The sequence below is a fragment of the Polypterus senegalus genome, chromosome 9, assembly GCF_016835505.1.
Source record: "Polypterus senegalus isolate Bchr_013 chromosome 9, ASM1683550v1, whole genome shotgun sequence".
NCBI classification, from domain to species: domain Eukaryota; kingdom Metazoa; phylum Chordata; class Cladistia; order Polypteriformes; family Polypteridae; genus Polypterus; species Polypterus senegalus.
In genome coordinates this window covers 122,701,033-122,967,004 of record NC_053162.1, presented here as the reverse complement: position 1 = coordinate 122,967,004, position 265,972 = coordinate 122,701,033, and the positions used below count along the sequence as shown (strand labels likewise).

The following is a 265,972-nucleotide window of genomic DNA, read 5'->3' as shown; positions in this document are numbered from 1 at the left end:
ACGTTTATTTACTAGTAAGGAGTTTGGACATTCTAATGTGGTTTGATGTTACACAACTTGTCACTTTCATAAAAAGTTATGTAGGGTAAGGGGCAAATTGAATGGGACAAAAAAAGCAATATAATACACAACCAAAATAACTACTAGAGACTTATTTTGCATTAAAGAGGTACATTCAGCAACAATGCAGGCTTCACTTTTGTATGTATAATACAGAGTATGCAGCTATATGTTCAAATTGAAGTGATGCATAATAAGTATTGGTATGAAGTAAAGTCTGGAGGAGAAAATGTCAGAGAGAATGTATGGAGAAGAAAGGCATGAATGACATTGCCACCAAAAAGGCTCAATGCATAGCCCAGCAGAAATAAGACAGCAATGACTGACCTATTACTGATGACATAACTGGAGACAGCAACATGTGATTTGTTGATTACCACATGCAAGTAAGAAGTTAACTGCACTCTGTACACATGACTATAAACCTTTAAACCTACTAAAAGTCTTAACTAAAATCTGAAGTCTTTCTACATATTGCCTTGTCTTCTCAAAACAGCACTATCTGACTTCAAAGGAGGCACAATCTTAACATATTTGGTGCAAGACAACACATTTCTATTGGGTCTGTCTTCAATACAAAACTAAGTAGATAACCTATTCATAAAATAACATTGTTACATACAATTGTTTTGGAGTGGAAGTGATTATCTGTTTAATGCCTAAAAGAACAAAAGATTGGTTGTTAACAATTAGTTTCTTATTAAGAACAAAACAGCTTGGATAGTGCAATTACTGCTTGTTCATTAAAGATTTATGCTGATATAAGCTCACTGTGTGTAAATGCACATTATTTAAGTAAATATACAGTACTTATATATGTCTACAGTAAACTAGCACCCTGTTCAAGGCTAGTTTTCTCCATGAGCCCAAAATTACTAAGGCTGTGATTACCTATGACCAAGTAAGATTTTTGGATGAATGTTCATATTAAAATAAATTGTCCGCATGGCTTATTCAGATCTACGAAATCACTAAAATCACTGTTTGCAAATTTTTATACATTATGCTATCACTGTAGTATAAATTGTGCTGCTTGCTTTTCTAGATGATGTTTCTGTTTTTTAACATAGTTATTATTTCATACAGTATATTTGGTTCCAGGTGTACAGTATTTCACTCCAGTTTTCAGTTCATTTTTTTTGTTGGGGAATAAAGATTTCTATCAACTTCCTCAGGTATGACTGGCAATCTCAAACATCAGCTTGATGAATCTTACTCCAAGTCACAACCCTTGTTCTCATTATAGGTAGTCTGATCACCTACTGGGTGTTCCTTATGGGTGGCTTTAAATGTCATAAAACCATACCTTGAGGGTGAATTCTGTCGTACCATTGTGTCCAAGTTGCTCTCCACCTTTCCTACCACTTCTGGTGTCTCTGGCCATGCTTCATTGCACAGTTTGCATTGTGCTATACATGCATATTTTAGATTCAAGTGAATTGTAATTATCTAGCTGTTAGTTGAAACCATTTTGCTTATTTCTTGGTGTATTTAAACAACTTATTACTTTAGAAGGACACCAGAATTAATTACTGAGATCTCCATGATAGGTAAAGAATATTCAGACTCACCTAATAATATGTTATGAAATACATTGTCATTACAAAACAAAATTAATTGTCTTACTACAAGAGAATCACATCATTCTTATTATGAGAATAGTGATGTGAGACATAACAGAAAAACATATGGTACATGGGGCTTCATTACAATTCTTTCTTGTTTCTGGAATGAATGGAATAGAAACAAAATTGTCTACAGAGTCCCATAAATACAGTGGCCCAATTAACATCAATGCATGTCATTCCATCTACAAGTGAAAACATGTAATCCACCAGAAACTAAGCATGTTTGGGCCTGTCCACCACTGGGATTGAAGACCATCTAGGAAAGGCTTGAGTTGCTGCTGGAAGATGTGTTGGTGAAGCCATCAAAGAGCACTTACCCAGTGGTCTGAGTGTGCCCTAGTGCAGTTATGGGGACACTGTAGTGAAAAACTGGCTCCAGGCCATTTGGATAAAACTTAAAACCGAGGTCCAGACTCTCTGTATGTGTGAGCCTAAATCAGCAGAACATATTTAATGACACTTCAGCTACAGTTCTTGGTGCACTTGATATTTCTGCACTCATATTACTCATAATTGTTTATTCTTGAGAATACACATAAAATATGCAGAGCTTTAGCTGTCTGCTCCATTTGAAAATGCATTGGTGGCAATCACTTATGCAGCTAGATGATTAAATCTGAGAATTATGTAGTAAATATTCATTGTGAGGTTGAATTTGTGCTGATTATTATTTTTTTTTTCTTGAAAATGCTAATAATTGTAGTTCCAATAGAATCATTTCAAGTACAGTAATTTGTTCTTGCTCTGGGCAGCATGGTGTTATAGCATTAGCAATGTTGCCACACAGCATTCTGGGTATATAGGGTGGTCCAGATCTAATTATGCAATTTTCATTACGCTATAACTTATTAAGTTTATTACATAGAAAATCACCCAAAAAATACCGGACCATCGAGAAGTGTGCGAACTGACGACATGAAGAATTGTCTTTGTGCTGAACTGGAATCGTCCCCGCATAAATCACAGTCATCCAGACGATCTGGATCTGCATAATTAGATATGGACCACCCTGTAGGTAATTTTACATTGATAGACAAGTTTAGTGCGTGTGAGAGAGCACATTACGTCAATTCTAGTTCCCAACTTATTGCTTAAATAAACTCTGCTCTCTCAATCATCCTGGAATGTATGGTAATTCCTTAACTAGAGAATTGATTAAATGATCCTGTTAACTTTCTGGGTTTTTTTCTTGTTTGTGAGTCTCATGGTGATCATTTTCAGTTTCTATAATCAGTTATCTGTACTAATTCTTAAAGACTAATGAACAGAGAGTGTTAATCAGCCAGTCAAGATGAGATGTGGTTCATTTTATAGCATAATGTTGTGGCCTGTTGGAGGGATAACAGAGTCTAAAACCTTAGACCCAACTTGACCATCGCAGGTCCCAGGTTCAAATAAATATTTTTATTCAACAAAGACCTTCTTATAATCTTCAAAATCATCACAGATACATTTTTTCCTTCTTTCTCCTCCACTACTCCCAGGCAAGCTTTGTCTTCCTCCTCTCCCAACTTCCCAAGTGAGATTAGATGGCTCCCCCTATGCCACCACATAGTTTAAACTATACAATTTATGGAGTTTAACTGTTTATAGCCTAAGATTCACTTTATATATAGTCATAAAAGATTCCTGGGCATCTTTTGAAAAAGAGAAAGGTGTTTTGCAATGTCCTGGCTAAACTGCCCATCACAGCCTGGTCATTCTGGCCAACTATTCATCTCTCGTCCATTATTAGCTACCATCTCTCTCACCCCTTCACCAACTTATAGCTAATGTGTGGTGAGCATACTGGCACAAGAATGGTTGCCATCACATCATCTTGGTGGATGCTACACATTGCCAGTGGTTGAAATGGTTCCCCACTGTAAATGTAAAGTTTTTGAGTAGGTTTTGAGTAGGTTCGAAAATCGATATATAAATGTAGTTAATTACTATTAATATACAGAGAAAGGGATTGCTAAGGACCAGTAGTCTCCATGATGTGACAGTCCCCAGAAGAGAAACCTATATAGAACCACCAGTGCTGGAAGAAAAGAGTGGAACACTTACAGATAACCTGTCACATTTCCACATGTTGCAATGATTGAAGAGACCATGAATACCGCAGATGTACCTTGTTCTTCCATCCATCCATCCATTTAGTAACCCTTTTATCCAGTGTAGTGTCTCAGGGCACCTAGAATCTATCCCAGCAAGCATTTGGTGCAAGGCAGAAAAAATCCCCAGAGAGGGCACCAGTTCATGTACTTGGAAAACGAGGGAAAGAAAGGTGAAAAAAGGCTGCAAAGAAGACACAAGACACCCTGTCCTCTGTGTGGCAGTGGTTTCCATCTATAGAGAGAGACAGTGATGACTAAGGTCTGGAAACAAATCTGAGAACCTTCAGATTACTACAGGACTTGTGATGCAGACATGGAATGGACAGGGTCAAGAAAGTTGAAATCTGACTAATACCCTGAAGTCCTGGCTCTTCAGGACCTGCTAAGTTCTTAGTGGTGCAAGATCAGTGAGCATAGCTAAAGATCTTGCCTGGTGTCTTGATAACAAAAGAGTTGTTCCAACCCTGGAAGTGATTACTAGATAACTATAATGACTAGATCTAGTTATATTCATCACATATTTTGTATGCAATTTAATATTAGTTTACAGACAATAGTGATCAGAAAACATGTAGGCCTGAAAACTGTTGGTCTATTCTCATGAGCTGACACTCTTCTTATTTTCTGTTCTTTCATTATGGAAATGTGAAATCACTGAATGAATAAATACTGAAAACTTTCCAGATTAACTAATTGCATGTTTATGAGTATGTGACATGGTTTTCAAGTCAAGTACATGTTTTAAGCATGTTACAGGAGACTAGAACTGCTAAGGTCATCTGTCCTCATCCTTTTAGATTTCTCCTCTGCCTTTAACATGGCCAACAATTAGATTCTTTTGGTCACCCTCTCTGATCTTGGCATCATTAGGACTGACTGCAGATGGTTTGACCCCTACTCTTTTGGACAGATACTACCATGTATTCTGGTAAAAAGAAATGTCAAGATAACACCACGCAAGGACAGGAGTGCTCTCCCCCTTTTACATCTCTTCAATAGGGCCCATCACCAAGTCCCATGGTTTTTCATATTTAATGATATGTAGTTGTACCTGTTCTTCTCTCCAGAGGACCACTCATTATCAGCTAGAATCTCTGCATGTCTCACTGATACTGCAACCTGGATGAAGGACTACTATCTCCATTTCAACCTTGCAATTATGGACCTTCTTATTATTCCAGTTCAACTGTGCATTCAGCACCTTATTTCTGTTCATCTTGGATTACTGTCACTAACACTTGCCAAGTCCGTATACAGCCTTGGGGTGGTGATCAGTGACCAGCTGTCCTTCACTGAACATATTTTTTGTCTTGTTAAGGTTGTAGATGACCCTATTTTTCCCTTTTTATACTCTTTATTGTGTAGATCTTAACAAAATGTCTTATACTCTTACCATAATGTCAGGTACTGTAGTTCACCTCTTCCTCCCCAATCCCTTATACATTTAGAACCTCAGGCAGGAGTTAAATTACACATTTAGTCACTGTATGTATAATTGACAATATGCCCAAATTATAAGGAAGCAAAGTAAAAATGTAAGTGTTGCTTACAAACCAAACCATACAATCTGATAATGCTAGAGGTGCAGTTTCAGGTGGCACATAAACTTGTATTTACCCATCTGTTCTTTCTGGTCAACTGATTTCTGTTCAGCTCTCTTCAGGTCATCAATTAGTCTGGTCTCTTCAGGATGGAAACTGGAAGACAGAAATTGCCTTTGCAGGTCTCCTTCTTATTGCCCCTCTGTAGCACCTGAAACACACATACCCTACACTTGCTGAGGTCATTCACCATGGATGTATGTGTACATGTACACTTAACTGGGTTAAGGTGAATAAACTGGTAAAGGCAAAAATCTGGTTTCTTGAAAATCCAGGGTTAAAAGGGCAACTAATCTTATGGAGTTATCCTTTGTCAAAATGCTCAGTGTTATTAAACTATGCAAAAAAGATTTAAATGTCATCATCTGCCATTGAGAATCAGAAAATAAGCATGAAGCCTATGATACTTTTCTTGTGTTTTAGAAATGCATAGACAGATTGACACTTAATTTATTGGCTTCTGTTACCAAATTGCAGGCAGCTCTCTTTCTTGCTTGGCTGTGTGATTGAGCCCTGCAAAGAACTTGGCACATGCACTTCTCACCTTACACCCGGTGCTGCAGGAATAATAATAAGACAGGAATTATTACTTCAATAAGTATTGGGTTAGGTTACTCTTTACTTAAAAAAGTAACCAGACTATGTAATGCACATTAGTTTTCAAATGTTACCCTATTGCTTTTGAGAATATGTTGTGGAGTTTAACACTTTACGCTCAGTTCGTAAGTATAAATTTAGTGATTTCTGCAATATTAAGACAAATTATTTCAGCCAGCAGAAGGAATAAAGCAACTACCCGAACATTTACCTATTGGAAATTTATTTTGTGGATGCTTCTATCCTTGCTACTGAAAGTGTTTGCAAAGAACTCCATAATGTTTGGGACAAAGCCACATTTTTCTAATCCACCATTTAAAATTACTAACAAAATAATCCAAACGTGACTAAATTGCACATTGCACACTTTGTTTTAGGGTATCGGCATACAGTTTGGTTACACCATGAAAAAACTGCAACACTTTTATACGTGGTCATCTTGGAGGTTGGGGGGTTTTCAGTGTACCATAATGTTTGGCACATATCAATAGTAGGTACAGTATATTAAAGCAGTCATATTTAGCACTCTGTTGCAGATCCCTTGCATTCAATGACTGCTTGAAGTCTGCAATTCATGGACATCATCTTCTCTGGGTGATGCAGCGCCAAGGCTCTAATGCAGCCATCATCAGCTCTTGCTTATTTTAGGAGTGTGTCCCCTTAAATGTTCTCATTGGCATAAGGAAGGCATGCTCAATCGGATATAAACTGGGTGACTGGCTTGAGATCATTATCTTGTTGCAGGATGAAGTGCTGTCCAATGAGTTTGGAGGCATTTACTGGAACTTAAGCAGATAAGATTTGTCTATACACTTAAGAATTTATTGTTCAATAGCTATTGGTAGTTACAATTCATCATCAATGAAGATAACCCTGCCAGTACCTATGATAGCTATACATGCCCAAGCCATAAGACCCCACCATGTTTAATGGATGAGGTGGTCTGCTTTGGATCAGTGGGCAGTTCCTTTTCATCTCCACACTTTGTTCTTGCCATAACTCTTATACAAGTTCATCTTTGTCTTGTCCATCCACATGGCCTTTTCACAAAATTCTGCAGGCTCTAAGTACTCTTTCACAAACTAATTTGGCCATCCTGTTTTTTTGGTTAACTAGTGCTTTGTATCTTGCAGTGTGGCCTCTGTATTTCTATTCATGAAGTCTTCTGTTGATAGTTGTTTCTGATACATGCACATCTGCCTCAAGAAGGCGCTTCCTGATCTGACAGACTGGTGTTTGGGGATTCTTCTGTCATCAGCAGTGGATTACCGACCTTACCAGTGTGTTCTTTTTTCTTAATGATATTTCACACAGTTGATTTAGGTAATTCTAAGGTTTTAGTGATGTCTCTAATAGTTTGATTCTTGTTTTTCAACCTCATTATGACTTCTTTGATTTTCATTGGCACAGCACTTGTACTTATGTTGAACAATGTCAACTACAACCTCCAGGTAGTCTTTAGGTAGAAGCAAGCCTAGGTACCTTATTAATGCACTAATAAAGCAACGAAACACACCTGAGTAATCACAAACACCTGTGACACCAATTGACACAAACATTGTGGTGCTCTAAAATGGGAGGACCATGTAGAAAAAGTGTTGTAATTTCAAAATGGTGTGACCACAATATATTCAAATTCCCTTAAATGAAAGTCTGCAATGTGAACTTTAATCATGACTGAATTGTTTGATTTGTAATTTTAAACTGTGGAGGTGAGGGGTGAATCCAGGAAAAATGAGTCTTGTATCAAACATTATGGAGGGCACTGTACATGTGCAGTCTGACAGAGTGCAGCAAACATGCACGAACTACAGAATCCTTAACAGTAACCTAATTAACTCTTTACATGGCTATGAAATTTGGTTATTTGCGGAGAAAATCTACCTCTGTTAACAAAATTTCTCAGAGTCCAAAAACCTTATTTCTCAAATCCAAATAGGGTTTACAAGGTATTTTAGGAACCAGGTTTTTGGGAATAAACAGTCTATTGATGTGAATGTAAATGTGCCTACTAAAACAGCTCATGCACAATCCCCTTCCCAGTTTTGCTGCTTTACAGTATGGGGGCATGATATTCATTAATGAAATAGCTTGTGTAAGTTCAACCCCACCAGTGCAGCATTTTCTGAAGTTCCAAACAAACAAGAAAGAAAAGAAACAATTAAATCATAAAACTGGAGCAGACAGTGCTTACCTTATCTGTGAAACACTGAATATAGAAAACTCTAGCTTCATGACTATTTAACATTACAAGTAAAGAGAGAGGTTGGGGGTACTGTATGCACTGATACGTTGCTGTACACACCACACAACAAACCACCTCAGGATCCCAAATTAGAACCTTAGTGCAGCCATGCAATACCTCAGCACCACACTAGTTCGAATGGAATGGAACAGTGTTTTTTAACAGTGGCTGGAGTGTCGATCCTGCCAGCAATCTCCCAGTCTTCCCTGCAAGCTGGAGGACCTACTTGCAGGGCTGGATACAGGTTAATGTAATACCCAGGAAAAGAGCAATTGCATGGCAAGGGCCTTCCTCAAGGGCTCAATGAAGTGGAATAACTTTTTGGTATTTGAGGGATTCAAACCAGCAACCTTCTGATTGCACAGATCTGTAGCCTCAGAACCACCACTCCGCCTAATAAAGACAAAACAAAACATTTATGAGCCTATAGGCTGGATATTATACCACAATGATGAAAAAGATCTTGCAGATTCACTCTAAACAACATTCACAAGATCAGACCATATCTGACAAACTATGCAGCAGAACTCCTGATCCAGTCTTTGATCTTGTCATGGTTGGACTATTGCAACTCTCTGTTGGCATGAGTACTGCTCGTGTGTCACCAAACTACTAAAGGTAATTAAAAATGCAATGGCAAATGTAGTGTTCAACCAGCCAAGGCAGGCACATGCCATTCCTCTTTCCAGATCAGTACATTAGCTTCCTGTAGTGGCATGTATTAGGTTTAAATCCTTGATGCTTGCCTACAGAATAGTCATGGGCCAGTAACTATTGTATATATATTGAGACATTTGTGAGGTCCTATGCTCCTTCTTTTCACCTACATCTGCTGATGAATAACGCCTGGTGATGACAACCCTGCATGAAATCAAAAGTCAATCCAGACTCTTTTCATATGTAGCTTCTAGCTAGCTAGTCAAATGAGATGCCCACCTCCATTAGAAATTGTGAGCCATTATCATTTAGACAGAAATTGTGCTGTTTGTCTAAATGATAATGGTTTTGATAGGTATTGTAACCAAATAAATGTAACTATCCTGCAGTTTGTTCTGAGCTTTTTAATTGTGATGATCAATTTTGTAACCTTGTCTTGCAACAATTATTCCTAAACAGTCCCCCAGAATATTATTTACTTGATTACATGTACTTCTTTAATAATCCACTGGATGTCTCCTAAGCAAATAAATATAAATGTAAATGTAACAGCCCACCTGAAAACTTACTTTGATTGATTTGTTTTAAAATATCATAGATAAAAGTAAATGATTTAAGAAATGTAAGAAATGTTATTAATCCTATCAGTGTCAAAAGTGCACTCTAGTGTAACAGCAATCAAGGGAGGCAGAGGTTTGTCCAATAGAGATAGAATTTTTAATGATCTCAGCTGGTGCCCAGTCCAAGGCTGAGTTCTGTCTTGCGTCTGCTGAAATGTAATAGATTCCTAATTAAGTGATAGTGTGACTGATTCCAGAGCCCCCTCCCAATGGGCTTCCCATCAACTAAGAGCTATTCATGGACTGCACTTAAGAGGTAGCTTCTTAACATTCAATTTATTAAGAAGAGAAGGACTAATAAAACATTTTGCAGTTCCTGAATCTACTAAGGCAGTCATATCATAATTGTTTTATTGCCATGGGCATCATAAACAAATTTTTAAATAAATATTGATTGCTAGTTTCACAATACTAATGGAAGATTTTCTTTCTTCGCTATGCTTCTCACAATTTTATGACCCTTTAAACCTCTTCATGTCTTTGGCTATGCACACTGTTACATCAAAAATATTGCCATATTACTCTCAATTACATTTATGCTAGTAAAACTAGAAAGAGCTACAGTGTTTGAAAAGTAATCAGGAGAAATGATGTAGTCAAAATGTAGTCAAAAGTCAAAATGTCAACATAGTCACAATATGAAAGGTATGTCTAGTGTCCACTGCAGATTGATGCTGATTTAGTATACGTGCTTCATTTGATATGATTTGAAGTCGCCAACACGCATACGTACTGTTGACAAGGTAGAGTGTCAGGGTCTGACCCACATGATCAGCAACCTCCATTGTGTTTTTGTAGCTTACAATAATGTAAGGCTTAGTGACTTCCACATTTACCTGCCACGAACATTAACATCATTTTGAACAATTTTTGGAAGCAGACAACTTTCATGTCTTACACTTGATTGCTATCATTTTGCCTTTGTGCCACACAACCACTTCACCAGGCTCCTTAGCATGTTCATGTGACCAGAGCCACCAGCCATATCACGGTGGTTCAGTTGTACAATGTTGTATGCACTGATTTTCCTTTGAAATAAAATCTCAAGCAGTTCAGGTAAAGTATGGAATCTGTTCATCGTTATACAGTAATCTGTGTCAAGCAAAGGGTTCACCAGTGACAGCACACATGATTTAGTGATGCCATATTGACTGTACTTTCCATCCTAGTTGGTCCTGCTACTGGTGTAAAGTATCAGATTCCAGATGTACCCAAAGTATGTAGAATTTCATATGAAATCATGCCTGTTTGGAAGAGACATACTGTATCCACAACATCCTTCCCTTCTAATCCATGAAATTTTCATCAATACTTATGTCACAAAGGAGAAGATATACCTTCGGCATATTTTTGATGACCACCTGATACACATTGCACAGTTTGTACAGTTTTGATGGTTGGAGATTGGCTTCAGGGGAATACTTAACAACACGGAAGGTAAAGCTATTTTCAGTTTCAACGAAGAGTTCTGTTTGCCCAACTCACACATTCGCTCCCACTTTCCCTCTTAGCTGGAGATGGTGCAACAGTGTCAAGTCCCTGGAAATCTGTGCTTTCACCTATCTGTTCCAGGTCAGTCTCTGAAAGGCTGTACCTTGAGCTTGGACTTGATGCCTGTCTAGGCTTGGATGATGCTTTAGCTGTCTTTTCCATTTCTTTCTGAGCCCTTTTTCTGCCGGTCATGTTGATATACTGTATGCTTGCATATAGTGTAATTGAGCCTTCTTAGGTTAAGTAAATACAGGATACCTTGGAATGATAAAAAATAGAGAAAAAACAACACCGCTGCTAACGGAGTTCTGCTTCAGATGTCCATCTCCCGTAATGGACGAGACCAAATTAATAAAATGTCCTAATTCTCATGGTTTTTAACAAGGAGATCAACCACCTCCAAGAGCTTGGGTCCTAGGAATGTGGGGGCACCCGGCCCTCAAATATTTAAATATTACATTTTAATCCCTGCCACACTACATGACTTTTCCAGTGATTTTCGGTCGTAGACTTCATTTACATTATCATGACTGGAAATGGTCTGTGACTCACCCTGACCAACAGGTTTAATTTTGTCTTAAGTTGTACGGATAGCTTATGTGTGTGCATATGTGTTGTAGAGCCGACAACCAATGAGTGCTGTCCCAAGGAAAGTAAAAAAATGGTAATTATGGATCATGTAAACATAAGAGAGGCTCATCTGTCTGGTATGTCATGTTTGTCACACCATGACAAAACTGAAAAATTAAAATAAAAGGGGAGAGATTGCGGATGAACTCGCTGTACTTGAAAAGCCTTTGTACAGTTACCAGCGCTAATTAATTGGCTTTAAGCATGCAGAAAGCTTTCTATACTTTGGAAATTTGAAATTGTACTAAAAAGGATCACTGAGTCCAAGTAATTTGTCATCCCCTGTGAGTGCCAGTCATGTAATCTGACAATCTCAAGGCAAAAAAATCTAACAACTCTGGTCATTAAGTCTGACATCCCCTCTGACCAGAAGTCATGTAATGTGGCTTTAAGTAAATTATATTTAATCCATCATCCTGACTGTTTTAACTAGCACCTTTAGTCTTACACAGCATTGGAGGTTCATCCTGGGAGTAATAAAAGAAATGTTGAAATGTGTTGTATTTAATGAAGTTTATGACAGACCACATTCTTTTAAAGATTTGCAATTAGTAATATAATTGATTATTTTTATGAGTACATAGGCTATGCTTCAGCAGCATATGTGGTAATACAATTTATGCTGATTGTTTTTTATTTTTTTCTATAAGCAGTACTCTGGTAGTACTGCTGCCTCTCAGAAAGGAGGCTGGGATGCATGTCCCATGTCCACAAGGGTTTTCTACAGGTACTCCAGTTTCCTTCTATAGTCCTAAAACATGCAGGTTAGGTGAATTTCCAAAGCTAAAGTGTTTGTGTGTCTACCCTGCAATGGACTGATGCCCTGACCAGGTTTTGCTCCAGCCTTACCTCCCATGGCTCACATGAACCTGCTCAGGATAAAGAAAGTTTAGAAGATGGATGGATGATTTTTTTTTCTACAGTATATACTTTCCCAGTCACACTGAATAAACTGTAATGAGAATAAAATCTGATTTTTTTCATGATTAGCATGCCAAAGATTTGGCCATTTGAGAAAAAAATAATCGTACATTTGTGTTGTAAGCAGAATCTGAATTACTTGGGCTTTCAAAAAATGATATATGATAGAAGATATCAGATGTCTCCAGTTCCTTTCCCAGTTCCTTTAGGGACTTTATACTGGTTATTATCATTTAAAATTAGTACAGAAATTAAGTTATATGCTATGTGCAGAAAGGCACTGATGATTCCAAAGATCAGTCAAGAAAACTTGGAAAAATGGACAGAACTCTTTTGGAAAAAAGGACTTTTCTTATAATGTTTTAAAATTGGACCTTTACAAAGATGCTTTTAGATGCTTTATTTTCTGAAGATGCTTTATTTTCATATTAAAGCAAGTGGTCATTTTACTTGGCTACTGAAAATGTATTTTGTTCACTAATGCTTTAGTGTTTAATTAAGAATTACCTGAATATTTGATAATTAGTTTAAGCAGAAAGAGTAATTAGCTCAGCTATTTTGTGAGCTATACAAGAGTGCTGAGCTGTTGGCTCCCATTTATGAGGTCACTAGCAGGAGCTAAAGCTGCTGATTTTAAAAACATGATTTTAGTTCAGTGAATTTCGGATATGCAGAAGAGCACTTCTTACAACCCTTGCCTCTAGTTAAACAAACACACCTCACTATCGCTAACTAACTAACGTGTATGAGCTATGAATGAATTTTCAGAGACAAGAAATTTAAATGTAATAAAGGAAAAGTTTTCTTGGAGACAGGATGACCACATCATACCTAGATTACTTTTATAAAATCAGTATAAAAGCTGATCAAAAAAAATAAAAGAAAGATCCTGACTTATGGCTGATATCTCAAGCAACGCAAAAAATGGGTCACCTGGAAAAAACGAAACATCTAGCAATATCAGGATGTGTGGTGTTCACACTTTATTTTGCTTTTGTTTTATGACACTGTGTATTTGACCTATAATACTTTTCTCTTGCCTGTTATTTAGCTCTGTCTAATTACCTGAAGTTACAGGAATTGGGAAGTGATGAACTATTTTGGTAAGAATATGTGTTAAGGTCTACATAAGTAAGAGTATAAAGGGGAAAAGTGTCACCCTAGGACCCTCCCATGACAAAACAAATTTACAGAGTTTTCCATTTGTCAAAAGGCTCCTGTTATTGAAATGAGCTAAGCAAAAAGTTAAAAATCATCACTCGCCACAGCAAATCCAACAACGCACATGGAATCTGTCTCCCTTGAGCAGTGTGGGGGTTGCTTTTAAAAATAACTTAATTATATTACTCCTTACTTACAAAAAGAGTAACCAAACATGTTATATAGTGTAAGGGACGACAGGCATGGGCTGGCATCTCGACATGTACAGGACATGGTTCATTACCCAGCCAGGAGGACAATGTAATTAAGGACCACAGGGCGACACTGTATTCAGAGCAGCTGCTTCCTCGATACACTAGATAGTGGCACACCCAGACCAGAATTCCCACTCAGATACCTGCAAAGCATAATGGGAATTGTAGACCCATGAGACAGCTCGGGTAGGTTCCATGTGGGCTACCAGAAGGAGCAATTGGGATTAGTAATCCCTACTTTGTCAGACGTCTGATTGACCCAGAAGTACTTCCATTGGGTTATACCCTTGGACCGGAAGTGCTCCTAGGTACAAGATAAAAGGAGCCGCTCTGCCACAGCCAGGCGAGTTGGGGCAGGGAGAGGAGATAGGCAACACTCTCCTTGAAGGAGTGGAGGAGAAAGACGAGAGATAGAAGAGATAGAATCATCACTTGGTGGTGCAATATTGTTAAAGGAGCCTTTTGTAAGGTATTTGTTAATAATAAACCTTATGCTTTTACTGAGGACTTCTGTCTTCATGGTTGTGTTTGGGCTTTGGGGATGTCTGATGGACCACGTGGTTCACAATACATATTAGAAAAATGTAATGTGTTAAAAACAGTGCATTACTTTTTTCTTCTTTTCTATGAAAAACTGCACATTCAACTAAAAAGGATTTCTTGTTAAATCTTAGGTCCACATAAGAACCCACATGAAACTGACCAGAAACAAGCCCATACATGAAAATTTTCTTGTGTATTATAAATACATTTACTCCTTCACATGCTGTGTGTATCCAGCAGGGGTGCTCGCTCCCTAGAATTATGTTCTTTATTGATGTACAGCAGATACAGACTGAAACAATACCCATCTCTTTTGCAACCATGGCCGAAACGATCAGATGAAAGCTATATGGTACAAAGAAAGATACATGTGTTTAACTATAATAGGTAAAGCACATTTTCTCAGGAAGCTAAGGAGAGCTGACCTCCCCCAGAAGGTGCTGGTTAATTCCTATAGATGCACTACAGAGAGCATCTTAACTAACTGCATGACGGCCTGGTACAACAGCTACACCAAAGGCTGCTAAAGAAGTCCTGCAGCGGGTCGTAAAAACAGCAGAGGCCATTATTGGGATTGACCTGCCATCACTCAAACTCTTGTATAAAACTCGCTGTGTGAGAAGGGCCAAAAACATTCTCATGGACAAAACTCATCCTGGAAATTCTTTGTTTAAGCTCCTCCCGTCAGGCAGATGCTTTAGGTCAATCCGTGTACGCACAAACAGACTAAAAAATAGCTTTTTCCCATCTGCCATAAACTTTCTGACCTCTGAATCTCCTCAGTCTGAAATCATTTTTAATTGAACATGTACAATAAGCTATACTGGTAATGTGCAATATACTAATGTAATCCTTCTATATAAAAGCGGTCGGGATTGTCCTTCCATCCCGTGAGTGCTACGCAGGCGCAGAGTTTCACACACGCCCATCCATTTTGCAATGCACGATGGGATTTGTAGTTTCGTTTTTCTAGGTAAAAGATGATTTTATACTCCAGACTGTGTGATATCTTCTTCTTCTTTCTTACTATATAAAAGCGGTCGGGATTGTCCTTCCGTCCCGTAAGTGGAAAGCGTAGCGGTATTCTGCTTATCACAGACTTACTACTTGCAGCTTGCGGTACGAAGCGACATGATGTGAGCAGAGTTCTGGTGCTCCCATCGTTCCCTTGCTTTTGTGCGCGATGCGCTGGAAAAACAGACAAAATTATTTCTCTGGAAATAATTAATGTTGATGGAGTACAAATGCCTCACCGCATAGTAAATATCAGGGGTGTTCAAAAGAGCGACCTCAATATAGAAAAAAAGTTTAAATTTCATCAAAAAAATAACAGAAACTACGAGTATTAAAGTAATACCACTCAAATGCAATATAACCAAATTAATGAGTTTGTATAAAATACAAAATTGATCTACATATTGAATTGCCTTTAAGAAATGGTCAACTTAAAAGTCGGTTGCCTTAAAAGGCGGGTCAGCCTAGTACAGTATATAATATGTAATGTACAATTCATTAATAGGTGCAATAACAATTTATGCTGCTGTACTTTGAACAATAATAATTTGCTCTGGTTACTTGATCACTTAACACTTTATACAACATATTTGGGGCTGTCACAAAAAGTAATATTGTTGTGTTACACAATGACAATAAAGTGCTTGAACTTGAACTTGAACTAACTTGCTTCTGATTTCCTCCCCAAAGAATACAATGCATAATTCATTTTTATATATATATATACATCCAGGCTGAAGAAAAGACAAAAGAACATACAGTCATCATTCAGTCTTCAGTGGGGGGTGATGAAGGCTATATGAACTGCAAGATGGGAGCAGCATTTGGTCAGCTTCTCACTTCTTGATGGATCCTCTTCATTATAAATACTCACATATTTACATATTTGCCAGGTATGGGCAACTTCCAACAGAGCCGTCCATGTTATATTTGCACTATGCCCAAATAACTCCTTCGACCTGTTCTTATAACTTCAGCAGACAGTAGCCGTTGGTCATTCTGGGCATATATTGATTCAGCAGACATCAGCATTTTAAAAGAGCCTGCCTGGATTGTCTTTCACATGCTTCTGTCCATCTTCATAGCCAGTTTCACCCTGTCAGCTGGTGTGTGTGGCTTCAATAATGGAATAATCTTTTATGAAATAATGTGTTTGTAATATACCTCAAAAATCACAGTGGCACACTTAAGGAATGTTGCCTACACTGTGAATCTATCTATCTATCTATCTATCTATCTATCTATCTATCTATCTATCTATCTATCTATCTATCTATCTATCTATCTATCTATCTATCTATCTACACTGTGAAGTAAATAACATCCATCCACTTTTTATATCTCCCACCACAGATTTGACATACAGTGGTGTGAAAAACTATTTGCCCCCTTCCTGATTTCTTATTCTTTTCATGTTTGTCACACAAAATGTTTCTGATCATCAAACACATTTAACCATTAGTCACATATAACACAAGTAAACACAAAATGCAGTTTTTAAATGATGGTTTTTATTATTTAGGGAGAAAAAAAATCCAAACCTGTGTGAAAAAGTAATTGCCCCCTTGTTAAAAAATAACCAAACTGTGGTGTATCACACCTGAGTTCAATTTCCGTAGCCACCCCCAGGCCTGATTACTGCCGCACCTATTTCAATCAAGAAATCACTTAAATAGGAGCTGCCTGACACAGAGAAGTAGACCAAAAGCACCTCAAAAGCTAGACATCATGCCAAGATCTAAAGAAATTCAGGAACAAATGAGAACAGAAGTAATTGAGATCTATCAGTCTGGTAAAGGTTATAAACCCATTTCTAAAGCTTTGGGACTCCAGTGAACCACAGTGAGAGCCATTATCCACAAATGGCAAAAACATGGAACAGTGGTGAACCTTCCCAGGAGTGGCTGGCCGACCAAAATTACCCCAAGAACGCAGAGACGACTCATCCGAGAGGTCACAAAAGACCCCAGGACAACGTCTAAAGAACTGCAGGCCTCACTTGCCTCAATTAAGGTCAGTGTTCATGACTCCACCATAAGAAAGAGACTGGGCAGAAACGGCCTGCATGGCAGATTTCCAAGACGCAAACCACTGTTAAGCAAAAAGAACATTAGGGCTCGTCTCAATTTTGCTAAGAAACATCTCAATGATTGCCAAGACTTTTGGGAAAATACCTTGTGGACTGATGAGACAAAAGTTGAACTTTTTGGAAGGCAAATGTCCGTTCGTCAACTCAAGCTGAAGCGATCTTGGGTGCTGCAACAGGACAATGACCCAAAACACACCAGCAAATCCACCTCTGAATGGCTGAAGAAAAACAAAATGAAGACTTTGGAGTGGCCTAGTCAAAGTCCTGACCTGAATCCAATTGAGATTCTATGGCGTGACCATAAAAAAGCGGCCCATGCTAGAAAACCCTCAAATAAAGCTGAATTACAACAATTCTGCAAAGATGAGTGGGCCAAAATTCCTCCAGAGCGCTGTAAAAGACTCATTGCAAGTTATCACAAATGCTTGATTGCAGTTATTGCTGCTAAGGGTGGCCCAACCAGTTATTAGGTTCAGGGGCAATTACTTTTCACACAGGGCCATGTAGGTTTGGATTTTTTTCTCCCTAAATAATAAAACCATCATTTAAAAACTGCATTTTGTGTTTACTTGTGTTATATTTGACTAATGGTTAAATGTGTTTGATGATCAGAAACATTTTGTGTGACAAACATGCAAAAGAATAAGAAATCAGGAAGGGGGCAAATAGTTTTTCACACCACTGTATGGACACTGGCCATTGTGTCCAATTATACTATTTAAATGTATGTATTGTCACAAGAACGAGACATTGACAGATAAAGAGTTGGGGCAGCCACCCGTATATTGTGGTATCCTGGCTGCAAAAGTCGTTTTCTTTCAGCACAATACAGAGCACTGAAGTGCACACAACCGAGTCCAAAACAAGACTAAAGAAACAAAGGAAAAGGGGCAGGTTTTAAAGGGGGAGACAGGAAGTGAGGTCGTATGGATCCGGCACGTGGTCTTCCACCATTGGCTCAGAGCGGAGGTGACATCAGAGGGACTGGAGCTGGTGTGGCCGACTTCCATTGGCTCAGTCCCGGAAGTGATGTCAGGTGATCCAGGTGAAATCCCCGGGGATGGTCTACAGGCAAGGGAGAAAAAGAGTCAGTGCACTCTGCCACACCCCGGCATGCCTCGAACTGCCTTCACTCAAGCCCTTTAGCTGCCTCCCATGCGCGCGTGTGACAAGGCCCCCTTAGCCCAGACCCGGCGGGTCGGGCGACCTAACCGAGAGGTCGTGAACCCGAGAAAGAGCATCAGCGTTGGCGTGGAGCGCCCGGCGATGAACGAGCGAAAACTTGTACGGCTGCAGGTCAAGAAACCACCGGGTGACCCGCGGATTCGACTCCTTGTGGAGGGCCATCCACTGTAGGGGTGCATGGTCCGTGACAAGGGTGAATTCCCGGCCCAACAGGTAGTACCTCAGCTGAGTAATCGCCCATTTAATCGCCAGAGCCTCCCTCTCCACCGCAGCATACCTGGTCTCCGGTCCAACAGTTTCCGCTCAGGAACATGATGGGGTGCTCCACACCATCGACGCTTTGGCTCAGCACGGCGCCCAGGCCTGTGTCCGGCGTCCGTCTGGAGGATGAAAGGCAAAGAAAAGTTAGGTGCCATCAAAACAGGTGTGGGCGTAAGGGCCTGCTTTAAGTCACCAAATGCAGCGCTGTTTTTCAGTCCATACCACAATGTTCGGGCCCTCTTCTTTGTTAAATCAGTCAAGGCGCCGCTCTCTCCAAAACCGGGTACAAACCGGCGGTAGTACCCGCTAACCCGAAAGGCTTGGACCTGCCGCTTGGTTCATGGACGGGCCATTTCAGAATGGCATCAATTTTGGAGCACTGTGGCCTTACGGTACCCGACCCACCAGGTAGCCTAAATATTTGGCCGCTTAATCCAAGAAGCATTTCTTGGGATTAATCCGAGCCCGCCTCACCAAGTGTCCGTAATACCGCTTGGACATGCTGTAGGTGTTCCTTCCATGTGCTGGAATAGATGACCACGCCATCCAGGTAGGCAGCACTGTATGAGTTATGAGGCGAAGCACTTTGTCCACCAGACGCTGAAAGGTTGCTGGAGCCCCGTAACCCAAATGGAAGGACACGATACTGCCAGTGTCCGCTAGGGGTACTAAACGCGTTTTTCCTTCGGAGTCCGTTAAAGGAACCTGCCAGTACCCTTTCGTCATGTCAAGTGTGGTCAGGTATTGAGCCTGTCCAAGCCTCTCGAGGAGGTCGTCCACGCGCGTGGCATTGGATAAGCATCAAATTGGGAGACTTGATTAAGCCGGCGGAAGTCATTGCAGAACCTCCAACTTCCGTCAGGCTTACCGACGAGCACAATGGGGCTGGACCAGGGACTATAACTTTCCTCAATCACACCTAGCTCCAGCATGCGCTTGATCTCAAGCTCCACTTCAGCCTTTTTTGCCTCGGGAAGACGATACGGGCGTTCTCGGACAACAACCCCGGGCTCTGTCACGATGTTGTGCTCAATCAGAGAGGTCCTTCCGGGTTCTCACTGACTACCTCCCGAGCGGTCCGGATAACTGTTTCCAGCTCCTGCCGCTGTCTGGGACTTAAGTCCGTGCGAAGTTAAGGTCGTGTGTGTGAGCGAAGAGTGAGCGGGCTGGCCGGAGGAGGGATCGGGGTCCCTGTCCTTCCACGGTTTCAGCAGGTTCACATGATAAACCCGCTCCTTTGGCCGACGATTGGGTTGACTCACCAAATAGTCGACCAGTCCCTTCCTCTCCTTAACTTCAGAGGGGCCCTGCCAGTGGGCAAGCAATTTAGAGTGGGAGGTAGGCACTAGGACCATGACCCGATCTCCGGGCGGAACTCCCAAGAGACGTGCGCGTTGTAGTACCGGCCTGCTGCTTGAGCCTCCTCCATGTGACTTTTAAGGACAGGCCGAATTTTTCCAAATCTATCGCAGAACTGCGATATATTCCAGTATGTTTGTGGAGGGAAGAGCCTCTTCTTCCCAGCCTTCTTTCAAAATATCTAATATGCCCCGAGGTTGTCGCCTATAGTAGTTCAAAGGGGAGAACCCCGTGGAGGCTTGTGGGACTTCCGATAGGCAAAAAGGACGAGGGGGAGGAGCTGATCCCAGTTCCTTCCATCCTCGCTGACCACCTTACGCAGCATTTGCTTGAGAGTTTGATTAAACCTCTCTACTAATCCGTCGGTTTGAGGATGATACACCGAGGTCTTTAAATGCTTTATTTTCAGTAATCTGGCAGTCTCCTTGAACGTTTCCGAGGTGAAGGGGGTCCCCTGGTCTGTCAAGACTTCTTTGGGGATCCCCACGCCAATACCCCTAGTAATTCCCGTGCGATGGCTTTAGAGGTAGCTGAGCGCAACGGAACAGCTTCGGGGTATCGTGTAGCGTAATCCACGAGGACTAAAATGTACTTGTGTCCTCGGGCTGAGGGCTCCAGGGTCCCACCAGGTCGACCCGATTCTGTGGAAGGGAACGCCAATCAGTGGAATAGGAATGAGAGGAGCACGGTCCCTCCTAGGAATTTGTCGCAGTTGACACTCCGGCAGGAAGCGCAAAAGCGACGAACCTCCTCATTAATTCCTGGCCAGTAGAAACGGAGCTTGATCCGCTCCAGAGTTTTTTCGGTGCCCAGGTGGCCACCTAGGAGGTGGGCGTGTGCTAGCTCACAGACCTGCCGCCGGAAGGTACGGCACTAGCAGCAGCCTCGCCTCCTGCCCGTCATGCATTGCTACACGGTAAAGGAGGTCATTATCTAGCACAAAGTAGGGGCCCTGTGGCATCGACTGATTAGTGCGCTGGCCATTGACAAGGACCACTGCATTTTTTACAAACTTCAGGGAGTCATCATTCCATTGCTCCCTCTAAAAGAAGCCGGCGTTTTTTAAATTGGAACCGCAACACGGAGAGAGGGTCAGCGTCGACCTCAATGGGCGTGGTTTCCTCCCGCTCCGCCGCGGCGTTGGTGGATGACGGGTTAGCCCGCGACGGCCCGGAGTTGCCACGCCAGTCAGGGCGACTGCTTCGCTCTCTCTGCCGGCTGATTACACGGCGTGGAGGCAGCTTGAGACGGGTTATCTCCGTCCCATAACGAGGCCCAAATTAACCCCGGGAGTGGTATGTGTCTCACCGCTTTTGATTTTAGACCAGTCCCGCCCTAGTATCACCGGGTGTGGAGGATCAGGTAGGACGCTACGGTGAGCTTACGAACTGACCCTCCGTAACTGATGACACAGCGGCGGACCTGTACCAGCGGATGTCTCCGTGGACACAGGTTATACCGGTCTTAAATTTAGCCACTGTTGCGGTTGCACAAAGCGGCGGCAACAATTGAAATGTTGCTGCGGAGTCGAACAAACCTGTGGTCTTGTGTCCGCTGGCGATCACCACGCCAGTATGTGGGACCGCCAACGGATTAGCCAGAGCACACCAACCCCTCCTCACCCTCCACCTGCATTCCTCCTTGCCTCCAAGCGGTTTGCGCCCCCGCTGCCCTGCGGACGCCAATACGAGCTCGGATTGTACAGGGTGGGGCTAGGTCTTGGAACATACCCGGCTGAGTTTGACATGAGGACGGTTCTGCTCCCCCAGAGTGTGAGGCCGCCCTCTGTGTCTCCATAAGCTCTATGAGCTCAGCATGTTCTTGAACCGTCGCCCCAAACCGGCTGGGTGAAGCCACGGGGAAGCGCTTCCAGGAGCAGATAGCAAGCTACCTGCTCTATTATTTGGCAGGGCGTGTTTTCAAATGGCCGTAGCCAATGCCCTACCATTGCCCATAAGGACCAGGCTTGTTTGTTGGTTGGCCGTTCAGGGTCCAACCTCCATGCTTTTATTTTATTCACCCCAAGAGAGCATACTGAGTCCCTTTTGCCTCCCCCCTCCAGGGCAGCCCAATTCTGTGAGCCCCACCCGCACACTCCCTGGCCACTCCGGATGGGCTAGTTATGAGTGCGGGAGCGGAGCCCGCACTGGTCACGCCGAACCACGGGCACCCTCCCGCCTGAATACTCGGCCCCGGTACGCTCCCACCTGGGTATATTGCAGGTCCTGTCCCCTTCTCCTCCGGGACTTCTCCATCCTGCCGACTACGCCACTGTCACAAGAACGAGACATTGACAGATAAAGAGTTGGGGCAGCCACCCGTATATTGTGGTATCCTGGCTGCAAAAGTCGTTTTCTTTCAGCACAATACAGAGCACTGAAGTGCACACAACCGAGTCCAAAACAAGACTAAAGAAACAAAGGAAAAGGGGCAGGTTTTAAAGGGGGAGACAGGAAGTGAGGTCGTATGGATCCGGCACGTGGTCTTCCACCATTGGCTCGGAGCCGGAGGTGACATCAGAGGGACTGGAGCTGGTGTGGCCGACTTCCATTGGCTCAGTCCCGGAAGTGATGTCAGGTGATCCAGGTGAAATCCCCCGGGGATGGTCTACAGGCAAGGGAGAAAAAGAGTCAGTGCACTCTGCCACACCCCGGCATGCCTCCGAACTGCCTTCACTCAAGCCCTTTAGCTGCCTCCCATGCGCACGTGTGTGACAGTATATAAATATTGTCAGATGCTATTTTAATGTTTTTATTGGTATGGTATTTTAATGTTTTTATTCCTGTTAAAGTGCCCAGAAGCACCTCTGCCACAATAAAGAAGAAATACTATATTCACAACTATAAACACTATTCTCTCCTCCACACCTTCCAGCAAGCTCTGTCCTACTCCTCCCAACTCTGGTTCTCTTGCTGGGTCACCAGCAGTCCTTTATATAGTCCGTGACACAGAGCTGCATCTGTCCTTCCAACCATGTGACTTGCTAGCCCTTCCTGGTCTAATGAAGAACTGTTTTTTTTCCTTCTGCCCAGAAATACTTTGAGGCTTCCATTCTTATGACTTGGGAGTACTTCCAAGCTATGGATGAGGGCAGGGCTCCAGCCCACTGCAGGGCACACACCCACACAGCAAGCACACACTAGGGACAATTTAGGATCACCAATGCTCCTAACCTGCATTTCTGTGGACTGTGGGAGTAAACCGGAGCACCCAGAGGAAACCCACACATACACGAGGAGAACATGCAAACTCCACACAGAGAGGACCCGGGAAGCGAACCCAGGTCTCGTTATATATATACATGCTTTTGTTAGTGGATTGCATGCAGATTGTATTTATGCTTCTTTCCTAAGTGTTGCTGGGATAATAATAACACAGATATTTTTGCTTCAATAAGATAAGTATTGGATTAAGTTACTCATTCCTTTAAAAAATAATCAGACTATGTAATGCATGTTACTTTTAACATGTTACCGTACTGCTCTCAAGATTGTGTTGCTGAGATAGCAATGTACGTTCAGCTGATAAACATAAATTTAGAGATTCCTGAAATACTGAGACTGATTATTTAAACTAGCAGATGGAACAATGTGATTGCCTCATTATTTGCCTGAGGAAATTTATCCTTGTAAATGCTTCCACTGTTTTCTAACCATGGCTGCTGGATAAATGTGCAAAGAATGGACATACACAGACTATGAAATCCTTAAGTGTAACCCGGTTAAGGGTTTACATGGCCAAATAATTGAGTTAATGATAGAGAAATCTATGTGTGTTAACTCAGTTTCTCAGAGACCAATATACCGGTTTCTCTAACCAGAATAAGGGTATGCATGGTATTTTTGAAACTGGGTTTCTGTGAATAACTGAGTTATTAAAGCATATGTAAACACACCAGAGATTTAGGGGATAAGACAGATGAGGCGGCCAATTTTGTGGGGCTGCAGACCGGGAGGTGACCCCTGGGGTAACCATTTACACAAACTGACTGCAATAAGAAATTTTAGGGAACTCCCCTTGAAGCAAAGCTTCGACACATTACAATAACACTATCGGTACTCAACCCCCATGATCTCCATTGCAAGAGTGCTTATGATTAACCTCACTTTTTTACTAATGTGAAATGTAATCAGAGCTGATTTAATAAATAACGAAGAGGATGTCTGGAAGCAAAAACTGAATTGACTTGATTTATTTCGAAAATTCTGTCATTTTTGATTTGACTTCAGTCAGTCTGCCCAGGCCCCACTGTAGTCAGTGTGTTGTCAAAATCAGCAGTACCAGTTCAGCCACAGAGTGAGTGGGTGACAGCGAGACGGAAGGTCTAAGAAGTCAAAATGTAGGCACTCGGCAGTTCTGACTCTTCCTATCACTGTTGCTTCTGGGGACGAAAGTATTGCACCTTTAAAACTAATTCAATCTTACTTGAGATCACCATGTGTCAGGAGAGGCTTTCAGCCTGAGCACTAATTTCAACAGACTGTGCTTGAAGGTCTTTGGACCAGGAGGACATACTGGCTGCATTTGCTGTCGCCAGAGCCTACACACAGAAATTTTGAAAGTTACAGGAATACCTTTATGAGACACTTTTTGCTTTTTACATTTGTACAGTGTGTACTTTTAAATTATTTTTAAATAATACAATGTGCAAGTTGTATTTATTTCCATTACCATACATTTATTTCCATTTTATTTACTTTTTCATTTAAATAGATTTTTAAAATTTACTTTATTCTATTATTATTGTTTTTTTATTTACTATCCAAATGATATATTTATTACTTTGTTTTATTTATGTAAATTGTTTTTTACACAATTAAAATAATGGATTTGTTGTTATTACAATTTCCCTGTTGATCTTATTAATTTAGACTTTGTGCCATCAAAATGGAAATGGAAATGGGGATTGTGAGACGAAGGGCCCCATAGAGGTTTTTTTATTTTTTGCCCACAGAGTTTATTAGAATCCTTTCTGAAACGCGTGAATTCTTCGATATCCTCCAAGTAGCCCTCAGTGTGGCTCCAGCACACCTCAAACCTCCGATCAGCAGATGGCAGTAACTAATCTATGAGCAGGATGCGCGCGAACACTGCAGCGCGTCGTCATTTTCTTGTGCCAGCGAGTCAACGTCATTCGACAGCATGGCGACTCCCAGGAATGGAAAGCGTGCTGGAAATGAAGACGATGGGTTTTGTCGGAAACCTAAACCCAAACATCTTCGTACCTTGCATGAAAGAATGTCAGAAAGGAGACTTGTAGTAGTCCTGGAAGGCGCCTCACTCGAAACAGTTAAAGTAAGGTTGATTTAACAAACAAGCCTTCATTTTAAAATGGGCCGTTTATTTCAAACCATACAGCTTTACATTTATTATGGTTACGTGCAGTTAATATCAAGTTGTAAACTAGATGGTTAAAGTTCCTGTTAGCTGTTGATCCATCTTTAAAGAAAATGCCATTTAAATAAGAGGGCAGCTTAAATAATATCAGGTGAGATCTCCGTGTTTCTAAGATGATCCTCAGTATTATTTTGTATTTCTCGTATATTTCCTGGCTTCCACATACACGGGTGGCCGATTAACGAGACACTCTTCACCAATTCAAATGTATACCTTCATTCAGAGGGTATTGCAGCAAATGATAACGTGCGCTAACAAATCAAGAAGCAGCAATGTTGCCAGTCCCAGTTGATCTTCGTTTTGTATACGTTTTTTAGTTTAGCTCTTCATTTTATTGTATTCCGTATGTTTTCGTTCTTTAGGGGAGGAAGATGCTATTGAGCTTTCTTTAAAGTTATCTTTTTTGCTAGTCAACATAGATACTTGGAGGTTCTCTTGATGTTACATCCATTATCCAGCCTGCTATATCCTAACTACAGGGTCACAGGGGTCTGCTGGAGTCAATCCCAGCCAACACAGAGCGCAAGGGAGGAAACAAACCCCGGGCAGGGCACACACACCAGGGACAATTTAGGATCGCCAATGCACCTAACCTGCATGTGTTTGGACTGTGAAAGGTACAGTTAAATACAGTGGTAATAACTGAAAGAATAACCTATTGCCTGACTACAGGATGGCAATGGAATCCAGTGTCAAGTCTACAGTCCTTTGCGCTGTCCTAGTAATATGCTGTGGTTTATTTTTCCAGTGAATATTGCATTGTCACACCAGACTGTTACGGAGAAAATAAGAATATTTAAGTAACATCTCTGATTGGAACTGTTTAAACATTTTAAATTGACAGAGAAAAAAACAAAACAAAACATCCGCTGCTGAGATATTTTGATAAGAACAGTCATGTTTTTAACCCAGTTCTGTGAGTGACAAGTGTGCCAAGAAATTTAAGTAATCTCACCCTGTTCACAGTGACACCATTTATAACTAGTAGTGTAGGAGGTGAGAGATGTATCCTAAAATGAACTGTCGTTTACAACATACATACAGTAAAAACATAAGAAATTTAACAAACGAGAGTAGACTATTCAGTCCATCAGCCTTCTTTGTTTAACTAATAGCTAAGCTGTCCCGGTATCTCATCCATATAATTCTTAAAAGTTGTTAAGGTTTCTGCTTCAACTACATGTTTTTGGTAGTTTTTTTGGGTAGCTTTTGGTAGGTTTTTTTTGGTAGCTCTTTCCTATTGACAAAAAATTATATCTTGAATTTTCTGGGACATTGATGATATCAGTATTTAGACTTTATTTTGCATTCTTTAAAAAGTGTTTGTAAAAGTCTTACTGATCCAGCTTGGTCTTGTTAATAGGATATTAATTGTAGCTTACTAATGAGGTTAATGGAAACAACAGTAAAGGAAAACAGGTTTATTCAAAGCTTAAGTGAAATAACACAAAAACATTAAAATCACCAGTCAAAGCGTTACTGAGATCAAACAATGTAAGTATGAGTAAATCATTTCAAAGTGGCCTGAAGGATTTACACAAAAGACCAAAAAAACATTATAAACAAGATTAAATAGAATAATATAAAATAATTGAAGCATTTTAAACAGACACTCACCCTTAATGTAATCAAGATGTGAATCCGTAGGGAACAAAATACTAATCATAATTGAATGACAGGGGATGAACATCTGGATAAATATAAATTGCCCTGTTGTAAGGTGAATTGTGCAGCATACAAGCAAGAACAAAAATTTAACATAGTGTACTATTCTGTAAAAATTCAAAGTTCTGTCAAATACTGCACAGGAAAAAAAAAACTATAGCATTTTTAAAACAAGTTCTGACATAATATTGCACAAAGATACAAAAACCCCAAACCTATGACATTCTTAAACAAATTACTAACTTCAAGTTCTGTCCAGTTGCAGTGGGCTGGCGCCCTGCCTGGGGTTTGTTTCCTGCCTTGCACCCTGTGTTGGCTGGGATTGGCTCCAGCAGACCCCTGTGACCCTGTAGTTAGGATATAGCAGGTTGGAAAATAGATGGATGGAAGTTCTGTCCTGTATTGCACAAAGATATCAGATAAAAATGAAACATCTGTTCATGGCATCTGGTTTCAGAGCAGCACAGTTACATGTTAGAACATTTCCTCTGCTGAAGGGCTACTTGAGGCAGGGATGCACAGATACTTTTTTGCAAGTTTACTTTTTGTGTTTTCCACCACTCAAGTGTATTTACATGAGTCCACCTCAGGTATCATCAAGTAGCTGTTGATCTCTTTTTCAATGGCAATGTGTAGAGACTCACCTTCTCTGAATCCCTGTGTTTTTTTTTTTTGAAATAGCTGCCAAAAGACTTTTTTCTTTCTTTTTCACCCATCCGTTGTCGATTCAGATGTATACATCAGTTTAAATAAAATGAGTAGAATTTACAGGCAGGCACAGCGTCTCTGTTCCACTTCATCAATGCTTTAACATTGTTGTCATTATTGTACATACTTTATACCTGAGTCGCAGTGGGGTGAAGAGACGGTGGAACTGTGTGAGTGTTTTAAATAATGAAATAAAAAGAACTTTGGAATCCAGGGCTGTCAACCAAGACAGCATATGAATTAAAATGATCCCGATAGGCATATGCTTTTTACAGAAATAAAAATAATCGAAATTACGTTAATTCATTCAAAATGATTTTTTTTTTTTTTGGCCTGACACCTATGAAGCTCAGTACTTCTGGTGTGCTAATTGTGCACGCCTTTGCACATGCGCAGTAGTCTATCCTGTTAGGTTACATGAGACAGTGAATGCGTGGACCCTCAATGTGTGTTGTTGATTGTTTTTTGCCAATCTCGATAATTCTAGATAATTTCAGCTCGCACATCATTAAAACAACAATTAAGATATTGTCGTAGACGATATATATCATACACTCCCTCCTCCTACTTCCTGGCTTCAGCCTTAAACACTGTTTTCAGGGAGTTCAAGTTTAGATTAGGCTTTCTACATTAAGGAAAGTATCTATTCTGAAGTTAACATTGCACCAGCAATTGTTCAGTGTGTCTTGAGGTTAAGATTTTAAATCAGTCTCACTATGTGACACTAAATTGAACAAAGTTTTGTAGTAAATTATATAAATGTTATTTTTGTTAATACTGTTTGTTTACTCTGAACTATTAACTTTTTTTTTTTTTTTGATACCAGGTTGGGAAAACATTTGAACTACTAAATTGCGATAAACATAAAAACATAATTCTGAAAAGTGGTAGAGACCTAGGTTCTGTACGACCTGACATTACTCATCAGGTAATTGCTAACATTATCTTGTTTTGCCAACAAATTCTAAGTAAATGATAAAAACGGCTATAAAGCTGCCAGTATTACTAAATTAAAATAAAAAAGTTTCCTTTCTCTTTAGTCATTGCTGATGTTGATGGACAGTCCCTTGAACAGAGCTGGCTTGCTTCAAGTTTACATCCACACCCAGCAAAATATTCTAATAGAGATCAATCCACAGACACGCATTCCCCGGACCTTTGATCGTTTTTGTGGATTGATGGGTATGTTTGTGCTTTTTATTTATCTGTGCTAAATGTTAATGGTAGTTTTATACTGTCTGAAACGTTTTGGGATTTTTTTTTTGTCTGTTATATTGCAGTGAATGTAACAATTGTGTTTCTTTTTGATTCTTTTGTATTGTTTCCTCATTTATTGCTGATTGCTTGTTGTTCTTATTTATTACTTTGTTTCAATCATTTTACTCACACAATGTTATTTTTCTGTTCCATAGTTCAGTTGCTCCACAAACTTAGTGTTCGTGCCTCAGATGGACCTGACAAGTTGCTGAAAGTTATCAAGAACCCAATTTTAGATCACCTTCCTGTGGGAAGTATGAAGATTGGTACTTCATTTAGTTCTCAAAGTTCGCCTGTCAATCCTCGTGATCTTGTACCCGAGTCGGAGCCATGTGTCATTGTGATTGGAGCTTTTGCTCATGGCTCAGTAAGTTATACATAATATTGTTTTCATCTTAATTGACGCTTCTAGTCAATTTATATACAGTATAACGTACATTGGCCTTTGCTGTTGACATTTATAACTTAGGCAACCTCTCAATGCTTTGCCTCCAAAACCCGATGACACATTACATGATTTCTAGTCAAAGGGAACGTCAAGATGGATAACTACAGTTGCTGATCTTTGCACCTGAGTATGTAAAATGACATGAGTAGATATTGCTGCTGTTGACAAATTACATGACGTAACTTTCCAGCATTGTTACAAATTTCCAAAGTAATGCAAGCATATCACATTTTGACGACCAGTAATGTGCAGTCTGACAACATTGGTGCTGTACAAAGGCTTTCCAGGTATATTGAGTTCAGCTGCAATCTCGGTCCTTCCCCGCCCCCCCATTCTGCTGTGATACAGCAAGCAGGACAAGCAAGCCTGTCTTCACTTTGTATGGTCCAAAATATCTACATTCCTCATCTCTCATGCCTACATTATATGTTGTACACACACTGCCTGCCCATACAAATTAGATCAAAGTAAAACATGGTTCATTGTGTTGGGGTAAGTCACAGGCTGGTTGGACTCTGTAACTGGGTATGTTAGACTACACTGCTGGAGTTGAGGACTGCCCTTGACTCACTAACATTATGTAAACAAGTACTGTAACTGGAAATCGCTGGGTAGTGGGATGAGGCCAAACTCCTATCTTGTGCAAGAGCACTGCTTTGCCTATTATCATTAATGTTACGAATTAACAGGCATCTTGAATTAAAGGCCTACTGAATGTTTTCTGAAGTAGTCTGTCCATAATTTATAATTATAATTTACTGGAAGCTTGCTTTTCATCCTATATGTACTATCAGGTTAATTTACCCTAGAATTGGTTGTGAAGAAATGGGAAGAATATCCAATGTATGCTCTGAAATTGGCAGCAATACTAATCGCCACAATCATTCACTGCAATGCACATAATCTTCTTTTTTTTTTTGTAAAAAGATGTGTTACTATTAATTAACATGCATGAAATGATTAGGCCAACCAATTATAGACTTTTAAGTCATCAATTCAGTCTCCAATTGCCTTACTTGCATTATTGTAAATGTGTCTTGTGTGTGGCTGTTGCAACATGAACACATTACTTGTGATGTGTCATATTTGTGATCTTGCATCTTGAAACAGTGTTTTCCTTGTCAGTTGCCCAATCTGCATTTTTGAGAGAATCTTACTCTGTCAGAAATGTTAAAATGTTAACTAGTAAAATTTGTCACCATCTTACAAGTAGTCATATACCTAAGGTGGAAAAAAATCGGAGGAAAGCAGAAATAGCTGTTTAAGCAAATCCTGTGAAATGCAAACTTTGGGCACTCGCTGTCTTTCTGGAGTATTCTAGGGTCTATCAACGTTTGGCTGACTAAGTCACTGTGGCCAGCGCTTTTCTGAACTCTTCCATTGTACAGTACTGTGGTGCAGACTAGCATTCCTGATTATGGGAAGCACTGAAAAATAATTACATTTGCACTGCATGGTAGCTTCCCATGATGGCTTTTTTTTTGTTTTTTTAGAAGCAAGTAGGCTTACATATATTAACACCTATTAAAAGTGCATGTTAAAATTGTTTAAAAGTCTGTATAATTTAGATGCTCCATAAATCACTTGTTATACCTCCAAAGTGAGAAATAATTACAATGCATTTACAAAGAATTTCAAATATAAACCTAGAAGAAACTATTGGGCATTTCTATTAAGGGAAAAACAACAATGCTAAGAAAAATGGCAAAAAGATAACATTTATTATGCTTTATCACAATACAGGATAAAAGGTTTTACAAGCAATACAGTAAATGTTGCCAGTAACATGTATGAATGGGAAAATGTAGAGTTTTATATTGTCATCTGACTACTCTGTGTCAGTATACATTTAACTCCCAGACTTTTGGAATTTGGTACAGTGAGTAGATGTTGACATAGTAATGTAATTTTTTTTAAATCACTTTCTGTTCTTTTTGCAGATCAATGTTGATTATACAGAGAAGATGGTTTCAATTAGCAACTATCCCCTATCTGCTGCCCTCACCTGTGCAAAAGTGTGTACTGCATTTGAGGAAGTATGGGGTGTTGTTTGAAACAATAGGACCAACTACTCTTTCTGGTTTTGTCTTTTTTTTCCTGTTTTAAATAAAGGACTGATTTACTGGACATTTTGTGTCCATTTTTATCAATATCATTTGGAAAAAAAAGTTTTTTACTTTTTTAGTTTTTTTTTAACCTACTTGGAGAAAAAATATGGTTGCTTTGCTTCCAGTTCAAGAAAAAATTGATTTGGAAAGATGTGGTAGGTACGGTATGTTGTGGTTTGCAGGGTCCCACTTTACCGATATATATTTGTCATTATAATATTACGCCTGTTTGAATTATAAAAAGAGAAACATATTTTTGTGAATTTCCTGATTTGCCTCAGGTGTATATATGACTGTATAATGCTAGGGGTGACCAAGCTGTTTTTTTTTTTTAAACTGACAGAATCCATAATCTAGCACCTATAATAGGGTGCTGGTTTGTCCAGTCAACACATGCTGTTTACAAGGTTCTGACCAATCACTAAGTGAATGAAATTGACCAGATGGCACTCTCCTTTTGCTGTACAGTAAACTTTCAATCTGGTTGAAATCAAATTTTCCTAACATTATATTTTGTATAAATTGGCAGAAAATTATTTTTTACTTTAATTTTAATAGGTAAATCTAGTGTTGTAATATACTAATATAATATTATGGAGAAAAGTCTCAAGTTTCTCTTTTTACTTCCTACATGTTTACTGTGCTGTAGATATGCCTTTAAATTAAAGGGTAAATACTTTTTATAGTTAGGAAGTTTATTACTCTCTGTGCTGAGTAAATAAATTTCAGAATATGTAAAAGCAAGTGCAGTGGTCTTGTATTTCTTCCTTATGCAGGTATTTACAGGTTATTCCCATATATTATAGATTTGTCATTATAAAAGCATGTTTATTGCTCATGTATTGCTTTTAAAAATTCTCTATATATTGTTTCTGACTTTATGCACTTTATAAACAGTGAATTTACTGAATGTATTACTTGAGTCTATTCTGTTTAGTGTAAATATCTCACATTCCACTACATTAACACTTTTCATTTGCACTAATGAGAGAGTTTTTGCATGATGTGATTGGTTTCCATTATATATTTTTTTTGGCGATCTTCCATTGCTCTATTATAGGTTTATAAGTTTGTGTATGTATGTACAGTTTATACATCAATCAGCAACAACATTTAAACCACCCTAATATTGTGTAGGTAGCCCTTGTACTGCTAAAACAGCTCTGACCCGTTGAGGCATGGACTACACAAGACCTTTCAATGTGTCCTGTGGTATCTGACACTTATAACAGATCCTTTTAAGTCCTGCATGTTGTGAGGTGGGGTCTTCATTGGATCTGACTTGTTTTTCCAGCACATGCCACAGAAGCTTGATAGAATTGAACCCTAACCCTTGAACTGTTTTTTCATGTTCCTCAAACCGTTCCTGAACAATATTTGCAGTGTAGTAGGGAGCATTATCCTGCTGAAACAGACCATTGCTGTTAGGGAATACTGTTGAAGTGAAAGGGTGTACAGTATATGTTCTGCAACAATCTTTAGGTACTTGACACGTGTCAAAACATCTCATTGCCTCTGCTGGTTTGCCTTCTTTCTATAGTGCATACTGCTGCCATCTCTTCCCTAAGTAAAGACACGCGCACCTGGTAGTCACATGATCCAATAGAAAATGTGATTCATCAGACCAGGCAACCTTCTTCGATTTCTCCGTTCCAATTCTGATAATCTGATAATCATGTGCCTGTTGTAGATGTTTTCCCCAATACACAAGGGTCAGCATGGGCAGTCTGATTAGTCTGCAGCTGTACAACAAGATGCAATGCACAGTGTGTTCTGACACCTTTCTCTCATAGCCAGCATTACATTTTTCAGCAGTTTGTACTACATTATCTCTTCTATGGGATCAAACCAGGTGGGCTAGCCTTCTCTCCTCAGATACATCAGCGACCCTTCTGCAGCCATGACCCTGGTTTGTTGGTTCACTGGTTGTCCTTCCTTGGACCACTTCTGGTAAGTACTAACCATTGCATGCTGGGAACACCCCACAAGACCTGCCATTTTGGAAGTGGTCTGACCCTCATAAAGTTTCTCAGATCTTTTTTCTGCTTCCAACGCATCACCTTAAAGAACTGACTATTCACTCGTTGCCTAATATTTTCCACCCCTTGAAAGGTGCCTTTGTAACAAGATAATCAATGTTATTCACTTCACCTGTCAGTGGTTTTAATGCTGTGGCTGACTGGTGTATGTAGAGCTTTATATACTGGTAATATAAACTATAGGGTCATATATTCAGAGAACCATGAAATTCCTACTTGCATTTCATGATCAACATACAGCCATTAGTCTGACAGGTTCATCCTTGCCCAATACTGTTTCTTTGTTAAAATTGAACATGTTTTAATGATTACGTTTTTTGATAATCTAAAAATTATTTTTGGGCATTTATTTTAGCATTGAAGTTAGTTTAAAATAGTTATGATGAAAGAATGATGTACGCGATCACTATTGTTAGCATATGCCTTTCTTGGATAACATATCAAAAAAAAGCACAAATTTGTGAGACAATTGTAATATTATTTACTGCTATAACAAATCAAAATTCTGAATGTTCAAACCTATTACAGTTAACACAATTCTTGTCAGTTGGAAGAACAATTTCCCTAGTTGGTCTTGGAATTCACGAGCAAGAAGCCTTTTTGCTCATTATAATGTAATTTATTTCCTAGGACTTCCTGGTACAGTAACAAAGTGTCTATTTTATAGTTTAAAAATAATTTTTGTTTTCATTTTTGAAATTTTGAACTACCGTACACATTTGTTTTATCTTAACAAATGGCTGGGTGGTTTTTGGGAGTTTGACTGTCCTTCATTGTGTCTGGAAGTTATGTGGCTTCAAATAGTTCTGATGCTTTCCTTGACAGTCCCATGCTAATGCAGGAGTTCAAATACATTTTAACCTTGTACCAAGGTAATGTTCGAGTACTGTGCGATATCTTCCTTTCAGATCAAGTTGTAAGAGTAATTTCTCCAGAAGTTGATTTAACTTTAGAAGAATTGTTAAGTCTTGACAATGTTCAGTACTCATCAGAATGTTGGCTTTTTTTGGCCATTGTCCACTTTTTTTTTTTCTTTTTTTATATTTTGACCCATAAGGCCCTTGGATCAGATACTGTTATCCTTACATCTGGCTGTTCTTTACTGGAAATTATCAGATGTTAGGGTCTAAGGGGTCCAGCTATAGTTTCTAGTAATTGGCCCAGTCTCTAGGTTTGTTTGGTTCTGTGCCTTATTCCTTGTTAAGCATACTGTTCTACTGTTTCCATTTATTAATAGACGATGGTAGTATGGAACATGAGATGGCACAGTGAGCCCTTACGAAATGCAGGTTTTAGATAGTATAAGTAATTCTGGTTTATGAAGCTTCTGCCATCAGGAATATTTTTCTTATTGGGATTTTTCTTACTTGTTTTTTACATGTGTAAAATAGTAATTTTGGTAATCTATGAAATTTTGAGAAATCCAATTTCACAGCTATCTCTTTTTATGTTTGTTTTAATATGATTGTAGAGAAAAGCCAAGCAAAATGACACCTTTTATTGGCTAACTAAGAAGATTACAATATGCAAGCTTTCGAGGCAGCTCAGGCCTCTTCTTCAGGCAAGATGTAATACAGAAACACAACAGTGGTAAATTTTTAAATGAAAAATCTTAAATGTAAAAAATTAATAGGTTCATTCAGGCTAAGATTAATTAAACAGGAGAGAGAGGAACAATGTATGAGTGTGTATGAGGAGAGATTAACAATGCAGGTCTGTTGCTATTAAGTGTCCAGCTTTCTCTCGTAATCTATGCAGCTTTTTCTTTTTGTTGACAATAAGGAGTTTCTGGAGTCTTTTGTAATAGAGATGGAGAGATGGAGCTCCGTTACCACCTCCTTCCAAGGAGCAGGATGAGGTCTTGAATCTCTCTTTGCGTGTTCTTCTTGATGTTAAGAAAATTTGGATTAAGTGGTTTCTTATCCTTGCAGATGTTATAAAACAAAGTTGCTCTGCAAACCGAGTATTATAAGTGTGTATGGTTGGATTCCTTATCATGATGCCTTTTGGGATAAGAGCAGGAGCTCATACAAGATTTCATTAGACAAGGTTATACACCCAAATAAGAAGAGCTACGGCCATAGCCAGAGATAACCTTCTGGAATATAAAACCAAAGACAACAAGAACCGCATCCCCCTTGTTGTCACCTACAACCCACATCTTGAAACACTTCGAAAAATTATAAAAGAACTTCAGCCAATGCTAAACAACGACCAAACACTGAAAAATGTATTTCCTGAACCTCCCCTCCTGGCATACAGACAACCACCAAACCTTCAGCAACTAATTGTCTGAAGCTCCCTAAATGAACCGACAGAAAATGGCACATCTCCCTGCCTACAGAAAAGATGTAAAACGTGTGCCCACATCTACAACACAGACCATATAGTTATACCAAACTGCCGACTTGAACATCACATAAAGGGATAATTTTTCTGCAGATCATCTAATGTTGTCTACCTAATTCTCTGCATGAAATGTCCTGACACTACACTCTATGTGGGAGAAACTGGACAAACACTCCGCCAGAGAAAGAATTTACACAGATTCCACATTAAACGTTGCAACACAGATGTTCCTGTAGCGGCCCACTTCAACAGCAATGGACACTGTGAGAGGGACTTTAAAGTCACAGTGCTTATGGGCAACTTCAGAACACAGCAAGAGAGAAAAGAATGGGAAGTTAAACTCGTGTTAAAATTCAATACATTACAACATGGCTTGAATAGAGACAAGAGTTTTATAGCCAGATATGATTGTTTACCTCTCTCAGAATGACACAGATAACCTGACTACAGACCCACATTGTTTTAAAAAACTCATTAGAAACTTCAAAGGACTTTGTTGGACAGTTATCTTATTCAAAGATCTTGACCATACATTGTTCCTCTCTCGCCTGTTTAATTAATCTTAGCCTGAATGAACCTATTAATTTTTTACATTTAAGATTTTTCATTTAAAGATATACCAATGATGCTTCTTGTCCTAGTGTGTGGATATAAACACAGGAAACTTCAGTTTCTGTATTAAATCTTGCCTGAAGAAGGGGCCCGAGTTGCCTCGAAAGCTTGCATATTGTAATCTTCTTAGTTAGCCAATAAAAGGTGTCATTTTGCTTGGCTGTTCTCTACAATCATAATGGCTAACACGGTACAACACCCTAGTACTTTTAATATGATCAAATAATAAAGATCACTCAACAGCAATAAGTTATTTTATAAGAAATGAGAAACCCAGATGGCACTCTTCCCAAGTTCTATGCCATACCACGTCACAACACCCAGTTAACCGAGTCACTGCATTGAGAATATCTGGTAATAAAGGATTTAACCAGTGAAAGAGCAAAATCGGAGTACTGTACACCAAATGCTTTGTTAGTCCACAATACAAATAAATACAAATAAATCAAAGGGGTTCATTTAGGGACTTTCACCAAGAAACATGAAGAAATTTGGAGTAGATGATTGCACAATAGAGTGCAGAGATAATTCAGGAGAATAGAGTAAATCAAGAATTTTAACAGATGATATCATAAAAAGCAAGGGAGACATTAAAGACCAAAAAGCCAGAACAAGAAGGCACATTTCAAAAAAAGGTGTACGGCACACTCTTTTTGAGATAATCTCAATTTAAGATTGAACTTTCCTGACAAATATATTGGAGTATTTTTACCTAATTTCAACAAAAATTGGTCCACTTGGAGCCAAGTTGTTTCATGTGAACAAACAGATTAACACCTAAAAAGCATGGCTGGGTAGGTAAAAGGGAGAAACCTCACAGACCTTCCCCAGAGCTTTGAGAATGTCTTAGTACTAGAAGAGTTAATGTGAATGATAAGCAGGGATATGTTGTTGCATATTTCTGCTATTATGCACAAACATTTGGACATATCTAGTCTTTTATCTTTTATCTAGTCTTTTTCTAGATGAGTTCAAATGTGACAAATGTCTCCTGAGATGGGTTTCATCTTTCAGGTCTCTCAAATGCAACCCGGCCAGTTTTATACATCCATCCATTATCCATCTCGCCATATCCTAACTACAGGGTCACGGGGGTCTGCTGGAGCCAATCCCAGCCAAGACAGGGTGCAAGTCTGGAAATAAACCCCGGGCTGGGCGCCAGCCCACCGCAGGGCATGCACACACATCCACACCCCAAGCATTAGGGACAATTTAGGACCACCAATGCATCTAACTTGCATGTCTTTGGACTGTGGGAGGAAACCCATGCAGACACGGGGAGAACATGCAAACTCCACGCAGAGAGAGCCCGAGGAGTGAACTCAGGTCTTCCAACTGCGAGGCAGCAGCGCTACCCAGTGCGCCACTGTGCTGCTCCAGTTTATACAAAGCTGAAGAAATGCGAAGCCTGTGTGTGTTTGTCTTCCCATTTTAATCAACTTTAGCAGAGTTTCCAGTTTCATTGGTTAATTGTTTATTTTTTAGTGTTATTAATCTCACTGTTTAACTTTTGTATTTAACTTTAAGCATATTTTTTATAAACTTACTGCTCTGTAAGCGGACAAACCACCTGAAATTTACAATTATTGTTTTGAACTTTGTAAATACTGTATATATAATCAATGTCTTGTTAAATTGGTGGTTAAACAAGACGAGATTGGTTAGTTATCATGTATTCACTAAAAAGTTACAAATTAACAGTATGACATAATTGTGGTATTGTGTACTCATGATGGTTCATTTTCACAAGACAATGACGCTTGATTAAATCTGATGATGAGAAACTTCATCAGACAAGCTCAACGGGTTCTTGTTTGTAGCTCGTTCCTCCCTTATCAGCATATCAGTGTGATTGCTATGGGTGCCAGGACGGATTTGGGCTAAGCTGTTATTATGTTTGTTGTTTGAGCTGTCTGGCACCTCAGTTGTGCAAAAGTAATCATGTCAAAAACAAAGTTAAGTCTGCTGCAGGAATTTATTAAAATTCAAGTACTTTCAATCTCAAAGATTTGTATTTTACACCACACAATTTCTCAGACATTGAACATCGACAGCCCCCATTAAGCCAAGCTAAATGTAGGCTTGTCTGAGAGTGCTGTTTTCTGCTGTACATGTCCCAGATGCCATAAACACTCTTTCTTTTTGACAATTCCAGAGACTCCTATACCTTGAAGATATTAAAATGGACTTGATGAGGCGCTTGTGATGGGAGTTTTTTAGTTAACAGAGAACATGTTGTCTCATAGTTTAACTAAGCTGTCTATTGCCTTCAACCATATGGGTCATTTGGTCCCTCTGTACATTTTTATATCTCTTTGGGTGCCATCTGCTCTTCTGACAACCTAGTTTAAAGTTTTGAAGTCCATGCACATGCATTCAAGCAAGTGAGCTTCAGACAGCTGTATGAGAAAACTGAACCCGTGATTAACCTGAAGAAGAATAAGTCCATTATCATCCCAGTTCTCCCTCAAGCAAGCCTTGATCTGGTTATCTGAGTCAGCTGTGCTTTTTGACAGCTGACATTAATCACAATCAATAGACACTCTGCAAAAGCTCAGGATGTAGCCTCCTAGGGAACGTTCAACAGGTGGGAGAAAGCAAACACAACGCTTTGCAGCTGGGTTCCAACCAGCTGTACTTCCGAAATGGTGAGAGAGCCATAAAATCCAATGTGTATTTTTAGAGAGCGTTTTGATCATCTGCAGCCCTTCAACTTCAAGGGCTTAATCCCCCTAATGGGGAAGCTTGCCTCTGTGCAAGCAACTGGAGTAGCTTTAGATCAGTCCTGTCCAGCAACTGTCTATTGGAAAAAAAAAAAAAAATAGGTATGTGGCAATGAAAATTACTTACAAAGTTGGAAATGTAGCCTCGATAAACCTCAGAATTATAAGGCCGACTACATGTTCTGTGATGAAGTCTTAGATCTTGGACTGTCAAGTCATGTAAATTTATTCAACGTGCAGTGAAGATGCACCGTTGTGACTATGACTTGAGTTATTTAAGGGCAGAAAGAAAAAACATTAAGCACATTCAATGTAGTGTATTTTTTCATCAGTATTAATGCAAATACAAATAATAAGTGTATGGAGCAATAAAAATGAAAATCCAGCATGTAAAAGTAAAAGTAATAATAAAAATCATTCCTGCAATTTGACACAAACTTGTAAGGAGTCAGAAGGTATCATGACAGCATCAAATGGAAGGCAGGAATCTACCCTGGACAAGGTGGCACTCACACACAAGCCAGTCACCCTAACTTGAAAGTCTTTGGGATGACATTTCCAAGTGTCAAGGATGTTTTATGGAAATGTAGCGGCAGTTACTAGATCATCCTCTCGTAGCTTTTCCAATGATTTTCAGTTGTAGATGTCATTTACATAATCATAGCAAGTCGGGAGCAGTCGTGGCACACTCTCGTGATCAACAGTCACATAGTTGGTCATACCAAGTGACTCAGTCCAACTAGTCCACGACTCTCCCCAATAAAATCAAATCTTAAGTTGTTTGGACAAGCACTTTGAGTATGAAAGTGCTGTTAACTAATGAGCGCTCACATAGAAATATAATGTAGAAACAAGGAATAAGGAACATGGGGGTTTTGGATCTCACAAACAGAAGAGTTTTGTCTGACTGATGCCTAATGTTTTATGTACACTAACATAAAAAAGGGGGACTGAGATTGCATCAGACTCACTACACCTTTAAATCCTTTGCATAGGAAAAGCCTCCATCATTCAGCATGTCAAAAAAGGGGCAAGCTCACGATAACTTGAAATAGTGAAACTGCTGGAAAGTCGTCATGCAGTTGTCGAATTCATCATGCTCTACGATTTCTAGTTGTGTAAATTGACATGCTCTGGCAATGAGGTCAGTAGCTCTTGTCAAGTCTGAGATCCCCTCTGACTATAAGTCAAGTAATGTGACATTTGGTTTAGGTGATTCCAGTGCCAAGGTGAGTGTTGATCATAACTCTTTGCCATAATGTTTGGATAATTTTGTAATTAATAAAATGAATGATAATGAACAGTGAAGCCAGGAGTTCTGCTTTTACTAGAATAGGCAGAAGGGTACAGAATTGGCTGAAACACTTGAAGCATAGGGTTTTATCTGAAATTGGTGATTTCCTCAGTGTTAGGGCTGCTGCTATTGTTGATATATATACATGATTAGTATAGGAATATAGATAATAAGCTGTCTTAGTTTGTAGATGATGCCAAGCTAGGTGGCTTGGCCAATAATCTAGAATATGTTGAATCATTACATAGGGACATGGGTAACATATAGGCTTGAGCAGATTTGGGTCAGATGAAATTTAATGTATATAAATGTAAAGTATGACATGTGGGATGTAAGTTTGTGAGATATGAATACACAATGGGAGATCTATAAATTGAAATTACACCTTATGATAAGGATGTAGGAGTCATGATGGGTTTGTCACTATTAACTTCCAGACAGTGTTCAGAAGCCATTGAGAAGACCAGCAGAATGTTAGGTTATATAGCATGATGTATGGAGTACAAGTCCAAGGAGTTTATCCTTAAGCTTTATAATGCACTGGTGTGGCCTCATCTGGAGTATTGTGTGAAGTTATGGCCTTCAGAGTACAGAAAGGACATAGCAGCACTAGAAAAGGTCCAGAGAAGAGCAACTAGGCTGATTCCAGGACTACATGGAATGTGTTGTGAGGAAAGATTACAACAGCTGAGTCTTTTCATTTTAAGCTAAAGGAAATTAAGAGTTGGCATGATTGAAGTGTTGGTAATTATGAAGGGAATTAGCACAGTGGATCTTTAAAATGAGATAAACAAGAATACAGGGACATCATTTTAAACCTAAGGGTAAATTTTGCACAAATGTTAGGAGAACCATAAACACATGGAATAATGCCAAGTAGTGTGGTAGGCATTAGAACTTTCGAGACCTTCAAGGTGTTATTTCGGAAGATTTGAGTAACTAGAGTTGGTGAGCTGAATGGCCTGGTCTCTTCCAGAATGTGCTAATGCCTAATAAGGATCTCTTTGTGACAAACTCTTCCTTTAAACTTTACCACTTCACAAAGTGTTAGGGTAAACACTAAACTACAAAATGCTACCTAAATGTGAGCAAAAGGAAAATAGATATACAAGAGAGGAGACACTGAGCTACAGAAAACAACCTCAGAAGAGGATTTCAGGGTTTATGTTGGCACAACACTCTCATCATTTAGGCAAAGTGTGGAACTTAAACTTAAGTTATATTGTAACAACTGTTGAATATAAATCAAAGGACATTGGGCTTAGACTATAATATACGCACTAGTGAGATTGCATCTCAAGTATATTGTGTACAGTTCTGATCACTACACTACAAAAAACACATAGCAGCACTTAAGCACTTCTCCTACCCAAACACACCCTGAGAATTAAACATATTTAGGTCTCAAGCAGAGGAGCCTGCCAGTGTTTTCAACCTGCAAAATCAAACACTTTTGAAAACACTCTCAGAGCCAGAGACTTTTGAAACACCAGCATTTTGTTTCAGTTTAGACAGGCAAAAACAGATTTCTGAAAAAACACACCATGGGGGAAACATTGAGACATATTCAGCAAAGAAGAGTTGCTTTCCATAGCCATTGTGTTGCTTACCTGTATGCACCTAAATTGCATTTTGTGCAATTTTTAGAAATCATGATCAATCTATAGAGTCGTCAGTCAGCTATGTACTCAGACTACATGACCATGTTTGGTTGGATTGACATGTCACAACATGACTGCTCAGACTATGCATGTACGTTGCACACTTAGTGTGTTCACTGCACAATGAATTTTGCAAAATTTGGTGGCGATAACAGAACATCAGCTGTATAGACTCTTCATTGTATAAGTATAAGTGCAATGAAATTTATGACATGACAAAAAATTCTTCCGATCGTGTGATAGTCCAATCATGACAGGGCATCGCAATACCCCTCATACTGCATGCGAAATGACAGCCAATGAAGCTGAAATTCTGGCTGATTCATAACATCATTCGAAGAATGCAAAGCAGGCTTAAAATCGTGCCAAAACAGCAAAGTGTATGCCCAGCTGAAGACGTTTATGTTAAACCCATGCCCAGTGTAGGCGGATGATTATGTCATATGCACTTTCAGTCATTTTAGTATGGATGAAAATACTTCTGTAAATGATATGAAAATGCCAGTGTTGACGAAGATTATTTTCATTTAATAAACGCAGTTTTTAAATGAAAACTTAGTAGTGTGTATGTGGCCCTTGCCAACTAGACCTCAAATCCTTTTTAGGTTATATGTAAAAGGTATTGTAGACTGGAGTTCATCACTAACGGTAGATAAGATCTTGAGAACTCCCCAATGTGGCAGAAGGTTCAAAAATGGGATTTTTTTCCTTTCATATTAAAAAAGCTAGCAATTTATTCCACTTAATCCTGACCACTGCTCCAGCTACTAAGGAGTCTCTCCTCTACTTGTTTTTGTCCTCCCACCTAACACCTTTTATGAACATCCATCCTATCTGGGGTTGCTTTCTGCACTGTTTCTCATCCTTTTGGGGTAAGCAGGATCTTGTAAGATGGAGACTCTATCTGACAATAATATATTTCATACGTATTAAAATGTGCATTATTTTATCATTTATTTCCTGGAAGCAAAACAGCATCTTTGGCTTTCCTCTTTTAATGTGTTGTTGCTGTCTTCTGTATTCTGTAACTCCAGCCAATTACATGACCAATTTTCCACAAGAAATAAGAACTGCCACCTTCTCTGTTCTGCATTGTTCTTTATGTGTACACGTCTGATTTGTTCCTGTGCAATTATTGGGGTGACAGCTGTGAGGTGCAAATGAGGAAGAGGAGAATCAAAGAAAAGTTGGGGTGCCAACCGGGCTGCCCCGTTTACCGTGAGAGTTTAAAAAAACAACAAAATTGAGGAGGTGAAACAGATATCAGCCATCACAACTGCCTTTTTAGACTCTGTGGTTCCACCAAATAAATCGTCTCTCTCAAGTGGGTTAGCGTCATGGAGCTCCATCATATGGGACTGTGATCCTCAGACAGAGATATTATCTTCTGGGAGCCCATGGGGTCCTTAACCCATCAGCAGGACTGGTATCTGCTCCTTTGGGAAAGGAGGAACAGGATGAGTATAGCCAGATCCCTACAAAATGACCTCCAGCAAGCCACTGGTGTGAATGTCCCTGATCAAACAATCAGAAACAGACTTCATGAGGGAGGCCTGAGGGCCTGACATCCTCTAGTGGGCCCTGTGCTCACTGCCCAGTACTGTGGAGCTCAATTGGTATTTGCCATAGAATACCAGAATTGGCAAGTCCACCACTGGCAACCTGTGCTTTTCACAGATGACTGAATGTTCACCCTGAGCACATGTAACAGATGTGAAGGGGTCTAGAGAAGTCGTGGAGAACGTTATGCTGCCTGTAACATTGTTCAGCATGACTGGTTTGGTGGTGGGTCACTGATGGTCTGGGGAGGCACATCCATGGAGGGACACACAGACCTCTACAGGCTAGACAACAACACCTTGACTGCCATTAGGTATCGGGATGAAATCCTTGGATACAATGTCCAGCCTCATATGGCGAGAGTATGCAGGCCATTCCTGGAGGATGAAGGAATCAATACCATTGACTAGCTCCCACGATCACCTGACCCAAATCCAATAGAACACCTCTGCAACATTATGTTTCGGTCCATCCGACGCTGCCAGGTTGCACCTCAGGAGTTCAGCGATGCCCTGGTCCAGATCTGGGAGGAGATCCCCCAGGACATCATTCGTTGTTTCATGAGAAGCATGCCCCGACAATGTCAGATAAGCACACAAGCACATAGGTGCCATACAAACAATACGGAGTATGATTTTGAGTGGCTACAATGACATTTTGGCAAAATGGAATAGGCCTGCCGCATCATTTTTTCACTTTGATTTTCAGGGTTTCTTTGAATTCAGCCCTCTGTAGGTTGACAGTTTTCATTTCCATCAAATGATGTGGCATCCTTTCATTCCTAACACATTACCCAGTCCATATCAGTATAGATATCCAGTATGATGCTTTTCCCATTGAGATCTGATGTGTTTTCAAAGTGCTCCTTATATTTTTAAGAGCAGTTCTGAGAAGGGGAAGGCTGCAGGTGGCCTCACTGAGAGGCTTCACAGAACTATAGAGGAGAAAAGACACAAATCTTATTAGCAGTGGCTCCCCCTCTTGCCCTTTTAGAATATTGCATTCCTGGTCTTAGCCTGGAAGGTGATCCTCAGGCACTCTTGTAGGATAGTTTAAATTATGGCTCAAGGATATTGTCTCTGGTGTGGATGTGAGCAACAATGGAGCACAAGGACAGTCCTGTGCCTTTGCTCTTCACTCTGTACACTTCTGACTAAAGATCTAGCACTATATCCAACTGAAATAACTGTTGCACTGGGGATGACGATAGGCTCCCTGACGGTCATATAGCTATACTTTTATGTGAAGGTGTTTACCCATAGCTGTTATGAAAGGCAACACAATTTGCTTTATAATGCGCTTTCTGATAGGGTCAAACTGTTAATGACCCTCTGTGGGAGACAGGGTTGTGCACTCAGGTTTTGGGTGGGTGCTACTTGTATGTGCACAGAGTGCAATATACAAAATACTCGCACATGATCTAAAGCAGATTCAAGTTTATTCACACTGACCATTTATTTTTGCCCTGGTTACAATACGCGATATGATCAAAAGACTGCACTGTTATATCAGCAGACCTTCTCCTACAAAATCAATTTCCATTTTAAGGAGTATCTGTGATGGCAGTAAGCACAGTGGTTCACTGCTTCAGACTGCTGCTTATGTGATGTTTGCATTCTTTTTTGATCCACAAAACATGCAGGTAAATTGGCAACACTAGCAGAGCTGGACATGATTGGCAATAGTCTGGAACCCCATTCAAGACCATTTCATGCTGCCAGAAAGGCACTGAACATGTCAAGTGGATACAATTGAGAGGACAACTGCTCTTTTTCTTATATACCACTGACCAAGTGGTGCACATTCTAAATTAAGTTCATTTTTCCCCATTGTAGCAAGGTTCCAGATTTTACTTTGCAGAATTAACACTTGATTGCTTCAGTTCTACAACTAAACTTACACACTTCAGACTTGATTCAAAATCTGTACTCTCCCAGACTTGAGTTTTATACTATTATCACATTTAAACAGACACCTTGTTGCTGATCAACAATGGTAAATATTGCTGCTTCACACCACCAGATTCCAGTTCAGTTCCTAGAGTTTGCATAAATCCCACTCACCTTCATTTCCTCTCGCAATTTATACATTTCTACTTCTGTGCCTACTGTTGGTGGCTTTCCATTCAGACGAGGCTTTTTGCTTCTCCTTCATTTCAGATGAATGTATACATCCCTGCAATGTGATGAACTAAGTCACTGCTACAAAATTATATTGGCTTTATCTGGATGAAAATTACACAGATCACCTCACCCACCATGTCATTTCTACTTCACTCACTACAGAGGAGGAAAAAACCTTTCAGAACCAAGCTGTCCACTTATGCATTTACACGAAATGTTACTCCTAGGCTAAACATAGCAATTTTGTTAGAACAAGCGCCAAGCATCTTGCAGCCATGTGGCACTATGTTTAGGCAAATAGGATTATTCAACCAGTATAAATGTTAATGTCCACATTCAAACACAAACTTGGTGTACCCCAGGCAGTATACCCACAGCAACCAAAGTACCTTGGAGTCTACACACAGAACATTTTTTATATATATATATATATATATATATATAGGCAGCAAAACATTCAAGGACTGTGGCATATGGACAGTTGGTTGGGAGCATGCACTGATTTTACAGTGTGTACACACAAAATACAATCATTACCAAGACATGTTTTAGTGACAAGTTCAGGGAAAATAAACCACCAACTAGGTTTACAGAAAAATGTATAATTTATTCAGCAACACAAGGTAGAATACACATTACAAAATAAAGGGAGGGGGAAAGACGGATTTCACTTTAAAAACAAATTTTATAAGCTAGCCATAGTACACACTGGTAAAAGGGTTGAATGCTCATTTTCTTCCTGGTGGCTTAATAGCATAAATCAATTAACCTTCAGTCTGCTAAAGGACAGCATGTGTCAAGAGGACACTTGACACCGCAACTTCCAAATCCTTTTAACAGTTAAAATATTTTACTGCACGGTCAGACGATAAACACACAAGCCACCCAAGTTTACAAAAAAGTCAAGTTATACATGCAAAAAAGGGAAGAAAAAAAAAAAAAAAAAAACCTTCGAGGTTGGAAATGCGTTAGTAAAAACGTGTAGTTTGGTCAAAGACCTGGAAGAAATGGAGGTCAACTTGTTAGGGCTTTAGTTAAAAATAAAATTTCAGTCTTTAAATATATACATAGTTCTTTTTTCGAAGTCCGTGCTCTTCCTCAGCTCCAAAGCATGGCAAGTTTACAGTTCACAATGTACTTCATATACTTAATATAAGCAACGGTTGAATTTCAGCACTTTCATCAATGTGTGGTGGCTCTTAGAAGAGCCGTTGGGTACAAGCATAACAAGGCTTTACTTCTTCTTACCGGCACTTTTTTTCACGGTCTTAGGTTTAGCCACTTTAGATTTCGCGGTTTTGGCTTTCTTGGCAGTCTTCGCCGGCTTTTTCGGCTTTGCTGCGGCTGGTTTAGCCTTCTTGGGGCTCTTCGTAGCTTTCTTAGCAGCTGCAGGTTTCTTTGCTTTCTTGGGCGACTTTTTAACAGCCACTGGTTTCTTTGCTGCAGCCTTTTTCGGCTTCTTCGCTGCTGGCTTTTTTGCCACCGGCTTCTTAGCTTTAGGAGAAGTCTTCTTTTTAGCAGCTTTTTCTTTGGCCTCAGTCCGTTTCTTGTTAATCTTGAAAGAGCCAGAGGCACCAGTGCCCTTCGTCTGCACCAGCGTACCTTTGCCCACTAAGCTCTTCACAGCAAGCTTCACTCTGGAGTTGTTCTTTTCAACATCGTAGCCACCCGCAGCTAAAGCCTTTTTCAGCCCGGCAAGAGAAAGCCCACTGCGCTCATTAGAGGCGGACACAGCTTTTACAATCAGATCGGACACACTAGGACCACTCTTTTTAGGTTTGGCCGATGACTTCTTCTTCGGTGTTTTATTTGGCGCAGCAGCAGGCGCGGTTGCAGGAGCAGGAGCAACTTCAGCCATTCTGTAAATAAAAAAATTTAACAGAAGAAAACAATCACGTAATAAAACCAAAATACACAAACAAGAACTCTGCTAAATCAGCAGTGACTCGAGTGAGGTGGGGGCTGGAGTTTATATGGTACATGAGAACCTTATAGACTCAACCACCCTCTCTGCCTCTTACTGGCTCGGGAAATCTGTTTCTCCTGTGTTTTCTCCTTTTAAAAAACTATAGTTTTTCATTTAAAATAAAAATCTGGAAACGAAACAAATTCAATATTCCGATAGAAAACCCTTGTGTTTTCATGAATTCGGAGAGATTTTCTTGTTTACGTTAAAGGTTTGTTAATGATAAATACAAAACCACACAAAGACCTGCTGAAATGCCACAGATTTTTCAGCTCTTCGTTGATACTTTTTAAAATAAAATTATGAAACTTGATTTTACTGAGGTTTTATTTATATCTACTTAAGGTGGGGAATGTAAGGATTAACTTTTGTGGCATTTTGAAAAAAATGTTTCAAAACCGATGAAGTTATAAAGCTTTATGTCGGGTGAAGTTAACACAACTGAGAGCAGAACACGAGCTCTTATCTGTTACTATAGAGTGAATTTATATTATTAGGAATCTAAAATATTTGCTAAATCTATATTTAATTTACGTTATAACCTCGTACTAGTATTTGTACTTTAACAATTATAGTCACATATGTAAAAAATTAAACATTTTGGGGGTATTTGTAGTAAATGCTACAGTCAGCCTACGTTGTCCGACATTGTCCCAGCCAACTCCCAAGGTAAAACGTATAAAAAGAATTAGATGTATCGTGGATCAAAATAGTAAGACTGCGTGTTTTATATATCTATATTTTATATATGTCTTTAAATTTATAAATATTTATAAAAATATATAAACGAGTTTTGAATCACCGTGACAATTTAAGTAAAACGAGATGTTAACAGCATTTAATGGGGCGTTGTGACGGGAGGGTGCGATGCACTTTGATTAGCACGGTAACGAGACGACTATTACATAAAGCTATTTACTACAATTTTGACTTTTTTTTACTATGTTGATAATCTTCAAATATGATCTAGCTACAAAGACATGGTTAATAAAATAGCTCAGAGATTCTTTGTAAAATGTATTTGTAAGTTAACATTAGGTATGAATATCCATGTCTTTTTTGTATGTGTTTTCCTCATTTGGCATGTAACGTAAGGAATTCTGTTGTCTTTCACATAATCTAACATAAGTATAATCTAATTACTATGAACAAATTCAAAATAATTTAATCTAAAAACAAAGTTTAAATAACATGGTGTCGTTTGAAAAGGTTGCATTAACGGAAATTGCGTGCTCTATTTAATAATTAAAAATGAGTGTTGTTCTTAATGAAAGCTTCATCAAAGGTAATGCTGAAAATATAACTTAATGTGCAGAAGGACTGTTATATATTAGAAACATTATTGCGTTTTATATTTGCATATATCGTATAACTAACCTTGACAAGTAATGGAAGGAAAAAAGAAAAAAAAAAGCTTGTTTAGAGGTCACACTAGAAATGAACAGAAAACCAAAAATATTTGTAAAAAGAGTAAAGTATTATAATTCCGGGTTTTACTTGACTTACTGGGAATACTCCTTTAACTGTTAGTTTAATTATGCCGTAAAGTCGCATTGTACATATAAAACTGTTTCCTCATTCAATTCCTAAGACATTTGCAAAAAAATCACTTCCGATAATAAATTAAACGTTTTTGCGCAGTTTAAGGTGGATGTGTTGTTTGTCACATTGGCAACATGCCATTGGGAGGCGTACAGAGTACTTTAATAATCGTATGTGGATTTCACCTAGGTCCGCTCCATAACTATAAGAAAGGCCCCGCATCTGTGAATTTCTGTTTACAGGTTTAGGATTATTGTGGTCTGGGTGTATAATTTTTTGAAGCTTTTTAAAAGTTGTACAAGATGTCTGGACGAGGTAAAGGTGGTAAGGGATTGGGAAAAGGAGGGGCAAAGCGTCACCGGAAAGTCCTTCGAGACAACATTCAAGGCATTACCAAACCAGCGATTCGTCGTTTGGCTCGTCGAGGTGGTGTGAAGCGTATATCTGGTTTGATTTACGAAGAAACCCGTGGTGTGTTAAAAGTGTTCTTGGAAAATGTTATACGGGATGCTGTCACCTACACGGAACACGCAAAGCGAAAAACTGTTACTGCAATGGATGTTGTCTACGCGCTAAAGAGACAGGGACGAACACTGTACGGCTTCGGAGGATAAAGTTTAAAAACGATCTAACTAAACCCAAAGGCCCTTTTAAGGGCCGCCCACTCGGTCATAAAAGAGCTAATCCTTTTTTAATGGACTAGTAATCCTCTCGTGTATTAACCAGCCTTGGTAAGAGGTAGTGTTTGGGTTTAGCTATAACTATTTTATGTAACCATTAGGTGGCAATCTGGTTAAATTTCATGGATAATTTGCCTGTGTCGAAGCGGCTACGGGTTAAAGACCATTGGCTAAGTTAAGTTTCAACGTCACAGACATTGACCAATTAAATGCGTGTTCTCTTCTCGACCATAATTTGCATACAGTCCTTATAAATACAGTACTGCTAAAACGGGAGCGGCTTAAAAACATAAGCACTATCTGAACCCGCGTATTTTAAGGTGTCCTCTCTGGGGGGAAAAAAAGGGTAGAAAAGCAGTTGCTAAGACTCGAAACTAAAGGCGGAAAAATTGACTGGTCCAGAAGTAGTCATTCCTTTTATATATACAAGGTGATCAGGTACACCCCGATATCGACATTTCTTCCAAAGCATTTGATATTTGTCTGTTTTTGAAAGATTTGCAGGTGATGCATTTCGCTTGTCTTATAACAACCGATCGACTGTCTAGAGAAATACAGACTGCACTACGTCTCGTTACCAGGGGAACTGGTCATACACAAAGGCCATCCCTAATGCACCCGGTCAAAATAAATCGATTCAAAGGATATTTCAAGAGCCTCCCAAGTTATGCTTTGCTAAAATTGGAGTGAACGTTGCGTAAATAATACTTTTGTTTTGTAGTAGAGACAAGCCTCTCGAACGGATGACCGAGACGGGAAACGGCTCGAATAGCACTCCTGCTTATGTCATAGCCAAACTAACGGACAACCAGGTTCATTGGTTGAATTGAATTTGCACGAGTGCAGCGTATACAACACTCCTACCGCTGGTTGACGATTTGCATATTTAAATTTGGCGGGGCAGGTGACGTTGCCTCTTCCCTCTAATGGCGCGGTTATTTTAAACTAACAGTCTTGCTCGCCTTTTGTGCTAACTGCGTCGGCATGAAATACTAATGTTAACATTGCAGCATAGCAAAAGTACATTAAATGAGCAATCGTTAGTTGAACAGGATGGCATTTCCTTCCAATTAAATATACTTCCTGTACTTTAATAAGGATCATGCGATTTTTAAAAGGAGACAAAGTGAACTAACCCATAAGATCCACAAAGATTAATCTCCCAATGAACATTCCATCGGCAAGGACCTGTACCATTGCATCAAAGGCTAATCATTAAAGAACGAAGGGCAGTTTACACACGTACAAAGTATACTCAACATCCAAACGACCTGTATCTTTATTTCAATGTAGTTTTGGACAAACATTGATAAATGCAAAAAGCCTATACAATTAATTTACTTAGTAGTTTAGAATACAGTACAAAAATGGATTTACTCATTTCGAGAAATGGGTGGCTCTGATAAGAGCCTTTGTTTACAGAATTAATGCAGTCACTTATTTACTCTTGGCAGGCTTCTCGGTCTTCTTGGGTAGGAGTACAGCTTGGATGTTAGGCAGAACACCACCTTGAGCAATGGTCACGCCGCCCAACAGTTTGTTCAGTTCCTCATCGTTTCGAACAGCGAGCTGCAGGTGACGAGGAATGATGCGAGTCTTCTTATTGTCGCGAGCGGCGTTTCCAGCCAGCTCCAATATCTCCGCAGTTAGGTATTCAAGCACAGCAGCCAAATAAACCGGAGCACCGGCACCAACCCTTTCAGCATAATTACCCTTCCTTAATAAACGGTGAACACGACCGACCGGGAATTGCAATCCGGCACGAGAAGACCGTGTTTTAGCTTTTGCACGCGCCTTACCCCCAGTTTTACCTCTTCCAGACATTTTATCGTTTTCTTTGACGAGCTCAAAGAAATAACAATACTGGACCGTTTTCATGATTTTTATACCCTTTTGGCTTTCGCCGATTGGCTAACATGCGCATCCTTATGGTTACCAATCAAAAAGCGAATGTAGATGATGGACACATGCTTTAGTCAAATAAAATAGCACACACTTCGGCAGCTCAATTTGCATACCCTCTATGACGTAATCGATCCGGGAACTGCGCAGATAAGTATCTGCTGCCACCTAATGGCGATTGGAGTTTCATAAAAGGATTATGTATTTGTTCAGATGAATTCGTTTCCTTATATAATGTATTTTTTCCCTTTATCCATCTTTCAAAACCGCTTATCCAGAGTAGGTGAAGTTAGAACCTGTCTCAGCAAACATAGGGCACAAGGTATAAACAATACTAGGACAGGATGCCTTCCTATTGCAAATGAAATCACTTCACCTGTCTGTGCTTCAAATGGAAAAAGAAAAGAAATTTAGCCAACTGTATCTCAAATGTTGTTAGTCACCTTGGATAATGGCTTTAGCCAAAAATAACAATAATAATAATTAGAAAAAATAATGAAAAATGGGAATGCTCTCTATACATATGTATTCAATCCCACCCTTTGCAGCAATAATAGCTCTAATACTTTTGGGTAAGTATGTTCCAGGTTTGCTCACTGTTCAGAAGTGATTTTGGCTGTTCTTCTGGGCAGATTTTCTCCAGATTGTTCAGGTCTGTTGGATAACACTGGTGTACACCAGTTTTCAAATGCTGCCATAGATTCCCAGTCAGACTGAGAAAAAGACTTTGACTGGGCCATTGAATGACATCCATGTTTATACAGAGAATTCATTTTCAGTGTACGATTTGTTATTCTGTAAAGTAAGAGAATTGGTCAGGGTCTGATCATTTTTGTAAGGGGAACTTAAAAGGGCAGCAAGGACATGTATTGCCAAATACTACGCGCATTTTAAAACAACCATGGAAAATAATCAGCAACATACAATTGTGAGCAAAATATACCATGTGCTCAGCAGTTCTTCGGCATTGAGTGGAATTTTACTATCAGAAGTGAGGCTCAAGTTCACATGTCACACTTGCAAACTTGGGCAGTCTGAGATCATCTAAACCAGCAATCCAAAACTGTCTTTTCTGATGTACACAGCCTAGTAAATCACAGATATCCTGGATTACACTCAAATTTTAACCTTACTGTCATTTTAGTGCAAATGAGCACATATCCGAAGACAACACAAGAAAGCCTGGCTGGCACTTGCTGCAGTTTTGGCAGTCCACAGGACTAGCAGTGCACATGCCAGAGCTGCTTTGGTGTATGTCCAATCTCCACCCCAGGAATGGAGCAGTGGCAAGTTTTGAACATTTACAGTGAATTCCACATGATTAAGCCATAAACCTCCGTGATGATGAGGGCACCTGCAGGTACTGGACAGAAAAATTTGCCCTAACTGTCTGCATCCACAACAAAGCTGTTTAACAACATTTAGGGCAGGCTATGCCTAGACATTGTTTTCTTCTGAGATGGACCAATTGTTACATAACTATACTCAGGACTAGGTGAGCAACAAGCAATAACAAAGGTGCAAGACTGAAGATTTCACCATCTTAAACCTGCTTTTTGAAGAACAGTTTTAGTTGTGAGTCCAGAGAAAAAAATAGTCCTATAATCATACAAATTTTAATATCTTACTGATCATTAACAAAATGGACTGGCAGCTGGTGGGTAGGCAGAAAACAACAAATATATTGAAGAGGCTGAATGCTGCACCTGTGGCGTGGTCCTCAATAAAGTTGTTTGGGGAAATAAGCCAAATAAAGAGTCATCAGAACTTGAAACAACCTGCCAAATCACTATGTTGAACTGTCGGTCCTAATGACCTCAAAAAAAGAATCTCACAAGAGATATTCAGATAACCTATTAGACAACCAAATGGAGTGGAGTTTACATGCTTTTGTGTCATTGCTATAACAGTCCAAAAATATGCTGTGTAGTAAACTTTTGACTCCAAATTCTATTTGTGTGAGTGAGTTTTATTTTGTTTGAGGTGAAGTAGGCCTCCGGTGGTTTGCTGCTAGATCCCTCTATAAGGCATTCAATCTCCAGGGTATCAAGACACACGCAAGATAAAATGCCAAAACAAATCATACATGCAAAGGGGGTTGCTAGGGGGTTATGGTTTAGAAGGAGCAGTCCATGGATAACAGCTGTTTAAACAAGTTAGGGACTGATCAGTCCCGGTTGGGTTGCTTGGGTGGAGGTGTCTAATTTAAATTTACAAACACCCAAAACCACTTATAACTGCAGGTATATCACTGATGATGTGTCTAAGTGCATTAGTTGATGTATTTTGTTAATCTGTTCAGAAGTGGTATTGCATCCCATGCTGGTTCCTATCCACTGCCACAGAAAGTGACTTTACTTTCCAGTGATCTGGTTAACGAAAAAAACTTTGCAAAACATGATGTATTAATGAATATTGATTTGTTATCCACCTGTTTTTAAAGATAATAGAAAGCAGATAAAGAAATAAAACACAAATTTCCACTTTGTTCCTCCTCTCAGCCTGTACAGCCAACCTCAATAAAAACTGTCAAACAGCAATAGGGACAAAATCTACCAGAAACTCACATAAACAAATATAAACATGCATTATGTTGCAAGAAGCAAGTTAAGATCTTTAAAAGATGCAGTATCCTTTCATACAAGCAAACTTCACTCTGACAGCTTTGTCAGAAAGCACTTTTGTTCTTTTCAGAACCCAACTGAAAGTGTTGGATCAGAGAGTGAGCAGGAGGTGGTATTATTTTCTTCTACTGAATCCTGGAGTTACCTTGAGAATCTAATGACTATGTTCATTTATTTTGTCACAACTCTGAGCTGCAGTTGTTGAAGTAAAACTCTGCTTTAACTAAAAAAAAAAACATGTCAATAAGACTTATTTACATTACTGGGAATCAATAATCTAATCTATTTAAACATCATAGACCCACATAATTAGTTTACCTATATAGTATACAGTTTAATGACCTCATAGAATTGTGTTAGTATGCCAGCTATGCTTGTTATCAATATGAATAAGGAAGATTCTGGCAGTGGTCAAGTATTCCACAAAATAACTTTACAGTTTCATATTCTAGCATGGAAGTTACTTTAAGTCATGTAAAATGCACTTTCTTGTTCATATGTTGAACTGCCTTGCCTTGAAATTTCCGTCTTCCTCACCTAAAAAACTCACAGCATATTTGACATTAATAGGTGAACAGAATTTGCTGATCTTTACAATTTACTGGTTAGCTCATACACTTGTATGTACCTGATGAAACTTGCCATACAGTCTCAAAGCCTGTTCCTTCATTTACATTCTGCATGACAAAGAACAAACCTGTACATGTCATGTACAATATATATATATATATATACTGTATATATATACATGTACAAGTCATGGCCGAAATTATCAGCACCCTTGGAATTTTCCCAGAAAATGCACCATTTCTCCCAGAAAATTGTTGCAATTACAAATGTTTTGGTATAGACATGTTTATTTCCTTTATGTGCATTGGAGCAACACAAAAAAACAGAATAAAAAGCCAAATCTGACATCATTTCACAGAAACTGAAAAACCGGGCTAGACAAAATTATTGGCACCCTCAGCTTAATATTTGGTTGCACGCCCTTTGGAAAAAATAACTGAAATCTAGCGCTTCCTATAACCATCAAGAAGCTTGTTACACCTCTCAACTGGAATTTCCAACCACTCTTCTTTTGCAAACTGCTCAAGGTCTCTCAGATTTGAAGGGCGCCTTCTAACAACAGCAATTTTGAGATCTCTCCATAAGTGTTCAATCGGACTTAAATCCGGACTCATTGCTGGCCACTTCAGAACTCTCCAGCGCTTTGTCTTCAACCATTTCTGGGTGCTTTTAGAGGTATGTTTGAGGTCATTGTCCTGCTGGAACATCCATGACCTCTGACACAGACCCAGCTTTCTGACACTGGGCCCTATGTTGTGCCCCAATATTTTTTGGTAGTCTTCAGATTTCATGATGCCTTGCACACAGTCAAGACATTGAGTGCAAGAGGCAGCAAAACATCCCCAAAACATCTTAGAACCTCCACCATGTTTGACTGTAGGTAATGTGTTCTTTTCTTTGTAGGCCTCGTTCCATTTTCTGTAAACAGTAGAATGATGAGCTTTACCAAAAAGCTCTACCTTGGTCTCATCTGTCCACAAGACATTCACACAGAAGGATTTTGGCTTCCTCAAGTACATTTTGGCAAACTCCATTCTAGCTTTTTTATGTTTCTGTGTCAGCAGTGGGGTCCTCCTGGCTCTCCTGCCATAGTGTTTCCTTTTGTTCAGATGTTGACGGATGGTTCGAGCTGACACTGTTGCACCTTGAGTCTGCAGAACAGCTGGAATACAGTATGTTTATCCACCATTCGGACTATCCTTCGTTGCAGTCTTATCAATTTTTCTCTTCCGTCCACGTCCAGGGAGATTAGCTACAGTGCCATGTGTTGTGAACTTCTTGATTATTTTGCGCACAGTGGACAAAGGAACATGAAGATCTCTGGAGATGGACTTGTAGCCTTGAGATTGTTGATATTTTTCCACAATTTTTGTTCTCAAATCCTCAGACAATTCTCTGGTCTTCTTTCTGTTCTCCATGCTTAGTGTGGCACACTCAGACACACAACAGAAAGGTTGAGTCAACTTTCCTCCATTTTAACTGGCTTCAGGTGTGATTGCTATATTGCCAGCACCTGTTTCTTGCCACAGGTGTGTTTAAACGAGCATCATATGCTTGAAATAAAACAATTTACCCATAGTTTTGAAAAGGTGCCAATAATTTTGTCCGGCCCATTTTTGGAGTTCTGTGTGACATGATGTCAGATTTGTTTTTTTTTTCTCTGTTTTTTTATGTTGTTCCAATGCACATAAAGGAAATAAACATGTGTATACGAAAACATTTGTAATTGTAACAATTTTCTGGGAGAAATGGTGCATTTTCTGGAAAAAAAATTCCGGGGTGTCGATAATTTCGGCCATGACTGTAGGTGTAATAATATTTTCAGAAATGCATTACAGAATGTCAACATTACCTCCTTCAATGTATTTTCTGTCTTTCTGCAAATGAAGCCTCTTATTCTTGTAGAACCCTTTAAAATGTTTATAAATTTATGCACCCTTTTCCTTCAGAGCTTCTTTTACTTTATACATCCACCTCCACTTTGACCTCCCTCGCTTTCCTTTTCCCTGTACTTCCATTCCCATTACTCTTTTGTCCACATATTATCTCTCTCCTCATTGAATGTTCATACCACTTCAATCTACTTTCCTGTATTTTCTTAGACATCTCTCCTACGTTTGTTGTATCTCTGAGTGTCTCATTTCTTATTCTGTCCTTTTTTGTAACTCCACACATCCATCTCAACATTCTAATTTTTGCCCCTTCCAACTACTCATTTGCTCCCTTTATTGCCCATGTCTAGGCTTCATACCTTATTGTTGCTCTTAACAGTGTCTTAGAACCTTACCTTTAACCTTCACCTTAATTCTTTGATCACACAATACTCCTGGTTCCTTCCTCTAATTCTTCCACCCACACTGCGCTCTGTGGGTTATCGTTGCAAGTAATTCTCCATTCTGGGCTACCACTAGTCCTAGACATTTAAACTTATTCGGTCTTTTTTATATTTATCTTCAGTCCTCTATATTTCAAAGTTCTTTACCATTCTTCCAACTTCTTTTCCACTTCCTCCTTTCTGGTGATACACAGCACAATATAATCTTCAAAAAGCATGCACCAGGATTGATCTTTAATCCCAAAAGTCACACATTCATAACCAGGTCAAACAACTAAGGAATGAAAAAGGATCCCTGGTGCAGACCTGCTGTAACTGGGAACTTGTCTGTTACAACAACATTTATTTATATAGCACATTTTCATACAAATTATACAGCTCAAAGTGCTTTACATGATGAAGAAACAGAAAAAAGACAAAATAAATAAAAATTAGAATAAGGGAACACTAATTAACATAGAAAAAAGTAAGGTCCGATGACTAGGGAGGACAGAAGAAACAAAAAAAAAAAAAAACTTCAGACGGCTGGAGAAGAAAATAAAATCTGCAGGGGTTCCAGGCCATGAGACCACCCAGCCCTCCTAGGCATTCTACTTAACATAAATGACCTCAATCAGTCCTCATGGTATTCAGGGTTCTCATGGAAGAACTTGATGATGACGGTCAATTGGACTTCAGGCCTTTAATCCATCAATGTAGGGACATCACAGTGCTTTGATCAGATGGTGGTGGGTGCAGGTCGCCACCACAGAAAACCGGAAAAAGAACAGAAGAGAAAGATTTTGGAGCCACTATGAATAATCATGATATTTAATTGAATATACAGAGCATCAGGATTAAACTAAGAAGAAGCTATGAGAAAGCCATGTTAAAGTAAAGTGTTTTCAGCAGTGTTTTAAAGTGCTCCACTGTATTAGCCTGGCGAATTTCTATTGGCAAGCTATTCCAGATTTTAGGTGCATAACAGCAGAAGGCCACCTCACCACTTATTTTAAGTTTAGCTTTTGGAATTCTAAGCAGACACTCATTTCAAGATCTAAGGTTACGATTCGGAGTGTAAGGTGTAAGACATTCCAAAATATAAGATTGAGCGAGATTATTTAAGGCTTTTTAAACTATAAGCAGGATTTTAAAGTCAACTTTAAATGACACAGGTAACCAGTGTTGTGACATCAAAACTGAAGAGATGTGCTCGGATTTTCTTTTCCTGGTTAAGATTCTAGCAGCTGCATTCTGCACTAGTTGCAATCGATTCATGACGTTTTTGGGTAGTCCTGAGAGGAGTGTGTTACAGTAATCTAGTTGACTGAAAACAAAAGCGTGGATTATTTTCTCAGCATCTTGCAATGTTATAAGAGGTCTAACTTTTGCTATATTTCTTAAGTGGAAAAATGCTGTCCTAGTAATCTGATTAATATGCGATTTAAAATTCATGTCAGAGTCAATAGTTACCCCTAAATTCCTTACCTCCGTTTCGACTTTTAATCCTAATGCATCAAGTTTATTTCTAATAACCTCGTTATATCCATAACTGGGATAGCATTGTTTTTAACCTGAGTCCTCACTCCCTCGTACCGTACATAATCCCATACAATCCTCTCATACTTCTCTGGTACTCCTTTCCCTGTCATGCACCTCAAGACCTCTTAACGTGGGAATCTTTCAAAATCCTTTTCCAAATCAATAAACGCCATATGCAAAACTTTCAGATTGTTCGATGGTTGGATTTTCTTCATTCAACTGCTGTTTAAAATGCATACTCTGGATCCTTTTATGCTCATTTAGGACCACACCTTGTTCGTCTTACAGCTTTTGCTCACTAAAATTAGGTGCACACAAATTACTTTTTGCAGTGGCTTTGAGTTCCGTGCTCAGTGCTGTGGAACACAGCTTTTCAGTGTGTTTACGTGTTAAGCTAAATTTGTCTGATTTCACTACAGACGTTTACTTTTTAACTTTTATCAGTTAAAGTTGACACTTTTTACACGGCAAGCATTGTGTTTCTGTATCTTGTTATCTGCTTTAGAATTACGAAAAATGTCGCAAAAACATTTAAAAGAAAGATGTTAATGAGATGCCAAAATCCCAGGAACTATTGTGTGTCTTATGTTTGTCTGTTTGAAGGAGGCGGTTGTATACTATAATATTTACATATTTTTAAGCTTCTGTTAAAGTTTAATTTCCCAATTGTACAAATAAAGTGCTATCGATCTAATGAATCAAAAAGAAGAATAATTCAAACACTATCTGTAAAACGTAACAGAACGCCGCTCCCGTTCAAAAACCACATAAACGGAGTCGTTTCCCTTGCGTCGCATTAAGATGACGTCATCAGAACGCGTTCCATGTGCCGTTGGCTAGGGTTAGCCGTAAATCGACGTTGATTTTTTTCACACGTGGGTTAGTTATTCGGATTTGTACCTCAAGCAGATTTCGGCGGTTCAAAAATAGGTAGGATGTTACTTTTACCATTTTTTTCCGAGATAAAGTAAAGGATGAGGGAATATCAAGATACTATGTCTTGTTTATCTGCTGCAGTTTAAATAAAGTCGATCTAATTATCCACAATGTAGTTGCCAAGGGTCTCATTTACGTAAATATGGTTGCGAACCTTATAGATAAATAATATGGAGTCTTATTGTATATTATATAATGATGCGTTATTTGCTTCTTATGTTTCTCATCCAGAAACATTTTCCTTAAACCAATATTGTTATTAGTACATAATCAAGCTCTTTTTAGAATGTAGAAAGTTGCTTTCGGTTTTCATAAAGGTAGTTCAATTCTGTTTAAAATTCCTTCTAAAGTGCTTGGGATTTACTGAAATTTACTTAAAAATGTTTCTGATGGATCAGTATTCATTGCTTTTGTCCCGATGATAAAAATATATGCAATGAACTTTTACCAAATAAAATATCACAAAGTAGAAACTGATGCTAGGCTCGATCGAAGTGTGTCACTTTTTAATCTGGGTTATATTATAAAAGATTTGCTGACAATTTCAAAACCAAAGAAACTGGTGTTGGTTTACAGTTATGATCGTACGGCATAGTACATGTGTGCTTATCACTTTTCCGGACGTTTTAAAATTCGCCTTTCTTCTAATCAACACATGAAACCTGTCTACCCAGTTCGGAACTTGTAAAAAGTCCAAAATCATGTATTTATTATGTTATTTTATTTTAATACTTATTATTAAACATTCTGTTGGAATTTAGAGTTCGTATTTTGATTACAGAAAGATTTTCAGCTAATTATGCTATTACTCTTCTTGATGCTAAAATATCAGATACGTTCATATGGTGTTTAAATGCATAAATTATATATTATTTTAGTTTAATTAATTCGTTGATATTATATTAAAATATGTGCATCTGTGTAGTTTTAAATGTAGGTAGGATTAATGTTTATTTACTAGTGCTAGTAGGATTAATGTTTTTTTTTACAGTTATATTTAACCTTTAACAAATATTACTGTTGTACAAATGTGTAGTTTTTACTCAAATACTATTTTATGACATTATTTTAAGTAAATGGTACTATTTAAATAGTAGTGCTTAGTTTTTCTTCCATACTGTATTTATATAATAGCAGAACTATATATATTGCATTCATATATATAATATGCTGTCTTCTGAAATAACTACTTATTTCTAGTATTATTTATTTTTGTCCTCTAATTTATGTCTATTCAGATATATAGTTTAAAAATGGAAATTCATTCCAATATTAAGAGGTTGTATTTAAAAGTAATGTGTTCTACACAAAGTTAAATTTTTGGTTGGAATTACATCCAATGTACCAATGTAGGAAGTATTTTAAGATAGAGAAGCTTTTATCTGTGGCATCTCTACACGAGAATCACATTTTTTCCTCTCAAACATACGCAGTTTTTAATGTCTGGAAAACATTCTGGATTAAATCACTTAGAGATCTCTACATAGACAACATCTTTACATTCTATGAACTATTACACTCCAAATTTAACTTTCCAGCAACACATTTCTTTCGCTTCCTTCAAATCAGAAAATTTGTTAAACAGAACCTGCCCAATGTTCCTCACCTCCCACCTACCTCTGTACCAGAAAAAATACTGATCAGTCTTGAGGACTCTGACAGCATTGCTGTAATATATAAAATCATTTTACAGTCCCTCCCTTTCAAAGATTCAAGAGGACAATGGGAAAAGGATTTCTCAAGCAATATATCAGAAAAAGAGTGGGAAGTAGCAATGCACAGAATTCACTCGAGCTACATATGCACAAAGCATAGAATTATCCAACTCAAAATTATATATTGAGCACATCTCTCATATTTAAAATTGTCCAAGATTATTCCAGGGCAAGATCCAACCTGCGAACGCTGCAATCAAGTTCTGGCCTCACTGGGCCACATGTTATGGGCCTGCACCAAATTAACATCATTCTGGACCAAACTCTTTAAACGTCTTTCAGACGGCCTTGGTGTCACAATCCCTCCTAACTCATTAACAGCTGTGTTTGGTGTACCCCCAGATGGGCTTAAAGTGGAGGAGGACAAACAAACTGTAATTGCCTTTACTACACAATTGGCATGTAAGACTTATCTTGCTCAACTGAAAGAATCCTAATTCTCCTATTCTAGGTCAGTGGGTAACATGTTATATACTATTTATAACTGGAGAAAATCGAATTCTCACTTAGAGGATCTGTACTAAACTTTTTCAAAAACTGTCAGGATCTAATCAATATTTATTATTATTTGAATGGAATGTTATTTGATTTTAATAAAATCAATAAAATCTAAAACAAAAAAAGTACATCCATTCTATGAAGCACAAGTGAAGATAAATATATCCTCAAGTAAACTAACAAATGTTTGCTTCCAGTTATCCTATAAAATGCTCAATTAAATATGTGGAATGGTTTCACATAGCAAAACATGGAAATATCTGTAATGTTTGTTTTGTTTTGCACATTTTAGGAGCATAAAAACTCTCTTTTTGGAGCAGTGTTAGCTTGATTTAATATCTATAGTCTCTTCCACTCTTAACACCTCAGCATTTGTTGTAATTTCACTTCTGTAAGAGGTCACATTTAATTGTAGCCATTTTAAAACTAACAAGATATATAAAGGAAATTCTGTCATAAAATATGTTTTTGTTTCTGTAAGCTGTGTATTGAGTGTGATACATCGTAGTTACAAGAGAGCAATGAATGACAGACTGATTTTTAGAAACTGAAGACCAAGTGAAGCTGAACAAAGTTAACCAAATGTGTGTATTATTTTCCTTTGAATATCTAATGTGAATAGATTGCTCACAAGTGCTGTATTTCAAGGTGGTATCAAAAAGCACAGTCAATAAATAAGCAAGTATTTAAATACAGAACTGTTGAGGAGAAAGAAGGCAACAATCTAAAACAAAACCACTATTTTGGTAGAAGGAAACCAAAACTGGTAATATGGAAATAAATTTCTATGAAATAAATAAACTCCTTCCATGTGACTATAAATTGGATCCAGCAGTACTCTTTCAAATAAATAGAAAATCTCTTTCTTGAGGACACTGCTGGGGTGCAGTGGGTGGTCTTGTGGCCTTGGAACCCCTGCAGTGGGTTTTTTTTTCCTGTCCTCCTGGCCATCTTGTTATTTTATTCTTTGTTATTAAGTATTGCCTATCTTATTTTTATATTTTTCTTTTTTCTTTGTAAAGCACTTTGGGCTACATAATCTGTATGAAAGCGCACTATATAAATAAATGCTGTTGTTGTTTGAAATTGATGGCAAGTATATTTAAAACTGAAGCAAGGAAGCACTTTTTCATGTGGTGGGTTATAGGAATCTGTAAACTATCTAGGCATGTAGTTGAAGGAGAAACCATTACAAAATTCTAAAAATATCTTGATAAGATTTTCAACATCTTAGCTAGTAGCTAAAAAAAATGAGCTTGATGAAGTAAACCGTTTCTTTTGGTAAACCTCTTAAGTTGTATGGAAAAGGTGAGCCAAAATCATTATAGTGAAATCCATTCTTTGATTCAAAAGACATTTTATATTTTCCTTATGCCACAAAAGATAAAATGGTGTCTCACGCACATCTTTCTGTAGGATTGTTTAAATATATCTGATTGCAGGCGGAGTACTGTGTTAGGCAGGCTAAGTAAGCAGAAGCACATATGGCCTTTTTGTGTTAGTGGTTAAAAGATATTTGTAAAATTCATTCGTAATGAAAGGTTTATACAATGGCTCTGTGAAAGACACTCTTAAGTGAATTGATACATGAAAGGAGTAGGATTCACAGTTCTCTGTGTGAGAATGCTAGGATGAAGTTTAAATGCGAAACTTGGAACATTGGAAGAAGAATGCACGTTAATTATTTCCTTGAAATTTGCCTTCATTATGTTATGTTTATTTTACTGATGCAATACGCTATTTATTTGCAGACATGAAGAAACTGTCAGGCTCACTTCAGTTTTGGTTTTATTCAGTTCAATTTATTGCTATTATACCTTAAAGTATAATGAATAGTTTCTGTTTTTAGTAGAGCAAGAGCACAAAGTATCACAAATGGACAATAGTACTTGGTACAGTGATACATAGTACAGCAGGCTCAGAATATTAAGGAAAGTAATGGCAATACACAATAGAAATAAACAGTTTCTATTCATTTTTAGTGAATTCTGTAATAGTTAAAAGATCAGTATGCACTGATCATACAGAACTAACATGTAAATTACACTTAAGTGATACTGCAGGAAACAACCCAACATAAGTTATTACAATACAACTAATTTTACTGTAAAATTATATAGATTCAAGTTCATTAACTTGTATAATGTTTATTATGTACACAAATGTACAGTGAAATGAACAGGAAATTCAATAGAAAGAACAGCTAAAATGATGTTAAATTTGAAACTAAATGCATTGGGTAAAATGAAGTAAATAAGCTGCATCGATAGATAGTTACAGAGGTAGCTTAATTCCTCTGACATCATCCACCTTTACAGATCTAAGCCTGCCTGTTTTTATGTGTGTTCATTTCTTCCTGTTCATCTTTAAGCATATGCTCTGGTAGGTTAAACAGCACTTATAAATTCCTTTGAATGTGTATGTGCGTAAATGTATATTTTAATAAATTATACTAATTATCTTGAAAACTGCTAATGCACAAATTTTGCAAATCAGTAGACCCGTTGTTTATGACCAAACAGAGCAGACTGCAAAAATCCCAGTTAATTTAAATAATTTCTACAGCAGTTTTCATTGGGTGTAGGTAAAACTGTTTTTGTGGAGTGTGAGGATGAGTACTCAACCAAACCGGACAAAAAACAATAGGTCTGCAGTCTGTAAGAAGGCAAACATAGTGCACCTTGTTTGAAGAAGACAGGTTTGGATTTTTGGAAGTTATCTTTGTATATAGGTGTTGGCATTCAGGGCAGATAATTTGGAAATCACTTGTTCTAAAATCTTCTGTCTTTACTGGGATGTACTCACCCAGGACTCTACACAACCTAAAATTAATGAGATAATTGAATATTTGAAGTTTGTGTAAAGCCAAGGCAGTTATTTATTTTTATACCAGGGTAAGTATCTATACTTCTGTACATTGTAAAAAGCTGAGATGAAAAGGTTAACTGACTGTCATAAAATGTTGTATCATATTAGATATGTATGCATTGCAGTCAGTGATTTATTGTGTGAAAGAGGCTTCTAGGGTTGCTTAGAAACTGGGACTAATATACATTCTGTGGTTTAATTATTGTTTAAATTTGCAATAATATTTTTGCCAATATAAAGCCATTAAATCAACATCTGTAATAACAAATTCTCCATTTTTTGGCCACTATGAGCAGTTTGAATAGTGAGAAAAGCGCTATATAAATGCAAAGAACTATTATTATAGGGAATCTGATTTGTTGATGGAAAAGTAATGCAGTCAATTTTTTTAGTTCTGCCCAAGTGTAATTATAAATGAATCATGGTGTTTGTCAGAATTACTGTTAACGGATTTGGAAAATTTGTTTATGCTGAAGTGGGAAAAGTTTTGAGTCTATTTATTTTACACAATTTAGTTCAGTGGAGAGGAAGGATTTGAATTACGGCATTGCCAAATTGATACTTAAATAATGAGTCCCACTTTAAACTCTAAATAAAAAAGTACTTTTTGAAATGCATTACTTTTGCAGTTATAAAACCAGGTATTGAGTGTGCATTGAAAGGCACATGCCACAGAGAACCTCCCTTTTCAGTAAAAACGGTTCAGTGGGGAATTGCTAGTTTGTCTGACCAAACACTGACTTCTCATTTTGTCCTCGTCGGTTGTCTTTTTGATTAACAACATACCAGTTTTTTTGAAGGGTGTGTGCCCGGGGTCTATTTTAGAAAGCAGGGTTAGTGTGAAATCTGGTTAAAGTAAATAGGAATTTACGGAAATCGGGTTAATTCCGTTCTAGATCACCTAGGTTTAGTCAAACGTGTGTTTCTAGAACAGATTAAGCTAGAATTTTGTAATCCATTAGGCCAAAGTTGCCGATAATTTGCTAATCCTGTTTTCTGTATTGGGATCAGGATTTACCTGTTCCAGAAAGAAAGATTTGATGAAATGCAGCTCAGTTATTGTGGCAACCAATACTGTACTCTGAAACCCACTTGAAGGATTAGTGCTTTGAGGCTGCAGCAGAGCATCAAGTCTTAAAATCAAAGTTCATAAAAGTCCTGTCAGATGTGCTTATTCCAGCTGCATATTTTAAGACCACACACTAACACGGACTGTGTTCCTGAAAAAGAAATAAATAACCACTCCCCAAAGCTGCATGTAGGGCAATTGAATTTAAACAACCGTGGTATTATTGAGCAATTGTATCTAAAATAGACTATGTCTTATATAGTTATTAATGTAGTTTTGATTCTGGATTTTGTAAAGGAAAAAGGCAGCAATATAATTTCTGCTTTGTATTAGTTCATTTGGCTGATGGCTCTTCTGAGTGAAGCGCATACCTGCATGTCAGCTACTCAGTACAATCATCAAAGTGCCCTCTTATCCATTCTTAAGATAATATGATTTGCTACACACATAATTACAAATGTTGAGGACAACTATCCAGGGTCTAACGTCAGAATAGGTTAAGTTACCATTCAAAGTGTCTTTGAGTGACTTTAAGTCTTCTGTTGCACATTTATACATGACAGTAATTAACCTTTACTTTCTTTTGGATGTAATCACTGGACAGTACAAGGTTCAGTGCAGGCAGGATAACATTCCACATCTCTCACAGTAACAACTATAAAAACTCTTATGTATTCCATGGGACTTAGACTTTTATTATATCAATAATATCGCAAAAAAAAAATACAGTGCTTTTTTTGAGGACATATAACATTTCAAGTAAAGTAATATCACCGGGGAATATTTTGCACAATACAACAATTTACCAGAAAAAGTTTACATGGATTTCAATGATTAACTGTTTTACACTTTCATTCTTTCAGTGATATTCCTCCACCTCATCTCCCTTTCCTTAATAGCTGCTGCTGTCTTGCTCTTCTATTATCAGATTTGCAAATCATCTTCATATACTGCCACCAGTATGTCTTGCTCTGCTGGCATGAAGGTGGCACCCTCCCCCCAGCCCACCGCGCTTCTCAGACTTGTAGTCCTTGATTGATCAACTGTTCAGTGTTCGACTCATAAGCAGGAGGAGGAGGTTGGGAGCATGCACAGATTACAATCACGTTGTTTCATCCACCACATGACTCATAAGGGCTAGGAAGTTTTGCTGTGAATGCGCAGTAATCCAGATCAACGTATCCTGGATTGCTGGAGCTGATTGAAATCTGGTGTCCTGTGAACAGGTAATCCACTGGCTCGAAATGGTGCTAAATTAAGATGGAATTCATTCTGAGATCCAGGATTAACTAATCTTTCTGGAACAGACCCCAGTAGTTTCCTTTGTTTACGTACAGGTAATATATTTTTATGTCAACAGGGATCACTCTCATGATAAACTGTACATACGTTTTACAGGAAAAATTGACTTTCATTGTAGAATGTAAAAAGTTTTAAGAAACTGATTTCTATAAACTAGTTTTGAACCCTTTTATTGATTAAACACCATTTGCATTCCACTGTCCTCATGACGAATATATTGCTACATCTTCTTATAAAAATCATGTGTACATGGCTGATATAATATCCTTCATTTCCAAAAAGAAGTCTCAGTTGTAAAAGAACAATGTACTTTTTTAGAGTAGAAAATGTTTGTAGTTCTCACTATTCTTCATTAATTTGACTGTTATTGGCAGACATCAGGGATGGGCAGAAAGTTTGATCCCACTACTAAGCAAAAACGTGGTCCTGGACGAAAGTCCAGAAAGCAAAAGGGAGCAGAAACAGAGATTGGTAAATTTTTGCAGGATGGTAAGTACAAGTTTTAAGTGTTAATTTATTAAGGGGAAAAAGTCAATCTTAATTTAAAGAGCATGAAATACCTGTTTGTACTAATCGTACACAGTAATCCTGTGTAACACAACAGATACAATATGAGACATTTTTAATAAGTAATTGTGCCTAAATCTGACTGAGCTCTAATGGTCTCATTAAAGCAGAAAACTCACTTTTTGTCTTTTTCATTTTAAACATGTAATTTAATATTTGACATTTTTTGACCTTGATACTTTGTGTCAGTTTGTATCTATTGATATTGTTTGGCAATTAATTTTACTTTTCTTGTATTTTAATCTGCTGTACTATTAATGCTTAATTTATTTTAGGGATCTTAAAATTTGTACAGTGGCAGCTTCAGGAGTACTTGATATAAATGTTATTGATTGGTAAAATTGTTTAAATAGATTATGTATTTTAATTATGGTGTGCATTAGTGTTAGTGTTTTAAAACTGTATTTTGCTACAGACGATGATGTCCAGAAAAGACTCTCCCGACGAGGAAGAAAAAGGTAATAAATAATGACTTAAACTATATATTGTCTTAAGCATATCCAATTTAAAATATCCATAACCATTTTTATGACAGCATTTAAAGAGTGTTTATTCCTTTAGGGCTGCCAAGCGCCTTTTAACGAAAAGTGTTCCACCAAAGAAAAAAAAAGATGAAATAAAAGAAGATGTACCAGCGGTAAAGCCAAAGAAGGAAGGTATATATTCTTTTCCACATTACTATTTTATCAATTTACTAGCCAACCCGCAGCGTACCATACGCCGCATAATCAGGCCGGTTTTTTAATGATTTTTAAGCACAGGGAGAACATTAACATTTGAAGAATTGGTAATGTAATAAATCAGCAAGAAAAGCAGCATTGTAACAATGTACGGAAGGAACCAACACACAATCATCCGTGACTGAAAACTGGCGGACCGCCATCGCGCCTTCTCCTCCCAGACGAAGGGATGGGGGTGGACGGCGCTCAGGCGCGGAGGGTGGAACGGGAGGAGAGGAGAAGGACGTTGATTCCGTGCCCTCCGTCATGCTAGTCTGCTGATTTCTCGTTCAGTATGCACTGCCTGCTCATGTGCCCACCTCCAACTTGTCACTTGAGTCGTTGTCGTCTTTGCACAGTCCAGATGCACCTGTGACTCACGCAGACTTTTCATTGCTCTTTGCGGTTTTGGCTGCTTTTCTATATATAATCCACCAAGTCAACCGACCATGGTAGTAGCAAGGTGGGAGGGGGGTGTATACAAAGGGTAGGGACGTAAGCAGTGGTAGCGTATGAGTCGCACTCAGTGGGAATTCCACGGTTTGCAGCCCGAATGGGGTTCAACAGCTTACCCACGCCTCTGTGCGCCGGGTAGACACACGCTCAATCTATTTTTTTCTATATTTGTAAATATGATCCTGGCCTATACAGCACAATGTAGAGCACAAATACACAAAGAGAGAGAGTGGTGTTGCCATAAAAGGCTCTTGTGACGTCACTTGTGGAATGCTGTTGAGAGGTTATATTATTGGGACATACAGTAACATCATATGTGATGTTTGGGAACACTGAAGAAGTTGTATCTTTCCACTTAAGCAAACAAGGGAAGTTGTGTAGTTGTGTGTCTGGTGTCTGTGTTCACTTGAATTTTTTTCCCTTAGAACACTATATTATATTATTTATGCAAAAGTATTTTATGATTGAAATTAGTGTTATTGCTTTGTTATCTCTTAAATATAAATAAACAAATACATGTTAAGCATGAATGTTTTTTGTGCAAGATAAATTAGTAAAGGACAGATAAATGCTAATTAAGAATACATTTTGAATAGAATAAGAATATTGACATCTTCATTTTTGTGTTGTAACTGCATATGCATCGACATGACACTGTGTTTGGCTTAAAGGACTTTTCTTAGTTCTGAGTTTCTGCTTAGTAAAACAGAAAGCTAAATAAATATTTTACTAAATATGTTTTAGAAATTTTGTCTGTCAACAATTTGATAAATCTATATTCTTATTATTTAGGTATATCCAAAAAAGGCTTTAGTGATGACAATGCATCATGGCTAAGGCCAGTCAAACACAAAGAGCCTGGATCAGAGGAAGATTCCTTAGACTCTGAAGATGAAGGTGAGGGTAAAGATGAATCTGAGGAAGATAAACCAGAGAATGGTGAATCAGAGGCAGAAATGGATGAGGACGAAGAGGGTGATGCAGATGAAATGGTGGATGATTATGGAATAGATGAGGAAGAGAATGATGAAGATAACAACCAGCAACTTTGGAGTGATGACGACGAGAGCTCTGAAGATGAAGTACACGAAGGCTCTGATGTAACTATCAATTTATGTTTTTGAAGCCGTTGAAATGGTGGACTTTTTCTCATACTATGACTAAGGAGAGAAGTTATTTCTAGCTATTGTGTGTGTATAATATATATACTGTATATATACACATACACATTGTATTGTAATTCTATTAATTTAAGTGAAATTATCATGTTTTCATTTATAATTGTTCTTATGCTGTTTTGTTTCTTTTTTTTTCCCTCTTATCTGTTTTTTGCCAATTGTTTTGTCACTCTTGGAATTAAACACTGATTTTAGCTTCTGCCAATTGAGCGAGCTGCTGAACGCCATAAAATACGTAAACAGTTAGAACAAGAGAAGGAAAATGAAGAGGATGACACACTTCAGTTAAATATTGAAGAAACAGAACGCTTCATCTTGCCCAGTGGACAGGAGATTGAGAAAGAGAATATCCTTTTACAACCTATTAGTAGAGTTTATTATAAGTAGACATATTCTAATGAATAAATGAAATTCTAATTGAATTGAATTCTAATGACACATTTATTTTGTTATGCCATTAAAAACCTTTGCTATATTTTACTATAGTCACTTCATTAAACAATCTTATCTTTTTTCGAAGTCATCATTTGACAAGGCAAGATGTATATCTGTTGCAAAGAACAGAAGTGTAAGTTTATTGACATTTGTACATAGAACAAAGAAATTCTTTCTTGCACGTCTCTTCAAAATAATGACAGAAATACACCACCTACAAAAAAGACAGATGCACACAACACACACTCTTAATTACTGAGCCAACTACTAAAGTCAAAACCTTTTAATCAGTGATAGTTTCACTATGATAGTTTATGTAATAACTACTTTTTTCAGCGGGAAAAGTAGTCTGTCTGTGCTGAGTGTACATGGTGTTTATTTTAAGAACAAAATGACACTAATTCATGGCAATGACATGCTTTTGTGGTTGTGTACTCACTGTATGAGTGTGTCATGTATCAATTCATTTGTCAATCCCTTATGAATATGTTGGGTAAACACTGCATTGGCTGTCTGGCATTTATCACATGAACTATTTGAAAATAACAATTTAGTAAACCCTCCTCCCAAAGTTTAGAAATGTTGTTGGTTAAAAGGCAGAAACATTAATGAGATTATTTCAAGTGGTTTTACTGATAATAAAAAAGTAGCCATTATTTGCATAAATTAAAAAATGTGCAGCCTATTGAATGACAGAAACGCATTATATTGAATGGCGAGAATCTGTTTTATCATAATAGGTCTAGTAAAAGAAAAAATACACGTGGATTTAAAGTGCCACAGGGTATGGTGCACCCTTTGTGACTGTTGGCACCATTTTATACCGAAGAGCATGCCACAGAAAATTCTTACTATCCTGGATTACATTCACTAAAATTACTCTGTTATGATATACTTTTAACAAAATTGAATGAAGTATGTTTCAGAAAGAGCATCATTTTATTATCTTTTTTTTTTGTCCATTTAAATTTTGTTGCAAAGTAATCAAAACAAACTTTTGTATTATTGGCCATGTTTTTAAAAACCATAATGGTTTCAGAGTGTCACTTCATGAAAGTAGTGAAAACATTCGTAAATTAAATTATCCATGCATCATTTTACAGTGTATTGCAAAGATTTTTAGTAATAATCCATACTGAAAACAAAGAATCAAATTATAATTGCCAAGATCCTGCCAGATCTTTGTGCAAAGACTTTTCCATTTTTCATCACTAAAAGTGCTTTTCCTAAGTTTTTATCTACATATACTTTTCTGACTATAAAATTTACTTTGGTAATCAATTATTATAATCATTGACGTGCTGTGCCTTTTAAAGAATGCCTTTCTGATTTATTCATTTTGTCACACTTTGTCAGTGTTTTGTGCAATAGGTGTCAACTTATCTTTGTATACTAGCAAAAAAGTAAAAAAAAGAAAAGAATACTAGATTATAGTTATTTTATTTGAAGAAAAGAAATGGGCAGTTGCTTGTGTTTGGGTGGTGAAATATGATATGTGAACATGAGCAGTTTTTTTGGTTAGCGTTCTATAATGTTATAGCGGGTAGACGGGGGGATTGCTGTAATGGTGAAAATTTAATATGTGAATATGAATTTAATTTCTCATGTAACACAAATCATTGATGCAGCATATGAAAGCTTCTACTTGCCCCAAATAGCATACTAGGGCACTGGCTGTTAATGTAAATAGTTGCCCCAAAATATTATGGGTTGTGCATTGAAAACGTTTGAACAATTTGAATGGTAATAAGAAATGCATTCATAAAAGTGCACAGTATGTAATCTAATCATAGTAATGGATTATTTCTAAAATCATTTTTACCAGAAAACAGTGTGCTAATGCTGTATGCAGATGATGATGTAGGAATAACACCGAAGAATGGTTAGAAATGTATATTTCAATTACACAGCTTGTTACACCTACCAAAAGCTGTGGCCATATAGTTGATGAACAACATCCACATTTTATTTTTTAAATATCTGCAGTATTAGCTGTTTGGAGTTGGCTGTTTATGTTTATGGGCAGGTGCACTTAATAAAGTGGTCATTGAGTGTATAGTTATTTTATTTGTTTATAAAGTAGTGATTAGTATACTTCACGTGAATTATTAGCTTTTTTATTATTTGCAAAATAAAATTAACATTATAAAAAGGGATGCAGGCAGATGTAAATACATCATCAAACAGTTTATAACAGAAGGATGAACATAAACTACTTCATATGGAAATATTGAGAAGTACTAGTTGAGACAAACAATAATGGTGGGGTCATGGGGACCAGTGTCTACTCAGCAACATAGGGTTTACGGCAGGAACCATTGCAGGGCCCACTCACACACACAGCTACATTCACAGGGGACCAATGTAGAATATCCAGTTATGCAGAAACAAGGACTACTTGTGCTAACCATTGCACCATTGTGCTACTCATGTATGTAATAATGCATGATTGGTATATTTGTCCATTAGAAATGCAAACCTTACCTTATGTGATGACTCAGATATTTTAATTAATGTATTTCACACATACACTATATTGCCAAAAGTATTGGGGCACCTGCCTTTACACAAACATGAACTTTAATGACATCCCATTCTTAATACATTGGCTTTAATATGGAGTTTGCCCACCGTTTGCAGCTATAACAGCTTCAACTCTTCTAGGAAGGCTTTCCACAAGGTTTAGGAGTGTGTTTATGGGAATTTGTGACCATTCTTCCAGGAGAGCATTTGTGAGGTCAAATGTTAGTAGAAGCAGTCTGTATACCTAGGTGCTTGATTTATACACCTGTGGCCATGAAAGTGATTGGAACACCTGAATTCAATGATTTGGAGGGGTGTCCCAATACTTTTGGTGTACTTAATTATTGTGTTAATAATGAAACAATAGGTAAATGATACTAGTGATCAAACTAATAATGTCGCATAATCATGAGCTGAAAGTCCTAATGTTGATAAAAAGTATGATTAAACCCCTTTAGTATCTGGTTGCTTTGTAGCTCTTATATATTATATTACAGCAATATTATGTTCTCCTTGACTTAATCTCTTACCTGCGCAACCTCCAGACCTTCAGATGGTTTATCAGCGAATCAAGGATAACATAGAAGTTCTGGTAGATTTTGCTACAAAAAGAGAGCCTGGAAAACAGAGGTCAGATTATCTGAACCTTCTCAAACATGACTTGGCTATTTATTATGGCTATAATACTTTTCTTGTTGAAAAGTTAATGGACATATTCCCCATGTCAGAGGTGAGATGTTGATTTTGTGGTACAGCTTAATTGGGCAATTAATCATGGTGGGGGTGTACTGTTACTAATTTAAATAAATATGTAGCATACTTTTTAATATACTATTTATTTAATCTGTTTTTAAAAAATGAAACACTGAAAGTGCTTCAAATTGTGGATCTCAAATATGTGGCACAGCAGAATCCCACGAGTTTGTGTTTTTTGTGTAAGAAACTTAATTGTCAAAAATCTGATATATTATTTGTTCATTTTTTTTGTATATTTGTACAAAATAAATCCAGTCACATTTTTGGTAACAAAATTTGAAGAGTTAATAAGAATGCATTTTATGTCAATGTATCTATCTTTTTTAAAAATCGTGAAATCTCATTGTTCTTGTTATTTAAATATGTATTTTTTTTTTGTTTCTTCTGGGAATAGCGATATATTTATAATACTATACTTGTTCTCTGGCAAAAGATCAATTTATATAACATTCAGCATAGACGAAAGATGTGAGTTAAGGTAATGTAGGAGGAAGAGGGATGCCCATATTGAACCCAGCAAGCAATGTCTGATCATTAGCATTTAGAATATCTACACAGCCAGTAAAATTATCAGTTAAAAGTGACTATGAACATTGATGCAAACTCACACAAAGTAACTTGGTACTGGAAATGGTTTTGTTTTTAGGATTATCATTTTTTTTCCTTTCTAATGCTATTCAGATAGGTATCAAATGTAAAACTTTATCTGTGTAGCTTTTACAATTGGTACTGATGCATAAATATTATAGCTTAATTAGTTTAGTATAGGTTAAGTATTGAGTGAATCCATTTTAATGGAGGAATCAATGTAAATGATTAATAATGAAAGACGGAAAATTTGCTAAGCATTACATGATCTAGAGCAGGGAAGTCTAATTCCGGTCCTGATGGGCTGCAGGTTTTCATTCTAACCATCTTCTTAATAAGTGAGCCGTTTTAGCTGAAGATTAACTTGTTTTGCATTAGTTTTAAGTGATGTGACTCAGACCCCTTAGTTGTTTCTTTTACCTTAATAAGCAGCCAAATAATAATGAGACACAAAACAAGCCGCCACATGACCAGCTAACCTGAAAATAAAGAAAGGTGAAGGTCACAGTCATGTTGGTCTGCTCAGGTCACCAAAACATCTTGATGGTGGTCTTAGAAAAAACAGAAAATCAACAGTCTGCTGTGGCAGAGCAAGAACAGCAACAAGTCATGATATTCAGTAATGGCTTTAATTAACAGCAAGAATTGGCTTCTCATTAAGAAACTGGTTGGAGTGAAATTGGCTGGAGTTTGATGTTCCAATTTAGCTGGTCATTTGTTGGCTCATTTCACATCTCATTTCTGTTTGTCTGCCATTTAAACAAATCAAGTTAGAGGACTGAATCCTTAAAAACAGGGCTATTAAAATGAAGGGAAAAGGAGTTAATTAGCAGTGAAAACTGCTTGCTGAAAAGGAACAGGGTTAGAATGAAAACCTGCAGCCACTGCGGCCCACCAGGACCAGAGTTGGACACCCCTGATCTTGAGTGTGTTTCATCGGTTAAAGTAAAAAATAAGAAACTAGCTGTGCTACCCATCTGTGATTGTTTGATATCTAAATAATCATTGTAGATCTCAACATTAACATCTGCAGTGCACAATGTATTGGAATGTATTTTGTAATGCATGTAGTAATAAAATGCATTGATTGTGTCATTCCAACAGATGGCACATCACAAACATTTGTAGTAATGCATCAATCACTACAAATGTTTGTGATGTGCCAAGTGTTGGAATGACAAATGCAAAGCACATGTCTGTGTTAAATAGCATTTTTATTGGATTCATAAAAATAGTGCTAATGTTTGTGATGTGTCATTTCTCCCAACCTTATCTTAACAAAATCATATGTCCTATGCTATCCAAAGTGTTGTAAACTATGCCATCATTGTGACTTGGCTGAACGTCAGTCATTAAGGAGAATCACAGAGGTCAAGAGGTAGGACCCCCTCTCTGAAATGGTGTTCCACTGGATTAAAGACCCATTTCAACAGTGCATGTGATGTCTTACAAAACACATTTCTTTCCTGGTCACTGAGTCCTGGTGACTCAGCCAATTCTAACTAACGCAACTAGCCCCCATCTCCTCCTTAGCTTTACTAAAACCGTTAATAATTTAAAATGAACCTAACTTTTCTCTATACGCGCCTATTCTGTCAACCTTGGAGGTAAACTCTGATCGGAGTCACACAAAACAGACTATATACTACGAGCTTATCTCGGGAGCCTCTGAGATAAACTCAAATCGCAGTTGTGCCAGACATGCTAGTGCTTATGTTAACTAAAACAATTATCTAAAACTGTTAAAACTCTAAAAAATTAATAAGCAATCAAATCGTAAAATATAAATATGTATGTTGTCAAACTACACATTCAATGCATTTCTAAAACAAAAAAAACACAAAATAACATCTTAAACATCCTAAAATACTGTTAAAACACTAAGAATAAAGTAAAAACATACCTTGTATTTAAACAAAAGCCATCTTTGCTCCAGTCCATATTCTACTGTTTTAGCCATCTCCAATGGCTTGCTTCCTTCTCTGCCCTAATCTGTTTTTTTTTTTTAACCACTGGCCTAGGCTGACATGATGAGAATCCAAACTCTGTCAGTAGATGCTACTGATCTAGGTACAAAGCTGTGGCAACTTACCTCAGTTGCCCAACCTCTCTGGGTGGTGTCAGATGCCAAGTCTTCATATCTTTCTGCCTTCCTTTAATGCTCTTTTCAATAAACCTTTACCATGGAACTGTTAATTCAGTGAAGTAAACTGTTTGCTTCCTTTCTCACCACAGTATCATATCTGGCTGCAAGTTACTTGTAGCTATTTCCTTTGGGACTACTAACATTGCATTAAGATCTACATTATCCTTCAAATCATTTGCCACACTTAATTGACCCCCATTTTGTTTAGCCAGAGTTACAGGGGCGTTGTTCTCCCCCTCCTTAACAAACACCTGTCTAATCACGCTTCCCTGCATTACATAATTTACTCCCTTCCTTTTTTCTTCCAACACAGTGGCAACATATAATAACACTGTATTATGCTTCTACATATATCTGCCTTGGCTCAGACTAAATTTGCAGTCTGATAGAATGTGCTGTGTAGTGACGCAACACCTGTACATAATGCACAATTCGGGTCAGCCCTTGTTCACATCATGATATTTTTTGGAGATCATAAATTGCTCCAATAAGGAACTTCACTTTACTAGACTCCATCTGTCACAATTCCCTCCATTTCAGCCTCCTTTTCTCCAGATTTTCCCAGTTAAGCCAAAGATCTTGTTTTCAGTGAGATACCACCACCACCATGCATTGATGTTCTCCCTCCTCTACCTTACTGCAAAAGGGCTTCCTAATTTGATGACCTAACGTTGCCCTACTATATTGCACATGCCCCATTACCTCTTTGAGCCTTCAATCTGCTTCTGCCTGCTTCACTGCTAACGCTGGGTCCCATTTACGTCCTGCTTTAACTGAAACGTCCGCTTTTCTTACTGCTGTATCTTTTAACAGAGACAGTATTAATTCCAACCTTGCCTTTGCACATTTGAACTCTTCTGCCAAACAGGGTACTGGTTGCTCAGAGAATCCCATGCCATATAAAGCAGTTTTGCTTAGGGACCCTGGAACTCCAAGCCATTTCCTTATATATGCACTAACTATCCTTTCACATTTCTTCATTTGGCAAATGGCAATGTCATATATTGTTAAAGGCCACATACAACCCAAACTGTAAACACCACACTTTAAATTTACCTGGCAGAGCACATTCATCAATATGTACTTTTAATTCCACTAATGATTTGCTGTTTTATGTTTGGGACCTGCTGCCTTTTAGTGTGGTACTATACTACATGCCAAGGCTTTTTACTGAATCAATAATAGGAGGAATAACTTACTCATTGAATTGAAATCTTTTATCTGCAAATTTATTTTTAACAATGGAAATACTTCATTTACAAGGCTTAACCTTCATTCCAGCCCTTTTCAAAGTATCATTGATCTTCCCAAGTAATTTCTTTGTACATGCGATGGTAGATGTTATTGTAGTCAGATCGTCCATAAGGTGGTACATGGAGGCCACCCTCCCGAATTTCTCCATACACTGCCCATTTGAAAGCCCTAATAATGATTTCCATAGCCATGGTGAACAACAATGGAGAGACCGAACACCCAGCTATAATGTTGACTTCCAATTGCTGCCAATCTATTAGCACATCTTTATGTTGCTAAAATACTCCCTTTATTAAGTGCTGAATACAAGCTGGTACTTTAAAGGATTCCATTGCCACCAGATAAAATGAGAAATATAATGCATTGTATTACTACAAATGTCTGTGGAATGACAGAAACATAGCAGCCTGACAGACACGGTGGCACAGACACTTGTCCTTTTATTAAGGTAGATGTTTTTTAAAGTCATGGTACCTATTTTTCAGCAAAATACAGACACAAGCGAAGATATTCTTTGCAACATTTGCAAATGGTGAATGTATCTAAAGTAATGTGAAAGTAATATAGTGTTATTTAATGACAGACTAAACATAGTGAAACAGTTGGAGCAGTAACCACAGGGGTTATCCTACAATGGGTGATTAACCTTCCTGCTTGTTGGTGTATATAATAAAGTAAAAGTGCACAATGAGAGCTAATTTTATTCCCAGCTAATAAATGTGTTTATATACTATAACAAAACTGCACTATGAAAAATAACTGCTGTATTCTTTTAAAAAGTGCTGTTCTAGTTTCCCAACACTGGGAGAGAGAAGATATCTTTGATTATTTTTAGAGTAATGTCTTATTAGTTTTATTTTGTTGCTGTTTAGTTGATAGATTTTTTGGAATCTAATGAGGTTCAACGCCCAGTGACGATTCGAACAAACACCCTGAAGACGAGGAGGAGGGATTTAGCTCAGGTAAGTGAAAGGTTTGCCACTTTTAAGTTCTTCTAAACATCATTTGAATAAGTGACTAATAGTTTGTGTCATTCTTGGAAAATCACCATCAGTAGCCTGTAAAGTATGTAATTTGTTTTCTTGTCTTGTAGGCATTGATTAACAGAGGAGTTAATTTAGATCCCCTTGGGAAATGGTCCAAAGTTGGACTAGTCATCTTTGATTCCTCTGTTCCAATCGGTAAGCATGTTTCCTCCAGAGTTTGTAACTTGGGATTTGCTGCCATTTATTCATATTTAGTTGTGCTCTGACATTTCTTGGACATTGCTCTAAGGCTTGTTTAGCACATTCTCTAAGGTATTAATTGTATAATTGTCTAACAGGTGCTACACCAGAGTATCTGGCTGGGCATTATATGCTACAAGGAGCATCCAGTTTTCTCCCTGTTATGGCTTTGGCTCCACAAGAGAATGAGAAGGTATTGGACATGAGCTGTGCTCCAGGAGGCAAGACAAGCTATATTGGTATGTCTTTTTCAGAGATTTTATATTGTGCAGGGGATTAAAGTGTTCATTAGAAAGGCCCTTGTCCCATTGCACAATTTTTCCAGCAGTTTTCATTGGCAGGCATCCTTTCAGTAACATTCATTAGTGGCAAGTAGCTGTGGTCCTCCCCTGTGACTCTCAGTCATTTAGTTTGACATCCAAAGCAACTCAACCCAGACTGTCCCTGTCCCTTTCCCTGACAAAATCAAAAGTGTGTTATTTTTGTCTTAAATATTTAGAGCAGCTCTGTACATGCAAGAACAGACAGCCAATGAGCTCTCACCAACATAAGAGACCTCACAAACATAAAAGAGCCTTGTTTGTCTGATGTCATGTGTTTTATGTACCTGGTGTGGGTGGTGTTGTGTCGGAGTACATGCCATACCTTAAAAGCATTAATCAGCATTAGCTGGACCACATTGTTACATATCAGGAAAAGGGCCAGACTCTTCCAATATTTTTAAAATTGTGAAACTGCCAGTGAATTGCCGAATTTCTCTTGCCCTTTGATTTCTAGTCATATAAAGCCAGCATCACATTAGATTGCTTCTAGTCAGGTGGGGATGTCAGACTGGACAACTACAGTCGCTGATCTCTTCACCTGAGGATGTCGGATAAGATAAGTAGAAATCACAGGGCATGACAAATTTGATGACACTGTGATGCCTTTCCAGCATAGTTTCACATTTTTAAAATATTGTGAGCTTTCCCATTTTTTGACAACCAATAACGTGCTGCCTGACAGAGCCAGTTCTGTAGGAATGTTTATGAGGTACCACGACTTCAGCTGCAATCATGGCTCTTTTTTTTCTTTCCATTCTGTCATGTTAAACACCAGACAGATAAGCATTCCTTCTGTTTTTGAGCTCCAAACATCTGCATTCTTTATTCCTTGTCGCTGCATTATACTGTATGCATTGCACTTCCAAGTGGGCACTCAGTAGTTGTCAGCTCTTGCAACAAGTTATTGGTTTTCAAAATTTTTGAAATGTGAAACTATGCAGCAAATTAGTAAAGGAGTTATTTGTTAGCATCTGCGATTCCTAGTTGTGTAATCTTATGTTGTCAAGGCAGTGAGATCTGCAACTGCATTCGACAAGTTTGGCATGTCAAAGTTTTAACACCTAAGAGGAAACTGCTTTTAAATGTACTGCTGGATATCACAGAAAAAACATCACAAGCTTCAATGGATGGAAGGACTGATAGATGGTAGTGGGTTTTTTCTGAAGGGAATTTTGAATGAGTCGGGCTGACATTGTAATTTTTACAATAAAATTCTCTTTTAATGTCTGATTAATTTCATGATAGACCTTGAGAATGTGCATTTGTGCATAATTACATGCATACATGTATAAATCATCTTTTTTTTTAATTATTTAAAGCTCAGTTGATGAAGAACACAGGTATAATTTTGGCTAATGATGCTAGTGCAGAACGACTGAAGAGTGTTGTTGGCAATCTTCATCGTCTAGGTGTCACAAATAGCGTGGTCTGCAACTATGATGGAAGACAGTTCCCAAAGGTAGGTGTGGAATGATGTTAATCAAACAAATACTTCAAAAGTTTCTTTTGTTAAATTTGAATTGTTTTTTTATGTATACCACAGGTGATGGGTGGCTTTGACAGAGTTCTGTTAGATGCTCCTTGTAGTGGAACAGGAGTCATTTCAAAAGACCCAGCTGTTAAAACTAGCAAGGTAACCAGACCTTTGGCAACCACAATTTTTTTTTTTTTTTTTTAAACACACAAAATGAGTGGCTTTTTTCTTTCAGGATGAAAAAGATATTCTCCGTTGTGCACACTTGCAGAAAGAGTTAATCGTTTCAGCTATAGACTCTTTGGATGCCTCCTCAGAAACTGGAGGCTACCTTGTGTATTGCACTTGCTCTATTATGGTAAGTACAGAAAAGTTGAAGGTTATGGTATGATTATTGTACAAAATTGTAAAGCACTCACATGAAAAAATTAAGAAAGTAAAAGGACAAGTTTGGTATTTTTTTAATTCAAAGTTATTTCTTTAGAAACATGGTATATACAGGTGTTGGTCATAAAATTAGAATATCATGACAAAGTTGATTTATTTCAGTAATTCCATTCAAAAAGTGAAACTTGTATATTAGATTCATTCATTACACACAGACTGATGTATTTCAAATGTTTATTTCTTTTAATTTTAATGATTATAACTGACAACTAATGAAAGTCCCAAATTCAGTATCTCGGAAAATTAGAATATTGTGAAAAGGTTCAATATTGAAGACACCTGGTGCCACACTCTAATCAGCTAATTAACTCAAAACACCTGCAAAAGCCTTTAAATGGTCTCTCAGTCTAGTTCTGTAGGCTATACAATCATGGGGAAGACTGCTGACTTGACAGTTGTCCAAAAGACGACCATTGACACCTTGCACAAGGAGGGAAAGACACAAAAGGTCATTGCTGAAGAGGCTGGCTGTTCACAGAGCTCTGTGTCCAAACACATTAATAGAGAGGTGAAGGGAAGGACAAGATGTGGTAGAAAAAAAGTGTACAAGCAATAGGGATAACCGCACCCTGGAGAGGATTGTGAAACAAAACCCATTCAAAACTGTGGGGGAGATTCACAAAGAGTGGACTGCAGCTGGAGTCAGTGCTTCAAGAACCACCACGCACAGACGTATGTAAGAGATGGGTTTCAGCTGTCGCATTCCTTGTGTCAAGCCACTCTTGAACAAGAGACAGCGTCAGAAGCGTCTTGCCTGGGCTAAAGACAAAAAGGACTGGACTGATGCTGAGTGGTCCAAAGTTATGTTCTCTGATGAAAGTAAATTTTGCATTTGCTTTGGAAATCAAGGCCCCAGAGTCTGGGGGAAGAGAGGAGAGGCACAGAATCCACGTTGCTTGAGGTCCAATGTAAAGTTTCCACAGTCAGTGATGGTTTGGGGTGCCATGTCATCTGCTGGTGTTGGTCCATTGTGTTTTCTGAGGTCCAAGGTCAACACAGCTGTCTACCAGGAAGTTTTAGAGCACTTCATGCTTTCTGCTGCTGACGAACTTTATGGAGATGCAGATTTCATTTTCCAACAGGACATGGCACCTGCACACAGTGCCAAAGCTACCAGTACCTGGTTTAAGGACCATGGTATCCCTGTTCTTGATTGGCCAGCAAACTCGCCTGACCTTAACCTTATAGAAAATCCATGGGGTATTGTGAAGAGGAAGATGCAATACGCCAGGCACAACAATTCAGAAGAGCTGAAGGCAACTATCAGAGCAACATGGGCTCTCATAACACCTGAGCAGTGGCACAGACTGATCGACTCCATGCCACGCCACATTGCTGCAGTAATCCAGGCCAAAGGAGCCCCAACTAAATATTGAGTGCTGTACATGCTCATACTTTTCATGTTCATACCTTTCAGTTGGCCAACATTTCTAAAAATCCTTTTTTTTGCATTGGTCTTAATTGATATTCTAATTTTCCGAGATACTGAATTTGGGACTTTCATTAGTTGTCAGTTATAATCATCAAAATTAAAAGAAATAAACATTTGAAATACATCAGTCTGTGTGTAATGAATGAATCTAATATACAAGTTTCACTTTTTGAATGGAATTACTGAAATAAATCAACTTTGTCATGATATTCTAATTTTATGACCAGCACCTGTATAGTTAGGTCCATAAATATTTGGAGAGAGACAACTTTTTTCTAGTTTTGGTTCTGTACATTACCACAATGAATTTTAAATGAAACAACTCAGATGCAGTTGAAGTGCAGACTTTCAGCTTTAGTTCAGTGGGTGGAACAAAACGATTGCATAAAAATGTGAGGCAACTAAAGCATTTTTTTAACACAATCCCTTCATTTCAGGGGCTCAAAAGTAATTGGACAATTAACTCAAAGGCTATTTCATGGGCAGGTGTGGGCAAGTCCTTCATTATGTCATTATCAATTAAGCAGATAAAAGGCCTGGAGTTGATTTGAGGTGTGGTGCGTGCATGTGGAAAATTTTGGTTTGAACAGACAACATGCGGTCAAAGAAGCTCTCCACGCAGGTGAAAGAAGCCATCCTTAAGCTGAGAAAACAGAAAAAACTCATCCGAGAAATTGCTACAATATTACGAGTGGCAAAATCTACAGTTTGGTACATCCTGAGAAAGAAAGCAAGCACTGGACATCCACAGAAGACAACAGTGGTGGATGATCACAGAATCATTTCCATGGTGAAGAGAAACCCCTTCTCAACAGCCAACCAAGTGAACAACACTCTCCAGGGAGTAGGCATATTGATATCCAAGTCTATCATTAAGAGAAGACTGCATGAAAGTAAATACAGAGGGTGCACTGCAAGGTGCAAGCCACTCATAAGCCTCAAGAATAGAAAGGCTAGATTGGACTTTGCTAAAGAACATCTAAAAAAGCCAGCACAGTTCTGGAAAAACATTCTTTGGACAGATGAAACCAAAATCAGCCTCTACCAGAATGATGGCAAGAAAAAAGTACAGAGAAGGTGTGGAACAGCTCATTATCCAAAGCATATCACGTCATCTGTAAAACACGATGGAGACAGTGTGATGGCATGGGCGTGCATGGCTACCAGTGGCACTGGGACACTAGTGTTTATTGATGATGTGACACAGGACAGAAGCAGCCGAATGAATTCTGTGCTCAAATCCATCTAAATGAAGTCAAATTGATTGGGCGGCGTTTCACAATACAGATGGACAATGACCCAAAACATATAGCCAAAGCAACCCAGGAGTTTATTAAAGCAAAGAAGTGGAAAATTCTTGAATGGCCAAGTCAATCACCTGATCTTAACCCAATTGAGCATGCATTTCACTTGTTGAAGACTAAACTTCAGACAGAAAGGCCCACAATCAAACAGCAACTGAAAGCCACTGCAGTAAAGGCCTGGCAGAGCATTAAAAAGGAGGAAACCCAGCATCTGGTGATGTCCATGAGTTCAAGACTTCAGGCTGTCATTGCCAGCAAAGTGTTTTCAACCAAGTATTAGAAATGAACATTTTATTTCCAGTTATTTAATTTGTCCAATTACTTTTGAGCCCCTGAAATGAAGGGATTGTGTTAAAAAATGCTTTAGTTGCTTCACATTTTTATGCAATCTTTTTGTTCACCCACTGAGTTAAAGCAGATAGTCTGCACTTCAACTGCCTCTGAGTTGTTTAATTTAAAATTCATTGTGGTAATGTACAGAACTAAAATTGGAAAAAAGACTTAACTGTATTCATTTAACATACAATACCATGTTCTGAGTCCACTTAATCCTGAGCAGTGTTGAGGTGGAGCTAGAGCCTAACCCAACATATATGTATTTGTCATGCTAAATTGTTTTCAATAAATTAAAAAAAAAATACATAGCCTGTCTTTGCATTTAATAATATAAGTTTTTGGGCCTGGGGCATAACTAGAAAACAGGAGGATTTCCCATGCAATTACAGAATTAAAGCAACATGATGCCAAGCATGTGGCAGGAACAGTTTATTGTGAGTTTATCTTTCGAGAGGAAGCGATACCCCTGGGGGTGAAAGTTTGTTGTAGAGTAAGACAAGCACTGAGGTAGAGCACACAGGCGGTCTTGTTTGAAAATGACTGAATCTCATAGTATTGCTGTTTTTGTGTTAGCAAATTACATCATGACGCATGTCAATGCTTGATAACCTTCTTGGTTTGAAAAATTAATGTATTTGGTAAGTTTGGTAAGCCCAGTTGGGCCTCATGCCACATGATTTTCATTATAAAACTCCAAGACAAGATATGTATTTTTTATTTATTTATAGTAAATACTTAAATTCAGCATACAATTATGAGTGGTAAATGCATATTCTATCTATCTATCTATCTATCTATATATACCTTTGTGAAGAAATACCTTTGACTTGAAAAATACCAAACTTATCCTTTTAAGTTGGGTGTAAGTTTGAAAAAGATGTTTGGGAGCCCTGGTCCAGTGAATTTCTTTTGTGTCAGTTAGATGTGACAAAAACATTTATCTAACCCAACTTTGGATCAACTCGGCTAGTTTCAATCATGAAGTGTGGAGTTTTTGACTTTGCTAATATGACTTATTGATTATAGAGGGGTGTATTTCTAAACCACATACTTCACTCTTTTTTTCCCTAATTTTTGGCATAAACTAATCACAATATTTTTACATTTTGGATTTCTCATATCTAAGCATAAAAAAAGGTTTTAATTATTATGTAGATTAAAAATCTACTGCAACCTCTATTTTAAATAATAATCATGTTATTTACAGTTCTGTAAAAGTAGAAGACATAATTATCCAACATTGTTAACTTTCTATATAGCTAGCCTTGAATACTGTTACCATTTCAGTCCAACAAGGAAGGATTAGAAGATATTGAGTAGAAATTGTTTAATTCACAGTATTTATGATCTTCATTTTTTAACTAAACATACCAAACAAATGTTGCATGGTGACATTGAGTGAAACTGCTTTGCCACCTTAAAAGTGCAAGAGAGGCATTATTACCAGTACAAAAAATACAAAATGGTAAGAAAAAGGGCACTGGAGAGAGAGAATGAACTTCATTTGGGACCCAAATCTGTTTTTTTAATGTTTTTGACAAGTATGTTTAGGGAACTAGAACAATTTCACAATACTTGAGCATTCTGTAATCAAATCCACTTCAAGAAGGATCTTCACTTTTAACAATACACAGAGAAGAAGATGCCTGAATATAGTTTTACAATTTTGTTATTAATATACAAAAATAGCACTTCCCAACAGAATGCAATCCAGCCTTTATCACAAATCTAAATGAAAATATTAGATTTTTTATTTATTTGTTGTTTTACTTTGTTTTAGGTAGAAGAAAATGAGTGGGTTGTTGACTATGCATTGAAAAAGCGTAATGTCAAACTGGTCCAAACTGGTCTAGAATTTGGAAAAGAAGGTTTTACCAGGTGAGAAGTGCAAACATATATTTCATTTTTTATTTACAATATTCATGCTTTGCTTTAGCAGTGTAATATTTTGTAAAGATATGATAAAAGCTATAAACTTCAACTTCTGAATCAAACAAATTACCAGGACCAGATAATATTTATCCTCGTGTTCTTAAGGAGGCTATTGTGTACATATATAAACCCTTGCCACATATTTTTAGGAAGTCACTGCACACTGGAGAGACTCCGAAGGACTGGAAAATGGCAAATATCATCCCATTATATAAAAAGGGTGATAGGGCCGATCCAAGCAACTATAGGCCAGTAAGCTGAACATGCATCACAGAAAAATTAATGAAGGAATTATTAAGGATAAGATTGAGCAACACATGGCAAGGACAGAAGTTATTCTGAACAGTCAGCATGGGTTCAGAAGAGGAAGGCCGTGTTTTACTAACATGCTGGAATTCTATTAGGAGGCAACAAAAGGATACGATCAAAGTGGAGCTTATGATATTATTTATCTTGACTTTCAGAAAGTATTTGATTAGGTGCCACATGAGAGGGTGGGCATCAAGTTAAAAGAAGTGGGAGTTCAGGGTGATGTTTTTAGATGGGTGCAGAATTGGCTCAGACACAGGAAGCAGAGGGTGATGGTGCGAGGAACCTCATCAGAACTGGCCGATGTTAAGAGTGGCGTTCCACAGGGGTCAGTGCTAGGGCTGCTGCTATTATTAATATATATAAATGATTTAGATAGGAATATAAGTAACAAGCTGGTTAAGTTTGCAGATGATACCAAGATAGGTGGATTAGCAGATAATTTGGAATCCGTTATATCATTACAGAAGGACTTGGATAGCATACAGGCTTGGGCAGATTTGTGGCAGATGAAATTTAATGTCAGTAAATGTAAAGTATTACACATAGGAAGTAAAAATATTAGGTTTGAATGCACAATGGGTGATCAGAAAATCAAGAGTACACCTTATGAGAAGGATTTAGGAGTCATAGTGGACTCTAAGCTATCGACTTTCCGACAGTGTTCAGAAGCCATTAAGAAGGCTAACAGAATGTTAGGTTATATAGCACGATTTGTGGAGTACAAGTCCAAGGAGGTTATGCTCAACCTTTATAATGCACTGGTGAGGCCTCATCTTGAGTACTGTGTGCAGTTTGGGTCTCCAGCGCTAGAAAAGGTCCAGAGAAGAACAACTAGGCTGATTCTAGGGCTACAGGGGTTGAATTATGAGGAAAGATTAAATGAGCTGAGCCTATACAGTTTAAGCAAAAGAAGATTAAGAGGTGACATGATTGAAGTGTTTAAAATTATGAAGGGAATTAGTACAGTGGATCGAGACTTGTATTTTAAAATGAGTTCATCAAGAACATGGAGACACAGTTGTTTACTTTTTTACAGTTTACACTTGTTAAGAGTAAATTTCGCACAAACATTAGAAAGTTTTTCTTTACACAAAGAACAATAGACACTTGGAATAGGTTACCAAGTAGTGTGGTAGACAGTAAGACGTTAGGGACTTTCAAAACTCAAGTCGATGTTTTTTTGGAAGAAATAAGTGGATAGGACTGGCAAGCTTTGATGGGCTGAATGGCCTGTTCTCGGCTAGAGTGTTCTAATGTTAGACATGACATCTGATATTCTTCTTTCCGTTATTCCCATTATGCATCTTTTAGGGAATGCTCTTTTACAGCCTTCTGCTACTCTTATGTGTGACACTCTATGCTTCTGACGTAAAGTTTCATCAGTTACAATTTTCAAATCATGCCTCAAAACCCATCTTTACCTTCTTGCTTTTATATATTGTACCTATACAACATTTTTAAGGTACAAATTTGACAGAATGCGTTTATGCTCTTCCTACTGGTCATATTATAGCTTTGTTTGCGTTGTGAAGTGCCCGGTAATGCAGCTGTCTGAAAGAGTATTATACAGCTATCATCAAGTGTGTTTCCAAAAAAAGGTTTAAATTCCTTAAATAATGTATATCTTAGTTGTTACTATGCAGTGTAGCAAGATAAATGGTGTGGATAAATGTCACAGAATAATTGGGATAAGCTGATTGAACTCGTAATTACAATGTAATGATGTCAAAATTTATAATCCAAACACTTCCACCTCCTGTCCATTACTGTTCGTATGCTCTTTTTCTTTTCTTTCTACTATCCCTTGCTTGCTAAGCTCTGTTTACACCTTACAATCATCCGCAGTACAGTAAACTGGAGTCCTGATCAGACTAGATGGTGCACTTTATTACCATGTGTTGGAAATTTGATCATGGAGTCCAGTGCGTCTTAATTCAATGCCAGCACCTCATCTATACTAATAAAAGGCAAAGCCCTCACTGACTGACTGACTCACTCATCACTAATTCTCCAACTTCCCGTGTAGGTAGAAGGCTGATTTGGCAGGCTCATTCCTTACCGGTTACTTACAAAATTTTTGAAATTCTATGCGTAACGGTCATAACTGAATCCTACTTACGTACATATATGCATCCATAGCCTGCAGTTTGCGTCCCCCATCCCCACGCCTCCCACGTAATTGGCTGCATGCCCATATAAGGCCGTCCGTCGCTCTGGTCTCTTCATTATCTTTCTTGCTTCGCCACGGTATTCATGTCTCGTTGCTGATAACTTGAGCCTTTTCATTTAATCCACGGCTTCTCTGCTGTTTTATTGTTCGTTTATTACACTTATAGTTAGTTATTGTGTAGGTATTTTAGATTTACTTTACATTGTTCAGGTACCAATTTCCTTTATCATTCCAACCGTACCCCCATTAACATGTCTATCAAGGTGATCACCATCGATCAAAGAACTGTCACTTACCGAGTGGTTTCCATGCCCGGAGATGGCGCCTACCTTTTACATTCTCTGTGTTACATACTGCACGGTCATATCAGGCTCAATCTTGATATCCAGAGGAACATTATGTCTTATGTATTGAATGACTGGGACAGGTTCAAGGTGTGGACTGATGACGGTACAGGAGATAATTATACTACACAGGAGTACTATAAGAGTGAAATGCTTAAGCCCTTCACCTATGCTTTTGCATGTGAGTTGATGACTGCCGCTGAATTGTTCGGTTGTCTCGTTCAAATGTTCCCGAAATGGCCAAATATTTTACACCTTTGGAGAACTGCCAATGCCTCTTAAACATCTTGGATTCACAGGTGACGATTTGAGTAGTGGACAGTTTGATGGTTTTGAATGTTTCAACTCTCAAAAGCTGGATTTGAAGTTATCGATGAAGCCGGTTGTATGCTTACGACGCTTGACAGATGCCAAATGTCACTTCAACACAAGTCCTGCAAATACTGTCATAATTGAAACAAACCATGAAACTCAAACCGATTATGACAGCAGCAATCCAAGCTGTGAGAAAACAGTAAAAAGGAGGCGTGGTCCATTTTCTGATGCAGCAAGACGAAAACAACTTCGTGATGCTACCGCCAAATACTCCAGAAAAATCCACAAGTTAATAGACACGCTGTCGCTAAATACTTGCAGAAAAATCCACAAGTTAATAGACATGCTGTCGCTAAATACTTGCAGGCAAATCCACAACTTTGTAGACACGCTGACGCTAAATATTCTCGGGCAAATCCACAAGTTAATACCGGCAATGCCTGTTAACCATCTTAGATTCACGAGTAGCGATTTGGGTAGTGAACACTTCGATGAATGAAACCTGTTATCTTTACAACGGTTGACAAACACGGAATGTAACTTGAACACAACACATCCTCCAAATACAAACCTGATTTAAGAAATAATATATCAAATCCTTGATGACAGCAACACTCATAACAGTGACAAAACAATTACATTGACAATCATGTTACGTTATTTTTAAAATGTTTCCTTTTCTTTCTCATAACTTCTTTAACACACTACTTCTCCACTGTGAAGCGCGAGTATTTTGCTAGTGTACTCATAAAATGTATATAGTGAATGTCCAGTTGGTGAAGGTATCAATATTTATAGAAAGTAAAGTGAAAAGAAAAAAACAGGATTTCTCTAGAGAGATATTGTGTGCTAAAGAAGCCAAGTTTGAATGCAGTTTGAAAAGATTTTTAAGAGCAAGAAAATGGTAACTTTGACTCCAGGAAATGAAAAAAGAAGAAATAAGTGGGTTAGATTCATTTGAATAGGGTTTAATAAGGTTTTGAGTATTATTATAAACAGAAACAAGAGCATGTCTTATTAATTACTCAAGATCTGTGGAAAAAAGGTTAGCAACTGAGTAACCAATAGAAAGGGTTTTAAGCCAATACGACACAGTGAAGAATGATGACTGGATTGAAAACAGGAAAGTCTGATCTCATGCAGAAAACAGGTAGTGACTGCCACATTATTATATTATTGGTTTTGTTTTTACCTGTAGGTTTAAAGAGCGACGTTTTCATCCATCACTTAAACTGACAAGACGCTTCTACCCCCACACTCATAACATGGATGGGTTTTTTGTTGCCAAATTAAAAAAATTTTCTAATACGATTCCAAAGGTGAACACAGGTAAGAACGTCGATGCTATTATTATGACTATTTTTCTTTATGTCAGGGGCTTAGTTATAAAACCTTTTCTCCCCCTCTCAGTGCATCTTTAGTGGTGTCATATATGGTCACCTTTGTGCGTGGGACTGGAAAAGGTTTGGGTATACAAATAATACAGCTTTGTTCAGAATAATAGCAGTGTGTTTAAAAAGAGTGAATAAAGCTCAAAATACTTATAATAATTTTTATTTCCATACATGCAAATGCTTTGGGAACACGCACATTCTATTCTAAATCAGAACATGAAGAAAAATGTATCAAATGTGTTATTCCTTTAAAGAAAGTGAAGAAAAGAGAATACTAGGCTTTCCACCAGGAAAGAAACAAAAACAGGCAAGTTATGAGGAATGTCCAAGGAGTAAAGATAGAAAAACAAGATTTCAGTGCCATTCTTGCAGTAAATACATATGCATGGAACATTTGGTCCCAACCTGCAATCAGTGCACCACAAGTTCCCAACAAACACAGGAATAGTAGAAATTTCCATGAAGTTGTGAACTGTGACCACTTTTGAAACGGACAATGAATATATATGGTATAGAGACATGAAACTTTTTTTATTCCCACCTGTAATTATTGAAAAGGAAATTTTAGACAGTGATTTTGTAAACCTGAAAAGCCAGAGAATGCTACATGACCTAGTAAAGATTGATTAAATTTCATTTAAAATATTTCTTACTATCATTTCTCCATAAATAACAGTGGGGTGCAATACATCCCAGCTGAGCACTTTATGAGAGTTCATGAAACCCAAGTAACGAAGGGTTAAAAAGGGGCCATAATTGACACCTTGTTTTTTCACAGAATGAATGACCTCACTAATTGAACTCCACACTGCTACTATTTTGAACACGCCATTTTAATTAATGGTTCAATTACACAGAATCAGCAGCATGCATGTCACGACTGTTGGGTTTGTTGGATTTCTATTACTCTACTACACCTACTAGTAAATTATTTGCCATGTAGAAATATAATTTCTACCAAAAACAGTGATTGATCAGGTTAGTGATGTCAGACTGCTATTATTTTAAACACAATTGTATGATATGCCTTTTGACTTAACTGGATCACAAATAAAAATATGTATCTACATTTTAATAAACACATGCAGTGGTAGTGCTGCTGCCTCGCAGTGAGGAAAACTGGGTTTGCTTCCTGGGTCCTCCCTGTGTGGAGTTTGCATGTTCTCCCCGTGTCTGTGTGGGTTTCCTTCCACAGTCCAAAGACATGCAGGTTAGGTGCATTGGCGATCCTAAATTGTCCCTAGTGTGTGTGTGTGTGTGTTTTTGTGTCCTGCGGTGGGTTGGCGCCCTGCCCGGGATTTGTTCCTGGCTTGCACCCTGTGTTGGCTGGGATTGGCTCCAGCAGACCCCCGTGACCCTGTGTTAGGATATAGCATGTTGGACAATGGAGGACATAATAAAATATCTTGGGAAATATTTTGTCAATTTCAAATATTTTAAAACTCAAGAGCGATCTTGCATGTGTTACATCACTTAGTGAATTACAGTTGCTTTTAAATACTGACATACAGGTGAATGTCAAGTAACAAATTCTGTCCCTGCAGACATTTGGAACCCAATTTTGCAATGAAAATGTCCGGTGATGGAAAAATCTTGAGGGGATGTTTTATTACTTATTTTTGAGGAACTTCCTAAGAAAAACAGAGCAACAGTTTTACTCTGCTTTAAATCACAAATTTAAACTAAACTGAACCACTGGCATGTACAGTAACCTTATGCTTAAACATCTAGCAGCTTTTGATAATGGTGGTAAAAGAGGTACCTCTGGCAGGCACATTGAAAAGGGTACTAGTCGATCTTGAGAGCTCTGTGATTCAGAAACTCTGGTAAATATGCAACATGATTATGTGTTTTATGTCACATGATTTAAAACAGCAAAAACTCCATCTGGAACCCGCAGAGGTATGGAAGGAGAGGGGGAAGAAAACAAAGTGTCTTTTCAAAGCAGTGTAAAACTCACTATTTGAATGCACAAAAGTTCTTTATAACACTATTTCTGTGGGTATTCTTGTAATGTGAAGGCAGCTGAATATTACTGGAGTTGTGAAGTGGATTGGCTCAGCAACAGAGTGGAGCTATGGAAGTGTGCAGCTGGGCTCCTGGAGAATATCCACCACTAACCAGCAATTGTTACACACGTGCTGCATCTGCCAAGAGCTCACTTAAGAGTCGCTTCATGCTCCTAGCAGCTATACTTCATGACACGGCACAAGAGAGTGTAACTGCAAACCACATTTCTATGATCAAGAAGTTGACCATGATTAACTCAATTTCTGATAACGATCAAAATATTAGTGTTGCAAGCCACATCAGTGGTAAATCATTCTGACAGCAGAGCTGGGAGGTATACATGTGATGCTGGGAATTACAAACTGTGGGTTCTACTGTTCAGCTAAACAACTATCTGATGCTCTGCTGGATTTCCCGAGATGGAGCTTATTATGTAGTTGAGTTTGCTGTACAAAGGAGTACAATATAATTAAAAATGGTGATAAACTACATTCTGTACTTAGCTATGCCTCCGCATTAATGACAACTGCTACATATTTATCCATGTCAAAAATAGTTTGTTCCTTTTGCAAGTAAAAAACTCAAGTCTCTTGCTGGAATTTAATTGAAACTTGGATGATTTGAAAAATCCTGGGCCTTTATGCACACATTCATATCAGCTGAATTGCCGAAAGTTTAGACCCTGGTAAGCTTAGATACTCTGTTGTAGTAGTAGTAGTAGATCTGTCTTCTTAATAAACATCATCAATGCTTTGTAAGCCTCTCAGGAATTGCTGGCATTTTGGGAACTAGTTATTGGTGTTTGTATTTTACATCAAAAATTTTGGGTGATGTGACAAAACTATGCTATATTTTAGAAGTTGTGAGTTGTCGATACAGCGTGTCAAGTGGGAGTCGCCTGAAAATTGAATACTTTGTTTTATCTCTTCTAGAATCTGAGAACATCCCTGCTGAAGAGGAAAAGACGGACTTATCAGAAAAGGCTTCTTCTGTGACTTCTGGTGAAAACGTTAAAAAGGATAAAAATGCAGTCTCTACATCATCTGAAAATCAAAAGAAAAAGATCTCAGTAAAGGGAAAAAGTATGAAGAATACAGCCAGAGTCAAAGACATAAAAAGTGTATCAGCAAAGAGAAAAGAGACAAAGGAAAAGCCTAAGAAAGGGAAATTGGTTAAAAACAAGTTAAAGAAATTTAAGATGCAGAAAGCCCGGAGTAAAGCACCTCAATCTGCTGGCACAGTTTAAGTACATTTAAAATAAAAAAGGGAGCCAATCCTCATCTCTCTTCTCATTTAATGGACTCTATCTTGAATATTTTTTGTTGTCTGACAAGCTAGTAATATAAAGCTGAAATCAGGATGGTTGATCCACTTAACTACCCAAACTAGCTTGTTATAACAGCCAGACCAGCAATACGGAAATCATACTGAAAATTGTCAAAAAATGTTTTATCATCAATTAATCTGAATGTTCTTTCTTTTATTAGTATAAGAATATAATCTAATAAGATATAACAGCTGAGATGGATGAGAATATTTCGTATCATGTGGCTGTTGCTTGGTTCTATAAAAAGTATTGCTGAAAATTATTACTGTTTGAACAAAATGTTTTGGAAAAAAATGTTTTAAATGTTCTTGTATTACCTGCAGAGTGGTAAAACATTTTATATAAAGATAACCTTTAATTTTAAAACATGTTCTAAACAGAATCTTAGTATTTTTACTGTTTTATTAGTTTATTTTTACAAAAGTGTGTTAGCATTGTACATTGTTTAAAAAGACAGTAAACTGAAATGTTTAAGCACCAACTGAGTCAAATAAGAATACACATAAAAAAAAGAATATTCCAAATAATACTTGCACATAAATTGGATGCACCTTACAGTGTTTGAGTAAAATGGAGTTGACTCCAGAAACCCTTTGGTTCCAGGGCAGGGCTTGCTGTAGCCTCGAGCTGAATTACATCCACACCATATAAAAAGTTTATGTAGAGTCAACATGATATCAGGTAAACTGTTCTAACTAACAAGGATACCAGAACCATTTTCTCACAAAATATACAGTTTACCTTTGTCTTCTCTCCCTCTAAATTCATTATTCTACTGCTGGTGAATGGATAAATGTGCCCAAATCATGCATTAGGCCATTTTTAGTAAAATATTTTGTTACAGTATAGCTTGTAATAATTCGAGGACATCAATATAATTGTGGGGTTATTAGGAGTCTGATTGACGGTAAGCTGCACATAAGATAAGACAGTTTAGAATTAATGCTGTACAAAAGGGGCAACAACCCCCCAAAGCCACTGTCTTGAAACAGAACTCAAAAGGGCTTGCAGCGCGCAGTGTGCAACTCCAAAATCCCCAAGACTGCTAACAATATAGGGGAACAGCTGACATTTAATACTACTTAATGCTTCCCACTGAGATGAAAATGCAGCATCGCTTGATAAAAATTAAGTCAGGAAGTACTGTATCTTATTGTCAATAAAGAAAAATCGATAAACACCATTTAAGAAAATTCTTTTTACCTCTGTGCCAAAGGTTGGATTTCTTCCTGAACCCGGAGAGGTTCAGATTTTACTTTCAGCACATTGTAACTCCAGCCTCTAGCTCAGGTTGAATGTTTAGTGCTTTAGTAGGACACTTTATGCTACTTCAGTCTAAATCAGGAAAACCTAATAATGATGTGTAGAAAATAAGCATCATTACTTGGCCAGAAGCCTAAACAGTCAAACAGTTAGGGGCCCATGCTTCAATTCCTAAGCCAGTTACAAAATGTGTGGCTCATTCTTTAGTACGATTATCACAGTACATAGTGATGAATAACCCATGCGTTGAATGTAGACCCCCTGTTGGTCTATTTCTTCTTGCGTTCCTGTGAACACCGGGGACAATACCTAAAAAAAATATGAGAAAGAAGAATTCAATGTTTAGGAGTAAAATACCAAATAGGCCTACATATACATATCCAGATAATTACAAAGCAGAAACATGATGCATACAGTATATATCTGGGCCATTATTTCTAGTAGATCCAGCACACAGCAAGAGGTATTTACAAAGATTGTATTCCCAATTTATGAGCCGGTCTGGTATGGGTTTTAAGAAAAAGCATCAGCTAGGTGCTCCATACTAAAATATGATAAAGATCTATTGATTTTCTTTGCTAACAAGTTATGCCAGTGCACAAGCAAATATTTCTGTCCTTTATATTTACAACAGTTACAATACAAGTATCAGTAACTGGACATCTACCCAACTTGTATGGCTGTTTTTTTATGGCCCATGTCAGTATATGTGTTGTGTTCATAAGTATTACTTTTTAATGTTTTGAAATCACTTCAGTTCTTTTTTTCCTGAAATTCAAAAAGAGAATACATAACCATCTGCTGGTTTAACAGAATTGCTAAGTGGTGATTATAATAGACAGCTCCAAGCTGAACACAAATATAATTCTGAATAGACTGAGTTAGTCAGGAATTTAAAGAAACATGAAATAAACCTTTCTTGAATTTATTTAGCATGTTTAGAGTCAGATTAGGGGTGATTGGAATGATCTGCCCTTTACAGTGTTAAGCTTGAAAAACACCCTTGGGACAGCATTTTGCTGCCATCTCATTGACCAAAGAACATTATGATGCAAAAAATGATTAATATTTCTAAGTGTGTTGTCATTTTATGTTAACTCTAAATTAAATCATCGATATTCATGAGTGGGGCTGGGCTTTCAACAAAAATGCCATAAAGCTAAGTTTAGGATAAACTAAAACTAAACCATCGATCGAATCGAGTGATAGTGATGATAATGTGAACTGGTCATCAGACTTCGACACAAAAAGTAAAACTGAAGCATGTTCTGTTGATTCAGTCCTTCCAAGTTCAAGTGATGTTCATGTTTGGTGTCAGCTTCATACTACTTATGACAATCCTGCATCTGCTCCTTGCCCATTTTACGGGTATCCCTAGTCTAAAGGTTCATGATGATCATGAATATCTGGACTATTTATAACTTGTCAATGATAGTCTGGTGCACAAAATAGTTGTTGAAATGATCTGCTATACTGAGCAATTTTAGAACAGCCATAGCAAAGCATTTGCCTGTCACAATTGTTGGCAGCATGTCACTGTAGATGACATGTGGGTGCTTTTCAGTCTCTTGACACTGCAGGGCATAGTGGGTTTTATTTCAAAGGAAAACTGATGCAGTGTACGATCGAAACAACATGATATGCCAGGTGAAAAATCATAAAACAGGAAATTACAATAAAATGGTATTTAAATAGGAATTTATAAAAGGTATATTTTTTTTAATCAGCAGGCCATCATCCTTAAGATATGTCCAAAAGTGTTCAGGAATCAAAAAAATTGCTGTTCAGTGAAATCTGCTCCTACAGAAAGTAAATGCTTTGTCTCCATATTTATTTGGTCTGTTCTAAAATGACTGTGTCAGTGTTTGCTAAGTAGGATGTAGTGATTTTGGTCACACTTTTGTCACAAGAAAGCCCAGAAAATGCACTGACAGATGACTATTTTATGAGACAAGTTTTCTAGATTAATATCACTTGTACAGAAATGGAATTAAATTAAACAAATCCTACAAATAGATTATTGAAGAACATTCCAGCTGCAGGGAGATCTACTATCATTAAGGCTGCCATGCTTTAAGGTTAAAACAGGTTAACAGAAACAATTTTGTTATGCCAATGTGTGGGAATCAGTCCTTTGTATTATAATGGTGATATCACTGTTCATAAATGGGAAACAAAACAATTTTACTGGCTATCAACACAACCCTAGTTATGGGTATGACCTGTTAAATGTTTAAAGTAATTCAAAATATATATTGCTAACAGGTTTAGGTTGAATATGTAACAGTTGCCATGTGTATTTTGTGGTCTGTAGTTCTGGTAATACTACATAAGAGACCATTTAGTTAATAGAAGCCATCGGACTGCACGTAAAGGGGAACTGATTTCTGGGTCAAGTTAAAACAAAAGAGTGAGGGGCTATACAGGAAGCACAAGGGATAAAGGCAGCAAAAAGTGCCAGAGGGAAGGTTAGTAAAGACCGCTTGTATTTGCAGTAACAACATCACATGCAGTATATTATCAGGTTCATTTCTACAGAAGAAAAAAGAATAGCTGAGTCTTTTTCTTTTGGGGTGAATCAGGGAGAGGGCCTGGCTGGGCCTGACAGAAGAGAAGATGGATGATTGTTTCCATGGATCTAAAGTATGGCTCTGCAAAAACCCCACTGAAAAACAGTAACATTAAAAATGCATTGTGTATGGACATTTAAAGAACTTTTTTCTCTAAACTCATTGTCTTACTGTGGTATACAAGGGGCTTGTTTATTATTTGCCTTATATGTCTGTGTGTGACAGGATGTACCACAGCACAGGGTTTTGTAAACAGTTGCTATTTTGGAGTTTTTTCTGTAATCTGTAACGAGTGGCTGGGGTCAGTACCCAGCCGGGACACCTGCAAGGACCGGAAGAGGGACTACGCCTCCTCCAGACCACAAGAGGGCTGCCGCCCTTGTTGGTATGGGGACCACAGGAACAGAGCATGGAAGCTCAACGTGCTGGCGTTAGTTCATCTGGAAGCACCTGGAGCACGTCCGGGTAAACATAAAAGGGGCCGTCTCCCTCCATTCGGCAGCTGGAGTCAGGTGGAAGAGGACAGAGTTCTGAGGAGAGGAGTGGAGGCGGTCAGAGAAAGAGAGGCGTTGTTGGAAGGCCTGGACTTAAGGGTGCTTGGTGCAGGGGCACTGGATTGTGTGCGCACTTGTAAATAGTAATCTATACTAATAAAAGGCAAAGCCCGCACTGACTGACTGACTGACTCACTCACTCATCACTAATTCTCCAACTTCCCGTGTAGGTAGAAGGCTGAAATTTGGCAGGCTCATTCCTTATAGCTTACTTACAAAAGTTGGGCAGGTTTCATTTCGAAATTCTACGCGTAATGGTCATAACTAGAAGCTATTTTTCTCCATTTACTGTAATGGAGTTGAGCTCGAAAGTCGTGGGGGGGGCGGAGCTTCGTGTGACATCATCACGCCTCCTACGTAATCACGCAGTACGTAGAAAACCAGGAAGACCTCCAAAAACCGCTGACGAAAACATACATTATATAATTAAGAAGGCAGCAAAACAATTAGAAGCGAGCGAGTGATATATAAAACCATATTCAGTGGCTCACGTGAACTGACGCAGTGCGCAGACAAAAGCAACAGTTCCAAAGAGTGCTGAACAAAAACCAAATTACACTGCTACGCTCAAATAGACAAACCACACGCCGTGGTGCAATAGTAGAGGCTTCGCCTCTAGCGCCGGCTTCTGGGGTTCGATTCCCGAGAGGAGATGCACTGAGAATGGATGCGCGTTTCCCGATACATTTTAGCCTCGCATCCCCTTGGTTTGAGACTTATAAAAAAATATGCGGTTAACGCAGAAAGACAGATCACCAATTGAAGCTTTATGAATAATGGATATTTTATTCGTGATCAATGATTGTTTTGGTAAAAAAATACTCAGTGTATTCATTAGATGAACGGTAAAAAAGTAAGAGCGAGGGGAGGATGACTTATTGAGGCACGCAGGCAAAACCACAATAGCACGCTGGCTCGATGTACTGTAGTGCGTCAACTCGATCTGAATTGCGCGATCACCTTTGAAAAAATATATCTTTTCAAGTTCTATTTAGTTCATATGTGTCAAACTCAAGGCCCGCAGGCCACATCCGGCCCGGCGTGTAATTATATCCGCGCGAGATCATTTTATATATTATTGTTATTAATGGCCCAGGGATATGAAGCGCTGGTATCACAATAAACTACAGATCCCATAATGCAGCGCTTCAGCTGCCTTGCCGAACACTTACCGCGTTAATCAAGTCTAGCTTATGATGCTGCAATTTATTGCGAAGCTAGCCCACACGATGCCGAAGAGAAAAGTTGATTCTGTAAATAGAGCCTTTAAAAACCGATGGGAGGCTGAGTATATGTTTACTGAACCCGTGTGTCTCATTTGTGGAGCTAACATGGCTGTAATTACAGAATTTAATCTAAGACGGCACTATGAGACAAAACATTAAGATAACCTGAAAGACCTGAATGCAATGCACAAGATACAGAAAGCAGAAGAGTTAAAGAAGAATCTGACACTTCAGCAGACGATTTTACCCGTGCAAAATCACAAAGTGACTTCAAGTGAAGCTACTTTTATGGGAGACACAAATGCACCAGTGCAACTTGCCCCACTTTCCCTGTTGCCAAGTAATGTTGAAACAAGTCGGCACTATGGTGTTCCCAAATACGCACTTTGCTGATAAACTGAGCGCACAGCGCACTGAGTTCGCACGGCGCTTTGGTGACTTTGAAGAACAAAAAAAGAATTTTGAGTTGTTTTGCAACCTATTTGCTGTTGATGTGGAAACTGCACCTCTGCGGATTCAGATGGAGGTGATTGAGCTGCAGTGTAATGGCACACTGAAGGCAAAGTACGATACTGCACGGCCCGCACAGTTTATTCACTCCATTCCTGCAAAAATGCTCCAGCTCCGTCTACATGCGGCTCGAACCTTGTGCATGTTTGGTAACACATATCTGTGTGGGAAGCTCTTCTCAGTCATGAAGACTAACAGAACAGCACACAGGAGTCGCCTCACTGATGAGCACCTGCAGTCCATCCTGAGAATCTCCACAACACAGAACCTCACACCAAACATAAACGAACTTGTTGCCAAAAAAAGATGCCACGCGTCCAGCTCTGATAAAATGACATAAGAGCAAAGACAACTGAATGATTTGATTTGTTATTGCTGAAAGGAACACATTTTATTTATATTTCCGGGTTTTGTTATGCAGCATGTTCATATTTGAATTTCTATAATTTTGACAGGATATAATTTTATGGACAGCAAAAATCTTTTGGGATATTTAAAATTTAAGTTTATTTTTTATATAAAATTACATAAGAGTAAAGAAATTTGAATGTTTGTTCTTTTAACGTTTACTTTATTTCTAACTTGTATAATTTAGACAGGATATATTTTTATGGTGAGCAAAATATTATAAGTTATTTAAGGTTTTATTTACCAAAGTTTTTATTTTTTTCAAACATCAATGTTATCCCCTTCAAAGTAGTTCCCTTGGGCAGCTACACACCGATGGAGACATTGTTCCCACTGTTGGAAGTCTTCAACCGGTATGGTCTTCAGCATGTCCGTTACACTCTTTTGGATGTTTTCTAAAGTCCCGAAATGACGTCCTTTGAGGACATTTTTCAGTTTAGGAAAAAGGACAAAGTCACACGGACTGAGGTCAGGTGAATAAGGGGGCTGGGGAACCACAGGAATGCGTTTTTTCGATTGTCCTTCTGCTCAATTGTGAGGTTTTTCGGCACCATTTTGGCACAGACCTTTCGCATGTGCAAATATTCAGTCAAAATTTGATGAACGGTAAATCTGTTCAAATTTAATTGTTCACTCAACATTCTTAATGTTAAACGACAGTCTGATCTCACAAGAGTGTTCACACATTCGATGCTTTCATTGGTTTTCGAAGTTGAAGGCCTCCCTGAAAAACTTGAGCTCGGGATAAAGAATGTTCCCCATAGGCCTGTTTTAACTTTTCAAACGTCACACTTGCCGATTGTCCAAGCTTAACACAAAATTTAATGGCACAACGTTGCTCCAAATTCTGCTGTTCCATTTTGCGGGGCGCACAACCAAAAACACAACTTCACTAATAGCAGTCACAAAAATCACGTAGTTAACGGAAGGCGTTGAAACTTGCACTGAGCTATGGAAGGGTACTGATACACGTGCTCTATCAATGACAACAGCGCAGCATTGCCAGATCGCTTGCAGTGTTGCCAGTCTCATTACTTTTCTGCCACACCTCGTATATATGTTTATATATATGTGGATGTATGTGTATATATGTATGTGTATATGTATGTATATGTATATATATATATGTATATATATATATATATATGTATATGCCAGCAACACTCACGACAATGACAAAACAATTCCATTAACAATCAAGTTACATTATTTTAAAAATTTTTCCTTTTCTTTTTCATAACTTCTTTAACACAGTACTTCTCCGCTGCGAAGCGTGGGTATTCTGCTAGTCCTTATATATAATTTGATACTATCTGTATGTATGGTGTTCGGGTCAATACCCTGTATGTATGGTGTTCGCGTCAATACAAGTTAGAACCATGCAATGGGACTCTGCCTCTGTAGTTAGAACATAACGTGGCAAACGAGTACGCGGTATTGCATGATTGGCTAAGAATGTTCGAATGCTTCAGTGACGCTGCTGGACGGCCGAGTATAGTAAGTCGGTTTTGGTTCGAGCAGATAACCGTATGTTCGGTTGGCTTTTGGAATGTTGGTTTGGTGGGGCGTACTTTCCAGGACTAACATCGTCGACTGACTTAAACCCTTTGACAACTCCGGAACCGTAAGTAATTTAGAATGTATCGCCATTTGCTTGATACGTCGAAATCTATCTTTGGGCAGTTGGGTTTTGGCATCTGTCCTTCTGACATCTATTGGCAAACTGAATAATGATGGCTGGGTATTAACAATGGTCATTGTTTAAATTTTAGCCGATCTCAGATCTAAAATGACCACACCAACATAATTATTACTCCGACTCTGATTAGAGTTGTAAAATATGGTTTGTTTTGAAAATTTGTTTGCTGAAAAAAATCAAATGAGGTGCGCTGATGAGCTGAATTCACGTCTCACAGCCCCTTTTAAACAGGAAGCTCTTCATTACATCGGCCGAAAAGGTCTATTTTAAGCACAAATCAGTGCCATTATAACAAAATCATTTCAAGTACTTAAAAAAACAATTCTTTTTTTTTTTATTTATTTATTAATTTTATTACAATCAATACATAGCAATCAAGTTTTTACAAAAAAAAAAAAAAAAGAATTATGCTAAGAACAGATTGATCCCACCCTTGAGAGAGAGAGCAAGCCAAACGTGTAAAATTTAAGGCTTTTAAAATACCTAAATCAACAAATTCTCTGTGCTTTATAAAATCATTTCAAAATATTACTGATTAGATCCTGCCATGTTTTGAAAGAAGTCTGCACAGATCCTCTAACTGAGTATTTGATTTTTTCCAATTTTAAATAATATAACACATCAGTTTCCCACTGACTTAAAAGAGGAGAGTTTGGGTTCTTCCAGTTTATCAGAATAAGTCTGCGTGCCAACAGTGTAGTGAATGCAATCACAGTTTGTTTGTCTTTCTCCACTTTAAGACCCTCTGGAAGAGCCCCAAACACAGCTGTTAATGGGTTAGGAGGGATTGTGAGTCCAAGACTGTCTGAGAGGTAATTAAAAATTTTTGTCCAGAATAATGTTAATTTGGAACAGGCCCAGAACATGTGACCTAGTGAGGCTGGGGCTTGGTTGCAACGTTCGCAGGTTGGATCATGCCCTGGAAACATTTTGAGAGTTTTAGTGAGACAGATGTGCTCGATATATAATTTTGAGTTGTATAATTGTATGCTTTGCGCATATGGAGCTTGAGTGAATTCTCTGCATTGCTACTTTCCACTTCTTTTCTGATATATTAATTGAGAGGTCATTTTCCCAGTGTCCTCTTGGATCTTTGAAAGGAAGGGATTGTAAAAGGATTTTATATATTGTAGAGATGGAGTCTAACTCCTTGAAATTGAGCAATAATTTTTCCAGCGTGGATGAGGGTGCAAGATGAGGAAAATCTGGAAGGTTCTGTTTAACAAAGTTCCTGATTTGAAGATAGTGAAAGAAATTTGTAGCTGGAATGTTAAATTTGGAACGTAATTGTTCATAGGATGCAAAGACGTTGTCTATATAAAGATCTCTAAGCAAGTTAATTCCAAATTTTTTCCAGATATTAAAAACTGCATATGTTTGTGAGGGTTGAAAGAGGTGGTTCTTTTGCAGGGGTGCCACAGAAAGAAGCTTCTCCGTCTTAAAATGCTTTCTACATTGGTTCCAGATTCTAAGTGAGTGGAGCACAATTGGGTTATTTGTATATTGCTGATAGCGTGTGTTTATTGGAGCGCAGAGCAGGGAATACAAAGAAGTACTGCAGGATTTTACTTCTATTGCGGTCCATGCCTGTGTATGTTCTTCTATTTGTGTCCAGGTTCTTATCGACTGTATATTTGCCGCCCAGTAATAAAACTGGAAGTTAGGTAGAGCCATGCCGACTTCTACCTTTTGTCTTTGTAGGGTCGCTCGTTTGATGCGTGGATGTTTAGAATTCCAAAAAAAAACAATTCTTTGCAGAGAAAGTATGGATTTCACAAATGTAGAATGTGTAGCCCAATTCAATCGGGCTCCCAGTCGCTAAGTATAATAAATATGTGTGTGGTTTGAAACCATTAGTGTCTCCTTGTCTGTGTTCCGGCTGTGCTCCACAACTCACAATATATATATACTTTTTATTTACTGCTGTTGGTATGTTCTATATTTGTGTTGTTGCTAGTAGGAAACTATGGTTAGGCGTTTTTGGATCAGTTATTCAGTTTTGCTTTTTGATTCCACCCTGGTGAATGGTAACATATATATGTTTGTGTCATCATAGGGATGGAAAAGTTTCTCTTTTTCAGGAGAAAATAATTTGAAGGTTGACTCTATAAACAGAGAAGAGTAACAGATGCAGTAACAAAAAGCAATACATAAAAAATATGGTATACATTGTTAGAATATGACAATTTCCTCAACATGTACATTACTATGCATACTACACTCAGGAGGAACACAACAATTTATTCATCAGGATTTAACCTCACCTTAAATACTTTGTTCTGTAGAGTAAGTCCCTGCCTTCCTGCATATGTTGTATTAAGTTCACTAATGATGGCTGGTTGTTCAGCTTTAATAATTCTGTTCCGCTACCCACACAATTTGAACCTCAACCTGGGTAAAACTATAAAATGGTTGTTATCTTATTTTGTCTATTGACGTATGTGTGTGTGAGTATATACTAAGTTTTGACAACAGGTTAATAAAATTACAAGCATCACTCACCATTTGCCTCGTGGTTTAGTGGTTAATCCAACACAAGCAAAGTGGAACCATTCAATGGAGCACTGGAGATGGAAAAGAAAACAGAAACAGAAAATGCTTTTAATGATACTCTTGTTTCATTTGGTAAGGAAGCTAATGTCTGAATATACTGTGAAAGTACTACAATGAAACCAACAGTGCCCCCTACTAATATTGGCACACTTGGTAAATTAAGGCAAAATGGACTGTGAAAAAAAAAATTATTGTTATGCTTTTGATATTAACTTTTAAGTGAAGGAATATAAATAAAAGGAAAAATACATTCTGATAAAGGCTATTATAAATAACACTTTCATCAAATCAATGTGTGTCACATTAATGCTTAATAAGGTTGGTGAACACAAGGCAAGGGATATAAGACAAATTCTTTTGAGGTCCACACTTTCCTCTTCAGCTTATCCTACAGTGGTTTAAGTATGGGTCTGCTCCATGCTCCCTTATCGCTTCTTGGAGCCTCTTGAACCAAAAACCATCGATATTCCTGAACTGAGATGAGCTGGACAAATGAGGACACTTGCATACAGCAAGAGGTTGTTGCTAAAAGTGATTTTATTAAAATCAGAAAAAGTAGTGTTTTACAAAAATGCACTGCAACAAATGATCTTGACTAAATAGTCAATAAATAAATAATCCAATAAAAGCAAAGTGAATGTGAAGGTTAAAAAATCCAACTAAACAAAGCCAGTAAAATAAGATTAAAATTCAGTGAGAGTGGTTTGGGTAATTATATGTCAAATCACCACACTTTTGGACCAAATCATCACAGATTTTAACAAAATGGCATGCTGATTTGGTCATATGAGTACATTTATGGTTTGACTGGCTATATCTCCCTAAATATAAGTTGCACAGAAATGGTTCTCATATCATTTTAAAGCTCTTTTCTAGCTCTATATTTTACATGAATACTATGAATACTATGTTATCCCCAAGATGCAACATTACCATATTATAACATAGTAAGTCATACCCACCCTTAAGTTGAAACTTTGTTAGCTTAACATCTCCCTTAATACTGATCCAAGACACCCTGTCCCATGGGTTACTCAGATGACCAAATCAGTATGCCAAGTTTTGTTGAAATCTGTGATGATAAGGACCAAAAGTGTGATGTCCTGATATGGAATTACCCCCTGCTAAAACCAACATTTCCTCTGCTTACCCCGCACAGCATCTTGTAGCAGAGAACATGCCCAACCAACAGGTGCAGCCAACCCTAAATTCTTGGCTCAGGTCCCCTTTGCCAGGCTTTCGGCAGCCATGGGGCATCATGCCAAGCCACACGGACATCTTCCACTGCCAGTTATTTGACATATGTGAGAAACACCACATAACGGGCCATTCCCACTCCCCAGCATTGCTTAATAGTAGTGCTCCTTCTTCAGCTCCGGGCTCCTCTCACTGAGGCACACTCCTGACCACCTGCCTCCATTGCTCTCTTCATGTGCTTTACCAATCCTGTCTCTCACCTTCCCTTGTGTCAAACTCCTCTCGGTTCTTACTTCTTTCTTTTGTTCTCTCTCCCATCCCTCTACCATGCAGGCTCGTTTATACCGCCTGATCAGGTTCAGATGTGACCATCTGCCCACTCTGAGCTGTGAATGAAGCACTCGAATGATCTGCTTGCATTTGCACTTGAGTGGTTTGAGATCAACCAAGCACCGCAATTAACACCGAAATGGCGCTGACATGCGCACAACCACGTCCATTCTGAGCCTGGACACTCTTGGGACATGATTTATTTATTTAAAAACCTGCACTGTGCCACGAACCTGTGGCCATAGTGAAACCTTGATTTGGTGGACACTGAACGATTTTTATGTTGCCCTAGAGGTGGCCTTTAGATAATTTTCCTATTGAAAGATCTTACCAGAGCTCAATTTAAGCTTCCTGGCAGAGGCAGTCAGCTTTTGATTAAATTATCTGCATGATAATTGAGGGACTGATGGATACTATGTATCCTAACAAGTTGTCCCTGACATTTACCAGAAAAACTGCCCCACAACATCGATGGTCTACCACCTTTGGTATTTGTTGCTTAAAAGCTCTATTTTTGTCTCATTTGACCACATAATCCCATTTAAGTTCCAGTAACATCTGACAAATGGCAGTTGCATGAGTTTGTTTTTCTGATATCTACAGTAGATAGACTACAGAGTCAGTAGCATGTCAGTAGCAAACATTTCTTAAAGTTGTACACTCTGTAAATGTAAGTCATACTGAATGGACATTCTTCTTTACTACAAGTATGTTGGGTGGGTAAGCTACAGTTGTGTTTGAAAGTTTGTGAACCCTTTAGAATTTTCCATATTTCTGAATACATATGACCTAAAACAAACATCAGCAGATTTTCACTCAAGTCCTAAAAGTAGATAAAGAGAAACCAGTTAAATAAATGAGACAAAAATATTATACTTGGTCATCTATTTATTAAGGAAAATGATCGAATATTACATATTTGTGAGTGGCAAATGTATGTGAACCTTTGCTTTCAGTATCTAGTGTGACCCCCCTTTTGCAGCAATAACTGCAACTAAACGTTTTCAGTAACTTTTGATCATTCCTGCACACCGGCTTGGAGGAATTTTAACCCACTCCTCCGTACAGAACAGCTTCAACTCTGGGATGTTGGTGGGTTTCCTCACATTAACTGCTCACTTCAGGTCCTTCCACAACATTTCGAATGGATTAAGGTCAGGACTTTGACTTGGCCATTTCAAAACATTAAATCTATTCTTCTTTAACCATTCTTTGGTAGAACGACTTGTGTGCTTAGGGTCGTTGTCTTACTGTATGACCCCCCTTTCTCTAGAGATTCAGTTCATGGACAGATGTCTTGACATTTTCCTTTAGAATTCTCTGATATAATTCAGAATTCATTGTTCCATCAATGAAGGCAAGCCATCCTGGCCCAGATGCAACAAAACAGGCCCAAACCATGTAACTACCAACATGTTTCACACATGGCATAAGGTTCTTATGGTGGAATGCAGTGTTTCCCTTTCTCCAAACATAACGCTTTTCATTTAACACTAGAATTACCAGAGCCTACGAAAAAACTCGTAAATCCATCCCAACCTAAATCGCTTCTTAAATCCCTTCACACCTCTCCGCCAGCGTCCTTTGTCCTCTAAATGTGCTGATAAAGAGAAGGTAGAAGCAGCCGGCTATTCCATCCCCCCACCAATTTAGAACGTGCACAAACTTCTCTCAGCTCATGCCTTGATTGAGTATCTGGGAGTGAAGTGAAGTTTTAGAGTGGAAATAATAGATCGTTATTTGGAACACACGCATTTCATGTCTGTTCCGTTTCTACAGTAATCTGTGTAAACACATTGTTAAAACAGAAACTTTTTTATATTCCAGTAGTAGATGACAAAATGTAGGCATAAATTATATAATGTATGAAGCCTGAAATCCAGATATCAAAGAAACATTTTCACAAAAGGTACAAATATAACACAACAGTTGCACTTTTATTCAAAAATATAACTGCAGAAACAAAAAGCCGCCTTAACATGCGACATTGACACCCGTTTATTATGATTGCCTCCGTGGCGCAATAGATTCAGATGCCGACTGGGAACCAAAAGGTCGCGAGTTTGAACCTGCACTACTCCGTTTTGAGAAGTAAACTGCTCTTAGTCTTACTATTTTAGAATAAAAGCATACATTGATTTCAGTCTGTAACAGCCGGTGTAATTTATGATCCTTTTTTTTTTTTTATTCACTTTTCATTCTCTCAGTTGCGTTCAGAATCAATCCATACAACCCCATCTGACACGGTTGTTTTCGCATAAAGACGCGCTATAGCTCTGCAGTGTACTTGTGACTGCATTCTCGTACCAATGTTTGCGAAATTAAGTGTCTGCGTGCACTTTTCGTGGCATTACAAGTGTATTTATTGAGCATGCCCGTTTGAGCATGCTCAATCACAGTAACATATGTTGGTGTAAAAGTATAACAAAACAAGTGCACTTTTATTCAGGACTACCTGTATAACCGAAGAAAAAAGAAAGCAAGTTACAGTAGGCGATTGATACGACAGCTTGCATGGTGCAATGCTAAGAAGTGCTGATTTCCATTACGTGCTATATAAAAGCATCACATTCAAATATTAACAGTTCCCACACACCCAAGCACCGTCCTTCCTATATTTACGACACGTGTGCTTGTTGCAGTGTACACACCTCTCTGTGCTATTGTTTCCTATTACACTGAATGAGCACCTGACACTGTACTTTCTTCCCTGGGGGAAGGTCCCACATCAGAGAATTTCCAGTTCCTGCATAAAATTAAACCCGATCTAACGCTGTGCGTTTTCAAATGATATTGCATTACTGTAGTGCGATGATGTTTTCACATATATTGTCTCTTTCTTTCAGGTGTGTAATAGAAACCACAAGAAAAACGGACAAGCTCAAAAAATACACGTGTAATGCCATGAAAAGTGCACGCAGACACTTCATTTCACAAACATTGGTACGAGAATGCAGTCACAAGTACACTACAGAGCTATAGCGCGTCTTAATGTGAAAACAGCTGTGTCAGATGGGGTTGTATGGATTGATTCTGAATGCGACTGAGAGAATGAAAAGTGAATTAAAAAAAACAAAAAAAAAAACAAAGCTAACCTTTATAAGGATCATAAATTACACTGGCTGTTACAGACTGAAATCAAATGTATGCTTTTATTCTAAAATAGTAAGACTAAGAGCAGTTTACTTCTCAAAACGGAGTAGTGCAGGTTCGAACTCGCGACCTTTTGGTTCCCAGTCGGTAGCTGAATCTATTGCGCCACGGAGGCAATCATAATAAACAGGTGTCAATGTCGCATGTTAAGGCGGATTTTTGTTTCTGCAGTTATATTTTTGAATAAAAGTGCAACTGTTGTGTTATATTTGTAACTTTTGTGAAAATGTTTCTTTGATATCTGGACTTCAGGCTTCATCTATACTAATAAAAGGCAAAGCCCTCACTCACTCACTCACTGACTCATCACTAATTCTCCAACTTACCGTGTGGGTGGAAGGCTGAAATTTGGCAGGTTCATTCCTTACAGCTTCCTTACAAAAGTTGGGCAGGTTTTATATCGAAATTCTACGCGTAATGGTCATAACTGGAAGCTGTTTTTCTCCATTTACTGTAATGGAGAGGAGTTTGAACGCCGTGGGGGCGGAGTTTCGTGTGACATCATCACGCCTCCTACGTAATCACGCAGTACATAGAAAACCAGGAAGACCTCCAAAAAGCGCTGAAGAAAACATGCATTATATAATTGAGAAGGCAGCGAAACAATAAGAAGCGAGCGAGTGACATATACAACCATGTTCATGAGTTCTGCTACTTCAGAAACAAAGCACGATGTAAACCTACACTTTAAATTAAGTTCATAGACAGGCTGCTGCTGGCGTTTGTAATTTAGTGCCTGCCCATATAAGGCCGTCCGTTAGCGGCAATCCAATAGCAAACTCCCACTAAATATTCACGGGTGAAGGACTGTGCTTATGGAGAGGAAGATGAGATGGTCAGGGTGGTGTTTGACACAAACTCAGCGAAACTGCGAGAGAAAGTTTTAAGTGCCAGGACTAAGGTAACATTAAATACAGCCACGGACATAGCACGAGATGGCACCAGCACAGCTGGGAACCTTCGATGCATGTACACCGAGCGGCTCACGTGAACTGACGCAGTGCACAGATAAAAGACAACAGTTCCAAAGAGCTGAACAAAACCAATTACACAATTGAAAAGGCAGCAAAAAATATGAAGCGTCTGATAAGCATATTCATAAATCCAGCTACTGCGGAAACAAAAAACACGGTGGAAAAAGTCAATGTCCCGCTAAAGGAAGACAGTGTAAAAAAAACCAGCGCATGCAGTGTGTCAGGTCTCAGATAAAGAAGAAGACGAGCTGTTTATTGATGCAGTAAGAAACGAATCGATGAAAGAAACCTGTCATCTTTACAATGATTGACAAACACGGAATGTAACTTGAACACAACACATCCTACAAATACGAGCATGATTGAAAGAAATAATGATAATCAAATCCTTGGTGACAGCAACACTCAGTAACACTCACAAAACAAATACTGTATATTGACAGTCATGTTACGTTATTTTTAAAATGTTCCGTTTTCTTTTTCTAGCTTTTTTAACACACTACTTCTCCGCTGCGATACGCGGGTATATATATATGTATATATATATCCCGATCTACATACTCGAATAATGGATACTTTATTCGCCATCAATGATTGTTTTGGTAAAGCCATACTCAGTGTATTCATTAGATGAACGGTAAAAAGTAAGAGCGAGGGAGGATGCAGGCTGTAGTGCGCGTCAACTCTATCTGAATTGCGCGATCACATTTCAAAAAATATATCTTTTCAAGTTTTATTTAGTCCATATTTGTCAAACTCAAGGGCCACGGGCCACATCCGCCCGGCGTGTAATTATATCCAGCCCATGAGATCATTTTATATACTGTATTAATGTTATTAATGGCCCAGGTATATGAAGCGCTGGTAACACAATAAACTACAGATCCCATAATGCAGCGCTTCAGCTGCCTTGCCGAACACTTACCGCGTTAATCAAGTCTAGCTTATGATGCTGCAAGTTATTGCGAAGCTACCTCACACGATGCTGGAGAGAAAAGTTCATTCTGAAAATAGAGCCTTTAAAAAGCGATGGGAGGCTGAGTATATGTTTACAGAACCCGTGTGTCTCATTTGTGGAGCTAATGTGGCTGTAATTACAGAATTTAATCTAAGACGGCACTATGAGACAAAACATCACGGTAACCTAAATGCAATGCAGAAGATACAGAAAGCAGAATAATTAAATAAGAATCTGACACTTCAGCGGACGTTTTTACCCGTGCACAATCACAAAGTGATTTCAAGTGAAGCTGCTTTTATGGGAGACACAAATGCACCAGTGCACCTTGCCCCACGTTCCCTGTTGCCAAGAAATGTTAAACCAAGTCGTCACTACGGTGTTCCCAAATACGCACTGTCACACACGTGCGCATGGGAGGCAGCTAAAGGGCTTGAGTGAAGGCAGTTCGAGGCATGCCGGGTGTGGCAGAGTGCACTGACTCTTTTTCTCCCTTGCCTGTAGACCATCCCCGGGGGATTTCACCTGGATCACCTGACATCACTTCCGGGACTGAGCCAATGGAAGTCGGCCACACCAGCTCCAGTCCCTCTGATGTCACCTCCGCTCTGAGCCAATGGTGGAAGACCACGTGCGGATCCATACGACCTCACTTCCTGTCTCCCCCTTTAAAACCTGCCCCTTTTCCTTTGTTTCTTTAGTCTTGTTTTGGACTCGGTTGTGTGCACTTCAGTGCTCTGTATTTGGCTGAAAGAAAACGACTTTTGCAGCCAGGATACCACAATATACGGGTGGCTGCCCCAACTCTTTATCTGTCAATGTCTCGTTCTTGTGACAGTGGCGTAGCCGACAGGATGGAGAAGTCCCGGAGGAGAAGGGGACAGGACCTGCAATATACCCAGGTGGGAGCGTACCGGGGCCGAGTATTCAGGCGGGAGGGTGCCCGTGGTTGGCGTGACCGGTGCGGGCTCCGCCCCGGCACTCATAACTAGCCCATCTGGAGTGGCCAGGGAGTGTGCGGGTGGGGCTCACAGAATTGGGCTGCCCTGGAGGGGGAGGCAAAAGGGACTCAGTATGCTCTCTTGGGGGAGAGTGCCTGCCTCCCTGCGAAACCAAAGCCCCATTTACCACCTAGGGGTGCCCCAGACTGGCAGGTGAATAAAATAAAAATGGAGGTTGGACCCTGAGCGGCCAACCAACAAACAAGCCTGGTCCTTATGGGCAATGGTAGGGCATTGGCTACGGCCATTTGAAAACACGCCCTACCAAATAATAGAGCAGGTAGCTTGCTATCTGCTCCTGGAAGCGCTTCCCGTGGCTTCACCCAGCCGGTTTGGGGCGGCGGTTCAAGAACATGTCTGAGCTCATAGAGCTTATGGACGCAGAGGGCGGCCTCACACTCTGGGGAGCAGAACCGTCCTCATGTCAAACTCAGCCGGGTATGTTCCAAGACCTAGCCCCACCCTGTACAATCCGGAGCCGTATTGGCGTCCGCGGGCAGCGGCGCGCAAACCGCTTGGAGGCAAGGAGGAATGCAGGTGGAGGGTGAGGAGGGTTGGTGTGCTCTGGCTAATCCGTTGGCGGTCCCACATACTGGCGTGGTGATCGTCAACGGACACAAGACCACAGGTTTGTTCGACTCCGGCAGCAACATTTCATTGTTGCCGCCGCTTTGTGCAACCGCAACAGTGGCTAAATTTAAGACCGGTATAACCTGTGTCCACGGAGACATCCGCTGGTACAGGTCCGCCGCTGTGTCATCAGTTACGGAGGGTCAGTTCAGTAAGCTCACCGTAGCGTCCTACCTGATCCTCCACACCCGGTGATACTAGGGCGGGACTGGTCTAAAATCAAAAGCGGTGAGACACATACCACTCCGGGGTTAATTTGGGCCTCGTTATGGGCGGAGATAACCCGTCTCAAGCTGCCTCCACGCCGTGTAATCAGCCGGCAGAGAGAGACGGCAGTCGCCCTGACTGGCGTGGCAACTCCGGGCCGTCGCGGGCTAACACGTCATCCACCAACGCCGTGGCGGAGCGGGAGGAAACCACGCCCATTGAGGTCGGCGCTGACCCTCTCTCCGTGTTGCGGTTCCAATTTAAAAACGCCGGCTTCTTTTAGAAGGGAGCAATGGAATGATGACTCCCTGAAGTTTGTAAAAAATGCAGTGGTCCTTGTCAATGGCCAGCGCACTAATCAGTCGATGCCACAGGGCCCCTACTTTGTGCTAGATAATGACCTCCTTTACCGTGTAGCAATGCATGACGGGCAGGAGACGAGGCTGCTGCTAGTGCCACGTACCTTCCGCGGCAGGTCTGTGAGCTAGCACACGCCCACCTCCTAGGTGGCCACCTGGGCACCGAAAAACTCTGGAGCGGATCAAGCTCCGTTTCTACTGGCCAGGAATTAATGAGGAGGTTCGTCGCTTTTGCGCTTCCTGCCCGGAGTGTCAACTGCGACAAATTCCTAGGAGGGACCGTGCTCCTCTCATTCCTATTCCACTGATTGGCGTTCCCTTCCACAGAATCGGGGTCGACCTGGTGGGACCCTGGAGCCCTCAGCCCGAGGACACAAGTACATTTTAGTCCTCGTGGATTACGCTACACGATACCCCGAAGCTGTTCCGTTGCGCTCAGCTACCTCTAAAGCCATCGCACGGGAATTACTAGGGGTATTGGCGTGGGGATCCCCAAAGAAGTCTTGACAGACCAGGGGACCCCTTCACCTCGGAAACGTTCAAGGAGACTGCCAGATTACTGAAAATAAAGCATTTAAAGACCTCGGTGTATCATCCTCAAACCGACGGATTAGTAGAGAGGTTTAATCAAACTCTCAAGCAAATGCTGCGTAAGGTGGTCAGCGAGGATGGAAGGAACTGGGATCAGCTCCTCCCCTCGTCCTTTTGCCTATCGGAAGTCCCACAAGCCTCCACGGGTTCTCCCCTTTGAACTACTATACGGGCGACAACCTCGGGGCATATTAGATATTTTGAAAGAAGGCTGGGAAGAAGAGGCTCTTCCCTCCACAAACATACTGGAATATATCGCGCAGTTCTGCGATAGATTTGGAAAATTCGCCTGTCCTTAAAAGTCACATGGAGGAGGCTCAAGCAGCACAGGCCGGTACTACAACCGCTGCACGCCTCTTGGGAGTTCCGCCCGGAGATCGGGTCATGGTCCTAGTGCCTACCTCCCACTCTAAATTGCTTGCCCACTGGCAGGGCCCCTCTGGTTAAGGAGAGGAAGGGACTGGTCGACTATTTGGTGAGTCAACCCAATCGCCGGCCAAAGGAGCGGGTTTATCATGTGAACCTGCTGAAACCGTGGAAGGACAGGGACCCCGATCCCTCCTCCGGCCAGCCCGCTCACTCTTCGCTCACACACGACCTTAACTTCGCACGGACTTAAGTCCCAGACAGCGGCAGGAGCTGGAAACAGTTATCCGGACCGTTCGGGAGGTAGTCAGTGAGAACCCGGAAGGACCTCTCTGATTGAGCACAACATCGTGACAGAGCCCGGGGTTGTTGTCCGAGAACGCCCGTATCGTCTTCCCGAGGCAAAAAAGGCTGAAGTGGAGCTTGAGATCAAGCGCATGCTGGAGCTAGGTGTGATTGAGGAAAGTTATAGTCCCTGGTCCAGCCCCATTGTGCTCGTCGGTAAGCCTGGCGGAAGTTGGAGGTTCTGCAATGACTTCCGTCGGCTTAATCAAGTCTCCCAATTTGATGCTTATCCAATGCCACGCGTGGCGACCTCCTCGAGAGGCTTGGACAGGCTCAATACCTGACCACACTTGACATGACGAAAGGGTACTGGCAGGTTCCTTTAACGGACTCCGAAGGAAAAACGCGTTTAGTACCCCTAGCGGACACTGGCAGTATCGTGTCCTTCCATTTGGGTTACACGGGCTCCAGCAACCTTTCAGCGTCTGGTGGACAAAGTGCTTCGCCTCATAACTCATACAGTGCTGCCTACCTGGATGGCGTGGTCATCTATTCCAGCACATGGAAGGAACACCTACAGCATGTCCAAGCGGTATTACGGACACTTGGTGAGGCGGGCTCGGATTAATCCCAAGAAATGCTTCTTGGATTAAGCGAGCCAAATATTTAGGCTACCTGGTGGGTCGGGTACCGTAAGGCCACAGTGCTCCAAAATTGATGCCATTCTGAAATGGCCCGTCCATGAACCAAGCGGCAGGTCCAAGCCTTTCGGTTAGCGGGTACTACCGCCGGTTTGTACCCGGTTTTGGAGAGAGCGGCCCTTGACTGATTTAACAAAGAAGAGGGCCCGAACATTGTGGTATGGACTGAAAAACAGGCGCTGCATTTGGTGACTTAAAGCAGGCCCTTACGTCCACACCTGTTTTGATGGCACCTAACTTTTCTTTGCCTTTCATCCTCCAGGCGGACGCCGGACACAGGCCTGGGCGCCGTGCTGAGCCAAAGCGTCGATGGTGTGGAGCACCCCATCATGTTCCTGAGCGGAAACTGTTGGACCGGGAGACCAGGTATGCTGCGGTGGAGAGGGAGGCTCTGGCGATTAAATGGGTGATTACCCAGCTGAGGTACTACCTGTTGGGCTGGGAATTCACCCTTGTCACGGACCATGCACCCCTACAGTGGATGGCCCTCCACAAGGAGTCGAATCCGCGGGTCACCCGGTGGTTTCTTGACCTGCAGCCGTACAAGTTTTCGCTCGTTCATCGCGTCGGGGCGCTCTCCACGCCAACGCTGATGCTCTTTCTCGGTTCACGACCTCTCGGTTAGGTCGCCCGACCCGTCGGGTCTGGGCTAAGGGGGCCTTGTCACACACGCGCATGGGAGGCAGCTAAAGGGCTTGAGTGAAGGCAGTTCGAGGCATGCGGGGTGTGGCAGAGTGCACTGACTCTTTTCTCCCTTGCCTGTAGACCATCCCCGGGGGATTTCACCTGGATCACCTGACATCACTTCCGGGACTGAGCCAATGGAAGTCGGCCACACCAGCTCCAGTCCCTCTGATGTCACCTCGACTCTGAGCCAATGGTGGAAGACCACGTGTGCGGATCCATACGACCTCACTTCCTGTCTCCCCCTTTAAAACCTGCCCCTTTTCCTTTGTTTCTTTAGTCTTGTTTTGGACTCGGTTGTGTGCACTTCAGTGCTCTGTATTGTGCTGAAAGAAAACGACTTTTGCAGCCAGGATACCACAATATACGGGTGGCTGCCCCAACTCTTTATCTGTCAATGTCTCGTTCTTGTGACAGCACTTTGCTGATAAACTGAGCGCACTGAGTTTGCACGGCGCTTTGGTGACTTTGAAGAACAAAAAAAGTCCGTCTACATGCGGCTCGAACCTTGTGCATGTTTGGTAGCACATATCTGTGTAAGAAGCTCTTCTCAGTGATAAAGACTAACAAAACAGCACACAGGAGTCGCCTCACTGATGAGCACCTGCAATCCATCCTGAGAATCTCCACAACACAGAACCTCACACCAAACATAAACGAATTTGTTGCCAAAAAAAGATGCCAGGCGTCCAGCTCTAAAATGACATATGAGCAAAGACAACTGAATGATTTGATTTGTTATTGCTGAAAGGAACACATTTTATTTATATTTCCAGGTTTTGTTATGCAGCATGTTCATATTTGAATTTGTATAATTTTGACAGGATATATTTTTATGGAGCAAAATCTTTTGGGATATTTAAAATCTAAGTTTATTTTTATATAAAATTACATAAGAGTAAAGAAATTTGAATGTTTGTTCTTTTAATGTTTACTTTATTTCTAACTTGTATAATTTAGACAGGATATATTTTTATGGAGAGCAAAATATTATAAGTTGTTTAAGGTTTGAGTTGATTTATTCAGGAATAATATTCTGTCTGTTTTTACCATTCCTACCAAAGATATTTCTGTCGACTAAATAAAAATTCCTTCTATTTAAAATTTAAATAGAACTTGAACAAATCGATAGTTCATAATATCCACGCAGACTTGCACGTAAGAGCGGGAGTTATCCATTTTAACAAGCAGCGTATTGCACTGATATGAAATAGCTGTGTGTGTATATATGTAGATATGTATGTATATGTATATATATGTTTATATATGTGTGTGTGTATGTATACATATATATGTATTTGTGTGTATATATGTGTATGTATGTGTGTATGTATGTGTATATATGTAGATATATATGTATGTATATATGTGTATATGTATAGATATGTATATATATATGTTTGTGTGTGTGTGTATATATATATATATATATATATATATATATATATATATATATATATATATATATGACAACACTCATCACTCACAACAGTGACAAAACAATTACATTGACAATCATGTTACGTTATTTTCAAAATGTTTCCTTTTCTTTTTCATTGCTTCTTTAACACACTACTTCTCCGCTGCGAAGCGCGGGTATTTTGCTAGTACATTATATAGTTTATGCCTACATTTTGTCATCTACTACTAGAATAAAAAACGTTTCTGTTTTAACAATGTGTTTACACAGATTACTGTAGAAACGGAACAGACATGAAATGCGTGTGTTCCAAATAACGATCTACTATTTCCACTCTAAAACTTCACTTCACTCCCAGATACTCAATCAAGGCATGAGCTGAGAGAAGTTTGTGCACGTTCTAAATTGGTGGGGGGATGGAATAGCCAGCTGCTTCTACCTTCTCTTTATCAGCACATTTACAGGACAAAGGGCGCTGGCGGAGAGGTGTGAAGGGATTTAAGAAGCGATGTAAGGTGGGACGGATTTACGAGTGTTTTCGTAGGCTCTGGTAATTCCAGTGTTAAACCAAAAAGTTCTGTTTTGGTCTCATCTCTCCACAAAACATTCTTCCAATAGCCTTCTAGTTTGCCCATGTGATCTTTAGCAAACGAGCAGCAATGTTTTTTTTTGGAGAGCAGTGGCTTTCTCCTTGCAACCCTCTCATGTACACCATTGTTGTTCAGTGTTCTCCTGAAGGTGGACTCATGAACATGAATACAGTAATCCGTCCTCGATCGCGGGGGTTGCGTTCCAAACCCCCGCGTGATGGGTGAAAATCCGCGAAGTAGAAACCATATGTTTGTATGGTTATTTTTTATATATTTTAAGCCCTTATAAACTCTCCCACCCTGTTAACATTATTAGAGCCCTCTAGACATGAAAGAACGCCCTTTAGTCAAACATTTAAACTGTGCTCCATTACAAGACAGAGATGACAGTTCTTTCTCACAATTAAAAGAATGCAAACATATCTTATCTTCAAAGGTGCGCCATCAGGAGCAGAGAATGTCAGAGAGAGAGCTCGCTAAGAAAAGCAAACAATCAAAAAATCAATACGTGCTTTTAAGTATACAGAAGCACCGCAATAAAGCGGCATTTTGTAGAGGAGCGTCCGTGTTCTCTGTGCAAACAGCCCCTCTGCTCACACCCCCTCCGTCAGGCAGAGAGAGTGAGAAAGATAGAGAGAAGCAAACAATCTCAAGCACCGTGCGGGAAGCATATCTTATATCATTGAGGAGTTTTAGTTAATATGTAATGCATGCTCTGATTGGGTAACTTCTAAGCCATCCGCCAATAGCTTCCCTTGTATGAAATCAACTGGGCAAACAAACTGAGGAAGCATGTACCATGAATTAAAAGACCCATTGTCTGCAGAAAGCGGCGAACCAGCGAAAAATCTGTGATATATATTTAGATGTGCTTACATTTAAAATCCGCGATAGCGTGAAGCCGCGAAAGTCGAAGCGCGATATAGCGAGGGATTACTGTATTACCCAATGTAAGAGAGGCCTCCAGTTGCTTAGAAGCTACCCTGGGGTCCTTTGTGACCTCGCTGACTATTACACTCCTTGCTCTTGGAGTGATCTTTGTTGGTCAGCCACTCCTGGCGAGGGTAACAATGAATTTCTTGAATTTCCTCCATTTGTACACAATCTGTCTGACCGTGGATTGTTGGAGTCCAAACGCTTTAGGGATGGTTTTGTAACCTTTTCCAGTCTGATGAGCATCAACAATTCTTTTTCTGAGATCCTCAGAAATCTCCTTTGTTCATGCCATGATACACTTCCACAAACGTGTTGTGAAGAGCAGACTTTGAAAGATCCCTGTTCTTTAAATAACACAGGGTGCCCACTCACACCTGATTGTCATCCCATTGATTGAAAACACCTGACTCTAATTTCACCTTCAAACTAACTGCTAATCCTAGAGGTTCACATACTTTTGCCACTCACAAATATGTAATATTTGATCTTTTTCCTCAATAAATAAATGAGTATAATATTTTTGTCTCATTTGTTTAACTGGTTTCTCTTTATCTACTTTTAGGACTGAAGTGAAAATCTGATGATGTTTTAGGTCATATTTATGCAGAAATATAGAAAACTAGCCAACCTGTGGCGTACCATACGCCGCATAATCAGGTCTGTTTTTTTAACGATTTTAAAGCACAGGGAGAAAATTAACATTTGAAAAATCGGTAATGTAATAAATCAGCAAGAAAAGCAACATTGTAACAATGCACTGAACAAACCAACACACAATCGTCCGTGACTAAAAACTGGCGGACCGTCCTCGCGCCTTCTCCTGCCAGACGGGGGATGGGGGTGCACGGCACGGAGTGTGGAACGGGAGGAGAGTAGAAGGACGTCCATTCAGCTCCATCTGTCATGCTAGTCTGCTGATTTCTCGTTCAGTATGCACTGCCTGCTCATGTGTCCACCTCCAACTCTTCACTTGAGTCGTAGTCTTTACACAGTCCAGATATACCTGTGACCGATGCAGACTTTTTTATTGCTCTGTGCGGTTTTGGCTACTTTTCTATATATAATCCACCAAGACACCTGACCACGGTTGTAGCGAGGTGGGAGGGGGGTGTGTACAAAGGGTTGGGACGCAACAAGTGGAAGCGTATGAGTCACACTTAGTGGGAATTCCATTCGGGTTTGCAGCCCGAATGAGGTTCAACGGCTTACCCACGTCGGGTAGACACACGCTCAATGTCATGCGTAATTATTTATTGAATGCTAAACACTTCTGAAAAGACACGGTTGTCTAAATCGGGTTGGTGTGAGAATACAACAGTAAGAGAATGAAAAAATAGAACTCTGGAGAGAACAAAATACAACACAATAGTTAACCCGCTGCATAACAAACGCCGCATAATTATTTATTGATGGTTGAACACTTCTGGAAAGACACAGTTGTCTAAAAAGGGAGGGTTTGAGGATACAACAGAAAGTGAATGAAAAGATGGAACTCTGGAGAGAGCAACATATAATTGTCCATGAGTAAAGAAGAAGCATGTTTGACGCGGATGCGAATTGCTGTGTGTAGCGTGTAAAACAGTTTGCTATAGGGCACGCGGTCGTGCGTCGTAACTGAAAACTCGGTTTTTAAAGACTGTTTACTTCATTGTGTTTTAACCTCAGTTGTAAAGGATTGTTTTAAGGATCCCATGGGATACCTCTCGCAAACTGTTTTACACGCTGCATATGGTGACTCACCACCGCGAGAAACATGCCTCTATGAACAGTCAAGGTGTCTCGGAGGAACATGAGGCCTCTACGAGAGACGAATACAAATGACACCGTTCTTTCTGTGTCGTCGCGCCCGAGTTGGTGGGCGTGGCTCTGCGAGTTGTCGTCGTATCCAATGGTCTTGGAGTTGATAGGCGTGGCTCCTCCCTGCGTGCGCCATAGGTATCTTACTTGTCGGCGGCTTAGTGAATCCACGCCCCTTCCGGCGTGCTTTCCATGGGTGTCTTGCCTTAGTGAATTATATATATAGACTAGCAAAATACCCGCGCTTCGCAGCGGAGAAGTAGTGTGTTAAAGAAGTTATGAAAATGAAAAGCAAACATTTTAAAAATAACGTAAGATGATTGTTAATGTAATTGTTTTGTCATTGATATTGAGTGTTGTTGTCATATCTATCTATTTATATATATCTGTATATATATATTTATATATATCTGTATATATATATATCTGTATATATCTGTATATATATATATATATATATATATATATATATATATATATATATCTGTATATATATATATATATATATATCAAAATACCTCGATTGGCAGAGAAGTAAAAGAAAAGGAAACATTTTAATAATAACGTAACATGATTGACAATGTAATTGTTTTGTCATTGTCATGAGTGTTGCTGGCATATATATATAAATATATATATATATATATACATCTATACACATATATATACACAGTTATATATATATACACATATACACACATACATATATATATACATACTGTATATATACATACTGTATATACACATATACATATCTACATATATACTGTATATACGCATTTATATATACAAATCTACATATATATCCACATATATATATATATTAGGGGTGGGACTCGATTAAAAAAATTAATCCAATTAATTAGAGGCTGTGTAAGAATTAATCTTGATTAATCGTATGTAATCGCACACGTAAATTTGCCCCAAATCAAAATGGTTTTTTTTAATTTAAAAGTGTTTTAGTGGGCGACAGAATCAAATAATAGACATGTACATGAATATTGTAAACTGAAGCTGTTTTAATTTCTGAAAAAAAAGCCTTTAAACTGCATTTGAATTCAAAACAGAAACAAAAATATCATCCCTGGTTAAAATTGGGCAGACTTAAAATAAAGTGGTAGTTTAAGTACTTTAAGTAGATTTTCAGAATAGTATTGTCTTTAAATAATAATAACCAAAATTTCAACATAAAGTGCAGTTTTTCTTCTGAAAAAAATAAGTCAGAAACATAAAAGGTAATTTGACCAACTTAATCTTTAAACTCTGAGTAACCTTAGCCAAAATTATTTTGTACATTAGGCTAAAACAGTGAGATCATTGAACATTTTGTAATTAGATGTAATTAGAATTACTAACGGTCACGGAAGTCCAATGATCCCCAGTAAGAGCCACAAAGTCCGCTTTCTGTAATGCATCTAATTTTGCTTGCTTTTCAGTGTGCACAAAACCATGCTTTTATCAAGGCTTCTCGGAAGTCGAAATGATCAGTCGTAGGAACGCTTTATTCCGACTCTAACATTTTTGTAGCTGTGATGTGTGCATCAGTGTAATGGATGTACCAGGAAATGATGCATTGACAAAAGTTCCCGTTTGCTTGGAATTGAAAGTGTGATTAAATGCGTTATTTTTAACGCGTTATGGAGTACATGCATCGAAGCTTCTCAGCTGTGCTTGTGCTAATAAAGGGAAACATTTTAAAAATAACGTAACATGATTCTGCGTTAACCGAATATTTTTTCATACGTCCCAAACCAAGGAGATGCGAAGGTAAAATGATTCAGTATCGCGCGTACATACTCAGTGCATCTCCTCTCGGGAATCGAACCTCGAATGTCGGCATTAGAGGCAAAGACTCTACAATTGAGCCACAGCATGTGGCTTGTCTATCGAGTATGTACTGTAGATAGGGGTATATATATACATTTAAATATATACCAGCGTATCGCATGGAGAAGTAGAAGTTATGAAAAAGAAAAGGGAACATTTTAAAAATAACGTAACATGTCAATATACAGTAATTGTTTTGTGAGTGTTATTGAATGTTGCTGTCATCAAGGATTTGATTATCATTATTTCTTTCAATCAGGGTCGTATTTGTACGATGTGTTGTGTTCAAGTTACATTCCGTGTTTGTCAATCGTTGTAAAGATGACAGGTTTCATTCATCGATTCGTTTCTTACTGCATCAATAAACAGCTCGTCTTCTTCTTTATCTGAGACCTGACACACTGCATGCACGGGTTTTTTACACTGTCTTCCTTTAGCGGGACATTGACTTTTCCACCGTGTGCTTTGTTTCCACAGTAGCTGCATTTATGAATATGCTTATCAGACGCTTCATATTTTTTGCTGCCTTTTCAACTGTGTAATTCGGTTTTTGTTCAGCGCTCTTTGGAACTGTTGCTTTTATCTGTGCACTCGCCAGTTCACGTGAGCGCTTCGGTGTACATGCATCGAAGGTTCCCAGCTGTGCTGGTGCCATCTCGTGCTATGTCCATAGCTTTATTTAATGTTACCTTAGTCCTGGCACTTAAAACTTTCTCTCGCAGTTTCGCTGAGTTTGTGTCAAACACCACCCTGACCATCTCATCTTCCTCTCCATAAGCACAGTCCTTCACCCGTGAATATTTACCCGTGGCAGTTTGCTATTGGATTGCCGCTGACGGACGGCCTTCTATGGGCAGGCACTAAATTACAAACGCCAGCGGCAGCCTGTCTATGAACTTAATTTAAAGTGTAGGTTTACATCGTGCTTTGTTTCTGAAGTAGCAGAACTCGCTTCTTATTGTTTCGCTGCCTTCTCAATTATATAATGCATGTTTTCTTGAGCGCATTTTTGAGGTCTTCCTGGTTTTCTATGTACTGCGTGATTACGTGGGAGGCGTGATGATGTCACACGAAACTCCGCCCCCATGGCGTTGAAGCTCATCTCCATTACAGTAAATGGAGAAAACTGCTTCCAGTTATGACCATTACGCGTAGAATTTCGATATAAAACCTGCCCAACTTTTGTAAGGAAGCTGTAAGGAATCAACCTGCCAAATTTCAGCCTTCCACCCACACGGGAAGTTGGAGAATTAGTGATGAGTCAGTGAGTGAGTGAGTGAGGGCTTTGCCTTTTATTAGTATAGATTCTAAAGGGTTGACAAACTTTCAAGCACAACTGTATGTAGCTCTGTCAGGCTCAGCAGAAGTAGCCATGTAAAGCAACTCTAGTGGCTCACCATTTGTCATTTAATGGTGGAGGCGAGTTACCAGAATTGTCCGACTGCACATATGTACAGGTCAGATCAAGAAAGAATGGACACTGGCAAAGGAAAAACCTTTGTATAATGGACTACACACTATGTGCTAAATAAATATTGGTATTATCAGTTATAGTCTCAAACACTTCAAAAATCATGAAAAATTATGTTTTCAAACTTACATCAGGGTTGTCACAGCCAATCATCTCTCCATAGGACACTTGATGACACAGACAGTATGTTGGTTCATTAGGATCCACTGGCATATCTAACACATCTGAAGGATGAACTGTTCCAAAATTCACAGCAGGAGCACTGTACTCAGTTCTGTAGCAGAAAGGGAACACAAATATGGACACATATACCATATTCTGTAATATGCAGACTGGATTCTAGAAATGCACTACAGAGCATTTTGTTTATTTAGCACGGAATCATTACAACAGTACATTAATATTTACGATTGGTGTTCAGCCTAATGTTAAAGGGCATAAATGTGCCAGAGTACAGATTTGTCTCTAGCTGCGTCAAAATTCACCATACTCACTCTCTCTCTCTCTCTTTCTTTCTTGCATGAATTACTTTGTGAAACAATTATAATTAGGTTTCTGAGGATGAATTGTTTTTAACCCACTGAAGTGTCATACAGCATAATATTTATGGCATTTAAAGGACCATTATACCTTGAGATAATTTCTGATGATCCCTATAACATCTGAAATACTTGGATAAGGAACATGAAGAAAGAGCACGCACTTTGATAATCTTATGACTGACATGAATTTATCACACAAACTACATCAAGTCATTATGTTTACAAAGAAACATTCTTTAAAGCATATTTAAATAAGGTTTCCATGCAGATTAAGATATCCTGTTAATCCTCCATGTATCTGTTTTCTTACTTCCCACGGTTTTAAGGATTCCCTAATATATTCATTCTCAATGTATCGGCTTTCTTTTCAATTCTAAAAATGCAAATAAAAATAAATAAATAAAAAAACAGTTGCACATCCCAAATCTTCCTACTCTTTTAAGGGTTGATTTAATATGAATTCTTTTACAATTTATCAATTCTAAAAGTGCTAATAAAATTAAACACTTGCACATACTAAGTCATCCAACTAATGAAACAGTCAAGTCATTCTAAAGAGGTAGACATTTTAACAACATTTTACTATGAAAGTAGGCCTTCTAGAGCGAAAACAAAACATTTGGTAAAGTTAAATTACCTCACCTGTTTATTATAAATTAGCTTACAAAGTAGTAGTACTGTCACATGAACAGAGAAAATGAAATGCAACATATTGTCACTTTCTGGTCCAATAATAAACTTCACTTTGTTAAACCGAAAACACAATCAGCCTACCTGATCTTCAGTTATGCTTCCAGTTCATGAAACCTTGTAAACTTATGCTATTTTCTTCTCCACATTTGACTTGTTTTTTTCTACTTTATCCCTCTTACTCAAACATTTTATTTCCTGAAGTGGTTAGGTAAGATAGTCGCATTTTTAATCTTTTTGCTTATAATTATTATTAACTAGCCGTTCCCCGTGGCTCTGCCTGCAAACTAGTGAAACAGGACAAACTTTAAATATCAATAAACAAAAATGTATCGCTAGTTATGCGGAGGCAAGTTGCGCAGAGGTAGACTGACTCCCCACTTCTGACGTCACGGTTCCCACTCCCCTCGGCAGTATCTGTCTTGGATTAGCGAGAATATATCGATCCTGCAAGCGAACTATGATTCTTAGCGTGATGAGAGAAGTCGCAAAATCAACCAGAATGTTCAAGTAAATTCTAGAAAAATATCCAATCTAAATCCATTTAAGTAGTTCTCTTGTTCGCTAGCTAAGTGGATGTAAGATACATCTTGATGCTGGGGCATGAGTAAGGAGGGCCCCGCCCTGCTGCATCACTCTCAGATTGGCTGAAAAAAAAAAATCAGTACTGCAAGTGAACTATGATACTTAGTGCGATGAGAGGAGTCGTAAAATCAACCGGAATTTTAAAGCAAATTATAGAAAAAAACAATTTTAAGTAGTACTTGCGTGAAAAGTGGACAGACACACAGATGTTGGATTTAATATATATATATATATATATATATTCATATATATATATCTATATATTCACACACACACACACACACACACACACACAGTTAGGTCCATAAATATTTGGAAAGAGACAACTTTTTTCTAATTTTGGTTCTGTACATTACCACAATGAATTTTAAATGAAACAACTCAGATGCAGTTGAAGGGCAGACTTTCAGCTTTAATTCAGTGGGTTGAACAAAAAGATTGCATAAAAATGTGAGGCAACTAAAGCATTTTTTTTTTAAACATAATCCCTTCATTTCAGGGGCTCAAAAGTAATTGGACAAATTAAATAACTGGAAATAAAATGTTCATTTCTAATACAGTAATCCCTCCTCGATTGCGGGGGTTGCATTCCAGAACCCCCCGCGATAGATGAAAATCCGTGAAGTAGAAACCATATATTTTTTACTCTCACCACATGAGGCCAGGAATTGTCGTGCACCAGGAGCCACTGTACCAGCATAGGGTCTGACAATGGGTCCAAGGATTTCATCCTGATACCTAATGGCAGCCAAGGTGCCTTTGTCAAGCCTGTAGCGGTCTGTGTGACCCTCCATGGATATGCCTCCCCAGACAATCATTAACCCACCACCAAACTGCTCATGCTGAATGATGTTGCAGGCAGCATAATATTCTCCATGGCTTCTCCAGACCCTTTCACTTCTGTCACGTGCTCAGGGTGAACCTGCTCTCATCTGTAAAAAACACAGGGCACCAGTGGTGCATCTGCCAATTCTGGTATTCTATGCGAATGCCAATCGAGCTGCATGCTGCTGGGCAGTGAGCTTAGGGCCTATTAGAGGACATGGGGCCCTTGGGTCACCCTCATGAAGTCTTTCTGGTTGTTTGGTCAGAGACATTCACACCAGTGGCCTGCTGGAGGTCGTTTTGTAGGGCTCTGGCAGTGCTCATCCTGTTCCTCCTTGCCCAAAGGAGCAGATACTGGTCCTGCTGATGGGTTATGGACCTTCCATGGCCCTCTCCAGCTCTCCTAGAGTAACTGCTTGTCTCCTAGAGTCGCCTCCATGACCTTGAGACTGTGCAGGGAGACACAGCAAACCTTCTGGCAATGACACGTATTGATGTGCCATCCTGGAGAAGTTAGACTACCTGTACAACCTCTGTAGGGTCCAGGTATCGCCTCATGCTACCAGTAGTGACACTGACTGTAGCCAAATGCAAAACTAGTGAAGAAACAGTCAGAAAAGATTAGGAGGGAAAAATGTCAGTGGCCTCCACCTGTTAAACCATTCCTGTTTTGGGGGTCATCTCATTGTTGCCCCTCTAGTGCATCTGTTGTTAATTTCATTAACACCACAGCAGCTGAAACTGATTAACAACCCCCTCTGCTACTTAACTGACCAGATTAATATCCCATTAAGTTTCATTGACTTTATGCTATACTCTGATTAAAAAGTGTTCCTTTAATTCTTTTGAGCAGTATATATTATACACATACACATACACACACATACACATACACACACACACACACACACACACACACACACACACAACAAACACAGATGATGTACAGTAAAACCTTATCTGTCAGGGGTCGGTACCGAGGCTGTCACGGATAAGAGAACAGCTACTTCAAAATTGATGTACTCTAGATTACTGAACAGTCATATTTACAAAACAAAATATAAAATAGTATTAACAAAATTAATTCACATAATATTGTAACGACCAGTGAAATAAAGAAACACAACTCCAAGGTACTGGTTTTGTACATTTTACTTGCCGTCTTCGTTGCATAACCAAACGGTGCCCTGTCTTATACTCACCTCCAAAACAATAAAAGAAAGCTTTCCCTACCAATCAGTTTATCTCCTGCCACTCATGTTTCTTTTTTCTCTGTACCTTAAACACTCCTGCTGATTTTCTCCTGAGTCTCTACTCAAAACTTTGTTCCACCACAACTTCCATTTTTTTCCTAACTTCTCCTGTCATTTATCTTCTAACAGACGTGTCCACCCCTTACAGAACAGAAGCCATTCACTCAGTCTAGTTAGTTACAGCATTCATTACACACTTTCTGCTCTCCAACAGCACATACAAAGCTGACTGCATGTCATAATATTAACAAAACATAACAGAATTTAAAAATGAAAATTACAATAAAGGAGAACATTAAAATTCATACATAATCATGTATAGTTAATTGTAATAAAAGAGAAAAGCTACAAAACGCTATTAAAACTGAAGTTACGTAACCAACACTGTAATTTCAAAATGCAGCCTGTCACATGGTGCTGGTTAAGAACACTATGTGCCAGCAGAAGGGAGAGTTGTTCCAATGTGCAGAGCTCACAGCGTACCGCACTGCAGTAGCAGTACATTAATAAGCGCTGGCATGCACTTTTTTTTTTGGCCCCGATGGTTAACAGAGACTGATAGTTAATTAAGTAATGGATAATCAAGGTTTTAATGTACTTTTCTCCAACTGTATTTCTTCTCTGTATTCCTGTTTAATTCATTAGAGGTTCAGAATGCACTTGTGAAGAGGCATTGTTTCTAAAAACACCTTTGCAAAAAGTAGCACCAGTTGATGTAGCTTCTGAATATATTCCTGTATTTACCAGTTAATTTATTGTCTTTATCTTGAGGCAGCCAAGAAAAGTGCATTCAACTTTGTATGACAAAGCAGGCATTACTTTTACTAAGCTTAAAAACTTTTCTTTTAAAAGAAAAAACTTAAGAAACCTAAGACACAGAAGGCAAGTTTGGTCTCTGCCCTGCATATTTACTTTCTTTAAAGGCTAGGTATTGTAAGAGAGTCAATTGCTTGCCATCTTATGTTTAACTATTACTATACCAACAAGCTCAAGAATAACTGTTAAACACTTTACCCATAAACGGAGAAACAAGAGTGCCTCTAGTCACAAATGATGCTTAAGCACTCTTACCAACAGCTATCCATTTAGGCAAGGAAGGGTAAGTCAACTATGATTTTCATAATTTGGTACATTTCTTTGTAAAAAAAATAAAATAAAAATAAACACTTTTATATTTCCGAGTGTGTCGTATTTATTACCGAGAGCTTATGGAGAATGACATGCACATGACACTACTGCAGAAGCTGACACATATTCAAAGGTAAATAACAGAACAGCATTAATACAATGAAATATAAAAACAGTCATCACAAATATTACAAGTATATGCTTACAGTCCTCATGTGCAAAATATCAAATGCAGGACTGCTCCTGAATTTATATTTTTTTTTACCTAGTGTACAGTTCATTTCAACATTTAACACTGGTATGACCCACAAAGCCGTATTGATTTATAAATAGCTTATTTAACTTACGTATGAACCAGCTTCAACTTCTTTTGTCCATTTTTTGGACTGCTGTCTTCATCTGAATTCTTGATTTTTGACCGTGTCCGGGCCACTTTCTTCTCCTTTTGACCTCTGGCCTCTGCTAAGCAAGTGACAGAAAAAAAGAGACAGCAAGAGAAAACAAAGGGGGAAAGGCAGAAAAAAAGAAAAAAAAAAGAGCAATTTTGGTTTTTTTCCCCACTGTATTATTTTTTCACTTAAATTACATAAAAAAATAAATTGTATCGATTTTGCAGTGTTTTGGAACATGCTGCAATTTTATTCAAATTATAAGCCCCCTTCTGATTTTAAATTAAAGGAAGCATTGTTTTATTTAAGGAATGCTTTATGATGCAGTCAACCTTCTGAATTTTAATTTAACAAAGACAATGACTACTTGGGTTGCAGTCACTTATGTTTTTAATTATAATAGTTTTATGATTATAATATTAAATGATTTACATTTTAATGATAAAATGTTAAAGTATATATATATATATATATATATATATATATATATATATATATATATATATATATATATATATATATATATATATATATATATATATATATATATATATATATATATATATAACTAAACTATATTCTAACCATACTATAGCATAACTAAATTACCATTTGGAATAAGATCAAAGCAAAGCAAACCTAAAATTTTAGATTCAACAAGTCTAATCCCCTTGTAAGTACTTCACAGTAATGCAATAATGTTCCAAGTTTATAAAAAATACAAAGCTTACTTTTCCTATGTTTGTAATATTTTATGTGAAGAAACAGACCCTGTTAAAATCAGATGTTTATAAATGTACTTTTTGTATCTTTGGGCAAATTTTCTTTCATTTGAACCCTTCTACCCCAAGATGTGTTTAATCCAAATCAGATTTGGGGATAGCCAGAGACTGTTATCAACAGGCACATGGCAGGAGCCAAACCTCTGTAGCATAATAGACCACTACTAGTTTCACTGAACACAGGCATACAGACTTATGGAAACATTCACTCAAAATAAACAGCCCATGTAGTTGAAATATGGAGGAAAACTGGAAACTCCCAAAAGAAGGTGTTGTATCAAATACAAAAACAACGGTTCAGGCTGTTTTAACTTGACAATGTCGCCAAACAGGGTGGAACTATATTAAAATGCTAATAGAATCCTGTCATCTTCAATAACTATTATAAACCACAACATTAGAATTTGTCTTACAGGCATGATGAGATCCATCAATATGTTATGAAGTCGTACAGAGAAAATGTACATTTATACATGTGTACAAGAGACAAACAACAGATACTCAACTTAATTTAAAAAGACTCTAAAAGCTTTGTGTATTCCGTGAATTCAAGAGTAAACAGCGGTTTGTACTTTCCAAAACACTGATTAAGTTGCTGCAGAGTACACTGTTAATTTCTTTCACATTAACTAATTATGATTCCTTGCACTCACTCTTGAATTTTAAAGTTTCCAATGATAATACAATAAACTTAGACTGGAACCAGGATATTTTGCAATTTTGAACATCAGAATAAATTACTGAATTCACAATGTGACAACAGAAAGCTTACAATGTATGAGCATGAACACCATTCAAAAACAAATGATTAATCTTGAGTTCATGTACAGAAAAACGCAACATTAATAATATAAGATTTAATAAAACAAGTTAACAAATACATTAAAATAAGTAAAGGAAGGAATTTTCAATGAGAAAAGTTTCTCTAAAGATGAAATAAGAATTTAAATATGACCCTTACATGTGAACAACTATGATATACAGTACAGTAACAGAACTTATTCCTATTTTGTCAGCCATTCAGTTGTACAGTATATTATAGCACACTGACACACTTCTCTGTTTCAAGGGAATGCTAACTTGCAACTTTAAATTATTGTGTAGGAAAAAGGATTTTGTTGCTGAGGTTTACCAACTATAGAATCTAAAACCGCTAAGACGTATTTCATGACTACCTTACTTTCATCTAGCAGAAAGCATTTAAAAATTGCAACTATGATGATGCATAAAATCCGAGTAACAGTGCTAAATGCACCTACATATTCAAACACATTCATTTTGCAGGTGAGTAGATTTACAAATTAGTTTTACTTTCTATTATTTTAATGAAGTTAATACCACGTGCCTGTGTGGCCACAGCAGGCGTGTCTGTTAATAGTATGACAGCTAATGCCATGGCACACTGAAAAGCTAAGGTGAAATAAGCTAACCTACCCATTTAATGAAATACTGTAGTAATACATCACAGCTTCTTTATTTCTTTAATAAATGTGTTATATTTAATAAATAAATCTATTTTTAAAATTCTTTTTACAATTACAGTATGTGTAATGTACAATAAATAAACCCTTAGTGGTTTATAAGTGTTGCAGGAGCAAATATTAAGATTTACAACTTAAAATTGTCCAGCTGTACTTTATTAACAGCCTTTACTAACTGCATAACACAACACAGTTGTGATGCTAGCTGTGTTGTTAGCTGGACACAAAGCTATGACATATTTAAAGCAATGCAAGAAGTCAATACAAAGTGCAATAAATGCTGACAGTCCTTACTAAAAAATATATTTAACTGGATATCACTTTTCACGTATGTATTCCAAATGATAATATATTATTTACCCTATACAATACCAGACACCTTACTCCCAGATAAAGAGACTTCAGCTCAGAGAATTTTGCGTCTGACTGGATTTCAGCTGCCTTGGTGGGGGATGAATGAGCTTGAATAACTTGTTACAGTTACTCTGAGACTGCATTACGTAAAAAGTGTTACACAAAAAAAAAAAAGACACCACAGAACACTAATTTTATGTAAAGATATATATTATATACAAGTCAAACTGTCCTATTAAAGTAAACAAGAAAATACAAGACAAATGATGGATACCACTTAGCTAAAGTGAACTCCATGAATGTATTTATTATGGTACAGCTAGACAGGTATTTTAAGAACTTTTCCAAAATACACATCCACACAAAATTAATTTGGCATTAATATCCCAGGAACATACTGTATCGCAACATCCTTGCCAAGCTGTGTTCTGACGTCAGACACTAAATGTAGTTTTCCCAAAAGAGTGGAAATTCTCTTAGCAAACTTCTTTCTTACAATGTTGCCATTATTAAATTTCAAAATGGTTTAAACCACTTACTAATTACTAAATCTAATCCTGACATTGATATACCTGTAGTAACAAATCCCTGCTAAGACTGATAATGAAACCTGATCTATTTTTATTGTAATCCTGCCCCAGTAAAACATCAATTTTTAAGATGTCAGTACTTTTTTGGGTTGAGCATTTAGAGGCTACTGAATGTCTGCAGATATATGGGCAAGAGATAGAAAAGAGACTGAGTGAATTGAAACCCATTCTAAAAAAATCTATGACCAAATCAAATTTTTAATTTAGACAGGTCTGAAATGATAGCTTTCCTTGTCAGTGTTCATAAAATGTACATTTACAGTTGTGCTTGAAAAATTGTGAACCCTTTAGAATTTTCTATATTTCTGCATAAATATGACCTAAAACATCATCAGATTTTCAATCAAGTCCTAAAAGTAGATAAAGAGAAACCAGTTAAACAAATGAGAGAAAAATATTATACTTGGTCATTTATTTAATAAGGAAAATGATTGAATATTACATATTTGTGAGTGGCAAAGGTATGTGAACCTTTGCTTTCAGTATCTGGTGTGACCCCTGTTTGCAGCAATAACTGCAACTAAACGTTTCCGGTAACTTTTGATCATTCCTGCACACCGGCCAGGAGGAATTTTAGTCTATTGCTCAATACAGAACAGCTTCAACTCTGGGATGTTGGCGTGTTGCCTCACAATAACTGCTCGCTTCAGGTCCTTCCACAACATTTTGATTGGATTAAGGTCAGGACTTTAGGTCATATTTATGTAGAAATATAGAAAATTCTAAAGGGTTCACAAACTTTCAAGCACAACTGTGACTTTACAAACCAAGACAATGTCAAATACAGTTAACTTTTCTTATCACGCAGGACAGCTTTACAGTGCTGACTAGAGTTAGGGAGAAAAATCAATTTACCCAACATAAGATTTTACTGTTCATTTATCATTTGTCTTATTTTTATCATTACACTTTAATTTGTTATATTTTGTTTTATACATACATTTGCCATTTGAGTGTTGTTAACTGGTTACACAAGTAAAATATGGTTTATTTCACAAGTCTGATTCACAAGAAAGTTGACCTAAGCTATGACAGAATTTCCCAAGTAGCTGGCTTGTCCAACATTAAATACAATTGTACAGTAAGTCCCCTACATACAAATGAGTTCCATTCCAAAAGCACGTTCACAAGTTAGCCTAGGCACCCAGTGAACACAATGCAACCCCCAAACCTCAACTCTATAGAAACAAGTACATGTACAGCTATTTGTAAACAAGAATTACACAGATTTCCTGTGTATTTTAACAATAAAAAACAGAAAGTTCATTTTTGTTTCCACTGTTTTCCATCAGCTGATATCACTATTTACGCTATCAGGTAGCTTACATATGCAAATCTAACCTTTCTCTCCTCAACTCCAATGAAAAATATATTTGTACTGTATAGTATGAAAGAAAGTTCTTTTAGAATATTTGAATTTTTGTTATATATTTCTAGTGAATTTTAATAACCGAAAGTAATTTTTTATTCTCATCGTTTTCCATCAGCTGATCTTGGTATTGTAGACTCACTTCACATTAGCAAACGAGCCTACATGATTGTTTACAAATCCACTTCTGCCCAGCACACACAAAGTGAGCTTTCAATTGGCAACATCAGTCGACACCTACTGCCTTTACAACCTACTTAACCTCCTTAGTGTTACTTTTTCTCAAAAAACCTTTAAAAAGCGTTGCATTTTTTGGCATGAAAAATGACATATTTATTACATCTCATCTTTCTACTTTCCATCAGCTGATCTTGGTATATAGTAGGATTGCTTACCTCTAGCAAACAAGCCTACATAATTGTGTTCAAATCCACTTCCGGCTGCTGTACTGAATATCGTACTTTAGAGTCGATTGGGGCAAGTCAGTGAGAACAATATGACTGAAGGTCCCTATTGTGCCTGCGCTCTACCACACTACTTAATTTTATACAGCACATTAAAGTGGTGGGCGGCACGGTGGCGCAGTGGTAGCGCTGCTGCCTCGCAGTTAGGAGACCCGGGTTCGCTTCTCGGGTCCTCCCTGCGTGGAGTTTGCATGTTCTCCCCGTGTCTGCGTGGGTTTCCTCCGGGCGCTCTGGTTTCCTCCCACAGTCCAAAGACATGCAGGTTAGGTGGATTGGCAATTCTAAATTGGCCCTAGTGTGTGCTTGGTGTGTGGGTGTGTTTGTGTGTGTCCTGCGGTGGGTTGGCACCCTGTCCAGGATTGGCTCCAGCAGACCCCCGTGACCCTGTATTCGGATTCAGCGGGTTAGAAAATGGATGGATGGATGGACATTAAAGTGGTTCTCTGAGTGAATAACTTACGCTTAATGAGTTTCCAAGTGTGTCCCTATGTTCTTGTTGAACATGCTTAGTTCCAGACATTTCGGGCTTGAAATAAGCATAAATAGATACAGCCAAAAGCACAACTACTTGTAGAGGATGCACATGTAACTGAGAATATAAAAGTGACACACGCAAACTAACTTACGTGCTGATGCAAAATTTGAAATTACACTACAATTTTTAAGTTTTCACTTATTGAAATAATTTTTAATTTATTGGACGTACATGTTAGCATCTTTAAAAGTTTGGAACTTGAAGGTTCATATGTAGGGGATTTGCTGTATATTTAGAGAAGGATAAATTTGGCCTTGCTCATCTACCCCATGTCAGTAAGCACACATACAATATAAAATAAAAGCACATTTCAAGTTTGACATTTATAGGCTAAAGAAGTACTTTTTCACACCTACACTTATTTTTTTATATCCTGTAGTAGCAATGAGAAACATTTTAGAAATGACTATTAAAGAGAATTAGATTTACACATTTTATCAATAAGTGTAGATAATGGCCGAATGTACCCTGATTCCCACTCAGCTTTGCTGGCTCCTGCCTTGTGCCCAATGCTGCCAAGAAAAGCTCTGGTACCCGCACTCCTGATGTAGATTAAGAAAGTTAAAAAAATGGATGAACCGTCTGATGTTTTGCTACCTCATTTACAAGTCATGTTGGGGACTTTGTAAATAGCACATCATTTAATAATTACAAAGTATTCAAAAAGCAAGATAATGAAAGTCAGAAGACAGTGTTACACTCAAGAAGTAAAGCCAGGAATGCATGTACCATGGCAGCAAATTGCACACAAATCTGCAAATAAATGACTGCCATTTTACTGCATCAAAAAATAAAGAAGTGGGGTCTTCTCTTTAGGTTTGTATAACACTAACCTGGTACAGCAGCCCCCACAAGATCACCACCACAGTACACCTCGGAGCATTTCTTCCCTGCTGAGACATTAACAAGATAGACAGAGCGAGAAAAAGAAAAAACAAAGAAAAAGGAATGGAAAAGAGAGAAAGGAGCATAAAAAGAATGGAAAGAAGAATAGAGAAACAGCAGGTGAAGAATAAAAAGAAAGAATGGTGCCTGCAGCTATAGGAGAGAGTGTTAAAATTATAGTTGTCCCCTCAACTAGTATATAAACTCAGCTTACTCCATATACACACACATAATCTGATAATATACAGCACTCACACACTCCAATGCATATAAACATCTAACCAGGATTTTAATAATTAACAAAAGCCCATACATTTTGATTACTTCTGTTAAAAATGGGGACAAAAAAAATATGAAGACCAGTGAAAAAATAAAGTAAGAACAACAGGGAACAAAGACATCACCATATAAAAAACTGCAATACTCACTCTTTTTGCCTTTACTTGAGGAAGAATCATAATCACTTGATTCAATCTGCTTTTCCTTCAGGTCAGCTTCAAATCGTGCAAGGTCTGTGTCCAGTCGACGGATGTGTTTGTCAACCTAAACATCACATAACAGAGATTACCATGAACTCAATCTTTTAGATATTAAGATATTACAAGGTATAATATAAATGCATACATAATAAAGAACAGTGTGTACCTTTTTCAAGGTTGGGTGGTAGGATACAGACACATGTACTCTGCCACCTCTATTTAATGCTTAAAACGGGGGAAATTAAAATGACAAGTACAAATAGACATATCCAGTATAAACAGTACTTTAAGGATGCTCATCATCATTCATTCATTTATAATAAGAAAACAGTCGTTCTATTATTAAACTTTGTGACCTATTCTGCAAATTGAACCAGCAGTAAAAGGGACGTGGAAAGATCCAGTACCAGACAGGATGTTAACCCATTATAGCACATTCTCACACACCAGACCAATTAAAGATGCTGATTAGCTTATTATGGTATATTTATGATAGTTGAACAAAAGTCACACAAACACAAGGACAATGCCCAGTATTGGTGTAGGTGTCTGTGCAAAGATTTAAAACAAATACAGTGAAGTAGTGCTGGGCGGTATGACCAAAATTCTATATCACGGTTATTTTTCAAAATTATACCAGTTTCATGGTATTCAAGGGTATATTTCCCCCCGTGCATGAGTGGATGTTAATCACATTTTCCACTGCAATTACTGCAGTAGACTAGCTAAGAATAACCTATTCCACCGTCATGAGAGTTGTACATTATACAAAAAAACATTTTAATGTACACACAAGTGTTAATACAGGTTTGCATTACTGCATAAAATGATAGTTTTCAAGGGGGTGACACTAATGAAGAGAAGGAATCACATTGCATGACAGTTGCAGTCAAGATATAAAACCTTTTAATTGAACAAATTTTGCAAACTACTTAAACTAAAATTTTGACAACAGATTTTCAACCATTTAAAGAGGCATTTAGACTTAATAAAATATCCAGAAGTGCTTGTCAAAAGTTGTATTGCACTGAACATGTCTTAGAAAAGGAATAAATAGTAAATATTTTTTGTAAACCAACTACACTTTCTGTTAATGTGAATCTCTGTAGACTGACAAGTTAAAAGTGACTTTTTAAACAACTTTACCATCATTAAACTGCATAATATTTAAACTAATAAATAATAACAATAAAATAAATAATAGGGCAACTTCCAGTAATAATACTATTACATCAAGACTTCAAACCCTGGTGCATTACACAGTATTCACCAAATAAAAATAAAATAAAACAAAACAAGTGCAACTTGGTGATGACAGATTTACTAACTGACTTAAGGCAAATTGGATTAATATGAACCTTGCTTCAAGCTAAGCTATACATATATATACATACGCTTCTGTAGGGCTATACCACAAATAGCATTGTAAATGCAAGTTGCAGTTTTATTATATATATATATATATATAAAATAAAACTGCAACTTGCATTTACAATGCTATTTGTGGTATAGCCCTACAGAAGCGTATTAGGACCACGGTAAAGAAAAGAAAAAACAATATGGACACAGTGAGGAAAAAAAAACTATATGTCGAGAATAAAGTTGACATGCTGACTTTATTCTCGACATTTCCACTTTAATCTCGACAGTTATGTCGAGATTTAAAGTCGACATTTTCATTTTATTCACATAGCTTATTTTGTTATTAAAGTAGAATGTCAAACTAAACTTCATCCTAAAATCAATGTTTGATTTACTAGATTTTCTCAAACCCTGTCATAAGCTGATGTAGCACATTAAATGCTTTGTGTTAAGTGTTCCCCGACCCAGTTGGTAATCGCTACGCGCTTCTTAAACTGACTTCCTCTGCACTCCTCTTAAATAGTGTAAATGTTGGGTTTGTGATCTGGTGGTCAAATACATGAACATAGAATTCAATGGATGTTCTTCCGAGAGGCCTTTCTTTATTGCATGTGTGCTGTCTCTGTCTGACGTACCAAACCCACAATTCCTATCCTTCCTTTTTCTTTATCCACATAATCAATCACCACACGATAAACGTCTTTGTGAAATTAAAACTAGTTATAAACTTAGACCACGGAGTTTTCAGAGCTTTAAAAAAAATCTTTGTTATACATATTTAATTATGCCATCTTTTCAGGGTTCCGTCCATCTCAGCAAGTATTGTGTGCGAGGCAGAAGCAAATCCTGAATGGGGCGTGTCAGCACATCGCAGTGTGAACACGAGCAATACATACACTACACTGCAAAAAATAAAATCTAAGCAAGTGAAAAGTACTTATATCATGATGTTAAATCTTTTTTTTCTTATTGTAAGAATTATTGACTTGTCAAAAAACTTGTATTTAAAATTATTTAGCATGTTTTGAGAAATCTTGTCAAGTAAATTTTGCTTACCCCATTGGCAGATTTTTTTGCTAAATAAAAGCAAAACAACTCTCATTTAAAGTTTATTTTTGTCTAGTTTTTGCATATTCATTTTTTGCAGTGTAGGGTCAATATAGCATAACAAAACCCCACATCCTACATGACTTTAAAAGGAAACTTAAGCACGCAGAGTAAACCCACCAGAAAAACATGCAAATTCAAGTCAAGGAACACCCGGGTTTCTTGCTCCGAGGCAGCAGTGCAACCTCCACGCCACCGTGCTTCCCACATGTTTAATACATGCATTAATGCATTTCATCACGAAAAGGGTATCAAGTATTTATCTTAGCATTCTAAATGTTTAGGGAGCAGGAATATCATGAAATTAATGTATTGTGTGTTGTGATTGCTGCTTGTGCCTCCTCTTAGTGCAGGTGGAAGTCAGTTTAAGAAGCATGCAGCGATTAACATGGCTAGGGGAGCACTTAACACAAAGCATTTAATGTGCTACATAACTTATGACAGGGTTTGAGAAAATCTAGTAAATTAAATATTCATTTTAAGATAAAGTTTAGTTTACGATGTTCTACTTTAATGAAAAATTACAAGAATAAAGTCAATATATTGACTTTAATTTCGAAATAAACGGCAAGAATAAAAGTAGAAATGTCGAGAATAAAGTCAACATGTCGACTTTATTGTCATCATAAGCGTCAAGATTAAAGTGGAAATGTCAAGAATAAATTCAACATGTCATCACACTATTACACAGTACCCAGGTACATTACACAGTATTGAAAAAAAATAAAACAAGTACAACTTGGCTTGCAGTATTATCCAGTAGTATAGAAACAGTATTCACACAATTGAACATAATGGTTCACATCCGACCTTTTAAAACCAAAGTATCTCCAGACAACAGACACGGCTCCTTTTTTTGGAAAAGTTCTTCTGTGTTATCATGTTCAACTTTATCGTCTGCTACAGCTTCAGTTTTGGAATGTTCTTTATCCATTTTCACCATTCAATACCTCCACTAACGCATGTACTCCGTTGCATGCGTGTTTAAATAGGTCACCCCTTAAACAGTTTCCCGCGGTGCTACGTTCTGAACATTGTTTAGGCTATTTAAACTGGTGTTGCGGTTTAAGAAAAATCTATATTATAACAAAAGTAAAAACTTTTTTGGTATTAAGATTATTATTATGTTAAACATAAAACAAAATTATCTTATGAGAAGAGGTTAGTAATAGGATAAAAATATGTTTAAAAAAATTAAATAAAAAATGTGTATGCTTATTAAAAAGCTACATTCCAACAGTGACTTCTTACTTCTCCATTTATTGGGACTGAAAAGTAAAAGGAAAGTTTCTCTGTGTCACCACCATCCTCAAAATATCAAGCACCTAAAGTCAGTCCTAAAGACTAGGGGGGTGGTTAGGTAAACATTAAAGCATTGCTGTTCTCATTAATAAAATAAAACTTTCCTCCTGAAAAACTAATATTACATTTGGTTTGTCTGACTTACAAATAAAGACATACAAAATATTGTTATTAAATTATATGGTACAAATCAGTCACACATTGTCTTATAGCATTCCAACTAACTTATGTTTCAACTAGGTTTTTCCCCTAGATGGGATTCAAATCTTTGGTTTGTCTTCTTTGTTCATGTTTGACTCTTTTGTCTGTATTAATTGTATTTATGTTTATTTGCATTTTTGTATTTGATTGTGCCTTTGCTTCCCTCAGCTCTATGAAGGCAAGTGATTTCCGTTTCCACATAGCTCCTTGTGGTTCATTTTGTGTTTTTCTAATTTCCTGGATTTTTGTACCTGTGCTCTGTTTTTTGATTTTGTGATTTGGACTTGTTCACCTTGAATTACCTTGCCTTTTTAGGCAATTCATGTTTGCCATTTGTGCTTCATGATATTGTTTCAGAGAGTTTTTTTATTTTTGCAGAATAGATCTTTTTACTTTATAAAGGTTCTGTGTTTGTCCTAAAACTAGCCAGGGTTTTGACAGTAACATCACCTTCTAATAGGCAATTTTGGAAATGTTTGGAAATTTCATGTTTTGGGGGACTAAGTTCATTGCACTAAATACTACAGATAAACAGTGAACAGAATACTGACTATCTATATCAGACTAGCATGTCAATACTTATTTATTAATATGTTCACTGCTTTGTTTAGTAATTTGTGCCTGCTATGTTGCTATGTCATTTTTTACTGTATAGTTGCTGCATAATTCTGCACCAATGGGATTACCAAAACATATTTTTTAATGTAATGAAGGGTATAATTACAGTAAATTAAAAATATAAACTAGATCAAACCTAAATTGTTAGTTTTTGCCCTCTAAACTTAATAGCCGTATATATTCTAAAGGAAATAACATAAGTGACCGTTTATCGAGATGTTAAAATTCACCTGTAGTTACTGTACCGCTCTGTTCCAAAGCATTTCAAATGTAAACTTTTACAATAATCATGCCAGGAAAGTCGGTTGGAAATCAGATTATATATTTTTTTATGCTTGTGGATACCATTATTTTTGTCAACACCAAAGAAAGATAGGATAATAAATTCCGAGCAAAGATATATGACAATGTTGATGCTGATATTAAATACAGTGATAAAGTCTTTTGATTTATTTATTTTTAATATTTAAGTCTTGCAGAAAAAAACCTGCATATTATGCTTACCCTAATGCTTTCAATATTTTACTTTAACGTATTCTAAACTGCATTTTAATCAGTCATATAAAATCTGTTATAATTAGGTTAGAACCCTGGTTGGCAAGAGAGGGTATGGATACAAGCAAGACTGCTAATGTGAAAAAGGAATAGTTAATCAAGACAAAAAATATTTTCTTACCATCTCATAAGTTTGCATGGCCAGCTGGACTTTGTCATCACCAAATTCCTTGCATTTGGCATATGCCTCCTGAATTTGTCGCAATAGGGAAAGTTTTTGCTCCGAGGACAGGGTTCGAGCATTTGTAGTGTATTCAGTTGCCAAAGAATCAATTTCACTTTTCAAGTCTACAATTAATAAGACATTATTAAAGATATAACATGTGTAGAATTGTAAATATGAACATACAAGTTTAGTTAAAAAAATAAAAACATGAACAAGTGGACAGTCTAAAATGAATAATTGACCTTCTGTTCTCTGGTCTAAATCTCTCATGAGCTGAAAATTCCTTTGAAGTTCGAAAGGCAAATTTTCAATACCTAAGAAAGAAAACATAATAGAACATTTTAACATCAATGTCTGATGAAAACAAAAATGGTTGGAGATTATCACAGCAAGTAAATAGAACTTGTCACAGCACTATGCAGATTGAGAGGTATGTTTAAAGTATTAAAAATGTATGTACAATCTTTTGTTTGTCTGTTCTTTATGCACAGCTTTGTTGTTCAAGCTAAAAACTTTAAATTCTTACCCCAATTAAGGACTTTTAACATCAAACTTTCAGCTTTATAATCATGCAGGATGTTGCAAAAAAATATTACAATGCAGATAAAAAAAATAAAATAAAAAAATATTACAATATTGACAGAAAAACAGCAACACTCAATTTCTGATGGTGTTGTGCTGATTAGTGTGTTTGCTTTTCAACAATGAAATCCAGGTTTGAATCAGACTCATTAAACTTTCTCTATAATCAACCGCTTCTTTCACTATTTTGGTCATAGCCATTAATCATATGGTCTCATGAATTACTTATTACCATTTGGTGTACCAGAACCAGATTAAAAAGTTTTATTACATATGAATAGCAATTACCATTCACAAAGGCTGGATGATATACAGAACATTTACCAATACCAACAATAAGAACCTCCCAATGAACTAAATTTGCCAATACGATTATGTACTTCCGTAAAGTATTCACTTAAAAATACTACAGTGTCCAGTCCCAGTTGTAATATCCAGTCACATGCTTTCCAGCCCTCGCTCTTCATTCCAAACAAAACCAGCATGATGGGCATGAGATGACAGAAGTTCTTATGCTAAACCCAGTCAGGCAGGCATGAGCTGGATTTAAATGAAGATGTGTTTTGTGCCTAAATAGGATAATGTGTTGATTGTTTAGCTATACTTTGCCTTCAGCAAAAAAAGGAAGTGAAATGTAAAATCTGACTAGAAAATATTACTGCAACTATGAGAGAGAGAGAGAGAGAGAGAGAGAAACTGACAAGGGCACGCATGGCCAAAGTGATTTCCCAAAGCAGCAGTCTTTAACACAAGCATTCGCTAATACCACTCAATAAGCGAAACATTTACGCAGATGAAGTGCTGTTATTTATTTCATTTTGGTAGTTCACAAGGGACGTAAAACATACATTTTCTGTTTTTTTGGCAGTAAATCAGGAAACAAACAATTTGAAACTTTTTTTCACAAAATGTATATTTTTTCTAGAATATTTTTATTGAAGGTTTACAAGAAGTGAGACACATAGCTTTAGTTGCATTTCATAAATATTCAGTCTGTTATTTACAAACTTAAATATGCACTGCGCAGCATTTTAAAATGTTCCATAAAAGTCAAATAAACATTACTCTTTGTATTTACACACATTATGACATTGAGATGAGGTGTGTACAGCCTTATGTTTTAAATATGCATAAAAATTAATCTTGTAGCATTATCAAGCAATACAAATGTTTAGATATCTGGGTGCCATAACAACTAAATACTGTTAAAAATGTTGCATTTTTAAAATAGTTTTTAAAACAGTATTTTTAATTTATCATTATTAATTTAAATGTGTTATATTATTACAATATTTATTTCAGGTCATACTGTCCAGCGTGAGCTTTTACTTTTACTCTTTTCGCAACTGGCTAATGTCACAAAACCCAACTAGTATTACATATACACACATAAAAATAAATTAATGCAAAACAATTAAACAGAAAGAAAGTTCTGGAATTTGAGTTCGAGGACTGCTATAGAGTCTGAAAAAGATGAGCATTAGCGAAGAAAGTTAGCCATGTCCTAAAGAACAGGTGGACATATACTAAATGTTATTGTTTCATCTTTCAGATCGTATAAAATCTGTTTCAGCCAAAGCAGCATTCTTCAATCCAAGCAAAATCAGTTGTTGAGCAAGCAGTGAGGAAAAAACTCTGAATTTTCCAAAAATATTTGAGCTGCCTGTTCCACCTGGAATAATTCTAAAAATTCAATCAGTCACTGAGGATCTAATACTGTTTTACAGGTATTAAAAGAATTTAGGGCTTCCATATTCCTTAAGTGTACAAGCCTACACATATTCACAAAGCAGATGGCTGTTCTTTCATGCTTAAGCAGCTACTAAACAGTTTGTGCAAGAGGGTTTCTGCTACTCCTTGAAAGAATTCATGTATATAGTTTGTAGCACATAACCAACAGAAACATGTCCAACCATTCAAAACAGCCTGGAGTAGATTGGACTGCACAGTAATTTATGTGATTTTTGTCCTTGCTCATAAGTGCAGATTCTCATATGCAAATATTATGACTAGACTCTTAAACATTTTCATATCTAGTTCATTTGGTGTATTTATTTTTAATGTTGTTGCAATTTAACTAAAAGTCCAGTACATTCAAGTAGATGCAAACTAGTCAATAACACTCATTTGTGAACCAAAACAACTGGAGCAGTTTGCATGGGGTATGAATACATGAGACCGATTTAACTACAGGAAATACTGTGCATTACAGGTAAAATTGTGCATGCTGTGGTAGTCATGCTAAACACTTGCTTTTGGTAATTAAGAAATTTACTTCACAGCTTAATGTGTGAAAGATTAACATGAAGCATAAAAAAAAATTTAAAGGTAAAAAATATGCACACAGGTACAAATAATACACAATCTGCATAAAACAACTTACTCAATTACTTGTCAATCACAGCATGCCTAGCACCTGATACATGCCCCTCATGCGTGTGATCATATGGCAGTTGAAAAGGTAAAAAAAAAAAAAACGGGGTAAATTTACTTGTGATCATACTGATTATAGACAGTGTTAAGAAATCAACAGAATTTCCCTAGGAGACCAGAGATCAAACACCTTAATCTTACACATAAAAAGTAATGCGCACATTAACACAATTAAAATTAAATGCTATCAAACCGTTTCACACAAAATGACACAAGAATCATTAAAATTCTCTATGAAAGATGTATAATCAATTTTTAAACCGCAGGATTTTAAGCATGAAAAAAAGAATTAGAGTAACGTTAATGAAATAAATAATATTTTTACAAAGGTGATGTCCTGCTTCTGTACGTGACGGTTTATTTTCCCCACAGCCAAACATACGCAGTTTAGTTTTCACTGATGACACTGAAGTAGCTTACTATTACTGAAAGTGGGTTTCAAGTATGAGGTACCCCGTGGACGTGCACATTACCCAGGGGTTGGTTCTCATCTTGTGCCCCGTTGTACTAGAACGGTCATACGTTCCCTATTATACAGAATTGGATAAGCAAGTTTGAAAGTCTGTGGATGGATAATAATAAACTGATTTATATGACAACCTAAAAGGATTAAAAACAGGTAAACATTATTGACAACTGATTTATATCTAAACTACACGAAACGCTAAAACTCTAAAAGCTATTAAGTCCTGATTCATATTACACTCTTACATATATTTTTAACTTTTAACTTAATTTCAATAGACACGGTATGCAGGTACTATATGATCGGAGTCAGATTTATACTTATATGACTATATAGAAAGATGGCGCTACTTTTGTAAACATTTCGCAGAATACACGACATGCTAAATACTAGATCACGGATGTACTTTGTTGGTTGTTTATGCAGTGTTAGGACTGTACTAATTCAAACTATACTTTTTTTCTGTACTCTCAGACGACTCCGTTATTTTTAAAACCCTTCTACTGTTTTTTTTCTGCAGAAGGCAGAATCTTTTCAACAAGTAGTGTTTTCATTTGCTCACACGTTACTATTTTTTACTCATTTTTTAATCTTTTGCTTTAAATGTACTCAGACAGCCGCAACTATTATTTATCATCAAGATGGAAATACGCAAAAACAACCACTCTCTCATTAGAAACAACCATTCGGTTTGTTATTTTCGGGAATAATCGATGTATCGCCAAATACATTTATTTACTTGGGGAAAAATAAAGTCCTTAAAATAACCTAAATAAATGATATTATGCATATATAAATCTGTTCATATTCCATGGGCTTCAGATATTATTAAACCAAAATATATACATAAGAGTAATATAAATCATTATTTCTTGTATATTTAATAATGCCTATTTCCTTCACTTACTGTCCAAATAATGCTCTAAATACATGCCAGCCGCCATCTTGATTTCATCAAAATACAAAGCTACTTCCGCCGTCTCTACGTTAGAGGCGGAACAAGCGTGCTAATCACGCTGACGAGGGCGATTTGGAGTCAGGCTTCGGTTTCCTCTAATTATTCGTTGTTAATTGGTCGCCCGAGTAAAGACGGATTATGCTGTATTATTTTAGTAAATAATATGTATTTCTCCTCTTTAGAGACTGTATTTGATTTTAATGGTAAAAAGGAAAACGTTACCAACACTGAAATAATGTCTTGACCGTACACATATATCTTGCTAAGCAATCGCTATTTAATGTGTTTTAGTCATTTAACTTGCGTTTCATCCAAATAAAGTGACCTTTGAGTATTATTATTAAATATAACTACGTACTTTGCTGACACCTCCCATTGAACATAAAAATGGGGACTTCATCGCAATGGACGTTTAACAAAATTAACAATATACGGGACAATCGATTTCTTAGCTTCGAAGCATCGCTGAACGATACATTTATTACACTTTCTTTAAACCGCTTCCAAAAGCAAGCAGCAGATTGTTTTTCTTCCTACGTTTTGTTACGTAGCTTTAATTTGATTGGGTGTTCAAAACGCATCTCTCCGCGGTAGTGGTTAAATTATAGCGTCATGTTACTCGCGCGAGATTATAGATTACTTTCTCGGCGCGCTCTGTTCAAAAGTTTGTTCCGGGAAGATCAACGCGGGCTTTGTTAGAACCGTAAGTGATTATATGTAATAAGTTTGAGGTACACATGTAGTTTTGTAAATGTGTTGAATATGAACTTTCCTAAATGAAAACAGAATGGAAATATTTACGTTCAGTTGACCACAAATGGTGTTTGTTGGATTAATTTTGCTGTATGATAATCAAATGATCGCATGCCTTCAGTTATTTGTAAAATCAGTCCTGCAGTTAATTTGATTTTAATGTAAAGGCATTGTCTGGTAGATGATCGATACTTTTGAAACCGTAGAAATGTTGTAAAACAGTATTGTAACTTAAAAGCGTTGCAAGGAAGCTAAAGCCTTTATTTACCATTCTCATATTGGCAATGACAATGTATTGTTTTTTTAAATTTTGTATGTACTGTAGTTGTAGTTTCTTTCATTTGGTCTTGTAAATATGTAAAGTTAACGTTTATGAAATAAATATACTATATTTTTATGTAGTCATGTGAGGCAGAGTTTATCCCCCCAAACAATAATCTTATCAGGATGTGTGTGTATATGTATGTGTATATATGTATGTGTGTATATATATATATATTTGTACGTACAGTAAGCGAAGCCCAAAGGATGATTTACTAAATTAATAAGAAGGTAATGTGTAGCTCTGAGAATTGGAGTTTAGGGGAAGTTAGAAAGGAAAACTTTGTTTTGGCTTTGCCAGCATATTATTTTGTTAGAATATCCCTTGACCGTGTGTTTTTGCTTCTGGAATTCCCTGAAAGATGATCCCAGAATACGGGTATTTTAAATGGCCAAATGTTGTCACGGCATTTCGAATTTGGGTACCAGTGCAAGAAAGATTAAAAGATTCCCTGGGAAGTGGAGGGTGGCCAGTAGTATAGGCCAGTATAGTATTGCGAAGAAATCGGGCTAACTATACTAACTGGCCGAATGATCCTGCCACTAGGCACGGAGTAAATTCATACTGTAATTGACTTTTTTGTTTAACATGATCTTTTTTTTTTCTTCTTTTTTTTTAACCCCGCTGTGCTGGTGCCTTCTTTTTGTGCCATTGACTAAGTCAATTCAGCTTTATTTATATAGAACATTTACCACAACTACAAGTTCACCAAATTTTAGAAGTTTACAATAAAAAACAAATCCAATAAAAACACAGTACATAGAAGCTCTAAACAAATAAAATCACATAAATACATACAAATGAATAACCACAAAGCTATACACAGCATTTGTACTTAAGTACAGAAACATTTTAAGAATAACCCCTTACTCTGCACCAAAGGCCAGTGGATAAAAATGTTTTCTGATTAAATTTAAAACTATAAATTCAGAGAGATCTCAGATTTCATAAGGCAGAATGTTCCAAAGCCTCTTGGCCACTGCAACAAAAGGACAATTATCTGTTAGCTTCCTAACTAAAGTGAAGAAGGACTAGTGGATGTTCTTACTATTGTACAACTACTTTTCTGTTGCTTTACTCCACTTCCTACTTCACCACAATTAATTAATTGGATTAGACTCAAAATAAGAATTAGAACTTTTATTAAGTTGATTAGCACATGGAAATAAGAATTTCATTGTACTCGTTATAAGTGATAATAATGACCCTATCAATATTGTCGCTCTGAACTGTCTGTTTCCATTTAATTTTGAAAACACTTGGCTCATTCTAACTTTTTCTTCAACGATGCATCAGTTTCAAAGCTTCTACGTGGTGTTTCCTTTTCTTTTTTTTTTTTTTTTTTTTTTTAGGGGAAAAATGTTTGATTTTGTCATTCCACTGTCTGTGCCTGACTTGGCTAAAAGTGGAGGCATCAATCAATATGTGGTTCAAGATGTTGCTTCTGTGCAACAGCTCAAAAGTCAAGTCCACAGTGAGTTAACTTTACTTTTATTTATTTTATTTATGGGTCATGTGTTCATTCTTAGCTGCTTTGTTTCAAGAGACATTTATTTAGTTCCGAGATTTGTTTTTTGTTGACTTTTCTGTTTCTGTATCAAATGTTTTAGGAGTTATACATTTTTACTCCCTTCTTTTGGCTTTTTAAGGTTTTCGAGTTGCTTTGAAGAGTAAAGGCCCTAGATGCATTCTAGATAGCTTTGATACACCTTACAGCGTTCTTTGGTGAGTAAACCCTTTAAAAATGCTTTGCACATGGAATTTTATTGTTTATCACGTAATATTGTACTTTATTTATCCCCAAAGAATGGCAGTGATGCATTTGATCACATATGAATTCACAATATAGCAGACTGACTCTGAACCTTTCCTTTTTACAATTTGGTTACTCCAGAATATGTTTAGTTTTGCTGCCTGTAGATCTCCTTCAATTATGAAAATGTACAAGGAAAAATAGGTTAAGTTTTTCATTTAAAATGAATGCACATTGTCATTAAAGTTTATAGGTTATCAAGGTGAAGTTTGGAAATATTATATGCTTAACTTATTTTTGTTTGTCTAATGATGTTTCTGCATTTTTGTTGAAATTTTGACTTAATTTGAGAAGAAACATGCTGCCTATATTCACATAAGTTGTTACAAAATATTCAGACATAATATGATGCATGAAGAATCAGGTGCACTAGGTTGCCAATGACTGTTTTTTTAATATATCAACTTGAAATTGTAAGAAATCTTTGCAAGTTAAGTTTGTCATCAAGTCGTTTTGTCATATCTGGCATGATGTTATAAAATATATGTATTTGAATTTGTACATTTGCGAGTAATTAGTGATCAGAAACATTTCATAAAAAGTGGTTGCTGACCTCCCATTTGTTGTTTCAGAATTCCTCTGAAGCCAACTCAATTAAATTTATAAGGAAATGCCCTTAATTGGTTGAATGTTTGCTATTGCTTATGTCTTATGTAAGTGAAAGCTTTAGATTAGTCTAAAATTTAGACCTCTGATTTTCAACAGATCTTGACATTTTAGGGCCTCCCATACCAAAAACACTGATATCTATCTCAATGGTGTGTGTGTCTGTCTGTCACAGTTTCTTGAGGTCTAGAGCTAAAATGGATGGACGGAAAAGTACCAGCTCGAAACTTAAGCCTTTTATAAGATGGTGATCTGCTAATTAACCCTCAGACGCCAGAATTCTGCAATTATAAATTCTCGTCAATTGCTATCATGACCTATTTTATGATCAGAAAGATCAGCACCAGAGTGGTAAATAATTACTGGAATGTTATTCAGTAAGTAGTTTGGGTAACTTGTGTCCCAGGATGGAAAGCTTAATGACACTCGCGCCGAACACCAAAATCAGGATTTATGACAAAACACATGTATTCAGCATTTCAACTTTACAAAACCCAATTTATATACATACAGGTAAACTGAATGTTGGAGAATTTTGTTTTTCTTTCATGAAGAGTGACTCGTCAGGTAATGACTTCTATTATGCAGGATCCAATTAGGGAAGGACACAAAATAATCACAAAACGATCAGACTGCAGGTGGAGTATAGTTTTCAGCAAACCATGTTTGTCTGTCCATATTGAAATGCTGTGCTTTTTCTGAAATGTACATCTTTTTCAAAAATCTTCGTTTTCAAGGGTCGAAAACGTAAACAAATATACGTACATGGCCTTGGAGGGAAAATTGCCTGTCACACAAGTAAGCTGAGATCTGCATTCCATAAACCCCAGGAAATTATCCCAATATACTTTACAAGCTCAGGAAAGGGGGCATAGGATAAATAAGTCTTTGTGGAAGATAATGGTCTTCATTGGATGCGTAGAGAGATGCTGGGTGGCAGTGACAGATGGTCTGGGGCAAGAATAGCCTTGGCTATTTGCCTCATAATATCAGACATGAAAAGGCATTTCCTGTGGTAATAACAGCAGGAACATGTTGCTTCTCAGAGTAATCTTTTTCATTTTTCTTTTTCAATTAACATATCTGTTTTTGCTTACAGTCATTTAGTGTGTACCTTTTCCATTATTTAAGAATATAAATATATTAATATTCAGAATATTTTATTTTAATACAAAAGTAAATGCTAACAAAATGTTAGTTTGTATATTTGCATACAGATTTGACTTTATTTTGTAAAGTTTTTACTGTTTAATATTTACTAAATAAAACTACACATTTATACCTTTTATGAAGATTTCAAATTGTAAGAATATTGTGTAATGTAAACTGAATCACAATATGAATTGTTAGGTGGGATAAGTGCATTAGTAGATACTTCAACATGTTTGTTTATCGTGCATGAACTTTGTGCTTTTGAATCTGTGTTCATAAATACTCTTGGGGCCTCATGTATAACCAGTGCGTATGCACAAAAATGTTTAAGAATGTTTCCACGTTTAAATTGCGATGTATAAAACCAAAATTTGGCGTAGAGCCACTCACATTTCCATGGTACCTCATACTTTGGCGTAGGCAAGTTCTCCGCTCGGTTTTGCAGACTGGCGGCACCCAGCATCAAAGCAGTGCTACTGTTCTTGTGTGGTTACCCTTTCTTTTTCCGATCCACATTCCTGACGCAGCTTTATAAATACACTGAAATTAACCGCATATAGTTTTAGTTTAAGGAATCTGATTGTAATTAACCGGTAACAATATAATGGTCCACGGAACGGTCAAACTATTCTAAATACAATAGCTGCTTTAGCATTGTTACTCTCACTGCACCTTCTTCTTTCAGCCGCTCCCATTAGGGGTTTCCACAGCGGATCATCTTTTTCCATATTACTCTCATTGCACTACTCAGAATATCTATATCACTGTATCTGAGTGGGGAATCAAAGATCTACAGAAGCTGAGAAAGAGAAATATCTGTATACAGCATCAAGCACACGCTGCCTCAGCCATGCTGGCTATTTTAACTATTCTCTCAAGGCAAACGTTTCAAAGTCTTTCCTTCATGGACCTTGCAGTTCATTAACGGTTTTATCCCAAGAACAATAAACGCACTCAATCAGCCCATCAATTGCTCCTTGTAGAACTGTTTGTACTTATAAGTACAATTACCTCACTGTAAACTTGCACTACAGTTATAATATTACACAACCTGAGCCACTTTATAAAGCACGTATTTACATATGATGACAATATCATTTTTAAGATGAAATGCAGCAAAACATGTATTACTGTATACAGGTAAAACTTAATTTAAATAATCTATATTGTTAATAATTAAATATGCCAGGACATGGTACCGCAGTGCTAGTGAGGAGCTGGTGCTCCGTTCATGGATTGTTGCTGCCTCGCGCTGTATTCGTGCTTGTGCTGGCGCGACACTGGAAGGATAGATGGATAGAATAATTAAACATGTACTACGAAGATAGTTCAATGTTCCTTAAAAGTTTTGAAGAATCGGCGTTCTAAGCTTGCATATGGCTTGACATCTATTACAGAGCTGATTGTGTGGCGATTGGAGAAAGAAAAGGAAGGACAGGAATTCGGGGTTTGTACGTTTTAAAAGACACTGTACTGCTACAATAAAGTATTTCATCGAAGGTTGCGCGTGGTGCAGCAAGCATCTTGCGTGTGACATGAACAGTCACTGCGCCACCATGTTCCCATGTTCAATAACATGATTTAACTCCTATCTCAGTATTTTAATTATTTAGAGAGCTGTAATATCACGAATGGTATGGATTCTGGGTCCTGTCGGAGAAAGAAAGTCCAGAAGAATGTAGTGATTCACACACACCGAGCACATAGAAGATCAAATACAAAACAAAGCATTTAACTTGCTACTTTAGTTACGATGGGATTTGAGAAACTAGTAAATTAAATGATTTTAAGATGAAGTTTATGATGTTCTTCTTTAATGACGAAATAAACTACATGATCCAAGTGGAAATTTCGAGATTAAAGTTGACATTTTGTGCTTTTTTTCCCCCCCACTGTGTGCCCATTTTTTTTTCTCTGTACCCTAATAAGCTTTTATACGACACTTGGACTGTGGGCTACGACTTGAAATTTCATGGCGACTTTGATGTCTGGCAACATCTTTTTATTTCGGGCACTGTGCAACTTTGAACTTGAGCTTTCGAGTTTCTCCGACACTCTGTCACTCGATCAACTTCCTTTTGTTGATTATATCAATTTTTTAAGCCAAAAAATAGTATGTTTAAGGGCTATTTATATTGATTTTCATATTCAAAGAGCCGTAATTCTGGGAGTAGTTGGGGCAGGACAGCTGGCGCGTGCGTTACTTTTCACGCTGACCGGGATTTTTGTAGCGGAAGAACGTGGAAGTTTGTGTACGCACAGATTTATGTATCTGAAATTTTTTTGTGCGTTAACACATTTCTGCTTTTCTCCGTACGCCATGTTATAGTGTAAATTCTACGCATAGCGTTATACATGAGGCCCCTGGAGATTCAGAATTTTTAGTGTTTTAGTAATAATGCCATAGGTATTAAAGTTGACAATGCTGGTACAAGTTAAAAAAGCTGGCTATGGTACTCAAGCATTAGTGTCTTGGTGTTAAGTGTTAATATCTACTTATATTGTTTTCTCATTTTTGAAGCCATTTTCAGTCAGTAGACCCTGCTATAAAGGAAGACACCTTGGAATTACTGATTCAAGGTACACATTTGTTTCTACTTTTATTATTTTGAGATCTGTTAAGTTTTTAAAGGATACATTTTTCATTAATTTTATCACAGATTTGGCACGTTTTCATTTACTTTAAGTGAAACTTTAATAGTAAATTTTCAAAGCAACTTTCAGTGGGATAGCAGAGCAGTTATAAAATTAAAAGTTTGAAGACTTCCATAATCTCCACAATGAGGCAGAAAATGTTAGTTGTATTTGCATCTTAAGGTTGGGTACCCCCCATAATAAAAGAATAAGTGTGTGTCCATCTAGTTGCTCTGTCTCCGTCATTACAAAAGATGGCACATCACAAACATTTCTATTAACAAAATGTGCTGCATTTGTTCGCTCCAATAGATGGCACATCATAATTTAACACTGCTTTTACAAATCCTAAACCAAATGGCATACAATGGAGATGTGCATTGCACAATACACTGCAAAAAGAAAATATCTGAGGTCTATGTTGATTATTTGGATTTCAATCCATCTTAAACAGATAATGCAGCTATTTTGATCAAAGTGGTTATACAAAAGTCTTCTTTTGTGAAGTAGTTCTATTCTTCATCCCTTTTGTTTTTGTGCCTGACAAATTATTTTGAAAGTAAACTTACAAATTTGTATGATATTGTTAATTATTTAAGCAGTCTGTTACTTATACCACCACTATGTCAAACTATGAATGCAACATTGAGAAAACCTTAAATTGGGTTTTTAGTCTTGCCACATAAGCCAACATTCACTTGATTTGTTGCCATTACTGACTGAGGGCAAGAGATTAAGAAGTCTTTTTGTAGAGACTGATGAAATAAAGCTAACAGCCTGTAGCACCAGTGATGGTGTACACTAGGGCATCTTCTGTGACAAAACTATGTTTTTCCTCTTATGCCTTGATTTGTAGTACTGATGGTAATGTGTTTTTAACAAGTGTGTCTCCTTTGGACATTTTGATTATTTGACTGGATAACTGATAAACAGATAATGCATCATGAGTAACTTTGTTTATGGTAATATGTATGTTTTAATATTGTTTGCAGCTATTTAGTATTTACCCTCAGCAGGCCTACACTAACTCTCGTATCATACATTTTGTGATCTTTATCGCTGAAAACATTAAATGCTATAGAACAGGATAAGTAATTGGATCAGAATTGGAATTCACTTTATTGGCCAGGTACACTAATGTGTACTAGGAATTTGTCTTAATAGTACTGATGCAACATAGAAGAACAATACAGAATAAAAAGATAAAATATAAGACGGTAAATTTATTAAATGATAAAATATGATGTGGCAAACGATGACAGTACAAAAAAGATTTAGAATTAAAATGTCCATGCAGTCTAGCGTGCAGGTATACATTGATACAGACCTGATTTGGTAAGAATTGCATATGGAAAAAAAACAAAGGGAAGTCTTTGGAACAGGTGATGCTCTGGGTGAGTCAGTTCCGCAATGATCTTTGCAACCCTCTTCCTTACCCTGGACTCAAATAGGACTTTATTGTGTAATAAGTTACAGGTTAGGCAGCACCAAACCAGACAGTTCTAGATGTTGTCAGAATGCACTCAATAATGGTTATTTGGAATTGAACCAATATTGCTTGGGGGAGATTGAATTACCCCAGCTGACACACACAGAACATTCTCTGATGGGCTTTCTTAATAATTCATGTGATGTTTTTCTACCACTTAAGGTTTTGTGATAGCATAGTGCACAAAAGCTTGAATGATTCTGTCGCCCCGATGGCTGAACCATTTATAGCGAGTGATAGGAGAGCAGGTGACTGTTTCCTGAAATATACGATCATCTACTGAGTTTTTTAATGTTAAGGTCCAAATTATGGCTGAACCACAATGTTAGAGTTTCCCCCTCTTGTCTGTATATGGACTCCTCATTCTTTGAAATGAGATCTATTAGTGTTATGTCACCTGCAAATTTAAGATGTTTTACAAATGAATTGCCCGAGGTATAGTCATTTGTATAAAGTGAGAGGAGTAATGGGGAAAGGACACATTCCTGTGGTGCACCAGTCTTTTTCTTCTTTGTCTTTCTGCTGTTCCTGTTAGGGTACGCCGCAGCAGGGTATTTGTTTCCATATTTTCCTATCTTCCTCTGTAACACCAACCCCCCATAGGCTCGTCTACTCTCGGCAGACAGATCCATAAACCTCCTTCCTCATATGCCTTCCTCTTTTCCTCTTACCTGGCAGGTCTATCCTTAGCACCCTTCTCCCGATATACCCAGCGTCTCTCCTTTGCACATGTCCAAACAAATGCAACCTCACCTCTCTGGCTTTGTCTCTGAAAAGGCTTAACTGAGCTGACCCTCTAATGTATTCATTTCTAATCCTGTCCATCCTCTTCACACCCAATGCAAATCTTAGCATCTTTAACTGTGCCATCTCCAGCTCTGTCTCCTGTCTTTTCGTTAGTGCCATGTTCTCCAACCCTTATAACATAGCTGGTCTCATTACCTTCTTATAGACCTTCCCTTTTACTCTTTCTGGTACCTGTCTGTCACAAATCACTCCTGACACTCTTCTCCACCCTGCCTGCACTCTCTTCCTCACCTGTCTTCCACACTCCCTGTTGCTCTGGACTGTTGATCCCAAGTATTTAAAACTCATCCACCTTTGCCAACTCTGCTCCCAGCACCTTCACCATTCTTCTGATCGCCCTCTCATGCTCACATGTATTCTGTCTTGCTTCTACTGACCATTTCTCTCCCCTCTAAGGGTATATCTTCTTCTCCCGAGTCTCCTCACTTGTCTCCTGCTCCCTACCAGTAACATATCACAATGTCATCCACAAATATCATAGTCCATGGGGACTCTTGTTTAATCTCGTCTGTCAACCTGCCCATCACCACTGCAAATAAGAAAGGGCTCAGATACTGGTGTAATCACAACCCAGCATTGAATGCATCCATTTTTCCTACTGCAGACTTCACCACTGTCACTCTTCGCTCATATACATCCTTTCCCACTCTTACATACGTCTTTGCTACTCCTGGCTTCCTCATACAATACCACAACTCCTCTGTGGGCACCCTTATGCTTTCTCCAAGTCCACAAAGACACAATGCAACTCCTTCTCTTCTGACCTCTATACTTCTCCATCAACAACCTCAGAGCAAACATCACATCTGTAGTGCTCTTTCCCAGCACGAAACCATACTGCTGCTCAGTAATCATCACTTCCCTTAACCTAGCTTCCATTTCTCTTACTCCTAATTTCATGTTGTGGCTGTGCCGTATTATCCCTCTGTAGTTACTACAGCTCTGCACATCACCCTTATTCTTTAAGGTCTATACCCCTGCACTACTTCTCAACTTGCATTGCACAACCTGATTTAAAAAATTCCACTGCCATCTCTCCCAAAAACCACCTTTTTTCCACAGGTATGTCATCTGGACCAACAGTCTTCCCATTCTTCATAGCTGTCCTTACCTCCTCCTTGCTAATCCATTACACTTCCTGGTTCATTATCTCCACATCATCCAACCCTTCTCTCTCTGTCTCGCCTCACTTTCTGTCTGTATATTCATTCATCTCAAAGTACTCTTTCCATCTATTCAACACAACTGTCCTCGCTTATGAGCATGTTTATATCATTATCCTTTATCATCCTAACCTGCTGCTAATCTTTCCTAGCTCATCCCCTCTGCCTTGCCAATTGGTACAGGTCATTTGCTCCCTCCTTAGTGTCTAGCCTCTCACACAACTCATCATATGCATGATCCTTGCAACCTCTCTCTTCACCGTATGCCTTATTCCTTGTGCTCCTGTCTGCTTTATTCATCTCTCTGATTATTCTACTACTTCTTTGTCAACCTCTGTATACTGTGCTGTACTTCCCCATTCCACCAGGTTTCCTTCTTCTTCTTCTGTCCAGATGTCTTATCAATCACTCTTCTAGCTGACTCCTTTACCACTTTTGCTGTAGTTGCCCAGCTATCTGACTCTCACTGCCACCCAGTGCCTGACTCTTAACATTCACCTTACAGTCTTCCTTTTTCAGCTTCCACCATTTGATCCATGGCTCTAACCTCACACTCCTCCTCTTCTTGATCTCAATGCCATCATACAGACTACCATCCTATGCTGCCTAACTACATTTCCCCTGCCACCACTTTGCAATCTCCTTCACACTGTCTCTCCTGCACAAGATGTATGCAACTTCCTCCACTCTTCTATGTCACCCTGTGTCCCTCCCTCTACTTAAAATATGTATTCACCACAGCCATTTCCATCCTTTTCACGAAATCCACTATCATCTGACCTTCTGCATTCTCTCCTTGACACCATATCTACTCATCACCTCCTCATCCCCTCTTTTCCCTTCACCACCATGTCCATTGAAAACTGCTCCAATCACCACTCTCTCCTTTGCATACACTCTCCCCCACTCCATCCTACGTCACACACCCACCTTGAGGAATGTATGCACTAACTACATTCTTCTTCATACCTTCCATTTCCAGCTTCATAATCATCACTCTGTCTGACGTTCTTTTCACGTCTGAAACACTCTTAACATACTGTTCTCTCCCCAATTTATTGTCCCATCCACACCATGGTAGAATACTTTGAACCACCTTCAGTACACCTGGCCTTACTCCCCTTCCATCTGGTCCCTTGCTTCACAATATATCAATCTTCCCTCTTTCCATCCTCCCTTTACCAGTCACACTGCCAACATTCAAAGTTCCTACCCTCACTTATCCTCTCTTACCCTTCCTCCTGCCTTCAGGCACACCTTTCCCCTCCTCTTCACTGTTACTACTCTTACACTCCTCAGCTTCGCCCTCCCGTCGTCATTGCAAAAGATGTCTGAGACCACCACCATTGTTCCAGTAGCAAAAAAAAAAACAAAAGTCACAGACCTCAATGACTAGAAACCAGTATCTTTAACCTCTATGGTACTGAAGACCTTTGAATGCCTTATTCTGAATTATCTCAAGAATGCTGTAAAAGACATCCTGGACTCATTTCAGTTTGTATACAGATACAACTGGTCTATGGAATATGCAGTGAATTTAGGTGTAAGTTTTATTTATCAACCCCTTGATAAGCCAGGGGCAAATGTGAGGATCTTGTTTGTGGACTTTAGCATTCAATAATCTTATTTCAATATTCTTATTCCAGAGCCCCTAGATAAGAAGCTATCCCAGTTCAACCTGCCTCATTCAATCTGTCATTGAATCAGACTTTCTTACAGATAGAAAACAGTATGTGTTGTTGGGCGCACACACGTCTGATCCGTTAACCCTTAGTACTGGTGTACCACATATTCGTCACAAATGCCAGATTAGTCAGTCAGTCATTTTCCAAACCGCTATATCCTAACACTTTGTCACGGGGGTCTGCTGAAGCCAATCCCATCCAACATAGGGCACAAGACAGGAACAAATCCCGGGCAGAGCGCCAGCCCACTGCAGTATGCCAGATTAATATAGTTAATACCGATTGCTTAAGTGTTTTAATAGTACAGCACTTTTTTTCTTTTAAAGAAAAGACACATACAAATATATACAGAAGTAAACAGTAAATTGTACAGTAACAATTTTTTTTTCTCTCCTATTTTTCATAACCTAATATTGATCCAATCCCAAAACTAGAAGAAAACCCCTAGGTAGAAGTAAAATAATTTGTACATAAACATTTTATATATACACTTTTATAAAAATGACAGATTAAAGTTAATCATTAGTAGTGTTTTCATTGATGTTAGGCAATTTTACTTTTTGCAAATATAAAAATACTCTTCTCACAAAGGAAAAAAGTTGGCCGAGGATCTGTTGAGTGTGTGCCTATCCTTTTCCAGCTTAGCAAAATATTCTATGTCCCTAATCCAATAGGATTTTAACATAAGTGTGTACTGCTTCCATTGTGTGAGTATGCAGTGGGATATTAACAAGGTAGGAAACAGCATAAAATTTCCCAGCTATATGAATAATTGTACATTATCTGGTAGAACTCCAAAAACAGCAATGAGGGATTTGGGGTCTAGGTAGGAAGATGTGAAAACTGACTGAATGAAGTGTGGTGTTTTTAAGTAATGCTAGAAATTAGATTTGGGCATATTTAAAAGAATAAAATGGATGATCAAGTGGGCCCCTAAAACATCTTATGCCCATACTACTTCAAGTACAAAAAGTTGAGTCTTGGAGTGAGGGTGCAAAATCTGATTGAAACTATAAATATTTTAAATCCCACCTCTGTGATCCAGGGCAGAAGTGTGTTTGTTTGTGCCTGTGTGTTTGGAGAAGGAAAGGGCAACTGCCAGAGATAGTGTAAGTAGTAGTGGAACATTGTCCTCTGCTTTATTTTACACTTGCCTAAACAATTTACATGTTTTCCTAATTACTGGTGGAAATACTGCCATTTACAAACCGGATTCCAAAAGTTGGGACACTAAACAAATTGTAAATAAAAACTGAATGCAATGATGTGGAGATGGCAAATGTCAATATTTTATTTGTAATAAAACGTAGATGACAGATCAAACGTTTAATCCAAGTAAATGTATCATTTTAAAGGGAAAAAAATAAAATATATATATATATAATACACACACACATATAAATATGTGGAGAAAACACTGGAGAGTACTACATCTTGTAAAGGTCACTGCGACACTGCTCTGTGACAAATATTTTTCTAGTTAATTTTTAATTGTAATATTGAATTTTCATCATGCAGGTATTTTGGGTATGATTTTGAACATAATCAGCTGGTGATATTTTAAAGATTGTCTTATGATTTCTGGCTGGTCAGTGGTACGTGTGTGTTTTTTGTTTTTTAACATAAAAAAAAGTTTGGCCAAATGTTAGTACCTTTTGAGAAAAATGCATTAACAAAAGCAGGGTTTTGTTTTTGATCAGGTCAGCAATCCAACATAGTTTCTTTGGTTTGCCATCTTCTTTAGAGCATGCTTTTATGGGCAATTCACTTTATGCGTCATGTTCTGTGGCAGATCATTTAGAAAGTTTAACTATTAAGACTATTAAGTTTGTATAAGTGTTTCTTATTCAGTAGAATCATGTTTATGATGAGGGGATTTTTTTTTTTCGTTAGTTTGATTTTACCATCTTCAGTAAAAGTCTCTGTTTCTCTGTGTCTGTCTCTTTGCAGTAAACATTATTTAAAATGTTTTGCTTTTATTGATTCTTTAGCTGTTTCAAGCCTGTCTTCTGATCTGCCAGCTCAGTTAGATGATCCCAATATCACTGCTCAGCATCGTAAAGAGTTGCTTAATGTTGTTAAGATGAGTTGCTATCTCCTCAGTAAGCTAACTGAAGCATTTGAAAATGAGACAAGCCGAGCAGGCCTTATTACAGCTCCTACTAAGGTGAGAAAGTTACTAGTATTAATCAGTGCAAAAAAACTTAACCATTGTTTTTCTCCCAAATGTTTTTGTTCCTGATCTTAAGGAATATTGTATATAATTGTTAATGCTAGTGTTCTAGTTTTGTTTTATTTCAAAACTTTTTTTTTTGCAGTAAATCCTATGTATCTACAATATGATCAGTAAATAACTAAAGAAAATGTATAGATAAAACTTGTTAAACATTTTTAATGTCTTCACCAAGTTGTAATATCTTAAGCAGTACCAAATATATATGCATAAATACACAAATAAGTAATACTGAATTTATGTGGTTATTAGTATATGGAAATATGTATTTAAGATTAACAATAATGATCTGCTCATCTTACAAAGACTGACTCTAGTTAACGGCAGTCCAGGACCAATATTGCATATAGCCACTTTACTAAAGTTTTGTAAGTGTGAAGAAATGCTTCTTTTGATCTTAAGGTGTAATTTCACAGTTTGACTATTAGATGTATCATAGTACCTAATCCAATATGTTGTCAGTGACCAGCAACATTTGCAGTATAAAATGCTTAATCACCATCTCAGATCAGGATATGATAGAATGAAACTTTAGCCTGCAGTGAAATGCTGGTAGGAACTGGGTATCCCTTTACTCATACAGGTACATCATTTCACAGCTTTCTGACCTTGTTGCTAAAGTTTGAAGCTCATAGCTAGTGTTTGTCTTTGAAAACCGTAGAAGACCAGCATATTCTGGTCATAATGTGAACTTCGATAAGCAACGTATATGTATCTTGTTGTTTAAAGCTTTTTATGTTAGAAATGGGGATGCCATTAATGACTATGGTATAAAAGATTAATCTAACAATTTTATTGCTTAATCAGTTAAAGTGACATCACATTGTGACCAAGTTTTGGTAGTGTTATGAAGGTTTGCTGTATTCAAATTTTGGATAAACAATTTTAAATATAGAACTTAAAACAAATGAGAATATTTGGTCAAGACAACTTCTACCTACACAGAAACCTACCTGTTTTTCTCTTGTGTTTTGAGTCTCATTGTTGCTGTATGTGATTTAGGATTACTGCTTCTAAAATTTTACAAGTCAGTGGTAGCAAGGAGATTGCTCGGTAGTTTAAGCATTCTAACTTGTAGCCTTTTTTTGTAAAGTGGTAGCAGTAGAGCCATTGCCTAGTATAATGGAATTGTTTCAGTTTCTTAGACCATCTTAAGTAGCAGATGAAATGTGTTTATCAAAGCTGGTGTGCCAGCTTTAAATAACAGGGCACCTGGTCATGATACCATGCCAGCAGAATTATTTCTTAGCTTCTTAATAGCGCACTCGGTTTTGGATACAGTGGAATCATCGATTGATATTTGATAGTTTGTAGAGGTGGAAGGTTTGCAGAATCCATGGATCAGAAGGTTCAGGATGATTTAATGAATTATTGAAATATTCTCTCCGTATTGACATACAATTTTGCAGGACTGCTATGATTTTCCTATGTGCGTCTCTAACTGTTTGTTTGACACATTTGGGAGAAATGTCCACTGAACGTTTCCATTTGTTGAAACAATTTACTTTTTTAACCAGAACCACCAGCAATTTCAAGATGTTCAGCTAATTTATTCCAATATAACTCTTTATCATGATATATGCACCTTCATATTTCTTTATGTACGGCTCTGGTTTATTGTATATTTCAATAACTGAGAGCACATTTCCTTGTCTCCAAAGATGGATTGATTTTTTTTTTTTCCTTCAGAGATCCATTCATTGGTTTTGTTATGCTGGGAATCGAGGGCCATTTCAGCAGCTTTGAGGATTGCCAGGTTTATAATTCTCCAGTGGAGGTCTATATTTGTTCAGTTTGATTACTGAGGTTTGCTGCAATTTGATTTGTAAAAGCCTCATTTGCATTTGGACTTTTTAGTTTATTAACATTGAGTCTAATAGATTTATTTTCCTTTCTAAAAGATTAAATATATATATTGACAAATGCATGGTCAGTTATTCGTCTGTTACCCCAATAACTACAACTGTTCTGAACCCATGACCTCCATCTATGACAAATAAAAACATAGTCCGTTTCATTATGGTTCTTCCCATCTGGACTTGTCCATGTTAACAAATGGTGTCTTTTGTGTGGAATAGGTATTTACTGCTGTGAAGTACTTGGCACTAGCAAAATTATAGTGAGAGATACCATTTCTATAATATGTGCCAAGGGCTGATTTTCCTGCCTCTATTGGTCCATCTGTATACTCAAGTTGGGCATTTTAAGTCCCCTGCAATGACAAGGAAATGAGAGTTGGGGATGTGTAGTGATATTTTGAAGTTTTTGGTAAAACACTTTGATTTCCAGTTGTTTGGCAGCATTTGTTGGAGAATAGACAGCTATGACATCATATTACTCCCTTGCCTTCGAACTGTACATGTCCTAGTCTGTCTGAAACAGTATTAATTGGTATTAATGACCTGTAGATTTTGTTGTTTAATATGAATACCACACCTCTCAAACCAGGTCTACCAGCTTGCCCTACCCTATGTCCAAAGTACAATACATGGATTATTGAGTTGGAGTTTGGAACATTTGTACTAAACATTCCTGTGTCTAGTAATCTAGTTTCTCCCTAACAAAATACTTTATATTCATGTCTTTCTTCAATCATTTTTGCCAGGAGTCTCTGTTGAACGGTTTCTAATAATGTTTTAACATTCAGGGTCACAATATGACTAATACATGGGTTTGGCCCTAGAGAGGGCCATTGGATTTGAGTCAGCCTTGCTGAACTGTGAATCACTTCTCAAAGCCTGACAAAAGACCGGTAAGGAAAGATCAACAAAATCTGTAGTGTGCTGTTCATATGATTTTAGGCTAAAGTATATGTGAAGGCGCCCACATTTCAAGCAAGAATTTATTCCCAACAACCATTCAGTATATGTGCTATTGCTTGCCAAGTATAGCTTACAGGAAGGCAATAGATGATTTGCAGACCCTTCTGTGAGCCACCTACTTAGGCCAATTCTACGGCAGTTCTATGATCCTGAAGGTATCCATTGTTGGGGGTAGTTTAGCTTGATCTTTAGAGTCACCAGTTCTGAGGGGGGTACTTGTTAATCTGACTGCTCAACAGAGACCTGTCTGACTGGGGTGTCCCTCCTGGTAGCTATGCTATTGCCATCATAGCTGTCTGTGTCACTGGAACAGACAAGCTCGTCTGCCACAACAAAATCTGTACCATCGGGTGTCTGTACCATTCTCCTCTGATGCTACAGACCCATCTGCGTCACTTTTTATTTTTTGATTTTACAAATCAAAAAATTAAATGGTTGAAGTGCACATTGTAGACTTTAAGGATATTTGTTGTTTTTGCAGCTGCAAAAACTGCATTAGATTAAGGAATTCATATTCTGAGTCTGACTGATCCTTTTTTTTGTCACTACCTTTAATAGGCTAGTCGATCAGTTAGCTAGCCTATGTATTAAAACATTTGCCTTAAGTGTTCTTGTGAATAATAAAGTGGCATCTGACAAGTGTATTTAGCATATTAACCAGATATATTTGTGTGTTTTCTAAAGAAATACTGTGGTTCAAAATTCTCCCAACACCTCCCACTAGCCTAAATTTATTGAGTTAATCACCTTTACATCACTAAAAGAACAGTTACCTAATGGCCTATTGTAAGGAGGTTACATATAGTACTAATATTCTGATTTTATATTTGTGGAATGTTTACTCTTCAGGGGCTTCATGCATAACGCCGTCTGTAGAATTCGTAGTATAACATGATGTAAGCACAAAAACATCCGGATGTATAAATCTGTGCGTTCGCCAACTTCCAAATTCTTCCACTGCATAAATACCGGTCCACGTGAAAAGTAACGCACGCGCCTGCTGTCCCACCCCGTGTCCTTGACTGCATTATTCAGCTGTATTTATTTATGCAAGTCATCTTTTTCCCCTACATGATTAAGTCCAAATACCATAATGACCATAAATGTATTGAATTGTTATTGTGCCATAAGGGTTATTCAGTCATGCAAGGTACGTGTGTGTGTGTATGTATGTATGTATGTATGTGTATATATATATATATATATATATATATATGTATATATATATATATATATATATATATATATATATATATATATATATATATATATATATATATATATATATATATATATATATATATATATATATATATATATATATATATATATATATATATGTATATATATATATATATATATATATATATATATATATATATATATATGTATATATATATATATATATATGTATGTATATATATATATATATATATATATATATATATATGTATATATATGTATGTATATATATATATATATATATATATATATATGTATATGTGTGTGTGTGTGTATAACATTTTTAATGTAGGTAGATCATTTTGACTTGGTCATTTTAAAAGTAGCTTGTAAGCCGAAAAAGTGTGGGCACCCCAGGTGTAGATGATGACATGATTAGCCTGCTCAGAAACTGTGTAGAGTGTCATAAGATGCAAGCATAGAATTTGTAGGGAAAATTAATCAAGTACTGATGTAGAGTCCTTGTTAACCTGCTTAGAAAGAGATATGAAGACATTACAGATTTTAATGTAACATTAATGAGTTGTAGAAAATCAGAACTGCTAAGCTTACAATTTTGGCTTTTCCACATTTGATTTTTATTATCAATCAAAATTCCAAAATGTTGCCCAGACCTAGACAAGGGCTTGAACATATTGAATGGAATTAAGTTATAATCAGAATTTTATTTAGAGGAGGAGTAATTTTTATGTTTTGAATATCAACACCTCAATTGTATTTAGATATTAATAAATCAGTGTTATCTTCAGTTTTGACAGTTTTATTCTAAATGTTATAAAAATGACGTGATGGTGGGTGGAGTTAAGTGATTATATTTAGATATAACTTTTCTTTTTCTGTTGAATTTAAGACTTATTTGTTGCATAGTGGAGAAATAATAATGGTCGTCGCTAGTGTCTATCAAAGCTTATTTTTAAGTTGTAGATAACGGTATAATTTTTTTTTTTAAAAAGTGTCCAAGTTTCTCCATATATTAAACATACTGAAAACCACTGGTTATTGGAGGAAGGGAAGAGATATGTCCAACAACCTTTATCTATATAGCATTTTTCATACAAATGATGTAGCTCAAAGTGCTTTACATTATGAAGAAAGAAAAAATACAGAAAATAAATTAGAAAACAAAATTAAGTAACACTAATTAACATAGCATAAAAGTAAGGTCTGATGGCCTGGGAAGACAGAAAACAGATTAAAAGAGATCAGTGACAGGTAAAATCACTTGCTGATTGTAAAACTGGTAGGCACATAAACCTGCAGCCACATGGGGTCAACAGGATTCGGTATGATAACTACTTTAGTAGGGTTACCCCCGTTTTACTGTCTATGTAGGCTCTTGGCAGTGACTAAAAAGGTTTCTAATAACCAAATAAACATTAACTTTTACACATGTTAAGCGCACAAAGTACACCTTGATTTAAGTTTTTAATTTTTAATTTTATTTTGTCCTTCACCCCAGGGAAATAAAAAGACCAAATTTCGTAGTGTCTCAGGATTTGACTGGGATGCAGAGAGGGAGCAAGTTCTAAAGGTTCTTATACAACTTCTTCAAATAGATATCCGTCGTCTGTGGAATTTGTCTTTGGTGGAGGAAGAATTTAGCAGGTATGGATGTTTGTGTGCTTACTAAAGGGGCACACTCTAGGAATATTGTAGTATACTTCAATCTTCTCTCTCTCTCTCTCTCTCGTGTGTGTGTATGTATATGTATGTACATACACACTGCTCAAAAAACAGACACTTTTTAATCAGTATTGCATCAAGTCAATGAAACATCTGGGATATTGATCTGGTCAGTTAAGTAACAGAGTAGGTTGTTAATTGGGTTCAGCTGCTTTGGTGTTAATGAAATTAACAAGTGTACTAGAGGGGCAACAATGAGACAACAGGTGTTAGGCCACTGATATTTTTCCCTTCTCATCTTTTCTGACTGTTTTTTCACTAGTTCTGCATTTTGCTGTGGTCAGTGTCACTACTGGTAGCATGAGGTGATACCTGGACCCTACAAAGGTTGCACAGGAAGTCCAATTTCTCCAGGATGGCACATCAATACGTGCCATTGCCCGAAGGTTTGCTGTGTCTCCCAGCACAGTCTCAAGGGCATGGAGGAGATTCCATGAGACAGGCAGTTACTCTAGGAGAACTAGGCAGGGCCATAGAAGGTCTTTAACCCATCAGCCGGACCGGTATCTGCTCTTTTGGGCAAGGAAGAACGGGATGAGCACTGACTGCCAGAGCCCTGCAAAATGACCAGGCCACTTGTGTAAATGTCTCTGACCAAGCAATCATAAACAGACTTCATGAGAGTGGCCTGAGGGCCCGATTGCCTCTAGTGGGCCCTGTGCTCACTGCCTGGCATCGTGGAGCTTGATTGGCATTTGCCATATAATGCCAGAATTGGCAAGTCCACGACTGGCTCCCAATGCTTTTCACAGATGAGAGCAGGTTCACCCTGAGCACATGTGACAGACGTGAAAGGGTCTGGAGAAGCCGTGGACAATTTTATGCTGCCTGTAACATCGTTCAGCATGACCGATTATGGTGGTGGGTCAGTGATGGTTTGGGGAAGGCATATCCATGGTGGGATGCACAGACCTCTACAGGCTAGATAACAACACCTTGACTGCCATTAGATATTGGGATGACATCCTTGGATCCATTGTCAGACCCTATGCTTTTGCAATGGTCCTGGGTTCCTCCTGGTGCACGACAATGCCTGGCCTCATGTGGTGAGAGTATGCAGGCAGTTCCTGGAGGATGGAAGGAATTAATACCATTGACTGACCCCCACTCTCGCCTGATCTAAATCCAATAGAACACCTCAGGACACCATCAGTCGTCACATTGGGAGCATGCCCAAACATTGTCGGGCATGCATACAAACACGTGGGGGCCATACAATCTATTGAGTACAATTTTGAGTTGCTGAAATGAAATATCAGCACAGTGGACTAGTCTGCCACATTTTTTTTTCCACTTAGATTTTCGGGGTGTCTTTGAATTCAGGCCTCTCTAGGTTGATAATTTTCATTTCCATCAAATGATGTGGCATCCTTTCGTTCCTAACACAATTACCCAGCCCATATCAGTTTAGATATCAAGCATGATTTTTTTTTTCCCCATTGAGTTCTGATGTGTTTTCCAATTGTTTGAGGAGTTTATCTATATATTTATCTCTGTCTAGATATATCTGTCTATATCTCTTGTCACAAATGTGCGCTTGGGAAGCAGTCCAAAGGGCTTCACTACAGGTAAAAGTTGACTCAGTGGGTGACAAAGTGTACTCCCATCTCTTCTCCCGTGTCTGCTCATCACAGAAAGGAAGGACTACTTAAAACCCAACCAGGTTTCACTTCTGCATTTTCCAGCAATCTTTGTCCACCTCCTCTCATTTCTGACTCCCGGGATAGTGGCATCTGGCTTCCTTTGTAGAGCACCCGGAATTTCTCCAGGTGCTTGATGACCTTCTTTCGACAGCACTTCTGGGTGTGGCAGAAGTGCTGCAACCTAGGGCTCGGAGATTCTTCAGGCGCCCCCTGGCGGTAGCATCATGCTCCAAACCTGTGGGACTGCCCTCTAGCTTTCCGGTGGAGGTAATGCCCTGGAAGCGCTCTCCTCCGGTCCTTCCAGTATGGAGGCATCCCCGTCCGACACGGGCCTGGCTGTTTGTACATTTTTTAATTATAATATATAGATTGTGGCAATGGTGGACCCTGTGCTCTGACCCCCAATGGTCATGTGAAAAAAGTTTCCCCCTAAGGGGTTAATATAGTATACCAAATACTAAGAATTTATCCTGTTTGTTGTCAACTACAGTGTATCATGTTCTTGATCTCAGTAAAAAGATGTACCAGAAGCCCCAAAAAGAAATAAAAAATGTTGTACCACTCCAAGCATGTATTGTAAATGGAGTGGACATTTGCTGCATGGTTATATAGACCAGAAAATTAATTTAAAGTGTGATGATTTTTAATTTGTAATTGCTTTACCAACTTGAATACTGGGAAATATTTTCAGTATTCCTATATTTCTTTGACATTTTTCCCTAAAAACATTGATTAGCTAAAGGTCTCCAAGTGATACAAGCTTCTTGTATTGTTTTTCAAAGCTTGAAAAATTCTTATTGACTACCAACTTTAGCATTTTTTTTTCTTTTAAGCCTTATAACTTGTTGTTGTTATAAATTACTGGAAAATCCATCTCTCAACCAAGCAAAGAACAAAGGCACAAAAGAAAATATCATCCACTTATTGGGCGTGCTCATAAAAAAATACAACCACTTAGTAGGTAAGTAAAATGATTAAAAGTATTTTTCCTATCTTATGTAACAAGTTTTATAGGGAAAAAAGTTTTCTGATTTTTTTTTTTTTAAAACCCCCTCCAGGTGCTAGTGTGAAAGTTGTCCAGTTACTTCAGCATTTTGAACATCTGGCCCCTGTTTTTGCTCAGGCAGTTAGCTTGTGGGTGACCGAATATGGTGCAAAGAGTATTGTTGGTGAAGTGATGAGGTTAGGATTTTTTTTTCTCCCATTTAACACCATGATGTATAGTATTAGTTTTAAATCTATAATGGTGCACCTAAAATGCTGGACAATACATAAATGTTATATTGATATTATCACATTTTTTCAAAGTAATGACAAGGTTATATTTTGTATCAGTTGGATAAATATAAGAGCCTGAAATGAGAATGCCTACTTCAATGTTTGCTCATTCATTTGATTTTTAAGGTACAGTAACAGAAATCTGGCGGAAATACAAGTGTTATTGGTTATATCTTTGAAAAGTATGAAAGACACAACACAGAGTGCCTGTTTTTAACCTAATGCCTTCAAATTTCTTTTTGAAATATCCCTTTAGCTTTTGACAATTTACTGAAGGATGCTAAGATAAACCATTCTTATTGGTCACCAGAGTAAGCTAGGATTTTGCTATTGCAGAGTTTTTCACTGTTTGTGAAAGTGATAGGATTGACTAGAAAAAGAAGAAAAAACATGACATTTCTGGTCACAAATGACCCTACAACAAAATCTTGAGATTTGTAAATCTTATGTTTAAAGCTGTGTTTTCAAAAAGGATATTAGACAAAAGTATCAAGATGAAAAAACTAATTACTGTAACATGTATTCGGTCTATGGAATTTCACATCTTATGTCAAATTATTTCAAGCTGAAATGTAGCTGGTCCTGTAGCAGTGCAGTAATCCAAAATATATAGGATTACTTCCAAAAAATGCATATGTTTTTACTTCAGAGTAATTCAAGAAAAATAAATTAGAAAATAGTTATTTTGTTTAAATAGCCTAATCAAAGTCAAGATCAAAATCTTGCGAAGAGTTACAAGACTTTGAATATCTGGTTGCAGTTAATTGCTTCTGAAAGCAGCATAACTAGGCGTTTTGTTTTCCTCTCATACTGATTCAAGTACAGAATCAAGGGCAATGAAAATATAAATGCATCTAGACGAACATAATGGAAATCGTCAACAAAATATTCTTATTTAGACCACATCTAATAGTTAGGATGGAAAGGGGAACTGCTGACATTGCATGTGGAAATTATCAAAACCCTTGAATGATCTTGTACCACTTTTACATGATGATTTGGTCTGGTCACCTTTGTGTCTTAGTATCAGCGTTTACTTTTGTGGTATTTGTTTGGTGGAAAGAATGCAGGCAATAGAGGTAGCAGCTAAAACTTAAACTATCTTTTATGTAATATTTCTGGGTTTTAGCCAAGGTTAGTAGGGTTGCAATGACAGTGGCATATCACCTGAATTAAATTGAAATAGTGGGAAAGTCAAAGAAGGAAAAGGATAATCAGAAGGCTGGAGGTGAAAAAACAACCTGAGTGGGCCGAGAGTCTAGATACACATCAAACTCGGAAATATTCATATCTATATCGTCAGATAGTGGCCACCTCAAAAACCGATAGCGCGATCACTAGGCGCCAGAAAGTAATCGGCAGACAAGGAGGTGCAGTAGCATTGGATTATTCTTAAAGCTAAATATCGGTTGGGAGGAGCTTTGATCAAATGCTTAGGGTGATGAATGTTGCTTATACCTAGGTGATCATTTTGCTCCCACATTAGATCAAGTGTTACAGCCTGTATCTTTGAATGATATAATGTGTTTTTAGTTAGTGTCTTTTTTTTTTAAACAGGGAGATTGGACTAAAGAGTCATGAGGACTTGGCTCATGAAGGTTCAGGCACACGAGCATATGCTACTTTCTTGACTGAACTAGCATCTGCTATACCAGCTACTATGATTCCAGCGATTAGTGTTCTCCTTGAGTATCTGGATGGAGAGGTTGGATTTTTCTTCTATAATTTGATATGTCAATGACACAGATATTTGTAGGCCTGGATTTTTTATATAAGATATAAAGTACTGTTTTTGGTTTTCTCAGTTAAAATTAAGTCGCAGTTGAATCTATGCCATTTCTGTATGATGAAGTGTTAACATCAGTATTAACTGAATGAATGAATTGAAATAGCTTTGTGGAATAATTTTGTGTAACTTCTGAAGTGTACAAATTTGCAGTTTGTTGAATATAATTTTTGTGTTCTGTCATGCTAATTTAATTATGCATTATTTTTACAACTACCTAGTAATAGATAACCTCCCAGATTGCTAACATAGCATTGTTGAATTCTCATTTAAGTCAGTTGCATATATGCATCTATGTATAAATAACTGGCAAGAGGCAAACCATCCTTTCTTTCAGCATTTGTTATGAACGTCCTTGACTTTAAAGGTTTTAAATTACCTTTGTTCTCAACTTTGGCTAACCTTTGCACTTTTCATGATTCTTATTGGGTAGGCAATGCCCTTCATCACTATTACTCCAGTGTAGAATACATGTTAAAGTCTCGTTGCATATAATGTTTTAAAAAATAAATGTGGTACTTTAGTCAAATTTACAATCATATTTTATTTTTATTAACCCTAGACTATGTTTGTGCTGCATTTGTGTATGCATACAATTATTTTTAGTATTTCATAAGATTCAATCTGGTAATCACTAACATTATAATTGTAAATTACTCATGCCATACTTCTATTATACTTGTGTTAAATCTGTTACTTTACCTGCCCATACCCAGAACTCTATTACAGACACTCTTGTAAGCATGTCCCTCAGGGTGAAAAGCTGTCGTATATGTAGTGAAGAAACAAAATGGCCAACTGTACTAAATTAAAATTGGATGAGCTGATCAAATATTGTCTATAAATTATTGTACAGTGGATATGTTTTTTATGTTTTATATTTTTGTTTCTCTTTTGATCAGGTGGATTGTTCGCTAAAATTGTAAACCTCTTGAAGGTGCTTTCTAATGCAAGGCTGTTGTAATTAATGAAAATGATTGTGTTAATAAAAATAAGCTAAATTTAAAAAGAGCTAACATCTTTTTATGGGCATGTCTGTTTTTGCACCTCCAGTGCTATAGAGCATGCAGTTCATCTTCACATGGCAGTGTTTGAGCTAAACTTAAATATGAAATAATTACTGAAAGTAAAAAGTTGTAGAAGCAAATTACCAAAAATAAAAATTAAAATAGAACATTCAAAGTTCATAAAACTAAACTGAACATGAAGAATGAATGTAGCACAGAAATAAAAACTTTACAAACAATCCCATTTTTAAATTTCTAAAGATGGGCTTACTCGGGAAGTTAAAATGATGAACTTCAAAAATTCTTTTAATATTTTATATAATAAAATGGCTTACCACGCTGCCAAAAACAATTTTTATTTTGAACACTTAATATAATTTTGTGTTTTTGTTTTTTTTTTTTTTTTTGTCGTCTAATGCACCTGTTTTTCCTAAATTCTTTTGCATTTACCTGGGTCTTCAGAGCTATGTCATGCGCATGGCAGTATTAGAAGTTATGGGAGAGATGGTTGCCCAAGTGCTTAATGGAGAAAAATTGGAAGATTCTGCCCGAGATACAAGGGATCAACTCCTTGAAACACTGCAGGAGCACATTCATGATATCAACTCATTTGTGAGATCCAGAGTCCTACAGGTCTATACCAATATCGTGCAAAAAAAAGTACGTTTATTAGTGGTGTCTTGCTCCCCTATTAAAAATTGTAAGCATAGTAAACTTTTTTTGTAGTGAACACAATGTAATTGTATAGAACTTATTGTTTAATTGTAGCACAGGCAGGTGATGAATTGCTATTGTTCATATCTAACATTGCATATTGAACCACTAATCTACATGGTCAGGCACAGTACAGACCACATTTTAATTATGCAATAGTAACATGTTTGTTTTTGCAAATAAAAAATGAGGTCTTTTGTACATATACCAAAGTAGAGTATAAAAAGTATTCACTCACTCCCTTGGAGGTTTTCACATTGTATTATTGAATGACATTGCATTTAATTTGGCTTTTTTGACATTGATCTTTTTTTGTTGATCAGTGTCAAGAAAGCTAAATTAAATATTTTATTGTTGTACAAAAATAAAGATTTCCAAGGTGGTGAATACTTTTTGTAATCACTGTAGATTGTTTCAAGGGTGGTTTAATCAGAGATTAATTTGTAAGAGAAAATTCTTTTGCAATATTGATATTGTACTCCTCATTTATGACACAATCTGCTACATTTTTTTTTTTTTTTGAGTTGTTTTGTTTCTGGTTCTTAGCTAGCAGGCATCTGTGTGCGTGTGTGTGGGCAAAGCTGCAAAGCCGGAAAAAAAAAAAAAATCAATAATGTTGTTGGTATTGGACCTGTCATAAGATTTGTGTAGCACATTTTATACAAGTCCTGTGTGTGTATATATGTAATGTAATATTTTTGTGTTTTGACATGTCTTTTAGTTCTACTTTTTACATCTCAAACTGTTATGGTTCAACAATCTAGTTCTTGCCAAGTCCTAAAATTTTATTTTGACCTCAGATAATGAATACCACAAACCTGTTTTGTCATTATTTATTCAGTAAATGTCAAGACATGATCAAGTATGTACTGTATGAGTAATATTTGTAGATGTTTGTGTTAGGTACTGGTAATCAACTGCTCTTAATTAGTTGATTTGGAGGTGCTGTAACTCTTCTATAAAAGCAGATCTAAGGGCTAAAAACAAGAGGTTAATAGCTGTAGCGAGTTCTGCAGCAATCTCAACCCTTTATTTTTTTCATTCTATTTTAGCATGTAAAAAGCAAGACTTGAAAAAGACAAACCTCTCTTTTGTTTCCAAGGATCATACCACCCTATCTCATTATTACACATAGATTCTATTCTATACTTTCGGATGAGCATTCTTTGTTTGTTGTTAACTCTCCTATACATTCAAATCCCACTTCCAAATAAAGACAAAAATCAAACTGAGTTGCTAGGTATGTCACATTAGGCAAAAGGCTTCAAGGAAGCATGCCACTAACTGCCTTAGGCTAAGATTATATCTATGAAGGCTACAACAGAAAATGGCTGGAAAGTCTCTTGTTATGTGATATATTTTCAAACTATTTGAACTTTTTCTTGAAAACACACAGCAAAATAAATAACAGACTTGAAGTCATGTTCTTTGGGTTTAGTAAAGTCCATTCTGAGCATAATACACTAAATAAGTGACTTCAGTATGCAAGTTTAAAATATAATATTTTTCCTTAGGCTCTGCCTCTTGCCCGTTTTCGGGATGTCTTGGCCCTTACCATTGGACGTCTTGCTGATAAGTCTGTGAATGTGTGCAAGAATGCTATCCAGTTGCTTGCTGCATTCATGGCAAACAACCCTTTTACTTGGAAGGTAATGGTTAATTTTTTTTGTGCTGTTTAAACATTGACACAAATATTTGATTTTCACATTTTTGTTTGCTTCATTCTAGACTTAGAATATGTGCATGGCATAATAAAAGTATGACCTGAATAATTATTTGCTTGTTCTGCCCCGTTTTGCTTTAATCTTTCTTAATTTCAATCACATATGCTTGGGAGAGTGGTTTGTCCTTTGTATCTGTATAACCAAGCCACATCATTTGACTATCTGCTGTTTATAGCCTGAAACGATACATTAGGTTCTCAGACTAACATCTCTAGGGTTTATTCTGCATTCTTATAACAATTTCTATTATGTGTGTTAACCCCTCCAAGAGAGCAAAGCATTTTTAGGTTCACAGAAAAGCCCCTAATGTGTGTGATTCGATGTTTGAATGGTTCAATGCAGTAAAGCAAATCCTTTTCTCAACTCACAATACATGGAAATGGGTCTTTTCTTTTTTTTTTTTTTCCCCCTCTCTCCTCACCGTGATGGTTTCTCAGACTGCCTCCTGCATGTGTGTTGTGTAGCATAGAGTATATCCTGGCACTTAGTTTTAGGCTGTATGTATAACTTTTTGGGTTTTTTTTATAATTGATATATAGTAGTATTCTTGTATTTGTTTTTGTGTTTCAAAAAATATTTTCTTTAAACCACAGAAAATAATAAATGTACTAAGAGTTTAATTTTGACATTTTTTTATTGTAAGCAAGTTGAGCAGTAAAACTTTTTTTCTGAAAAAGAATTCAATTAGCTGTTAATTTTAAGAGACAGATCTTAATTTCTCTTTTGTATATTTACCTTTGTCACCTACAACCCACATCTTGAAACACTTGAAAAAATATAAAAACTTCAGCCAATGCTGAACGACCACCAAACACCGAAAAATGTATTTCCTGAACCTCGACTCCTGGCATACAGACAACCAGCAAACCTTCAGCAACTAATTGTCCGAAGCTCCCTAAATGAACCAACAGAAAATGGCACATCTCCCTGCCTACAAAAAAAGATGTAAAACGTGTGCCCACATTTAACAATACAAACCGTATAGTTATACCACACTGCTGACTTGAACATCACATAAAGGGATAATTTTCCTGCAGATCCATCTAATTTCGTGTACCTGATTCTCTGCATGAAATGTCCTGACACTGTACTCTTTGTGGGAGAAACTGGACAAACACGCCGCCAGATAATTTAATTTACATAGGTTCCAAATTAAATGTTCCTGTAGCAGCCCACTTCAGCAGCTATGGACACTGTGAGAGGGATTTTAAAGTCACAGAGCTTATGGGCAACTTCAAAACGCAGCAAGAGAGAAAAGAATGGGAAGATAAAATGTTCAAATTTAATAGGACGGAGTGGTGGCTCTGAGGATAAGGATCTGCACTGGTATCCCAATGGTTGCCGGTTCGAAAGCCCATCACTGCCAAAAGGGATCCTACTCTGCTGGGCCCTTGAGCAAAGCCCTTAACCTTCAATTGCTCCAGGGATGCCCTAAGGGGTATGTGAAAACTAACAAATTCCTGATACAAGAAAATTGTATAAATCGAAATAAAGAACAAAAAAAAAAGAGTTTTATAGCTAGATATGGGCATTGTTTACATCTCTCAGAATGACACAGACGACCTGACTACTGATCCACATTGTTTTGAAAAACTCCTTAGAAACTTCAAAAGACTTTTTTGGAGAGTTATCTTATCCAAAGATCTTAACCATGCATTGTTCTTCTCTCTCGTCAAATTCATTAAGGCTAGGGTTAATTTATTAATTTTTTACAATTAAGATTTCTCATTTAAAGATTTACTAGTGTTGTTTCTTGTCGTAGAGTATATATAAACACAGGGAACTCCAGTTTCTGTATTACATCTTGCCTGAAGAACGGGCCTGAGTTGCCTCAAAAGCTTGCATATTGTAATCCTTTTAGTTAGCCAATAAAAGGTGTAATTTTGCTTGGCTTTTCTCTACTATTGCTCCTAATTCAAAAATATTTTGAATACTCGATTAATTGATGGTATAATTGATAGAATGCTCAATTACTTAAATAATTGATTGCGGATTAATTAAAAGTTGTATATAGAAACATTGAAACATGTATACAGCCCAGAGAAGAAGCCTAGAATTTCTCCCAAGCTGACCTTGAAACAGCAAGAAGTGCCAATAGTTTTTTAATCAAAGCTAATAGAATATAGTTTAGAAGTGAACAAGTAAGTTTTTCATTAATGGAAGTTTTTTTTTTTTTTTAAGCTGAGCAGTGCAGACCTGAGAGAGCCATTGGAAAAGGAAATTTGTAAGCTCAAAGAGATGAAGGATAAGGAGAAGGAAAAAACTCCAGGTTGGTGTGAATCTATAAAAGTACTCTGACATTTCAACTTTTGCACACTGCAGTATTTCTTGTATATTGGAAAATGTAGTATTCTTGCTTGAATTTTATGTTAGTGTTGGCCACACTGAATCTCACTCGAAGAAAGCTTCCCTTTTTCTTCTAATTAATGTAATTTTATTGTTCTTTTACCAGGGTAATGAGTTTTAACGTTGACTTCAGTTCTGGAAAGGTTGCGATGAAGTGTCCATATTCAGCATCAATTAGTTGCATCTAAGATTGTAGAACTTTATTCAACTTTTTAAGTTGCAGCAGAAGAAACATTAAAAAAAAATACTAATAGTATCTTGTGAGTCTTCATACTACAGTGGTAGTAAAACATTTTCTTAATCTTCCTTGATGCCTTAGTACACCTTGTCAAATAAGGACAGTTTTAATTTATTACTGCCTCCAGTTGTCTGCCACTCTAAGCATTATAGATATGGTGTCCAAAAACTCCTTAGAATCATATAAGAATACATTATAATTATACATTATCATGATTGTCAGAGAAACGCAGGAATCAGTGATGGAGCTTGGGGCACCATGACATTGTTCAGAATTGATTTGTGCATAGCACAAGCATACTGTAGCTTGTATGAGAGAATGGTAAATCCAAAGCTATTTTGAAGTCATAGAATTGCTTGGAATTCATTCATTTGTCTTGCTCTACCAAGCACCTGTAGGAAGAATGTGGGATCTTTGTTTAACTTTCCAGTTGGGACACCTAAAGTATGAGGATTGGTACAATTTATGAACAAAGTTAATAAATCTGAGCAAGTCTACAGTAACATTCACACTTTCTCTGTAGTTTGACGTGATGATAGATCTGCTTTCACAAATAACCCAAACAAGCTTATTAAAATAAACAAATTAATACAATTTATAACATTAGGGTAATAGAAGATGGATATTGTGGGTATGTATAAATATATAATATACACGAAAGAGAATAACAATCAACACAAAATGTAAAGTTCTGAAAGTTTTAAATTTTTCACTCCTATAGAAAAAGAACGCATGAATTCTGATCGATCTTGTGATCAATATGAATAAGCTCTTTAGCTAGTTACTAAGCTTCTCGTATTTACGCTGTTCATTTGCTCACAGTCAGTCTGTACTGGGTTACCACCAACCCCCATTTATAGAGTTATGTTTGTGCATGTGTGAGAATGCATGCAAGATGCTGCTCAGCACTTTGAGTGGATATACAATGAGAAACTCTTAACCAGAACTTCTCCTTCAAAAAGGAGCCTCATTTATAGATAGTGTGTATACACAAAAATGTTGTGTCCGCCCCTTTCCACATTCACTTCAAGATTTATAAAAACTAAAATTGGCATAAAGCCATGCACATTTTTACAGTAGCCTCACACCCTGTGTGTACACTTTTCTGTGCAGTTTTGCAGACTGGTGGCACCCAGCATTAAAGCATTGCAGCGATTTCTGTGGTCTTCTTTAGATTGACATCCATGACTTGGGCTGTATCAAATAAACCAAAATTATTTGCATATCGTTTACAAATCTAAGGCACCTTATTGTAATCATTCTGTAACAATATAATGGTACACAGAATGGCCAAACTATTCCAGATACCCTAGTGGCTTTTGCCTTGTTCCTCTCAATGCACCACTCAGAGTATTTTAACCCTGTCTGTCTGTCTGTGTATCACAGCCGCACAGCAGCTGATCAGAAAACTCTACAGTGGGTTGTAGAGGATTATCAGGATATTGCTTCCAGCCCTGGTGGGCATTGTATAACACACACTGCCTCAGGAAAGCCATTAGCATCTGTATGGATTCCACTCATCCATGCCACAGTCTATTTGAACTTCTTCCAACTGGAAACGCTTCAGAGCCTTTCCTGCACGGACCTTGAAGCCCGAACAAATTCATCCCAAGAGCTATAAACCCACTCAGTCTATCAAGTGCTCCTGGTAGAACTCTTTGTACTTATAATTACATTTCCCCCGAGTATAAACTTGCACTACAACTATTGTTTTGCACAACCTGAGCCACTTTATTAACCATTTGTACTATATATGTATATTGTACTTATGCTTTCATATTGTATATTTTTTGTTTTATTGTTTTTTTTATTTTATAGGAAAATTAGTTTATGGAGGAGTAAAATGACATAGAAATTAAATTCATTAGAAGAGGGCACATATTTACAGATGATGATCCCTGGCTTCTAAGCTGATTTAGATTTCCAAGAGCTATCCTCTTGGAGCTGTTAGAATACTAGGATTTATAACTGATGTCACTTTAATGATGAAATGCATTAGAATATGAATATTACATTTTACAGTTAAATTAATTTAAATATATAGCATTATTAATTAAACGTGGTGGCACAGTGAATCCAAAGCGCAACGTGCCGACAGGAGCACGAAGGCAGTGATTGCCATACAGAATACATTGCATTCATGATATTACAGCTCTCTGAACATTTTAGAATACTAAAATATATACTTGATACCATTTTCATGATGAGATTTATCAAACATGGGGGCTTGGTGGCAAAGAGGTAGCAAACATGAAGACGTTTATTGTGTGAAGATTGGTTACATGGAGAAGGGAAATGGAAGGACAGGAATTGGGGGCTGGTACGTTTGGCAGAGACAATACTGCTAAAATAAAGAATAAAAAAAGCTAGTCCAGAAGACTTTCAGTTAAATTCCCTGTTCACCTTGGCACAACATCTCTAAAAAGTGATTGCAAAAGAAACTGTACATTGAGTGCAGAGAACATTTATGGCAGTTGTGATGAGGCTCTAAGAGGCTAGCTGCAAGAGTGAGTATCTCACTGGTTTAATTGAAATAATGTGTAAAAGTTGGGTTTGGGAGTTGGTGATCAAGGACACAAATGAAGAATTCAATGCATGTTGTTCTGAGAGGGAAATCTAATGGCTCCTGTCGGCGTAAGAAGAGAAAGCCCATTTAAGAAGCACATTAGGGGTGGGGATCGATCTGTTCTTAACATAATTCTTTTTTTTTGTAAAAACTTGATTGCTATGTATGGATTGTAATAAAATTAATAAAAAAAAAAAGCACATACCAATTAGCTACTGGATCGGGGAACACTTCGAATACGAGGCATTTAACATGCTACTTTATTTGCAATGGGGTTTGAAAAACTCTAGTAAATTGAAGGTGAATTTTAAGATGAAGTTTACAACGTTTTACTTTAATGATGAAATAAACTACGAGATTAAAGTGGAAATTTTGAGATTAAAGCCACCAAATTGTATGTTTTTTCCTTGTCTATACTTTCCTGAGTGGGACCTAAATTTCACGTTTGCATAAATTCTTCTTTTTTCCATTTGCTTTTTCTATTGTCTTTTAACAAAACACTGAAGGGAAGTGGCTATTTATATTGCATTACCTATTCAATTATGTGAAATTCTGGAAGTTGGGGTGGGGCTGTGGGCGTATGCATGCGCGTTAAAATTCGCGTTCATTGGGATGTATAAAGGGGAAGTGCATGGAACTTGCCCAGTATTATGCATTTCAATTTTTTTTTTTTGTATGTACGCACATTTGTTTTTTTTCGTACACCATGTTTTTATGTGAATTCTATGCACGCCATTATACAGTACACTAAGCCCAAGGTCATTAACTTTCAGTTACAGTGACCTCCGTACCATAATATGTTGCTGGCTCTATCCTATGTAAAATTACCATTAGTAGTTCTCAGAATCCTTGTTTTACTTATGGCTTGAGGTGAGTGATGCATTGTTCCTTTCTTAGTCTGCTTTCTTCAGACATGGGAAGAATTTTCAGAGCAATTTCCTTGTTGAGGAGCTTGTCTGCTTCGCTTATGATCACACCTTCTGGTTGCGGGTGTTGCTGCAGTTTCTCTGTGAGGGTTTTACAGTGTCCTCTGTTCCTAGCAAAGTAATGTCTTCTACATTGACTTGGTTATCAGTTAGCTCATGTTTACAAAGCTTTACATTTTTGTGCACTTTCTATTTCTCAGTAGGGTTGAACTAATGGCAAGAACAGCTAGTGCTTTGGAGTAAAGGGATTGTTTCAACCTCTGTTGTGGGCATACCATATAAGCTGGGGTTCTTGCTATGGACAAGTAAAGTTCCAGCCAGGTTGATAGCTATAGCTTGATGAGAAAAGCAGTTCGGATTTTAAAGGCAGGAAGAAAAAGGTCCTGTCATTGGCTTCTTGGATGCACATAATCCCATTCCCTTGGTTGACCACTGGTGCAAAGATTTAACCATCAATGTTTCTCATTCTTGATTTATGGTAGTTTGTTCAGCTTGAACCTTCAGGTGACATCCCTGCCGATTTGTTCAGTAAACACACAAAGCTACATTCTGGTGAGGGATCCTGCCATGGTGACTGAGACTTTGTGGCTAGCAGCATGGGTGTCTAGGAGTGTCTTGCTAAGCCAAGACTTTGGTTCTCGCTTGGCAAAATGGATATCTGGGTTTTGGATACCCCTCAGACCTCATATGGAACAAATGTGTAACTTTTAGCATCATCCAATTTAACTATAGAGAAAACATTAACATATAAAATAAACATCCTTCATGCTTTTATAATAAAAAACATTGAACATTTAAGGGGTCAGTTGCAATATATAAATTGCTCAGTGTGTCAACATTTTAATGATTCACATGAAAGTAACTGATTAAAAAAAATGAAAAGGGTACGCTATTGCTGTTCCGTTTAAAAATAAAATGCATTGTTTAGGAATTAGTGCTCCATTATGGTCTCAGAGCAGCTTGAACTCATCAGAACATAGACTCTGCAAGATGAAATAAATGAGCATAGGGGCACTGATCCATGTCAGTTTGGCTGTGTCTCATAGTTGTGCATTAGCACTTTTTTATATAGCTCATTTCACCCAATCCCACAAATACTCAGTTGCTCAGAGAACTGGTGAGGATGTTGTACTAAACTAAAATGCTGTCATTTTGTTAGAACTATTCTGGTTTTTGCACCCCTGTAGCATAGCACATTATACAGCTAATAAAACCTCCTCGGATACCTCCTCACGTTGGCATTTTGTCATTCGCACTATAACATGAAAAAAGTTTGTTTTAGTTGTGCGTGTTCAACATTTCTTGCCTTGTATTTCCTGTCACGCTACATTTACACATCATTGCAGACATGGAACACACATGATATGAATGTATTCCAAATAATATATTATTTACCCTATACAATTCAGACACTTCACTCCCAGATACACAGACTTCAGTTTCCTCGATAGAGGATGGGTAAATAGGCAGCCTGCTGCCAGTACTGATTTTACACAGTTGCAAAACAAAGGTGCTGATGAGGGGTTGCAGGGGAATTTAAAGTGGCCAAGCATTACAAAGATTTTTTGTAGGCTTCAGGGATTCTAGTGTTAAGATTTGTAATAACTTATTAACCTGGTAATGCTATATGTTAATGTCTTTCTTGCATTAATGTGAAATATCTGACCAAAACCTACTGTATTTTATTGTGAATCTAATACCACAGTATTGTTGAACCCAGTGATGAGACCTAGGCAAGTGTGACCCAACTGGTAAAGGTAGTGATGTCCTGTGACCCTCTCAAACAGGCCTGTAATCTTGGCAGGTGGTGCAGAGCATTGATCATTTGCTGTAAGGGCAGGCCAACATTAACCAAACCACAAGCAGTGATGGATGTTTGAAGGTCGTACAGCCCAGAATACTGCATGAGGTTTGATAAGATAGGGAGAGGTTCAGAGGGTTACATTGACATCTCACCTCTGGTAAACCAATGGGAATGAGCACGTCTTTGGTAATCTGAGGGTTATGTTATCTGTGAGGTGCATTCACATTGTTTTTGATTAATTGTACATATTGCTAAGAATAAATTAATACTCTGTTCTGGGCTTTCCTACATTAATGGGGCAAATGTGCATAATTTGTTCATGAGCATTTTTGTTTAATTTTCTTAATCTGCCTTGCATTTCACAGTAAATATCTGCTGAAGATGTAATACTTTACCCTTGTGCCTATTTTTTGAGCTCTTTACCCATGTTTTATTATGCAAGTATTTGTCTAAAATGTTTCCTTTAATTTTAATACAATATAAATTTAAGTACATCATATGGAATGTATAACCGAATAAAAATTACATGTTCTGATCTAATATCTTAAACTATTACAAGGCATCAATTGTAAATTTAACCCATAGTTAGCACTTATAAAATGTTGCTTCTGTGTTTTTGTGAAGTAAACAAAATATTTGGGGAAATTTACCCCAAGAAACAATGGATTACATTCAAGTATATCACAAATGCGTTGGTGACATTTGATTAGCAAGTCATGAGGTATTTTAGTTGATGACAGCGTCTCATGATGTCTATTACAAATTGAGGTGCTCCTTGCCCTCAAAGTCAGTTTTTAAAACTTTTACATCCTTCACCCCAAAAAAAATGGTATGTAACTTACTCTCCTACTTTAAATTCTCATGATTATATGATCTCGATTTATTTTGTGTTCTACCAACTCCCACCCAAATATAGCCTGGTATTTATTAAAAACATGCAGAGTTTAAGAACTTTTCACATTTAAATACATGAACAGTGCTATTTATAAAAAAAAAAAAAAAAAAATTTGCAGACTTTCTGATATCCTGTTTTTGTATATTTGTCACAATATATGGCTTCAGATCTTTAAACAAAATCTGACATTATGTAAAGCAAACCAGATTAAACATCTTTACTATTAATTCATTTTTAAATTACTATTGTATTTGTCTAATGCCAATATTGCACATAGTGCTGGACTGGCTACTAAAATTTTGGCTTTGGTATCAATACTGGCTTTCAGAACTCCGTACCAAAATGGTTGCAAAAAAAATAGAACTCCAAAATACCCATCATACTTTAGCCTCCATGGTGTGCCATGACTTTGTGCCTCTTCCCTCTTGATGGTGTGTGTGTGTAGTCTACAAAACAAACATTCTTCCATTAATTTAATAGTGAGTGTCGAGGAAAGGGGCAGTGGATTGAGAGTATACTGAGGTTTACTCCTGGTACCGAAAAATCCCCAAAATTGTGTTTTTTAGGGATTTTGCAAGTACTGGGGTGTGTGTGTGTGTGTGTATTATACACACACACACACACACATGTCTGTCTGTCTGCTAAAGATGCTGCAACCAAATATTGAAGCTATAGGTTCAATTACTGCTTCACATGAGATAGTAGGAGTGTTAGATGACATTGTCCCTAGAATAAAGAATTTATTTTTAAGCTGCATTGTGTGTTCACTCCGCTTCCCTTTCTCTAATAATAAAAACACAACATCTTTCTGTTAATTTTAAAGAAAACTCTGTGCTCCAGAAATGCAGTCATTCCGTTTTGCAATCCAGATGACAACTGTCCACAAGCTGAGAATATGCATTCAACAAATCTTTGTTAGGCACACTCGAGATCCAAAGTCATGGGGGTATGATTAGAATATCTAGACACTGGCTTGACAGAACTGAACAGGTGGCCAATTGAAAACACTCTACCTAACTTTTTCCAGATAATTCTGCATTTGAAGAGGAGCTCTTTCAAATGGTCAAAGCTTATTTTCAGTGTTTTTAAGTGAATTTTTTTATAGCTATCCCATCTACACAAAGGGTTACTTTACGAGCTTCTTTAACTATCTCTTTGGTATTCTTTATTGCTGTATACATTTTATATGCATATACATAATGGTGCAGCACATAGCATGTAAAATTTGGGGTCAAAAGAAGAAACTTTTTTTTTTTTTTTTAAATATATGACATTTCACATAACCTTGTAGATGTACCAGTTTCAATGAATAGGTTTACTTCTTTAAGTTTTTGGAGTTCAGCAGAATTTGCTCCCCAACCTGCTGATCTTTGCAAACAAAGTGCTAATGTTTGCTGTCCTGTATTTTGCATGTATCCTCTGATGGTTTGACCCTTTCTCTTCCTTTGCCAAGAATTATGTTCTAGGCTAAATTGTGATGGTTAGTTCTGTGAACTTTTACGTTTTGAGTGCAGCACACAACATACCCAGCCTTCTCTAACACTATGCACTTACTATTGTATCTTTCAGTGTTAAACTCACACACTGTGCTTTGTTGTTGTCTTCTGGCCATATTGATTGCTGATGCTGTCTTATTCAGAGAAAGTTTTATATGCTGAATTTTACCGCTTAAAGGACAGTCCAAGAATTTTATGAAGAATGCAAAAATGGACTCTACCGTTGAGATATGATCATGAAAACTTAATGTTTTTGTCATTTATTATTCTATTTCAGTTAGTCTTTTCAGCAACTGTAATAGTTTTGTAGCATTTTAGTTTTTCATCTTTTTTATTTTGTTTATCAACATGTTGGGTTTTTTTTTTTTAATAAGTTTTAGTCTACAATAATAACTTTGGGAAGTGCTATACCCGTGACAATGTCATCCAAAACTTCACTCGTACCTTGGGTATTACTGGGTATTACTAGGTCTCTTGTTGAAGGCATTTAGTAGCAGGTTCGTTTAGCATTTTACTGTCTAGAACAGGAGTCTCAAACTCAGTTATGAGGGCCAACATTTGATTTGGCAGTTAAGCAGTTCAGTACATTTTATTTACAAAATGTGTACGCTTGAAGTCAGAAGTTTATGTACACAGGGTGAATTCTTTAAAACTCTAACTCCTCCACAGATTTTATACTAGCAAACTATAAATTTGGTATAAAGCAGGTGACTGTGCTGGAGGTAGCAGAGTCAAAGATGCTAAGATTTGCGTTGGGTGTGACAAGGATGGATAGGATTAGAAATGAGTACATTGGAAGGTCAGCTCAAGTTGGACGGTTGGGAGACAAAGTCAGAGAGGCAAGATTGCGTTGGTTTGGACATGTGCAGAGGAGGGATGCTGAATATATTGGGAGAAGGGTGCTAAGGATAGAGCTGCCAGGCAAGAGAAAAAGAGGAAGGCCTAAGGGAAGGTTTATGGATGTAGTGAGAGAGGATATGCAGGTGATGCGTGTAACAGAACAAGATGCAGAGGACAGAAAGATATGGAAGAAGATGATCTGCTGTGGCAACCCCTAACGGGAGCAACCGAAAGAAAAAGTTTAAGAAATCTACTTTGTACTGGGCAAAAGTATTTTTTCCAACAATATTCACTGACCGATTATTTCACTTTTTGAATATATATCACAATTCCAGCTGGTCACGCTTACATACACTTTTAATATTTGGTGGCATTGTCTTTTAATTGTTTTAACTTGAGCCATATGTTTTGGGTAGCCTTCCACAAGCTGAGAGTGAGTGGTGAGAGAGACAGCCAGTTAGAGATTGTGTGTGTGTGACTAAAACATGCTGGGTAATTTAGCCAGGACATCAGGATAAAGCCAGCTCTTCATGTAGGATGTCTAGGGATCTTTTCTGACCATAAAGATTCAGGAACTCAGTAACACATCTCATGCAAAGGATGGAGCCATTTTTACAGCACAGTGTCCCAATCACTGTACTGGAGCATTGGGATCCATATTCAGACCACAAGGTAAACACCCCCTGCTGGCCTCACCACCAAAAACAAAGTGTTTGCTGACCAGTTTAGCAATCTAGGAGAGCTATGGTTTATTTTGATTCCTCACATTTTAAGGATTAATAACAGGCCCATAAGTGATCCTAAAAGCACTCCTAATGACAGTCCACTGTGTTCTTTTTAAAAAAAAAAAAAGTACTGTACAATACTGTATCCAAAATCCACATCAAAACCATAACTAAAGAGTTGAAGAGAAAATAAGACACAGTAGTAAAACAAAATAACTGCAAATTGGCACCCAAAGAAAATAAAGAAGTATGTTCAAGCAAAGAGTACATTTGTGTACATTGCACCTTGGAATTTGGAACACTACCTGTTAAAGGTGCCTTGGCCAACACATAAATTCAAGGGAGTGGACAGCATGGCACAGATGAGAATTGTTTGCTAAAGCAAAGTACATATTTTACACTGGCATTATTTTGTGCATCACGACTGATGGCACTAACATCGTTTTAAAAAAAGATATAAAGATATATTTTAAATGCACTGGTGCTGGAACATAGACCACACTTGGAGTAGGTCAGATCAGGGCTTAAGAAAACTAAAGGTCCACAGGCTAGATCCAACTCTCAGGCCTTGAGTTTAACACCCCGGTGTAGAGTTATATGGAACCAACTAAATTATTCAGTCATTGAGGAAACATTAACTCATTTGAAATATTGCTCCTCAGCAGCAGAAACATTTTGGAATATTTTTTATATAAATATATCAATGCTTTTGTTTTGTTTGCTAGTTGCTGTGATTGAAGCCTGGGAGGTGTGGAATGCAATGGAGCCTGAGCTGCTTCAGACTGTAGAGGCTGTGCTTTCTGTGGAGGGAAGAGGTTATAATGAGGATGCCAGTGAAGATGATGCCCTTATAAATGAGACGCCACAAGAGTCTGCTGAGAAAATATTGCATCTTTTGCAAAACAACAAATATAGGTTTGTATTTATTTATCTGTATCAAATACCTTACATTTGTCTCACTTTAACCTCATCAGAAGTCTTGCCAGAATTTAGTAATGGGAAGCTACTTTCTTTTCCTACACTTAAACTCTTCACAAACATATGTAGAGGACAACTTATACAAAAATGGTTTGGGAAGAAAAAGTTGCTTCTAAGGCAAATCTGTTCATGAAATTGTTCCATTTTTGGAGCGAAAATAACTGGTTTAGGACTACAGTATATCAAACATGCACATATATATAATGCTGTTTTTACTCTTTGTGTATTGAGAACTTATTGAAACATCAAATCAAAAATTAATATAGTGATTTTGATTCAGAATAAGTTCTGTTGCCTTGCCCCTGCCTCTGTTATTGGAAGTCCCGAAGTATTAAATGAATCATGAAATTGGAGAATCACTTGGTTAATTTGCTATTCGGTGTCCAAAAACTTTTTGATCATCAATCTTAATTCAAGAAAATGGCCCAAAACATACAGTACATCCAAAAGTGGCATGTTTCTTCTCGCTTTATTGTGATTGAAAGTATTTTTTCTGGGTAGTTGAAACCTCTCTGTTTCAGCTGAAATATCACTACCCTACTCAGAATTTCAAGTGTCACTTTACACATCTGGTACCCGGGGTAAAAAAGGAAAGAATGTTTAAAATTTTAATAAATGGAATGTGTGAAACCAGCCAGCAAGAAATACTGACCTATGTCTAAACTGAAAAATTCTGGAAAATTGAAATAATGCTACTAGTAAAAGGAATCCTGCAAATATTGAAAACAAATTTGAGTTAAAGATTGGGAGAAACTACCAGCAGAAATATCTAAGAAGCTTATAACTAGCTGCAAAAAAATGTTTGTAGGCTGTTTTCATCTTGAAAAGGTACCTTTTATACCATCCAGGTCTTATTTTCACTTAATTCTCAGGGGATGCTGCATATAAGTGTAATGAGTATCTTTGGATATCTGACTAAAATATTCTGATGATCAAATGTCAATACATTTCCAATTATTTCTGGAGGTGTTTTACATGGTATGCCTAAAATGCAATGTCAAAGACCATGAATAAGCACTTCAAAGCCAGATAAAGATGGTGTTTGTTCTGCTCTGTGTATAATGTCATAACTTAGTTGTTTTGTAGGTCAACAAGACATTTCTCTTCCAATGCAGAGGAATTAAAAGGCATAATTTTCTTTTGAGTTTTATACTGTAATTGTTAAACGTAATGAGCCTTCAACATTTCAGTCAGGAATAATTATCTGAAGCTTTGCAATAATTATTGAGCCTTCCAAATCATGGCATGATCTAATCAGATACTATTCTGTGATTGAAAAAAAAATAAAATAACAAACTCTCAAACACCCCCATGCCATCCCACCACCAACCACACCAGCCAAGTTAATGTACTTGTTTATAACTGTATGTTGTGCTGTGCTGACAAAGTTTGTTTTCTGTTGAAACTGGGTTCTGCCTCTTTTGTGCTTTGTTGCAATTTTGTGAATCAATCTTTATAGGTGTATAAGAATATCTTCTTATGGAATTCTGGGCAGGAAGCCAAGTTCAAATTTTACCCATAAACATTTGATCTCTTCACCTACTAAATAAGCAAGAAAGTTTGTCTGTCATTGTATATATCAATGCAATCACCAAGTGAGAGGAAGAGTAAATATCCAGAAGCTACAGTTTTGGCAATTAATATTTTAAAAAAGAGACTAAAATGTTTCTTTCATAATTAGTTTCATTTTGTGTCAAAAGGTATTCCATATTAGACAACAACTGTTTTTATTTTGGATTGTTGTTAATTAATCTAATGTCAGATGAAGGCAAATTACCTTTGTACTGATTTACTATGTGATTGGTTAAATATGTACATTTTTAAAACAGAATATATTAACTTTTTCATTTTCTATTTAAGTCACTTGGATATAGCTTTCCATCGGAAAATTTAAGTATTGCTTGTCTTTGTTCCATCATGTTAAAAGTTTGATCTCTTGTTTAGCTTATGTTCATTATAAAAATTTAATGAAAGAATCACATTTAAACTTTAATGGAACATCTTTTGAATTTTTTTATTCAGCATGTTTTATCTTTATTTTCTACTTACCTTTTGTATTAAATTTTAGAATATTGATATTGAATATTTTTAAAGTTGGAAACCTTTCTGTCATACAGGACTTTATCGTAGATTCAGTGGGTGTGTGCTCTTTTTGTACCCTGACATAAAAATATACACTGCTCACAAAAATTAAAGGAACACTTTTTTTATTGTGCCTGGCATTAAATCAATTTAAACCTGTCTGATAATTTTCTGGTTGGTTAAGCAGCTGAGGTCATTGTTAATCACTTTCAGCTGTATTGGTGTTCATGGACTTAACGACAGGTGCACTAAAGTGGCAACAATTAGAAAACCCTCAAAACAGGACTGGTTTTACATGTGGAGGTCATTTCAAGTTTCTCCCTCTTGATCTTTTTTGGCTGGTTTTCCACTCGTGGTAGTTTTGGCTTGAGTAATTATCTCTACTGGCAGTATGAGGAGATTCCTTAACCCTACAGAAGTTGCACAGGTTGTCCAACTTCTCCAGGATGGCACATCCACACGTGCTGCAGCAGGAAGGTTTAATGTGTCTCCCAGCACAATCTCCAGAACATGGAGGAGATTTCAGGAGACTGGCTGTTATTCTCGGAGAGCTGGACAGGGCCGTAGAAGGTCCTCAACCCATCAGCAGGACCGATACCTGCTCCTTTGTGCAAGGCGGAACAGGCTGAGCACTGCTCGTGCCCTACAGAATGACCTCCAGAGGGCCACTGGTGTGAATGTCTCTACCCAAACAATCAGGAACAGACTTCATGAAGATGGCCTGAGGGCCCGACGTCCTGTAGTGGGCCCTGTGCTCACTGCCCAGCACCGTGGAGCTCGACTGGCATTTGCTCAAGAACACCAGAATTGGCAAGTCCGCCACTGGTGCCCTGTACTTTTTACAGATGAGAGCAGGTTTACCCTGAGCAGCTGTGATAGATGTGAAAAAGTCTGGAGAAGACAAGGAGAACGATATGCTGCCTGCAACGCGCGTTCAACATGACAGGTTTGGTGGTGGGTCAGTGATGGTCTGGGGAGGCATATCCATGGAGGGACACACAGACATCTACTGCGTAGGAAATGGTGCTCTGACTGCCATAAGGTATCGAGATGAAATCCTTGAACCCATTGTCAGACCCTACGCTGGTGCAGTAGGTCCTGGTTTCCTCCTAATGCACGAAAATGCCCGGCCTCATGTGGCAAGAGTATGCAGGCAGTACCTGGAGGATGAAGGAATTGAAACAATTGAATGGCCTTCACGATCCCCTGACTTAAACCCAATAGAACATCTGTGGGACATTATGTTTCGGTCCATTAGGCGCCTCCAGGTTGCTCCTCAGACTGTACAACAGCTCAGGGATGCCCTCATACAGATCTGGGAGGAAATGCCACAAGACACCCATCCATCGTCTCATTAGGAGCATGCCCCGACGTTGTCAAGCATGCATACAAGCTCGAGGGGGCCACACAAGATACTGAAAAGCATTTTGAGTAGCAGAAATTACGTTTTTGAAAAAATGGACTAGCCTGCCACATCTTCATTTCACTCTGATTTTTAGGGTGTCTACACAATTGAGCCCTCTGTAGGCAGAAAACTTTTATTTCCATTAAAAGACTTGGCATCCTTTTGTTCCTAATACATTGCCCTGTCGTTATTTGTATAGATATCCAACTTCATATTGAGATCTGGTGTATCTAATGTGTTTCTTTAAAGTGTTCCTTTAATTTTTGTGAGCAGTATATTTTGTTAATCTCTTTATATAAAGTATTTTAAAGCAACAATATTACATTTTTTTTTTTTTCAAATTAGATTTCTCCTGTTTACGTTTTTTTTAGTTTGTTAGTCATACAAGTTAGAATTTACTCAAAAAAAAATTTTATCCACTCCTGTTTGTTGCCCCATCTAGTTTTGTAGTGAAGGCCATTGAAAAATTTTTAATCACACATTTGTGAAGAATGGAGATACCGTTTCCGATGGAATTGGAGTCTGTATTGACCAGCACTGGACAGTGGTGAATGATACCAAATATCACGAAAAAAACCTGTTACTCATGTTACATAATCAACTAGTGAAACGCCTGCACATTTTGTTAAATTATTTGTAAATAAATACTTCATGAAAATTAAATTACTCCCCAAACAGGAAGCCCCTTCGATACAAAAGAGTGACCCTGTCCCAAAGCCCCACCTCAAACCCTCTATTCATTGATCAAGAGTTCTGTCTTCAATGAATACAGATAACCTTATTTCTATTCCCCATGAAAATTTGAGATTACCATTTTTTTTTCCTCTGCTTTTTCTACAAACTACATGGGGGTAAGTAGCATATAAATATTATTGGGTGGAATAGCACATTTTAAAGCGCTGGAACAAAATGGGTTTAGTAATTGGAATGGTTTTTTGTCCTTCAAAATATGTGTTATATTTTCTCACAGAGCTAATCCTATTGAAATTTTTAATTCAACACTAAACAAATTGAGGGGAGCTGATGTCTTATTTATCCTGATTTTTTTTTTTTCTTTCACATCTTTTTTTTTTTTATAGACAGGCTATTGTTCTTACTCTGGCATGCTTAGAAAAGTTTCCAGAATCAGAGTATTTTTCTTTGGAGAAGACAAATGAAGAAGATAAAAATACTACACAGAAAACTGTTTTAAATATAATGGGACATATTTTTAAAGGTAGGATTCCAAACAATTATTTGTATTTTATGAATGATTAGCGTCCTCCAATTACATTCTCTCTTGGGAATTTGCAGGTTCAGATACACCAAACTCTGGACTTCAAGTGTCATCTTCATCTTCAGCACCAGAAAAAAATCTCCCTGGTGACCAACAGTCCGTCTTATCCACTGAGAGTAGCCCCATAGATATTGACAAGCAACAAATGCTTGTGCAGTATTTAAGAGACACACACAACTTTGCCATCAAAATAGAGGAAGCTATTGCTGTGATTAGTGATATGCTGTATTGGAAAACTACATCAGGTATGAATAATTAAATGTTTTTGTAAAATGACTGCCATAAGTGCTGGAAGGAAATGTGTAAATAACTTTCCACCCATGAAAAAAGATGCTTACTGCAATTTGTTGCTCTTTTTTATTTATGGTAACTTTTTTTCACTTTTATTAAGTGATCTGCTTTAAATTTACTCATTGAGGAAATATTAACATGACTATCAAAGTGGCTAGATTTGCAAAGAACAAGTTTTATTCCCTGTATTTTGTGTCTTGTATTCTGTTTGAAGTTTTTTCCAGTTACATCCAGTTTACATGTCTGGCTGTGTAGTGTTTCCAAAATATTCAGTTGTGTGTCCTCCTCTAACCATTTAAAAGCAGCATGACCTACAATTTTATTAGTTTAATTACATTAAATATTTCGAAGTAAGCCTGTTATATTCTAAACCTTTTAAAAAATGTAATGTTGAAAACATTTATGAATTATTTAATTATAATTTCACCCCTTTTTTTTTTTCTGCATAGTTGTGCTAGAGGCTATCAACTTCTTTGTGACAGTTTCTGAATTTGGAGTAAGTCATGCCTTAATAGGAATCCGGAGGATGCTTCCGTTGGTTTGGTCAAAGGATTCGGGTGTCAAAGAGGCAGTTATTGAAGCTTATCGAAGGTTGTATCTGAACCCATCTGGGGATACGCAGAGGTAAATTTTTAAAAAGTGCATGTTTACCAGTGTGAGCTTTGACATTGTGAGAATACATGTGATTGTACAATACAAGTTTTTTTTTTTTTTTTTACTTTATAAAATGTTTACTAGACCCAAACATTTGTGAATTTTTATTTCTTCGTAATGTGTGTTCTCATCTATTTAAATCCTGAAAAGTAGTAATATACCAAATTAGAATTGAACTTAGCTTTGTAATAAATTAAACAAAAAATTTTATAATCTTCAGGGCAAAAGCTCAGACGCTGATCCATAACTTGTCATTGCTAATGGTGGATGCTTCTCTTGGAACAGTCCAGTGCCTAGAAGAGATTGTGAGTGTATAATACAGCTTTTGTATGGTCTTGTCATTTTTTTTTGCTTGCATATATTTAATGCTGTGTACATTGAATACTTTGTGATTTAGTATTGATACTTTTAAAGAGGGTAATGCAGTGGTTATGGACAAGAAGTTTGATTTTTGGGGCCTCCGCTGTGCTATGCCATAAAACCTTGCTTCCCATACTAAAATTTAGCTTATCCTGAAAAGGCAAAGATGGTGCATGGTTTGTTTTTGTTTTATTATTTGTTGTTGTTTTTTTTTTTTTTATTTAACCGTATGTACACCTTGTGCCATGCCAAGTTTATTCATAAATTTTGAATCAACTTTGCTACTCATTCTGCCCCTACAATAACCAATGTTTTCTGGCTTAAACACTTTTTTTTTTTTTTTTTGACATTATTATACCATATTAATTAGGTTGTATTCTTGAGTGATTCTTTACTACAAACCATAAGAGAACACAGAAAATGAAACTGGAGAGTATTACTGAATGAAGTGGAGAACCACACAAACATTCTTTTTGCTGGTCTCTCTGAAGTCACAAACGGAAGAGAAAACAAGACTGGGAGCAAAATAGCAATGTGCCCAGACCGCTGCTAGTGCTGTGGGACTTGCACAGTATGTGTTGACTGAGGAGTTGTAGACACAAGGAAACACAATGTGAATTGATGTAGGCAGCATGAGCAAAGCTGCAAGATATTAAGAAAATTCTTATTGAACTTTTTATAAAAATAAAACCATTTTACCAAGTAAATGTCAATGTTGAATTACATACAAGCCTCTTTATATCTAATAAACAACATTGCATTGAAGTCCTGAGGACAGGGTCTAGGTTATTCATGCACTCATTGTGGCTTGTGGCAGAGGCAGTACATGTTTCTGTAATTTGTTGTGCAGTATTACATATGCCAACATAATTCCCACAAACCTTTGTGGGGCAGCACAGCAGTGTGCTGACTAACAAGTCCAAATACAACACTTAGCCGTTGATGCTTAGCCAGCACCCTATTAAAGTTCCAGCCCGTCCTTCCTGTCCCCAGTAGCCCCTGCGTCCTAAGTCGGCCCTAAGCCCATTGCAGACGTCCAATCCAAACCGTTGGGGAGCCTGAGAAGTGGAGTCTATTAATAAGTAGCTCTGCTACAAGTTTTTTATAAATAAAGATAGAATTCTATCACTCAGGTTGGGGATAGCTAAAAGGTAACAAGTTACTGATTAACAGAAACCAGTATACAGTAAAATAAAGTAAATTTGTATATAGTATAAAGCACATTAGCAAACAGTTATAAATTCAGAAAAACATTTTAAAGAAAAAAATACATATAGTGATAGTTACTGTCTCTCAAATGTACAGTACAGTAATACTTAGAAAACCCATGATAACAAACAATACGGAGAAGATTACTATCATAGATATACTAATCAACAATAAGACGATCAGAAATAATCATAAACACCAAGAGACATAGTAAGCCAGCAGTATAAATAAAGAATAAGGGCAAAGTATACTATTGTATATAAAGATAAAAACACATTTTTTCAGTTTGATGTATATTTGCATCAAAACCAGCCAACTACGTTGAAACATAAATTAAGGAGTTCAAGTTATACAGCGATTTAAACATAGGTTTACAATGGAGTATTAATCAACATATATCCATTACACAGACAGAAAAGCCGATAGACGCAATACTGCCATTGTTTTTAAAAAAAAAAAATCAAGTGATATAAAAGATCACTGATCTGTCTCTTGTATCAGCATAGTACTTCAGATTGTTAGTGTTTTTGAATACAACATAGTAGGAATTTCAGACCATAATGACATGTACAGGGAGGAACAACTGTATTTCAGAAAGCATTCCTTCTTCAAGACCAAAGTATTAGTACTCGAATGAGATAAAGATTTTTGTAGAAAACAAGATGCGTGTTCTTTTTAATATTGATTTATGTTTTTTGGAATAATAGGAATATTTGAATAATTAAACACCAATGTACATTTATATATACTGTGTATACATTTTTGTAATTTTTCCTTTAAATGCATTGGAAGTAGTTGTAACTTCTTGTAACATGTATTAAAGTTCTCTGAGTGTTTTAAAAAGTTCTAAACTATGATTGTCTTGTTTTCTCATTGTCAGTTGCTATAGTTACTGTCTAGGTGTGCCAGTTTCTTCCTCTGGGTCTTCAATTCTGTGTAGTAGCAGTACATTTTGGTGTTTTTGTATGTCTGTAGTACTAAGGTGTTGTACCGCACAGGTGTTGAACTCCAGTCCTGGAGGGCCGCAGTGACTGTAGGTTTTCATTTTTACCATCTTTACCATTAGTGACCAGTTTTTGCTGCTGATTACTTCTTTTAATTAACTTGACTCGAACCCCATAGTTGTTTCTTTTTCTTTAATTAACAGCCAAACAATGAGACACAAAACAAGCCGCCACATCACACAATATCTGAAAATAAAGAAAGGTGATGGACTCGGTAAGGTTGATCTCTCAGGTCACCAAAATATTTTGACGGTGTTCTTAGAAAAAACAGAAAAATCAACAGTTTTAGAAATGTCTGCTGTGGCAGAATGAGAGCAACAACAAGCAAATTAACCGCAAGAAACATCTTAAAGATTGGTCATCTGTTGGCTCGTTTCTCATCTCATTTCTGTTTGACTGTCATTTAATGAAGAAAGCAATAAATTCAGAGGACTGAATCCTTAAAATCAGGGCTATTAAAATAAAAGGAAAAGAAGTGAATTAACAGTGAAAACTGGTCAATGATTAGGAAAAAAAATCAGAATGAAAACCTGTGGCCCTCCAGGCCTAGAGTTCGACACCCCTGTGTACTGTGTTAGCCATTATGGATACAATGAGAAGACAAGCAAAAATTATACCTTTTATTGGCTAAGTAAAAAAATTTAATATTCAAGCTTATGGTGCAGCTCCTGCTACTCCTTCCTTACTCTTGATGTAGTATGCTTTAATTAGTTATTTTAATCCTTTTCAGTTGTTTTTACTTGACTGCTTACGCAATGACACCATGAAGCTTTTGTGTTAAATTTGTCATCCTTTGCACTTGCAGATAATTGAGTTTTTCCAAAAGGGGGAATTCCATTCATCTGTTGTTCAATTGCTGTGGGAACGTTTTACTGGCAAGATTCCATCATCATCCTTAGAGCGCAGAGCAGCAGTGTTGCTGATTGGGATGGCATCACGGTATTATTTTAAAGCAGTTAAATTATCTAATTTAGGGTTGAATACAGGGCATCCGGAAAGTATTCACAGCGCATCACTTTTTCCACATTTTATGTTACAGCCTTATTCCAAAATGGATTAAATTCATTTTTTTCCTCCGAATTCCACACACAACACCCAATAATGACAACACGAAAAAAAGTTCACTTGAGATTTTTGCAAATTTATTAAAAATAAAAACATTGAGAAAGCACATGTACTGTACATAAGTATTCACAGCCTTTGCTCAATACTTGTTGATGCACCTTTGGAAGCAATTACAGCCTCAAGTCTTTTTGAATATCTTGGCACACGTATCCTTGGCCAGTTTCGCCCGTTCCTCTTTGCAGCACCTCTCAAGCTCCATCAGGTTGGATGGGAAGCGTCGGTGCACAGCCATTTTAAGATCTCTCCAGAGATGTTCAATCGGATTCAAGTATGGGCTCTGACTGGGCCATTCAAGGACACTCAGAGTTGTCCTGAAGCCACTCCTTTGATATCTTGGCTGTGTGCTTAGGGTCGTTGTCCTCCTGAAAGATGAACCGTCGCCCCAGTCTGAGGTCAAGAGCGCTCTGGAGCAGGTTTTCATCCAGGGTGTCTCTGTACATTGCTGCAGTCATCTTTTCCTTTATCCTGACTAGTCTCCCAGTTCCTGCCACTGAAAAACATCCCCACAGCATGATGCTGCTACCACCATGCTTCACAGTAGGGGTAGTACTGGCCTGGTGATGAGCGGTGCCTGGTTTACTCCAAACGTGACGCCTGGCATTCTCGCCAAAGAGTTTAATCTTTGTCTCATCAGACCAGAGAATTTTGTTTCTCATGGTCTGAGAGTCCTTCAGGGGCCTTTTGGCAAACTCCAGGCGAGCTGCCATGTGCCTTTTACTAAGAAGTGACTTCCGTCTAGCCACTCTACCATACAAGCCTGATTGGTGGATTGCTGCAGAGATGGTTGTCCTTCTGGAAGGTTCTCCTCTCTCCACAGAGGAGCTCTGACAGAGTGACCATCGGGTTCTCGGTCACCTCCATTACTAAGGCCCTTCTCCCCCGATCACTCAGTTTAGATGGCCAGCCAGCTCTAGGAAGAGTCCTGGTGGTTTAGAACTTCTTCCACTTACGGATGATGGAGGTCACTGTGCTCATTGGGACCTTCAAAGCAGCATAAATGTTTCTGTAACCTTCCCCAAATTTGTGCCTCCAGACAATCCTGTCTCGGAGGTCTACAGACAATTCCTTTGACTTCATGCTTGGTTTGTGCTCTGACGTGACTGTCAACTGTGGGACCTTATATAGACAGGTGTGTGCCTTTCCAAATCCTGTCCAATCACCTGAATTTACCACAGGTGGACTCAAATTAAGCTGCAGAAGCATCAGAGAGATCAGTAGAGATCATAAAATGGCTGTGCACCAACGCTTCCCATCCAACTAGATGGAGCTTGAGAGGTGCTGCAAAGAGGAATGGGCGAAACTTGCCAAGGATAGGTGTGCCAAGCTTGTGGCATCATATTCAAAAAGACTTGAGGCTGTAATTGCTGCCAAAGGTGCATTGACAAAGTATTGAGCAAAGGCTGTGAATACTTATGTACATGTGATTTCTCCTTTTTATTTGTAATAAATTTGCAAAAATCTCAAGTAAACTTTTTCATGTTTTCATTATGGGGTGTTGTGTGTAGAATTCTGAGGAAAAAATGAATTTAATCCATTTTGGAATAAGGCTGTAACATAACAAAATGTGGGAAAAGTGATGAGCTGTGAATACTTTCCGGATGCACTGTATATGTTTCATAGACCCTAATTATGCAATAATTTATTAAATGAATATGTCAGATTGCCTAGAATAAGGTCTACTTAATGCGTGACAATTTCAGGTAGAATGTTAAATAGTGTTAGTTTTAGAATTGATTTTGTTTTTCTGTGTATTTAGTGTTGAACAGGAGATAGTTTACAGTAATTTGGACACCCTAATTTCAGTGGCCCTTAAAGAAAACGTTCAAGAAGATTACCTGCTTGCCCGAGATGTGTGCATCACCATTTCAAAGATTGCAGATGGTGGCAAGGTACAGCGCTTGCTTCACATAAAACATATATGGAATTTGGTTATTGTATGTGGTAATGTGTAACACTTTTTGTTAAGTTTCAACTTATTTTTCTTTGCATGTTCTGTTATATCTTGAGACACTTAAGTTAGTGCCCTGGAATCTACAATTTCCTGCTATTTTATGTGTACTTTGGTACCCTTTTTTATTTAGATGCATGCTAAATATATATCCTTTAGCAGTTTTTTTTTTTTTTTCTTTTTCTTTTTCTTGCCTTCCAACCATCTTGCATTCAGCAAAAGACCGGTAAGAGCACTAGACCCTTCCGGATGTCGCAAGACCATCCTTTGTTCTCCACTTTGTCAGACGCTATTGTTAAAGGTATGTGACATAACTGTGCTTTTGGGGATTTGTAGCCTGGGTCTTCTGTGAGGTAGCTTGTAGTTGGTCTTAGGATGCCTGTTTCAGTAGTAGAACAGAAACTAGCAATATAAGAATAAAACACTATTATATGCACCACCAACTGTGTTCCAATTTGTTTTGTAGCTTATGCAAGTTAATTGGTGTTTGTGTACGTTATTTTTGATCTATGTCAAATGCCAGCAAGTTGGGTTTTTACTTATTTTGTGTGTGTGTGTGTATATATATATATATATATATATATATATATATATATATATATATATAACATACATACATACGGATGTCCCAAAATTCACGCAAGATTTGAGTTTGCCACCATTTGTGCGGTAAAGTGTTGCCAACAGAAAAAAAAAAAGACCGTGTTGACAGCTCACAGTTCAGGGTTATTAAAAATGGAGCGATACACGAAAGAACAACATGTTTTCATTGTTGAGCAATATTTTAAAACTAATGAAGGTTTGGTAGCTACAGTTCGCAATTTTCGTACAAAATATGGTCGGAATAGTGATTTAACTTCAACTTTTTCGAACAAAATCATCTTCAACGATGAGGCTCATTTTCATCTTGATGGCTTCATTAATCGTCAAAATTGTTGTATCTGGGGTTCAGAAAATCCAGTGATTGTTTAGAAATAAATGCATCCACGGCGTGTCACTGTTTGGTGCGGATTTTGGGCTGGAGGCATCATCAGACCATTCTTCTTTGAAAATGCGGCTGGTCAGGCAATAACAGTTAATGGTGCTCGCTATCGCGACATGATGATCCAGCTTTTTGTGCCTAAATTGCAAGATATGGATGTGGACGACATGTGGTTTGAACAAGACGGTGCCACATGCCATACAGCCCGAGAAACCATTCAATTACTGCATGAGTCATTTCCTGGTCGTGTAATTTCCCATTTTGGTGATCAGAATCGGCCACCCAGATCATGCGATTTAATGCCGTTGGACTTTTTTCTTTGGGGTTTTTTGAAGTCTAAGGTTTATGCCATCAAACCCACGACCACCCACGCCTTGAAGGAGGAAATTGAGCACTGTATCTATGAAATTCAGCCACATTTATGCAAAACTGTCAATTAAAAACCTGTGTTCTCTATCAAAATTACTACTTGTGTGAATTTTGGGATATATATATAAAACTGACCCACTTAAAATCTGAGTAATCGTTGGCTTTGTACGTACACTGGTGCCTGTTTACTGTTTAGGAGACCTATAAATAATGCATTGATTATGTCTGAAAAAATGAGCTTGACTCAGGCTTACTAACCTAAAATATCTGACCTGAACAAACCCAAATGAAGTTTAATTAAAAAAACAAAAACTGATTGAACAAGTGTGTATGTACATGAAAATGTGCATTAAATCTAATTAAAAAAATCTGTCCACATGAGATATGCATACATGCATTAAGGTGAAATGGGTGTAGGTTTGTATAGCAAGCATTTGTTTCTCAAATGGACTTTCTTCAGAATCTAAATAAAGCATGCTGGCATTTACTGGCACTTAATCATTTAGCTTTAGTGTATATCCAGGCATTTAAGTCCAAATGATTACTTTTAACAGGGCTACTGGAATCAAGCTTAATGGAAATGGTTTAAAAGAAGCATTCTGCATATTACAAGTTGCCATAGCATTCCTGTAATTATCTGAATTATTAATGTAAAGTCTGTTTAGTAGTAAATTATCTGAAGTAATTTCTATGCAAAAGTTTAGTTGTATATAATGCTATAACTTTATAGTGTTACAAGAACACTACGTGGCTATGCAATCCTTATTGATGGTAAACATGGCTGGTTTGGTTGATTGTGTGTTTTTATGCTAAATGTAATATTGTATAAGAAGGTGCATTTTTTTTATACAGATCTTTTACACTATAAATCTGTCTGGATTGAGATTGTGTAGTGTAAATTTGATAGTTTGTATATCTTGGTTATTAATCTTTGTTGGTTTACAAAATAAAATGTAGCTATTTTAAAATGAAACCTGGTTAACTTTTAAAAAAAAATAAATAATAATTTCAAAAGTGGTTTCACTATTCAGGAAAAGTTGTCATTAACCTAAGCAGCGAAAGTTAGCAAGTAGCTTTCTACAAGATAAAATACAACGGTTTTGGTTATTTGACCCGAAACTCAAAGCTTGTAAAGATATTAATGCTCCTTTCAGTACTGCAAAACTTTTCTATTTAAAATGCAAATCACCTTTGCTTTAATACAAAGAAGCATGTATGTATATTTCCATAACATTTCCTTTAATTTCATCCTTATCAGTAAAAGTAAAAATTTATTTTAATGGATATGACACAAATTGGGACACGAAGGCTGATAAAATCTATTACTTGACTGCATTTTTATAACCCAAATATATAACCCTATATATTTGGGATATAATTACAGAAAAGTCTTGTTTGCCTTCCTAGAAAAAGTCTTAACATATTTTATTAACGTTGTTGTAAATTCATCCAGTTAAACTCATTTGCTTGTGACATGATTTTTTACATTGCATCTTTAGCTGGGTTAGTCCATAACATTCCAAAACCTATATTTATATCTAAATGTATGGAGAAGGGTGCCAAAAAATGTTCTGAGACGATAGCTCACCTTACAAAAAGGTTCTTGGTTTCCTCCCAATACATTGTATTTTCCTGTTGCTGGGTTTAGCATACTTGACATCCAGTGACGCATCATGATTTACCAGCTATTTTCCTCTTTTTTTTTTTTTTATAATTTAACTTTCATCTGAAAATGAGCCCTTAACTTTTTCTCCAAACCTGTACCCTTTCCACCAGTTTGCCATAATCATTAGCTTTGATAACAAGAACCATAACTCAATAGCAAGTAGCGCATATGAGCTCTCTGTACTTTTTTTTTTTTTATTAGTATTGATCCTGTTTTTTTATTATTAATTTTATTGCATTCCATACAAATCAATCAAGTTTTACATAAAGAAAATTTGAGTTAACAACAAATTGATCCCCACCCCTAAGAGAGAGAGAGCAAGCCAAATAGCATGAAATTTAAGACCTGAAAACATACCTAAATAATAGATTCTCTGTGCTTTGAGATTATTTTAAAATATTACTGATTAGATCCTGTCATGTTTTGAAAAAAGTCTGTACGGATCCTCTAACTGAGTATTTGATTTTTTCCAATTTCAAATAGTATAACACATCAGTTTCCCAGTGGCTGGCTAGCTTTCTTTTGTGCAGTTGTTCAATAAGATTAATTTTTGCTGTACCATATTTATAAATAAGACCACTATTTACATATGAAAGTTTTTTTTTGTTTGTTTTTTTATATGAATCCTTATTTGGAGTTTTAAGATCACCTGCTTCAGAAATATTTGCACTGAAATTAGTTTTCTAGTAAATTTATATATGTTGTTTAATGAGTGCATTTCAAACAATGTTTTATTGTTATAAATGCAAGACTTCGCACAATTCAGTGCTAATATTTATAGACAGTGGTGACTTTATTTTTCAGAAATATGTGACTTGGATGGATGAAATATGAAAATTCTATTTTCTAAATTCATTTATCCAGAGCAGGGTTGTGACTAAGCTGGGTCCTATCCAATCAAGCAAGCAATGATCCCTGCAAAGCATACCAGCCCATCTCAGGGTGAAAACGCACATATACAGGGCCAAATTGGCATCACCAGTTCACATAAACTGCAAGTCTTTGCACTGTAAGAAGAAATCGTCAGACACATGGATGACATGCAAACTCCATGGAGGGTGCACCTGTGAGCTGTATATCCCAGTTCTACTTAAAGTTTATAATATTTTCTTAATGTAATTTATCTGTGTATTTATGATACCAATGACAGAGCTGCTTAATCCATTTTTGCATCTCATGTGGAGTCTATGAAGCAACAATATTGACCACATCTCTAGGAAAAGAAATATATGAAGAAACCCTTACTGAGTTTTGTAGAGCACAATGCAGCATAATGCATTTTAGAAATAACTGTATGTTTTAGTTTTTATTTATTTATTATTTATTTATTTTTTGCTAAGGTGTTACATCTCGTAATTCCAACTGGACTTCATTTTCTGATCATGCCATTTCACTTATTTACCTTCTGTCTGAGTCTCCTGAAAAACTTTGTGCAAATATCCTTCAGCGTTGTGCTGCCTGCATATTGGAGGATATTAACAAAGAAAAAGAAGTTGTGAGTCAAGATAAACATAACGTCGAAGAAAAGGGTGAGAAATGAACTCCCAAAATATATGCAAGTGTTCATGTCATACCTTTTTATTGATGCATACTTGCCATAACTGCTTTTAATTACAGGAAGTAATCATGGAATATCTACGGAACAGCTGTTTGGATTTTTATTAATCACATTTGCTTTTTTGTGACATCTTTTGACTTTTTTTTTAAGCTAGCATATTTGATTATCATGATAAATGTAAAACAGCAAACAAGCATTCGGTGGGCTGTGATAAAATATACTATTGAAATTAATATTTTTTTTACTGTTCTGAGTCAATCACTGAAGGATTTTGTTGTTTTCATCGTCACTTGTGTGCTATATGCTCTAACCTATTTTCTGTTCTGTTTCCATGTGCAGCTTTGTCTTCATCTATTTCTGTGTTATCGTTTCTTCTTGCAAATCTTTTTTGCCTTGTGGGGTCTGTGGCCTTCCAGCAGATGGCACATCTGGAAACCTCGGTGTGCACAGAACTGCAGCGACGTCGTATGGAGAAGGAAGAGCAAACTGGTGCCGCATCTACTAAAAAATCAAAGGTTTTTAAATAATTTAGAGAGTCTGATTCAAATTGACAATTTTCAGCCAGTGCTTTCATATTTTATTGAAAAGGAAAACCAAATGTTAATCTGCTTTTCCTAATGATGAGACCAAGGCGAATGTGACCCATACTGGCTAAGATTGTACTTGGCTGTGACCCCTTCACGTAAAGGCCTGAAATCTTGGCAGGTATAGCGAAAAATTGCTTATTTGCTGTAAGGGCAGGCCAACAGTAACTAATGCTTTCATAAATGGTGGTTTGTTTGAAGTTAAGCATCCCACAACATTTAACAAAGGAAGCTGATATCTATGAGCGTTGAATGTCCTGGGGCTACAGTTATGTTTCTGCATCTCAGCAGTCCAGTCTGGAGTGAGCACATCTCTTGTAATCTGAGGGTTAAACAGAGTTCAAGGTAATCTGAAATTATTCTGAATTTAAATTAGGCTATCCTTGGGGATCTCATTCAAAAAACGAAAGGTAAAGGGGATAAATAACAAGCCACGTAATATATTGACTACTGCATGAACGTTATCTGAAACAGCTTTCTGTTCATTGCTGTTATGCTGTCATCTGTATAATAAGCCTTAAAATGTAAATATTTTACAGATACCAGTATGTGTCTCTCCCTTTAGTTAGCAATGTAACATGTTAACTATATAGCCAGGATACCTACAGTCATGGACGAAACTATCGGCACCCCTGGAATTTTCCCAGAAAATGCACCATTTCTCCCAGAAAATTGTTGCAATTAAACATGTGTATATCAAAACATTTGTATTTCCTTTGTGTATTGAAACACAAAAAACAGAAAAAAAGCCAAATCTGACATGTCACACAAAACTCAAAAAATCGGCCAGACAAAATTATTGGCACCTTTTCAAAATTGTGGGTAAATCATTTTATTTCAAGCCTATGATGATGCTCATTTGAACTCACCTGTGGCAAGAAACAAGTGCTGGCAATATAGCAATGACACCTGAAGCCAGTTAAAATGGAGAAAAGTTGACTCAACCTTTCTGTTGTGTGTCTGAGTGTGCCACACTAAGCATGGAGAACAGAAAGAAGAGCAGAGAATTGTCTGAGGACTTGAGAACAAAAATTGTGGAAAAATATCAACAATCTCAAGGCTACAAGTCCACCTCCAGAGATCTTCATGTTCCTTTGTCCACTGTGCGCAACATAATCAAAAAGTTCACAACACATGACCCTGTAGCTAATCTCCCTGGATGTGGACGGAAGAGAAAAATTGATTAAAAAAAAACTAACGAAGGATAGTCCAAATGGTGGATAAACATTCCCAATCAACTTCAAAACATATTCAAGCTGTTCTGCAGACTCAAGGTGCAACAATGTCAGCTCAAACTATCCGTCGACATCTGAATGAAATGAAACGCTATGGCAGGAGAGCCAGGAGGACCCCACTGCTGACACAGAAACATAGCCAGACTGGAGGTTGCCAGAATGTACTTGAAGCCAAAATCCTTCTGGAAAAACATCTTGTGGACAGATGAGACCAAGGTAGAGCTTTTTGGTAAAGCTCATCATTCTGCTGTTTACAGAAAACGGAATGAGGCCTACGAAGAAAAGAACACAGTACCTGCAGTCAAACATGGTGGAGGTTCTAAGATGTTTTGGGGATATGTTGCTGCCTCTGGCATTGAATGCTTTGACTGTGTGCAAGGCTTCATGAAATCAAATCTGAAGACTACCAAAAGATTTTGGGTTGCAATGTAGGGCCCAGTGTCGGGAAGCTGGGTCTGTGTCAGAGGTCATGGGCGTTCCAGCAGGACAATGACCCCAAACATACCTCTAAAAGCACCTAGAAATGGTTGAAGACAAAGCTCTGGAGAGTTCTGAAGTGGCCAGCAATGAGTCCGGATCTAAATCCGATTTGAAGAGTTATGGAGAAATGGCGTTTTTCTGTTTTTTTTTTGTGTTTTTCCAATGCACATAAAGTAAATAAACGTGTATACCAAAACATTTGTAATTGCAACAATTTCCTGGGAGAAATGGTGCATTTTCTAGGAAAATTCCAGGGCTGCCGAGGGCCTTATGCATACCATAACAGTGGCTTTAAACATCACTGGTAGGCTTCCTCTACCCAATGTGGATCAGTGGATTCCTCAAATAACATTTTATTTATAAAAACTTTTGGCCAACAAAAATTTTAATGAACACATGGTTAATCAAGAAGAATTGAAAAAGAATCTTCTCCTTTCTTTCCAGATTGGTTGAAAATGTTAAAATTATATAATTCCATTTTTGTCTTCTGAATTAGCAGAATACAGCAGAATCCTTATATAAACTGTAAGCATAAAAAAACAATGCATGCCTATGATATTCATGCAAGACAAGTTCAGTTAGACCAAATTGTGTGTGTGTGTGTTTTTTGCTGCTGATCCTACATTAGAAATTTTAATCTTTTTTTTTTTCCCACCTTTCAGAACATTTAATTTGCTGTTTAAATAAGCACTGACGCTTCAGTATTTTTTCAGCTGGATTTCTAAGTAAAAAGGTTTAGTGTTTTAGTAGATGATCAGCTGCCATTGCTTTCTAGTGTAAGCAGCTGATCATATAAATATACCACTTTATAGTGAACATACAAGGATAGAAAAGACAGGGGTTAAAAGTGTAAATATTGGGAACAAGTGTTGTAAGCAAAGTTGCTGCTAATGCTTTATTTCTTTTTCTACACCCTCCAAGCAACCAAGTAATGAAAGTACCATTGATGAAGAAATGGGTTTGGTTGGTGCCACTGCTGAGGACACAGAAGCAGAACTTGTCAGAAAAATTTGTGAGAATGAGCTGTTAAGTGGTGAGTCCTAGCTTTATTTGGATAGCATATAAAAATTTAAGCTGGAGCATATTCGAAAGTGTATTCCAGCATCACACCATTACATATGCACAGATTTTCTTGAAATTTAGAGGGTTGCTCCGAGTTTACAATATTGGATATATGGTGTCATTCAATGATGATGATGTTGGCGCACATCCAATTGAAGCATTTAGTCAGGGTTCAGTTCCTGACCGCCAACAACCCCAAACATTGCCCATAAAATAAGTTAATATAATTTAATATATACGCTGTACATATTAATTGATATATCTCCTTCAGTAATGTGAATCAATAGATTTAAGTGCAACATACTTGTATATGGTATTATTTTATAGACTACTTTGGCTGCATGCATTAAGTTCCAGCTGAGGCCGGCACAGCACTTCTGTAGTAGGTTAGAACCAAGCGTTGATTCATGAAAATGATACACAGCCTTTTGACATCAACCCTTAAAAAAACATACATGTGGCAAATAAGACGAAGTTGGATGTGGTGCAGAATTTGCTTATTAGAAAACGTCTGTTAGACTTTTTTGTTTTTCTTTTACCATATTATAGAGGTTACATACAATGAGCATATTGTATTTTTCAGTACTCGTTTAATCTTAGTGTTTTGCTTGTACCTTAATATTAGAGATACACTTTGTAATGCTAATTGAGCCTAGATTCTTCAATTTTCCTGGCTTCTGTGTTTCAGGTAGGGGTTTCATCCTATATGTTCTCATGAAACTATAAACTACAGTACAAAATAGTGGCATCAGGCATACAAGAAGTAATTGAACTTGTTAGTCTTATCTCCAGGTGGTAGGTCTGGATCTTTAGGTTGAACCTTAAGGGCACATACTAGACTAGACTTTTAAGAGAACTGAAATGCAATTCAAAATTAGAACAATCATAATAAAAACAGACCATTCAGCCCATTAGTTTCCTTAAATGTTCCTATTCTCTCAATGAGACTTGCTGCCCCTCTCTAAAATACATGAAAATTCCTTTGAGAAATGTTAAAATAGTAAGGAGGAAATTGAGATATTTCAGATATAATGGATAAGAAAATATTTTGAGAGATCGGTAAATGCATTTTGCATCCTTAATTGTAGTTCAGATACGGTATTTAGAGCAGAAATCCATTTTGAGATATAATGACCTTTAATTTGAGATATTTAAAAGGCATAGCCTTCCTCCTACTTTCACAAACAGAACAAAGTTAAAGTTTATTTTAGCATATAAGCAGGTCTTGAGTTGGATATTTTTAAAGTATTTTAATTAGTTTTTGGTGGGGTTTTTTAAATGGTTTATCTTAACTAACAGTTGGAATCTTTATCTGTGTGTTTTCTCTTTCTGCAGAGGATCAACTATTGTCCAAATTTACACCACTCATTCTTAAAGTTTGTAATAGTCCAGGACAATACACTGACCAATTGTCTACAGCAGCTTGTCTAGCATTGTCAAAGTGCATGATGATTAGGTATCCATATCTTTATTCATCTTCCTGAATAAGAGCAATATATCTATATAATTAATTATGGCTTTTCCACCTGTTAGTTCAGAGTTCTGTGATTCACATCTTCGACTGCTCTTCACTCTTTTGGAGAAGTCGTCTATACCCAGTGTTCGCTCTAACACAATCATTGCACTTGGAGACTTGACTATTAGATTCCCCAATCTTATTGAACCTTGGACTCCTCATCTCTACGCCAGGTATCGATTTTCAAATTGTCTCTTAAATTATTTAATATACTATAAAGGTTGCATTTTTGACCATTGGTTTTTGTAACTTTCTAATCTAAAAGATAGAGCTCAGTCCTTCCATTTTATAACAATAACATTATCCTATTCATTCTGCTAATTCTACATTTTCTCCATTTACTTCTTACAGACTGACCGTATTCTCATTATTACCCATCATAATGTTCCTTTCAGCATTTTACAAGTACAGTACTTCACACGTACTACATCCTGCCTTTCTTTTTCTCATCCGCTTTGCAATTCTGAACAAGTCTGTTTCATTCTTCAGTTTGCTACTCACCTGCATAATTTCTTCTTAGCTTCTTCTACCCTTCATGCTTTTTTTTTTTTAGCACTTCACTCTGCACACCGTCGCCTTCTGCCTTTTCCAACCACTCCTTGTAACATATATCCTTATTTCTACAATTGACATATCTGCCTAAGTGTTTCACCATGCTTCCTTTTATCTGGATATCTCTGTCCTTTTCAACTGACTTTTTATTTCTTCCCTTTTGCCATTCACACCTGATTCTGAAACCTAGTTTTCACTTGGCAGGCAGTATTTCAACACATTTTACTTCTTGAATTTTTAGTTCTCTGAATATAGTTCTTCATCTTACTTTTCCACATTCCTCTGATCTCAAAGCTGGGCAATATTTTGATACATTACCTTCTCCAGGGAACACCTTCACATTTTTCATCATGTCCCAATCAACTTTCCTATTGAATAGATAGTCTGTTATGCTACATACACCACCAGATTCATGTCGACAACTTGTTTTCCTCATACTTAAACCTGGTGTTGCGCACAACCATTTCCATTTTATTACTGAGGTCTAGAATCCGCTCACCCTCAACATTCATAGTACAGAAACTAAACCCCTATTGACTCCCTCATAGCTGTCATTACTGGCACCAACATGTCTCACTACCCATTACAATAGCATTCCCCAGAGACACACCAGATGTGATCTCCATCAGTTAGTCCCAAAACCCATCTTTGTTGATTACTTTGATCAACCTGTGCAGCATATGCTTCAGTAATTTGACTGCAGTCATCTTAACTACAACACAAACATTCGCTCTATTCAACTTAACCAGGTTGCTTATTTTTCAAGCACAAGTACACCAATTAAAACATTGTCTTCATTTCACCACTCACTTCATTCCCTCTAACTATTCTAACACTTTTACATTTATACTTCTGAATGCAACACACATCTACTCTCTATCCATTCAGCACTCACACCACTTAGCCTGATGCATATTTGGTGCTTATAACATGTAGCTGATTCTGTTTGTTTTGTTTAGCTTTATAGCCTCATTTCAACTTGTGAAAAAAGGAATTTGAACAGTGATTTGAGGTTATTAAGCTAGAGAAGACCTATTTACGTAATGCAGAGTACACAATTTCTTAGTTTACACACTTGCACACCCAACCCTTATTACAGAAAATGTTAATGTTTCCAGTGCTTTTCTTATACTCGCTTTAAGAATGAAAGTTGATGGCTTTTTTTTTTTTTTTGCTTGCTTGTTTTTTGTGTATGTGGAATTTATTTCACAACTCGGTACATTTTGTTTCAAAACATTTCTCTACTAAATTCATCAGTGTATTTTAAATTATGCTGGATATTTTTGAATCTCTGACTTTGAGGACTACTTACTAGGCAGTGAAGCAGTAAAACACATCATATCAAGTGGATGTTAATTGTTGTGTCTTACTAATTTGGACTGGAATAGTCCAGTGATGGAAATTGTTTTGAATTTTAGGAGACAGAGACCATACCCACACAAACAAACTCAATAGGTTGTAGGTTAATAGGGTAGAATCATTTTCATTTCTGAGAGTCACTGTTGCTTTCTTTGAACTGCGGTGAAAACATAATTTGTATAAAAAGCCCTGCAGCATATGCTTTGACAGTTTATTTTTGATGGTCCAGATTTATCACAGTCACTGAAAAGCATCCTTGGCTGTCTCTTAACCGTGTTTGGCAATAAAGATTTTAGACCTTAAACAGCTCTCCAACACCTGCGTAGGCTAAGGGTCAGAAAACAAAACAATATAATCAAAGACCGCACTTGTATATGTAACAGTTTCTTTCAGTTAAGTTTTATAGGTCACTCAAAGTAAGATCTACTCAGTTTTGCTTTCCTACTGCAATAACTAAAGTCAAAGTTCTAACTGACTCATCTACCCCAGATAAAGTATATAGTCACTAAGCTGCTGCAAACTATCATTTGGTTAATTGATTTAATAGTAAACCAATTAAATCATTTACAAATTACTCAAATGACAAATTTTGATCAGATAATTCAATAAGGCATAAAACATCAGTATATTAAAACCATTAAGGCATGAAAGACATAATTGGGTTTTTGGGTACTTTTAGACTTCAGTTTTAAAATGGATTCATTCTAGTACTTTTTTTTTTTTTTTTCTTCATTTAAAAATCCATCTTAAATTGCAATTGATGCTATTTATTTTCTTTTTGTAGCTTTTGAAGAGAAGACAAAGTTTAAACCAACATTCTATACTTTTGCAGCTGCAAAGCATTAAATGACTATGTTAAATATTTCGGTAACAGTTGCTTTTTGGACTGCCAACTTTGGAATGGCTTTGCGCTTAAGAAGTAGTCTTTTTAATGTTAAAATCAGGATTTTGCTGACCTGCAGTCTACACCAGTGATTCCCAACCTTTTCAATGCCCTGTGCTACAAGAGATTATCTTCACACCCCACAGAAAATGTAATATCATATTTGAAGATGAAGTAGTCAAATTTATAATTTTTTAACCACATACACATAATGGGTGATCAAATTAAACTAAAAAAAACTAAGCTTAATTTAATGCATAATTGAAATATAAATTAAGCAATTTACCTTTTTACATCTCAGTCTTGTAAATTTAACCCCATTAATCCGGGGATTGGGGTATCCTGTGAGTAAATGACACACGATCAGTAATCAAGGTGTTTGGTAGAACTGGTGACCCCCTGTGAAGCAACGGGTGCTGGCACACCACTAAGCAGTGAAACAAAGTTGACGAGCTTTGTCCCTCGATTGCACCTGCGTTGCACGGGTTGAAATTGCTGCTCTTCTGCCAGAACCACCTACAGGGGTGATATGTATTGAATGTAAGCAGCAGGTGTTGAATCCAGTTCAGTCCCCCTTATTTCCCCTGACAAAAATGTCAAACAAACCTCAAAAGCAGTGACATTTCACAATAAGAGCCTTGACAGAAATCAATTCTAGATCTTGTCCTTCTCTACGGATCATTGGAAGGGCCAAATTCCATTAACTTTTTTTAATATAAAAAAAAAAAAGTTATTTGCCTTTATGAATGCTCTACCCGTATCAAGGAACCTACAAGAATGCACATTTCTGTGGTTCATTCACAGGTGACAATTGCACAGGCAGTGCTCAATTCTTTTCATGTAATAGTACAGGAGCACAAACTAATAAATGACTTACAAATGACTGCACAGTGCATGATACTGATTGTTCCACAGTAAAGTCAGACAATTCACCTCACTCAGTTTTGGCGAATTATGACGGCCTTCCTCTTTGTTGCACCCCTTGAAATGCTATCTCTCTACCACTGAGGTTGCTGGCACCCCTGAGTTAATGTATTTTATAGTTACTATTAAATGCATTGGCTTTGGAGTAATAATATACAGGGAGTTTAGATAATTAATTGACTAATTTATTTTAAAAACTCAATGTTAAAATGGTAACTAAACATTTTATTTGATGTACACATTAGCATTGTACTCGAGTAGATTATGTGGCTGCTTTTGCCAAAAATGTACAAAAGTATAATTCTGTTTAGATGTCGACTGCTAGTTGAGTAATCCTAGTCTAGAGTATTTTTGTTTTATACTTTTCATTTTCTGTAATGTAAAGAAAATTTAAAATTTGCTTAGTTGACTTTTTTTTTTTTGGCAGACTTCGAGATGAGTCCTCCAGTGTAAGAAAAACTGCTGTCATTGTCATGACCCACTTAATCCTGAAAGACTTGGTGAAGGTCAAAGGGCAGATCAGTGAAATGGCAGTGTTGTTAAATGATGGTGATCCAGAAATCGCATCACTTGCTTACAACTTCTTCAATGAGCTGGCCAGCAAAGTAAATAGCCTGTCCTGCACTTCTATTTTTGTAAACATGAACAGCCTAATTTTACTATCTCTTGCTATTTACTGAATTATGTTGCCCTGTTAGCTGAAAATTAAGGCAGAATTTACTAACGGTTTAAAGGGAACCTGTTTTGTGGTGCTTTTTCTTACTGCTAATGTTTAACAGCTACTCCTTGCAGACATGCAGTTAAATTTTCACACATTAAACTGCTATATCTAATGCTCACATCATTTATGCTTTGTTTTTCAGTTTTGAAGGAATGTCAAAATTAAATTATGTTCTTTCTGCTGCAATACACTAAGTTTTTGTGTTGAGAAAATTAGATTGAAGATATACCCATCATAGGCTTTTTTTTGTATGCAGCATAACTAAGAACTTTTGGGAGAAAACCTTTTGTAGTTTTGTTTCAGACTGAAATAGTCAGCTTTATAATGAGTATTAGAATGGTCAGAAGCAATGTTCTTATGAGTAATTGCAATTTAATATAGTCCTAATTTATACTTTAAAAAAAAAAAAAAAGATTTGAGCCAAAGCGAACCGGAAATGAAACTTGAGCAACTGATAACCATTTGTCTTTGTACATAAATTCTTGTATGCCCACACTTGTACCACAATTTGAATCTTCCAGAATTACTTTCTTTGTAGGATAATGCAGTATACAACCTTTTGCCAGACATGATAAGTCGTCTCTCAGACCCAGAGAAGGGGGTTGATGAACAGTTGTTCAAGACTATTATGACGTAAGTTGCTTCTCATCTGAAATTATTTTATGATAACTTGTTTTGATAAAACCAAGCTTTCACAAAAGAGGGCTCCATTATTTAGGATTATAACATTCCATTTGAACTTGCATGTGGAAAGGAAGATTTTAGTATAGATAATTAATAACAGCATTAAATGCATATCAAAAATACCCCAGATGACTATCTAATGTGTGACATTGTTTAGCTGCCGCAAAAAGGGCATTGCCTACTGTATACCCTTTTGACTTTTATGATGTGCCCAATGACACATTTTCACACCAGTAATTTCCTAGCAGAGTCACTGATTTAAGTCTGTTACATTGTGTCTCCAGCCCTGAATTTTCTACTAATAATATTGCTCATTTTATGTGCCATGAATTCATACCTCACCCAGGCCCATGAAGTTCAAGTTCAAGCACTTTTTTCAAATTACTTTTTGTGACAGCCCCAAGGTGCATTTAACGAAAAGTCAAATAATTCCAAATATGTCGTATACAGCGTTAAGTGATCAAGTAACCAGAGCAAGTTATTATTGCTCAAAGTACAGCAGCATAAATTGTTATTGCACCTGTTAATGAATTGTACATTACATATTATATACTGTATTACAATTAGCTATACTGGTAATGTGCAATAAACTAATGTATGTGTTCAATTAAAATGACCTCGGACCGAGGAGAGTTTAGAAAGTTTATGGCAGAAGGGGAAAAAGCTATTTTTTAGTCTGTTTGTGATTGACCTAAAGCGTCTGCCTGACGGGAGGAGCTCAAAGAATTTCCAGGATGAGTTTTGTCCTTGAGAATGGCCAGACCCTTTTCACACAGCGAATCTTATGCAAGAGTTTGAGTGATGGCAGTTCAGTCCCAGTAATGGCCTCTGCTGTTTTTACATCCCACTGAAGGGCTTCTTTAGCAGCCTTGGCGCAGCTGTTGTACCAGGCCATCATGCAGTTAGTTAAGATCTTCTCTAAAGTGCATCTATAGACATTAACTAGCAGCTTCTGGGGTGGTCAGCTCTCCTTCGCTTCCTGAGAAAATAGAGGCGTTGTTGTGCTTTGCCTATTATAGCCAAGTTGTTGTCAGCCCAGGACAGGTCCTCTGAGATGGTGACTCCTAGAAACTTAAAGCTGGAAACTCTTTCCATAGCGTCTACATTGATTATTATCTGATTGTGATTGGTCTTTTTAGTGGTCCTAAAGTCCAGAATAACTTCTTTGGTCTTTTTGGTATGTAAGACCAGGTTTTTGGTGTTGCACCATGCTGTCAGATTCTAAACCTCTTCCCTATATGCAGCTTCATTGTTGTCTGTTACAAGCCCAATGACAGTCGTATCATCTGCAAATTTAACAATAATGTTTGATTGATGGATGGGTTGACAGTCATGGGTGAAGAGTGCATAGAGAAGGGGACTTAGTACATGTCCTTGTGGCACACCAGTGCTTAGGTTAAGGGTGAAGGATGTGTGTTTGCCCATCCTGACAGACTGGGGGCGGTTGGTGAGAAAATCCAGTAACCAGTTGCATATGGATAGAGCGAGTCCTAGTGCATAGAGTTTTTTGATCAGCTGGTTGGGTATGATGGTATTAAATGCAGAGATGTAGTCAATGAAGAGCATCCTAACATAGGTGTTGGGCTTTTCCAGGTGCGAGAGGGCAGCATTTAGAGCCACACAGATGGCGTCCTCGGTTGATCTGTTTGACCGATAGGCAAACTGGTGTTGGTCTAGATCAGCTGGAATGAAGGCTTTGATGTGGGTGATTACCAGTCGTTCAAAGCACTTTGCGATGACAGGGGTGAGAGTGACTGGCCAGGTCAGTAGTTCTTAAGACACGTTATCCTTGGTTTTTTGGGAACAGGTACAATGGTTATGGATTTCAGGCACTAGGGGACTATACCTGAGGGGGGAGAGAGAGGTTGAATATGTGTGTAAATGCTTCCGCTAATTGGTCAGCGCAGGCCTGGAGCACACATCCTTGCACATTATCAGGACCTCCTGTCTTCGTTGTATTGATGTTTGAGTGCCCGCCGCACATGTATGTGTACGACCAAAGGCTGTGAGTCTTCCAAGCCGACCGGAGGCTGGTTATTGTACTTGTCAAGCCGTGCAATGAAACTGTTAAGTTCCTCTGCTAGGTTGGCATTGTTATTGGCCAGTGTGTATTGTGCGTCATTTTTCTTTTTGTAATCCATGATTAATTGTATGCCTTGCTACATCCGCTCTGAGTTTTGAGTTACTGTCAAAGTCCTCCTCAATCCATTGTTTGTACCTTAATTTAGCAGACTTGATGCCCTTCTTGAGGTTCGCTCTGGCAGCTCTATAGGCCGAGGTATCTCCTAATTTAAAGGCTTTGTCCCTTTCCCTGAACAGCTGTTTGACTTCACTATTCATCCATTGTTTCTCATTTGGGTAGACTTTAATCCTTTTGTTGACAGTGACATTGTCCACACAGTAATTAATATATGACAGCACAGATGAAGTATGTGTCTCTAACTCTGTCTGATTGAAAAAATATATTCCAGGCTGTTTGTTCAAAGCAGTCCTGGAGTTGTCAAATGGCAGCTTTAAAGTCAAACTTTAACAGTCTTGCTAATTGGATCAGTACTGTTGATAAGGGCTTTGTGCGCTAGAACAAGAAACAAAGAGAGATGATCAGACTGGCCGAGGTGGGGGCGTGGAATGACCTTATAGGTGTGTCTTATGTTTGTATAGATGTGTTATAAGGTGTTTTCCCCTCTGGTTGTATGATATACATGCTGATAAAATCTGGGGAATACATCCTTAAGATTTGCTTGATCTCCGGCAATGCTCGGGTGCAAGTTCTGTTTACTGATAAGTCAGCGCTTGGGAAAAATTGTTTGACGTTAACATTAGCCTGAGGAGGTATGTATACTGCCATAACAATAACGACGGTATATTCTCTTGGTAGGTAAAATGGTCGGCATCTTAGCATCAGATATACCACGTCCGGACAACAAAACTTGTTGATTGTAGTTATATTAGTGCACCAAGCATTATTAGTATAGACACACAGTCCTCCACCTACTTTCTTACCGGAATCGGGGGTTCGATCAGCTCGATGGAGCATGCAACCTGCAACTTCAACTGCTGTAAGGTGGGTTCCAGCCACATCTCCAAAAAAATCAAAAGGCAGCAGTCCCTTGTAGTTTTATGTGTGGAAATATTCAGTCTGAGCTCATCCTTTTTATTTGCGAGTGATCTAGTATTCGCAAGAATGACATTAGGAAGATGGGTTTTATGCAGAGATCCGAGAATCTCCTGTGGTATTGCTTCAGTGTTATAATAATTATCTGTGCTATTGGAGTCCATCTGTAGAAGCTTTTGACGACTGTAGTAGATGCTCGCTTCTGTGTGTAAAATGATGAAAGTCAATATTAAGAACGATAATAGCAGAAAAGAGCACCTACTCAGGGAGCACAAAGCAGCAGCATCTGTGCGCACTGCCATTGTTAACTATAATATGAATAATAAAGTACATTTTTATTACTGCCAGTAGGTGCAGATATCTCATGTTCCTCTGCATTTTTCCATAAGGGCATTGCTATTAATAGGCTCATGCATCTCCTTGCCTTATGCACAAATCTCTTGCTGTAAAACATTCTCCTGACTTTCCTCCACCCTGCCTTCATCCCTTGGTTTTAGTATATATCCAGTGAAGTCAAAACAGATTTTTTTTTGTTTGTTTGTTTTTCAGCCTCCTGTAGCGCAATTCTAGGTGACCTAGTCCTAGTTTTATTTTCCTCATTTGATACACTGACAGCTAGTTTTTAGTTAAACAGAGGTAACTTGCTCTGGTAAATTGAATACATGTCCCGTCATCGTATTACTTTCCCAAATCCATCTAGGGTTTCCCTTCCCCAACCTCCCCAATTTTTCCCTTGGTGATGGTTCAGGCAGGTACAAGCTATGCTGAACTTACCAAAATTCTATTTTTCAGCAACGTTTTCCAGACCTTTCTGAGGAATACTCGGATGCTCCATGGGCAATTAGGAGATATAATCTGTTAATCTGTCTACTGTGTCTTGGTCATCTATTTATTTATTTATTTTACCCACATCCCCCCATATGGACCATGCTTTGAACATCCCCTGAAGAGGGGTACCCAGGACGACATAACTACATGCCCAAACCACTTCTACTGGCATCTCCCAATTTGGGGAAGCAGCAGATCTACTGTCAAGTCCCCCCATGTGCTGATATTATGGAGTTCTTTACCTTGTCATGAAGAGTATTCCCAGCAATGCTGACCTTAAACCCTGTATCTCTCTTTTTTGTCACAACCTAGAGCTCATTGCCATAACTGAGAATTGGGATGTATGCGGACTGGTAAAATGACAGTTTCTGCTTTACCCTACTACAATCTTGATGGTCAAAATCCCAATAACCTCAACCTTCATTTGTTAATGTGACACTGAGTTACTTGAATTCCTTCATTATGGAGCTGGTGCTCAAAATCTTACCTGCAGAGAACAAGCCACAGTTTTCTGGGAAATGGACATGAACTCAGAATTGTAGGTGGTGATTTTCATCCCACCGATGTCACACTTGGCTGTGAACTATTACAGTGTGCTCCAGAGATCTCAGCCTGAGGCCAAGAGGATAATGTCTGCAAACAGAAAAAATGCAAGGTTCCAAAATTGGATTGAGGTGGATGTAATGTTAATCGTTAACACTATTGGCTAACACTGGAGACTTTTTATACTTGACTGGATCCAGTTTTGTGTTCTTGCTAGCTGAAAAGTGTATTTTTCAACATTTTCTGTTTAAACTGGAGTATTTAAATTTCAATAATAAATCAATTTGCCACACACACACAATGAAACATTTAATGTAACATCCCCAGTAAACTCCCAAAGTTGAGGTTGTATTATGGTAGCTCATAACTAGTGATGCTCTGTTGGCTGTTTATAGAGGCAAGTTTTCTCCCAAATGACTTGATCAGTAGTTGGTAAATAAGATGATTTCAAAAGCTATTTTTGCAGAACCTGCTTTTCTAAGCTTTATGATAATTTAGATATACAGTAGTTCTCCTTTACGTTAAATATTATCATAGTTCAGGAACAGCATGTGTCATTTTGTTGCCAATTTTCCTGTAAGTACTGTATTATATATTTTGGCTGATCTGGGAGAGTTTAAGATATTGAAGCACAGATTTTGTTGCGTGGCATTTACAGTTGCCGCCACAGGTAGCGTTACAATTTTACCATGGCTACCTGGAGGCAGACATTTATTTTATTTGTTTTTTTTTTTTATTTTTTACATAAAAGGAAGAAATTAATACACTTTGCCTTACATACGTAGGCTTATTTTAAGAATGGAATCAAATAAAAACTGTTTATGCATCTTTTATTGACTTGCAGTCAGTTGTTCTCTTACATTACGAAGGATAAACAAACAGAGAGTCTAGTGGAGAAGCTGTGCCAGAGATTTCGAACAGCAAGGTATGTTTTTTGCTTTCAGCATTATAAGGAAATAAAATTTTCCCATTATTTTAGATCTACTGAATGTGTGTTTTTTTTTTTTTGTTTTTTTTTTTTTAAAGTAATAATGTGGGTCTTGTTTCATTTGTTTTGTTTAGAACTGAACGTCAGTGCAGAGATCTTGCACATTGCTTAACTTTGTTATCGTATACAGAGCGTGGTCTTAAGAAGATGCTTGAAAATTTTGATTGTTATGGAGACAAACTTGTGGATGACAACATCTACCAGTCTTTCTTGAATGTTACTGGACAAATGCGTAAGGGAACTAAGCCAGAGTTTAAGGTATGCTTTATACATTGATAATTTCCGTAACATGTTTAGTATTGTGCATATGTGTAAATAATGAAACTTTTTTAATTATGAAAGAAAAGTGCCTTGGGACTGGGAAGTGTGTTTTTTTGAATGCCATAATTTATGCAAAAATCCACTGTTGTAATTTAAAACAAAAAAAAGTTTTTGAAATATGTAATCTGCTTCATTACAAATTGCTTTTAAAATTTTCAAAACGCTGTCTTGCTTGTGCAATGCCTGTGTAAACCTGGATGTAAGTAAGCATATTCTTGTAAGAGCACTATGTTGACAGTTTTAATCTTTTTTTGGGTATTACAATAGGCGCTGGTTGATGAATTTGAGCAAAAACTGACAGCGTGTCACAATAGAGGCATGGAGAATGTTGAACCAATTGAATTAGAGCCATCACAAAACAAGGAGGAGCAAGGAACAAAGAGAGGAAGTAAAGTTTAACTTCTTAACTAATATCTATGTGTATTTTCTAGGCCTGGGAAAGTTAACACGTTCATTTTTACAATTAATGTGGCCAGTTTAATGCACTAAAATATTGTTGCATCCAGGGCAGACAATGAAGCAATTACAAACCAGATTCCAAAAAAGTTGAGACACTAAACAAAATGAATAAATTTAATAAAAACTGAATGCAATGATGTGAAGATGGCAAATGTCAATATTTTATTTGTAATAGAACGTAGATGACAGATCAAACGTTTAATCCGAGTAAATGTATCATTTTAAAGGAAAAATATGTTGATTCAAAATTTCACGGTATCAACAAATCCCCAACAAAGTTGGGACAAGTAGCAATAAGAGGCTGGGAAAAGTAAATTTGAGCATAACGAAGAGCTGGAAGACCAATAAACACTAATTAGGTCAATTGGCAACATGATTGGGTATAAAAAGAGCTTCTCAGAGTGGCAGTGTCTCTCAGAAGCCAAGATGGGTAGAGGATCACCAATTCCCACAATGTTGCGCAGAAAGATATTGGAGCAATATCCGAAAGGTGTTGCCTAGCGAAAAATTGCAAAGACTTTGCATCTATCATCATCAACTGTGCATAACATCATCCGAAGATTCAGAGAATCTAGAACAATCTCTGTGCGTAAGGGTCAAGGCCGTAAAACCATACTGGATGCCCGTGATCTCTGGGCCCTTAAACGACACTGCACCACAAACAGGAATGCTACTGTAAAGGAAATTACAGAATGGGCTCAGGAATACTTCCAGAAACCATTGTCAGTGAACACAATCCACCGTGCCATCCGCCGTTGCCAGGTGAAACTCTACAGTGCATAGAAGAAGCCATTTCTAAGCAAGATCCACAAGCTCGGGCGTTGTCACTGGGCCAGGGATCATTTAAAATGGAGTGTGGCAAAATGGAAGACTGTTCTGTGGTCAGACGAGTCACGATTCAAAGTTCTTTTTGGAAATCTGGGACGCCATGTCATCCGGACCAAAGAGGACAAGGACAACCCAAGTTGTTATCAACGCTCAGTTCAGAAGCCTGCATCTCTGATGGTATGGGGTTGCATGAGTGCGTGTGGCATGGGCAGCTTGCATGTCTGGAAAGGCACCATCAATGCAGAAAAATATATTCAGGTTCTAGAACAACATATGCTCCCATCCAGACGTCATCTCTTTCAGGGAAGACCCTGCATTTTTCAACAAGATAATGCCAGACCACATTCTGCATCAATCACAACATCATGGCTGCGTAGGAGAAGGATCCGGGTACTGAAATGGCCAGTCTGCAGTCCAGATCTTTCACCTATAGAGAACATTTGGCGCATCATAAAGAGGAAGGTGCGACAAATAAGGCCCAAGACGATTGAACAGTTAGAGGCCTGTATTAGACAAGAATGGGAGAGCATTCCTATTTCTAAACTTGAGAAACTGGTCTCCTCGGTCCCCAGACGTCTGTTGAGTGTTGTAAGAAGAAGGGGAGATGCCACACAGTGGTGAAAATGGCCTTGTCCAAACTTTTTTGGGATTTGTTGCACACCATGAAATTCTAAATCAACATATTTTTCCCTTAAAATGATACATTTTCTCAGTTTAAACTTTTGTTCCGTGATTTATATTCTATTCTGAATAAAATATTAGAAGTTGGCACCTCCACATCATTGCATTCAGTTTTTATTCACGATTTGTATAGTGTCCCAACTTTTTTGGAATCCGGTTTGTACTTCATACTGGTAATTTTCTTGATTTGTAACCACAAACATAGATAAATGGGAGTAGGAGTAAAGGGGGAGGTGTGGCAGCCCTAGTGCAAAGCTAGAGAAAAGGCACAAAGATAAAAATTGTGCTTTTTTTTTTTTTTTATTTCATACAGTACTGTGCAAAAGTTTTAGGCAGGTGTGGAAAAAAATGCTGTAAACAAAGAATGCTTTCAAAAATGGAATTGTTAATCATTTTCATCAATCAACAAAATGCAGGGAGAGAACAAAAGAGAAATCTAAATCAAATCAATATTTGGTGTGACCACCCTTTGTCTTCAAAACAGCATCAATTTTTTTAGGTGCATTTGCACACAGTTTTTGGATGAACTCGGCTGGTAGGTTGTTCCAAACATCTTGGAGAACTAACCACAGATCTTCTGTGGATGTAGGCTTCCTCACATCCTTCTGTCTCTTCATGTAATCCCAGACACACTCGATGTTGATCAGGGCTCTGTGGGGGCCGTACCATCACTTTCAGGACTTCTTGTTCTTCTTTACGCTGAAGATAGTTCTTAATGACTTTGGCTGTATGTTTGGTGTCAGAATAAATTTGGGGCCAATCATACGCCTCCCTGATGGTAATACATGATGAATAAGTATCTGCCTGTATTTCTCAGCATTGAGAACAACATTAATCCTGATCAATCTCCAACTCCATTTGCAGAAATGCAGCCCCAAACATTCAAGGAACCTCCACCATGCTTCACTGTTGCCTGCAGACACTCATTATTTTACCACTGTCCAGCCATTCGACGAACAAACTGCCTTCTGCTACAGCCAAATATTTCAAATTTTGACTCATCGGTCCAGGGCACCTGCTGCCATTTTTCTGCACCCCAATTCCTATGTTTTCGTACATACTTGAGTCGCTTGGCCTTGTTTCCACACTGGAGGTATGGCTTTTTGGCTGCAACTCTTCCGTGAAGACCACTTCTGGCCAGACTTCTCCGGACAGTAGATGGGTGTACCTGGGTCCCAATGGTTTCTACCAGTTCAAAGCTGCTGGTACTGCTGGACATCTTCCGATTTCAAAGGATAATAAGCTTGATTTCTCTTTCATCTGCTGCACTAAGTTTCCTTGGCCAACCACTGCATCTACGATCCTCAATGTTGCCCATTTCTTTGTCCTTCTTCAAAAGAGCTTGAACAGCATATCTTGAAACCCCAGTCTGCTTTGAAATCTTTGTCTGGGAGAGACCTTGCTGATGCAGTATAACTACCTTGTGTCTTGTTGCTGTGCTCAATCTTGCTATGGCATGAAACTGAAACTGTCTTCTACAACCTCACCTTGGTAGCAGAGTTTGGCTGTTCCTCACCCAGTTTTAGGCCTCCTACACACCTGTTTCTGTTTCAGTTAATGACTGTGTTTCAACCTATGTGTGACATTGATGATCATTAGCATCTGTTTGGTATAATTGGTTGATCATACACCTGACTATAATCCTACAAAATCCCTGACTTTGTGCAAGTGTACCTATAAGAATTGATGCTGGTTTGAAGGCAAAAGGTAGTAACACCAAATATTGATTTGATTTAGATTTTTCTTTTGTTTGCTCACTTTGCATTTTGTAAATTGGTAAAAATAAACAATCATTAGTTATTTCTGAAAGCATTCTTTGTTTACAGAATTTTTTTCACACCTGCTTAAAACTTTTGCACAGTACTGTATATCTGCAAGATCTTTGAATCAGCGAAAATCATACCACCTAGGCTGTATAAAATGTCATTGGTGAACATTCACCCTGGCAGCTTGACCCTGGCACGTCTCATGGCTTCTATGGTGCTTACTAAGTGCTATGTCTACAAAATAGCGATCATGGAGCTGGTTTTATGTCAGCTTCTCCAGGCAGTCCCATCCTTCTGAGGCAGGCCTCAACCACCTGAGGAGTGTGTTTCTCTCAGGTCAGGACCCAGGGGCACTACACTATTTCCACAGCGCACCTGTTAAAAATGCATGTGTAGAGTATAATTATCAAGTTGCCAATGATGATGAACAATTGAGGGTGATATTTGTGCTGTCTTAATTTTAATGCATGTCCATTTAGAAGATGCTTATACTTTTCAGTTAAATCAGTCTTTAGTAATGCATTCAAAATCTGCAGTTGTTTCAGTCATTTAGTTTTTTTTTAGGTTCTTATAATATATTGGCCTCATTTTCTTATTGCCTTCTTTTTAACTTTTTATGAACGCATTCAAATTCTGGTTGTACTTGCTCAAAAAAAAAAAAATTCTACTTAAGTTCAGGTTTAAGGTCCTTGTTTAAGCTATGACATTTATATTCTTTTGTACAGATTCAACATTACTTTTATGTTTCAGTGTGTATCTGCTTTATGATTTAAAATACTTATTTCATGATTACATGTTTTAATTATAAATATTAACATTTTCATTTTCCTGCTTATAGAGAGGTACTTTTTACAGTGCATTAATGAAAGTTATTGGTTTGTTATTCGTTAATATACATTTAGCTACCTAATGTAAAATATATATTTGTGAATTTATCATTTTTAATTAATATATATATATATTTTTTTTTTTTTTATTTAAACTGTCTTCTAGTTAAGCAGCGGCCTCTTTCATTAAAGAATGTTGCTGACAATAGCTTTGTTACTCCTAAACATGCCGCCTCAAAAAAAGCAGCTGCTCGCAAAAAGAAAGTGGCAATCACCTTCTCCAGTGATGAAAACTCCACTGAAGGTAAAATTTAAGGCAAACATTGGCATTTCAAGTGTGTTTTAGGATCTCTGCTTATAGTAGCAGTTGGGATATTATGTGTACACTGACATTCTTACTTGCATAACCGACCTGACTAACTGCAGCCCATTGCCATTCTTTGATAGCACAATTAAAAATAAATAAATGCACTTCTTGATGCATTGGCGAATCTAAATTCTCCCTAGTGTGTGGGGTGTGTGTGCGTATGCCCTGCGGTGGGCTGGCGCCCTGCCCGGGGTTTGTTTCCTGCCTTGTGCGCTGTGTTGGCTTGGATCGGCTCCAGCACATCCCCGTGACCCTGTAGTTAGGATATAGCAGGTTGGATAATGGATGAATGGATTATTATACTTCTTGATGAAGTTCTGATTCGCGTTGCAGCTTTGCAGTTTATTAAGAGACTAGCAGAATACCCGCGCTTCGCAGCGGAGAAGTAGTGTGTTAAAGAAGGTACGAAAAAGAAAAGGAAAAATTTTAAAAATAACGTAACATGATTGTTAATGTAATTGTTTTGTCATTGATATGAGTGTTGTTCTCATATCTATCTATCTACAGTATCTATACATATATATACTCATACTCGCGCTTGGCAGCGGAGAAGTAGTGTGTTAAAGAAGGAAAGAGAAAGAAAAGGAAACATTTTGAAAATAACGTAACATGATTGTCAATGTAATTGTTTTGTCACTGTTATGAGTGTCGCTGTGAGATATATATATATATATATATCTCAATCAAAATACCCGCGCTTCGCAGCGATGTCGTGTTTAAGAAGTTATGAAAAAGAAAAGGAAACATTTTAAAAATAATGTAACATTATTGTCAAAGTAATTGTTTTGTGTATTTGGCGGCAGCGTCACGAAGTTGTTTTCGGTAGCTGCATCAGAAAATGTACCACGACGTCTGACACGCCTCCTTTTTACTGTTTTCTCAAAGCTTGGATTACTGCTGTCATATATACATACACACACACACACACACACACATATATATATATATATATATATATATATATATATATATATACACATACACACACATATATAATTTGTGTGTGTGTGTATATATGATGTAGATATGAAGATATGTGTGTGTGTATATGTATATGTGTGTGTATATATATATATATATATATATACACACTTGTGTGTATGTTTGTATGTGTCTATGTGTGTGTGTGTGTATAGCTTTGGTCACTGAGTGCAAGGGAAAAATAATAAAATATAGTCTATATGAGGGGCCGTTCAGGAAAAAAAGATTGGTTTGTAAATATATACATTGGTTCAGATATTTATATCGGTTCAGATACATTGGTTTGAATATATACATTGGTTTTAATACATCCATTCAGATATATATTTCGGTTCAAATATATACATTGGTTGGGATGTATTGGTTGAGATATATACATCGGTTTGAATACATCCGTTCAGATATATACATTGGTTTAGATACATTGGTTGAAAATATGTAAATTGGTTTGCATAGATCCGTTCTGATATATATACATTGGTTTAAATATATAGATTGGTTAAAATAGATTGGTTTAGATATATACATCGGTTCAGATACATCCGTTCTGATATATATATTGGTTCAGATAGATCGGTTCAGATATATACATTGGTTGGGATTTATGGGCAGGCCAAGCGTCACCCATGTTTAGCATCTCCCTTTTGCTTCATCATTGCTTCAACACTGTTGTAATTATTGTGAACATTTTATACAAGCAGCATACGCTTGTCTGTCGCGTTTTGTTTTGTAAGCCCTATTTGTTGGGGGTCCTCGATTTCAAAGCACTTTTTTTCCTTTCATTATTTAAAACACTCGCGCAGATACCCGCCTCTTCGCCTCGCTCCGCCCCGGCTCATTGTCCCCGCCTCACTCGCTCCCTCTTGTCCCTCCCATGACAGATTCTTCTCAAAAGCAGAGTTACTAGAAAGCATTAATCAACCGCAGTACCTCCCATATTTCACCTCATGAGGCGCTGGTTTATCATTGGTGGAAAGCAGCCCGGTGTTATCTGTTATTCCGTATTGGCAGCATTTCATTAAAGAGCGATCTGCTTCAGCAAGGAACTTAGTCCTGTTTGCTGAAAGAATGTTATGGAGGAAAACACTGGAGTTGCTCTCTTTCTTTAAATGTTGATCAGGGATCAAACTGACCAGAATATTCCCACATCACAAATAACTGATGTTTAACTGATGTTTTTATAGTAAAACGAACAAAACCACACACACTCACAAACTCACAAATCATGGGTCGCACGTACTACTGATTAAGCGTATCTGTCAAGGGCGATTATTTTTTCACCCCATAAAACAGATTCTTCTCAAAAGCTGAATTACCAGGAAGCATTGATCGCAACCGCAGTACCTCCCATTTTTCACCTCAACAGACGCTGGTTTATCATTGACCGAAAGCCGCCCGGTGATTTCTGTTATTCCGTATTGGCAGCATTTCATTAAAGGGCGATCTGGTTCAGCAAGGAACTTAGTCCTGTTAGCTGAAAGGATGTTATGGATGTAAACACTGGAATAGCACTGTTTCTTCTGAATGTTTATCAGTGATCAGGGACCAGATTGATCAGAATATTCCTGCTTCACAAATAACTGATGTCTATTTTATTGTAAAACTGAGAAAACCAAACACGCGCATACACAACACAAATACTCAAACTCACACATCGTGGGTCGCACATACTGCTGATTAAGTGTATCTGTCACGGACGATCATTTTTTTTACCTAATAAAACTTTAGTTCGTCAAATTTAGAAAGCAGCGAGGTGATTTCTATTATTCCTTATTGGCAGCATTTAATTTAAAGATGATTCACGTCAACGAGGTGAAAGAGTCTCTTATTTTGACAGGGCGATCGTTTTTAAGGCTTAAGCATTTTTGATTGACTTACAAAAGAAAATAGCTATTACTTACCCTCTTTGCTTCAAATTGCCTTTTTAAAAACTTTTGATGTAATTTGTTTATGACAGTATAAAATAAAAATTAGTGCTCAAAATTATAATGCGCGTATCTAACAGGAAGAGGTGGTGGTAAGATTGCTGACTCGCAGTTAAATGATCACTGGTTTGTGTCCAGGGGGCTTCCTTTCTGTTATTTTATTTATTTACCTATTTATTTTTACAAATTGCTTTGAGTAGTAAGAAAGGCGCTATAAAAACGTAAGGAATTAATAACAATTGTATTATTATTATTATTATTATTATACGTGTGAATGCATGATCAAATTCAGCCGCTGCGTAGTGGGGTAAGAATAGGGACAATACCACGAGTTCATTGAAATAATTACACAGCAAGGTGCACACGCAATGCAAACATAATGTGTATATTATTGAAGTAAAGGTTCATATAAATTAATTATATACAACTTTTTAACAAGTTGAGAGATGTCAACTGGTTAAAATGCACGAAATTATACATGATTGCTTTACAGTTCACACATAGTGTATGTATATTGTTAAAATAATGATATAAAATCCTATAAAATGCTATAGAATCTGCGTCGTAGACTTATTTTGTGTCAAATTTCTTCAAAGAAGTTTTTAATTAGTTTGCTTTAAAAAAATCTTACGGCAAACATGTGAACCGTAGAAAATCGCTGATCTTTATCAATTTGTTTTAATGCATGCTCCGTGCAAAATGCTGTCATATCTGTTAGTAAACATGCACGCACAGCGATGTCCTGATGTCTGCGTTCTAAGGCTGCAGGTAAATTAAACGCTATTGACGTTTTACCGGGGTGCTTTGTGATTGAGGGCGGACAGTAAACTTTGTTAAAATGATATCGAAAAATACCAGTCGTCAGTTGTGTTTTTTAGTCGTTTTGGTGTGTTTACTGTTCTGTTACCAAAAAATTCTTCAACGGGGATCATCAACAAAGAAACGTGGATAGTAAGATTTAGTAAAATATCAGTAATAATAATACATTGCTCGACGCCTAGTAACACTTTACAAAGACATTTAAAAGACAGCTCGTTAAAATAAATGTAGCAGTCCATTGTCACGCTATAAGTGACAGCTTGCTCTTAAACATTTACACAGGTGTTTTTTCCTGGGAATAAAAAGGGGAAAAATCCACGGGAAATGTTTTGTTTTGAACTCAAATTTCACCTCAAGCCATGTGAGTCATTAAAACTATTGGAATGAAAACGCATGTCTCATCCACTGGTCGGTACGCTCATTTTCCATGGCTGCTGTAGAGCTGTAAAATGTGTGCCCTCTGACTGCTGATTATACAAAATAGTTAAAAATATGTAAAATTGATTTTAAAAGGTTGTAGATATAGTTTTCTATATAATCTTCTCCACTATGTGTTTGCATCCTATTCCCTACAGGCAACACTCATTTCCATGGCTAGAGCAGATCCATGGGCTTGTGTGCACCCTGTCTGCTCTTTCAAAATGAACCCTGGATAACTAATATTGTCTGAAATCCATGGTAAAAGATTGTTGAAAGTCATCTATATCACTTTCAAGTCTACTGTGTCCCATTATCCTCTCCACTCAAAGGGACACTCACTTCTACAGCTGAGCTTTTGTCAGAGTTGTGAGCTTCAACTGTTGCTTGCAGAATGAACATTAGACAATTTTATTGGATTGGCTGTTTTTCATTATATTAATATTAATTTATTTATTCATTCAGCCTCTGTTAAAAAGAAGCACATTTTCCCTTAGAGTACAAGTTCTATCTAATTATCTATCTATATGAAATACATGAGACTTGGAAAAATTCATATTATTTGTCAAATGAAGTACCAAATATCCACATTTGTAGGACAAGTCAATTAAAGAGTCCGACAAACAGCAACTGAGATATTAAAACATTTTATTGAATCTGTTCTGACAATTATAGTCTTTTAATTAAAATAATGATTATAATTATCAGAAAACGTAGCCATTTTAATGTCAGCATAAAACCAGGCCAGTAACATTTTTTTGAAATAATTTCAGCAGTTTTATAAATTCCAGAATGTACACCAATAGCACTGGCATGAACTTCCTTACAAGTATCCTTTGTCTCCTAAACTCAACAAATAACTTTCATATTCCTCCTGTTGCTCTGCTTGTCTTTTTTGACAATAGTAAAGGTCATCCTCTTTAAAAAATTATATTCACGCAGCAATTAAAAATATGGTTATAATGTAAAACACTTCAAACAAGCCTGTAAAATGTACATTTTCTTTGTTTAAGTTGACTTCTTCAATGGATCTAACACTTACAACATGGGGCACTACAACACACATACACAAATATCTTTTAGTATTGTTTTAATATAGCCTTGAAAATTGTTGGTATCTGTCCTCTATCCAAGCCACCCATTTACAAAAGAGATTTACAGGCTTGGGCCCAGGACAAAAAATGAGACGGAAAGAAATGCCAAACTAGTGCTTACCACACTGACGCTTGCTCATACTACTACAGTTTAAAAGTGCCACCCAACCTGATGCCAACTCTTTCAGATGGGTAGTGAAACCAAGAAAATGTATTAATGGACACAGGAAAAAGTTAAAAGACTTATTCTGACAGTGACCATGTTGGGGATTGTTGATCTGTGAAGTGGCAGTAAAAATAAAAATTTAAAAACCTGATTACAAAATATATTAAGAAAACTCAAAAGGTTTGATTAATTTATGAAAACTCCATAGAATACTTTCTAATACATGTTTTTCCTTCAACAGTCATGCTAATGTCAGAATTTGTGTGTTTTATCACTTATACTTTGTGCACATATTGATGCTGTTTTATGGAAAACGCAAGCACACAGTAAATAATTATCAGCGGTTACAATTTAAATGTATATTTGCAGTATATACTGTACTGTATCCTGAAATGCCAAATTAGAAATGAGAAGATGATGAAAAGTTATATTTTGTTTAATATACTTTAAACAAACTGATCACAAAATGTCCTAATCAGTTTGACTTTGTTGGTACCCTAGAGTGGCACATATCCTGGAAGAAGTCCTATCAGGTTTATTTGGATTTAAAAAACCAAAATAATAATAATAATAATATATTACATTTATATAGCATTTTTCTGGCTACTCACAGCGATTTTCATAGACATACTTAAAAAGACAGTGTAAGCGCTTGATTTTTTTAATTAGTGGATGAGTAAGGACATAGTAAACAAAAAGTGATATAGAAGACTTCCTTCAATCTCTTTAAATAAACTATGGACAGTTTTGTAATTCCAGTGTTAATTTACAAGCAGAAGACGGGGGCACGCGTTTCTACAGCATAGACCAAGCTGTGGAAATAAGTGTCTCCTCTGCTAGAAGGGATTAAGAGACACACTCGATATGAAAACGTTATAAAAGACTGTCTAATAGACTTATTAAAGAAACTGTGCACAATTGTAACTGCCTGGTGTTCATTTTGTAATGGACCACAGCAGATAAGGAATGCCACAGGCTGCTAAAAGTTTTTTAAATACATTTGATGAGTTTTAATCTCCCATGAAAAACGGTGCAGAGAACTCCTATGTGTTTTATAGGATAATTGCACCTGCTGTGAAAATGAGAATCCTCTCCAATGTACAGGAGGTGAAAGGGTGGGTGTGATAGGAAATTTATTTATTTATTTATATAGAACTACTGTATATTTCATTCCAATAGTTTTGATTGGCTCACATGGCGGAGGTGAAATTTGAGTTCAACAACAAAACCTTTCCGTGGATTTTTCCCCCCTTTTTTATTCCCAGGAAAAACCACCTGTGTAAATGTTTAAGAGCAAGCTGTCACTTATAGCATGACAATGGATTGCTACATTTATTTTAACGAGCTCATCATTTTACCAAAGTTTACTGTCCGCCCTCAATCACAGAGCACCCCAGTAAAATGTCAATAGCGTTTAATTTACCTGCAGCCTTAGAACGCAGACATCAGGACATCGCTGTGCGTGCATGTTTATTAACAGATATGACAGCATTTTGCACGGAGCATGCGTTAAAACAAATTGATTAAGATCAGCGATTTTCAACGGTTCACATGTTTGCCGTAAGATTTTTTTAAAGCAAACTAATTAAAAACTTCTTTGAAGAAATTTGACACAAAATAAGTCTACGACGATTCTATACCATTTTATAGGAATTTTACATCATTATTTTAATAATATACATACACTATGTGTGGACTATAAAGCAATACATGTATAATTTCGTGCATTTTAACCAGTTGACATCTCTCAACTTGTTAAAAAGTTGAATATAATTAATTTATATGAACCTTTACTTCAATAATATACACATTATGTTTGCATTGCGTGTGCACCTTGCTGTGTAATTATTTCAATGAACTCGTGGTATTGTCCTTATTCATACCCCACTACGCAGCGGCTGAATTTGATCATGCATTCACACGTATAATAATAATAATAATAATACTATTATTATTATTGTTATTAATTCCTTACATTTCTTACTACTCAAAGCAATTTGTAAAAATAAATAAGTAAATAAATAAAATAACAGAAAGGAAGCCCCCCGGACACAAACCAGTGATCATTTAACTGCGAGTCAGCAATCTTACCACCACCTCTTCCTTATAGATACGCGCATTATAATTTTGAGCACTACGGGTAAGTAATAGCTATTTTCTTTTGTAAGTCAATCAAAAATGCTTAAGCCTAAAAAAAGATCGCCCTATCAAAATAAGAGACTCTTTCACCTTGTTGAAGTGAATCATCTTTAAATTAAATGCTGCCAATAAGGAATAATAGAAATCACCGCGCTGCTTTCTAACTTTGACGAACTAAAGTTTTATTGGGTGAAAAAAAAATGATCGTCCGTGACAGATACACTTAATCAGCAGTATGTGCGACCCACGATGTGTGAGTTTGAGTATTTGTGTTGTGTAGCGCGTGTGTTTGGTTTTCTCAGTTTTACAATAAAAACAGACCTCAGTTATTTGTGAAGCAGGAATATTCTGATCAATCTGGTCCCTGATCACTGATAAACATTCAGAAGAAACAGTGCTATTCCAGTGTTTTCCTCCATAACATCCTTTCAGCAAACAGGACTAAGTTCCTTGCTGAACCAGATCGCCCTTTAATGAAATGCTGCCAATACGGAATAACAGAAATCACCGGGCGGCTTTCGGTCAATGATAAACCAGCGTCTGTTGAGGTGAAAACATGGGAGGTACTGCGGTTGCACTCAATGCTTCCTGGTAACTCAGCTTTTGAGAAGAATCTGTTTTATGGGGTGAAAAAATAATCGTCCTTGACAGATACGCTTAATCAGTAGTACGTGCGACCCACGATTTGTGAGTGTGTGTGTGAGTGTGTACGTGCTTGTGTGTGGTTTTATTAGTTTTACTATAAAAATAGTTAAACATCAGTTATTTGTGATGCGGGAATATTCTGGTCATTTTGATCCCTGATGAACATTTAAAGAAACAGAGCAACTCCAGTGTTTTCCTCCATAACATTCTTTCAGCAAACAGGACTAAGTTCCTTGCTGAAGCAGATCGCTCTTTAATGAAATGCTGCCAATACGGAATAACAGATGTCACCAGGCGGCTTTCCACCAATGATAAACCAGCGTCTGAGGAGGTGAAAAAATGGGACGTACTGTGGTTGTGATTAATGCTTTCTAGTAACTCTGCTTTTGAGAAGAATCTGTCATGGGAGGGACAAGAGGGAGCGAGTGAGGCGGGTACAATGAGCCGGGGCGGGACGGAGCGAGGCGAAGAGGCGGTATCTGCGCGAGTGTTTTAAATAATGAAAGGAAAAAAGTGCTTTGAAATCGAGGACCCCAACAAATAGGGCTTACTGAAACAAAACGCGACAGACAAGCGTATGCTGCTTGTATAAAATGTTCACAATAATTACAACAGTGTTGAAGCAATGATGAAGCAAAAGGAGATGCTAAACATGGGTGACCGCGTTGTGCCTGCCCATAAATCCCAACCAATGTATATATCTGAACCGATCTATCTGAACCAATATATATATCAGAACGGATGTATCTGAACCGATGTATATATCTAAACCAATCTATTTTAACCAATATATATATTTAAACCAATGTATATCAACCAATATATATATCTCAACCAATGTATATATTTGAACGGATGTATTCAAACCAATGTATAAATCTGAACGGATGTATCTCAACCAATGTATATATATCAGAACGGATCTATGCAAACCAATTTATATATATTTCAACCAATGTATCTAAACCAATGTATATATCTGAACGGATGTATTCAAACCGATGTATATATCTCAACCAATACATCCCAACCAATGTATATATTTGAACCGAAATATATATCTGAATGGATGTATTAAAACCAATGTATATATTCAAACCAATGTATCTGAACCGATATAAATATCTGAACCAATGTATATATTTACAAACCAATCTTTTTTCCTGAACGGCCCTCATAGTATATATATATATATATATATATATATATATATATATATATATATATATATATATATATATATATATATATATATATATATATATATATATATATACACACACTTGTGTGTATGTTTGTGTGTGTGTGTGTATAGCTTTGGTCACTGAGTGCAAGGGAAAAATAATAAAATATAGTCTATAAGTTATTAAACATCCATCCATCCATCCATTTTCTAACCCGCTGAATCCAAATACAGGGTCACGGGGGTCTGCTGGAGCCAATCCCAGCCAACACAGGGCACAAGGCAGGAACCAATCCCGGGCAGGGTGCCAACCCACCGCAGGACACACACAAACACACCAAGCACACACTAGGGCCAATTTAGAATAGCCAATCCACCTAACCTGCATGTCTTTGGATTGTGGGAAGAAACGGCGCCGGAGGAAACCCGCGAACACGGGAGAACATGCAAACTCCACGCAGGAGGACCCGGGAAGCGAACCTGGGTCTCCTAACTGCGAGGCAGCAGCGCTACCACTGCGCCACCGTGCCGCCCAGTTATTAAACAGTAAAACATTAACGTTTTAAGAAGTACAGGTACATTGAGCCCTACTGGAGTGGTTGTGGGTAAACTACATTTTAAAGACTGTGTAACACAACAGGTAAGTAACTAACAGCAGCTAAAATATATATGGATCATCTCTCGGTAGTAGATCCCTTTTGAAAGGCGCTACACGACGGCTGTGGTATAGAAATTACATTTTCTATGTGAGCGTTCAAATTTGTGCCTCTGGTAATGTGCCTTACCGGCATTTAAAGAAAATTAGTTTTGTGTCCTCTGCAGTGTTAAGAGAGAAAGGCTTTGGTTTGGGATAAAAGGTGTAAAGAAAGGAAAGTTGCCTTTTCTTTTATATAGTATAGAGATGTGTTAAGCTGGCGTTATGATCGCCTTTTGGGGACAGTCGCGGTGGGTCTTGTGTAGACTGGTGAGATGTCCCTGCCATTAATCAGCTGTGATGGCACTGTCAGTCCTCCACTCGTGCGTGTTTTCATAATCCGAGTGAGGACCTCATAATCGTACGTGCAAAAGAAAGTGTGAATCGCCTTAATATTATTTTTCCGTGGTGTAGAAAAGGGGTCCTGTGTTTGCACTTGTCTGGGCTATAGCGCAGGGGGAGGATGAAAAAAATTAAAAGTGCTCACTTTGACTTAAGGCAGAAGCGCAGTCAGCGTCTCAAAGGCCGGCACAGCTATATTGCGCTGGCTGCTCGACTTTTGCTGGGCAGGAGACCACAGTTTTTGCAGACACGTTCATGATATCAAAAGTCTCAGCGCTCTTTGGAGGTCATTCATATATTATATATATATATAGCAAAATCCCCGCGCCTCGCAGCGGAGAAGTAGTGTGTTAAAGAAGTAATGAAAAAGAAAAGGAAACATTTTAATAATAGCGTAACATGATTGACATTGTCATGAGTGTTGCTGTCATATATATGCCTGCCTAAATAAGTCACCCTCGCTTTGCTCTTACTTTATTTACCGTTCATTTAATCATGGCTATTGGCGGAAAAATTATAAAATGGAAGGAGGATGGCTTTACCAAAACAATTATTGATGGCGAATCGATTATTCATAAAGCTTGAATTGGTGATGTTTTTCTGTGTTAACCTCATATTTTTCAGACTTCTTCTCAAACTAAGGTGGTGCGAGGGTAAAATGAATCGGGATGCGCTGATCAATGTAATCCGTGTACCAGGAAATCATGCATTGACAAAAGCTCCCTTTGCTTGTAATGCAAAGTGTGATTAAATGCATTATTTTTAACGCGTTATGGAGCACATGCATCAAAGCTTCTCAGCTGTGCTTGTGCTAAGAAAAGGAAAGATTTTAAAAATAGCGTAACACGATTGTCAATGTGACCTTTTGTAAGTAGTGCCTGGAGGATTCAGTGTGGAGAAACTCTAGAGATAGCGTGTGTATTAACTTGTGGATTTTTCTGTGAGTATTTGGTGGCAGTCTGACGTTGCTTGAAGACGGCATTAGCCGTGGAGCTCAGCTCAGACCGAAATTAGATGAATGGGAGGGGAGATGATGACGTGACTCCCCCACCCGCCTTAACTGTCAATCCCCCACAAACAGTCTCTCGGAATTTGCATAAGCACACCCTTTCACCTACAATTTTAACTTAGTTACAAAGTGATCAAAACTCTCGTTTATATCCTGCGTCCTCTCATTAAACTTGTATCCCGCATTACCTGTGGGCATGTGAAGCGCCAGCGGTAGCCTGTCTATGAACTTAATTTAAAGTTTAGGTTTACACCTTTCTTTCTTTCCGAGGCAGCAACACTCATTAATATGGTAGTATATGTCACTCGCTCGCTTCTTGTTTTTCGCTGCCTTCTCAATTATATAATGCATGTTTTCTTAAGCGCTTTTTGGAGGTCTTCCTGGTTTTCTACGCACTGCGTTGACAATCAGTTCACGTGATTACGTGGGAGGCGTGATGATGTCACACGAAACTCGGGCCCCCCACGTCATTCCAGCTCAACTCCATTACAGTTAATGGAGAAAAATACCTTCCAGTTATGACCATTAGGCTTAGAATTTCGAAATGAAACCTGCCCAACTTTTGTAAGTAAGCTGTAAGGAATGAGCCTGCCAAATTTCAGCCTTCTACCTACACAGGAAGTTGGAGAATTAGTGATGAGTCAGTGAGTGAGTGAGGGCTTTGCCTTTTATTAGTATAGATGCTTTAATAGACGATCAGCAACACATTTTTCTATTTTAAAATGCTTGCTGACTTTGAAACAGGGAATGGATTATTTAAAATGTTATTGATTCTGTTTGCTGATTTAATTGTACCACATTGTAATAGTGTTGCTAAATTTTGGTAAATGGTTATCCAAAAACCAGATTGTGTTTGGGATATGACTTGTTAGTTTTTGGTAGCTGAATTTTTTAGCACCCTTAATGCTATCATCCAAATATTTTTTTATAAAAATTTGTTGACATCAAAGCCAGAATTTTGTGTTGTCAAATGTTTTAATCCTCTGCAGCTTAACAAAATTCTGGGTACAGAACACAATGTTTTAATTTTTTTTTTTTTTTTTTGTATTTGTCAGGCACACTATGCACTGCTGCAGTATTTTACATCTGTTTTTGCACACCACATCCAGGATCTGTTCTGCTTGTGCCTATCCATGTTTTTGATTGCATAGCTTTTATTATCACTGGAGAAATACAATGTCTCCTTAAACACTTCCCCTCATAACACATTTTTTTGACAGATTTTTCTATCCAACTGTTCTCTTCTTGGATCTGTAGCCTATTTTTTTTTTTTTTTTCCCCCTTTTTTTTTTCCTTCTAATAATGACTTGTCATACAGTGATCCCTTGCTATATCGCGCTTCGACTTTCGCAGCTTCACTCCATCACGGATTTTAAAAGTAAGCATATCTAAATATATATCACTGATTTTTTCCTCTGGTTTGCGGATTTCTGCAGACAATGGATCTTTTAATTTATAGTACATGCTTCCTCAGTTGGTTTGCCCAGTTGATTTCATACAAGGGACATTGTTGGCAGATGGCTGAGAAGCTACCCAATTCGAGCACGTATTACATATTAAATAAAACTTCTCAAATGATATACGATATGCTTCCCGCGCGATGCTTCACATACTTGAAACCCCAAACAGCACGTAATAATTTTTGATTGTTTGCTTTTTTCTGTCTCTCACTCTCTCTGACATTCTCTACTCCTGACAGAGGGGCTGTTCGCACACTGGACTAGAGAATACGGATGCTCCTCTAAAAAATGCTGAAAGACTACCTTCACATTGCTCCTTTCCTTGCAGCTGCTTTGTCCAGCAGCGCTTCACATACTTAAAAGCCTGAACAGCCTTTTTGATTGTTTGCTTTCCTCTCTCTCTCTCTCTCTCTCTCTCACTGACATTCTCTGCTCCTGACGCGCACTCCTTTAAAGAGGAAGATATGTTTGCATTCTTTTAATTGTGAGACGGAACTGTCATCTCTGTCTTGTCATAGAGCACAGTTTAAATTTCTGACTAAAGAGTGTTATTTCATGTCTAGAGGGCTCTAATAATGTTAAAAAAATGTATTTAGAAGGTTGTAAACAGGTTTTCCATGCTCTAACTGTGAAAATATTCGATTTATAAATAAAGAATCCTACTTCGCGGATATTCATTTATCGCGGTAGAGTCTGGATTAACCACGATGTAATGAGAGTTTACAGATGTAAAATTCAAAAGGTTATTTTCTATTTAAGCAAGCATGTCTTGCAGAAACAGATTATTACAGAGGGAGAAATTTAACTTAAAGAGAGTACTTACACTTTTGTGAAAAATGGACTTGCATATTGTGTACAAATTAGACTGCTGTCAGGTACATAGACTAGTTGGTCATGCTTAAAATTGTAATTAGGCAGAGTTATACACCTGACATATATTTGAGAGATATCTGTGGGTGGATAAACCAAGAAAATACTGAGATATTGGTGAATCTCACTAAAAATAAAATGGAACAGTCTTATTAAAGCTGCATAGTGGCAATTACAGAAGTCACTTTTTGACATACCAAGAATGGATATTGTCTGTTCCCTCCCAAAGAGTTAAAATGGCTACTAATAAATTTCATTGATAACATATAATTTGCCGCGCCATTTGCCTATGTCGCCCATCCAAAAGTAAACTGTAGGCATACCAAAGACTTAATTTATGTATTCAGAAGTATGGGAACTTCTTACACAATCTCAATCAATCAAGGACCCCTTTCCATTTGTAGGCTGTTTTTTTTATATATATATATATATATATATATATATATATATATATATATATATATATATATATATATATATATATATATATATATATATATATATATATATATATATATATATATATATATATATATATATATATAAATAAAAAGTGAAAGGTGTCCGTTATAAAACTTCCACTGGTGTCAGTCTTTTATAGTTGCTTTTTGGCAGGTATCCACAAGGGCTGTTGACTTTTCTAAAGAGAAATAGGAAGAACATAAACAAACAAATGCTTTACATATGACAAGAGAAACTCCATAGCTTTCCTGCTCTTACAAGACATTTACAAAGGAAGGAGGAAAGTCAAAAGCAACTTTATGATAAACTGCAGACATTCAGATTGGTTGATGAAGTACTTTTAAAACATACTAATTCATTTTTAGCATGGTAATAAGGGCCTGCTGCAGCAGAGTACAGAGAACACCCTTTAAATTACTGTTACAAGAATGGAACAACGAGCAGTTAGTTACTAAAGTCTACCAAGTTAGTCTGTCTACCAGTGTAAATCAGCCTATAGTTCTTAAAGGATGGTACAACTGAACCAGACAAAACGATTGAACCTAATCCAGATACACAGTGCCATATTTTGCAGTAGTCCTTGGTGGAGTGATTTGAGAAGTAAAACAAATGCTTATAAATGGGAATCGTGCCACATGGCCATATTTCCATACTTGTGGCGCATTACCTGCATTGTGAGGAAGCGACATTTGGGACTTTATAGGTAACTGCTCATTCAACACAAAGTTAAACCTGTGGTACTCAAGGATTCTCCAAAGAGACACAGTACCAAAGGAGTCTCAACTCATCAAAGGGATATTGACAAGTGTTACTTGGAGTCAGTCTACAAAGTTTTTTTTTTTTTTTTTTTTAAATGGACAGGAGCATATTAAGGGCACAAGAGAATGTTGTGTGCACAGCTTGTTGAATCTCACGCTAGTATTTTAGATCAGCTTTTGTGATAATCCCATAAGCCACACACAACCTGCACTTCCACATCTTCACTGCAGCAATTATCTTCTCAGCAAGGCTTTCAGCTGTATGTCTGGCTGTAACATTTTGTTTCTTGATGGCAATAATTTCATCTACCAGGCTTGTCTCTGTTGTAGTAGTAGTATGCTGTTGTGTAGTAATTGGTTCTTAGAGCAGTTCTAAAGTCAAGTTGTGAGTGCAGGAATATCGCTGTGTCCATCATTGTTGGAGCATCATGAAGCTTTGAGTAGGTGGTGGTGGCGCAGGCCACCACCACAAAGAAACCGGAAAAAGAAACAGAGAAGAGAGTAGGGGTCAGTACCGATTTTAGAGCCACCATGAATAGTTATTTTGAGGAAATTGAACATATAGAGTATCAGGATTAAGTTAAATTAAGATTAAAATGAAGTTATAAAAAGGCCATGTTAAAGTAATATGTTTTTAGCAGTGTTTTAAAGTGCTCTACTGTATCAGCCTGGCGAATTCCTATTGGCAGGCTATTCCAGATTTTAGGTGCATAACAGCAGAAGGCCGCCTCACCACTTCTTTTAAGTTTTGTTCTTGGAATTCTAAGGAGACACTCATTTGAGGATCTGAGGTTACGATTTGGAATATAAGGTGTCAGACATTCCGATATATAAGATGGGGGGAGATTATTGAAGGCTTTATAAACCATAAGCAGAATTTTAAAGTCAATTCTGAATGACACAGGTAACCAGTGTAGTGACATTAAAACTGGAGAAATGTGTTCGGATTTTCTTTTCCTAGTTAGGATTCTAGCAGCTGCATTCTGCACTAGTTGCAAACGATTTGTCTTTTTTGGGTAGTCCTTAGAGGAGTGCGTTACAGTAATCTAGTCGACTGAAAACAAACGAGTGAACTAATTTCTCAGCATCTTTCAGTGATATAAGCGGTCTAACTGTACTTATGTTTCTTAAGTGAAAAAATGCTGTCCTATTGATCTGATTAATATGTGATTTAAAATTCAGATTACAGTCAACAATCACCCTAAGCTTTTTACCTCCGTCTTGACTTTTAATCCTAATGTATCCAGTTTATTTCTAATAGCCTCATTGTATCCATTATTGCTGATCACTAAAATTTCAGTTTTCTCTTTATTTAACTTGAGAAAATTACTATTCATCCATTCTGAGATACTAGTCAGACATTCTGTTAGTGAATCAATAGAATCAGGGTCATCAGAAGATTTTGATAAGTACAGCTGTGTGTCATCAGCATAGCTGTGGTAGCTCACATTGTGCTCTGAGATAATCTGACCTAACGGAAGCATGTAGATTGAGAACAACAGCGGACCCAGGATAGAGCCTTGTGGAACACCATATCGGATATCATTTGTCTTCGAGTTGTAATTCCCACAACTAACAAAAAATTTTCTCCCTGTCAGGTAGGATTCAAACCAATTTAAGACACTGCCAGAGAGGCCCACCCATTGACTAAGGCGATTTCTAAGAATGTTGTAATCAATGGTGTCAAATGCAGCACTCAGATCTAAGAGGATGAGAACAGATAAATGGCCTCTGTCTGCATTTACCCGCAAATCATTTACTACTTTAACGAGTGCAGTTTCTGTGCTGTGATTTGTTCTAAAACCCGACTGAAATTTATCAAGAATAGCATGTTTATTTAGGTGGTCATTTAACTGCATAATGACTGCCTTCTCCAGAACTTTACTTAAGAAAGGCAGGTTAGAGATGGGTCTAAAATTTTCAAGAGCTGAGGGGTCGAGGTTATGTTTCTTAAGTAGGGGTTTAACTACAGCAGTTTTAAGACAGTCTGGGAAGACCCCAGTATCTAGTGACGAATTTACTATGTCAATAACATTATCAATTAGCACGCCTGATACTTCTTTGAAAAACCTTGTTGGTATCGGGTCAAGGACGCAGGTTGAGGGTTTTAATTGAGAGATTCTTTTCTTTAAATTAGGTAAATCTATCCTAGTGAAAGAGTTTAATTTGTTTATAACAGGATGCTGGGGTTTAGGAGGATCCTTAGTGTTGGAGGGATATACTATGTTATTTCTAATATCATTAATTTTTTGATTGAAAAATACAGCGACAACCTCACAAATAAATCAAATTAATCAGTATTTTACAAACTAGACTTAAACTTGCTAGAATGTTCTTGTTTGGTTATCAACATTTTGAAGCAGCTTGTCTAGTGGTGGTATAACTAACCACTTATTTTTTTTAAACAATATGACTGGTAGGATCAAACAAGGTGGTTGTGATTTGCTTTTTCTATATTGGAAATCCAAATCTGTGCCAAAGACATATTACAGGAAATAATTTTAACGGGCAAAAGCCAAACTTTATCAATAACTGTTTTTTCCAAATTTGGCAGAATTTATAGTGCTTTTAATTCAGTTTTCTGTCTAGTGTTGATTTTTGCCTTACACCCAATACCTGTAGTATAGGCTTCAGTTCCAAATTACTGTGCAATTGGAAAGAGTGTGGCTCAGGAAATGGAGGGTTTTCCAGTGCTGTTTTGTTTCAGCATTTGCAGCACTGCATGTCATGTTCATTCACTTCAGGCTGTTCTGCTTCAGCCATCCAAAGCAGTGGACGATGAGTATTATGACAGACAACACTCAATTGAAAAATTTGTGTTTTGATAACTGAAAAAAGATTGGTTACATGCACTGGAAAATGGATGAATATTAATAGTATGCCAGAGTGTAACATTATGTACTTTGCAGATAATAAATACGTGAAATGAGTACACAAGTGCTTGTACTTAACAAATTTCTTAAGCATTATTTTTGTTAAGTAACATGCTTTTATTCAGTCCTGTCCCAGCCCCAAATCACTGTGCTGAGGTTAAGCACTGATTTTATGTTTAAGTACTGTATTTTTTATTTCTGATGAACTAGTATTCCATCTAAGACTTTATAGAGTGAGTTTCTGTGTGTGTGGGTGACAGTGTGCTCCTGTACAGATTTTTTTTTTATTATACACCCTAAAAGTCAACTTTTGCATAAAAATGAATATGTAAAAAAATTGATGTAGCAGATCTTCCCATCAGATTATTTAGACTTTGAAGATGAGATTTTTTGAAGTAAAAATTATTCCATATGAAAATGTTTGCACTGTTCATTTATATTGCAGACAATTTAATTTTGTATATATATTGTATGAAATAAATCTGTATTCACAGAGTGCCCTCAAAGGTATAGTACTTTTAAGAACATATGAAGCACAAGCAAGCCAAAAAATGAGAAGATGGGAGTTTTGCACCACCTAGTGGAAGGAGAAAACAAAGATTAAATCATTGTTTTCATTTCAGATTACTTATTATTATCATTACTTATTTTGCATAAACACTTAAGTTTGTGATATACAGTTCATTTTAAGGGAGACTTTTTCATTCCTTGTAGCATCTTTATTCATTATATTGTAGCCATTGATTGCAAGTTTAATATGTTTTTAAAGTCAAGAAAATAGTTTTTAACTCTGTTGTGCCGCCCTCCTCTACTTCAACTTTGTAAAGCCCCTCTCTCTCTCTCTCTCTCTCCCTCTCACACACACAGAATCAGATGCAGAAATTGCTGAACATGAAACTCCAAAGGTTACAACACCAATTGGAAGATCATCCAGGCGGACAAGACCTAAAAAATAGTTTTCTTCAGGAAACTGAGTTTTATAAAATGTTTAAATGTTATTGTATTGTTTTTATTTGTGTTTAGTCCATTTACCTTTTAATATTTCATGTTCAGCTTTTTTTTAATTACACTGTGAATATTTAAAGATTTTAAGTGTTCAATTACTATAATAAAATATATTCTTATATAATCCCTACACAAGTTACATTAGCTGTAGAATTTCTAATAAATGTATATTTTGGCTCTAATAGGTATGCAACAGTTGTAAAAATTTTGTCACATGGATAAATTTGGTAGGGCATTATTGTGAACAGAATAACAGTATATTAGTAACGTATTTGAGGACCACAAATACTTTTTCATAACTAATGAAAAATTTCTTAAACGCATTGTTTACAAATACATTTTCTTTGAAGACAATGAATGGAAGTCCCAAGGAGTAGATGTAGCCTTACTTCTCTAATTTCTTCTATGTACAGAGACATTGTAGTTTTATAAATTTGGATCCTACAAGCAAATTTTGATTTCTTGAGTTAAAAAATAACTAATCTTGTTTTTGCATACAGACTTCACTGTCCTTCAGTAGCTTTGAGTCTGTGTAGACGTTAGTATTTCACAAAATTTGCTGGCATGAATTAGTATTTAGATGATTGATTGAACCCTTTTTATTGATCATCACTAAGATGTTTCTACACCTTGTTTGGAGCCCATCTGTGCTCAATTCATTTGACTGTACAGGATTAGGAGTGTCACGCTCCCTGTCTATAGAAGATCCCACAGTTGATAGAGAGAAACTGACCATGAGATTGAAGGAAATGATTAGATATCAAATATGTAATTTCGCTTAGACAGTTTACAGATTTTGGTGAGGCATCAATCTAGGGCAGGCTACAAAAACATTTCTGCACCACTGAAGGAATTGACTGGTTTGAGGAAAAGCCAAAAGGAGCAAAGTGAAGAGTACATTTTAATGAGAACCTGCTGAAGAGCACTCTGTACTGAAAATACTGTGAATGTCTAAGTTGCCCATCCAGAGATCTGACTTCAACTTAATCAAATATCTGTGGACAGACCTGAAAATAGCTGTTAACTGATGGTCTCCATCCAACAAATTAGAGCTTGAACAGATCTGCAGAGAAGAATGGCAGAAAATCTCCAAATCCATATGTGCGAAGCTTGTCACATTATATCCAAGACCTCTCCAAGCCATAATTGCTGCAGAAGGTGCTTCAATGAACTACTGTGTAAAGGGTCTGAATACTATACTATTTCTATTTACTACAGGTATCCTATTTCAGTTTTGCTTTTTAATATACAGAAATTAATAAAATCAAAATAAAGTGGGTATAAATGAGTTTAGACTAAGGCCGCATCACAAGGAAATGTGCAAAATGTGAAAGCATCTATACCAGTGTTGTACTTAAATCTCATCTGCTCATGTACTATAATCGGGGCTACTTTTAAAAACAATGGCAGCATCTTGTCACCTATTAAATTGAAAGGAAATGGTTGATTGTTTTACATTGGCCAGAAGGTCAGTTATGTCTTTCCCATTTGTTTAGAAATGTACGTGCATTTGCTTCTCCATAGTCTGAGTCAAGTGTATAACCTGTCTGGTGACAATCGTGAGTGAATTGTGCTTTAAATTGGATAGGGACAATTAGATTATCTTACCGAGTTACATATTTCTAAACCAAACTAAGGCCACTTAAAGTAGGGTGGTGATTTTTGAGCTGCTGCAGATTAAGGGTGCTCTTGATAACCTGGTCCAATAAAAAGCAAGCTTCCAGTTCTAATGAGCTGTCTATAGTCAGTCTCCTAAAAAGAACCTAATTAAACATCTATATTTGTGTTGCTTGAGCAGAGAGCACAAATAAAATTAAATAATGTTAAAAAAATATAACGTGTTGCATGAGGAAAAATCTTTCTGCAACATCAGATCACCAGCATGGGCTTGAAGTAAAAGTGAATGATATATTGTCACAGGTTGCTGTGTCTGCTGTCATTCAGTTATGACGATGGTGTCTGAATCTGTGTGAGGTTGAAAATAATTGTCATGTGTTTTTGTGAAAATAAAATCAAAATTTTAATTTGAAGTTAACAGTGTACCACACCCCATGCAAAGGTAGGTGAAAAGAACTACCATTAATAGTTGATAACGAAGTTCCACAGGAGATTCATATTTCAGAACTCCTTGTGACACCGGAAGCCTGGATGAGGCTCCACAATACCTTCTGAGTACATGTCTCAACAAATAGCTAAAATAAATTAACATTAATGTGTAGTTGAAAATGCAAAAATGTAATTTCAGACATATCTGTCTGTATGCTGCTTCTGCTGCTGGGCTCTTTATTAGGTTCCTTTTAATTATTAAGCCGTCATTACCTTATGCTGTGGAGATTCTGAATAGCTAACCGCAATTTTCCTTTATATTTCCTCTTCATGAAGTGTTTTGTTCAGTTTCTTTTGTTTTTCCTGTGAAACATGCAGTTTAAAGTACATGGAACAGAGAAATTGGGGCATGGGTATCAGTAAGAAGCCCTGTGGGTTTTTACCGCAATGTGCCCAGGTGTGTACTCTCGTTCTTGTTCTGGCTCTGCAAAAGTAGATTCTCCAAGGGGTTTGTGCACATTCGATCAGTTCAGAATTTTAAGTTTTATTGGTTGTGTTTTCTTCCAAAATAGTAAACAGTTATTAACACAAGCTGCACTAAATATAAACAGACTTTTACATTTTTAAAACAAGGTACATTTTCCTGATTAGCGGTAGTTCTCAAGTTCATTCCCAGGGTGTGATCCTTAGTAAATAATGGCTTAAATAACCAGAACCTTATAAAGCAAAAAGTGTAAATTATCCATCTAAGTGCCAGTTTTACTTTAGTGTGTTAAAAAAAAAAAAGTGTAAAACCAGCCCAAGGAGTTTGTTTTGTTTTTGTTTTTTTTTTTAAAGATCGATCCAGCAATTACAAACTAGGAAGTAACAGTTTATGTTGCCTGTTTACTGTTACATTTACCTCTTAAAAAAAAGCCAAAAGCATTGCGTTTTCTTTCCCCCAACAATTAAAAAAAAAAAAAATTGTCAATACTTCTAACAAACACGTAAATACCAAAACGTCAGCATATTCATGGTTGGAAAAGTATGGCTAGTGATCACTGCTATACTGATGCCGATTCACTGTACGTGTGTGTGTGTGTGTGAGATGTTTTGAAACCATCACCGACCCAAACAGATGTTGCAAGATTTTTTTTTTTTTATATATTATTTGTTACCTGTGAATGATCTGCACAATCAACATCACCCTTTTATGTAATTGTAACCTACCATCATACAACCCATATTGACTTCAACATTGCCCCAGACACACAGTTGCTGCACCACACTCATGCTGCTGGGGTCACCAGGCATATCATGGCATTTAGGTTGTATGCTTCAGTTTTCCTTTGAATTAAAATCTGAAGTAGTTCAGAGGAGGTTGAGAAACTGCCGATTGTTATATGGTAATCTTGTTCAAGCAAAGGCTCCACCAGTTACAGCACCGATGATGCAGTGATACTGTTTTGACTGTACTTGCCATCCCATTTGGTCCCTCTACCGGTGTAGTGTTGAGTTCCAGGTGTACCCAAGCACTTGCTTTGCACAGCATTTAGAACTTAAGCATTCATTGTTCCCAGTTGGATGCAATGTACTGTCTTTTTGACAGCCTTAGCTTGTAACCCATGTGACTTTCGTCAATACTTCGATCACATTTGGGAACATATGCCTTCTGCATATTTTTGATAGTCGCCTCATGGCCAGTCCACACTGTGTACAGTTTTGGTCACGGCCGCTGCTGTTAGTAAAATAGTATTTCATAATAAGTAGAAAATTAGACACCCTAGCATTGCTGAAAATGAAACGACTGATTTGTAGACCATGTCATCTAGCCCCTAACCACAGTGGGGGTGAATTTCAGAGGCACTGGCCTAAGCCATCTTTAAATGCTGTGCAGCTACTTTTATAAAAGATGCAGTTATGCCTGCATTTGTTTTGTTACATTTGCAAAACTGGAAGTCACTTTGGGTCATTGCTCATGCTATAGAACAGGGGTGTTCAGTTTAATTCTTTAGGCCCTCAATGGCTGTGGGTTTTTCAGATGGAAATGAGTTAAGTGTCACTGAAGCAGGTTTTGTTCAAGTGCCATATTACTGCACTTTGGTGTTAGCAAGATTTTAACAAACAGGTTCTTTTTTTGTTGGTTTTTAATGGCTTTCTTGCATTGTGTAACAGCTGTTAACTAATGAAGTGCAAATGCCAAAGGAAACAGGAGCTCACCATGGAACTTGTACTTGGTTGGCAGGAAATTTCTGTTTTAGTCAAATATTTGGAGGGAAATGGAAGATGAGAAAGTGGTGGGCTTAGAGTTACTAATCTGGCATGGACCACAAAATGGGATATCCTTGGAAAGGAAAAATCAACAATATAAAAATGACATGACAGAATGAAAACAAGAAACTGTACCATTAAGTACGTTGTATTATTGATAAAGTTCAACTTCTTAATTAGGCAGTTTGGCTGAAGAAAAAAAAAAAAGACTGCAGCCCCAGGGCGGCACTTGAGAAATCTTGGGTTAGTTTAGGACATCTAATACAAGTCACAAAACCAATATTACCATAAGAATTACAACTTGTCAGGGGTTTCATATACGATAAAAACATATGCAGCAGCTTCACAAAGTACAAAGATTCCTTCACTTTATGCACATTTTCTGTATTATAAAATTAGTTTTAAATGGATAGATGTGCCACTTTTACCCATTAATCTACAGTCTAACTAATAATGACAAAGCTGACATTTTCAGACAGGTTTTCAAATTTGTTAAAAATCAGAACCTCTTATTCACATCAGACCCTTTACTGTGGCACTTCAGATTGTGGTCTGGTGTATCCTGCTTTCATTCTTAAGATGTTTCTAGAATTTGGTTGGGGTCCACCTGTGACAAACTGAATTGATTGGCTGTCGTTCAGAAAGTCACATACCTGCATATATGAGGTCCTACCATTCACACTACATATCTGGACAAAACCCAAGCCATGAAGTCCAAGGAACTTTCTGTAAACCTCTGCAATCAAAGTGTGGTGAGGCATAGATCAGGACAAGGTTATAAAACCATTTCTAAGGCTTGACTGTCCCCAGGAGCACATCAGTCTTGGCAATTGTAATACTGAAGATGTTTAAAGACACCAAAATTCATGTGGATTTGAGTGTGAAAGTATGTGTACACAGAAAAACAGGAAAATGTATTCACAAAAAAGTAGAGTCATAGGGTAAAAGACCGAGAGGAAGAATGTGAGGTTTAATGTGGATCAGGACTTAGACCTGCAGGGAAAGCTATTGACAAGAATAGATACAATTAAATATCTTGGATCAGCGGTTCCCTGAGATGGAAAACTAGATGCAGAGATAACCAATAGAGTGCACTGGGGATGGAACGATTTGGAAAAGATATCAGGAGTATTGTATAACTGAAGAATTAGGGTTAAGGGTAAGGTTTTTAAGATAGTAATAAGACCAGCAATGATGTATGGAACTATGATATGGCCAGTAAAAAAGGAGCACCGGGGAAGAAAATTACGTTTGCTGCAAATGAAAATGTTGAGATGAACGTGTGCAGTCACAAAAAAAAAGACAGAATAAGAAATGTGACAATCAGGTATGAATAACAAAACTGGGAGCAATATCTAAGAAAGTATAGGAACGTAGGTTAAAGTGGTATGGACATATGATGAGGAGAAACGATGAAAATGTGGGAAAAAGCAATGAGAATAGAAGTATGGAGGAAGAGAAAGAGAGAGGGACGCCAAAGTGGAGGTGGATGGATAGAGTAAAAGAAAATCTGAAGGGCTTGATCGGTGAGGAGGTGCAGAACTGAGCTGTAAGGGAACAGAAGAGGGGAAGATAAAGAGGAGGAAGAAATGTTTGCAAAAAAATGATCTATAAAATCTAGTACACACACTCACGTTTGTATGCAAGTTGCACTTTATAAATCACAATCATTTTGTAAATATGCATATGTAAACATGTCTTTAACCTGCCCAGTTACCACCCTGAGACAACCATACTGTATATGGACTATGATAATGGACCTCATACATATGCAATCACAATGATGCAGTCCTTCATTAACTGGTGCAGAAGCCTCCCACCTGAATCATCCAGACAGCAGCTCCTGCATTTGAAGAGAAGAGTCCAATGGTTAGCTCCACAAGTGAGTGTACAAGATCATGTGTGGCATTGAAGCCCCTTTCTAACCTATGAGGGTCAGGTGCCAGCATCTAAGTGGGTATTCATTATCACCTGGTATGTGTAATGACTGTATTGTTGTTACAATTAATAGTATGGGCCATATAATAAGCTGAGGGTTCAGCGGCTCCTTCAGCACGTCATCTGATCAATGCTGCTTTGCCTCAAGATAAATTAATAAGGATTTTACCTGGTCCATGGCATTTTTCAGTCTCATCCTAGCACCATAGACAACATGTGCATTAATGCAATGTAGCTGCTTACGTTTAACAAAAGCAGCACTATTCTAGTTAGGCGGCCTTATTTCAATATGAGTACAGTCCATTGTGCTATTTATGTTAGGAAAACTGAAAAATGCTGCACATTGTCTATTTATGATGGCCTGTACGGCCACACCATAAGAATGTAGCATCTCATCATTTGCTTAAGGCATCTAGCCCAGCAGGAATGATGGTGCTGATAATGCTGAAGCTTGGCTGAGATACTCGTGACCTGTCAGCCAGTTCCCTCTGGTACGTACCTGATGCCAGAAAGCCACCCTTTGTTAAACCCTGGGTATGAAAAGCTATAGCCTGATTTTGGGCAGCCGATCTTTCTAATGCCAGGGACAGTTCAGCACAAGAGGATTGTGCTGGGAAGCCTAAATTGGCTCATAAGCAGATCATCATCAAGGGCAAAAAAAACTGCTGGTCCCTGAAAGCTCATTCTCTTTGTATAAGGACATTTGTAATGTCTTACTTGTATTTCCAAATGCATGAGTAGTAACCTTGTCAAACTAAATAAGGAGAAAAAAGAAATCTTAGTGATTAGCAAACATGGATATACTGAGGGTATTCGTAATAAATGTGATCACTTAGGTTTATAAGTCAATATGGGGGTAATAATTATGGGGTATTTACTGACTGACATATTAACCAGATTACTAGGTCTGCATTTTTCACTTAAGGAACATAGCAAAAATTAGACTTCTTATAATTTTACAAGACGCTGAAAAATAAATTCATGCTTTTGTTTTTGTTTGGCTAGACTACTTTAATGTACTCTTAACAGGACTAGCTGTCAATTGGCTGCAATTAGTGTAGAATGCAGCAGCCAGAATCTTAACTATGAAAAGAAAATCTGGGCACATCTCACCAGTTTTAGCTTTGTTACATTGGTTACCGATGTCATTCAGAATTGACCTTAAAATACTATTAATCTAAATATATAAAAGTCAATGTATGTGTGTGTGTATGTATGTACTTTAGCTGGAGCGATTTTCATGAAACTTTGTACATATTTTTGTCATTGGATGATTAAAAATACTGTAGGGGGAAATCAACCGTATCTCATCCCCTTTGGGAAGGGTGGGGGGTGGGGGGTGATCTTGCGGTCTTGTATACATGTTATCATCCAGTTGACACTCGGAACGACCAGAGGTGACTGCCAGCATTCTTTATGTTTATGCTCCACCACGCGCTTGATAACATACATAAAAGACCGCAAGACAAGCACATTAGTGAGTCTTCATTGTTTGTTAATTTATTTTTATTTTTAAAGTTGTGGGTTTTTTTTTTATTATTTTTCTCAAACAATTAAAAAAAAAACACTTTATTTTCCTCCCAGGCAATGCTGGGTATTTCCGCTAGTGGTTTATAAAGCCATAAATAATCTTGCTCTGTCCTGAATTTTGGAATGCCTGCCCCCCTACACCAAGTTGTAATCTTAGGTCTTCAAATGGAGGTCTGCATATAATTCCAAGAGCCACATTTAAAAGAAGTGGTGAGGAGGCCTTTTTGCTGTTATGCACCAAAAATCTGGAATACTTTACCGATAGAAATTCACAAGGCTAGAACTGTGAATCATTAATTATAAAATGTATTTTAATTTGGTTTTTTTTTCGTTACTATATTTTAGTTGTATTTACTAATAGACTATATGAGCATAGAACTATCATATTCTTCAAGGTGCTCCAATCTGTACGAATCTCTATTGTTGTCTGCTGTCTTTTCTGGTTCTTCTGTGGTGGCGATCTGTGCTACCACCACTTGATCAAGGCACCTTGCAGCCCCCTGTGTTGAAGGATTGAAGGAGGGTGTCTCAGCTGTCCACAAGATCAACATCATCAAATACTATCAAGTGAAGAATGAGAACAAAGAGGACTGATTTACAACCATTTATGTTGGGTAGAAAGCCTAGTGGAGTCTGGGTGGTCCTTCTGGCCTTGGAACCCCTGCAGATTTTTTTTTTTTTTTCTACAGCCTAACTGGAGTTTGTTTCTTCTGTCCTCCCAGCTATCTGACCTTACCTTTTTCCTTTGTTACTTATTCTTGAATATTATTGCCTAATCTTGTTTTTCATTTCATATAAGTGTCTTTTTGTCGTCTTGTAAAACACTTTGAGCCACGTTGAATGTATGAAAAGGTGCTGTAAAAATAAATTTTGTTATTATAGTCTTCAAGCAGCACCAAACAAGCCATGTTATGTCAAACCATTAAACTCTGAATGGACTGTAGCGCATTAGATTTCAAACTTTCCATAAGCATAGAGTGAATCACGTGTATGTTTCTACGTGATGCAATTACTGACAACAAGTGATTGCATTGGTCTCTGATCCTGAGAAGTGACAACAGGCAACCTATATAAACAGAGGAATGCCAAAGTAAGTTCTTCAGTGTATAAGTGACGGCCAGCAGCTCAACCCGGGTAGGATCCCCCTGTGATGGAAGGACTGGGGAAGGCAGCTTTTATAGGACACTGCCTCCCCCAAGACACTAGATGGCAGCTCCCCTGGACTACAGCAGTACCCCCGGATTCCCACAGGGCACTATGGGACATGTAGTGTAATACTACAGCCCTGCTGGGTACTGTGGGTGCATCCAGGGGATGCTGCAAGAGGACCGGAGGAGTCGTGTTTCATCCATAGCTCTGATGTACTCCCAAGTCACGAGGACGGAAGCTCCAAAGTACTTCTGGGCTGAAGAAAACTCAAGTCCTCCATCTGACCCGGAAGTGATGGCAAGTCATGTGGGAGGAAGAACGGAAGCACTTCCGAGTTAAGGACTATTTAAAGGACCGCTGAAGACCCAGCAGGTGAGCCAGAGTAGGAAGGAGTACGACAGAGCTGCTAGGAGGTGTGAAGGAGAGAATTGTAGTGATTTATTATTGATTTACTAGTGTTTATTGGTGGCTGTGGTGCTGAAGGTGCACTACTTAAAGAAGAAAAATATTTAATATCTTCTAAGTGTTTTTACCCTGTGTCTGCTTGTTTGTCTGTTGGGTTTAATGGGGCGACAGTGACCCCTTGTGTTTACAAGTGTAAATATGCAGCACTAGCCCTCTTAAAAGCCAACTACAATAGAGTCTATTCATCCTTTTCATCACTTGTCATTTAGCTGTTTTGTCTGCATTTTATATCTTATTAAAAGGACATCGTCATTTCCCACTTTCTCAGAAATATTGCATGCAGATGGATCAGTGTTGCCATAAAATATGCAAGCTTTTATGTCATTTTAGATATTCCACCTGTTACATGGACAGTTGCATACACTTTGTGTTCGCACATTTTATAAATCTAACCCCAGTATCATCTTAGAGTTGGCCATCTGGCCAAATTGAGTAACCGGGCAAGAAGAGCCTTGGTCAGGGATGTGACAAAGAACTCAATGGTCACTCTAACAGAGCTTCAGAAGTCCTCTACTCCTGGGCCAGAGAGTGGGAGACCTGTCAGAAGGACAACTATCTCAGCAGCAGTCCATTATTCATGTGGAAGCCATTCTTCAGTTAAACGCACGTGACAGCCTGCTTGGATTTTGCCAAACAGCATATAAAGGACTTATGTGAGCATGATGAAGAAATTTCTCCTAATGAAACAAAAACCAAACTCTTTTGTGCAGAACTCCAAGCAATGTGTCTGGCAAAGACCAGGGGCCTCATGTATAAACAGTGCATACGCACAGGAATGTTGCGTAAGAACGTTTCCACGTTCAAATTGCAATGTATAAAACCTAAACTTGGAGTAAAGCCACGCACATTTCCACGGTAGCTCATACCCTGTCGTATGCAAGTTCTCCGCTCGGTTTTGCAGACTGGCGACGCCCAGCGTCAAAGCAGTGCTACTGTTCCTGTGTGGTTTATCTTTCTTTTTCAGATCCACATCCACATCCACACAGCTTTATAAATACACTGAAATTAACTGCATAGTGTTTATTAGTTTAATGTATCTGATTGTAATTAACCTGTAACAATATAATGGTCCACAGAATCGTCAGACTATTCTAAATACAATAACTGCTTTAGCGTTGTTACTCTCACTGCACCTTCTTTTTCTTCTTTCAGCTGCTCCCGTGAGTGGTTGCCACAGCGGATCATCTTTCCATATTACTCTTACTGCACCAGTCGGAGCAGCTAATCGAAAAGAGAATTATCGGTATACGGCATCAAGCACACGCTGCCTCAGCCATGCTTCCTATTTGAACTGCTCCCACACGGCAAATGCTTCAAAACCTTTACTGTATGGACCTCGCGGTTCAGAAAGAGTTTCATCCCAAGAAGTCTAAATGCACTCAATCAGTTGTGGAAAAATAAAAATCAGTTATTGATCAAATCTGGTGTGCGTGACAAGGGCCACGAAAAATCTGTCTTGCGACAAGTGCAGCTTCTGTTTTCTGTAACAAACAAGAAGTTACAAGTGCCCAACTGATGACCTTTAAAATTGTGTAACTACTGATCCAAACAAAATTATTGTAAAGATGTAATGTCTTGAAATTCTTGTGCAACTAAAGTCATAAGGTCAAATTTTGCGCTTAGCATTATAAAGATTTAGGACACGACTTCTCGCAGATGAAGGGCAGGTGTCCTAGGACTGTGCTTCTCTGTCATTCTTACCTTTGCCTGGTGTGTATTAATAAAATATTTTTTACTAATTTTAATTATATCTCTCTGTCTTCAGTCACGAGAAACGACAATAGAGAAAAAGCGTCCACACAGTCCATCATGTGCTCCTTGTAGAACTGTTTGTACTTATAAGTACAATTACCTCACTGTAAACTTGCACTACAGTTATAATATTGCACAACCTGAGCCACTTTATAAAGCGTGTATTTACATATGATGACGATATCATTTTTTAGATGGAATGCAGCAAAATATATTTATGATATTATACAGATAAAACTTTAACTTTATTTAAATAATCTATATTGTTAATAATTAAAGGATACGGTGTCGCTACACTAGCAAGGATCTGGCGCTCCGTACTCAGATTGTTCCTGCCTCACACTGTATGCTTCACTGGGACTGGTGTGAAGGATAGAATAATTAAACATGTACTACGAAGATATTTCAATGTTTCTTAAAAGTTTTGAAGAATCTGCGTTATAAGCTTACAGATGGCTTAATGTCTATTACAGAGCTTATTGTGTGACGATTGTGTATATTTGGAGAAAGAAAAGGAAGGACAGGAATTGGGGGTTAGTATGTTTGAAAGAGACAGTACTACTGCAATAAATTATTTCATCGAAGGTCGCGCACGATCACTGCGCTACCGTGTTCCCGTGTTTAATAACATGCTTTAACTCCTATCATCATGAAAATTATATCAAGTATGTATTTCAGTGGGTTAGAAAATGGATGGATGGATGTATTTCAGTATTTTAATTATTCAGAGAGCTGTAATATTATGAATGTAATGGATTCTGTGTCCTGTCTGAGGAAGACAAAGCACGAAAGCACGTAGTGATTCACACACATAGAGCATATAGAAAATCAAATACAAAACAAAGCATTTAATATGCTACTTTAGTTACGATGGGATTTGAGAAACTAGGAAAGTAAACGATTTTAACTTGAAGTTTATGATGTTCTACTTTAATGACAAAATAAACTATGTGATTAAAGTGGACATTTTGAGATTAAAGTTGACATTTCGTGCATTTTTCCCACTGTGTGCCTATATTTTTTTCTCTGTAACCTAATAAGCTTTCATATGAAACACAGACTGTGGGCTACAACTCGGCTATTCACGGCAATTTGATATCTGACAACTTCTTTTTTTATTTCGGGCACTGTGCGACTTTGTGAACTTGAGCTTTCGAGTTTCTCCGACACACTATGTCATTCGATCAACTTCCTTTTCTTGTTTATACCATTGTTTAAACCAACAAATATTAAGTTTTTCCTTCCCTCCACTTGGTATTCGCTAATATTGTTCTATTTTTCCTCGTGGTTTTGCCATTGTCTTTTCACAGAACACTGAGTTTAAGGGCTATTTATATTGATTTACATATTCAAAGAGGCGTAATTCTGGGAGGAGTTGGGGCGGGACAGCAGACATGTGCACGGGTGTTAATTTCCATGCTGACTGGGATTTATGTAGCAGAAGAATATGGAAGTTGGCAAACGCACAGATTTATGCATCTGGATTTTTTTGTGCGTAAGTACATTTCCGCTTTTGTGCTTACGTCCTGTTATAGTGCGAATTCTAGGCACGGTATTATGCATGAGGCCCCAGGTGGTTCTTATCACTTGCCTGATACAATCCCTATGGTGAAGTACCATGCTATGGAAGTGATTCTTAGTGGAAGTGATAAGGAAACTTGTCAGAATTAAGGGAAGAATGAACACAGCAAAATACAGTCTTTGAAGAAAACCTGTTCCAGAGTGCAGACCTCAGAATGGGGTGACGGTTCACCTTTCCAAAGTATATAGCCAACACAAGTACGACTGTCCTGTCCTGGGTTTTGTGTTTTATTTTAAACTATTTGCAAGTTCTTCATAAAAGTCATTAAAAAATTTACAAGGAATGCAAATGCAGCATTTGTCTTCTAAGAACTTCTTTAACATTGAGCCACAATGATTTTCTTTGTTAAATTACAGAAACACTTCTTTTCCCCCTGGAATATTCAGTCAGCTCCACTTACTTAATTAGCAGACCAAGCCCTATAGCTGCTGGACATCTGTTGTTTTTTCAGATGTTTACATTCATTTGTCCATCCATCATGTTACCCACTTCAGTAAGCCAATCCCTGCAATAAACGGATAAGGCAAGGACCAGTAGTGCATGGGTGCAAGACCACTGCAGTGTGTGTGTGTGTAATGAAGTCAAAATCAAACTCTGCTGTCTTGATGCATAGCAACATGTTGGCTGTTGAAGATCCAGAACAATGAAAATTGGGTTAAGTGAAATGACTGACAATCCATCACCGTAGTGGCTCAGCAGACAGTCCTGAAGAGGTCTACTCAACAGCCGGAATGATTCAAGGAGAAATCAGAAACCAAGACTAAGACTGCCATCTGCTGATGATCTGCCATAGTTTACCCACAATGACTTTTAGCTGTTACTACTACAGTCATTAATGCTAAGAGTACAGTGACTTGTTCAATGTAGGTTTTTAAAATTATTATTACTAGGGGGCTTTGCCCTCTGCTCGCCTCACTTGCCAACCCACCCCCGCTCCAAAAGTCAGCGTTACGCACCGTTGTGAAGAGAAGGGCTGAATGCACCCCAAGGAGATTCAGTCACTCCTCCGAAACCCCCACTTAAATGATGATACAATGGGAAATAACTAAATTTTTTTTCATCTCCTCTTTGCTCGATCAGCTGCTGCTGCCTTGCCGTATGATCTGCACTTCGCTCGCCTACCCCTACCCCCCCTTACCGCCAGTACTACGCGCTGTTGTGAAGAACAGCTCCTGGATAGCTGCTGTTGCCGTGCCACATGATCTGCACTTCGTGTGGTGCTTCCAACGTTTAAAAGACAGTACAGCAGCTGTCCTTTTGTCTCACTACATTGTCTCTCTTCTCCCCAAGACATCCTCAAACACTATTCAATTTCTTTTTGCTATTCCATTATTTCACAGAGTAATATTTTCCATTTGTTTGTACTAATGCGATTTTTACTCAAATTTTTTTGAGACGTTCGAATTTTCCTACTTCCATTATCTCTAACCTGCTCTGCATGTGTATCACGGGACTTGCTTCCAAAGGTTGTAAGTATGACATGACTTGACCGTATCGTGGGACGTGAAAGTGTCTCCCTGTCTCTCTTCAAAAGATCACATCTCGTTGCTGGAAAGAAGTCTTGTCTCATTGCAAGTTTTTTTTTTTTTTTTGTAATAGAGAGATTATTTTCTATAACTATAATAATTCTTAGTTCATACAGCAGGTTTGGAGTATTTTTTGTATGTCACAATAACAAATTCTTACATTAATACATGCTAAATGTATACAGTATATTGATTAGAAGATGAATGGATGCACGATTCCATCAAATTATGACATATGCACAAAAGTAATTTCCATATTTATGTAACCAATTATTTTATTCAAAGTGGTTTATCAAACCCACATTTCCACACATGGAGCACTGGCAGGTTGGCTAACTTAGTGTACTTGTAATTCGCACCGTAAGACTGTGCTGAAGCTTTTACACAGGCAAGTGTGGCTACAACATGTAAAATGAGCTTTGTAAAAGCCATGATTTGGGTATGTCACAAACAACCATTTTTCAGATTTTTCACCAAACCTTAAATGTCTTTACAACCCCTGAGTTAATGCACAGAATTATAAATTTCCCCACCACTCCACATGTTAATGTTAAGTACTGTTAATGCATGACTGTAATGATCACTGCTTCAAGTGTTTATGAACGCAAATATATGAATTGGAAGTGATAGCACAGTATCAACACACAGGTAGTCATGGGTGAAAACAGAACTGTTGCTGTCAACATATTACCACGAAGAGGTGCAGGATGGGATGATTGACAGCAAAATGTTACACTTGTATGCTGAGATCTCCATTCCATGACCTCCTGGAATATCCTCATGCTGAGGGTTCAAGCAGGCAAAAGAGTCTCTGAGCATTGGATAAATAGAACGTCACAGAAGATAAGGGGAGATCACAGAGAGAAGCATAATTATTGTCTTTGTGGTGAAGCTTTACAGTTAGTATAAGAAACCCACAAAGCATCATCACGATTTCCAAGGAAATTTCAAGATATCATCATGACTGCCACTTTGTAGTTTTTTGGTGCTGTAAAATTGTGACGTCAACTGTGAACTCTTACTCTTCCCTTGGAGTGGGATGTTGCATGTTTTATAATTACTTCTCAAGTCCCACTCTGAGGTAGAACAAATTCCTATCCTAGTTAGTTTTTTATTGAACTTCCATGGGGTAATTCTGTGGCACTTCATAAATACAGGCACTGGTCATGGGTGATGCCATGGTATTAATCCAAATTCAAAGCTGTGGTGAACCATTCCAGGACTTTCCAAGCCATGTCAGATGGAGTATTACCTTATTGAAAAAGAAAATTAACAGAGAAGTATGCTACCACCAAGAGGTTATGCACCTAATCGTGACAGCTGGTGAACCCAACAAATATCAGAAAAACATTCCATGCACCATTTCACTGCAACCAGCCATCCTTCACAGTGCACAGGATTGTCCATAGTTTCCCCATTAATGATAATATACAGGAATCAAGATTCATCAGATAAAGTGATGATTTCCCAGTCCAGTCTTCTAGTGTTTGTAATACTCAACAATGTACAACTGCACTACATCTCTGCTGCTGATAGGAGTGCACCTTGTTTCTGTATATAAGCTTTTTATATTCAATCCATGACAAAATATGAGAACTTCTGGGCTTTGATTTGCTTCATTCATCTCCGTGTTATTCAGCAAAATTCCCTCCACTGCTACTATCAAATGTTTTAATAAGGACCTATGAAATTTGACAAATGAGAGGAGATCCTTCAGTCCATTAAGCGTATTTGTTTGGCTAAGAGCTAAGCTGTCCCAAGATCTCATCTAGATACCTCTTAAAGAATGTCAAGGTTTTTTGCTTCAACAGTTTGTTTCAGATTCCCACACTTCTTTGAGTAAAAAAGTGTTTCCTGGCTTCAGTCTTAAAATGCACTTCCCGTTAATTTCCACTGGTGTCCTAAAGTACATGATTTACACTTAAGATGAAAGAATTCTGCTGGATCTACTTTATCAATGCCTTTGAGGATTTTAAAGACCTGGATTAGGTCCCCACACAGTCTCCTCTGCTTGAAGCTAAACGGGTTTAATTCTGAGTTCTGAGAACAGTAGGACATGTCCTTAAGTCCTGGAATGCATTAGGTTGCTCTCCTCTGCACAGCTTCAAGTGCTGTTATGTCTTTGTGACGAGAACTGCCCACAATTGTATCAGAGCTGCAGGACTATTATTGACAAGATTACTTTGGGTCATCCTTGACACATTAATCAAAACCCTAGCAGAGCTATTGTTTCATATCAAGTCACATCTACTGTATGTGTACAGTAAACACTGTAACCCATGTAGCTCTTTGGTGGCACACATTTTCCTACTAAACTGTATACAGACACACATACTTCCAAACACCACATTTAAAAAGTACTGTGTGTACACATCTGCTGTGGTCACTAACTGAGCAGTCTGGTTCATGGCAAAACCAGGCGTACAAAAGTGAGTGGCCACACTTTGTGCGCATAAATGTCTATCTATCCATTGTCACACACGTACACATGGGAGGCAGCTAAAGGGCTTGAAAGAAGGTAATTCCCAGTCAGACTGGGGGTGGCAGAGTGCACTGACCCTGTCTCTTTTTTCCCTGCAGACCAAATGCGGGAAATTCCGCCTGGGCCCTTGAGCATCATTTCTGGCTCCACCCCTGATGACGCCAGTTCCGGTTCCACCCAAAGACGTCACTTACTCCTTCCATCTTTAAAACACACCATGTCTGTAACACACCCCAGTTCTGTTTTGGACTCTTGTCTGTAAAGACCATTTTGTTTGCTTTAGCAACCAATTTCTAAGTATACGGGGAGGCTGCCCCAAACCTCTTTTTGTGTCAAGGCTCAATTGTCTATCTATCTATCTATCTATCTATCTATCTATCTATCTATCTATCTATCTATCTATCTATCTATCTATCTATCTACATGAATATGTAAAGGGTAATCAACATGTTTTCAATTAATCTATATTTAACATAAAGATATTTATAACCTACACAAAGATTTTCTATGCCTCTCAAAGCATCATCTCTTCATCATTAGTCTAGCATGTCCCATTAGGACTGCAACAGTGTGAGTGGGGACCTTGTCATGAAGCAGAAGGGTCTTTCTTTTGGTTTTCTTAGATAGACAACAGTAAACACCCAAGTAAAGCTTAATATTGACTGGCTATGTGGGACTTTTGAGGCAAGTCAATAAAGTGGACTATACTGTCAACATCATCAACACATGCACATGGTTTTTCTGGCATGGCTTGCAGCTTGAATTTGTTTGCTGTTTGAGATTCACCAGGTTTTCATTATAAAACACTCCTTCATTTTCTTCTAATCTGAATTTACTGTATTAGCTTAAAATTCTATTTTGAACACTGGATTCAGTGATGCTTATTTTCAGAACATTCTAGATACAATGTCCTTGAGGTTGCTCATGTTTAATTTGTAAATAAGAATGGTGTGAAATAATGAGCCTTGACACAAAACAAAGTTTTGGGGCAGCCATCCGTGTACTTGACCTTGGCTACAAAATAAGTACTCAGCACAACAATGTACAGAACTGAGTCCAAAACAGAACTGATCAACAGAGGAAGGCAGTGGGGTTTTATAGGGAGGTTTGCGGAAGTGATGTTGTCCTTGGGGCTGGGACAGAGGCTGAGGCAGAAGTGACATCTTCGTATTCAGGTAGGATTTCCCATATCTGGTCTGCGAGGACAAAATAAGAGGGTTGAATGCACCCCACCATACCTGACTGGGTATGGAATTTACTTCTTTTGGTCCCTGTGGCTGGCTCTCATGCGCACGTGTGTGACAATGGTTTCAGCTAACCCATATGTACTTATATATATACTAGTGAAGCCCATGGACCTACAGCCTTATAATAAAATGCAAATATAAACCAAGTGTGGTCCCCGGCCGGGACGCCCGGGAGGACGTGAGGAGGGCTTGTACCTCCTCCAGACCGAGTGGGGGCATCCGTCCTGGTTATGCAGGGGGCCTCGGGTAGGGGGCTTTGAAGCCCAGCCCTGTAGGGACCCATGGCCACCGCCAGGCGACGCCCCAGTGCCTAATTGTCCCTGGAGCCCAGCACTTCCGCCACACCAGGAAGTGCTGGGGGGAAGACTTTATGTGGCGCCCAGAGAGCTGCCAGGAGGGGATACCGGGAACACCTGGGGCTCATCCGGAAGCATTATATAAGGGGCCGCCTCCCTCCAGTCAGTGGTGGATGTCGGGAGGAAGCAGACAGAGCTGGAGAGAGAGGACGGGAGGCGGCCAGGAAGGCACAGAGACTGTGGACCCTGGACATTGGGGAAATCGGTGCAAGAAGGCACTGGGGGTGCACGTGAGCAAAAACTGTAAATAATATTATTGTAAATAAACGGTGTGTGGGTGAAAATATGTTGTCCGTCTGTGTGTGTCCGGGCCAGCTTTCACACAAGTTAAAGATAACAAGATGTTGACACTTCTTATGCTTTCTAAATAGTTATTTCTGTCAGTAGACATCATTTATTTTATTACTTCTAGTAGCTCATCCTGTACATGTGGAAACTTTTCGTTTGGTTTTCAACATTACAAAATCCAGCTTGACATTGATCACCTTGATAATGTAACTTTGCCGAGTGTTGGTCTTCAAAGAAACATTGATGTAAGCATGTAAAAGCAATGCTTTCATATGGTTGGAGGTTTTGAATATTTGACGATCTCAATTGTCACTTTACATTTCTGTTTCTGGCCTGCATATTTGTCTACTGCTCAATTTCTCTATACAGTATTTGGGATTACTTTGCACTTGCCCGTGTACATCAGTGTTTTGTCTTCTTTTTCTTTATACTTATTTTGTCACTTATTCACCTTCTTCAATTGGCTTGACGCTCAGCAGATGTCACTGCTTGTCTTTTTTCTGTCATGATGGTGGTTATCACTTGGTTTTAAGATCAGTTTGCTGTAAACATACAACCAAAGGTCACTTTTGATGTCTGTAATTAATATGTAAGAAAGTTTGATGATCAATAAACACACTATTTACAATTTTATTATGAATTCTGAACACATATGTACTGTGTCCTGGGATATTATCAATGATTTCTCAATCACTTTTCCATAAACACATGAACATTAGGTTGCCACTACCTAAATATTCTTACTTTTTGAATTCATTGTCACTCTTGTATTCTGTACTCCATACTTGACACTCAGCAGATGTCACTTCTCTAATTTTTCTTCTTCTTCTTCTTCCTATTATGGCATTCTTCTTCACGTAAAATAAGCTTTTGCAATTTACTTGACACAGATTTTCTTTCTGCTACATCACTTTGCCAGATTGCAATAACTTCGTTATTAAAAACAGACAACCACACGTCACTTTGTAGAGGTGGTCATACCTAAAATTTTTTGAAATTCCAGAATGTATCAGAACATTGGCTTTTAATTAAGACCAAGATCAAGGTTCAAATCCCAATAGTTCACAAGTAATCATGTGAAAGATGGACAGACCTTAGCATATTATATATATATTTATGTATGTGTGTGTATATTAATATCGTGGACTATTGATTTAAAGAATTTAAATTTAAGTGTAGAAGTTCCATGTAATTGAAATTACTTCACCAGACTGAAACTATAGTCTGCAATACTTGTGATGTCACTCATGACATGCTCACTCAATTTCATTGTTCTAAACATGCCCATTCCAAGGCTTTGGTCACATGCATTAATAACATGAATTACATTTATGTTTAATGAACTCAGATGAAAGTAGTACTAAGTCCATCATGCTTTTTATTTTTTTCCTTTATTCAGTTATACTGTTAGCTTGTCTGAGTCATTTGGTTTCAGATTCTCAAACAGCTGTGTTAATGTTTACAATGTGCCATCTGTTGGAATGAAAAATGTAATGTATTTTATTACTACACGCATTACAGAATACATTTTAAACAGATGACGTGTCACAAATATTAACACTGAAATAATCCAACAGAGTGTAACTGCCAGATGGACAGAAATTGACTTATATTATAAAATATAGTATACAAGGACTGTTAGAGAGTATTTTGCAGTGGAGTTATGGTATCTTGACACTGGTAATGTCCTTAACACTATCATTTTAGACCAAGTCAGAGCATTTAGTGCACTGTGATCAGCTTTGCAGGAGACATGCATCAATCAGAGCAGTCAAAAAAATTAAAAATAAAAAAAAATTGTCCAACATAAAACAAGGTCAAACTTAAAAAGAAAAAAAAAAAAACTCATTTTGAGTTTCAGTTCTTTGAAATTTAATTTTCATGTAGAATTTCAGAGAAGGATTTGTTATTCAGTAAAATTATGCAATTGATTAAGGGACTGAATATTTCTGCAAGGCACTGTATACAGATACAGTATAAATGTCTCAGGCTTAGTTGATTAGATCAGATTTCCCAGACCAAAGCAATCAATAGTCTACAGCTCCTTCTGTGGAAGTTCAAAGCACCCTCAGAATAAGTGAGATGTATAATCCTATCAGCATGTTCTTCTTCCAGTGGGCCACAGCCAGTACCTTTCCTATGGGGGTCACCCAGTGGTATCTACAACAGAAGTTCAAAATGCTTCAGCTGGCTCCTCTCCATATGTGAGGACAAATGTTTTACTTCAGGGTCCTCATCAGACACAAAATGTGAGCTTAGCATACCCCCGACAGCCTCATTTTTGCCTCATATTTTACCTCATATTTTTTCTTTGGTGACAAACCTAAGTTCAGGATTCTGGGTGAGGACAGGGATGTACATTAACTGGTTAATCAAAAGTTTTGTCCAAAGAGTTTGAGCATAGAAACAAAAGAAGGTTGACAACAAGAGACCCTTAAGCCTCTCCAGCTTGGACCGAAGGGTTTCTGCGAATAGCTAAGTTGCCCTAATATCTCATTCAAATACAATTAAAATGTTTTCAAAGTTTCTGCTTCAACTAAATGACACAGATAGTTGTTTCCAGATTAACAGCAACTGCTTGTGTGATGAAGAGCTTCCTGGCTTCAGTCTTAAATGCTCTCTTCCTGAAAATTCCTTTGGAGTCTTCAAGCATGTGACACATTGCTAATAGCATTCATTGAGTTAATTTAGTTTGTGTTTCCAGAGAGTACTTTTAATAGTGGGCTGAACCCAGCATCCTGGGTTCAAATTCTACACCTGTCCATTGTCTATAAAGTGTTTTCACATTCTCCCCATGAATTTGTGAATTTTGCTACTTGTATTGTCCTCTCACATCTCTAAAGACATGCTGGTTAGGTTGATTGTAAACTGGTTCCAGTTTAAGCATGGGTGTGTACATGATGGCTTTTCCTATCTTGTGACAATCTTAGCTGACCATGAATTAGGTTATGTCGGTCTGAGAACCTTAATTCTATGTTACATCAGATGACTTTGCAGTGATTTTTGGTCGTAACGTAATTTACATATTCTTAACCAATCAGAGGCAGTTGTTGGGGTGCTCCTGTGAAGACAATCATCAAATGTGACATACCCAGTGACTGGGACCAACTAGTCTGAGACAAGTTGCAGCTCTTACTGCTTCATACATTGCCAACTCCGTCAGGCAGCCCGCCATTGGCTGTCAGAGAGAGGGTCGAGCACAACTGTGGTGGAAGATAGGAGCTCAGTCGGTAAAGGTGACATGGGCTATGATTTTCAATCATGTAACTTAACATGGTGCA

The 265,972-nt window shown here is 37.6% G+C and overlaps 7 protein-coding genes and 2 non-coding genes across 16 annotated transcripts; 6 read left to right on the top strand and 3 right to left on the bottom strand.

The window, feature by feature from the left end:
• Positions 1 to 25,524: 25,524 nt before the first annotated feature.
• emg1 (EMG1 N1-specific pseudouridine methyltransferase) lies at positions 25,525 to 32,015 on the top strand. The gene is made up of 5 exons (XM_039763709.1): positions 25,525 to 25,710; positions 29,012 to 29,113; positions 29,226 to 29,367; positions 29,598 to 29,809; positions 31,831 to 32,015. Exons 1-5 carry the CDS (start codon positions 25,558 to 25,560, stop codon positions 31,942 to 31,944), a joined length of 723 nt encoding a protein of 240 aa, XP_039619643.1. The 5' UTR covers positions 25,525 to 25,557; the 3' UTR covers positions 31,945 to 32,015.
• A 15,051-nt stretch (positions 32,016 to 47,066) lies between these two features.
• On the bottom strand, positions 47,067 to 48,309 carry LOC120535705 (histone H1-like). Its single transcript, XM_039763707.1, has one exon. The coding sequence runs from the start codon at positions 48,215 to 48,217 to the stop codon at positions 47,594 to 47,596; it is 624 nt and encodes a 207-aa protein (XP_039619641.1). The 5' UTR covers positions 48,218 to 48,309; the 3' UTR covers positions 47,067 to 47,593.
• A 1,790-nt stretch (positions 48,310 to 50,099) lies between these two features.
• LOC120535704 (histone H4) lies at positions 50,100 to 50,529 on the top strand. Its single transcript, XM_039763706.1, has one exon. It carries the CDS (start codon positions 50,170 to 50,172, stop codon positions 50,479 to 50,481), a length of 312 nt encoding a protein of 103 aa, XP_039619640.1. The 5' UTR covers positions 50,100 to 50,169; the 3' UTR covers positions 50,482 to 50,529.
• Positions 50,530 to 51,802: 1,273 nt separating this feature from the next.
• On the bottom strand, positions 51,803 to 52,410 carry LOC120535703 (histone H2A-like). Its single transcript, XM_039763705.1, has one exon. The coding sequence runs from the start codon at positions 52,369 to 52,371 to the stop codon at positions 51,985 to 51,987; it is 387 nt and encodes a 128-aa protein (XP_039619639.1). The 5' UTR covers positions 52,372 to 52,410; the 3' UTR covers positions 51,803 to 51,984.
• Positions 52,411 to 60,314: 7,904 nt separating this feature from the next.
• Positions 60,315 to 95,201, top strand: nop2 (NOP2 nucleolar protein homolog (yeast)). The gene is made up of 16 exons (XM_039763704.1): positions 60,315 to 60,429; positions 68,262 to 68,376; positions 68,870 to 68,912; positions 69,016 to 69,110; positions 70,422 to 70,729; positions 71,003 to 71,153; positions 74,296 to 74,495; positions 79,382 to 79,471; positions 79,603 to 79,690; positions 79,834 to 79,974; positions 81,378 to 81,517; positions 81,602 to 81,691; positions 81,768 to 81,890; positions 86,832 to 86,929; positions 91,323 to 91,453; positions 94,461 to 95,201. The coding sequence occupies exons 2-16, from the start codon at positions 68,271 to 68,273 to the stop codon at positions 94,772 to 94,774; spliced, it is 2,118 nt and encodes a 705-aa protein (XP_039619638.1). The 5' UTR covers positions 60,315 to 60,429; positions 68,262 to 68,270; the 3' UTR covers positions 94,775 to 95,201.
• Positions 95,202 to 95,239: 38 nt separating this feature from the next.
• On the bottom strand, positions 95,240 to 147,258 carry ing4 (inhibitor of growth family, member 4). 7 transcript variants are annotated; one of them, XM_039763696.1, is made up of 9 exons: positions 147,166 to 147,258; positions 143,020 to 143,091; positions 142,733 to 142,899; positions 137,416 to 137,530; positions 136,936 to 136,995; positions 130,486 to 130,600; positions 125,245 to 125,389; positions 105,588 to 105,649; positions 95,240 to 96,427 (listed from the first exon to the last, which is right to left on the bottom strand). In XM_039763696.1, exons 1-9 carry the CDS (start codon positions 147,200 to 147,202, stop codon positions 96,388 to 96,390), a joined length of 813 nt encoding a protein of 270 aa, XP_039619630.1. In that variant the 5' UTR covers positions 147,203 to 147,258; the 3' UTR covers positions 95,240 to 96,387. The 7 variants fall into 7 exon arrangements, with proteins under 7 accessions (XP_039619630.1, XP_039619632.1, XP_039619631.1 ...); XM_039763698.1 differs by having other exon boundaries at positions 130,486 to 130,597; XM_039763697.1 differs by having other exon boundaries at positions 136,936 to 136,992.
• An 86-nt stretch (positions 147,259 to 147,344) lies between these two features.
• ncapd2 (non-SMC condensin I complex, subunit D2) lies at positions 147,345 to 244,124 on the top strand. Of its 2 annotated transcripts, XM_039763694.1 has the most exons (32): positions 147,345 to 147,919; positions 149,644 to 149,765; positions 149,941 to 150,016; positions 154,384 to 154,442; positions 161,632 to 161,807; positions 167,397 to 167,542; positions 170,097 to 170,224; positions 170,322 to 170,445; positions 172,099 to 172,246; positions 173,797 to 173,994; positions 175,563 to 175,697; positions 177,954 to 178,041; positions 188,334 to 188,523; positions 193,153 to 193,289; positions 193,367 to 193,594; positions 194,090 to 194,264; positions 194,515 to 194,599; positions 197,673 to 197,806; positions 199,749 to 199,881; positions 200,157 to 200,241; positions 204,298 to 204,486; positions 204,855 to 205,030; positions 207,736 to 207,847; positions 209,212 to 209,332; positions 209,410 to 209,565; positions 213,538 to 213,715; positions 214,370 to 214,464; positions 219,846 to 219,926; positions 220,064 to 220,247; positions 220,578 to 220,698; positions 225,038 to 225,175; positions 243,943 to 244,124. In XM_039763694.1, the coding sequence occupies exons 2-32, from the start codon at positions 149,651 to 149,653 to the stop codon at positions 244,029 to 244,031; spliced, it is 4,200 nt and encodes a 1,399-aa protein (XP_039619628.1). In that variant the 5' UTR covers positions 147,345 to 147,919; positions 149,644 to 149,650; the 3' UTR covers positions 244,032 to 244,124. The 2 variants fall into 2 exon arrangements, with proteins under 2 accessions (XP_039619628.1, XP_039619629.1); XM_039763695.1 differs by lacking the exons at positions 147,345 to 147,919; positions 149,644 to 149,765; positions 149,941 to 150,016; positions 154,384 to 154,442; positions 167,397 to 167,542 and having other exon boundaries at positions 161,663 to 161,807.
• LOC120536148 lies at positions 183,563 to 183,852 on the top strand. Its single transcript, XR_005635054.1, has one exon. It is a non-coding gene; the product is annotated as a small nucleolar RNA U85 (small nucleolar RNA).
• On the top strand, positions 205,128 to 205,430 carry LOC120536149. The gene has a single exon (XR_005635055.1). It is a non-coding gene; the product is annotated as a small nucleolar RNA U85 (small nucleolar RNA).
• Positions 244,125 to 265,972: the final 21,848 nt, after the last annotated feature.

What these genes read in the sequence shown, in the direction of transcription:
- ing4 (XM_039763696.1), bottom strand. Translation starts at nt 147,202, where the DNA reads ATGGCGGCTGGCATGTATTTAGAGCATTATTTGGACA. An exon ending in TTTAGACCAGAGAACAGAAG is followed by an intron (nt 142,900 to 143,019) that starts GTCAATTATTCA and finishes TATTAATTGTAG; the next exon opens with ACTTGAAAAGTGAAATTGAT. An exon ending in TTGGCTGTGACAACCCTGAT is followed by an intron (nt 105,650 to 125,244) that starts GTAAGTTTGAAA and finishes TTCCATCTCCAG; the next exon opens with TGCTCCATTGAATGGTTCCA.
- LOC120535705 (XM_039763707.1), bottom strand. Translation starts at nt 48,217, where the DNA reads ATGGCTGAAGTTGCTCCTGCTCCTGCAACCGCGCCTGCTGCTGCGCCA.
- ncapd2 (XM_039763694.1), top strand. Translation starts at nt 149,651, where the DNA reads ATGTTTGATTTTGTCATTCCACTGTCTGTGCCTGACTTGGCTAAAAGT. An exon ending in CTTGGAATTACTGATTCAAG is followed by an intron (nt 154,443 to 161,631) that starts GTACACATTTGT and finishes TTGATTCTTTAG; the next exon opens with CTGTTTCAAGCCTGTCTTCT. An exon ending in AAAATACAACCACTTAGTAG is followed by an intron (nt 170,225 to 170,321) that starts GTAAGTAAAATG and finishes AACCCCCTCCAG; the next exon opens with GTGCTAGTGTGAAAGTTGTC.
- nop2 (XM_039763704.1), top strand. Translation starts at nt 68,271, where the DNA reads ATGGGCAGAAAGTTTGATCCCACTACTAAGCAAAAACGTGGTCCTGGA. An exon ending in GGTAAAGCCAAAGAAGGAAG is followed by an intron (nt 69,111 to 70,421) that starts GTATATATTCTT and finishes CTTATTATTTAG; the next exon opens with GTATATCCAAAAAAGGCTTT. An exon ending in ATTGCACTTGCTCTATTATG is followed by an intron (nt 81,891 to 86,831) that starts GTAAGTACAGAA and finishes ACTTTGTTTTAG; the next exon opens with GTAGAAGAAAATGAGTGGGT.
- emg1 (XM_039763709.1), top strand. Translation starts at nt 25,558, where the DNA reads ATGGCGACTCCCAGGAATGGAAAGCGTGCTGGAAATGAAGACGATGGG. An exon ending in GACCTGACATTACTCATCAG is followed by an intron (nt 29,114 to 29,225) that starts GTAATTGCTAAC and finishes CTTTCTCTTTAG; the next exon opens with TCATTGCTGATGTTGATGGA. An exon ending in GAGCTTTTGCTCATGGCTCA is followed by an intron (nt 29,810 to 31,830) that starts GTAAGTTATACA and finishes TTCTTTTTGCAG; the next exon opens with ATCAATGTTGATTATACAGA.
- LOC120535704 (XM_039763706.1), top strand. Translation starts at nt 50,170, where the DNA reads ATGTCTGGACGAGGTAAAGGTGGTAAGGGATTGGGAAAAGGAGGGGCA.
- LOC120535703 (XM_039763705.1), bottom strand. Translation starts at nt 52,371, where the DNA reads ATGTCTGGAAGAGGTAAAACTGGGGGTAAGGCGCGTGCAAAAGCTAAA.